Source organism: Procambarus clarkii, chromosome 8, assembly GCF_040958095.1.
Source record: "Procambarus clarkii isolate CNS0578487 chromosome 8, FALCON_Pclarkii_2.0, whole genome shotgun sequence".
Taxonomy (NCBI): domain Eukaryota; kingdom Metazoa; phylum Arthropoda; class Malacostraca; order Decapoda; family Cambaridae; genus Procambarus; species Procambarus clarkii.
In genome coordinates, this window is record NC_091157.1 from 40,905,305 (window position 1) to 41,193,662 (window position 288,358).

General features: G+C 45.5%; 4 protein-coding genes across 4 annotated transcripts; 3 read left to right on the forward strand and 1 right to left on the reverse strand.

Moving 5' to 3' along the window:
• Nucleotides 1–19,109: 19,109 nt before the first annotated feature.
• On the reverse strand, nt 19,110–229,844 carry LOC123759848 (uncharacterized). The gene is made up of 7 exons (XM_045745106.2): nt 229,046–229,844; nt 116,423–116,550; nt 104,246–104,457; nt 70,979–71,114; nt 54,054–54,304; nt 50,129–50,285; nt 19,110–21,867 (listed from the first exon to the last, which is right to left on the reverse strand). The coding sequence occupies exons 2-7, from the start codon at nt 116,502–116,504 to the stop codon at nt 21,803–21,805; spliced, it is 903 nt and encodes a 300-aa protein (XP_045601062.1). The 5' UTR covers nt 116,505–116,550; nt 229,046–229,844; the 3' UTR covers nt 19,110–21,802.
• Nucleotides 154,609–183,185, forward strand: LOC138360563 (uncharacterized). The gene is made up of 4 exons (XM_069320290.1): nt 154,609–154,692; nt 156,312–156,734; nt 181,561–182,247; nt 182,403–183,185. Exons 1-4 carry the CDS (start codon nt 154,609–154,611, stop codon nt 183,183–183,185), a joined length of 1,977 nt encoding a protein of 658 aa, XP_069176391.1.
• Nucleotides 183,334–184,335, forward strand: LOC138360579 (uncharacterized). Its single transcript, XM_069320291.1, has one exon. The coding sequence runs from the start codon at nt 183,334–183,336 to the stop codon at nt 184,333–184,335; it is 1,002 nt and encodes a 333-aa protein (XP_069176392.1).
• A 9,949-nt stretch (nt 229,845–239,793) lies between the features above and the next one.
• Nucleotides 239,794–240,501, forward strand: LOC123759849 (myosin light chain kinase, smooth muscle-like). The gene has a single exon (XM_045745107.1). The coding sequence runs from the start codon at nt 239,794–239,796 to the stop codon at nt 240,499–240,501; it is 708 nt and encodes a 235-aa protein (XP_045601063.1).
• The last annotated feature ends 47,857 nt before the right edge of the window (nt 240,502–288,358 follow it).

Consider the following 288,358-nt stretch of genomic DNA (forward strand, 5'->3'; position numbering starts at 1 on the left):
TATATCAGTTAGTTGTTCACTGCTTGAGAGCACAAGGATATTCTGTCTTCAATGGCTGGATCAAGCCATTGTGGAGGGAGTGGAGTAGGGGGGAGTCTTGGGTACGTTTTGCCTCCTGGTCAAAACGTTTTGTGCTACTGGTAGACGTATCTTGAAGGTAGCATCTATTCTTGTATAAAATACGTAACTTCATGTAGAGAAGAGCAGGCTCAATCTCTTGAAAGAGATTATCGTCCCAACTCTCCCCCGAAGTCTGCACTTACGGGTGAAGTTACATCTTCAGGTGGCAGAGTGGTAGGTGGAGCTGTCTCTACCTCATAAACTCTGGAGAGGGCGTCTGCTATGATGTTGTCAGAACCTTTGATGTAGAAGATCTCCAGGTTGAAATTCTGCAGATATAAAGCCCATCGTAGAAGCCGTTGATTGTTGAATTGGGCTTGCTGTAAGAAGCGTAGGAGATTGTTGTCCGAGTAGATGGTGGTAGACCGAGCACCTTGCAGGTATGATTCAAAGTGCTGCAAGTTCAGGACGATGGAGAGTAGCTCCTTTTCGATCGTGCTGTGATTCTTCTGGTGTGTCTTTAACTTGTAGCTGTAGTAGCTAACAGGTAGAACCTCCTCGCCTCGTTGTTGCATCAGGACACCCCCGATGCCGGTACCACAGGCGTCGACATGGAGGATGAAAGGCTTCGTGATATCTGGCGAGGCGAGAATAGGATTAGAACAGAGCAGGAATTTAAGTTGTTCAAAAGCAATGGTCTGCTGAATGGTCCAATTATACCGTTGCTTGGGGCTGGTTAAAGTGATCAAAGGTGTCGTCACCATACTAAAATTCTTCACAAACCTACGGTAGTAGGAGGCAAGACCAAAGAAGTGCAGGAGCTGCTTCCTGGTGGTAGGCTGTGGGTAATGCTGGATGGCTTGGGTATGTATGTTTAACGGAGCTATGCTGCCACTCAATATATCATGACCAAGATAACGCACTTTACCTTTGGCAAAGGTGGACTTGCCCAGGTTGATGGTGAGCCCGGCTGTCAGGAGCTTGGCAAACAATTGTTGCAGCTGGAGCAGATGTTCGCTCCAGGTGTTGGTTGCCACAACGATGTCATCCAATTAGACGTAGGTGTTATCTAAGCCCTGGATGACGTGGTTGACAGCTCGCTGGAAGGTGGCCGGGGCATTACATAGTCCAAATGGAAGGCGTTCATATCTGTAATGGCCAAAGGGAGTGGTAAAGGCAGATATTTCCTTAGCTCGCTCTGTCAAACATACTTGGTAGTATCCCTTGAGTAAGTCTAACTTTGATAGATACCGAGCATTACCAATGGCGTCAAGGATGTCATCTATTCTAGGTAATGGATAAGCATCCTTGATAGTCACAAGATTCAATTTCTGGTAATCAGTACACAACCTCACTTTGCCTTGAGGTTTCGGCACCAAGATGCAGGGTAAGGCCCAAGGGGACTCACAAGGGGTGGCCAGCCCATGATCCAGGAGGTACTGTACCTCAGCACGCATAACTTCCTTTTTGCTCGGGCTGATTCTGTAGAAAGGTTGACTAATCGACCGGGTGTCAGGGAGTAGCTGGATGTCGTGCTGAACCACATTACACTCCTGTGGATCATCGCTGAACAACTTGTGATATTCCTTGAAGATTCTGATGAGAGGAGCACTATTACTGTCCTGCAAATAGGTATGAAGATCATAAAGGATTTCCGAGTTGGAAGGCACTGACTCAGGGTTAGTGCTTTCGGGAGGAGAAGCAGGGAAGGTCTCACTGTGGAGGTATGGACCTTTAAAGGTGGATAATGATACCAACACAGTAGGGGGAGTACCTTAATACTGCTTCAGGAGGTTGACGTGGCACAACTGGGTCTTCCGCCGCCTATCTGGAGTCTCAAGAACGTAGTTGTGGTTGTTTCTGCACTCCTTGATGCGGTAAGGTCCTGAAAACTTGTTTTGCAATGGAGAACCTGGGATAGGAAAATATGCCAACACGAAGTCTCCTGGTTTAAATTTCCTTAGTTTGCTGCGTTGGTCAAAATGAGTCTTCATCCTCTCCTGAGCTTTCAATAGATTGTCATTAGCAAATTTACGTACTCTCTCTAGAATGTGTTTTAAATTTTGAAGAAACTGGGGCACATTCTGAGGGTCACTGAAGGTGGCATTACGTAGAGAGTCTTTGAAAGCTTTGAGAGGAGTACGGCACTTACGTCCGTAGAGCATCTCATAAGGAGATACTCCTAGAGACTCATTGGGGACACTTCTGAAAATGCACATAATGAGGTCAAGTTGTTTATCCCAGTCCTTCAAGGTTTCCTTGCAAAATTTCTTTAGGAGTGCTTTAATAGTCTGATGACTACATTCAAGAGAACCCTGTGAAGCATGATGATAGGGGCTGGACAGTACCTGTGTGATGGTGAACTCCTCCAGTGTCTTCTTGAAGAGATCACTGGTGAAGTTGGTGCCACAGTCACTTTGAACCTCTCTTGGAAATCCATACTGGGTGAAGATCTTCATTAGTTGTTTCACCACAGTAGCAGCCGTAATGTTCTTTAATGGAACTGCTATGGGGAATCTGGTGGTAGGACACAAGATAGTTAGAATATAGGCGTTGCCAGAACTGGTCCGGGGTAAAGGACCAACACAGTCTATGATGACTCTGTGGAAAGGTTCCGCAGGCACCTGAATAGGAGTCAATGGGGCCTGGGGAATAGAGATGTTAGGTTTACCTACCATCTGACATGTATGACACTGTTGCACGTACTTTTTGACGTCCTTAACCATACCTGGCCAGTAGTAGTCTTGTCTGATTCCGTGGTAGGTTTTGTTAAAACCATAGTGAGAGAGAGCTCCGTGGGCCAGGTGTAGAATATCGGGCCGTAGGCTGGTGGAAACCACTAGTTGTTCGACATTTGCCCAATCGTCGTCCTCCTTCAGCTTACTGGGTCTGTACCTGCGGTAGAGCAACTGATTCTCTAGGAAGAACCCAGGGATACTGTCAGGTTGAGTCTCAGCCTGGAAGAATAATATTGTTAATGATTGATCCTCCCTCTGTAACTTACAGAACTCCAAACTGGTAAGATTCAGTGGTAGATTCTGAGGGTCTTGAGGGACAGCGGTAGCAGTAGAGTCAGCTGGTTGCTGGCGTGCAGCTTGTGCACGGGTGGTCACCAAAACCGGAGGAGAAACTTCATCACTTTCTTGGACCTCTGCTGAAACATACTCAAAGATGGGATTGTCTACTACAGAGTTACACACCTGGGGTTTGTCCATGATGATCAGGTTGTACGGTTGGAAATCTTCTGCCAAGTCGTTGCCCAGGAGAAGTTGCACTCCAGACATGGGAAAAGGCTTCTCCCTGATGGCGACTTGGACTTCACCGGTCACAAAAGGACAATCCAGGTGGACTCTGGCAAGTTTATACGGAGTGGTAGCAGTGAGGTCAATGATAAGGACGGTTTCCCCGGTGTAGGTGATGTTAGGCACAGCTGATTTCAATATTATGGACTGAAGAGCCGCTGTGTCCCTCAAGATCTTCAATTTGAAACGTCCCTCCGAATCTGTACCGTTGGTAGAGACAGTTCCAGGATACAGGTGTTTGCTGAAGAGAGAAAGATCATTAACATGAACACCAACATTCATCACAGGCTTACCGGACTTAGGAGGAGTCGGTTTGGATTTAGTTGTTTCATTGCCTTTGTATTGAGCTTTCCCACATCTATCTATGGTATGTCCATAGAGTTTGCAATATTTACAATACAATTGATAGCTTGCTTGATCTGTACCTACTTTATCATAACTATACCAAGACTTCTTACTGGAAGGTGGTTCTGGTGTAAGCCGATGGATGAGGCTGTAGGTATCAGCTGATTTTGCACATTTGATGTAGTCGATTTCTTCTTTATCTGCTAAATATAAACGGACGGAAGGGGAAACACGTCTCAGGAATTCCTCAACTAGCATGAGGTTGACGAGTTCTGAAAATGTAGAGACATGTGCTGCTTCCAGCCATTTCATGAAATATCTTTTCTTGGTATTGGCAAATTCTAGAAAGGTGGTGGTACTTGCCTTTAGACAGTCACGGACTTTTCGTCTGTAGCTTTCGGTGGAGAGAAGGTAGGCATCCAAAACTGCTTGCTTCAGGGTCTGGTAGTCATTCTCAGACGCTAAGGTACTGAGAGTAACTGCAGCTCTACCTGTGAGATGAACTCTGAGAAGGGTAGACCATTGATCTGCAGGCCAGCTAAGTTTATTAGCTAGGGTCTCAAAAGTGGTGAAAAAGACATCAATCTCTGTCTCAACGAATGGTGGCATTAATTTGCATGGGAGACATTTAAACTTACTGGAAGACTAGCGGTAGCTTGTTGGCGCTGAGTGAGGGGTGTAGTTTCCAACGTGAGTTCTTGTTGACGACATGCTATTGCCCTCTCTGCTTGCGTTTTGTCATGCTCGCGTTGTATCTCCAGGTGACGTTGTTTTGCTTCAAGCTGTATTCGCTCACGCTCTCTGAATAATGCCATCTCACGTTCTTGTTCTTCTTTCCTGATTGCAGCTTCTTCTTTCCTCAGTGTGGCCTCGCGTTCCCTCATTTGGAGAGTTTCTTTCGCCCGGGCCGCCTCACGTTCTTGTTCTTCTTTCCTGATTGCAGCCTCTCTTTCTTGCTCTTCTTTCCTTAGGGTCGCCTCGCGTTCCCTCATGTGGATAGCTTCTTGCTGTTGCTCCCGCTCGAGTTTTGCAAGTTCGAGCTTGAGTTTCATAGTTGCCAGATCATGTTTATCTGCAATAGAATAATGATCGTGAGTTTCAGAGTCAATCGTCCCTTCATCTAAGAGGTGATCCATTATTAAATTATACAATTCATTTTTGTTGGCTCCATGGGGAACATCTAGTTGATACTCGTGTGCAAGAGTTTGTAATTCGGTCCTCTTGGCACGACTTAAGGTTCCTATTTCACCTGCTAGATCGTTACGAAAAGCTTGGAGACGAAACATGGTGAAAAATAGCAAATAAATGTACAAAGAATACTTGTGATATGGTAAGTGTCAGTAACAGGATAACGTGGCAACTGGTAACTATCCTCTGGAATTTAATATTTAACAATGTTAATTTTAGAATGGTAAATGATTAGTCAATCAAAAGCGCAGGGAATCTTGTACCCGGTACTCAATGTAAGAGAATAAGGGCAAGAAAATCCTACTAAATAAATGAAACCGAGATTCTAAAACAAATGAAACATTTAATTGTTCCAAAAGTGAATAAGGTAGTCCAAGAATGTAGGCATACCTTGCCGAGTCTCTATAGGACAGAAGCAAGGGTTTTCCCACTAAATGAAATATGATACTTACAGAATTAGCAAACTTTGTGCTTTGAAAAAAGAAAGCCCATTCCCTACCTAAGTAAATATCATCATCTCTGACCGACGTGTAGGGGTGCGAGTGTCAACTGGTGACGAGAACTGCTGCTGAGGTCCCAACTCAGCAACGTAGTCCGTGCTAGAGGAACTATGGCCCTCTTTATCCTCCTTCGGTCGGATTGCAAAAGATAGGGTGCTTTAACCCGATGACAAACCAAAGTACAAGGGTACCCAAAATGATGATCTGTCTGAGATTGAGAAATATTCTAGGGACAAAAGGTGGAAAACACGAGTAATAACACGGAGGGAGGGATGACCAATTAAAGGAATGACTGCGGCCTACAGTCACCACGCAATCCAAAGTTATCCAACACTCACTATATGCTACTCTCGGAATGCACAATACACCATATAAATATTAAAAGCAATGAAAATGTTGAAAAGCAACTGTATCAAAGCCAAGTACGCTTACCACAAATTGATGTTCTGGTACTAGTACCTGAGTGAAGCTCCGTGGACAGGCCCCCATTAAATGTGATGGGAAAGTGTTGGAGTGTAGATGTTCGGCAGTCCTCCAATGGCAGGTGTCAATGCCTAGTCACACTTACAAAAAAAAAAAGATAGACTGCTTGCCTGTTTGTCTGTGGTAAAGTAAGGGAAGACACGCAAAACACAAAGTATGAACAATGAAACTTTAATTAATATAGAAAACAAATTATAAACAAAGACAATCCCTTACCAATGTACAGTGCAAATGAACAAGTAAAAAAACAATATAACATGAATGAATAATAGGGATGAAGTTACTCTACAATCATATAAAGTTAAAGGTGAAAAATAATCAGGTGCTGAGAATATGGCGCTGGCTGCGAGACATCCACCTGATACAGCATTTATCAATTAGTTGTTCACGGCTTGAGAGCACAAGGATATTCTGACTTCAATGGCTGGATCAAGCCCAGACATCGACTCAGGTAGAGGGCGCTGAGATGCAGTGTGCAGGTGTGCAGTCGGCGAGTCACCAATCAGCAGGCAGGCAGGCTGGGAAGGGTAGTTGGCTGGTTGATGATGAGCCGGCGTGGAGGGAGTGTGGAGTAGGGAGTGAGTCTTGGGTACGTTTTGCCTCCTGGTCAAAACGTTTTGTGCTACTGGTAGACGTATCTTGAAGGTAGCATCTATTCTTGTATAAAATATGTAACTTCATGTAGAGAAGAGCAGGCTCAATCTCTTGAAAGAGATTATTGTCACAATATATATATATATATATATATATATATATATATATATATATATATATATATATATATATATATATTATTATATATATATATATATATATATATATATATATATATATATATATATATATATATATATTATTATATATATATATATATATATATATGTCGTACCTAGTAGCCAGAACGCACTTTTTGGCCTACTATGCAAGGCCCGATTTGCCTAATAAGCCAAGTTTTCCTGAAATAATATATTTTCTCTAATTTTTTTCTTATGAAATGATAAAGCTACCCATTTCATTATGTATGAGGTCAATTTTTTTTATTGGAGTTAAAATTAATGTAGATATATGACCAAACCTAACCAACCCTACCTAACCTAACCTAACCTATCTTTATAGGTTAGGTTGGGTTAGGTAGCCGAAAAAGTTAGGTTAGGTTAGGTTAGGTAGGTTAGGTAGTCGAAAAACAATTAATTCATGAAAACTTGGCTTATTAGGCAAATCGGGCCTTGCATAGTAGGCTGAGAAGTGCGTTCTGGCTGCTAGGTACGACATATATATATATATATATATATATATATATAATATATACATATAATATATACATATAATATATACATATAATATATATATATACATACATATAATATTAGTATATTTTGGTAGCAGTCTTCTTGTAAACATATGTTGTTGAATATGACCGAAAAAGTAAGATTCATAATTCTAACACGATTTTTTTTCAATATTTCTTATGTTTTTCTTCACTGTCGGTGGTAATGAAAATATCAATTCTTCAAAATTCATTTTTTTATTAATGGTCTGACGCTGAGAAGCGTGTCGTAAGGACGTCTTACATTCTCGAAGACTTCTTTACACTTAACACTACACTTATGAACTACATTTATGATACACTTGATGCACTGTGTGTGAAACATTTGACATAAACCTCGCTTATGAGAGTCATGTCAATAACCCTCATAAATGTGAAACACTATCAGTGTTTCCCATTGGCGTGTTTTTCATTTTACTTTTATTGGTTGTGTTGTGTATGTGTGAAGGCCACATTTTGTAAACATGTAATATTGTGCAATAAATTTCCCTATATATATATATATATATATATATATATATATATATATATATATATATATATATATATATATATATATATATATATATATTTTTTAAGGGGGTTATAGGAGAAGACGATATGTGCCAGGGCACGAGAGAGCCCGACAAGGCTCTCCCGGGTGCTGCATATCGTCTTCTTCGAGGCTAATGTATATATATTTAAAACCTAAAAGGGGTACCACCTCTGGTGCATGTGTAGGGACCCATAGCCTCGGAGAAAATACAGAGCACGCAAAGAAGACCTTGTGGATCCTCACTGAATACTTTGATATTTTCTTCTCCTACCACCCCTATTCTTTTTGTATGTGTGTATATCTAACTTTATTTAAAATTTCATTACACAAAAAGGGTTACAACATTGGTTACATGCAGGGTACAAGGATACTTGTCACAAGTTGTAGAGCTCCTCCAGCTCCTCAGATGTCGGGCAGGAACCATGGATGCAGTGAGCATTTCCTCTCTGGATTGCCACACTAAGGCGCTGAAACAGAAAACTGGCGGCTCTAGGGTCTTTAGTTGTTTCAATTAGCTTGGACTCCAACTCCTTCAAAAAAACTAGCAGCACTTTTACCCCAGGCACCAAGTGTCTCTGAGGCAATGTGGACAACAAGGTAGTGGTGCTCACGGTTTCTGTATTTACGTGACTTGGCTGCTTCCCGGTGATTGGCAGCACCTCCGGCCTGTGTAGCACTGAAGTCAACATAGGTGTTGGCAAAAGTTGAAACGTAAGTGTAGTCCCACACTAACTGTCTAGCATTCTTCCAGGGGTTCACCGTGATCCCGTCTGGGCGACTGATAGGCTCATTAGAGTTGCGGGGCATTTGGTAACGGGGCTCTCTCTCTGCTGGACAACCAGCCATGGTAAGGCTTCTCTTGATGATGTCGTTAACCTCGCCGTGTCTTGCATGCCTTCCTCTTGTCCGTTGGCAGAGAAGGCCATACCGTCCGTACCTGTCAGCCACTTCTTCACCGCAAATCACCTGTACTCGGTGTGGATTGGGGCAGCGAGGCGGAGAGCCACAGCAGTTCGGAGGGCCTGTGGTGTGAGACGGGTGCCGGTTACTGACAATGTGCTTGCTAATAGGAAGTAACCTGCATGGGGAGCTGCAACAGCTCTAAGTCGGGCAGTGTCATGTGGTGGTGTCGCAGCTTCTTGGTCGACAATGGGGCGATCTCAGCTGGATTGCTTATGGGTTTCAGAAAGTGGTGGTTGGGGTGCTAGTCCTGCAAGAGATTATATATATATATATATATATATATATATATATATATATATATATATATATATATATATATATAATATATAAAATATATATATATATATATATATATATATATATATATATATATATATATATATAATATATAAAATATATATATATATATATATATATATATATATATATATATATATAATATATAAAATATATATATATATATATATATATAATATATAAAATATATATATATATATATATATATATATATATGCAAACAAGCCTGAATGGTCCCCAGGACTATATGCGAATGAAAACTCACACCCCAGAAGTGACTCGAACCCATACTCCCAGAAGCAACGCAACTGGTAACTACAGGGCGCCTTAATCCGCTTGACCATCACGGCCGTCAAAAGGAAGTGATAGCCGAGGCTATTTGAGCCACTTCCCCGACGGCAACTCGGATGGTAATCTTGGGCATAGCATTTCACCAAATCACCTCATTCTTTGGGGCACACGTGAGGAACACAAATGCAAACAAGCCTGAATGGTCCCCAGGACTATATGCGAATGAAAACTCACACCCCAGAAGTGACTCGAACCCATACTCCCAGAAGCAACGCAACTGGTAACTACAGGGCGCCTTAATCCGCTTGACCATCACGGCCGTCAAAAGGAAGTGATAGCCGAGGCTATTTGAGCCACTTCCCCGACGGCAACTCGGATGGTAATCTTGGGCATAGCATTTCACCAAATCACCTCATTCTTTGGGGCACACGTGAGGAACACAAATGCAAACAAGCCTGAATGGTCCCCAGGACTATATGCGAATGAAAACTCACACCCCAGAAGTGACTCGAACCCATACTCCCAGAAGCAACGCAACTGGTAACTACAGGGCGCCTTAATCCGCTTGACCATCACGGCCGTCAAAAGGAAGTGATAGCCGAGGCTATTTGAGCCACTTCCCCGACGGCAACTCGGATGGTAATCTTGGGCATAGCATTTCACCAAATCACCTCATTCTTTGGGGCACACGTGAGGAACACAAATGCAAACAAGCCTGAATGGTCCCCAGGACTATATGCGAATGAAAACTCACACCCCAGAAGTGACTCGAACCCATACTCCCAGAAGCAACGCAACTGGTAACTACAGGGCGCCTTAATCCGCTTGACCATCACGGCCGTCAAAAGGAAGTGATAGCCGAGGCTATTTGAGCCACTTCCCCGACGGCAACTCGGATGGTAATCTTGGGCATAGCATTTCACCAAATCACCTCATTCTTTGGGGCACACGTGAGGAACACAAATGCAAACAAGCCTGAATGGTCCCCAGGACTATATGCGAATGAAAACTCACACCCCAGAAGTGACTCGAACCCATACTCCCAGAAGCAACGCAACTGGTAACTACAGGGCGCCTTAATCCGCTTGACCATCACGGCCGTCAAAAGGAAGTGATAGCCGAGGCTATTTGAGCCACTTCCCCGACGGCAACTCGGATGGTAATCTTGGGCATAGCATTTCACCAAATCACCTCATTCTTTGGGGCACACGTGAGGAACACAAATGCAAACAAGCCTGAATGGTCCCCAGAACTATATGCGAATGAAAACTCACACCCCAGAAGTGACTCGAACCCATACTCCCAGAAGCAACGCAACTGGTAACTACAGGGCGCCTTAATCCGCTTGACCATCACGGCCGTCAAAAGGAAGTGATAGCCGAGGCTATTTGAGCCACTTCCCCGACGGCAACTCGGATGGTAATCTTGGGCATAGCATTTCACCAAATCACCTCATTCTTTGGGGCACACGTGAGGAACACAAATGCAAACAAGCCTGAATGGTCCCCAGGACTATATGCGAATGAAAACTCACACCCCAGAAGTGACTCGAACCCATACTCCCAGAAGCAACGCAACTGGTAACTACAGGGCGCCTTAATCCGCTTGACCATCACGGCCGTCAAAAGGAAGTGATAGCCGAGGCTATTTGAGCCACTTCCCCGACGGCAACTCGGATGGTAATCTTGGGCATAGCATTTCACCAAATCACCTCATTCTTTGGGGCACACGTGAGGAACACAAATGCAAACAAGCCTGAATGGTCCCCAGGACTATATGCGAATGAAAACTCACACCCCAGAAGTGACTCGAACCCATACTCCCAGAAGCAACGCAACTGGTAACTACAGGGCGCCTTAATCCGCTTGACCATCACGGCCGTCAAAAGGAAGTGATAGCCGAGGCTATTTGAGCCAATTCGGCTATCACTTCCTTTTGACGGCCGTGATGGTCAAGCGGATTAAGGCGCCCTGTAGTTACCAGTTGCGTTGCTTCTGGGAGTATGGGTTCGAGTCACTTCTGGGGTGTGAGTTTTCATTCGCATATAGTCCTGGGGACCATTCAGGCTTGTTTGCATTTGTGTTCCTCACGTGTGCCCCAAAGAATGAGGTGATTTGGTGAAATGCTATGCCCAAGATTACCATCCGAGTTGCCGTCGGGGAAGTGGCTCAAATAGCCTCGGCTATCACTTCCTTTTGACGGCCGTGATGGTCAAGCGGATTAAGGCGCCCTGTAGTTACCAGTTGCGTTGCTTCTGGGAGTATGGGTTCGAGTCACTTCTGGGGTGTGAGTTTTCATTCGCATATAGTCCTGGGGACCATTCAGGCTTGTTTGCATTTGTGTTCCTCACGTGTGCCCCAAAGAATGAGGTGATTTGGTGAAATGCTATGCCCAAGATTACCATCCGAGTTGCCGTCGGGGAAGTGGCTCAAATAGCCTCGGCTATCACTTCCTTTTGACGGCCGTGATGGTCAAGCGGATTAAGGCGCCCTGTAGTTACCAGTTGCGTTGCTTCTGGGAGTATGGGTTCGAGTCACTTCTGGGGTGTGAGTTTTCATTCGCATATAGTCCTGGGGACCATTCAGGCTTGTTTGCATTTGTGTTCCTCACGTGTGCCCCAAAGAATGAGGTGATTTGGTGAAATGCTATGCCCAAGATTACCATCCGAGTTGCCGTCGGGGAAGTGACTCAAATAGCCTCGGCTATCACTTCCTTTTGACGGCCGTGATGGTCAAGCGGATTAAGGCGCCCTGTAGTTACCAGTTGCGTTGCTTCTGGGAGTATGGGTTCGAGTCACTTCTGGGGTGAGTTTTCATTCGCATATAGTCCTGGGGACCATTCAGGCTTGTTTGCATTTGTGTTCCTCACGTGTGCCCCAAAGAATGAGGTGATTTGGTGAAATGCTATGCCCAAGATTACCATCCGAGTTGCCGTCGGGGAAGTGGCTCAAATAGCCTCGGCTATCACTTCCTTTTGACGGCCGTGATGGTCAAGCGGATTAAGGCGCCCTGTAGTTACCAGTTGCGTTGCTTCTGGGAGTATGGGTTCGAGTCACTTCTGGGGTGTGAGTTTTCATTCGCATATAGTCCTGGGGACCATTCAGGCTTGTTTGCATTTGTGTTCCTCACGTGTGCCCCAAAGAATGAGGTGATTTGGTGAAATGCTATGCCCAAGATTACCATCCGAGTTGCCGTCGGGGAAGTGGCTCAAATAGCCTCGGCTATCACTTCCTTTTGACGGCCGTGATGGTCAAGCGGATTAAGGCGCCCTGTAGTTACCAGTTGCGTTGCTTCTGGGAGTATGGGTTCGAGTCACTTCTGGGGTGTGAGTTTTCATTCATATATATATATATATAATATATAAAATATATATATATATATATATTAGTATATTTTGGTAGCAGTCTTTCCTGTAGACATATATTATTAAATATGACCGAAAAAGTAAGATTAATAATTCTAACACGAGTTTTCTCAATCTTTCGTACATTACGCTTCACTGTTGGAGGTAAATCAAAAATCAATTCTCCAAAATTCATTTTTATTTCTAGTCTGACGCGACACGGGCGCGTTTCGTAAAACTTATTACATTTTCAAAGACTTTAGTTCACAAATACACAAATGAATAGAACTTACGTATCTCCGATTTTATATCTACATTTGAGTGAGGTGGAAGGGGTGATGTGGCATTAACACAAGACAGAACAAAATGTGGTATTAATAGGGTATTAATTTCATCAACACAAGACAGAACAAGAGTATTAATAGGGTATTAATTTCATCAACACAAGACAGAACACGAAACAATGGATATTGAATTCTCCAAAAATTCTCTAATTCTCCAAAATTAATTTTGGAGAATTGATTTTTGATTTACCTCCAACAGTGAAGCGTAATGTACGAAAGATTGAGAAAATTCGTGTTAGAATTATTAATCTTACTTTTTCGGTCATATTTAATAATATATATATATATATATATATATATATATATATATATATATATATATATATATATATATATATATATATATATATGTCGTACCTAGTAGCCAGAACTCACTTCTGAGCCTACTATGCAAGGCCCGATTTGCCTAATAAGCCAAGTTTTCATGAATTAGTTGCTTTTCGACTACCTAACCAACCTAACCTAACCTAACTTTTTCGGCTACCTAACCTAACCTAACCTATAAAGATAGGTTAGGTTAGGTTAGGTAGGGTTGGTTAGGTTCGGTCATCTATCTACGTTAATTTTAACTCCAATAAAAAAAAATTGACCTCTTACATAATGAAATGGGTTGCTTTATCATTTCATAAGAAAAAAAATAGAGAAAATATATTAATTCATAAAAACTTGGCTTATTAGGCAAATCGGGCCTTGCATTATAGGCTGAAAAGTGAGTTCTGGCTACTAGGTACGACATATATATATATATAATATGAGAGAGAGAGCGAGATGGCGCATGATATAGGGGACTACCAGGTTCCCCTCAGCCAGGAGGGAGAGAGAAATACTCCAGTACAAGGTGACAGTCACTTCACCTAAGGGGATGGCAGAAGCGGCCGCTGCCAGTCAGCTCACCCCCAACCAAAGGAGAGACACCTGCAGTGTTTGTGGGAGCAACATCAGCATCACCCCGGTCTCCAGAGTCTTACGCCATCATGGTGACTGTGCTGGATTAGGGAGGCCTTCCGTGGGAGGAGGCAGCACTAAGGAGACTGATGCACCAGTGTTGATTGCAACATTACATTGCAACAGACGACCTGCTAGAAGCAATTAAAGCAACGTCAACCAGGACATTCACCCACATCCCAAAGGCACCTCGCCCTTCTGCTGTTGGGAAATACAGGGACCTCATCAAAAAAGTCAGAGTCAAATTCCCTTGATGAACCGAATACCATCAAAGCCTGGCACAATTTGCTACATTTTAGCAACGCATGCTTAGATGTACCAGACAGAAGAGGCAAGACACACTCCTCATCCGTGAATAAAGCAATTAGGGATTTTCCTTATGGCTAACAACCTAATCCGCCTCCCCAAACACACCAAACACCGACGCGGCAGACCAAGTAAGACCGTCAGCGACAACAGGAAATAGGTACGAAAGTCAGCAAGAGAATTGAAGAGGGCAATAAAGTCGGGGCACTCAGGTTGATTACAAGTGAGGACAAAATTTTACCCAGGGATGAAACCACAGTCCAAGCACTGAGAGAAAAACACCCCCCTCAGGGCATAGGGGGACCTCCCCCGCAGGTCAGGGTCCACCCCTAACCAGGAACCTCTCGTCCTCCGAGAATCAGAGGTTCATAACGCTATCGTTTCATTTCCCCCGGGCTCCTCAAGAGGCTACACAGGGGTAAGATCTCAATATGTCAAGGAAATGGTGAACCCTGTTCTTGGCCCAGCTGCAGAAGCGCTCCTGGCAGTAATCACAACGTTTGTCAACAACTGCCTCGCCGGGTTAATACCTGATGAAATCAAACCATACTTCCTTAGTGCATCCCTATGTGCCCTGAAAAAGAAGGGGAGAGGGATCAGATCCATTGGCGTTGGTAATACCCTTCGCCGCCTAGTTGCAAGGGCTGCTGTCAGAAGTATCCGAATGGAAGCAGCCACCATGCTGTAACCCAACCAGCTGGGGTTTGGGGTCCCCCAAGGCTGTGAAGCAGCGGCCCATGCTGCACGAGCCTACATTAGTTTTCTTACTGAAGACCAGGCAGTAGTAAAATTAGATTTTAAAAACGCTTTCAACTCGGTCAAAAGGGAAGTAGTCCTCACTGCAGTCCAGGAACATTGCCCAAGCATTCTCCCGTTTGTGTCAGCAGGCTACAGCATAGACTCAACCCTCCTGTTTGGTGATCATGAAGTCACCTCAGCAGAAGGAATTCAACAGGGAGACCCACTTGCACCCTTCCTCTTTTGCATAGCGGTTCGAGAAATTTCAACCAGACTGTCCAGTGAGCTCAACATCTGGTTCCTGGATGATGGCACTCTGGCAGGCACGCAAGACTCCCTGCTGGAAGACCTGCAGCTGGTGAAGACACGGGGGGAGGCCATGGGTCTCGTCCTTAACCCCTTCAAGTGCGAAATTATTTCATTCAGTGAGATAGTCATTAATGCAGTGAAATCAGTTTTACCAGAAGCCTCACTCATTAAACCCACCAATAGCACACTACTTGAAGCACCTTTGGGCCACAATGCCATTGCTGCAGTCCTTGACGAAAAGTTTAACGACCTAAAGAGGATGGAAGAGAGAATAGGAGACTTGGACGCCCATGATGCCCTCTACCTTCTCACAAAGTGCCTTACCTTACCCAGGATAACGTACTTTTTAAGGTGTGCACCCACTTTTGGCAACCCAGAACTCAGTCGATATGATGAGCTCCTCAAATCAATATTCAGGAAGTCACTCAACCTAGATTTAGATGAGTCAGTGGGACCAAACAACATTACCAGTGAGATTTGGTGGAATTGGCATACGAAAGGCAACTGAGGTAACACTTCCAGCATTCGTATCCTCATGTACAGCAGCCAACGAATTAGTATGGCAGATTCTACTGGAGCGTATGAGAAACACAGCGGGAACTCACAATCAAAAGTTCATCGAAGCAGCCAGTCAATTGGAAACCATTTCACACCCTCTACCCCGACCCATGCCAGTGGTCTATCCCAGGCCCACTAGAATAGTCCCAAAATGGAAAAGACTGCCACAACAATGCTTGAAAACGCAGATGCTGAAAACAAAGCCCGCCTCCTAACAGTAACAGCACCCCATGCTGGGGATTTTTTATTTGCTGTGCCCAATGGAGCCCTGAAAACTCGCCTCAATCATGACGCTCTCCGCATTGGAGTTGCCCTTCGCCTTCTCGCCCCCATCCTCACCGAACATAGGCGCATCTGCAGAATTGCAATGACAGACTAATATGGTCGTCATGGTCTGTGTTGTCGTAAATCATAGAATAAGATTGCAAGACATGAAGTCAACGACATCATCAAGAGGAGCCTCGCCACAGCCCGCTGCCCACCACAAAGAGAACCACACTTATTCAGACACAACGAACCTCTGAAGCACCCAGACGGGGTCACCTTCCTTAGAAGGATGGTAAGCAAGTGGTCTGGGACTACACATGCACTGCCACACTGGCCAGTACCTACCTCTCCCACAGTGCATGCGAAGGGGGCAGCGCTGCTTCTTTCAGGGAATCGCAGAAAACTATTAAATACAGAGGTCTGGCACACTGCTACAGCTTTGTTCCGATCGGTTCGGAGACCCTCGGTTCGTGGGGAAAATGTGCATTGAAGTTCCTGAAGGAATTAGGGGACAAATTGATCGGCGCTACGAAAGACGAGAGAGCGAAAAGTGTTTTGTTCCAGAGCCTCTGTGTTGCGATTCAGAGGGGAAATGTCTGTTGCATCTTGGGCACGAGTTCAACTTCGGAGGAATTTGAAGAAGTGTTTGACTTGCAACAATGATCGAATCTGTCCGTGACATTTATCAGTGTTTACCATTGGCGTGTTTTTCATTTTACTTGTATTGGTTGTGTTGTGTATGTGTTAAGGCCACATTTTGTAATCAGATAATCTTGTACAATAAATTTCCCTATATATATATATAAATATATAAGGGGGGGTGGGTGGGTGGTAGAAGACGATATGTGCCAGTGCACTAGAGAGTCCAACAAACCTCTCCAGGGTGCTGCATATCGTCGTCTTCGTGGCTTATGGGTCCCTACAAACAACCAGAGGTGGTGCCCGTCTGGGATGCTCCCGGACGCAGGTTCGGAACCTCGTCACGTCCCTTGTGGATTTGTTCTGTTCAAATCAGTGGGGAAGATAAAGACACAAAAAAGACTTCAGCCATGGATATGTTATATTTTCAACATTACATCACCTTACATCGTATATTGGAAGGAAGACATCTGGTCATGTGAATAGTTTATGGGACCATTCACTTTGTGTTTGTTTATATCTGTATTTACATTCACATACACTTCCACATGAATGCTTTTCTATGTGCGTTATAAGCACTTTCGTGACTTCAAATATTCAACATTTAATGCGTTGTGGGAACCAACCTGTGAGATTTATATTTATTTAATTTATATGAATTTATATAGAATTTATATTTACGTTAATTTGTATACTTCGATAGCAATTTGCATGATGTTAAGTGGACTGTATTTCTGCAATAATCTCACAAATCGATCCTCTACACATTAGGGGGTTTATATTAAATATATATATATGCAGCCAATCAAACTACAGTATTAACTACACATTAGTACATTGAAGAGGTTCCTTATCTTATTGTACAGCAGGCCTTAGTCCACCAGGTATAACCAGGATGTAGATACCAAATTATCCTCTTTGAGGTAGCTTCCATCACCCAGTAACTGGTACACAAAGCATGCTTCCTCCTCTTGACCTGTCAAAAGGGCGCTAGCTGTAAAGCCAGAATCCTAATATATGACAGCTATATCAGAGAAAGCACTGTACAAGGAACCATAAAGACCTAGGCTTAATTACCTTTAGTATGAGGCGATCTCGTATTCTAACTGGCTCACCCTATCTAATGACATTAATGGCCACAAATGATAGATAAATGGGTTTCGGCAGAACACTTAACTTGTATTTGTTGACAGCGTGTTGATGATGGTACACCTTTGGTTTCCATAACACTTCGTCCAAGTAAAATTAACAGGAGCCGAATTGCTCCCATGCCTCTGGTCTAAGTACAATAACAATGGCTGACCACTCCCTCCTCCCTGACGCTACTGGTCTACATTGTCCAGATGACAGTAAGTGATAGAAGGGTCACATTTACTCTATTTTAATTCTGATAATTAAGTTAATTTATATGAGATGTTTTTATGATGGTAAAGTCCAAAGACTTATGTATTTAAGAATAATTCCCACCATAATAGGTGGTGAATTTATAATAGTATGTGGTAATGATATCCCGTTTTCTATAGACAGAAATTCCACTACAAGTTACATTTTCTATGGGTTAACTTGTTTATACAACACAGCAATATTATCTGTCTGTATGATATTATTAAATGGTGTCGGATTTTCCGACATGCGTTGTGGCGGACTTCTGCGAGGCTACTGACAGTGTAGACATAGCCTAAGATCTACATCTATCATTTTGAGATGTATTTCATTACCTCAATAAACTTACTTGAACTTATTGGTATGATCCAGCATTGCCTTCCAACATGCGCAGGGATCTTAAGGAGCAAGTATCACTAGAGTTCAATTATTTGTTCTTATGATAGATAAGCTATTGTCGAGAGACCTCGATTTGTCACTCTGAAACATTGGTTATCAGAGCGTCTCACTAAATTCGTTATCCCGTCGTCTCGCTGAATTGATCCTCCAGCAACACGGTAAAAAGCTTATTCTAGCGCCTGGATAAATTGATAAGTTCAGAGCATTAGGTGTAAGACATATTTTATTATGTTATGCTCTAAAACTTCCATTCAGAGATAAAAATGTACGTGGCACGGTGCTACTATTGTTTACTTAAGTTATTATATATTATCTAGACTTATTTACTAAATTATATTGGATACTTCTAAACTGAGCCGTCCAGGATCTTAGTTGTGCTGCTGTAACTCAGTGTTCATGGAGCGGTTTGAATGAACTCTGTGTTGATCTCAATAAACAATTCTCAATTATTTATATAAACACATACACACACACACACACACACACACACACACACACACACACACACACACACACACACACACACACACACACACACACATATATTATAAGGAAAGTATATCCATATGGAAAAGATAAACAAGAGAGTGATTGGTTTCGTTTACTTGAACAGTAACGCAGAATACATTATTACAGGAATTCCTTTACAGTGTGGAGTTCGCACACGACGCTCCGTCTTGTTTGTTTTTATCATTTTTCAGAGTAATTATTTTCGCATGAAGGGAAGGGAACTATCAGGAGAAAGCGCCAAGCCATTACGACTATATTGCACCTGGATTTTCGCATGAAAGTATCCCGTGTGTTTTGTGATTTTGTTTACACACATATATATATATACATACACATATATACATAAATACATTTTAAGGAGCGGCAAATTTCGAAAAGGTTTTTGAGTCTAACTGGTATTCGAAAGAAAATATTCTTTGTATTTCTACATTAATATACAGTGTGTCTCACAAGTCTGGAGCCGTAAGTGTTTTCCAGTATGAAAATTTAGTTTTTTCTTTGATTTTAGACCCTGAACTGCATAATCTAGATGGGGCCTAACTAGAGCAAGATATAGCTGAAGAACAACAACATATTTACAAAAACCTACTATCTAAACAGGAGGATGGGTTGTATTATACAAGCCTATTTTATCATGTATTATAGAAGCCTATGTTTTATTTCCACCAACACTCGACCAGCCTTTTAATGTTGTATATGGTAGATTTAGTGTTGTATATGGTAGATTTAGTGTTGTATGTGGTAGATTTAGCGTTGTATGTGGTAGATTTAGTGTTGTATGTGGTAGATTTAGTGTTGTATGTGGTAGATTTAGTGTTGTATATGGTAGATTTAGTGTTGTGTATGGTAAATTTAGTGTTCACTGGCGGTCAGAATAACACCTCGAAGCAGGCATTCTGTCCATGTTAACATGTTGTTAATGTTATGTAATTTATCATAATTAACAATTTATTGCTTTCAAAAAGCAATATGTTTATTATATATTTTTTTATAATGATTTCCCTGTTGAAATAGATTGAATAGCCATAAGCAGTTATTCCGGCCATAAAAAAATATGATACAGAAATTGCAAATAAGAAATTTCGTAGAAAACTGATCCTTTAGGACAGAAGGAATTCTGAACACAGAACATTTGGTTCAGTGCGAGCAGCTACAGTCAGCTTGACCAGATTTCTCCTTACCCTCAGCTACAGACGCCAATTGAGATTGATACCACCTCGTGAACATCGGGTCACGGGCAGACAACCAGTCACAATAACGGGGCTGAAGATATGATGACCAAATCACTCATCAGAAGATGAGGAGACGACGATGTTTCGCTTCGTCCTGAACCATTATGAAGTCGGTTGTGAGAATTGTCCTTGAGACCATTCTCAAGTTGAGAATGGTTCAGGACGGACCGAAACGTCGTCGTCCCTTCACCTTCTAGTGTGTGGTCTGGTCAACATACTTTAACCACGTTAGTGTGACTCATCGCCTGCATACAGTGTGTGTTTTGTGCTTCCGAGGGCTGTATATTAAGACAATAACGGAGTTAATGTACTCCTTAAACATGGGAATGAGAAGCAGCCGAGGAAGGCGACAGGGATGAGGGGGAGCGCAAAGGCTCATTTTGCAAGAACAGTAACGAAACACCGCTGAAAAATAGGTAAAAATTTTCAGTAAGAGCTGAAATACTGCTTTTGCAACAGAGAAGTCAAGATCCTAAGTAATGAACTTGATTTTTTGCATGGTCGATGGGGAGGGAATATGCCACATACTTCACTGTTGCAACATTGCAGTGTCTCGAGTTATATGTGTATGAGTTACATGTGTATGGGTTATGTGTGTATGGGTTACGCGTGTATGGGTTACGCGTGTATAGGGTACCCGTGTATGGGTTACGCGTGTATGGGTTACACGTGTATGGGGTGCATGTGTATGGGTTACACGTGTATGGGTTACACGTGTATGGGGTGCATGTGTATGGGTTACGCGTGTATGGGTTACACGTGTATGGGGTGCATGTGTATGGGTTACGCATGTATGGGTTGCACGTGTATGGGGTGCATGTGTATGGGTTACGCGTGTATGGGTTACACGTGTATGGGGTGCATGTGTATGGGTTACGCGTGTATGGGTTACACGTGTATGGGGTGCATGTGTATGGGTTACGCGTGTATGGGTTACGCGTGTATGGGTTACGCGTGTATGGGTTACACGTGTATGGGGTGCATGTGTATGGGTTTCGCGTGTATGGGTTACACGTGTATGGGGTGCATGTGTATGGGTTACGCGTGTATGGGGTGCATGTGTATGGGTTACACGTGTATGAAGTGAGTGGCAGGACTGTGTGAGAGAGCACAAACTTGCTGGACCTTCTGGTGGCCGCAACACTTCTGTTGGCAGGCTTGTGCGTGAAACACAGTCCCCTTGTTACACTGCCACAGTTCCTTGTTACACTGTTACAGTTCCTTGTTACACTGTTACAGTTCCTTGTTACACTGCCACAGTTCCTTGTTACACTGCCACAGTTCCTTGTTACACTGCCACAGTTCCTTGTTACACTGCCACAGTTCCTTGTTACACTGCACCAACCCCCTATGTCACATCGGCCGCGTCGGTCCGACACAGCGTCAGCATGACACAACAACACTGTCGGTGCGTCACAGCAGATGTACCATCGCGTTAAGACAGCAGTGCCTTACAGCAGCTGTAACAACGCGTCACAAGAGCAGCAGCTTGAGTGCCTGGCAGTAGTCTCCAGCGGTGACAGGAGGTGCGTGTAGGCGTCACAGCAGCAGCGTGACCACAGTCAGCGGAGGCAGCAGCAGCAGCGAGGTCCGTGGGGAGGTGCCTGTGGGGGAGACCGGATATCACACTTGGGGTTTGCTTCACAACTTTCCAATTAGGCGAACCTTCAGGAACGAGGGGAAACTTAATCGGGTTAAATGGAAACATTGCTGGGACTTCCTGGGCAGAGTCCCCAGGAAGAACAGTTATATATATATATATATATATATAATATATATATATATATATGCGAACAAGCCTGAATGGTCCCCAGGACATATGCAACTGAAAACTCACACCCCAGAAGTGACTCGAACCCATACTCCCAGAAGCCACGCAACTGGTATGTACAAGACGCCTTAATCCACTTGACCATCACGACCGGACATAATGAGGTGATAGCCGAGGCTATATGAACCACCCCACCGCCGGCACTCGGATAGTTATCTTGGGCATAGCATTTTACCAAATCACCTCATTCTTTGGGGCACACGTGAGGAACACAAATGCGAACAAGCCTGAATGGTCCCCAGGACATATGCAACTGAAAACTCACACCCCAGAAGTGACTCGAACCCATACTCCCAGAAGCCACGCAACTGGTATGTACAAGACGCCTTAATCCACTTGACCATCACGACCGGACATAATGAGGTGATAGCCGAGGCTATATGAACCACCCCACCGCCGGCACTCGGATAGTTATCTTGGGCATAGCATTTTACCAAATCACCTCATTCTTTGGGGCACACGTGAGGAACACAAATGCGAACAAGCCTGAATGGTCCCCAGGACATATGCAACTGAAAACTCACACCCCAGAAGTGACTCGAACCCATACTCCCAGAAGCCACGCAACTGGTATGTACAAGACGCCTTAATCCACTTGACCATCACGACCGGACATAATGAGGTGATAGCCGAGGCTATATGAACCACCCCACCGCCGGCACTCGGATAGTTATCTTGGGCATAGCATTTTACCAAATCACCTCATTCTTTGGGGCACACGTGAGGAACACAAATGCGAACAAGCCTGAATGGTCCCCAGGACATATGCAACTGAAAACTCACACCCCAGAAGTGACTCGAACCCATACTCCCAGAAGCCACGCAACTGGTATGTACAAGACGCCTTAATCCACTTGACCATCACGACCGGACATAATGAGGTGATAGCCGAGGCTATATGAACCACCCCACCGCCGGCACTCGGATAGTTATCTTGGGCATAGCATTTTACCAAATCACCTCATTCTTTGGGGCACACGTGAGGAACACAAATGCGAACAAGCCTGAATGGTCCCCAGGACATATGCAACTGAAAACTCACACCCCAGAAGTGACTCGAACCCATACTCCCAGAAGCCACGCAACTGGTATGTACAAGACGCCTTAATCCACTTGACCATCACGACCGGACATAATGAGGTGATAGCCGAGGCTATATGAACCACCCCACCGCCGGCACTCGGATAGTTATCTTGGGCATAGCATTTTACCAAATCACCTCATTCTTTGGGGCACCCGTGAGGAACACAAATGCGAACAAGCCTGAATGGTCCCCAGGACATATGCAACTGAAAACTCACACCCCAGAAGTGACTCGAACCCATACTCCCAGAAGCCACGCAACTGGTATGTACAAGACGCCTTAATCCACTTGACCATCACGACCGGACATAATGAGGTGATAGCCGAGGCTATATGAACCACCCCACCGCCGGCACTCGGATAGTTATCTTGGGCATAGCATTTTACCAAATCACCTCATTCTTTGGGGCACACATGAGGAACACAAATGCGAACAAGCCTGAATGGTCCCCAGGACATATGCAACTGAAAACTCACACCCCAGAAGTGACTCGAACCCATACTCCCAGAAGCCACGCAACTGGTATGTACAAGACGCCTTAATCCACTTGACCATCACGACCGGACATAATGAGGTGATAGCCGAGGCTATATGAACCACCCCACCGCCGGCACTCGGATAGTTATCTTGGGCATAGCATTTTACCAAATCACCTCATTCTTTGGGGCACACGTGAGGAACACAAATGCGAACAAGCCTGCATGGTCCCCAGGACATATGCAACTGAAAACTCACACCCCAGAAGTGACTCGAACCCATACTCCCAGAAGCCAGGCAACTGGTATGTACAAGACGCCTTAATCCACTTGACCATCACGACCGGACATAATGAGGTGATAGCCGAGGCTATATGAACCACCCCACCGCCGGCACTCGGATAGTTATCTTGGGCATAGCATTTTACCAAATCACCTCATTCTTTGGGGCACACGTGAGGAACACAAATGCGAACAAGCCTGAATGGTCCCCAGGACATATGCAACTGAAAACTCACACCCCAGAAGTGACTCGAACCCATACTCCCAGAAGCCACGCAACTGGTATGTACAAGACGCCTTAATCCACTTGACCATCACGACCGGACATAATGAGGTGATAGCCGAGGCTATATGAACCACCCCACCGCCGGCACTCGGATAGTTATCTTGGGCATAGCATTTTACCAAATCACCGTCTTTAAGGATTAAGGACGTCGGATTAAGGCGTCTTGTACATACCAGTTGCGTGGCTTCTGGGAGTATGGGTTCGAGTCACTTCTGGGGTGTGAGTTTTCAGTTGCATATGTCCTGGGGACCATTCAGGCTTGTTCGCATTTGTGTTCCTCACGTGTGCCCCAAAGAATGAGGTGATTTGGTAAAATGCTATGCCCAAGATAACTATCCGAGTGCCGGCGGTGGGGTGGTTCATATAGCCTCGGCTATCACCTCATTATGTCCGGTCGTGATGGTCAAGTGGATTAAGGCGTCTTGTACATACCAGTTGCGTGGCTTCTGGGAGTATGGGTTCGAGTCACTTCTGGGGTGTGAGTTTTCAGTTGCATATGTCCTGGGGACCATTCAGGCTTGTTCGCATTTGTGTTCCTCACGTGTGCCCCAAAGAATGAGGTGATTTGGTAAAATGCTATGCCCAAGATAACTATCCGAGTGCCGGCGGTGGGGTGGTTCATATAGCCTCGGCTATCACCTCATTATGTCCGGTCGTGATGGTCAAGTGGATTAAGGCGTCTTGTACATACCAGTTGCGTGGCTTCTGGGAGTATGGGTTCGAGTCACTTCTGGGGTGTGAGTTTTCAGTTGCATATGTCCTGGGGACCATTCAGGCTTGTTCGCATTTGTGTTCCTCACGTGTGCCCCAAAGAATGAGGTGATTTGGTAAAATGCTATGCCCAAGATAACTATCCGAGTGCCGGCGGTGGGGTGGTTCATATAGCCTCGGCTATCACCTCATTATGTCCGGTCGTGATGGTCAAGTGGATTAAGGCGTCTTGTACATACCAGTTGCGTGGCTTCTGGGAGTATGGGTTCGAGTCACTTCTGGGGTGTGAGTTTTCAGTTGCATATGTCCTGGGGACCATTCAGGCTTGTTCGCATTTGTGTTCCTCACGTGTGCCCCAAAGAATGAGGTGATTTGGTAAAATGCTATGCCCAAGATAACTATCCGAGTGCCGGCGGTGGGGTGGTTCATATAGCCTCGGCTATCACCTCATTATGTCCGGTCGTGATGGTCAAGTGGATTAAGGCGTCTTGTACATACCAGTTGCGTGGCTTCTGGGAGTATGGGTTCGAGTCACTTCTGGGGTGTGAGTTTTCAGTTGCATATGTCCTGGGGACCATTCAGGCTTGTTCGCATTTGTGTTCCTCACGTGTGCCCCAAAGAATGAGGTGATTTGGTAAAATGCTATGCCCAAGATAACTATCCGAGTGCCGGCGGTGGGGTGGTTCATATAGCCTCGGCTATCACCTCATTATGTCCGGTCGTGATGGTCAAGTGGATTAAGGCGTCTTGTACATACCAGTTGCGTGGCTTCTGGGAGTATGGGTTCGAGTCACTTCTGGGGTGTGAGTTTTCAGTTGCATATGTCCTGGGGACCATTCAGGCTTGTTCGCATTTGTGTTCCTCACGTGTGCCCCAAAGAATGAGGTGATTTGGTAAAATGCTATGCCCAAGATAACTATCCGAGTGCCGGCGGTGGGGTGGTTCATATAGCCTCGGCTATCACCTCATTATGTCCGGTCGTGATGGTCAAGTGGATTAAGGCGTCTTGTACATACCAGTTGCGTGGCTTCTGGGAGTATGGGTTCGAGTCACTTCTGGGGTGTGAGTTTTCAGTTATATATATATATATATATATATATATATATATATATATATATATATATATATATATAATATATATATATGTCGTACCTAGTAGCCAGAATGCATTTCTCGGCCTACTATGCAAGGCCCGATTTGCCTAATAAGCCAAGTTTTCCTGAATTAATATATTTTCTCTAATTTTTTTCTTATGAAATGATAAAGCTACCCATTTCATTATGTATGAGGTCAATTTTTTTTTATTGGAGTTAAAATTAACGTAGATATATGACCGAACCTAACCAACACTACCGAACCTAACCTAACCTATCTTTATAGGTTAGGTTAGGTTAGGTAGCCGAAAAAGTTAGGTTAGGTTAGGTAGGTTAGGTAGTCGAAAAACAATTAATTCATGAAAACTTGGCTTATTAGGCAAATTGGGCCTTGCATAGTAGGCTGAGAAGTGCGTTCTGGCTACTAGGTACGATATATATATATATATATATATATATATATATATATATATATATATATATATATATATATATATATATATATATATATTAGTATATTTTGGTAGCAGTCTTTCCTGTAGACATATATTATTAAATATGACCGAAAAAGTAAGATTAATAATTCTAACACGAATTTTCTCAATCTTTCGTACATTACGCTTCACTGTTGGAGGTAAATCAAAAATTAATTCTCCAAAATTCATTTTTATTTCTAGTCTGACGCGACACGGGCGCGTTTCGTAAAACTTATTACATTTTCAAAGACTTTAGTTCACAAATACACAACTGAATAGAACTTACGTATCTCCGATTTTATATCTACATTTGAGTGAGGTGGGAGGGGTGATGTGGCATTAACACAAGGCAGAACAAGAGGGGATATTAATAGGGTATTAAAAGTATCAACACAAGACAGAACACAAACAATGGGTATTGAATAGAAGTGTTTGTAGAAAGCCTATTGGTCCATATTTCTTGATGCTTCTATATTGGAGCGGAGTCTTGAGGTGGGTAGAATATAGTTGTGCAATAATTGGCTGTTGATTGCTGGTGTTGACTTCTTGATGTGTAGTGCCTCGCAAACGTCAAGCCGCCTGCTATCGCTGTATCTATCGATGATTTCTGTGTTGTTTACTAGGATTTCTCTGGCGATGGTTTGGTTGTGGGAAGAGATTATATGTTCCTTAATGGAGCCCTGTTGCTTATGCATCGTTAAACGCCTAGAAAGAGATGTTGTTGTCTTGCCTATATACTGGGTTTTTTGGAGCTTACAGTCCCCAAGTGGGCATTTGAAGGCATAGACAACGTTAGTCTCTTTTAAAGCGTTCTGTTTTGTGTCTGGAGAGTTTCTCATGAGTAGGCTGGCCGTTTTTCTGATTTTATAGTAAGTCGTCAGTTGTATCCTCTGATTTTTGTCTGTAGGGATAACGTTTCTATTAACAATATCTTTCAGGACCCTTTCCTCCGTTTTATGAGCTGTGGAAAAGAAGTTCCTGTAAAATAGTCTAATAGGGGGTATAGGTGTTGTGTTAGTTGTCTCTTCAGAGGTTGCATGGCTTTTCACTTTCCTTCTTATGATGTCTTCGACGAAACCATTGGAGAAGCCGTTATTGACTAGGACCTGCCTTACCCTACAGAGTTCTTCGTCGACTTGCTTCCATTCTGAGCTGTGGCTGAGAGCACGGTCGACATATGCGTTAACAACACTCCTCTTGTACCTGTCAGGGCAGTCGCTGTTGGCATTTAGGCACATTCCTATGTTTCCTTAGTGTAGACTGCAGTGTGGAAACCTCCGCCCTTTTCCATGACTGTTACATCTAGAAAGGGCAGCTTCCCATCCTTTTCCATCTCGTAAGTGAAACGCAGCACGGAACTCTGCTCAAATGCCTCCTTCAGCTCCTGCAGATGTCTGACATCAGGTACCTGTGTAAAAATGTCGTCAACATACCTGCAGTATATGGCCGGTTTCAAGTTCATGTCGACTAAGACTTTTTGCTCGATGGTACCCATATAAAAGTTTGCAAACAGGACACCTAGGGGAGAACCCATGGCGACCCCATCTACTTGCTTATACTTGTGCCCATCCGGGCTCAAGAAGGGTGCCTCTTTAGTACAAGCTTGGAGTAGTTTCCTCAGAATATTTTCTGGTATGTCAAGAGGAGTACAGGCTGGATCACGATACACTCTGTCGGCTATCATTCCGATTGTCTCGTCCACAGGTACGTTGGTAAACAGCGATTCTACGTCCAACGAGGCTCTTATCCCTGTGGCCCGTGTGCCCCGCAGTAAGTCAACAAATTCCTTTGGAGACTTCAGGCTGAAGGCGCAAGGAACATAAGGAGTCAGCAGGCCGTTGAGTCGCTTCGCCAGTCTGTACGTGGGTGTGGGTATCTGGCTAATGATTGGCCGAAGTGGGTTTCCAGGCTTGTGCGTCTTGACATTTCCATACGCGTATCCAGGTTTGCATTCCCCAATAATCTTTGGCAGGTGGAGTCGGGATTTGGTATCTGCGAGGCACTACACATTAAGAAGTCAACACCAGCAATCAACAGCCAATTAATGCACAACTATATTTTTCCCACTTCAAGACTCCGCACCAATATAGAAACATCAAGAAATATGGGCCAATAGGCCCTTTGCATTTACTTCCATTCTTCCCCTTTAACTTTACTCAATATTACCCAATATTTCGTGTTCTATCTTGTGTTGAAAGTTTGTTTTCACCTCATCGAAAACTGTTGTAACATATCACCTCACCCAAATGCAGGTATATAAAATGAAAAGCCGTTTGAATTATAGCATAGTAAGAAATCTGTTTAGTGTTTGCAAGTTATAGTTATGTGTGTGTGTAAACTAAAGTCTTTGAAAATGTAATAAGTTATTACAAAACGAGTTCAAATGTCGCGTCAGACTAGAAATAAAAATGACTTTTGGAGAACTGATGTTTCAATTACCATCGACAGTGAAAAGAAACATAAGAAATATTGAGAAAATTCGCGTTAGAATTATTAATCTTACATTTTCGGTCATATTTAATAATATATATATATATATATATATATATATATATATATATATATATATATATATATATATATATATATATATATATATGTATATATATATATATAATGTACCTAGTAGCCAGAATGCACTTATCAGCCTACTATGCAAGGCCCGATTTGCCTAATAAGCCAAGTTTTCATGAATTAATTGTTTTTCGACAACCTAACCTACCTAACCTAACCTAACCTACCTTTTTCGGCTACATAACCTAACCTAACCTATAAAGATAGGTTAGGTTAGGTTAGGTAGGGTTGGTTAGGTTCGGTCATATATCTACGTTAATTTTAACTCCAATAAAAAAAAGTTGACCTCATACATAATGAAATGGGTAGCTTTATCCTTTTATAAGAAAAAAATTAAAGAAAATATATTAATTCAGGAAAACTTGGCTTATTAGGCAAATCAGGCCTTGCATAGTAGACTGATAAGTGCGTTCTGGCTACTAGGTACGACATATATATATATATATAAATAAATATATATATATATATATATATATATATATATATATATATATAAATAAATATAAATATATATATATATATAAATATATATATATATAAATATATATATATATAAATATATATATATATAAATATATATATATATAAATATATATATATATATAAATATATATATATATATAAATATATATATATATATAAATATATATATATATATAAATATATATATATATATAAATATATATATATAAATATATATATATATATATATATATATATATATATATATATATATATATATATATATATATATATATATATATATAATATAATATAATATAATATGCACAACTTACCTAAACTCGCAAGAGAAGTTATACAACCTTAAAACACTTTCCCACCAGGAGATTCGAACCCTAGCCAGTACAGGAGCCTTACAGCAACTGGCATAACTGGTACGCCTTTAACCCACTGCACCACAGCTCAGACCCTTAAAAGAGATGGTAATTTCGGGGTATTTAAACCCCTCCGAATCTCCTGGTGGGAAAGTGTTCTAAGGTTGTATAACTTCTCTTGCGTGTTTAGGCAAGTTGTGCATTAAGTTGTTTAGTACTTTATAATTGTCGTTTATTCGCTTGCATTTTATATACATTTTTTGTAGATTTGTAGTCATTATATGAATATTTGTAATAGTGTTTAGTATCTATGTGTTCGCTATCAAGTTTCACTCCGGTTGATCACTTTGCGTAAGTTTATTAGTATGGTTTGTTTTAGTAGTTATAAAATTCTTCTTGTAATTTAATGGATTTTTGAATTAACTTTTATCTATGTGACAGTTAATAAGTTTTATTTGTATTGATCACTTTAAGTAAGCTTAAGCATTTTGTTTTTTAATCATTTTCCTTTCTTTGATAGGCAATTGTATTCAGTATGAGTTTTTGTTTACCAGTTATTTGATTGTGATTTCTGTTTTTTCTTTTAGATCTGATGATGAATACGAGAAGTATTCGAAACGTTATGCATTTTAAAGTAAAGAATCTGAAACAAGATGTTCAGTATATCCCTGGTTTTCCTATTTATCTTAAAATTAAGATTCCCGAAGGGAACATCGATCATATATATATATATATATATATATATATATATATATATAATATTGTTGAATATGACCGAAAAGGTAAGATTAATAATTCTAATACGATTTTTTTTCAATATTTCTTATGTTTTTCTTCACTGTTGAGGGTAATCGAAATATCAACTATCCAAAATTCATATATATTTTTGATCTGACGCCTAGAAGCGTTTCATAAGGGCTTCTTACATTCTCAAAGACTTGTTTTCACTTAACACTACACTTATGAAACACTTGATACACTGTGTATGATATATTTAACCTACATTTTGTTTTTTATATTCGTGTTGGGTGAGGTGACACAAAGGTTTGGGTGAGGTGGGTACATAAGAATGAAAATAACTGCAGAGGGTCCATGGGAGACATCTCCCGTCACGCAGGGTGCAGTCGCACTTCCACAGATCTCCAGTATCAGCTCTTAATACTGGTAATGGCTTAAAAGGGCCACCACTTACGGGCTATTCATGCCCGTGCCACCTTTTGGGTGGCTTAATCATCAATCAATCAATCTGCAGAGGGTCTATTGAACCATACGCGGTCTTGAAGTGGGTAGAATGTAGTTATACGTTAATTGGCTGTTGATTGCTGGTGTTGACTCTTTGATGTGTAGTGCCTCGCTCATCTACATTTGAAACTGTGTATGGAGAAAGCCTCCACCACATAACTTCCTAATGCATTCCACTTATTTACGACTCTGACACACACAAAAAAGTTTTTTCTAACGCCCCTATGGCTCATTTGGGTACTCGTCTTCCATCTGTGTCCCCTTGTTTGTGTACCACCCGTGTTGAATAATCCATCCTTAATGTTTGTGTGTGTGTGTGCGTGTCTCCGTGTGAAACTAAAATTATTTATTCGGTATGGACTCGTGTCGGCACTGGATTGCTTAGATCTTGTCTAAGGATCTGTATACCTGCCGCAGACTGCCCCTCTGACTGCGACCTGTTAAGGAAAACTTGCAAAGAGGTCAGATGACCTAAACGTTCGGTAACCTGCTACCAGACAACTTAAATTCAACTAATATCACATACAAGGCGAAACTAGAATTCCTTATGGCACTGCTTATCGAGAGCAAAAACTTGTAATTATCTTTAGTCTTTCTCAACCTATATTCGTGGATGAATTTAACACACACACACACACACACACACACACACACACACACACACACACACACACACACACACACACACACACACACACAAGTGTGCACACGCACACAAGTGTGCACACGCTAAAACAGACACACACACACGTGCACACACACACACACACACAATTGTTCAGTCAGGGGAAAAGGCATTAAAACCTGGGATAGGACCTTACTAACCCCCACCCCTCTTGACCCCACCATCTGACCTGACCTGACTTAGTCACCATCTCCGCCCCCCCCCACCCCCAGTCCCCCGCATCGCCCATACACTCTTCCCCTCCCCACTCTCCCTCTCTCCCACTCCCTCTCTCCCACTCCCACTATCTCTCTCCTGCTCTCTCTCTCCTGCTCTCTCTCTCTCTCTCTCTCTCTCTCTCTCTCTCTCTCTCTCTCTCTCTCTCTCTCTCTCTCTCTCTCTCTCTCTCCCTCCCTCCCCCTCTCCCTCCCTCTCTTTCCTTCCCACCCCTCTCCCTCCCTCTCTTTCCTTCCCCCTCCCTCTCTGCCCACACACACCTCCCCCCCCTCTCTCCCTCACCGGCTCTCTCCCCCCCCTCTCTCCCTCACCGGCTCTCTCCCTCACCCGCTCTCTCCCTCACCCGCTCTCTCCCTCACCCGCTCTCTCCCTCACCCGCTCTCTCCCTCACCCACTCTCTCCCTCTCCATCTCTCTCCCTCTCCATCTCTCTCCCTCTCCTCTCTCTCCCTCCCACCTCTCTCTCCATCTCCTCCCCCCCTCCCCTTCTACTTTCTTCTCACTTCAGTGGAAGGGTCGGATCCCCCCCCCCCCACCCACCCATTTATCTCTCCCTTTATCACTCCCTTTCTCTCTCTCTCTTCCTCTCTCTCTCCCTCCCCCATCCCAACAGGGTCAAGCATGGCAGCCAGAGGACCCAGGGGAACAGGAAAGAGCCAAGGTGACGAGATGAAGGAAATGTTCGCCCAGTTTCTGGAGGACATCAAGAGTGAGATGCAAGAAATGATGCAGGAAATGAAGAACGAAATAAGCAACCTGAAAAGAGAGCTGACAGCAGCAAAGGAGGAGATTAGAGCCCTCAAAGAGAATGGTATCGAGGCTGAGAATCAGAAAACCACCCAGGGAAAAGGTGGTAATAGTTTTCTGGATGCGAATGCCACAATAAAAGCAACATTTGCGGAAATACTAAAAAAAAATAACTCTGAAGTAATGACTGCAGTGATGGAGGTGGCCATGAAAGCAGCCACCTCACAGGAGGCGGCACGCTCCACTAGCCAACTGCTGGAAAGAAACAGATCAGTGGTTGCTGTGGGTATTAAGGAGCAGGAAGGATCTAATAGGACAGAGTGGAATGACAAGGACAAAGCAGCAGTGAATGAAGTACTAAAGGCACTAGACATGGAAGGGGCTGAGCATAGCATTGAGAAGGTTTTCAGGCTAGGCTGGTACAACAAAGAACGAGACCGAATGATAAAGATAGTGTTTGCAAACGAGAACACAAAGGAGAAGATCCTATCAAGGAAGAGCTCCCTGAAAAACGTGGGAAAATTAAAAAATGTATTCCTCCAGAGAGACATGACAAGGGAGGAGAGAGCCGTGGCGGCAGAAGCAAGGAAGAGGCGCAGGGCGAGAGGGGAAAACCAGGAAGTCACAGCTCCACACACAACACCCCCAGAGGCGAGGGGGGAACCCACAACCAGCTACCCAGTAACACCAGAAGGGAGGACAACCCTGCCTCCCTCCTCTGCATAGAAAACCCCCCTACCCCAAACCCTCCCTGCCCCCACTCAAATGTTCAGCCAAATCTCCCTCCCCCCACACCCAATCCCCACCCTTCTACCCCTCCCCTCCTCCCGAGTCCTCCCTCCCCCCCTTTCCTTCCCGTCCTCCCTCCCCTTTCACCCCATACTCTCCCTGTCCCTCCCCCTTCACTGGATCCCCCGCCCCTCATCCCAGTATCCTCTGAGACCCTGTTATCCACCTCACAGGTCCTCACACCCATGGAACAGCCTCCCCCACCAGCAGAACACTCACCAAGGAGGCGATTTGAGAAGGGACAGAAGAAAGTGAGCCTCAAAGCGATGTACACTAACATAGATGGAATTACAAATAAAGCAAATGAGCTTGGAGAACTGGTACTAGAGGAAAACCCAGACATAATAGCCTTCACAGAAACAAAGATCACGAAAACGATAACAAATGCAGTGTTCCCACAGGACTATTATGTTATGAGGAAAGAGAGGGAAGGAAGAGGTGGGGGTTGTATAGCTTTGCTGGTAAGAAAAGGCTGGGATTTTGAGGAGATGGATATTCAGGGCTGTGAAGGTTTCAGTGAGTACATAGCAGGTACTGTAACAAATGGAGGGGAAAAAATTATAGTCGCAGTCATATATAATCCACCACCAAATGACAGAAGACCTAGACAGGAATATGATAGAAACAACATGGCCACCATTAACATAATAGAAAGAGCAGCTTCTGTTGCTAGCAGGAATGGATCTGGACTACTAATTATGGGAGACTTCAACCATGGGAAGATAGATTGGAAGAACAGAGACCCGCATGGAGGACCAGAAACATGGAGAGCTAAGCTGCTGGACGTGGCAACAAGAAACTTTCTAAGCCAGCACACCAAAGAACCAACAAGAATGAGAGGAGAAGATGAACCAGCAATGCTTGATTTGATATTTACCCTAAATGAATGGGGATATAAGGGAAGTTAAGATGGAAGCGCCCTTGGGAATGAGTGACCACAGTGTATTGAACTTTGAGTACCTGGTAGAGCTAGGACTTATCTCCCCCCAAAAAGAACTAGGAATCAAAAGGCTGGCATACCGAAAGGGGAATTATGAACAGATGAGAAGTTTCCTAAGTGAAATACCTTGGGACACAGACCTCAAAGACAAGTCTGTACAGGGTATGATGGACTATGTTACCCAAAAGTGTCAGGAGGCAGTAAACAGGTTCATCCCGGCCCAAAGGGAAAAATCCGAGAAGCAACAGAAGAATCCATGGTATAATAGGGCATGTATGGAAGCGAAGAAACTGAACAAAAAGGCGTGGAGGAACTTCCGGAATAACAGAACACCAGAAAGCAGAGAGAGATACCAGAGAACCAGGAATGAGAACGTCAGGGTGAGAAGAGAAGCAGAGAAAAATTTTGAAAATGATATAGCAAACAAAGCCAAGACCGAACCAAAGCTACTCCACAGTCACATCAGAAGGAAAACAGTGAAAGAACAGGTATTGAAACTTAAAACAGGCGAGGACAGGTATACAGAGAATGACAGAGAGGTGTGTGAGGAACTCAACAAGAGGTTCCAGGAGGTCTTCACAATAGAACAGGGTGAGGTCACTGTGCTAGGAGAAAGGGAGGTAAACCAGGCGGCCTTGGAGGAGTTCGAAATTACGAGAGAGGAGGTCAAGAGACACCTGCTGGATCTGGATGTTAGAAAGGCTGTTGGTCCAGATGGGATCTCACCATGGGTACTGAAAGAGTGTGCAGAGGCACTTTGCTTGCCACTCTCCATAGTGTATAGTAAGTCACTAGAGACGGGAGACCTACCAGAAATATGGAAGACGGCGAATGTGGTCCCAATATACAAAAAGGGCGACAGACAAGAGGCACTGAACTACAGGCCAGTGTCCTTGACTTGTATACCATGCAAGGTGATGGAGAAGATCGTGAGAAAAAACCTGGTAACACATCTGGAGAGAAGGGACTTCGTGACAAATCGCCAACATGGATTCAGGGAGGGTAAATCTTGCCTTACAGGCTTGATAGAATTCTACGATCAGGTGACACAGATTAAGCAAGAAAGAGAGGGCTGGGCGGACTGCATTTTCTTGGATTGTCGGAAAGCCTTTGACACAGTACCGCATAAGAGGCTGGTACATAAGCTGGAGAGACAGGCAGGTGTAGCTGGTAAGGTGCTCCAGTGGATAAGGGAGTATCTAAGCAATAGGAAGCAGAGAGTTACGGTGAGGGGTGAGACCTCCGATTGGCGTGAAGTCACCAGTGGAGTCCCACAGGGCTCTGTACTCGGTCCTATCTTGTTTCTGATATATGTAAATGATCTCCCGGAGGGTATCGATTCATTTCTCTCAATGTTTGCGGACGATGCTAAAATTATGAGAAGGATTAAAACAGAAGAGGACTGTTTGAGGCTTCAAGAAGACCTAGACAAGCTGAAGGAATGGTCGAACAAATGGTTGTTAGAGTTTAACCCAACCAAATGTAATGTAATGATGATAGGTGTAGGGAGCAGGAGGCCAGATACAAGGTATCATCTGGGAGAGGAAATTCTTCAGGAGTCAGAGAAGGAAAAAGACTTGGGGGTTGATATCACGCCAGACCTGTCTCCTGCAGCACATATCAAGCGGATAACATCAGCGGCATATGCCAGGCTGGCCAACATACGAACGGCATTCAGAAATTTGTGTAAAGAAGAATTCAGAACTTTGTATACCACATATGTCAGGCCAATCCTGGAGTATGCAGCCCCAGCATGGAGTCCATATCTAGTCAAGGATAAGACTAAACTGGAAAAGGTTCAAAGGTTTGCCACCAGACTAGTACCCGAGCTGAGAGGTATGAGCTACGAGGAGAGACTACGGGAATTAAACCTCACTTCGCTGGAAGACAGAAGAGTTAGGGGGACATGATCACCACATTCAAGATTCTGAAGGGAATTGATAGGGTAGATAAAGACAGTCTATTTAACACAAGGGGAACACGCACAAGGGGACACAGGTGGAAACTGAGTGCCCAAATGAGCCACAGAGATATTAGAAAGAACTTTTTTAGTGTCAGAGTGGTTGAGAAATGGAATGCATTAGGGGGTGATGTGGTGGAGGCTGACTTCATACACAGTTTCAAGTGTAGATATGACAGAGCCCGATAGGCTCAGGAATCTGTACACCTGTTGATTGACGGTTGAGAGGCGGGACCAAAGAGCCTGAGCTCAACCCCCGCAAACACAACTAGGTGAGTACAACTAGGTGAGTACACACACACATACACATTTGTGTGTGTGTGTGGTCCCAATATACAAAAAGGGCGACAGGCAAGAGGCACTGAACTACAGGCCAGTGTCCTTGACTTGTATCCCATGCAAGGTGATGGAGAAGATCGTGAGAAAAAACCTGTTAGCACATCTGGAGAGAAGGGACTTCGTGACAAATCGCCAACATGGGTTCAGGGAGGGCAAATCTTGCCTGACTGGCTTAATAGAATTCCACGACCAGGTAACAAAGATTAAGCAAGAAAGAGAGGACTGGGCGGACTGCATTTTCTTGGATTGTCGGAAAGCCTTTGACACAGTAACACATAAGAGGCTGGTACATAAGCTGGAGAGACAGGCAGGTGTAGCTGGTAAGGTGCTCCAGTGGATAAGGGAGTACCTAAGCAATAGGAAGCAGAGAGTTACGGTGAGGGGTGAGACTTCCGATTGGTGTGAAGTCACCAGTGGAGTTCCACATGGCTCTGTATTCGGTCCTATCTTGTTTCTGATATATGTAAATGATCTCCCGGAGGGTATAGATTCATTTCTCTCAATGTTTGCGGACGATGCCAAAATTATGAGAAGGATTAAGACAGAAGAGGATTGTTTGAGGCTTCAAGAAGACCTAGACAAGCCGAAGGAATGGTCGAACAAATGGTTGTTAGAGTTTAACCCAACCAAATGTAATGTAATGAAAATAGGTGTAGGGAGCAGGAGGCCAGATACAAGGAATCATCTGGGAAAGGAAATTCTTCAGGAGTCAGAGAAAAAAAAAAGACTTGGGGGTTGATATCACGCCAGACCTGTCTCCTGCAGCCCATATCAAGAGGATAACATCAGCGGCATATGCCAGGCTGGCCAACATACGAACGGCAATCAGAAACTTGTGTAAAGAATCATTCAGAACTTTGTATACCATATATGTCAGGCCAATCCTGGAGTATGCGGCTCCAGCATGGAGTCCATATCTAGTCAAGGATAAGACTAAGGGGGCTAATCGGTATAAATTAAAAGTTGTTCAATTTGCTTATAAATTTTTTTATGAAATGGTTATAGAAAGGGCTGCAACTGGTCCAAGTTTCACCATCACACCCTAAACAGAGAAGGAGAAAAAAAATACACAACGTATTATGCAACGAATGTTCAACATTCTCAAATAATCTCAGGAAACACATGTGTCAACTAAAATGTCTACTATGTGCTGTAGAAGCACAAACTCTTGTAATAATTGTAATATGTATGTGCAATATATTTATATGTAAAATTTTTTTATTTTTTTATTTTTTTTGTTTTTTTGCCAAATTTTTTTTCTCGTTTGTTATCAAGGGATTTGCATGAAACTTGCACACCTTGCTCAATGGATGCCTATCTGCAAGGGTGCCAATTATGAACGAAATCTGTCGAAGTCAAGCTCAGCTACAGGTGGCCGAACTTGGATCTTTATTTTACTCTGGAAAGTAATTTACAACTTCAAGGTGTTTCTCAGCTTTCATTTATTAATCAATTTACATGCAAATTACACCTTATATGTAGAGTTTGTGCTTCTACAAACCTATTTAAACATTTTAGTCCAAAGTCCATTTGTTGATTTTATAAAAATTTATAAACATCATATATTGCATATTTTTGGAAGGGTAACTTTGAATAATTATATTATTGCACTAAACACTTTTTTTGATAAAACCGATCAATACAATCCTTTATTATGTGTTAGTTTAATATCTGAGTGTTATAGAAATGATTTTAGTTGACACATGTGTTCCCTGAAATTATTTGAAAATGTTGAAAATTCGTTGCATAATACGTTGTGTATTTTTTTTCTCCTTTTCTGTTTAGGGTGTGATGCTGAAACTTGGACCAGTTGCAGCTCTTTTTATAACCATTTCACAAATAAATTTATAAACAAATTGAACAATTTTTACAAAACCGGTAATAAGCCCCCTAAACTGGATAAGGTTCAAAGGTTTGCCACCAGACTAGTACCCGAGCTGAGAGGTATGAGCTACGAGGAGAGACTACGGGAATTAGACCTCACTTCGCTAGAAGACAGAAGAGTTAGGGGGGACAGGATCACCACATTCAAGGTTCTGAAAGGAATTGATAGGGTAGATAAAGTCAGGCTATTTAACACAAGAGGAACACGCACAAGGGGACACAGGTGAAAACTGAGTGCCCAAATGAGCCACAGAGATATTAGAAAGATTTTTTTTAGTGTCAGGGTGGTTGACAAATGGAATGCATTAGTAAGTGATGTGGTGGAGGCTGACTCCATACACAGTTTCAAGTGTAGATAATGATAGAGCCCAATAGGCTCAGGAACCTGTACACCTGTTGATTGACGGTAGAGAGGCGGGACCAAAGAGCCTGAGCTCAACCCCCACAAGCACAACTAGGTCAGTACAAATAGGTGAGTACACACACACACACTCATCAACTACATACTATGTACATTAGTTATTGATTCCCGGACTCCAGCGTCGAGGGCGATGCCACATGTTCTCCAAAGTTGGATCAGGGCGACGAGGCTGTATTAATGGTTAATTAGATTATATTACTCGGCTACACTGTTGATTCACTCCTTCCACCCGCATAGCTTACTGCGGCCTGGCAGTCTTGACACTTATGTAAAGTAACATCAGTCCTTATTTGTTTTAATGTAAGTGGGTAGTTTTGAATTAATATTAAGGCGTTGGGTTCTCCCTAAAAGGTTCAGCACCTCTAACAATCATATCCTCATGGCATATACTGTATTAAACAACTGGCCCGGTCAGTAGTTGTCCATTAAAGAACAAGACCCGGGACAGCCAGACTGAATGAATCATTGCATCAAATCACAGGCTCCTCCCACACAGGGTCGAGTAATCCCCAAAAGTTGAGTAAGAAAAGTTGTCGGCGGATGTTTTTAGAGGAGCAGTGTTGGTGAGGAGCAGTGTTAGTGAGGAGCAGTGTTAGTGAGGAGCAGTGTTGGTGAGGAGCAGTGTTAGTGAGGAGCAGTGTTGGTGAGGAGCAGTGTTAGTGAGGAGCAGTGTTAGAGAGGAGCAGTGTTAGTGAGGAGCAGTGTTGGTGAGGAGCAGTGTTGGTGAGGAGCAGTGTTGGTGAGGAGCAGTGTTAGTGAGGAGCAGTGTTAGAGAGGAGCAGTGTTAGTGATGAGCAGTGTTGGTGAGGAGCAGTGTTGGTGAGGAGCAGTGTTAGTGAGGAGCAGTGTTAGAGAGGAGCAGTGTTAATGAGGAGCAGTGTTGGTGAGGAGCAGTGTTAGTGAGGAGCAGTGTTAGTGAGAAGCAGTGTTAGTAAGGAGCAGTGTTGGTGAGGAGCAGTGTTAGTGAGGAGCAGTGTTAGTGAGGAGCAGTGTTAGTGAGGAGCAGTGTTAGTGAGGAGCAGTGTTAGTGAGGAGCAGTGTTAGAGAGGAGCAGTGTTAGTAAGGAGCAGTGTTGGTGAGGAGCAGTGTTAGTGAGGAGCAGTGTTAGTGAGGAGCAGTGTTAGTAAGGAGCAGTGTTGGTGAGGAGCAGTGTTAGTGAGGAGCAGTGTTAGTGAGGAGCAGTGTTAGTGAGGAGCAGTGTTAGTGAGGAGCAGTGTTAGTAAGGAGCAGTGTTGGTGAGGAGCAGTGTTAGTGAGGAGCAGTGTTAGTAAGGAGCAGTGTTGGTGAGGAGCAGTGTTAGTGAGGAGCAGTGTTAGTGAGGAGCAGTGTTAGTGAGGAGCAGTGTTAGTGAGGAGCAGTGTTAGTGAGGAGCAGTGTTAGTAAGGAGCAGTGTTGGCGAGGAGCAGTGTTAGTGAGGAGCAGTGTTGGTGAGGAGCAGTGTTAGTGCGGAGCAGTGTTGGTGAGGAGCAGTGTTAGTGAGGAGCAGTGTTGGTGAGGAGCAGTGTTGGTGAGGAGCAGTGTTAGTGAGGAGCAGTGTTGGTGAGGAGCAGTGTTAGTGAGGAGCAGTGTTGGTGAGGAGCAGTGTTGGTGAGGAGCAGTGTTGGTGAGGAGCAGTGTTAGAGAGGAGCAGTGTTGGTGAGGAGCAGTGTTAGAGAGGAGCAGTGTTAGTGAGGAGCAGTGTTAGAGAGGAGCAGTGTTAGTGAGGAGCAGTGTTAGTGAGGAGCAGTGTTAGTGAGGAGCAGTGTTAGTGAGGAGCAGTGTTAGTGAGGAGCAGTGTTAGTGAGGAGCAGTGTTGGTGAGGAGCAGTGTTGGTGAGGAGCAGTGTTAGTGAGGAGCAGTGTTGGTGAGGAGCAGTGTTGGTGAGGAGCAGTGTTGGTGAGGAGCAGTGTTGGTGAGGAGCAGTGTTGGTGAGGAGCAGTGTTGGTGAGGAGCAGTGTTGGTGAGGAGCAGTGTTGGTGAGGAGCAGTGTTGGTGAGGAGCAGTGTTGGTGAGGAGCAGTGTTGGTGAGGAGCAGTGTTGGTGAGGAGCAGTGTTGGTGAGGAGCAGTGTTAGAGAGGAGCAGTGTTAGAGAGGAGCAGTGTTAGAGAGGAGCAGTGTTGGTGAGGAGCAGTGTTGGTGAGGAGCAGTGTTGGTGAGGAGCAGTGTTGGTGAGGAGCAGTGTTAGTGAGGAGCAGTGTTAGAGAGGAGCAGTGTTAGTGATGAGCAGTGTTGGTGAGGAGCAGTGTTGGTGAGGAGCAGTGTTAGTGAGGAGCAGTGTTAGTGAGGAGCAGTGTTAATGAGGAGCAGTGTTGGTGAGGAGCAGTGTTAGTGAGGAGCAGTGTTAGTGAGAAGCAGTGTTAGTAAGGAGCAGTGTTGGTGAGGAGCAGTGTTAGTGAGGAGCAGTGTTAGTGAGGAGCAGTGTTAGTGAGGAGCAGTGTTAGTGAGGAGCAGTGTTAGTGAGGAGCAGTGTTAGAGAGGAGCAGTGTTAGTGAGGAGCAGTGTTGGTGAGGAGCAGTGTTAGTGAGGAGCAGTGTTAGTGAGGAGCAGTGTTAGTAAGGAGCAGTGTTGGTGAGGAGCAGTGTTAGTGAGGAGCAGTGTTAGTGAGGAGCAGTGTTAGTGAGGAGCAGTGTTAGTGAGGAGCAGTGTTAGTAAGGAGCAGTGTTGGTGAGGAGCAGTGTTAGTGAGGAGCAGTGTTAGTAAGGAGCAGTGTTGGTGAGGAGCAGTGTTAGTGAGGAGCAGTGTTAGTGAGGAGCAGTGTTAGTGAGGAGCAGTGTTAGTGAGGAGCAGTGTTAGTGAGGAGCAGTGTTAGTAAGGAGCAGTGTTGGCGAGGAGCAGTGTTAGTGAGGAGCAGTGTTGGTGAGGAGCAGTGTTAGTGCGGAGCAGTGTTGGTGAGGAGCAGTGTTAGTGAGGAGCAGTGTTGGTGAGGAGCAGTGTTGGTGAGGAGCAGTGTTAGTGAGGAGCAGTGTTGGTGAGGAGCAGTGTTAGTGAGGAGCAGTGTTGGTGAGGAGCAGTGTTGGTGAGGAGCAGTGTTGGTGAGGAGCAGTGTTAGAGAGGAGCAGTGTTGGTGAGGAGCAGTGTTAGAGAGGAGCAGTGTTAGTGAGGAGCAGTGTTAGAGAGGAGCAGTGTTAGTGAGGAGCAGTGTTAGTGAGGAGCAGTGTTAGTGAGGAGCAGTGTTAGTGAGGAGCAGTGTTAGTGAGGAGCAGTGTTAGTGAGGAGCAGTGTTGGTGAGGAGCAGTGTTGGTGAGGAGCAGTGTTAGTGAGGAGCAGTGTTGGTGAGGAGCAGTGTTGGTGAGGAGCAGTGTTGGTGAGGAGCAGTGTTGGTGAGGAGCAGTGTTGGTGAGGAGCAGTGTTGGTGAGGAGCAGTGTTGGTGAGGAGCAGTGTTGGTGAGGAGCAGTGTTGGTGAGGAGCAGTGTTGGTGAGGAGCAGTGTTGGTGAGGAGCAGTGTTGGTGAGGAGCAGTGTTAGAGAGGAGCAGTGTTAGAGAGGAGCAGTGTTAGAGAGGAGCAGTGTTGGTGAGGAGCAGTGTTGGTGAGGAGCAGTGTTGGTGAGGAGCAGTGTTGGTGAGGAGCAGTGTTGGTGAGGAGCAGTGTTGGTGAGGAGCAGTGTTGGTGAGGAGCAGTGTTGGTGAGGAGCAGTGTTGGTGAGGAGCAGTGTTAGAGAGGAGCAGTGTTAGTGAGGAGCAGTGTTAGTGAGGAACAGTGTTAGAGAGGAGCAGTGTTAGTGAGGAGCAGTGTTGGTGAGGAGCAGTGTTGGTGAGGAGCAGTGTTGGTGAGGAGCAGTGTTGGTGAGGAGCAGTGTTGGTGAGGAGCAGTGTTGGTGAGGAGCAGTGTTGGTGAGGAGCAGTGTTGGTGAGGAGCAGTGTTGGTGAGGAGCAGTGTTAGAGAGGAGCAGTGTTAGTGAGGAGCAGTGTTAGAGAGGAGCAGTGTTAGTGAGGAGCAGTGTTGGTGAGGAGCAGTGTTGGTGAGGAGCAGTGTTGGTGAGGAGCAGTGTTGGTGAGGAGCAGTGTTGGTGAGGAGCAGTGTTGGTGAGGAGCAGTGTTGGTGAGGAGCAGTGTTAGAGAGGAGCAGTGTTAGAGAGGAGCAGTGTTAGAGAGGAGCAGTGTTAGTGAGGAGCAGTGTTGGTGAGGAGCAGTGTTAGTGAGGAGCAGTGCTGGTGAGGAGCAGTGTTGGTGAGGAGCAGTGTTAGTGAGGAGCAGTGTTAGTGAGGAGCAGTGTTAGTGAGGAGCAGTGTTAGTGAGGAGCAGTGTTGGTGAGGAGCAGTGTTGGTGAGGAGCAGTGTTGGTGAGGAGCAGTATTAGTGAGGAGCAGTGTTAGTGAGGAGCAGTGTTGGTGAGGAGCAGTGTTGGTGAGGAGCAGTGTTGGTGAGGAGCAGTGTTAGTGAGGAGCAGTGTTAGTGAGGAGCAGTGTTAGTTTGCACATAGGGTCAAGAGCGTGGAGTCTTATCCCCCCCATGTAAGTGCACACCGATAAAAAAAAAGTTTCGGCTATCAAATAACAATACAGGTGACTATCAGGTGAATTATACAATATTAGGTTATAATCAGGGGAACTATCTAAGGCTGGGGAACTATCAGATAATAGATGAAATCTGAGTGAACTATCAGAATACAAATAAGAACTGTGTAAATTATTAAACTACAATAATATTAATTATAAAATATAAAGTCACTACCAGGTAAACTATAGAGATAATTGACAACTATCAAAGGAAAGGTGACGATCAGGTGAATCATCAGAGGACAGGTAACAATCAGAAAATACTCGCTAGAAAACAATTCATGCCAGTTATCACCGTGCAACTCGTCAGCCAAATGATCATTAGGTTACCTTGCGGTTATCATACTGTTATCTTGTGGATATCGTGCTGTTATCTTGCTGTTACCGTGCAGTTATCTTGCGTTTACCTTGTATTGGGTTCGAGAATAACTGTTCCTGCGGCCCGGTCTCTGACCAGACCTATTGGTTGCTAATCTGGTTAACAAGGCTTGTATGAATCATAGCCAGATTTATACGTTGATTGTATACCGGTCACTACGACACACACCAACACTGGCGGTCACTACGACACACACCAACACTGGTGGTCACTACGACACACACCAACACTGGCAGTCACTACGACACACACCAACACTGGTGGTCACCACGACACACACCAACACTGGCAGTCACTACGACACACACCAACACTGGTGGTCACCACGACACACACCAACACTGGTGGTCACTACGACACACACCAACACTGGTGGTCACCACGACACACACCAACACTGGCGGTTACCACGACATACACCAACACTGGCAGTCACCACGACACACACCAACACTGGTGGTCACCACGACATACACCAACACTGGTGGTCACTACGACACACACCAACACTGGCAGTCACGACGACACACACCAACACTGGCGGTCACTACGACACACACCAACACTGGTGCTCACCACGACACACACCAACACTGGCGGTCACTACGACACACACCAACACTGGCGGTCACTACGACACACACCAACACTGGTGGTCACCACGACACACACCAACACTGGCGGTCACTACGACACACACGAACACTGGCGGTCACAACGACACACACCAACACTGGCGGTCACAACGACACACACCAACACTGGCGGTCACCACGACACACACCAACACTGGCGGTCACAACGACACACACCAACACTGGCGGTCACAACGACACACACCAACACTGGCGGTCACCACGACACACACCAACACTGGCGGTCACCACGACATACACCAACAGACTGGCGGTCACCACGACACACACCAACACTGGCAGTCACCACGACACACACCAACAGACTAGCGGTCACCACGACACACACCAACACTGGCGGTCACCACGACACACACCAACACTGGCGGTCACCACGACACACACACACCAACACTGGCGGTCACCAAGGCACACACCAACAGACTGGCGGTCACGACGACACACACACCAACACTGGCGGTCACCACGACACACACACCAACACTGGCGGTCACTACGACACACACCAACACTGGCGGTCACCACGACACACACCAACACTGGCGGTCACAACGACACACACCAACACTGGCGGTCACTACGACACACACCAACACTGGCGGTCACCACGACACACACCAACACTGGCGGTCACAACGACACACACCAACACTGGCGGTCACTACGACACTCACCAACACTGGCGGTCACTACGACACACACCAACACTGGCGGTCACCACGACACACACCAACACTGGCTGTCACCACGACACACACCAACACTGGCTGTCACCACGACACACACCAACACTGGCGGTCACAACGACACACACCAACACTGGCGGTCACAACGACACACACCAACACTGGCGGTCACTACGACACACACCAATACTGGCAGTCACCACGACACACACACCAACACTGGCGGTCACCACGACACACACACCAACACTGGCGGTCACTACGACACACACGAACACTGGCGGTCACAACGACACACACCAACACTGGCGGTCACCACGACACACACCATCACTGGCTGTCACCACAACACACACCAACACTGGCGGTCACCACGACACACACCAACACTGGCAGTCACCACAACACACACCAACACTGGCGGTCACCACGACACACACCAACACTGGCAGTCACCACAACACACACCAACACTGGCGGTCACCACGACACTCACCAACACTGGCGGTCACCACGACACACACCAACACTGGCGGTCACCACGACACACACCAACACTGGCGGTCACCACGGCACACACCAACAGACTGGCGGTCACGACGACACACACACCAACACTGGCGGTCACCACGACACACACCAACACTGGCGGTCACTACGACACACACCAACACTGGCGGTCACCATGACACATACGAACACTGGCGGTCACAACGACACACACCAACACTGGCGGTCACTACGACACACACCAACACTGGCGGTCACTACGACACACACCAACACTGGCGGTCACTACGACACACACCAACACGGGCGGTCACTACGACACACACCAACACGGGCGGTCACCACGACACACACCAACACTGGCGGTCACAACGACACACACCAACACTGGCGGTCACTACGACACACACTAACACTGGCGGTCACTACGACACACACCAACACTGGCGGTCACTACGACACACACCAACACTGGCGGTCACCACGACACACACCAACACTGGCGGTCACTACGACACACACCAACACTGGCAGTCACCACGACACACACCAACACTGGCGGTCACTACGACACACACCAACACTGGCGGTCACCACGACACACACCAACACTGGCGGTCACTACGACACACACCAACACTGGCGGTCACTACGACACACACCAACACTGGCGGTCACCACGACACACACCAACACTGGCGGTCACCACGACACACACCAACACTGGCTGTCACCACGACACACTCCAACACTGGCGGTCACAACGACACACACCAACACTGGCGGTCACTACGACACACACCAACACTGGCGGTCACCACGACACACACACCAACACTGGCGGTCACCACGACACACACCAGCACTGGCGGTCACCACGACACACACACCAACACTGGCGGTCACCACGACACACACCAACACTGGCTGTCACCACAACACACACCAACACTGGCGGTCACCACGACACACACCAACACTGGCGGTCACCACAACACACACCAACACTGGCTGTCACCACAACACACACCAACACTGGCAGTCACCACGACACACACCAACACTGGCAGTCACCACAACACTCACCAACACTGGCAGTCACCACGACACACACCAACACTGGCGGTCACCACGACACACACCAACACTGGCGGTCACTACGACACACACCAACACTGGCGGTCACTACGACACACACCAACACTGGCGGTCACCACGACACACACCAACACTGGCGGTCACCACGACACACACCAACACTGGCGGTCACCACGACACACACCAACACTGGCGGTCACAACGACACACACCAACACTGGCGGTCACTACGACACACACCAACACTGGCGGTCACTACGACACACACCAACACTGGCGGTCACCACGACACACACACCAACACTGGCGGTCACCATGACATACACCAGCACTGGCGGTCACCACGACACACACACCAACACTGGCGGTCACCACGACACACACCAACACTGGCTGTCACCACAACACACACCAACACTGGCGGTCACCACGACACACACCAACACTGGCGGTCACCACAACACACACCAACACTTGGTGTCACCACAACACACACCAACACTGGCAGTCACCACGACACACACCAACACTGGCAGTCACCACAACACTCACCAACACTGGCGGTCACCACGACACACACCAACACTGGCAGTCACTACGACACACACCAACACTGGCGGTCACGACGACACACACCAACACACCAACACTGGCGGTCACCACGACACACACCAACAGACTGGCGGTCACTACGACTCACACCAACACTGGCGGTCACTACGACTCACACCAACACTGGTTGTCACCACGACACACACACCAGCACTGGCAGTCACCACGACACACACCAGCACTGGCGGTCACCACGACACACACCAACACTGGCGGTCACTAAGACTCACACCAACACTGGCGGTCACCGCTAACACACACCAACACTGGCGGTCACCGCTAACACACACCAACACTGGCGATCACTTCGACATGCACCAACACTGGCGGTCACCGCTAACACACACCAACACTGGCGGTCACCGCTAACACACACCAACACTGGCGGTCACCGCTAACACACACCAACACTGGCGGTCACTACGACACACACCAACACTGGCGGTCACTGCGACACACACCAACACTGGCGGTCACTGCGACACACACCAACACTGGCGGTCACTGCGACACACACCAACACTGGTGGTCACTGCAACACACACCAACACTGGCGGTCACTGCGACACACACCAACACTGGCGGTCACTACGACACACACCAACACTGGCGGTCATCACGACACACACCAACACTGGCGGTCACTGCGACACACACCAACACTGGCGGTCACTGCGACACACACCAACACTGGCAGTCACTACGACACACACCAACACTGGCGGTCACTACGACACACACCAACACTGGCGGTCACTACGACACACACCAACACTGGCGGTCACTGCGACACACACCAACACTGGCGGTCACCACGACACACACCAACACTGGTAGTCACTACGACACACACCAACACTGGCGGTCACCACGACACACACCAGCACTGGCGGTCACCACGACACACACCAACACTGGCGGTCACTAAGACTCACACCAACACTGGCGGTCACTACGACACACACCAACACTGGCGGTCACTACGACATACACCAACACTGGTAGTCACTACGACACACACCAACACTGGCGGTCACCACGACACACACCAGCACTGGCGGTCACCACGACACACACCAACACTGGCGGTCACTACGACACACACCAACACTGGCGGTCACTACGACACACACCAACACTGGCGGTCACCACGACACACACCAACAGACTGGCGGTCACTACGACTCACACCATCACTGGCGGTCACTACGACTCACACCAACACTGGTGGTCACCACGACACACACACCAGCACTGGCAGTCACCACGACACACACCAGCACTGGCGGTCACCACGACACACACCAACACTGGCGGTCACTAAGACTCACACCAACACTGGCGGTCACCGCTAACACACACCAACACTGGCGGTCACCGCTAACACACACCAACACTGGCGATCACTTCGACATGCACCAACACTGGCGGTCACTAAGACTCACACCAACACTGGCGGTCACCGCTAACACACACCAACACTGGCGGTCACCGCTAACACACACCAACACTGGCGGTCGCTACGACACACACCAACACTGGCGGTCACTGCGACACACACCAACACTGGCGGTCACTACGACACACACCAACACTGGCGGTCACTGCGACACACACCAACACTGGCGGTCACTTCGACACACACCAACACTGGCGGTCACTGCGACACACACCAACACTGGCGGTCACTACGACACACACCAACACTGGCGGTCACTACGACACACACCAACACCACTGGCGGTCACTGCGACACACACCAACACTGGCAGTCACTGCGACACACACCAACACTGGCGGTCATCACGACACACCAACACTGGCGGTCACTGCGACACACACCAACACTGGCGGTCACTGCGACACACACCAACACTGGCAGTCACTACGACACACACCAACACTGGCGGTCACTACGACACACACCAACACTGGCGGTCACTGCGACACACACCAACACTGGCGGTCACTGCGACACACACCAACACTGGCGGTCACCACGACACACACCAACACTGGTAGTCACTACGACACACACCAACACTGGCGGTCACCACGACACACACCAGCACTGGCGGTCATAACGACACACACCAACAATGGCGGTCACTAAGACTCACACCAACACTGGCGGTCACTACGACACACACCAACACTGGCGGTCACTACGACACACACCAACACTGGCGGTCACTACGACACACACCAACACTGGCGGTCACTACGACACACACCAACACTGGCGGTCACTACGATACACACCAACACTGGCGATCACTACGACACACACCAACACCACCGGCGGTCACTACGACACACACCAACACCACCGGCGGTCACCACGACACACACCAACTCCATCGGCGGTCACTACGACACACACCAACTCCATCGGCGGTCACTACGACACACACCAACTCCACCGGTGGTCACCACGACACACACCAACACCACCGGCGGTCACCACGACACACACCAACACTGGCAGTCACTACGACACTCACCAACACCACTGGCAGTCACCACGACACACACCAACAGATAGTCAACAATCAGGTAAGAAGCACTGTGACCCACCTGAGGAGAACCAGCCGAACCCTGCAGGCTGGGGATGGTCGGCGTGGATGAAGGTGATGTTGACGCTCCGGGTGTAGACGGAGGAGACCCGCACCCGGCAGCCTAGTGTGAGAGCCCCGCGCTGCAACCATGACTCTCGCACCTCCACCTCCACCTCCTGCCCGAACATTACTCACTTACATAACATATATATATATATATATATATATATATATATATATATATATATATATATATATATATATATATATATATATATATATATATATATATATATATATGTCGTACCTAGTAGCCAGAACGCACTTTTCAGCCTACTATGCAAGGCCCGATTTGCCTAATAAGCCAAGTTTTCCTGAAAATATATATTTTCTCAAATTTTTTTCTTATGAAATGATAAAGCTACTCATTTCATTATGTATGAGGTAAAAAAAAAATTATTGGAGTTAAAATTAACGTAGATATATGACCAAACCTAACCAACCCTACCTAACCTAACCTATCTTTATAGGTTAGGTTAGGTTAGGTAGCCGAAAAAGTTAGGTTAGGTTAGGTAGGTTAGGTCGTCGAAAAACAATTAGTTCATGAAAACTTGGCTTATTAGGCAAATCGGGCCTTGCATAGTAGGCTGAGAAGTGCGTTCTGGCTACTAGGTACGACATATATATATATATATATATATATATATATATATATATATATATATATATATATATATATATATATATATATATATATATATATTATGCGAACAAGCTTGAATGATCCCAAAGCCAATATGCAACTGAAAACTCCACACTCCAGAAGGATTCGAACCCAGACATCTGTGATGCGTAGTTTTCCTGGCTGTCTGGGTTCGAATCCCTCTGGGGTGTGGAGTTTACAGTTTTATATATATTTTATATAATGGCAATTAATACTCATTATAATATAATGGGTATTAATTGGGTATTAAATTTATCAACAAGGGCAGCTTATGTTTCTGAGGTAGGATCGTTGGATCCTATCTCTGCATTGACTCAGGGTCTTGAAGTGGGTAGAATGTAATTATGTGTTTGCTGGTTGTTGATTGCTGGTCTGGACTTCATGATACGTAGTGCCTTGCTGATGTCCAGTCTTCTGCTGTCGTTATACCTGTCGATTATTTCAGTGTTGCTTCTCAAGATGTCTTTAGCGATGATCTGATTATGTGTAGAGATTATATGTTCCCTGATAGAGTCGTTTTGTTTGTGCATTGTTAATCGCCTAGAGAGACACATTGTTTTCTTGTATATATACTGAGATCTTTGGGGCTTAAAACCCCCAAGTGGACATGTAAACCTGGACAGTTAGGCGAGAGAGGATTGACACCCGCCGTTTACCCGCAAGACCAGCCCAAGGCTCCCTTCAGTGCTCTGGCACAGAGAAAGCCTGGCGTAACGGCCGGCTGCGGCTCGGTGCGGCGTGGAGTGAGGCCTGTTAGGCGGACGAAGGCAGGAAGGAAACGGAAATGTTACGGCATGGGGTGTGTGTGCAAACCTGGACTGTTAGGCGATATACGTTTAATGCTGCATAAACGACGTTAGTCTCTCTTAAGGCATTTTGCTCGGTGCCTGGAGAGTTCTTCATAAATAAGTTGACCGTCTTCTTGTTTTTGTAGTTGTGACGATAATCTCTTTCAAGAGAGATTGAGCCTGCTCTTCCCTATATCATTCACGTCATGTTACAAGTACAAGATACTATATTTAAGATACGTCCACCAGTATCGCTAAACGTTTTGCCCAGGAAGCAAAGCGTACCTTGCACCACCCGACACGCCGGCTCCTCCGCCCGCCTTCAACGAGCAAACTACCCATTCTCCGCCTGCCTGCTCCTGATTGGCTGGTGTATCGCCGACCGCACCTGCACCTGCACTCACGCCCCCCCCCCTACCTGAGTCGACGTCTGGGCCAGCACACGCCGTACTCCTCAGAATATCTCTGTGCTCTTAGGAGTTGACATCTCTCTCTGGTAGACAAAGCCCTGGCTGTCGTGTACTAAGGGAGGTGGCAGCTTAAGCCAGTATTCTCAGCACCTGATTATATTATCATTATTGACTTGCACTTCATTTTGTTTTAGAGTAAATTTTACACCTATTAATTATTCATGTTGTTTTGTTTGTTGACTTGTTTTGAATTTTACGTAAGCCAAGGGATTGTCTTTGTTCATATCTTGTTTTCTAGAGTAATTAAAATTTCATTGTTTATACTTTGTGTTTTGTGTCTTCCCATTACCTTACCACAGACAAACAGGCAAGCAGTCTCTTTTTTTTCTGTAAATGTGACAAGGCATTGCCACCTGCCATTGGAGGACTGTCGAACATCAACACTACAACACTTTACCGTCACATAGTAAATTGTTAAGTGTATCTTCTGGTTGGTGTCTGTAGGGATAACGTTCCTATCAATAATATCTTCTTTGCCAAGGCTTATAAAACGGAGGAAAGAGTCCTGAAAAATATTATTGACAGGAATGTTATCCATACACCAACCAGACGATACAATTAACAATTTAATACAAAAACAAGATGGTTGTTTTTGGAGATGGTTTAAAGTCGGTATGCTGTGTTGAGGGGAATGTTTTGAGCGTTAATAAGGTGTGTAAGGAATTAACAGCAAGGGCGGACATAATGAAATCCCTGAGTGGTGTTACAGGTTATTACTTGAATTGTATGTGTTCAAATATATGTATGTTGTTTTAGTTTGGAGATTTCAACAGGGCATTGTGTCATGATCTTTATGTTTGGGACTGCGAGATAATTATACTAAACAAATGAGATACTTGTCAGTTCAGACTCAGTGTTGTCTTCTTTGTTTAATATGAATGGGAGGTAGGCTGGTTCATTCATTCCTATGTTCAATAAACGATCTTTTGCTAGACACTATAAATATTAGGTATAAATGTTCAATCTGAGGCATTAATATTATTTTCTTACAACTCAGTCTATACTATAAGTATTTGAACAAGCCAATCTATAGTTAGGTGAAGAATGAATGAATGGGTAACAAAATGGGATATTGGTAGGGTCTTCTGCAGTTTTATATATGTGACATGAGGGGTATAAGAAGATATATAAATATTAAAAGGGGGTATTAATTAGGGCATTTATCTTTGTAAATACCAATGTGAACATTGTACTATATCCTTCCTATACATGCATATACCTTCTGCAGTTTATTTAATTTTTTCATAGTGGTCGTTAATGATTGGTTCAACATTGGGTGTAAATAAAGTAGATTCTGTATGGTCCCCGCCCCCCCCCCCCCCAAAATAAAAGGCCATTTGTAAATTATTATTTTCAATATGCAACCTTTTAACTAGAAACAATATTTAAAAATGGAATTTAATATTAAATCACTGAAAATGTGACTTAATATGTAAATATAGAAAACGGACTTATCAAAGATGAAAACTTGCTGGCTGATGACGTCATTGAACATTAGGGATAGCTGTACCTGTGCGCGTCGCCAAGGTCACTAAATTTAGGCATGACAAAAGAGTGCTGTTTTATTTTCCAGGGAAAAATAGTAGGAGCCGGAAGGAAGCATTTTAATCCCAATGGAAAAATTGTCTAAACCAAATCGGGTGCAGGTGCGTTTCACGGAAAAAATTGAATGCCAAATCGGGGCAGGCGTATTTCAAGAAAAATTTACTATGCGAAACCGGTGCGTAGGAAAAATAATATAAAAGGAATTTTTGTTCCATTTCACGGAAAAAAAAGTGAGCCAAATCGGGGCTGTCGGGTTTCACAAAATATTTATCATGAAAAATCGGTGCAGTCGGGAAAAACAAAACTGCACTGATTTGTCATATTATATACTACTGCTGCCCACCCTGAGCTGCCAGTCACCCCGCCGCCCTCCCGGAGCGGCCAGTCACCCCGCCCCCTCCCGGAGCGGCCACTCACCGAGACCTGGCTGGTGCGGCCATGGTGGTCCGTCTGGAGGAAGCGCTGCAGGCGGGCGTTGGAGGGCGGGCTGGCCGCGTTGAGGGTCCAAGTGATGTCCGCAGGCGGGTCGGAGTGGCCCACCATGCAGCGGGCGGCCACCACGTCCCCGGGCCGCACCCGCGCCCCATCCACCACGCCCTCACCCTTGCCTGCACCCTCCACCGTGCCCTGGATGCCGCCCCTTACTTCCGGACCCCACAAGGGAACCTCTGCAGTAAAAAGTTCAGTTGGCTTTTAGAAAATATTGTAATGTTGTACCAAGTGTTGTAACATATACATTAATATATATGTGGCACATATTTATATGGTAAATATTATTTATGTGTGGCATATATAAATAATATATACCATTACACACAGATCACACTAACGTGATGCATCAAATGAACAAATCCACAAGGGCCGTGACGAGGATTCGAACCTGCGTCCGGGAGCATCCCAGACACTGCCTTAATCGACTGAGCTACGACAGGGTTAAAAGGGTTTCTTTAGAACTTCGGTTTCAACCCTTTTAACCCTTTTGTAGCTCAGTCGATTAAGGCAGTGTCTGGGATGCTCCCGGACGCAGGTTCAAATCCTCGTCACGGCCCTTGTGGATTTGTTCAATATATACCATATAAATAATATATGGTTTGGGTTAAGTGGATTTTAAAATCTAGTTTTGAACTAACCTGCAAATGTTTGTCATATTTAGTAATTACCTTAATCAATTAATAAGAACATAAGAATGAAGGTAACTGCAGAAGACTTGTTGGCCTAGGCAAGGACCCCTATTTATAACCATCCAATCTCATTCATATATGTATAATCTACGCTTGAAACAATAGAGGGATCTTACTTCTATTATGTTACACGGTAATTGGTTCCACAAGTCAACAATCCTGTTACCGACCCAGTATTTACCCAGGTCTTTCCTAACTCTAAACTTATCCAATTTATAACCATTGCATCATATTTTATCTTGTATTGATACTTTTAATACCCAATTATTATTCCCTTTGTTATGTCCATTCATCCACTTGTACACCTCAATCATGTCACCCCAAATTCTTCGCTTTTCTAGAGAATGTAATTTAAGCTTTGTCAATCTTTCCTCATATGACAGGTTTCTAATTTGCAGGATTAACTTGGTCATTCTACGCTGGACGCGTTCTAGTGAATTTATATCCATTCTATAGTACGGCGACCAAAACTGAACCACATAATCTAAATGGGGCCTAACTAGAGTAAGATATAGCTGAAGAATAACACCAGGTGTCTTATTACTAACGCTTCGATAAATAAATCCCAGTGTCCTATTTGCCATATTTTTGAACATTTATGCATTGATTTTTTGGTTTCAAATTCTTACTAATCATAACTCCCAGATCCCTTTTGCAACCCGACTTCTCAATCTCAACACCATCTAGCTCGTATATTGTAGCTCTATCATCATTACCTAGCCTCAAAACCTTATATTTGTCAGCATTAAACTGCATCTGCCAATCTTTTGATCAGTTCAAAACCGATTCGCTGCTGGCGCCATTGCTGGCTGGCCACACACGGATTTGTTCCCGGAAAAACTGAGCCCCCATCAGCTCAAATCAACGCGGTTTTGTGAGGAAGAATACATCAATACTCTAAGACCCAGACAATATCTTGTTTAGAAGGAAACAATTCCAATTTTGTCTACAATTGATGGAGAAACAACGTTGTTGATTAACTGCGGTCCAGCTGACTGGTATTCTGCGCAACCTAGTATGCAGGTGATCCAAACTGTCGTTCTGCACTCTCGACGTCCATGACCGAATTTTTTTTTTTTTGAGGACCGTATCACTGACCAGGTCACTTAGTCCTTCCCTGAAGGACGAAGCGATACCTCGCGGGCATCGCCAAAAGGGGGCACCTTAAAAGGTGTACTGAGCCTGACAGGGAAAGGTAGACCAAAAAGCTTATTTAGGTGTTAGATATTCCCGATTCCATTTGGGGAAATCATTCTACGACCTCCATTGGAGGAGAATGAATTTCTCCAGGCCTAGGAGTGTCTCAGGCATTAGGTAGGGCAGTGAATCAGTCCTCACTACGCAGAGAGTCATGGGGAAGTCAAAGACAAAGAGGCAATGGATGGACCTTTCAGACGAGGAGGGACAGTGGACCGAGGTGCAGCAGGCACCGAAGAAAACTGCTATCGAGGCTTCACCACGTGCTTCTACCAGCAATAAAGCAGACATAATGGGTCTAGAGAGGATGCACATATACGTATATAGGATATACAAATCATATACACCAGTCACACACCAGCCAGTGTCAGACAATGTACTTCTTTCCACAGCCCAGCCACAGGACAACAGTATTAGACAGGAGATCACACCACCAGTCTCACACCAGACATCGTCAGACTCTGCACATCTTCCAAAATTCAAGATAATGCAGACAGACCACTTTCCTACAGCATATGGAATAGTAACGACAGTGGTAAAGGAAAAACCAGAGCTCAAACTTTCCATCACAGTCAACCTGAAGGGAGAAATAACAATGACACCACGAGACCAACAGACTGCAAATTACTTAGAAAAGGTAAAAGTCCTGCAAGGGAAACCTGTATGCTTGGAAAAGCTGGACCCTTCAGAAAGATGCACATGAGTTGTGCTATTGGGATACCCAGTCGACTTTCACCTGGATCCAGTACTAGAACACAAGCAAATCCTGAATGCAGAAAGATGCCGCACAAAAGTAAACAAAGCGACACGTCAGGTTCCGGTGACCGTCATGGGACCGGCAGGCATGAACAATCAATACAGCCCAATATGCAGCAAAATCAACAACATGTGCAAGAAACATTCAGTCTTGGAAATTGGGGCATACCAACAGAGTCCATACGTCCCGAAACCCCTGCGCTACTTCAGGTGTCAGAAATACGGCCACCATCAATCACGCTGCACCGGACAGGAGAGATGCGGAGTGTGCAGCCAGAGACATCCAATCAAAGACTGTATAGCCAAGCACAAGGCAAACCAGACCACAACAGCCAAATGTCCAAATTGTGGAGGCAAACATCATGCCTGAAGCACAACCTGCTCTACACGGAAAAAAAGGTGAAGACAGCTCAGGCCAGGATACACACACACACATACACACACCAGTACTACATACACTAACACCAACACCAACGTCTGGAACACTCGTGCACAGCCACAACACACGTCCACTCTCACAGAACAAAATTTCCCGAATCTATCAACTCCAAATCAGAAAATACACAAAAATGCTGCAGAAATACAACAAAAGCAAAAAGGCAAAAAGCAATTACTTTTGGAAACAACACAACAAATTTACAGTTTTACCGAGGTCCAGCTGTAAAACATTGTGAAGATCATGGCAGAGACCATTATCAATTGCCTACATATGACGCAGAACGCCTCACAACAACAGACTCAAATCACTTGTGTGATAATGGACAAGATCGTGCAGCAGACCACAGTTACACAAGAAATAGACAGTCTGAGTCAAGGCGAAGCACAAGAGGACGACAAACAACGCGATATGGACATAATGATTACCAACAACAGTCGGGTAGTCAAGACACCAGAACATCAACATTCACAAAAGCAACTGCAAGAAACAGTGACCATGCAAGATCAACAGAATCTTACAACACAAGAGACAGACAACAGCCAATGCAGTCTGATATGCAACAACACCAACAAAGAAGTATTGAACAGCAGAGATGCTCAGGTTCCAACAACACAAGAGGCAGGCATGAACAATCAATACAGCCCAATATGCAGCAAAATCAACAACGAAACGCTGGATGGCAGAGATGCATAGATTCCGACAACACAATAAACTGTCACGAGCAATCAATGCAGTCCGATGTCCAACAATACCAACAGCAAAGCGATGGACCACAGTTATGCACAGATTCCAACAATGCAATGGATGATCATGAGTAATCAGTGCAGTCCGATTTGCAGCGACACGATTTGCGACGTGGAGAATATACATATGGATTCCGAAGAGGAGTTCTACTAGAACAGGCAACACCAACCGAAACCTTCGTCTGGCCTTTACGAACACTGCAGTGTAACATACAAGGTCTCGGAAATAAAAACCACACACTTCAGGAAGCTGCAATCAGTACGAAAGCAGATGTAATTGTTTTAGAAGAAACTCTTTTTTTTCCAGCCACAAAGTCCTTAAGATTAGCTGGATATCAGCACTATATTATTCCGTATGAACAGGGGAGACAAAGAGGATTAATGACCCCTAGTCAGAAACACTATACCCAGAAAGTAAATAGACTCAGTGTCATGTGGGGATGGAGTAGAGGTATTAGCAGTAATGGTTAATATTGAGCTCCTCACAACGCCTACAAGCCTCCCTAGACATAAACTTGAAGCAGAGGCAGTGCTTGCCTTGGTCATGCATGAAAATGTAATTATTGCTGGGGATTTTAATGTTTATCATCAAGAGTTAGGTGCGACTGGGCCAGCCAATACAGATGGGCACTATTTAGCTGCAACTCTGTGAGAAATACCCGAGATTACACTTATCAACACTGGGGATCACACTCACATTCTAGGAGGTTCCCTTAATCTTACATTGATCTCAACAGCACTCAAACATCAGGCGAAGTGGGAGGTAGACCCAGTGATCACCTGTGACCACTATGCTACTGTCACAACACTAAATATAGAACGACCTCCTACACCACCTGCACAACCTAGGTGGAATTAAAAAAATAAACGAATATATACTAAGAGGAACTTGAAAAATGGTGTACAACATACACGCCACCTGAGGATTTGAACATACACGAGACCAATCTGCAGGAAGCCATTGCAGCTGCTGCAAACAAAGCTATTCCAATCATTATCCCAGGAAACACAAAACGAAAGAACTATTGGTTCTATAGTAATGAAATTAAAGAACAAAACCGCTGTCTCAACATCTTCAGAAAACATCTAAAGAGAAACCTCACACCAGAAGGAAAAACTCTGCTAAGAGCAGTGATATCTGAAGCAAGACGAATTTTTAGAGAGGTAAAGGAGGCAAGATGGTTTGAGTGGTGTCACCCCCTCCCCGCTCAGCTCGTTGTCGCCGTGTGGGGGCTTAGTGGGCGGCTGCCGGAGTGTGATGCTCCTTGGGGCGGTCCTCTGTCCTTTTCTAGCCTTGTGCTCCTGCTGCCGTCCTCTCCAATTCTGCTGGGCATCTTTTCCTTTTCCTTCTGTTTCGTTTTTCTCCCCCCTCTTCTCCTATCTGCTTGCCGTTTCCTACCGACCTTTTGCTCGTTCTGGTTCTTCCCTTGGACTTCTTCTATTTTGACGCCCGGGTGCTTGAGGAGGCATACTCATGCACCCGTAGAACTGCAGTACCCGACGTCGAGAGCGAGGGGAACCTTTTATTGTCAATCCCCACTTCGTCACTGAACCCGATCTCGACGGACTGTCGGTTTCTTAAGGTGGCGTTTGTGGGGCGTATACTCGCGACGCACCCCTAGGAGGCCCCGACAAGATCGGCGATAGCTTCTTGTTGGGTGTCCTGCCTCTAATTGTGGCTCCATGGTGGGTGTGGGGGCACATTCGTGAGTGAATTCTTTCTTTCGTCAAGATGATTACCCCTGCTTCGGCTTCTTCTGGTTTACCTTCTCAGGCTCGTGGGGTGGGCGACCAAGCCCCCGAGTCGGTCCGTATTGGAAGACCGGGCTCTGTAGCCTCCGCTGCATTGGGCCCCGACCTTGCTCCTCCTTTGGCCTCTCTGACTCCTTCCTCTGGCTCCCCTCCCTCCTCTGTGGTTGGGTCGAGCCCCAAGCCCCCAGTGGTGACTACCTCGTCCCCTGGCGTGGCTCCTTCTCTAGTTGTAACTACTGCGCCTTTTAACCCCTCTCTCTCTGGGGGTTCTCACCGCCGTCTTCGTCACGGCCGCCCTCGCTCGATTCCTTCCAGTTCTGCTACCTATCAAGCCTTGTTTGGTCCCGCTTCGTGGGCCAAATATTTTGATCTCCTCCCTCTTGATTCTGCGCCTCCTGACGATTTCTCCCTCCATCGACATCTCATTGATTCCGTGGATGCCTCCATTACTTTCAACCCCACTCGTCTCGGTACACGTGTCGTTGCTGCTCCTTCTCAGGATGCTGCTTCCCGCTTGGCTGCCTTATCCTGCCTTGGCGAGACCCCCGTTCGGGTCTCGAAGAACGTTCAGTTGAATGCCAGTGTTGGCACTATTTTGCTCCCGCCCCATGTTGCGACCGGTGTTCGGGACCTACGCGACTGCCACGACGATATTCGACATATCCTCGCTGCCCAGGGCCATTCTATTCTCCAGGTGGACACGTTTACTCGTCCCCCTCGTGGTAGTCGCCGTCAACCCCTCCGGGTTGTGAAGATTACCTTTGATGGTAGGACCCTTCCACCCTCTGTCATTCTTGCTGGTGCCAGGTGCTCTGTCCAGGAGTACATTCCTTCTCCTCGGCTCTGCAACAAGTGCTGGAGGTTTGGGCATGGTGCCCTCCGCTGCTCCGGGACTGTCTCTCTCTGTCCTTTGTGTGGTGGCGAAGGTCACTCTAAGTCGGAGTGCGCTTCTCCCCAGGCTCGTTGCCTCAACTGCGGTGAGGCCCATCCTACCTTCTCCCGTGCGTGTGTCCATTACAAGCTTGAGGCAGCCGTCCTCAACTTGAAGCACCGGGAGCGTTTATCTTTTCCTGAGGCGAGGCGCCAGGTTCGCCGGCTCCCGCCTTATGCTAATATCTCTTATGCTCGCGTGTTGCGCTCTTCCTCTCCTCGTCCTTCCCGCCTTCCTCAGACTCACAACCGTTTCCAGGCCTTGGACCCTGATGCGCCCACTGCCCCCTCCTCTGTCCCTTTGGGTTCTCTCCCGAAGGATCCTCCTCCTGGTCCTCTGTCTGGGGTTCCCCTTCCTTCTACCCGGTCTGTCGTGTCTTCTGTGTCTCCTTCCTCGTCCCCCTCCGATCCTCCTTCCCATCCTCTTCCTCCATCTATCGGCTCTCCCCGCCGCCTGTCGGTGCGGGCGGATGTCCATCGCTCTCCTAACGGCCGTCGTGTGTGCTCTCGTTCGGCTTCTCCTGTTGAGACACTGGAATCTGTTGCCCGGTACGTAGTTGCTGGGACACCGGTCTCTTTAAGTCAGAAGCGTAAGCCTGGCTCCTCTCCTTCCTCTTCCCCGGCGGGTAAGAAGGCTTCGCTTTCTTCCTCAGCTCCTCCTTCTGGCTCTGTTGCTCCTTCCCCTCCCGTTTCAGTGCTTGCGCCCCCTGTTCCTGCTATGGAGGTTTCTTTGGCCCCTGCTTCCCTTTCGGTTGCTGCTCTTGCTGGGGTGCGCTCCTCTCTTTCTACTCCCCCTCTTCCTGCTGCTGTCCTTGACTGCTCCTCTCCGTTGTCTCCTCCTCCTCCTCCTCCTCCTCCTCCTCCTCCTCCTCCTCCTCCTCCGGACCCTGCCCGCCCACCTCTGATCTGTTCTCCCGTTTCCTTCCCTCCGTCTTTGCTCAGTTTACCCATGCCCCCTAACCCTGACTTTGCTGACCCTGATCCCGACCCTGATATTCTTTAACGTGCTCTGTTGGTCTTTCGCCTTTGTTTCTTCCTTGTTCTCTGTTTTTGTCCTTTCTCTTCTCGTCGTTGTCCATTCTTCAATGGAACGTTCGAGGTTATTACGCCAATTTCCTCGAACTCCAACTTCTGGTTTCGCGGTTTTCGCCCCTTTGTGTCTGTCTCCAGGAGCCGATGCTTGGTGCTCGTCCTGGTCGTTTTCGTGGCTATTCCTTTCTCTCCCCCCCACAGCCATTGCTGGGGCTTCTAATTCTTCTGCTCTCTTGATTCGGGCTGATGTTCCCTTTGTTCCTTTACTTTTTCCTTCGCCTCTCCATTGTTCTGCTGCTCGTATCTTTGTGGGGAAATGGTACACAGTTTGTTCCATTTATCTCCCCCCGAGTGTCCCGCTCTCTCTTCCTGATTTGAAACACCTCCTAGACTCCTTGCCGGAGCCTGTGCTCCTGCTGGGTGACTTCAATTGTCGTCATTCTCTTTGGGGTGACGTTCTGACGAATACCCAGGGTCGCCTCCTTGAGCCGTTTCTCCTCTCTTCTTCCCTGTCTCTTCTGAATTCTGGTGAGCCCACTCATTTGGACTCTCGAACTCGCACCCTTTCTTGTCTTGATCTTTCTCTCTGCTCTTCTTCTCTTTACTTAGATTTCACATGGCAGGTTCTTGATGACCTCCATGGAAGTGATCATTTCCCCATCCTTGTTTCCTTTTTCTCTTTTCGCCCTTCCCTCTCTTTCCCTAGGTGGCAGTTTGCTCAGGCGGACTGGACCCTATTTTCCCTCAGTGCTACTCTCTCTGACCTCTCCCTTCTGCCCCTCTCTCGCGCTCTCCTCCTTTTTCATGACACTGTCTTCGACGCTGCCCTCCGCTCTATTCCTCGCTCTTCCTCTCGGGGTCCACGGAAGTGCGTTCCCTGGTGGAATGCGGACTGTGCTCGGGCTGTCCGCTGTAAGCGTGCAGCCTGGAAGAAGCACCGCCGTAGGCAGACGACCGATTCTTTTCTTTTCTTTCGGAAAGCGAGTGCGGTGGCCCGTAGGGCCATCCGTACGGCTAAACGTGAATGTTGGGCATCTTATGTCTCGACAATTACGTCCGAAACCCCTCTGGCCCAGATCTGGAAGCGTATCCGCAAGATAGCGGGTAAGTTCGTTCCCGATGTTTCACCGGTCCTTCACCTCCATGATACTCTTGTGGCGGACCCGTTGCAGGTCGCTTCCGAACTGGGTTCCCACTTTTCTTCTGTTAGCTCTGGTCTTCATCTTCCCCAATCTTTCCTTCTTCGTAAACCTGTCCTTGAGTCTCGTCCTTTAGATTTCTGCACTCATCTTCAGCTTCCCTATAATGATCCCTTCTCTCTCTCTGAACTTCGTTCTGCCCTGGCCCTCTGCGGTTCTACGGCGGCGGGCTCCGATGGTATTCATTATGAGATGCTTCGCCATCTCCCTCCGAGCACGTCTCAGTATTTACTGAGTCTGTATAATCGGATCTGGGAGTCGTCGTCAGTCCCTGAGGACTGGCTCGATGCCGTTGTCCTCCCTGTTCGCAAACCGGGGTCTCTGGGTACTTCCCCTAAGGACTTTCGCCCTATTGCTCTCACAAGTTGTGTCTGCAAACTCTTTGAACGTATGGTTAACGTTCGTCTGATGTGGTTCCTGGAACACCATCACCTCCTCTCCCCTTCTCAATTTGGTTTCCGCAAGTGCCGCAGCACGACAGATGTCCTGGTGAACTTGGAGGTCTATATACGTACTGCTTTTGCTGCGAAGACCTCCGTTGTTGCCGTCCTTTTTGACCTAGAAAAGGCTTACGACACCACTTGGCGTTATCATATCCTATCTCAACTTCATTCTTTTGGCCTTCGTGGTCATCTCCCTCTCTTTCTCCGCAGCTTCCTCTCTCGTCGTTCCTTTCGGGTGCGCCTTGGTACCGCTCTCTCTCCCTCTTTTCAGCAATACGAAGGTGTGCCCCAGGGTAGTGTTCTGAGCACTACTCTTTTTCTGGTTGCCCTCAATGGTCTTCTTTCCTCTCTTCCTTCTGGTGTCTTCTCCGCTCTCTATGTCGATGATCTTACCCTTTGTTGTCAGGGTGATGATTCGCCTCTCCTTCAACGCCGGCTTCAACTTGCGATTGATGCCGTGTCGTCTTGGGCCACAGGTCATGGCTTCAAGTTCTCTACTTCTAAGACTTGTGCCATGACTTTTACGCGGAAACGGGTTGTTCTTCGTCCCTCTTTGTCACTTTATGGTCATCCCCTTGAATACAAAGATTCCGCGAAGCTTTTGGGGTTATTCCTTGACACTCGTTTGTCTTGGTCTCCCCATATCTCTTACCTCCGTGTTGAGTGCTCTAAGTCCCTTACCCTCCTTCGGGTCTTGTCCCATACTTCTTGGGGGGCAGATAGGCGCGCACTCCTTGCTTTACATTCCTCTCTCGTCCTGTCTAAGGTCGATTATGGTTGCCCTGCTTACTCGTCTGCTTCTCCTTCTACTCTTCGCCGTCTTGATGCTTTGCACCATACTGGGTTGCGCCTCAGTTCTGGTGCCTTTCGTTCGACTCCCGTCCTTAGCTTGTATGTTGACACTGGCTTCCTGTCTCTCCAGGACCGCCGTGATCGCTACTGTCTTCGCTATCTTGCGCGGTCCTTGCAACATCCTTCCTCTCGTCTCTGTCGTGCTTTAACTTTTACCCCTCCTGCGGTTCCTGTTCCTCTTCACCACCTCCCTCTTTCTGTCCGGTTATCTCGCCTGCAGGATTCTCTTTCCGTTCGTATTTCTGATGTTTCTCCTCGTGTTGTTCCTTCTTTGCCCCCGTGGAGGGTCCCTCTTCCGCGGTTTTGTACATCCTTGACTCGTATCACTAAAGCTTTTACCCCTCCTACAGTTCTAAAACGCCTTTTCCTCGAGCACTTTTCTTCTCACTCCCGCTCCGTTTCTGTCTTCACCGATGGGTCTAAGTCAGCGGACGGTGTTGGCTACTCTGTTGTTTTTCCTGATCGCACTTATATGTGTCGCTTGCCTCCGGAGACTAGCATCTTTACAGCGGAACTTTATGCTATTCTCTATGCTCTTCGTCTCCTGCTTTCTCGTTGTCAGTCTTCCTTTGTGGTTGTTGTTGACTCTCGTAGTGCCCTCATGGCTCTCGGGTGCTTTAATCCAGTTCATCCGGTAGTTGTCGAGATCCAACATTGGCTGTTTCTCGTTCACAGTAAATTTAAGTCGGTTGAGTTTTGTTGGGTTCCCAGCCATATTGGCGTGTCTTTAAATGAGCGTGCGGATGCTGCCGCTAAGGAAGCTGTCCGCTCTTGTCCCATCTCTCGTAAAGGCATTCCGTATTCCGACTTTTACCCGGTTATCCATTCCTCAGTCCTTACCCGTTGGCAGGCTTCTTGGTTGTCTGTTACTGGTAACAAGCTACGTACTCTTAAATGTTGTGTTTCCTCGTGGCCGTCCTCCTTCCACCGTAACCGGCGGTGGGAAACAGCTCTAGCTAGGTTGCGTATTGGCCATACTCGCTTAACCCATGGTCACTTGATGGAGCGCCGCCCTGCTCCTTATTGTCCTAGTTGCATTGTCCCTCTTACGGTCGTGCATGTCCTTCTTGAATGTCCTGACTTCCAGGACGAGCGTGTGTCTTGCTTTCCGACCGCCCCTCGCGGTCACCTGTCCCTCGATAGAATTCTTGGTGACTCGGATACTTTTGATATCGTTCGCCTTATGCGTTTTTGTTCTCGTATTGGCATCCTTGGTGATATTTAGCGCCCTCTGATTATTTTGCGTATTTGATGGTGCTACATAGCCTTCCCGGTTTGGTGCCTTCTTTTGATAATTACTTACTTACTTGAGTGGTGTCAAACTCTAAATGAACATAGTAGTCTTGGCAAGATGCGGGATCAGATTAAGGTCGCCACCCCGACCACAGGCATGTATTCAACCATTGCAGGAAGCTGAAAGACTGTCCCTTCACCAAACAAGAACTAATCAGAGCCAAAAAAAGGTGGTAAGGACACTGCACCAGGTGCTGATAACATTACATACTCAATGGTCGCACATGCAGGTCCTGCTGGAGAACAAGGGATATTGGACGTTATCAATGCATCTTGGCAGCAAGGCAAACTACCGATCTCTTGGAAGAAAGCAGACATCATTCCAATTCCTTAGCCGAAATAACCTGGCAATTACAGACCCATTTCATTAACATCATGCATTAGTAAAACTGCAGAACGGATGGTCTTAAATAGGCTGCTGTGGAAGACTGGAGACCTGCATGAACACACATTTGGCTTCACTAGAGGAGTAGGTACTGCCAACTGCATAGCAACATTACCAAGAACTGTTAACTCGGGTCCAGCTATAGTGATCTTCCTTGATCTAGAAAAAGTATTTGAACTTGCAAGCCCGCAAGCAATTTTACACACCTTAGTTAAAAAAGGAGTAAAAGGAAATATGCTAGCATGGATTCAAGATTACCTAAGTCACAGGTATGCCAGAGTAAAGTTGCAAGGACAAGTGTCGGACTACCACCTGCACGAGAATGGGACGCCACAAGGAGGAGTCCTCAGTCCTAGTCTTTTTAACATCCTTATGGAAAACCTCTTTACTATGACATTTACAGATGGGGTTAAATTGCTAAGCTATGCTGATGATATAGCATTAGTCATTACAGGTCCTTCACTTCTAAATAAAGCAAAAGAGGCATTAGATAAAGTAACATCTGAATGCAGCATTTTAGGGCTAAAAAATATCTGCACAGAAGTCTAAGGCAATGAGACCAGGTGGCAACACTCCAAAAAAGCACCTATGCATTCAAGACATTAACCTTCAGTGGGTTACACAATATCAATATCTCGGAGTGTGGATAGATTCTAAAATGACATCCAACAAGCAAATTCAATATCTGAAGGAGAAAGCAAAATCACAACTAAATATAATGAGAGCAATCACAGGGCCCCGTCTAGGAGCGGGACACAGAGTGTTAAGAATGTTTTACATACTCGCCGTTCGTTCCCTAGTTGATTATGCAGCGCCTGTCTTACTCACTCTTTTTCCTGGTCAGTGGGCAAACGTTGAGGTTATTCAAAATGATGCAATGCGAATCATAACAGGGGCTCCCAGATGGACTAAAATACTGAACCTAAGAACAGAAACCAAGCTAACATCGATTGAAATAAGTGTAAAAAGAATTGCTGCGTGCATGCTGACCAAGATATTTACTAGACCTAGAATCAGTTCATGTAAAGATATAATCACTGGAGCACTAACTTGGGACATAAGTGCCTCCAATAGCAACAGGTGGACCCATTGTGCGATAAACACCTATATACATTGTGCGATATATACATTCGATATAACTAACACAGTCACTGAGAAGGGTGTCGACGAAATACATGCAGACCTTGTTATGCAAGCCCCTTGGGAATCTCTGCCAGCAGACTTTAAGTTTGGTTCTTTTTTCCTTCAAGAGCCATAGACTAATCCTGATCTGCTATGTAATACTGCACAGATGCATATAGAAGCAAACTTGGCATCGGACAGCTTCACATACTTCACAGATGGATCAGTAGACCAGCAGGGACAAGAAACTGGAGCTGCAGTTAAAGCAGGAAACTGCAGCTACGACATGATCAAAAGAGTTGAAACCAGAAGTTCTACTGAACATACTTGGATCCTGCAGCCTCTCTGAGAGACAAACCAGAGTTTTACACAACTTCCCCATGCACTCGAGCTATGTCAATAGGTGGTTCTATCTCTTTGCCCTTACTTCATTACACACAAAAATCACAATAGCGTGATGTGTCAAACGAGAAATCTCGTGGTGCATCAAATCACAAACAAGGGTTTGTGTCTCGGAGAGGCTGCAGGATCCAAGTAAGTTCAGTAGAACTTCTGGTTTCAACTCTCTTGACCATGTCGTAGCTTAGTCGATTAAGGCAGCGTCTGGGATGCTCTCGGACGTAGGTTCGAATCCTCGTCACGGCCTTTGTGGATTTCTTCAATGCAAAAAGATGTACATTGACCATAACACAGCAGTTGCAACATCAAGATCTGCGGGTTGGTACAAGAATTCAACTAACTACGGACTACTTAGTTTGATGAAAGGGAGCAGTAGAACAACAGAAGTACACTTACATCGCATCAGGCTTGGATTCCCACGTGCATGGGAAATAGGCTTACAGGTTCCGGAAGATGAAAGGAAATGTCAGCACTCTGGAGAAATGCCCGTCAGATCACTGGAACATATCTAACACAGTGCAGAGTTACAAACCCATTAAGATTTCAACTTCGATTCAACAGAGCAGAAGTTGTTGTTAAACACATGGGACAAAATCTTACTGAAGCGACCATACGAGTCATAAATACTCAACTCTGCCTAAGTAAAATAGAAACAAGCAACACTTAGTGGGCCAGCCAGAGGCTTAGGGCCCATGCAGGAATATTTCTGCAAAAAAAGTTAAAACCCCTTTTTGATCGTCTTGAAGCGATAGTCTTTTTCCGTGTTTATTTCCCTCCCGATTTTTGTATCATCGACAAATTTGCAAATATTGCTGCTCAAATCAGAATCTGAATCATTTATATATATTATGAATAATAGATGTCCCAGGACAGCGCCTTGAGGCACTTCACTTACAACATTTTCCCACTCTGACTTAACCCCATTTATACTAACTCTGTTTCCTTTGGTATAGCCACGCCCTAATCCAACTTAATATAGCACCCCTAATACCATGAGCCTCTAACTTTTTAATCAGTCTTTCATGTGACACTGTATTAAAAACTTTGCTAAAGTCAAGGTACACAACATCACAAACCTTACCACTATCAACTGCCTCAACTATGCTAGAATAAAATTATATCAAATTTGTTAAACATGAACGGCCATTTGTAAAACCATGTTGTGAATCATTTTTTAATTTATGTTTTCCAAGATGAAGACGAATGGTATTTGAAATTATAGATTCAACTAACTTTCCCACAACAGACGTTTAGCTAATTGGCCTATAGTTTGAAGCAAGTGATATATCTCCTTGAAAATTGATACCTCATTAGCAACCTTCCGCGACTCTGGCACTGTTCCTGACTGTAATGATTTATTAAATATGGTAGACAAGGGGGCCGCAAAGCTCCTCTTTACATTCTTTAATCACCGTGGTAAACACTTAAATCAAGATGAAAATAGATAAAAATCTATGAAAATTCAATTTATCAATGCAATCGGAAACATTGAAATGGAATCAGAACATTTTTAGTGTAGCGTGTGTTGCTGTTCCGTGCAACAGATGGTGCTGTTTCTTAAAAAAAAAAAAAATTTTACTAGTCACATGTGTGGCATCTATACTTTTACCTACGAAATGAGTGGTATTGTAAACAACACACCTCAATTCCAATGCAATGTCACACAAAATAATTAAATAAAAATGAAAATAAATCGAAATCTATGAAAATTAAGTTTATCAATGCAATCAGAAACATTGAAATGGAATCGTAACATGTTTAGTATAGTGTGTGTGTTGCTATTATGTGCAACAGATGGTGCTGTTTTTCAAAAAAAGCATGTTTTTACCAGTCACAAGTGTGGCATCTATATAGTAGATATATAAAAACTGGCACGTATTCCAATGGAATGTTGTGTCAAAATTTCAAAGCAATCAGTGAAGAATTTTTGGAGATTACAGCATGTGTTGCCCTTACGTCCAACAGACGGTGCTGTTTAAAAAAAAATAGTTTTTTCCTGTCACAGGTGAGGCATGTATATAGTAGGTATATAAAAACACGCGCCTATTCGAATGCAACATTGTGTCAAAATTTCAAAGAAATCGGTAAAGAGGTTTCGAAGATTTCCCTCACGTGAAAAACACATGAAAAACACATTTTTTCAAAAAGCATGTTTCTTTTTTACTGTCCCAAACGTGACATCTATATAGTATGTATATAAAAACCCGCTCGGATGCGAATGGAACGTTGTTTGAAAATTTCAAAGCAATCGGTGAAGAACTTTCGGAGATTAGCGATTATGAACAAACGAACATTTACATTTTTATTTATATAGATTATTAATTCAATCATGTGGTTGGTGTCAGTTGGGGTCACGTTACTATCTTAAGGTTTTCAGGGCCCTCTCTTCCGTTTGATGGGCCGTAAAGAAGTTGCTGTATAATATTATAATAGTAGTGACCGGTGATGTACTGTTGTGTGGTGTATCTCAAGTCGCATGGCGGCTGCCCTTCCTATTAATGATTTCCTCGACACATCCATTAGATTATCGATTATTGACCAGGACTTGACCAGGACTCTAGCCGGTTACTCGTCAACCTGCTTCCACCTGGAGCCGTGTGTGAGGTAGCGGTTGATATAGGCGTTGACAAATTCGTACAGCACGTTCTAGCAGCCTGCAGATCGTTCCCAACCAGAGTATAGCACTTTACATGCTTATTCTTTGAAACCAAATTATCGTATATTAAATATAATGTGCCACATAACTCGAACTGAATATCCACAAATACTTTAAATTTATACCAAATATATGTGTGAATTTTCGATTAATTTCTTTTAGTTTTACAATCAAAGATTATTCATTGTGAAATAAAGTTGAAAACAGGAGAATGAATCTCGGCCCTGCATAGCGGATCTCAGGAGATCTCCCTTCCCTGGGAGTGGGAATAATGCCACACAGAGTTCTGCCAGACGGAATGCAATGCTTGCAATTCAGTTTAATCGTTTAAATGAAAAGTTTATTTTAAAGAGAACACCAGAATTGCCCTCAAGCTGACATTGACACTCTCACATCCTTCTTTCTCGCTCTCTGATCCCTCATGCTGCCTCTGACACACACCCCACTCTGGCCCACCACCTCATTTTGTCTCACTCATCCTCCATACCTCAGTTTCCCCCCCCCCCTACCTCACAATGCTTCACTCACCTACTTCACAGTGCCTCACTCCCCCAACCTCACAGTGGGGGCCGGTGGCTGAGTGGACAGCGCTCTAGACTCGTGGACCTAGGGACTGGGGTTGGATCCCAGGTGCCCACGGAAAAACAAATGGGCAGAGTTTCTTTCACCCTGATACACCTGTTACCTAGCAGTAAATAGGTACCTGGGAATTAGACAGCTGCTACGGGCTGCTTCCTGTGTGTGTGTGTGTGTGTGTGTGTGTGTGTGTGTGTGTGTGTGTGTGTGTGTGTGTGTGTGTGTTTGTGTGTGTGTGTGTGTGTGTGTGAAAAGAAAATTAGTTTGTTAGTAAGTAGTAACAGTTGACTGATTGACAGTTGAGAGGCGGGACGAAGGAGCTGAGCTCAACCCCCAAAGGCACAGCGAGGGTAATATACACCTGGGTGAATACAGTGCCTCACTCACCGACCACCGTCATGTTGGCAGCATGGTCGTCAGTCTCGAAGTAAGGCTTATCGCCCATCACCTCACAGCGGAAGGTGCCGGAGGTGCCTCTTGTCACTCCCTTCAGCCGGACGGACGCTCCCACGCTGCACTCTTCCTGGAGGAGACCCAACATGGTTATGACACGAGCTGATACATGGTCGTGTGTGTCCTCATGACCACACATGGTCGTGTGTGTCCTCATGACCACACATGGTCACCACTGTGTTGCCTTCACAAGACCACACATGGTTACACTGCATGTTGCCATCTCAAGACCTCATGTGGTTACCACCAAGCAATTCGCAAAGTGCACACGAGTATAAAAGATCACTACCACACATTTCCAATGTCATGTCAAGGTTGTGCTCGCTGGCTGACAAGAAAAATGCCTAAAATCAAGCCGTATAGCAGTTTTTCCCATTCCGTCTCATCTTCCCCCTGGCCTGCATTAGCTTCTCCGAGAACCATGAATATTCAGGGGTTAAAGTGAGAGACTTTGCTTCCATGAGGTACCAGAGGGGAAGCTTCAGTAGCCCATCAGATGCATACAACCTTACAGGAAGATATAACCACAATACAGTAGACATGTTGTAGAATGAATCTCCTTATACGATTATCTATTAACCTATTTTTATATGTAATAAATTAATTGCATATATAAATGAGGCAGCAACTGTGCGCTTAATTCTATAATATGAGGCATAACATAGAGGAATGCCACTTAACGATACTAACGAAGATTAAAATGAAAATCAAAGTATATATATGAGTAAATCTGTTCAGGAAAATATATCTGAATCATTGGGTGGTCTGCTAATTAACTGACTAATTGTAAAATATAGTTCTTCCTAACCCAATCACTTTGACTGGACGGTAGAGCGACGGTCTCGCTTCATGCAGGTCGGCGTTCAATCCCCGAGCGTCCAAGTGGTTGGGCACCATTCCTTCCCTCCGTCCCATCCCAAATATCCTGACCCCTTCCAAGTACTATAAAGTCGTAATGGCTTGGCGCTTTTCTCTGATAATTAAAAACGCACTAATCAGAGATGCTGTGGATAACTGCAATAGATGCTACAGCAGTACGTGGGAGTATAGTGTTCAATACAACGTAACGGTCAGTCTTGCTGAATGGGCTGACGTTGCTTCTAATTACAAGGCAGAGACATTCTTGAAAAGCATTTGTAGCGTATTATAACAATGATACTGTGTCAATTTTTCTGATGCTATTAGAGACTTGAAACAAATATTATGAGAGAATTTAGTTAGGTTGACACGTAGTAGAGAGAATTTATTTAACAAACTTTTGTATGGGTATGAAGTATGGGACCTATAAAATGCAGACCTTGTTAAGCTTAATTACAAATTGAGAAAATGTTGAAGATGTATCTTGGGTGTCCATCCTTGCATTCACTGCAATATCCTACCTGGCCTCATGTCCACACCTACACTTGAAGAAATCATTCACAAACGAATGATGTCCTTGTGTCTGAATGAGATGATCTTTCTAAAAAATTTGACTTTTTTTCCTTCAGGCAGTCACTAATTACAGGCAACTCCATCTTTTCTACAAATGTCAGATGAAATACAACTTGAAAATTGGTGTCATTTAATGGAATAGCAGGTCGTCAGAACAGAATAAATCGATATGTCAGAACAGGTAGAGACCCACAGTTGGATATTTCAATCTATTGTGGAACTACTGTTAAAAAAATTGGTTTATGGACAGATTTTGAGTCATACTAAAGTCAGATCAGTGTTTCAGGAGCTCTAAATGTGGAGTGATTATAATCCGTGATGGCTGCCAAACATGTTATTTAAGAAAGATAGCTGAGCCCTGGAAACACAAACCGAAACTGTCTCTATTTTTCCATTTGTTACAACTTGAAATAACTTTATTACAAGTTGTAGCAGCTTTGTTACATCTTGGCTTAACGTGTTTATGACGTATTAGAACGTTGTTACAACTTGCTATATTGGTTGTTATAACTGGTTAGGTGGTGTTAAAACTTGTTCGAACGTTGTACCAACGTCGTAGTTTCGGTGTGTGATTGGCGGGAGGATGTGAAAGATGTACACAAGTTCATGTCATGGTTTGAGTATATTAGTCCTTGTCTTCTCATTATCCTAGTTTTGTGCTATAAATTGTGCCAATATATTTTATCGCTATAATGGAAAAAGACACTTTGTTTCCCAATTATATATATAATATCACACACACTTGCAAGAACACGCAAGTTATATTTAAACAAATTAACTTGATAATTCCCTTCCTCCCCTCCTATGAAGCATCGAACCCTGGCCCACCAAGTGGCAGTCCAACATGCCAACCAACGAGGAGGCGACAAACCACACGGCACCTCGGATGCATTTCCGACGGTTCCTTTCATATAAAAGGGGTGACGCCGAGGAAAATAAGACTCGCATCCCTACCAAAACAAAATAACACAAGACACACAAGACACACACACACACACACACACACACACACACACACACTCAGGACGGAGTGACACAGGACGGTGGTCAGGGAACGACAAGGGTAGGACGGCGGTCTGCGAATTACTTCGATATTCTCGGGATATTTACGTACCAGTGAGCCCAAAACATAGTTTTTGGTCATATGAAGGATACAGCAATGCAGTGATAACGCAACACAGTGAATTCTTATAACGTTGGATAAGAAAAAAAATTGAAAAATAACGAGATTGTGGCAAGACGGTGGCACCAGAGGCCTGAGAAGGGAAGAGCTTGGACCACCACGTGGGAGGACCTCTGGCGGGGACGTCAACAATTAAGGCGGACATCGCTTCATAAATCACCTAATTGTGCTGTGGGATGCTTACTCGGAGGTGAGTGCCTCTCAAAGTCAGTCATACAAGGTGTACAGTGTTTTTTATATAGTAATTAGCTTTGAACATAAGTTAATTAAAATACGAAAAAGAAGCTCAAGAGCCTCAGCTTGGTACTAGTTTCTCACACCTGTGTGTTACATTACACCTCCACTGACAAGATCTACCCCCCCCCCCCATCCTAACCATAACACGCCAGTGTAAACACACACGCACACGCACGCACAAACCAGCCTACCGCCAACCTCACCTCTCACCCCAGGGACTGACCCTCCATACCTCACCCACCTGATTGCCCTCCTTCCTCTCTTCCTCTCTGCCTACTTCCCTCTCTCCCTCACTCTCCCTCACTCTCCCTCCCTCTCACTCCCCTTCACTCCTCCTCTCCCTTTCACTCCCTCTCTCTCTCCCTCTCCCTCCATCCCTCCACCAGTTAACCCCCCTCCACCGTGCCACCTCCACAATAAACACACACACACACACACACACACACACACACACACACACACACACATACACACACACACACACACACACACACACACACACATGGGGGCCTCGTATCCTGGTGGATAGCGCGCAGGACTCGTAATTCTGTGGCGCGGGTTCGATTCCCGCACGAGGCAGAAACAAATGGGCAAAGTTTCTTTCACCCTAAGTGCCCCTGTTACCTAGCAGTAAATAGGTACCTGGGAGTTAGTCAGCTGTCACGGGCTGCTTCCTGGGGTGTGTGTGTGTGGTGTGGAAAAAAAAAAAAGTAGTTAGTAAATAGTTGATTGACAGTTGAGAGGCGGGCCGAAAGAGCAAAGCTCAACCCCCGCAAAAACACAACTAGTAAACACATACACACACACACACACACACAGAATGAGAGGAGGGGATGAACCAGCCTTGCTTGATCTGATATTTACCCTAAATGAGTCGGATATAAGGGAAGTTAAGTTGGAAGCCCCCTTGGAAATGAGTGATCATAGTGTATTGAGCTTTGAGTACCTGGTTGAGCTGGGAATTATCACCCCCAAAAAAGAACTGGGAACCAAAGGGCTGGAGTACCGAAAGGGAAACTATGAGGAAATGAATAAATTCCTATGGGATATACATTGGGACACTGAACTCGGAACCAAGTCCGTACAAGACATGATGGACTATGTCGCCCAAAAATGTCAGGAGGCTGTAAGCAGGTTTGTCCCAGCCCGACAGGAAAAAACAGAGAAGCAAAGGAAGAATCCGTGGTTTAATAAGGAATGTATAAAAGCAAAGGAGCAGAACAAAAGGGCATGGAGGAACTTCCGTAATAACAGAACACCAGAAAGTAGAGAGAGATACCAGAGAACCAGGAACGAGTATGTCAGTGTGAGAAGAGCAGCTGAGAAAAGGTATGAAAATGATATACCTAATAAAGCCAAGACCGAACCCAAGCTACTACACAGTCACATCAGGAGGAAGACAACAGTGAAGGAACAGGTGATGAAACTTAGGGTGGGCGAGGACAGGTACACAGAGAATGACAAAGAGGTGTGTGAAGAACTCAACAAAAAGTTCCAGGAGGTCTTTACAATAGAACAGGGAGATGTTGCGGCGCTAGAAGAGGTGGCAGCAAACCAGGTGAGCTTGGATAGGTTCGAAATTACAAGAGATGAGGTCAAGAAGCACCTATTGGAGCTGGATGTGAGAAAAGCTGTTGGGCCGGATGGAATCTCGCCATGGGTATTGAAAGAGTGCGCAGGAGCACTTTGCCTACCACTCTCCATAGTGTATAGTAGGTCACTGGAAACGGGGGACCTACCAGAAATATGGAAGACTGCTAATGTAGTACCAATATACAAAAAGGGTGACAGACAAGAGGCACTGAACTACAGGCCAGTGTCCTTAACTTGTATACCATGCAAGGTGATGGAAAAGATTGTGAGAAAAAACCTAGTAACACATCTGGAGAGAAGAGACTTCGTGACAACCCATCAACATGGGTTCAGGGAGTGTAAATCTTGCCTTACAGGATTGATAGAATTCTACGATCAGGTGACAAAGATTAAACAAGAAAGAGAAGGGTGGGCGGAGTGCATTTTTTTGGACTGTCGGAAAGCCTTTGACACAGTACCCCATAAAAGATTGATGCATAAGCTAGAGAAACAGGCAGGAGTAACTGGTAGGGCGCTCCAGTGGATAAGGGAGTACCTAAACAATAGGAAGCAGAGAGTTACAGTGAGGGGTGAGACCTCAGACTGGCGTGAAGTCACCAGTGGAGTCCCACAGGGCTCTGTACTTGGACCTATCCTGTTTCTGATATACGTAAATGATCTCCCAGAGGGTATAGACTCATTCCTCTCAATGTTTGCTGACGACGCCAAAATTATGAGAAGGATTAAGACAGAGGAGGACAGCTTGAGGCTTCAAGAAGACCTGGACAAGCTGCAGGAATGGTCGAACAAATGGCTGTTAGAGTTTAATCCAAGCAAATGTAATGTAATGAAGATAGGGGTAGGCAGCAGGAGACCAGATACAAGGTATCACTTGGGAGATGAAATACTTCAAGAGTCCGAGAGAAAGACCTGGGGGTTGATATCACGCCAGACCTGTCCCCTGATGCTCATATCAAGAGGATAACAGCAGCAGCATATGCCAGGTTGGCTAACATAAGAATGGCCTTTAGAAACTTGTGTAAGGAATCTTTCAGAACATTATATACCACATATGTCAGACCAATCCTGGAGTATGCGGCACCAGCATGGAGTCCATATCTAGTCAAGCATAAGACTAAAATGGAAAAGGTTCAAAGGTTTGCCACCAGACTAGTACCCGAGCTGAGAGGTATGAGCTACGAGGAAAGACTACGGGAATTAAACCTCACTTCGTTGGAAGACAGAAGAGTTAGGGGGTACATGATCACCACATTCAAGATCCTCAAGGGAATTGACAGGGTTGATAAAGACAGGCTGTTTAACACAAGGGGCACACGCACTAAAGGACAATGGTGGAAACTGAGTGCCCAAATGAGCCACAGAGATATTAGAAAGAACTTTTTTAGTGTCAGAGTGGTTGACAAATGGAATGCATTAGGAAGTGATGTGGTGGAGGCTGACTCCATACACAGTTTCAAGTGTAGATATGATAGAGCCCAATAGGCTCAGGAACCTGTACACCTGTTGATTGACAGTTGAGAGGCGGGACCAAAGAGCCAGAGCTCAACCCCCGCAAGCACAACTAGGTGAGTACAACTAGGTGAGTACACACACACACACACACACACACACACACACACACACACACGCACGCACACGCACGCACACGCACGCACGCACACACACACACACACGCACACGCACGCACACAAAGACACACACGGACACACACGCACACACACGCACACACAGACACACACACACACACACACACACACACACACACACACACACACACACACACACACACACACACACACACACAAAAAGCCTTTGATACAGTACCGTACAGGTTTGAAACTCAGATGAGTCACAGAGATGTTAGGAAGTTTTCTTTTAGCGTGAGAGTAGTGGGGAAATGGAATGCACTTCAGGAACAGGTTGTGGAAGCAAATACTATTCATAATTTTAAAACCAGGTATGATAGGGAAATAGGACAGGAGTCATTGCTGTAAACAACCGATGCTCGAAAGGCGGGATCCAAGAGTCAATGCTCGATCCTGCAGACACAACTAGGTGAGTACAACTAGGTGAGTACACACACACACACAGGTCAAGCGGGATGGTAAGACAACAGAATGAAGCTGGAGGAGAGGGACTGGACGAGTCATTCATGGAGATGATTGCTAAGGCATGGAAGGAAGTCAGTGGGGAATTGAAGGACCTGAGGGAAACTATATGTAAGCTGCAGATAGAACTAAGTGCAGCACAAGAGGAGATAAAAAGCCTAAAAACAGGCCCTCATCAGACTCTGGCCCAGGGGACCAACCCCCAGGTGCCAGGAGATGTAGCATTGGCAGGGACCCCTACAATTGGCCCAACCTTTGCTGAAATGCTCAAGAGCCCAGGAGCAATGTCCACAGTCAAGGAAGTTGTAATGAAAGCAGTAACCTCACAGGAGGCAGCTAGATGCACAAGCCAGCTAATGGAAAGGAAAAGAGCTGTTGTAGTGGTAGGTGTGAAGGAACAAGAGGGCTCCACAAGGGAGGAAACGAGGACTAAAGACAAAGCTGCAGTGGCAGGGATATTAAAGGAGATAGGAATGGAAGGGGCTGAACGAGACATAGAACAGTTTTTCCGGATTGGCCAGTACAACAGAGACAAAAAGAGATTGATCAAGGTAGTATTCAAGAGCGAGGACATCAAAGAGGACATCCTAGTAAGGAAGAGCAAACTGAGGCATGCAAGGAACTACAAAGAGGTATATGTTCAGAGGGACATGACCAGAGACGAGATAGTAAGGACAGCAGATGCAAGGAAAAGGCGCAAGGAGAGGGAAGAGAGCCAGGGAACCTCAGCCTCCAACCCAGCAATCCCAGAGGGGAGTGGGGACCCCAATCCAGCAACCCAGGAACCCCAGGGGGGAATGCAACACCCCAGCCCACCACCCAATAGGGCCCTCCCTACCCCCCAGCACAAACCCTTCCTTGCCCCTGCATAATGCCCATCATGAAACCCAAATCCTCCCCCTCCCCTTACCCCAAGTAGCCCCTGCTTTCCCAGCCCCTGGTCTTCTCCCTGCCCGCAGGCCTGAGCAAGACCAAAGCCCTCTATCCCCCACTCCACCTCCCTCCAAACCCCTGTCAACTACACCGCAGGAGGGCATGCCCTCTCCCCAAGCAATCCCTGCTCCCTCACCCTCAGGACTTCTTCCTGCCCCAAGCAGGCCTGAGGAAGACCTAAGCCCTCCACCCCCCACTCCACCTCCCCCTGAACCCCTGGCAACTGCCTCACAGGAGGATGAGCCTACCCAAGTAGCAATGACCATAGAACAACCTCCTACACTTGTAGGGAGTGTGAGTGAAATTGGATGTAAGAAAGTGAGCTTCAAGGTAATGTACTCAAACATTGATGGGATTACCAATAAAGCAAGTGAACTGGCAGAAAGGGTGCAAGAAGAAAACCCAGATGTAATAGGACTCACGGAAACAAAATTGTCAGGAGTCATAACAGATGCTGAGCTTCCAAAGGACTACTATATAGTAAGGAAAGAGAGGGAAGGGAGAGGAGGTGGAGGAGTGGGCCTGCTGATAAGGAAGGACTGGAGTTTTGATGAGATGGAAATTCCGGGCTGTGGCGGATTCAGAGATTACATAACAGGAACTATAACAATGGGTGAACCTAAGATAATAGTGGCAGTCATTTACAACATGGCAACCATTAATATAATAGAGAGAGCAGCTTCAGTTGCCTGCAGGAATGGTACAAGACTCATAATCATGGGTGATTTCAACCATGGAAAGATAGACTGGGAGAATGGGGACCCACATGGTGGTGCAGATACGTGGCGAGCTAATCTCTTGGAAGTGGCAACAAGGAATTTTCTGAGCCAGCATATCAAGGAACCCACAAGAGTGAGAGGCAATGATGAACCAGCTAGACTCGACTTGATATTCACCCTGAATGAGTCAGAAATAAGGGAAGTCAAAGTTGAAACCTCCATAGGAATGTGACCACAGTGTACTGACCTTTGAGTACTTGGTGGAGGTAGGGATAACCTATCCAAGGATGGGAGTGGAGGGGAAAAGACTGAATTACCGAAGAGGAAAATATGACGAGATGAGGAACTTCCTCAGGGGAATACCATGGGAAACAGAACTTAGAGACAAGAATGTGCAGGTCATGATGGATTTTGTCACCCAAAAGTGCCAGGAAGCTGCAGACAGGTTTATCCCCGTCCAAAAGGAGAAAAACGAAAAACAACAGAAAAACCCATGGTTCAACCAGGAATGTAAGGTAGCAAAACAACTGAGTAAAAGAACATGGAGAAACTACAGAAATAACAGAACACCAGAGAGCAGGGAGAGATACCAGAGGGCCAGAAATGAGTACATCAGAGTGAGGAGGGAAGCAGAGAGACAGTTTGAAAATGACATCGCAAGTAAAGCCAACAAAGCTGCTCCACAGCCACATCAGGAGGAAAACAGCAGTGAAGGAACAAGTGATGAAGCTGCGGAAAGGGGAGAACAGATACACAGAGAATGACAAGGAGGTGTGTGAAGAACTCAACAAGAGATTCCACGAGGTCTTCACAATAGAACAAGGAGAAGCCCCTGCACTAAATGAGGAAGTGGCAAACCAAGCAACCTTGGAGGAATTTGACCTCACCAGTGATGAGGTCAAAAGGTGTCTGCTGGAGCTGGATGTGACAAAGGCTGTTGGGCCTGATAGAATCTCACCATGGATACTAAAGGAAGGTGCAGAAGCACTAAGTGTGCCACTCTCTATGGTGTATAACAGGTCACTGGAAGCAGGAGACTTACCAGAAAGTTGGAAGACAGCTAACGTGGTCCCAATATACAAAAAGGGTGTCAGGCAAGAGGCACTGAATTACAGGCCAGTTTCCTTAACTTGTATACCATACAAGGTGCTGGAGAAGATCGTGAGGAAAAGGCTCGCAGAGCATCTGGAGGGAAATAACTTTGTAACGCACCACCAACATGGGTTCAGAGATGGTAAATCGTGCCTCACAGGTTTAATAGAATTTTATGACCAGGCAACGAAAATTAGGCAGGAAAGAGAAGGGTGGGCCGACTGCATTTTCCTGGATTGCCAAAAAGCCTTTGACACAGTACCCCATAAAAGGCTGTTAAAAAAGTTGGAGCAACAGGCAGGAGTAAAAGGGAAGGTGCTCCAGTGGATAAGGGAGTACTTAAGCAACAGGAAACAGCGAGTAACGGTTAGAGGGGAGACATCAGAGTGGCGAGATGTCACCAGCGGAGTCCCACAGGGCTCAGTACTTGGACCCATCCTGTTTCTAATATATGTGAACGATCTTCCAGAGGGTATAGACTCATTCCTCTCGATGTTTGCTGATGATGCAAAAATTATGAGAAGAATCAAGACGGATGAAGATAGACAGAGACTACAGGATGACCTGGATAAACTGGAGGAATGGTCTAGAAAATGGCTGCTAAAGTTCAACTCGGGAAAGTGTAAGGTGATGAAATTAGGCGAAGGGAGCAGGAGGCTGAACACAAGGTATCATCTGGGAGGGGAAATCCTGCAAGAATCAAATAGAGAGAAGGATCTGGGGGTTGATATCACACCGAACCTGTCCCCAGAGGCCCACATCAAAAGAATATCATCAGCGGCATATGCTAGACTGGCCAACATAAGAACTGCCTTCAGAAACTTGTGTAAGAAATCTTTCAGAACCCTGTATACCACTTATGTAAGACCAATCCTGGAGTATGCAGCTCCAGTCTGGAGTCCATACCTAGTTAAACACAAGACAAAGTTAGAGAAGATTCAGCGGTATGCCACCAGACTCGTCCCGGAACTGAGATGATTGAGCTACGAGGAAAGGCTAAAGGAGCTGAACCTCACATCCCTGGAAAACAGAAGAGTAAGGGGAGACATGATAACCACCTAGAAAAAGTTGTCTCTTCAGAGGTTGCATGGCGTTGGGTAAGGCAGGTCCTAGTCAACAACGGCTTCTCCAATGGTTTCATCGAAGACATCATAAGAAGGAAAGTGAAACGCCATGCAACCTCTGAAGAGACAACTAACACAACACCTATACCCCCTATTAGACTATTTTACAGGAACTTCTTTTCCACAGCTCATAAAACGGAGGAAAGGGTCCTGAAAGATATTGTTAATAGAAACGTTATCCCTACAGACAAAAATCAGAGGATACAACTGACGATTTACTATAAAACCAGATAAACGGCCAGCCTACTCATGAGAAACTCTCCAGACACAAAGCAGAACGCTTTAAAAGAGACCAACGTCGTCTATGCCTTCAAATGCCCTCTTGGGGATTGTAAGCTCCAAAAAAACCAGTATATAGGCAAGACAACAACATCTCTTTCTAGGCGTTTAACGATGCATAAGCAACAGGGCTCCATTAAGGAACATATAATCTCTTCCCACAACCAAACCATCGCCAGAGAAATCCTTGTAAACAACACAGAAATCATCGATAGATACAGCGATAGCAGACGGCTTGACGTTTGCGAGGCACTACACATTAAAAAGTCAACACCAGCAATCAACAGCCAACTAATGCACAACTATATTCTACCCACCTCAAGACTCCGCTCCAATATAGAAGCATCAAGAAATATGGACCAATAGGCTTTCTACAATCACTTCCATTCAATACCCATTGTTTCGTGTTCTGTCTTGTGTTGATGAAATTAATACCCTATTAATACCCCATCCACCTCACTCAGACTAGAAATAAAAATGAATTTTGGAGAATTGATTTTTGAATTACCACCAACAGTGAAAAGAAATGTACGAAAGATTGAGAAAATTCGTGTTAGAATTATTAATCTTACTTTTTCGGTCATATTTAATAATATATGTCTACAGGAAAGACTGCTACCAAAATATACTAATATATATGTATATATATATATATATATATATATATATATATATATATATATATATATATATATATATATATATATTATAATAATAATAATATTGTTATGGGTCTTGGCCCACTGTGTATGCCGACAGAGTCGCCAATTACTCTTCGGTGTACTCTGGCTTAAGAGGAGTCGATGTTCCTCTAGCGGGGTCGACGGTGTCCACTCTGAAGTGTTGCAGCACCCTTCTCTAGAGCTCCTCACCAATGGGGCCCTACTCACCTCCCTAACCCCTGCGCTGCTCTTGTGATTATAGCTTGCACCACACCCAGGCGCAAGAAATATAACAAAAAAAATCCTCTTATAAAAGTGTTCATTTGTGTTCCCCGACCACAGGAAAAATAAAAAGTAAAATCGTAGGAGACGTATTTTGGCTGCAATAGGGCGAGGACGTCTGGCAAAATTGAGGCGGTGACAGAGCAAGCATCAGAGGCAGGTGAGCTCTGCCAGAGCTGTCAGGAGGGAGTTGAACAAAAATATTATTACCTAATTATTTCAATGTATCTGATTTTTCCTTAGTTTTTTGCAGTAATATTATTCAGTAATGTAATATATTTATATAATAAAATGTGTGAATCATCGCTAGGCTTAAAATTATGGTGTGCATATTAGTGATTCAATTATTACATTCATAAAACAATAAACAAATAGTCAGGCTGTTATTACACTATATACACATGTTATATATAAGTATCTGCATGTTTTGTTCACCATAGTGAACCACTAAGTTGGTATGGTGTCAAAACAACGAGGAGTGGCCGCCACACACCAGTGCCACCTCCTTCCCTCCTTCAACAACAGCTCACTCGCCAACATTCCTCTTCCAATCAAACTGTTTTCGTTGTTATTCACTAAATACAGACGTTATATATAAGTATCTGCATGTTTTGTTCATAACGAACCACTAAGTTGGTATAGTAAGTTCAGACAGCAACAGAGGTCTCCACACACACACAGCCAACGCTGCCTCCCCTCCTTCACTCATTTAAATTTAAATTAAATTTTGCCCAAGGGGCGAGTTTATTGGGCAGCGCCACTCATCCTGTGAGTAGACACACCGCCATAGTGACAGTATTGGGCAGCGCCACTCATCCTGTGAGTGGACACACCGCCATAGTGACAGTATTGGGCAGCGCCACTCATCCTGTGAGTGGACACACCGCCATAGTGACAGTATTGGGCAGCGTCACTCATCCTGTGAGTGGACACACCGCCATAGTGACAGTATTGGGCAGCGCCACTCATCCTGTGAGTGGACACACCGCCATAGTGACAGTATTGGGCAGCGTCACTCATCCTGTGAGTGGACACACCGCCATAGTGACAGTATTGGGCAGCGCCACTCATCCTGTGAGTGGACACACCGCCATAACAGCCTGTACAACACTCACCAATAGACAGTAAACCCGCTGGGTTGTTCATCCGGTCACTTGTACCCAGACACAGCTGGAACTTGCTTAACTGTCACAAGTGAACAGCTCTTTAAACAAAGAAATAACTTCTGTCAACCCTTAAAATGTTACGTTATCTTGTGGGTGCAAAATGGGGGAATCTTCTAAGAACGGTATCAATAGTTGACAAATAGTGCTTTCCAAACTAAAAAAATGTGAGGTTTATTATTCTACACACATTTCTAATGTCTCTCGGGTGTGCACATTGTCTTAGGTAGTGGTCAAGGCAGTGTCCGTCACTCTTATCACAGATTCTGCAACTCCGCTGCTCAACTGTTGTTTCCATTCTGAATATCCATGGATATTTGTATCTAAGTCGGATTCTCGCTATTACTGATTCTCTCCCACGGCCATGGCGTCTGTTTACAAGAGCCCTGAGGAAGCTAATGTAGACCCTATGTAGCTGTGGGACTTTTAAATCTTGTGTGGTACTCCAACACATCAATAGCTTTGGTGCACAATTTCACGACAGTTACTCACTACAGCTATTGATGTGCAATTACTAGGTACCACTGTTCATCTCTGGGGATCACCTCAGTCGAACTGCAGAGCAGAGATCCCACTGAACTCAACCTTTGCACCCCACAGTGAGGTAACTCTACCACTCCCTAGTTCCTTGCTGGGGTGTCCGTGGACACGGAAAATCGAGGTTTACCCCAGGTCGAGTTGCCTGCCCATAAGGTTAATCAAAAGGGGCCAGATTCACGAAGCAGTTAAGCAAGCACTTACAAACCTGTACATCTTTTCTCAATCTTTGGCGGCTTTGTTTACAATACTTAAACAGTTAATGAGTTCCGAAGCACCAGGAGGCTGTTTATAACAATAACAACAGTTGATTGGAAATTTTTCATGCTTGTAAACTGTTTAATAAATGTAACCAAAGCCGTCAAAGATTGAGGAAAGATGTACACCTCTGTAAGTACTTGCGTAACTGCTTCGTGAATCTGGCGCAAGGTCGTTAACTTGACTCTCCTCCTTCTGCGGTCAAATAATAATTCCAACACCGTGGGATGTCACCTCTCCCAGTCTAGTGCTTGTTTAACAGTATTGTGGTGCACAGTAAACCTCACAACAACACAACAGAAATAAAGAGGAGGAAAGAAACGGTAATAAAATAAGATTTGTTTCCTCACAATACGCTACACTGTACTGGTCTGTAAAATCTCTCTAAATCAGTTCGATGGCAACACTCTTGAAATTAATCACAATATCTAGCAACAGTTCACCGTTTCAGTTCATCTCTTAACCAAAACTTATATCATGTCAATATGAGCATATAACGTTTCTTCAATAGCACATAGTCTTTAAATCACTATTTAATCAACTCATGAAAACATAATCACTAACACCAAAATAATTATTAATGTAATATTGCTTTATGTCCGGTCTCTCATCACGTAGTTTCCAATTATCGCCATATTTTTATATAACACCTTTCCTATCACAAGGGGGGGGGGGGGGGAATGGGAGGGCAATTTAACTACCTTATAGATAGTAGATTTGCCAGGTCGTAGGCGTGCAGTGTAGCTCTTTACTAGTCCACGACGTTGAGATGTCCTCTAGTTTTTTTTTCATTTTTTTTTTTATTTTTTACATGCAAGCATGCAAGGAAAATACAATAAATACAATAAAACAAGCTAAATAAAACAAAACAAAACAAGAAACCGCTGGCCAGAAGGACCGACAGCTCAGCAAACAATTGTTAAAACAAGAGAAGGCAACAAGGTATACATGAGAACAAAGACGCAAAACAAAAAACAAATTAAAAAATGCAAGCAAAACAATAAAACATAGTACATTATAAAACATTATATGAGTAACATCAGTATGAACAACAAAAACAGCACAGCAGAAACACGTAAAGTATAAATGGAACACACAGGACAAAATAATAACACAAAAACAAACACATGAATAAAAACACTCACACCAAACCACCTGCCTCGCCCCTAAACAAAGTGAGAGGCACGGGCACAAACTACAAAAGGGCAAACAAACAGCCAGAATGGCACAGTACAAGAATAAGCACAGAAGTAGGATATCACCGGACAAACTTGCCCGGTAACATGTCCCGAGGGAACCGTACATTGAACGCCTCCCAGAGCAACAACTTCCAAGGGCTTGGACCATCCACCAGGGACGCCATGTCATCCAGAACCTTGGCAACAAACACCCACAAACAGGGAATCCAGATGGTATCACTCCGGAGGTGAGTGATCGGCACACGCTCCGACACCGAGGGAATCATATCATTATGAAAGTCCCGCAGCTCCTCGAATATTGGTAACGCAGCAATCCCCGACCCGTGACCCGACGGCATCAGAGACGCTGGGAACACGTTCCCCAGGTTCCCAACGTGCACCCTTGGAGGAGGGATCCGGATAGAGTGCACCACCACCGGGGCACCAGCGGCCACGGGCACACCACCGGACGACTTCCAGGAACCCGAGCGGCACGCATCCTTCTGTAAGGTCACCACCAGGCAACTTCCAGCACCAGCATCTCCACCATCCCTAGCAGCGGAGGCCACCACTCCCCACCGCGGAGAGTCCTCCGGTGGAGAAGGAGCAGAAGGCCCACCCGAGACATGGACACCATCGTCAGCAGGCACATGGACCTCTGCCACCACTAACCACAAGGCCATCGACGTATCTGGATCAACACCCGAAGATCCACGGTCACTAAATTCCCCAACATCGGCCCAGGCGGACGACGAACACCTGGAACGTTTGAGCTCCGGCTGGAGATCGTCAGAGCCGGACGTGGACCCAGAAACACGGGCACCACTAGCCGGACGAACCACCGTCCGATGCATAACGGCAGCAGCCTCCACCACATGGGGAACCGGACCACACACAGCAGGAGGCTCTGCAGCCATCCCAGCACCCAGCACAGCCAGGACCCGAGGTGAGGATGCAGGGCCAGGCGCAGCAGCCGAAGACGAGGGAGCAGATGGTGATGCCTCACAGGGAGCACCAGGAAGGCCCACGGGAGCAGCAGGGCCAGAGACAGGAGCAAGATTATCATCCGACGGCACCGCAACATCCGGAGGAGGGTCTGCGACAACCGAGGGAACGTTGGGCGACGCTGGGGGAGCCTCAGCAGCGAACGGGATGCTCACCTCCTCACCCCCCGGAGTCCTCCTCCAGATTGAGCGGCAGGAAATCCTCTTCACGGAACAAATTTATGGGAGCAACCGGATCAGCAGTGCACCCGGCAGCCTGATGCCCCAACATGCCACACCGGAAACAAGTTCGGGGTTATCGGGCATAAAACACCCGCACATAGTACCCTAAAAGCCGGACAGAGGACGGAATGTCCGACCTCAGTCGCATCCTGAGGATACGAATGTTGGTCTTCACACCCGAATACTTCCCAGAGACAGGGAGTGCATCCGCACACTGATGACGGAGCCGTACCTCGGGAAGAAACGCCGGAGGAGAGTCTCAGTAAACTCCATGGGGGCGCCATGGACACTCACATATGTCGCAGCACCACTGCGGTCTGAAATAGCCACAGACCCGTTGCCGTCCTGCAGCTGCAAAGTACGCCCCTCGTACCGTCCGAGAAAATCACAGTACACTGCCTCACCCACGAACTTTTTGATCACACGGCGAGCAGTGACCAGCTCGACACCGTAGATGTCCTGGGCTGGGACCCTGAGCATGTCACTCAAGACCAAGTCTACAAGAGGGTAACCTGCTCGGCCAGTAAACTCCAAACCTATGGAGTTCACCCTCACGATAGCTGGAAGATGGCCGCCCATCGCAAAAGTGCCACGTCCACTCCACCAGGAACAGCAGGGAGGGTAGAGACACCCACACCCCCTGCCGGCAAAAACGGCAACCACCCCAAACTACCGGAGTGGTCAGGCGACACATCTACACCGCACGGCAGGTGAGACTCAGATGTCCTCTAGTAGGTGAATAACTCCTCACCTGGCACCGACCCTTACATATACTTCTCCCTTGACGCCGCTCACTCCACGAAATATTCCTCACTAGATGTTAAGTGGAAACTGATGTCGCCTGGTCTATCCACACTAATACACTTCCATGTACTGGCCCACCGCGTCACATGTAGCGTTGTCACACGAATTCTTCTCCCATGTAAGCGGTTGTTGAACTTCCACCGGACCAGGACTGTTACCAAGTATTCTCAACTAATCCCCACCATCGTGTCTGGACCGCGGGTTGAACCACAACCCCCCTGCGCCGCCTCACAAAGTTACCCCCAGGATCGCTGTCGTCACTGTGCCTTAGGTGCCTTCTTCACACCATTCAGTTCTTCCTCGTACTCCCTCGGGAGTCGACAGGCTGCCTCCTTCATTAGCACACGGTAACTGATATAGATGGGCTCACCATAGCCCGTGCTACTTGGAACTTTTTGTTCCAGGTAGCGAATCTTAAACAGCAACAAGGTAGCTGATAAAATTTATACTCTCTGGAGGCATATACCTCTTCAGAATGGGTAATCGCTTGAGCGCACCGCTCAGCAGGACCCTTTCTAGTGAGTGACAGATTTCCCGCCTTACTCTGCAGGGCGCCTGGCGTCATGCTACGAAACGCCTTGGGCACGACACCATTGGTCAACTTGGCCAAGCCCTCGCCGACGACCAATCACACCACACCTGACACTGTGCCCAGCATGCACTGGGGGTCCACCTCCAGCGGGAAAGCTTTCCTCACTTGCAAGCTGCACCGCCATATTTGATGAGCTGAGGCTAGGAGACGACTCCATCAATTAAACTAAATATCGAAATTAATTCTAACTGCAGTATCTTACATCCCTTAAAGTGTTATAAAATCAACAAAACTTCTTCTACATATGTACAGATAGGGAAATATGCCTCTTATATGTGGGAAAAAGATACAGGCTAAACTACAAACACACACACACACACACACACACACACACACACACACACACACACACACACACACACATTTAATATGACCAAAAAAGTAAGATTAGTAATTCTAACACGAATTTTCTCAATATTTCTTATGTTGTTTTTCACTGTCGGTGGTATTGGAAATATCAATTCTCCAAAATTAATTTTGATTTATGGTCTGATGCCTGAACGGGTTTCATCATTGCTTATTTCATTTTCAAAAACTTAATTTACACACAAATTAATCGTACTTATACTCTATTGGGTGAGTTGATATGGTAGAAAAGTTTTGGGTGAGGTGAACAAACATGTGACAACCACAAAACAGAACACGAAACAATGGGTATAACTTGGATATGAGAACATAAGAATGGAAGTAACTGCAAAAGGCCTTTTGGCCCATACTTTCTCTTGCTGCAGAAGATAAGTACCTGCATTTTTATGCAGGTACCTGATGCCAGATGTCTGCAGCAGCTGAAGGAGGCATTTGAGCGGAATTCTGTGTTGAGTTTCACTTACGAGATGGAGAATAATGGGAAGCTGCCCTTTCTAGATGTAACAGTCATGGAAAGGAGCGGAGGTTTCCACACTGCAGTCTACACTAAGGAAACAAACATAGGAATGTGCCTCAATGCCAACAGTGACTGCCCAGACAGGTACAAGAGGAGTGTCGTTAACGCTTATGTCGACCGTGCTCTCAGCCACAGCTCAGGATGGAAGCAAGTCGATGAAGAACTCTGTAGGGTAAGGCAGGTCCTAGTCAACAACGGCTTCTCCAATGGTTTCGTTGAAGACATCATAAGAAGGAAGGTGAAACGCCATGCAACCTCTGAAGAGACAACTAACACAACACCTGTACCCCCTATTAGACTATTTTACAGGAACTTCTTTTCCACAGCTCATAAAACGGAGGAAAGGGTCCTGAAAGATATTGTTAATAGAAACGTTATCCCTACAGACAAAAATCAGAAGATACAATTGACGATTTACTATAAAACCAAGAAAACGGCCAACCTACTCATGAGAAACTCTCCAGACACAAAGCAGAACGCTTTAAAAGAGACCAATGTCGTCTATGCCTTCAAATGCCCACTTGGGGACTGTAAGCCTCAAAGAATTCAGTATATAGGCAAGACAACAACATCTCTTTCCAGGCGATTAACGATGCATAAGCAACAAGGCTCCATTAAGGAACATATAATCTCTTCCCACAACCAGACCATCACCAGAGAAGTCTTAACAAAAAACACGGAAATCATCGATAGATACAGCAATAGCAGGCGGCTTGATATCTGCGAGGCACTACACATTAAGAAGTCGACACCAGCAATCAACAGCCAATTAATGCACAACTATATTCTACCCACTTCAAGACCCCGAACCAATATGGAAGCAGCAAGAGGAAATATGAGCCAATAGGCCTTCTGCAGTTACTTCCATTCATATGTTCATTTATCCAATTTATACCCATTATTTCGTGTTCTGTTGTGTGTTTGTCACCTCACCCAAAACTTTTGTACCATATCACCTCATCCAATAGAGTATAAGTATGAAGAATTTGTGTGTAAATTAAGCCTTTGAAAATGTAATACGAATTACGAAACGCGTTCAGGCATCAGACAATTAAAAAATGAATTTCGGAGAATTGTTATTTTTATTACCACCGACAGTGAAGAAAAACATTAGAAATATTAAGAAGATTCTTGTTAGAATTATTAATCTTACCTTTTCGGTCATATTCAACAACATTTATATATATATATATAATATATATATATATATATATATATATATATATATATATATATATATATATATATATGTCGTACCTAGTAGCCAGAATGCACTTCTCGGCCTACTATGCAAGGCCCGATTTGCCTAATAAGCCAAGTTTTTCTGAATTAATATATTTTCTCAATTTTTTTTCTTATGAAATGATAAAGCTATCCATTTCATTATGCATGAGGTCAATTATTTTTTATTGGAGTTAAAATTAACGTAGATATATGTCCGAACCTAACCAACCCTACCTAACCTAACCTAACCTATCTTTATAGGTTAGGTTAGGTAGCCGAAAAAGTTAGGTTAGGTTAGGTTAGGTAGGTTAGGTAGTCGAAAAAGCATTAATTCATGAAAACTTGGCTTATTAGGCAAATCGGGCCTTGCATAGTAGGCTGAGAAGTGCGTTCTGGCTACTAGGTACGACATATATATATATATATATATATATATATATATATATATATATATATATATATATATATATATATATATATATATATATATATATATATATATATAAAACTGAAAACTCCCCACCCCAGAAGTGACTCGAACCCATACTGCCAGGAGCACTATGCAACTGGTGACCAGAAGGCCTTAACCACTCGACCATCAGTGACTGTACAAAAAGAGGTGATAGCCGAGGCTATTTGAGCCACCTCCCTGACGGCACTTTGACGGTAATCTATAAAGCAACGCAAATTGCTGTACCATCCTTCCTCTCCTCCTCGGCATCTGACGACCTTGTGAAGGAAATTCTACCTGCATACTTACATCAGCTGGCAGGTGTACACGATCCCAATTTTATACGCTGTGCCAATGAGTGGGCCTTTCGTGCAGGCCCATCACCTCAACTACCACCCATCAAAAACCCACAAGCAATCCAGCTGGGAGGGCCCCATTGTAGACCAAGTTGCTGCAGAGTGCCTGGGTGCTGCAACAACACAACACAATATTGCTCGCCTCACAGCAGTAGCAGCACCACATGCAGGAGATTTCCTGTAAGCAACCCCAATGTCGGCAACTGGCACGCGTCTCACACCACACGTCCTACGAATTGCTGTGGCCCTGCGCCTTGCTACCCCAATCCACACCAAATATAGATGTATTTGCAGTGTGGTGGTGGACGACAGGTACGGCCACCATGGCCTACGCTGCCAAAGCACAGGGGGATGGCACTCGAGGCACAGTGAAGTTAACGACATCATCAGTAGGCACCTCACCACAGCTAGATGCCCAGCTGAAAGAGAGCCCCATTACGTAACTCTGATGCTCTTATTGGTCGCCCAGATGGTATCACAGTGAACCCCTGGAAGAATGGCAAGCAGTTGGTGTGGGACTACACATGCGTATCAACCCTGGCTAACACCTACATTGACTTCAGTGTTGCACAACCGGGTGGTGCTGCCACTCACAGGGAATCAGCCAAATTCCATAAGTAGAGAGAACTGGATCACCACTTCAATTTAGTCCATATTGCTTCTGAGACACTCGGCGCCTTGGATAAGAGTGCCACCAGTTTCTTGAAGGAACTGGGTTCTAGGTTAACTGAAACAACACGAGACCCTAGAGTTGCCAGCTTCCTTTTCCAGCGCCTCAGCGACACGATACAGAGGGGAAATGCACTGCATTCAGGGTTCCTGCCCTGAATGCAGGAATCTGAGGAGCTGTAGGAACTCGACAACTTATGATAATCATCTTTGTACCATACATGTAACTCCTTTTTTGTTACCAAGTTTAAATAAAAAAAACGTGTATATATACAAAAGAATGGGGTGGTAGGAGAAGAAAATATTAAAGTGTTCAGTGAGAATCCACAAGGTCCTCTCTGAATACTCTTTATTTTCTTCTCCGAGGCTATGGGTCCCGACACTTGCACACCAGAGGTGGTACCCTGACAACTTATATATATTCAAAAAATATATATTTTTATAGATATATATATAAGATATATATTTTCTCTTATGAGAGAGAAACAAATTCCAGATAATGCCAATTCTAGAATTCAACATTGGGAATTGCTATTGTCACACCTCGAGTATTATTTTGAATTTAAACCAGAGAAGGATTATGTAGTGGCTGATGCATTAAGCAGATTGCTTGTTACTGAAGAGTATAATTCTAATATTTCGGTGGAATATGTTAACCTGGTAGAATCTATTCATGGCAGGATATTTCGTTTCAGACGATTAGGAAGGCTAAATTAGCGATGTAGAAATGCCAGATTAAGTAAGTTATTATGTCAATACATGGGTGGAATTATAATTTACTGTTGTCTGAGTATGCTGCTGTTATGACCCAGGAAATTATGACTCAGTTATAACCAATTATCTGGTTCTCACAGAGTATGTGTATACTATATATTATGCCTCCCATCTTAGTTTGTAGGATGTATATGAGAGAAATTTACATATAGTAGGCATCCTTCAGTCTCGGGAGACTATGGAGTTGCGCCCTGGTTGTCAATCCTGGTGCAGCGTCTGGTGTGACTTATGAGACCAATCCGAGAGTTGCAGTCCATCCCACACTGAGCACAAACGAAGTCCGATTCTGGTCTGTCTTCCTAGATACCGGCTTTCCTTCTCTGTCTCTTTGCCTCCGATTTCTTGGCAAGTGACTCCTCGAACTTGGAGAGACCTCTTTGAACAGACTGCCTCCAGGCTGAACGGTCTGCGGCCAGTGTCTCCCACGTAGCAAGATCGACGTCCATGGCTTTCAGGTCCCTCTTGCATACGTCTTTGTACCGTAGCTGAGGCTTGCCTGTTGGACGCTTTCCTTGTGTCAGCTCTCCGTACAGGAGATCCTTTGGGATCCTGCCATCGCCCATTCGCACAACGTGCCCAAGCCAGCGCATTCGTCTCTGTTTCAGCATTGTGTACATGCTGGCGATTCTAGCTCTCCCCAGTACGTTGTTGTCACCTTGTCCTGCCAGGTGATGTCCAAGATGTATTGAAGGCAGCGCATGTGGTAGGCATTCAGCTGTCTTTCCTGACGGGCGCGAAGTGTCCAAGACTCACTGCCATAAAGGAGAGTGCTCAGGACACAGGCTCTGTAAACCTGAATCTTTGTATACTCAGTCAGCCTATTGTTGGCCCATACTCTCTTTGTCAGTCTGGACAAGGTAGTAGATGCCATACCGATGCGTTTGTTTAGCTTCATATCAAGAGAGAGGGAGTCTGAGATTGTGGAGCCCAGGTACACGAAGTCGTGAACGACTTCCAGTTTGGAATCGTAGATGCCGGTGTCAGGTAAGGAGTCCACTCCTTGTACCATGACCTGTGTTTTCTTCAAGCTGATGGTGAGTCCGAAAGCCTGACAGGCCTCGCTGAAGCAGGTCATGAGCCATTGGAGGTCTTCGGCTGAGTGGGCAGTGACTCCTGCGTCGTCGGCAAAAAAGAAGTCGCACAGACACCTCAGCCAAACCTTCGTCTTGGCTCTGTGCCTGGCTAGGTTAAAGAGCATTCCATATGAGCTGGTCCGGAGGTAAATGTCTTCCGTGGCAGATCCGAAGGCGTGCTGCAGCATAACTGTGAAGAAAATCCCGAATAGTGTTGGAGCCAGGACGCAGCCCTGCTTTACTCCACTTCGGATGTCAAAGGCATCTGATGTTAGGCCATCAAAGACCACGGTGTCCTTCATGTTCTCATGGAAAGATCTGATGATACTGAGGAGCCTAGGTGGGCATCCGATCTTGGGGAGGAAAAAGGCCATCTCTGCTGACGAGGTCGAAGGCCTTCGTCAGATTTATGAAGGCTACGAAGAGTGGCTGCTTCTGTTACCTGCATTTCTCCTGCAGTTGTCTGAGGTAAAAGACCATGTCGATGGTGGACCTGTTAGCTCTGAATCTGCATTGTGATTCTTGATAGACTCACTCTCTGCAAGTATTTGGAGCCTCTTCAATGTGACTCGAGAAAAACAGCTTTCCGACAATACTGCGGAGGGAAATTCCACGGTAATTTTTTGGAGTTGCCTCTGTCACCTTTATTCTTATACAGCGTGACAATGTTGGCATCCCTCATGTCCTGTGGCATCTCTCCTTCTTCCCAGCAGAGGCAGAGAATTTCATGCAGCTCCATGAGCAGGCTACCTCTGCAGCACTTCAAGATCTCAGCAGGAATGCCGTCTTTTCCAGGAGCTTTGCCAAAAGCAAGGGAGTCTAGGGCCTCACTGAGTTCTTCGAGGGTCGGTTCGCTGTCGAGCTCCATTAACACAGACAGGCAGTCACTCAATAGCGCTCAGGACGTCTTCGGTGACCACATTTTTCCTGGCATATAGCTCAGAGTAGTGCTCACCCAGTGCTTCAGCTGCAATGTCTGGTCCTGAATCACCTCGCCTGTGGCAGTTTTCAGAAGAGCGATCTTTTTCTGGATTGGGCCGAGGGCCTGCTTGATGCCGTCATACATTCCCCTTACATTGCCTGTATCTGCTGCAGTCTGTATCTGGGAGCAGAGCTGGAGCCAATAGTTGTTGGCACATCGCCTGGCGCTCTGCTGCACCTTGCAGCGGACGACTCGAAGGATCTGTAAGTTGCGCTGACTTGGGCAGGCTTTGTAGGCTGCCAAGGCGTTTCTCTTCTCTTCGATGACAGGTGTCATCTCTTCCGAGTGAGCCTCGAACCAGTCTGCTGACCTGCTGGTCTTCTTGCCAAAGGTGGAAATGGCAGCGTTGAACACAGCGTCTCTGAAGTGCTCCCATCTTTTACAGGTAATTACCCTGGCTGGGCCAGGGAGAGCTTCCTCGAGCATGCGTGTAAAATCTTCCACCTTGTCCTGGTTGCGGGTCTTGGTGATGTCGATTTGAGGTCTGCCCTCCTTTTTCGAGTGATGAATCATCTTTGTTTGCATCTTGACCCTACTACATACCAAGGAGTGGTCGGTATCACAGACAGCACCCTGGTAGCTACGTGTAATCTTGACACTGGGTAGACTTGCACGCCTGGTAAGAATCAGGCCAAGCTGGTGCTAGTGCTTGGATCTGGGGTGTCTCCAAGAGACTGGGTGTTGAGGCTTTGTGCCGAAGAACGTGTTGGTGACACAGAGACCACGAAGGCAGCAGAGTTCTAGCAGGCATTTGCCCGTTCTCATTCATCCTCCCTATGCCGAATTGACCCAGACAAGTGGGCCAAAAGTTGTGATCGGCACTCTGGCGTTGAAGTCGCTGAGGATGAACACTGGCTCCTTTAGAGGGATTCTCGCTATGACTCTGTTGAGGTCATCATAGAATTTTTCCTTTGCCTCTGCTGGAGAAGTCAGGGTTGGTGCATATTTACTAATTACATTGACTGGTCCTGTTTGGGAGTGCAGTTGCAGAGACAGAATTCGTTCGGTATTCCCCGTCGGTGGCATAATGTGTCCCAACAGTGCATTCCTGACAGCAAATCCCACACCTTTTCTCTGGTCTCATCTGGAGGTTTCCCCTTGCCAGAAGAAAGAGAAGGCCCTCTCTCTCACGGATCCTGATCCTGGGATCCTGGTCTCTTGGAGAGCAACAATATCCATCTGCAGTTTGCTCAGCTCCCTATCGACGATTGCTGTCTTTCGGGCGTCGTTGATTTATTGCAGGTCGTCAGAGAAACCTGGTGTCAGTGTCCTGACGTTCCATGTCCCAGAAATTTACATATTACATATATATATTGATATAACTTCTATATTGTGTTTAGTATAGGGTGTGGCAGTATATGGAGAGTGTACATGATTAGATGCTTGCAGTGACATGGACGTGTCTCGTTCGTGGGGGATGAGGAGGGGCGTGTCCAGTTGGTTGGTTGTGTTGCCAGTTGTTTCATAATTCAGAATTATTGTTGTCGGAAAAACCAACCCCATTTACTAACATTCAATACAATAGGCAGATAATATTGCTGCTGTTTTGTAATAAACAAATTCGCTCATAGAAGACATGGCACAGTGGAATTTTCTTCCAGTAGAAAACGGAGATATCATTGCCTCGTGTTGCTATTAATTTCACCACCTAATAATGGGAATTATTCTTAATACATCAGTCTTTGGACTGTAAACATCATAAAAACATTTCACAAGAATAAACTTAATTATCAGTACTAAAATAGAATAAATGTGGGCCCTCTAACTATTCCTTGCAACCCGTTCTCGCACTTGCTTATAGTCAGTATTGGCTTATTTAATAAGTGCATATGTGACATACTAATTGATTGTGAATATTTCAGTTTACCTTGAAAAGCTTCATAGAAAACACCGACCTCACTTAACCTTCTTAGTATGTTAAGATAAGCATCTTATTGCTTCTTAATTACAATTATTACTTAACCTATACCATTGATAGGTTAAGTAATAATTGTAAATAAGAAGCAATAAGATGCTTATCTTAACATACTAAGAAGGTTAGGTGAGATCGGTGTTTTCAATGAAGCTTTTCAAGGTAAACTAAAATATTCACAATTAATTAGTATGTCACATATGCACTTATTAAATAAGCCAATATTGACAGAAAGCAAGTGCGAGAACGGGTTGATTCCTTGGCGACATCTGGAGAACAAGGGATGCGGTCAGTGGGAGAGGCCCACAGTCAGTCGCCATATAATTTTAACAACAGTCGCTGGGGCAAATCGAGCTCCAAATTTTTTTCCCTTGGACAACAGTGTTATTGGTTGTAAATTGCTCACATTATCAACACCAACTTCGTCTACAATAAGGGAGGTGTCCTTACCGAAACCCATTTATTATCTTTACATTTCTGGCCAGTTATGTTAGGTAGGGTGGACAGGTCTGAACACGAGACAGTGACCAAAACATGGTGAGCATTATTCTCATCCCTTTATTTAAATAATTACAATATTTCCCCTGATATAGTTGTCATATTTAGAATTACTGCTATTTTTTGTGAGTGTCCTTTGACAGGTGTAATTCAAGAGGATGAAGAATTACATCTAGTTACCTCGTACTCCAGTACATGAGTGGAGGCCAGCCTCATCCACAAACTGTATCAACTGGCGTGTTCATCCATGTTCATACTGGTTGTCTAGGATAAAACAACAATACAGATAAGGCCTTCCCATTTCAGTTAATAATACATGTAATCTAATACTGTAGTGAATGTCTACTAACCAATAATTTATATTGATGACTACATAAACCATAAACCCCCAGAATGTGTAAGGAAAGTGATTTGTGGGAATTTTAAATCATACAGTCCACTTTAAACATTATAGTTTGCTATCGAAAAATACAAATTAATGTAAAATATAAATTAATATATGAATTAATACAAACTAAATATATATCTCGCAAGTCAGTTCCCCACAATGATTTCCTTTACGAATGTATATGATTTTAGTTATATTAGAATGTAGATAATATTGTAATAGTAGGATTATATCTGTTTGGGAGTGGTTACTTTCGTATATAGTGTTAGTTACAGAGTTATACCAGTGAGGACGTCGGCTGGCAGAGAGCTCAGTCGCTGGTGGGGTTTGGTGCTGTAAACAACTAATTTTCTTCCTAAGTTTAGTCATTTATTCTTTTGTTCTATACCTATTTAATATATCTGTGTCGACAAGATAATATACAGCCATACAGGAATATTCTTATAGTGCAGAGTTATGTATCTCCCAGTGGAGATAACTTTTATCATATTCTTGACAATACTTTAAGTTTTTACCCTGTGTTTGTGTTCCCCCTTTACCAGAAACTGGTGCCATATTTTGCAATCATAAGCTTTTGGGGGGGATCAGACCTTTTAGACTGAAATTTGATAGGACTAAATATTCACCCAGGCCTATGTAGAAGCCACGAGCACATTCAAGTAGCGGGTTGCTTAACAGCTGCATTAAAAGCCGAACTTTGTATTCACCAGGATGTACTCGTGTAGTGGAATAGAGTGGTGGCTCCTGAACAACTATAACTTTCTGAGGATTTACAATTTGTAAATTTGGATTGCAAGACATGGTGGTATCAAATAATGCTTTTTATTTTGTGTCTGGGGAAATGGAAGAATTCCTTAGGAAGAATGGAATTAAACATGTAATCCTTGCTCTGTATAATTCTTCAAATGGTCTGGTAAACCACCATCACACCACTATCATCACATCACAACTACCACACCACCACACTACCAGACCACCACACTACCAGACCACCACACTACCAGACCACCACACTACCAGACCACCACACTACCAGACCACCACACTACCATCATCACACCACTACCACACTACCAGGCCATCACTACTACACCACCACACTACCAGACCACCACTACCACCACCACACTACCACACCACCCTTACTATACCACCACTACCACACCACCATCACTACCACACTACTACCATACCACTACACCACTATCACACCACCACTACCACACCCCCACCACCAACTACCACCACCACCATCACCAACAACCACAACCACCATCACCAACAACTACCACCACCATCAACAACAACCATAACCACCAACAACCATAACCACCAACAACAACAACAATCACCAACAACCATCATCACTAACAACAACAACAACAATAATCACCACCACAACCAACAACCACCATCACCAACCATCACTAACCATCACCACCACCACCAACAACAACAACAACCAACAACCACCAACCCCCCCCCCCCCTCCATCTGGGAGGTAAAAGCCTGTAAAAGTTAAATAGAGAGAAATATTTAGTTTTTGATATCACACCGAACCTGTCCCCAGAGGCCCACATCAGAGGATATCATTAGCGACATATGCTAGACTGGCCAACATAAGAACTGCCTTTAGAAACCTGAGTAAGAAATCGTTCAGGACCTTGTATACTACTTACGTCAAACCAGTCCTGGAGTATGCAGCTCCGCCCTGGAGTCCATTCCTCGTTAAACACAAGACAAATATAGAGAAAATTCAGCGGTATGTCACGACTATTCCCAGAACTGAGAGGTATCAGTTATGAGGAAATGCTACGGGAGCTAAACCTCACGTCCCTGGAAAACAGAAGAGTAAGGGGAGACATGATCACTTACAAAATTCTCAGAAGAATTGATAGGGTAGACAAAGACCAACTCTTCAGCACGGGTGGAACACAAACAAGGGAACACAGGTGAAAACTGAGTACCCAAATGAGCCACAGAGACATTAAATTATTTTCCAGTGTTAGAGTAGTTAACAGATAGAATATTAGGCAGTGATGTGGTGGAGGCTGACTCCATACTCAGTTTCAAATGTAGATATGATAGAGCCCAGTAAGCTCAGGAATCTGTACACCTGTTGATTGACAGTTGAGAGGCGGGACCAAAGAGCCAAAGGTCATTCCCAGCAAGCACAAGAACAAGCACCACCAACTACCTCGGATTCTGCATTAAATGAAAAGTAAAAAAATTAATCTTTTTTTAACTATCCTTTAATATCCTCTTATTTTTTATATATACTCTTGTTTTTTCTCTTTATTTTCTCTTTATACTATCAATTGCTGAAACGACTTTTGTGACAATTTTGTGTTACATAATTTTCCAAATTATGCTTAGCTACATTTCTTAAGGAAGGTATGACAACCTATTTCGATTCCACACAATAATATTTCTACAACCTCAAAACGAACGTTACCACAGCATTCAGGAACTTTACAGAAGCGTTGTGGCAATTTTAATTGTTTTCTGGGTGTTGATAGTCGGGACCAAAGAGCCCAAGATCAACCCGTGCAAGCACAACTAGGTGAGTAACACACTGTACCTAACTTAACAGGCTCATATAAATAGAACAGCGGTGGGGAATGTCTGGCCTGTGGGCCTTTTAATTGTTCGGCCTGCAGGCAAGCCAGTCCAAAATTATCTGGTCTGGCCTTGCTAAGGCAACCGCAGGTGGGATTCAGAATTCCATAAATCTAGAAGTTTTGTCAAGGTAAGATATATTTCTATTGAATGAATCATAATAATAATATAAATTATAAGGAACAAGCATGGAACATCTAGTACTGGATAGACAGGACACACATGAAATATAATTCTATGGTATAGTGATCAAAATCTAAAATTTGAAATTTCGAACATGTGTTAGTGGGACTACCTTTGATGGCGGGTATTCAATGCACACACATGCTATGTGTGTGTGTACTCACCTAATTGTACTCACCTAATTGTGCTTGCGGGGGTTGAGCTTTGGCTCTTTGGTCCCGCCTCTCAACTGTCAATCAACTGGTGTACAGATTCCTGAGCCTACTGGGCTCTATCATACCTACATTTGAAACTGTGTATGGAGTCAGCCTCCACCACATCACTTCCTAGTGCATTCCATTTATTAACTACTCTGACACTGAAAAAATTCTTTCTAACGTCTCTGTGGCTCATCTGGGTACTAAGTTTCCACCTGTGTCCCCTTGTTCGTGTCCCACCCGTGCTGAAGAGTTTGTCTTTGTCCACCCTGTCAATTCCCCTGAGAATTTTGTAGGTGGTTATCATGTCTCCCCTTACTCTTCTGTTTTCCAGGGATGTGAGGTTCAGCTCCTTTAGCCTTTCCTCGTAGCTCAATCCTCTCAGTTTCGGGACGAGCCTGGTGGCATACCGCTGAATCTTCTCTAACTTTGTCTTGTGTTTAACTAGGTATGGACTCCAGGCTGGAGCTGCATACTCCAGGATTGGTCTTACATAAGTGGTATACAGGGTTCTGAAAGATTCCTTACACAAGTTTCTGAAGGCAGTTCTTATGTTGGCCAGTCTAGCATATGCCGCTGATGATATTCTTTTGATGTGGGCCTCTGGGGACAGGTTCGGTGTGATATCAACCCCCAGATCCTTCTCTCTATTTGATTCTTGCAGGATTTCCCCTCCCAGATGATACCTTGTGTTCAGCCTCCTGCTCCCTTCGCCTAATTTCATCACCTTACACTTTCCAGAGTTGAACTTCAGCAGCCATTTTCTAGACCATTCCTCCAGTTTATCCAGGTCATCCTGTAGTCTCTGTCTATCTTCATCCGTCTTGATTCTTCTCATAATTTTTGCATCATCAGCAAACATCGAGAGGAATGAGTCTATACCCTCTGGAAGATCGTTCACATATATTAGAAACAGGATGGGTCCAAGTACTGAGCCCTGTGGGACTCCGCTGGTGACATCTCGCCACTCTGATGTCTTCCCCTCACCGTTACTCGCTGTTTCCTGTTGCTTAAGTACTCCCTTATCCACTGGAGCACCTTCCCTTTTACTCCTGCCTGTTGCTCCAACTTTTTTAACAGCCTTTTATGGGGTACTGTGTCGAAGGCTTTTTGGCAATCCAGGAAAATGCAGTCGGCCCACCCTTTTCTTTCCTGCCTAATTTTCGTTGCCTGGTCATAAAATTCTATTAAACCTGTGAGGCACGATTTACCATCTCTGAACCCATGTTGGTGGTGCGTTACAAAGTTATTTCCCTCCAGATGCTCTACGAGCCTTTTCCTCACGATCTTCTCTAGCACCTTGCATGGTATACAAGTTAAGGAAACTGGCCTGTAATTCAGTGCCTCTTGCCTGTCACCCTTTTTGTATATTGGGACCACGTTAGCTGTCTTCCAACTTTCTGGTAAGTCTCCTGTTTCCAGTGACCTGTTATACACCATAGAGAGTGGCACACTTAGTGCTTCTGCACCTTCCTTTAGTATCCATGGTGAGATTCTATCAGGTCCAACAGCCTTTGTCACATCTAGCTCCAGCAGGCACCTTTTGACCTCATCACTGGTGAGGTCTTGTGTGTGTGTGCGCGCGCGTGTGTGCATGCATGATTTACAACTTGCATTGAATACCCACCAAAAACACATTTTCGAAATTTCAATTTTTCAATTTTCCTAATTATGCCATAAAAATTATAAGTACATACAAGTACATGACGGAACAGACATGTTGCCTCTCATCGGTTGCCAACGGTCCATTTGCCTGAATTGTGGTGATTCAGAGAACACTGAGAGCCAGGTTGGCCAGGAGTACATGTCTTTCGAAATGTACAAATAATTTTACTTTTTATTTTTTTGGAAGTCGAGGGCAAACCCGTGTGCCTAGTTCGTGTGATGCGTTAACAGTAGTGAAAAAAGCCAACACGTAGCGTCATTACGGTGGAAAACATGCTAAACTCAATGAATTAGGAGACCAAATTCGTCTGGAAAAAATTAATGCTCTTCAGCGGAGTTTGGTATCACAAGCCACTTTCACAAATCCTCGTTGTGAGAGAGAACGTCATTCAGACGAGTTACACACTGAGCTAATTGCAAAAAAGCTGAGGCCTCGTGTTGAGGGAGAGTTTGTGAAAGAGTGCACAGTGGCTGCTGTAAAGTTGTTACCATCAGACAAAGCAACATTGTAACATTGTTTCAGTGTTAGTTTGTCTCGGAGAATCATCTCAGAATGGATTACCGACTTAGCACAAGACATTGAAAAAATCACTGAAGAATTCTGCAGGAGATTTAAACAAAATTCTCTTTGGCTTACGACGAGACAGCGGACATAACAAATGCTGCCCAACTGGCCGTTTCATTCATGGTATAGCTTCAGAGTTTGACACGCGAGAGGAACTGCTGTCACTGGAAGCCATGTATACAGCTACAAGAAGCTACAAGTGGTGAGGACTTGTTTGAGAGATTTGTTCTATCAATGAAAAACTTGAGCTAACATTCGAAAAGTTAAGTGGCCTTATTACAGACAGAGTTCCAGCCATAATTAGCTCACAAATTCCATTTGTCAAGAAAAACTGAATCTTTTCAGTTTTGATCCAGGTGATTTAATTATGCCACTACACCAAGAAATCTTGCCTTTCTCCTGCAATTTCAAGACTCCACTTATCTATTCCAAAGAGATGCTCTGGGTTGCTTCAAGTGTATGACGTCATCTCCTAAACTCTAGACTCATCACGAATGTAAAATTCTCTTCACTCTTGGAGCTAACATAATTTATATCCTTCCTGTTCAAGATCTTGTGGTGCAGTCACGATTTGCTGGGCAGAGAAGCACCGTTAACGTGCCACCCGCACGTCACGTGACATGATTGGTAAATGATACTTGCGAGCAGCCACTCATCTCACTCCTCCACATCTGTGGGCTCCAGCATCGTTGCCTCTTAAAAATTTATGGCGTAAATTCTCGAGGCAAAGGCTGTCGGCGCCTGCCACTTTGGATTAAAACTAAGGTTGCTCTTCCCCTTCCTAAACTTGAAAATGAAACAAAATGATAATTTTAGGCTTCCTGCCTCTTCTCAAACATTCTTAACCAAAACTTGGTGGCATTCTGAATATACGTATAGATGGAAGGGAGCTATCAGGAGAAAATGCTAAACTATTACGACTATATAACACTTGAAAAAGTTCAGGATACGTTTTTCGGATGGGACGGGGGCATGGGGGGGGGAAGGATTGAACACCACTTGGACGGTCGTGGATTGAACACGGACCTGCATGAAGTGAGACCGTCGAACTACCGTCCAGCCCAAGTGGTGGGGTACCAAGTGGTTATGAGTATGACTCTTGATGGGCAGAAGAGGCTTGACAGGAGATGGTAAGTGTAACATCACCCACCAAGACACAAACACACACCCTTAGTGAAAATTTTGAAATATCCGACATTTACTCAAATTTATAGCGAGGCACAGAAAACAATTGGTAGCTGGAATATATTAAAAACCAATCACATAGGTAACAGCTGACGTGCTTATAAACCATTATGTAATGAGAAGTGACTATGACGTGTGCAGAGCCAAACATACCAGTGTGGCGGAAACATACTCACATCGACGTGTATGTGAGGCAGAGGGTATACTCGGACGGGCTGGTCCCTCTTCGGGATGTACTCGTAGAACTGATTGACGTCCTTGTACCACTTGACGGAGTAGAGCGGGTCGGGGCGGTCGGTGGTGTGCTCGTAGTGGCAAGCGAGCTGCACCTCCGACCCCGACTCCACCACCGACGGCACCAACACTCCCGACACCCGCAGGCTCCAACCTGTGGAGGACGACCAGCAACAGTCACACTCCAGGATCACTTCATCAGGAGAATTACACTCATTCCCATACTCATAATTACTGTTACTCAGACCTGATATTAGTCTCCAGACTCAGCGCAGACTGATTAACTCCTCCCTGAGTCAACCTGTCCATCTGAAATGATGGCGCTTATTGTGTTTTCAACCAAATAGTTACTATATGTAGTAATGGTCCACTAGTAAACTACTTTTTGTACTATTAATTTTATAGTCTATAAAAATATAGTTGTAAGCCAAACTTAAATATTCCTAGGCCTAATATAGCACGTGTACTGTATTAAGCCTACGATAGCATTCATTTGGCCTAGGAGTGCTAGGAGAGGAGAGGTTAGTCTTATATTTATGTTGCTGTTAAAAAAAGTTTTCTGTTTATCCAAATTCAGTAAGACAAAAGTCAACTTTCAGTTACCCTTGACTGTCACGCTGACCTTCTGATAGTCACACGTCACACTGATCCTTCAATTTCACATTGACTCTTAACTGTCACTAACTCTTGAGTATCAATGACCCTCGACTGTGACACTAACGATTGACTCATTTGCCATTTACCGTCACTCTGATCCCTGACTGCCACACAGACACACTGTCCCTTAACTCTTACCCTTGACTGTCATACTGACCCCTGACTTCCACTAAACCTTTGACTGTCACACTGACCCCTTGACTGTCACACTGTTCTGAACTGAGGGGGTTGGGGCTTATGGAACTTAATCCTCCAAAGAGAGCTCTGGTAGTTGCACCAGGCCGATACTTGTACAGGCAGCCAAACGTCCCCCAGCCACACTCTGCCGGAACAGACAACCGACTTCGGTAGCCACATTCCCACAACCGTTGGTCGACCAGCAATGGACACTGGCGTGCTTGAAATTTACTCAGAAGATCACACTGTACGCCTCTTATTCTTGGAAAGGGGTTCAGCATCACATATTTAAGGGTGCGGCTCCATCACTGGCCTCATTGTCTTGTGTATACACCCTACTTGAGACGCCTTGACTCCCCCACTCTCTCCTTGTTTGGAATGATCTCTTAAATCCCCTTTTTGTGAATTAGTATTCTCTGCTACCCTGTCCGCAGCCGTGATCCTTTCTGTCTCTCTCTCCTGATTTCTGGGAAGCCTCACCAGGACAAGAGCAAAAGCCAGCTTACAATACACATTTAATACACGAAAAAACAAATACAACACATGATATGAAACAATAAATTAGTATCATACAACACTCTAAGTTCCTTCAACCCGGTAGCAATCCAATATCATACCCTGGCTTCACTAAACATCCATATCAAGTGGCTGCTCTACTCTTGGCTTACTACTTACTACTCCCTCACTAAATGAGGACTGCAATATCGTCACGACAATATTGTACAATCAGTCCTGAAAGTATCTAAAACTCAGACTGTGGTTGAAACACCAGAAACATCTGCATAAATATTCCCCAACACAAGAAGAAATCAATCTCTCTCACATTATACTGCATCTTGCTCGCCAATAAGCATTCAAGCATTCCCCTTATACATTCTTATGTATCGACTGTAAACGTCTGTTCTGCTCCTGGAGGCTCACTACCATGTACATATCGAGGTTCTCCAAAATATTCAAAAAGACACTTCTGCAGTTCTCCCAAAACTGCTGCACAATGAAGTCCTCTTCAAACACCAGTGATGCTTCACCACTGATTCCAGGGAGACGCGTGAAACTCCTCTTCACTGCTCCTTTACACTGCTTGAGGTCAACTCTTCACTGTGGGGTTCTGCTCTCTGACAGATTTCAGCATACACTTCTCCAGCCTCGAAGTTTCTTCCATTAACTTCTTCCCTGGTCTCGAAGTTCTTCCATCAATTCTACTTAATGAATCCTGCAATTTCCATTGCCATGCCAATAAAATTGTTTCCCTACTAAAACATAATTAAATGTATTCACAGAACATAAATCTCTTTAAACTCTAATATGTCGCGACGGTCTTCCCCCATCTTGGGCGAGTCCATTTGGGATGTTGCTGGAAGCCGCCTCTGGTCGCAAGGCTCCCTCAGTCAGTCACTGGCCTCCGGAGAGGGTGGATGTATCACTCCGCCCTCCAGGATGTTCCTCTATTTCTACTCTCTGATTTCAGCTCACTGTCTTAATATAAACATATATACTATGTACATAAACACTTGCCATGATCACTGAGCACATGATCAAACACAGGCAACCAATGCAACAAGTGTTATATTTGCTTACCACAAAATTTATCTGCCGAGGGCACTTGATCAGCTACAGCTCCAAGATGTCGTCCCCTCTGACATCCAACCAGGTCTCTCTTCAACCAGGCCTCACAGCTCTTCTGCTCTTGACTTCAGCACTTTAAGTCGTCCACAGGCTTCACACACAAATGCCTGCTTGGTTACCTCCTCTTGTAGGGGTACACAACTAGGGGCTCCTCCTTTTCTGCCAGGAGCTCAAACACAGTACAACCCTCTCTCATGATCTCTGTTACTCAAGTGAAGGTCAAGATGTCCCCTGCGATCGACATCTCATGTCATGTCACTTATTTACATGTTCATCATCTGCTCATATTCTAAAATTAGTCACCGACATTTATTGCATATATATATATATATATATATATATATGTATATATATATATATATATATATATATATATATATATATATATATATATATATATATATATATATATATATATATAATATCTCTTTTCTCTGACCTCTCAGTTAGGTCTCGTATGTGGAATAACTCTCATAGGTAGACTCGTTCTTCAGGCTATCTAGGGTCATAACACACACTGGCCCCTTGACTGTGCGACGTGCATTACCCCTTCTGGGTGAAACTCTCACACAAGACCACAGTCACAAGCACAGACGGGTCAGACTCACCAGATCCCCCCCCCCCCCCCCCCTGGTGAGGGTGGACACCTTCCCCTCCTCACCTGCCAGCATCAATTTAGCTATGAGCTCAACACTCCTCCCTGCCAGCTTGGTCGTAGTCAACCTTGCACTAAAGTGGTCCTCCACTTGCTTAATCTGCTCCCTCGAGCAACCCTCAAAGATTCTCTCATCTCGAGTTTCAATAAACTCTTTTATTTTGCTATTCTCCATGCCACCACACACCTGATCATAAGAAGAATGTGTGTGTTGTGTGTCGAGACCTTGTAATAACTGGGATTCTCAAAGAGCAGCCCGTCCTCCTAAGGTTTCCCAACGTCAAGAAATGGTTGTACTAGAGTGCACTTATCCTAACCTACCAGAGGACCTAAAACAGAAAACAGGACAATGTCAATTTCATGAGCAACTGCCATTTTCTAGTACGAAGATTTTTGGCCCTACATACAGAATACGTCAAAATGCGATGTTGCATTAGCAGAACGGGTTGCACAGAGGACTTGCAATTGCTCGTGGCACTTGCAACAGTCCCCATTGAGTTCCTAAAAGAGCTAACAACAAGACACCGACACTCCAGTGGCCGAGATAATAACTTAAACGTATAAACTCATCCATTATGCTATCGAAATCTTGTCGTCAGGTATCTTTTTGCTCAACAAACCCCCTCCCTGTCCAGCTCGTTACCGTGGAGGGGCTTGGTGGGCGGCTGCCGGAGTGTGACGCTCCTTAAGGCAGTCTTCTGTCCTTTTGTCACCTTGTGCTCCTGCTGCTGTCCTCTCTAATTTTGCTGGACACCTTTTCCTTTTCCTTATGTATCGTTTTTCTCCCCCCTCTTCTCCTATCTGCTTGTCGTTTCCTGCCAACCTTTTGCTTGTTTTGGTTATTCTTTTGGACTTCTTCTATTTTGACGCCCGGGTGCTTGAGGAGGCATACTCTTGCACCCGTAGAACTGTAGTACCCAACATCGAGAGCGAGGGGAACTTTTTATTGTCAATCCTCCTTTCGTCACTGAACCCGATCTCGACGGACTGACGGTAATTAAGGTGGCGTTTGTGGGGCGTATACTCACGACGCACCCCTAGGGGGCCCCGGCAAGATCGGCAATAGCTTCTTGTTGGGTGTCCTGCCTCTAATTGTGGCTCCATGGTGGGTATGGGGGCACATTCGTGAATGAATGTTTTTCTTGCCGTACCTATGTCACATTCTGTTCCTCTTTTACCTTCTCACGCTCGTGGGGTGGGCGACCAAGCCCCCGAGTCGGTCCGTGTTGGAAGACCGGGCTCTGTATCCCCCGCTTCGTTGGGCCCCGACCATGCTCCTCCTTTGACCTCTCTGACTACTCCCCTCAGCTCCCCTCCCTCCACTGTGGTTGGGTCGAGCCCCAAGCCCCCAGTAGTGACCACCTCGTCCCCTGGCACGGCTCAATCTCTAGTTGTGACTACTGCACCTTTTAACCCCTCTCTCTCTCTGGGAGTTCTCAACGCCATCCTCGACACGGCCGCACTCGCTCGTTTCCTTCCCGGGCTGATGCGTATCGGGCCTTGTTTGGTCCTGCTTTGTGGGCCAAATACTTTTATCTCTTCCCTCTTGATTCTGCGCCTCCTGACGATTTCTCCCTTCATAGGCACAATGTTGATTCCGTAGATGCCTCTGTTACTTTCCACCCCACCCGTCTCGGTGCACGTGTCGTTGCTGCTGCTCCTCAGGATGCAGCCTCCCGCTTGGCCGCCTTGTCCTGCCTTGGTGAGACCCCTGTTCGAGTCTCTAAGAACGCTTGGTTGAATGCCAGTGTTGGCACTATTCTCCTCCCACCCCATGTTGCTACCGGTGTTCGGAATCTCCAGGACTGCCACGAAGATATTCATCATATCCTCGATGCTCAGGGCCATTCTGTCCTCCAGGTAGACTCGTTTACTAATCCCCCTCGTGGTCGTCGCCGTCAACCCCTTCGGGTTGTGAAGATTACCTATGACGGTAGAACCCTTCCGCCCTCTATCATTCTTGCTGGTGCCAGGTGCCCCGTTCAGGAGTACATTCCCTTTCCTCGGCTCTGTAATAAGTGCTGGAGATTTGGGCATGGTGCCCTCCGCTGCTCTGGAACTGTCTCTCTCTGTCCTTTGTGTGGGGGCGAAGGTCACTCTGAGTCGGAGTGCACTTCTCCCCAGGCTCATTGCCTCAATTGCGGTGAGGCCCACCCTACCTTCTTCTGTGCGTGTATACATTACAAGCTTGAGGCAGCCATCCTCACCTTGAAGCACCGGGAGAGTTTATCTTTTCCTGAGGCGAGACGCCAGGTTTGTCGGCTCCCACTCTATGCTAACGTCTCTTATGCTCACATGTTGCGCTCTTCCTCTCCTCGTCCTTCCCACCTTCCTCAGACTCAAAACCATTTCCAGCCCTTGGACCCTGATACACCCACCGCCCCTCTGTTCCTTTGAGTTCTGACCCAAAGGGTCCCCCTCCTGGTCCTCTGTCTGAGGTTCCCCTTCTTTCTGCCCGGTCTGTCATGTCTCCTGTGTCTTCTTCCTCGTCTCCCTCCGATCTTCCTTCCCATCCTGCTCCTCCGTCTATTGGCTCTCCATGCCACCTGTCGGTATGAGCTGATGTCCAACGCTCTCCCACCGGCCGTCATGTATGCTCTCGTTCAGCTTCTCCTGTTGAGACTGGAATCCGTTGCCCAGTACGTAGTTGCTGGGACACCTGTCTCTTTGAGTCAGAAGCGTAAGCCTGGCTCCTCTCCTTCCTCCTCCCTGGCAGGCTTCGCTTTCTTCCTCGCCCCCTACTTCTGACTCTCTCGCTCCGTCCCCTCCCGTTTCAGTGGTTACACCCCCTGTTCCTGCTATGGAGGTCTCTTTGGCCCCTGCTTCCCTCTCGGTTGGTGCCCTTACTGAAGTGCATCCCCTTTTTTCTGTCCCTGCTGCTGTCCTTGACCCTCGGTTATCCCCCCTCTACCTCCTTCGGACCCTCCTCGTCCGCCCCTGGTCGGTCCTCTGGCTACCTTCCCTCCTTCTTTACTCAGTTTACCCATGCCTCCTAACCCTGACTTCGCTGACCCTGACCCTGATCCTGTGCTTCTTTAACGTGCTGTGTTCCCTTTTCGCCTTTATTTCTTCGTTGTTCTCTGTTGCTGTCCTTCCTCTTCTCGTTGATGTCTATTCTTCAATGGAATGTTCGTGGTTATTACGCCAATTTCCTCGAACTCCAGCTTCTGAATTCCCGGTTTTCGCCCCTTTGTGTCTGTCTCCAGGAGCCGATGCTTGATGCTCGCCCTGGTCGTTTCGTGGCTATTCCTTTCTCTCCCTGCCCCCCCCCCCCCCAGCACAGCTGGGGCTCCTAACTCTTCTATTCTCTTGATTCGCTCTGATATTCCCTTTGTCCCCTTACTTTTTCTTTCGCCTCTCCATTGTTCTGCTGCTCGTATATGTGTAAGGAAATGGTACACCGTTTGTTCCATTTATCTCCCCCCGAGTATCCTGCTTTCTCTTCCCGATCTGAAGCACCTACTGGACTCCTTGCCGGAGCCTGTGCTCCTGCTAGGTAATTTCAATTGTCGTCATTCCCTTTGTGGTGATATTCTGATGAACACCCAGGGTTGCCTTCTTCAGCCGTTCATCCTCTCCTCTTCCCTGTCTCTTCTGAATTCTGGTGAGTCCACGCATTTGGACTCTCGGACTCGCACCCTTTCCTGTCTTGATCTTTCTCTTTGCTCGTCTTCTCTTTACTTAGATTTCATGTGGCAGGTTCTTGATGACCTCCATGGCAGTGACCATTTCCCCATCCTTGTTACCTTTTTCTCTTTTCACCCTCCCCTCTCCTTCCCTAGGTGGCAGTTTGCTAAGGCAGACTGGAACCTATTTACCCTCAGTGCTGCTCTTTCTGACCTCTCCCTTCTGCCTCTCCCTCGCTCTCTCCTCCTTTTCCATGACACCGTCTTTGACACTGCCCTCCGCTCTATTCCTCGATCTTCCTCTTGGGGCCCAAGGAAGTGCGTTCCCTAGTGGAATACAGACTGTGCAAAGGCTGCCCACTGTAAACATGCAGCCTGGAAGAGACACCGCCGCCGCAGACGGTTGATTCTTTTTTTTCGGAAGGCAAGTGCGGTGGCCCATAGGGCCATCCGTACGGCTGAACGTGAATGTTGGGCGTCCTATGTCTCCACCATCACGTCCGAAACTCTTCTGCCACAGATCTAGAAGCGTATCCACAAGATTGCGGGTAAGTTCGTTCCCGATGTCTCACCGATCCTTCACCTCGATGGTACTCTTGTGGCGGACCCATTGCAGGTCGCTACCGAAGTGGGTTCCCACTTTTCTTCTGTTAGCTCTGGTTTTCATCTTCCCCAATCTTTCCTTCTTCGTAAACTTGTCCTTGAATCTTGTCCTTTGGATTTCTGTATTCATCTTCGCTTTCCCTATAACGATCTCTTCTCTCTCTCTCTCTCTGAAGTTCAGTCTGCCCTGGCCCTCTGCGGTTCTACGGCGGTGGGCTCCGATGGCATTCATTATGAGATGCTTTGCCATCTCCCTCCTTGCACGTCTCAGTATTTACCGAGTCTGTATAATCGGATCTGGGAGTCGTCGTCAGTCCCTGAGGACTGGCTCGATGCCGTTGTCCTTCCTGTTCTCAAACCAGGGTCTCTGGGAACATTTCGCCCTATTGCCCTTACAAGTTGTGTCTGCAAACTCTTTGAACGTATGTGTTAACGTTCATCTGATGTGGTTGATGAACCCTTTCCCCATTTCAATTTGGTTTCCGCAAGTGCCGCAGCACAACAGATCTCCTGGTGAACTTGGAGGTCTATATTCGTACTACTTTTGCTGCGAAGACCTCCGTTGTTGCCGTCCTTTTTGACCTGGAAATGGCTTATGACACCACTTGGCAATATGATATTCTATCCCAGCTTCATTCTTTCGGTCTTCGTGGTCATCTCCCTCTCTTTCTCCGCAGCTTCCTCTCTCGTCGTTCCTTTCGGGTGAGGCTTAGTACAACTATCTCTTTGCCTATTTTCAGCAATATGAAGGTGTGCCCCAGGGTAGTATTCTAAGCACTACTCTTTTTCTGGTTGCCCTCAATGGTCTTCTTTCCTCTTTTCCTTAAGGCGTCTTCTCCACTCTTTATGTCGAAGATCTTACCCTTTGCTGTCAGGGTGATGATTCACCTCTCCTTCAACGCCAGCTTCAACTTATGATTGATGCCATGTCATCTTGGGCCACTGATCATGGCTTTAGGTTCTCTACATCTAAAACTTGTGCTATGACTTTTACTTGGAAGTGTGTCGTTCTTCATCCTTCTTTGTCGCTTTATGGTCACCCCATTGTGTACAAGGATTCCGCTAAGCTTTTGGGGTTGATTTTTGACACTCGTTTGTCTTGGTCGGCCCATATCTCTTACCTCCGTGTTGAATGCTCTAAGGCCCTTACCCTTCTTCAGGTATTGTCCCTATACTTCTTGGGGAGCGGATAGGCACACACTACTCGCTTTGCATTCCTCTCGCGTCTTGTCTAAGCTCGATTATGGTTGCCCTGCTTACTCATCTGCTTCTCCTCCTACTCTTCACCGTCTTGATGCTTTGCACCATACTGGGTTGCGCCTCAGTTCTGGTGCCTTTCGTTCGACTCCCGTCCTTGGCTTGTATGTTGACACTGGCTTCCTATCTCTCCTGGACCGCCATGATCACTACTGTCTTCGCTATCTTGCGCGGTCCTTGCGACATCCTTCCTTCTTCTCGCCTTTGTCATGCTTTAACTTCTAACCCTCCTGCGATTCCTGTTCCTCTTCACCACCTCCCTCTTTCTGTCCGGTGATCTCGCTTACAGGATTCTTTTTCAGTTCGTATTTCTAATGTTTCTACTCGTGTTGTTCCTTCCTTGCCCCCGTGGAGAGTCCCCCTTCAGCAGTTTTGTACATCCTTAACCCACATCCCTAAAGCTTTTACTCTCCTACAGTTCTAAAACGCCTTTTCCTTGAGCACTTCACCGATGGGTCTAAGTCTGTGGACGGTGTTGGCAACTCTGTTGTTTTTCCTAATTGCACTTATATGTGTCGCTTACCTCCAGAGACTAGCATCTTCACAGTGGTACTTTGTGCTATTCTCTATGCTCTTCGTCTCCTGCTTTCTCGTTGTCAATCTCCCTTTGTCATTGTTGTTGACTCTCGTAGTGCCCTCATGGCTCTTGAGTCTTTTAATCCGGTTCATCCAGTGGTTGTCGTGATCCAGCATTGGCTGTTTCTTGTTCACAGTAAATTTAAGTCAGTTGAGTTTTGTTGGGTTCCCAGCCATATTGGTGTCTCTTTAAATGAGCGTGCAGATGCTGCCGCCAGGGAAGCTGTCCGCTCTTGTCCCATCTCTCATAAAGGTATTCCTTATTCCTACTTTTACCCGGTTATGCATTCCTCCATCCTTACCCGTTGGCAGGCTTATTGGTCGTCTGTTAGTGGTAACAAACTGCATACTCTTAAGAGTTGTGTGTCCTTGTGGCCATCCTCCTACCACCGTAACCGGCAATGGGAAACAGCTCTGGCGAGGTTGCGTATTGGCCATACTCACTTAACTCATGGTTACTTGATGGAGCGCCGCCCTGCTCCTTATTGTCCTAATTGTATTGTCCCTCTTACGATCGTGCATATCCTTGTTGAACGTTCTGACTTCCGGGACGAGCGTGTGTCTTGTTTTCCAACCGTCCTCCACGGTTGCTTATCCCTCGATAGTATTCTTGGTGACTCGGATACTTTTGATATTGTTCGCCTTATGCGTTTCTGTTCTCGTATTGGCGTCCTTGGTGATATTTAGCGCCCTCTGATTATCCTGCACATTTGATGGTGCTACATAGCCTTCCCGGTTTGGTGCCTTTTGATAATTACTTGCTCAAGCAATGATCGCTAGACGGCGTAGAACGCCAGGGGCTCACTGCATCAAATTTAGTTTAGAAACAAGGCTGTGGACTAGCTTTACCCTTGAGAAGTGTCAAGAAGTCATTAAGTGAATAAGGGAGTTGTATAAGTTTTATATGTGAGAGTAATATGGGTAAAAGGGTTTAATTGAAAGCATGTTCAATTTAACAATAATATATTAAAATTAATGAATGTACCCGTGTGTAAGAGGGTTAACAGAAAATTTCCCCTCCAAAACTAAGCGGCCAGAGAACTTGTTTTCCACCATTTACTGCGGCTACAGAAGTGAACTAACTTGTGCACTTGTGATAGCTCTCTTTAGCACTAACAATGTAAAGGTAATCCACTGGTGTACAGCGGTACACTGACAACACTTCGGTCAGTCAAAAGGCAGGAAATTGGCATTAGTGATGATGTCTTGAAACAAAATTGAAACAAATCAAAGTAGACAACAATGATATATCAACGCCTGGATAAGATCGCACAGTAACACATGACAACAATATACACAATGTAATCACTGTGACGGATCCTCGGTTCCTTGACCAAGTACCCAGACGCCGTTCAGTGTGAAACGACCACTTAACACTGTGGTCAGAAGTGACCCTAAATGTCATGATTCTATGACCTGACATGGGTCAACTGACAGGACGTTACCAGGCAGGGCTAACGACAGTCAGGAGTATATATATACGTTACCTCGGTCCGTTATGGACCTGTGACCCCTTAATGAACCGATGGTCGAATCTGGGGAATCACAGGAGCAGGTGATCCCAGATCACCGAGATAGTGTGAGTGCCACACTTACCGTAAACTCCGTTTTTATTCAAGCAGGTTGCAATCTGACTGCAACCTACTGAACTTCGCCCTTAGAAACTTTCCCTGGATGCATTGCACTGTCGTTGTGAAGTTATTACCTAGTTGTCTGCTGCCAAGCCCTCATAACGTTGCAGAATCCCAGAATTCAACCGAACTGACCGCGGTGCGTCTGCCTCCGACGCTGTTACTGGGTGCAATGGGAGGCGACAAGCGTCATTCAGGAGTTCCCGCCACGTCACGTGACCTCCGATCGCTTTCTCATTAGTCACACGCCTACCAGTGTGTGACCAATCGCCTCCCCTCGATCCGAGAACTTCGGCGTTGCCTTCTCTGCGATTCTCGGCGGGAAAACTCTCTCCTCGGGCCAGGGTGATCCGCCATCTTTGTCCATAAGGCTATGTTAGAGGGAGTATATGACTCCTCACAACTGGGAAGTGACGTGTTAAACGGCAGTTACAACTGTCACACTGGTCCATGAATTTAACATTGATGCTTAAGTCACACTGACCCTTGAATATCACACTGACTCATGACTGTTTTGACTCTCACACTCACTCTTGGGTGCCACATTCCGCACGGTTGCCCTCGAATATTTTACTATAGACTGTCACACTCATTATTGACTGCCACCCTTCACATTTAACTGGCACACTCACCCATGAATATTACACCCTTAACTGCCACATACACATTGGACTGTCACACTCACCCTAGACGGTTATACTCACCCCTAGAGTGCCACACTCACCCAAGATTGCCACACTCATCCTAGATTGCCACACTCACCCCTAGATTGCCACACTCACCCTAGAGTGACACGCTCACCCTAGAGTGACACGCTCACCCTAGAGTGACACGCTCACCCTAGAGTGACACGCTCACCCTAGAGTGCCACGCTCACCCTAGAGTGCCATGCTCCCCCTAGAGTGCCATGCTCCCCCTAGAGTGCCACGCTCCCCTAGAATGTCTCACTCGCCCCTTAAGTGCCTCACTCGCCCCTAGAGTGCCACACCCCTAGAGTGCCACACTCACCCCTAGAGTGCCACACTCACCCCTAGACAGTTATACTCACCCGAGACACAGTTATACTCACCCTAGTAGAGTGCCACTCACCCATAGAGTGCCACTCACCCCTAGAGTGCCACTCACCCCTAGAGTGCCACTCACCCCTAGAGTGCCACACTCACCCTAGTAGAGTGCCACACTCACCCCAGTAGAGTGCCACACGCACCCCAGTAGAGTGCCACACTCACCCTAGACAGTTATACTCACCCTAGTAGAGTGCCTCACTCACCCTAGACGGTTATACTCACCCTAGTAGAGTGCCTCACTCACCCTTGGCTGCCAGTGACAGAAGCAGCAGGAGGCGGAGAGTCACGTCAGATGAGGCGGCCGGCGGGGAGGTGTGGCTGCACATCCTGGAGAGAAGTCCCTTGACTTCTGGCTCCACCACCTCGCACCCTCTGCGGAGGTCAGAGCAGTGGTCAGGGCTAGAGGACTGGGGGCAGGTCAGGGGTTATGGCACGGGGTAGGGCAGGGTTAAGGACATTTCTCTGAGTAGGGGACATAGCTAGTGTCAGGGATGGGATAAGGGCAAGGGTGTGGACGGTGTCAAGGCAAATGTCAGGACAGTAATCTGGGAAGGGGAAGGGCAGGGGTCAAGGAAGAGGTAAGGGCAGGGGTCAGGGCAGGAGTTAGGGCTAGGGTCTGGGCAGGAGTTAGGGCAGGGGGGGGTCAGGGCAGGAGTTAGGGGAAGGGGTCAGCGTCGGAGTTAGGGCAGGGGTCAGAATCTGGTTTATAACTGGAGTCAGAACAAAGGTCATATCAGGATCGTATCTTGCACATTGTGGCCCCCAAAATTACCACGTTATTCAGTGGGCTGATAGTGAACAAAAATGCTACATCTAGTAAACATCCCCAGTGCACCATCCTTCGCTGCCACCACAACTATGCCAGAAACTTAAGTTGGAATCATCCGAACTCGTATTTAATTCTGGGGAAGAGGAATCACATCACTAAGATGGCAACTACAGGCTCAGCCTTTTACCTGTTTACCTGTGTGAGTACCTTACCTGAGTACAGGTAAGGTCCAAGTTACCTTACAGGTTATAGTACAGTATACCTTACCTGTACCCACACCCAAACTGAGCTACAAGTGACTCAGTCCTCCCCCACGTTACTCACATGTCCTTGCAATTAGTTGCCTTTGTATACTCTTCATTCTCTTGCAGTCCCCATGGCATAGTGGTAAGACGCTCGCCCGAGGTTTTGTGGGTGCTTTGGCCTGGGTTCGCATCCTGGCCGAATCTGTTTACTTAACAATAATATGGGTACCTGGTTGTTTAACGATTTGGTGGGTCGTTTTCCGGGGAATATTAGGATTAAGGATTTGCCCGAAATGCCATGCGTTTGTACAAAAATATATGAACTCTTGTATATAAATAAATAAATAAATAAATACAATTATTAAGTAGGCAGGACACTATTTATCTCTCATAAATCTCTCACAGTGGACAAGAAGAAACAAATCTTCAAACAAGCATTCGTTTAATACAAAGAAATTACAATAAATGAAAATGACCTCAGGTGAGGATCTCAACTCTCTTCCTAGTTCTAGACTGCAGCCTAACCAACATTACACATATCAAGTAAGTTGGATTGTCCTTGCACATATATGTACCTGGTTGATACCTGGTTGATGGGGTTCTGGAAGTTCTTCTACTCCCCAAGCCCGGCCCGAGGCCAGACTTGACTTGTGAGAGTTTGGTCCACCAGGCTGTTGCTTGGAGCGGCCCTCAGGCCCACATACCCACCACTGCCCAGTTGGTCCGGCCCTCCTTGAAGAAAGCAATCTAGTTTCCTCTTGAAGATGTCCACGGTTGTTCTTGCAATATTTCTGATGCTGGTAGGACGTTGAACAACCGTGGACCTCTGATGTTCATACAGTGGTCTCTGATTGTGCCCATGGCACCTCTGCTCTTCACTGGTTCTATTCTGCATTTTCTTCTATGTTGTTTACTCCAGTACGTTGTTATTTTACTGTGCAGATTTGGGACCTGTCCCTCCAGTATTTTCCATGTGCATATTATTTGGTTTCTCTCTCGTCTTCTTTCTAGTGAGTACATTTGGAGAGCTTTGAGACGATCCCAATAATTTAGGTGTTTTATCTCGTCTATGCGTGCCGTATATGTTCTCTGTATTCCCTCTATTTCAGCAATCAAGTTAGTACATATTTCAAACTAACTTGCTAGGCTATTACTCTAGTAACATAAGTATCTGCTTGCTACAGTCGTCACCTAACAGTAATATATTTATCTCTGTGAGTAAATACAATTATCCAAAAACATGGTACAGTTCAGGATAAGAATTCCTTCACCCCCCCCCCCCCCCCGAAGTCCGATGTCCAAAGGGCTTGGAAAAGTCAGGAGGAAGAGGGGTGAGGAGATGCAATTCTTGAAGAGGATTTGGATGGTGAAGGAGGACGCTTGAAAGTTTCTTGGCCTCTCCATCCTGGGTTGGCATCAAGTGTATATCTTGGAGTGAAGTTGATTGTTGTTTAATTCTTTTGCGGCAGAGGTCTTGTGGAGTGCCTGTTGGCTTTCATGCTGGTGAAGGCGAGGTGCCGAGTCTGGCTTGGAGGACTCGACTTCCCGTTTGAGGCAGTACACGTTTTGTCATTCATGTGCTTGTGTTTAGATGGGCAGCATTTATGCCTGAGGTGACGTTTCATTAATGTGTAATGGTTCCTTCCGGGTCATCATCGTCGTCGTTGAGTTCGCATTGTTCCTCAGGGTGTCTGGCGGCGAAGACTAGGTTGTGGTACTCCTTTCTCAGGATGGAGAGGTCGAAGGAGTGCATGGCGTCGGCGTGGACGAACATTGGTTGCGGGTATTTGGAATAGCTCTTGTTGGCGATGATCTCATTGCATTTGTGTGACAACTGTTGTCTGGTAGTGGGGTTACCCCTGAACCTTCGAGAATAGACAAAGAAGCCATAGCAGGGACTTTTCTCGTCATCTTTGGATTCCTCGTCTTCGGTCTCGGTTTAGGTAACCTCAAGGTTCTTGCCATAGCCTGGTTCAATTGGTGGTATTATTACTTTACCTGGAGATGTGGTCTGGTTGTTATCTCTGTTGACGCTTCTTAGTTTTTGATCGCATGCCGATAGTGGGGGTTCAGGTTGCCACTGGGTAACGCTAGACCAGGTCCGATGAGGTGAGGGTCGCTGAGGTAGCTGGCATTGGACTTGTTGGTGCTGCTAGAACTGTTGTCGATTCCTTCACCAGAGGTTCTCTTGTCGTTGCTATTGCTGCCGTTGCTGCTACGGATGCCGTTTGGTAGTGAGATCTGGACTAGTTGAGCAGGGGTAGTTTGTAGGTGCAGTACTCTGCAAGGTGAATCAAAACAGGGAACAGAGTGGTGGCGGCAGGGGCTGCTGATTACCTGGGTGCTTTGCTGGAGGTCTGGGCCGTCGTCATCTGTGTGTTGGGCCCCTAGTGGAAGAGGGGCGGGGCTGGTGCGGACATCGTCGTAGCAGAAGAGTTTGGTAGCATTGGGAACGTCGTGCCTTGGATGTTGAAACTCGTGGACTGATTGGTGGTTGGCCTGGTGGGTGCCGCCTTCTGACTTACTTTTACTCTTGTTGGGGCAGTCCATGGAATCAGCCTGGTGTGGGGGCCTCCACAGTTGATGCATAGTTGGATAGTCGACTGACAGTCCTTGTAGTGATGTTACTGGGTGCAGATGCTGCATTTTCCGTTGGAGAGTTCACAGTTCCTGGTGTAGTGGTCATACTTGTAACACTTTAAGTACTGACGTAGATGAAGGTAGCGCTCTTTCTTGACGGTGTCCAGGGTGATCGAAATGTCTAGGCATCTGAATCTGTTTTCCACTGCTTGGGTTGCTGCTGCAGCTGTAGAGAAGGTCACCTTCAGGGTAGGTCATAGGTTGTCGTCGTTTTAAATGACTTTAACTCTGACTGCAGTCAGGGCCGGGTTCTTATCGTTGATGCTCTTCACGATGTTGGCAGGTTCCTGGGTGGCGATGAATACACTGGTGCGGCTGATGAAAACTGTTCTATCATCCAGATAGCAACGGGTAGGTAAGATTATCAGGTCATAGTCTCATAGGCTGTCCTCGTGTTCTGGAGCAAACAGTTGTTCGAGAGCTTCCTCGCTTGAGTAGAAGAGAAGACATCTACACCGACGGCGTCGGCGCGGATGTCGTCGGCGTTGGTGATGTCGTCGGCGTTGGTGATGTCGTCGGCGTTGGTGATGTCGAATATTTTCGACAGTATCTGGGGCCGGGTGAACGAGGTTTCATATCGGAACCGAACTTTAATCCGGTGAATCATGATCGAGTGGATGCACAAGTACCATGTGGGGGTGCAGAGGTCTCGATGTCTCATGGAATGGCAGAGCGGACACATCCACTACCACTTGCTGAGGTGAGATTCGATTCTCCCCTATGCCTATGCCGCTGATTCTTTGCCATCTCGGATTCTTCACCCCCCAGATTCTTTGAAAGTGCAAAATGGCAACACCGCGTTTATTATTGTCGTAGTAATGAATTAGATTATGAATGAATAGGCGCTTTGAAACAATGAGTTTCATTGGTCAAAATACCACCCACCAGTTTATATAATTCACACTGCCATTGAAAGGAAAATAGTGAAGTACAGTGAATAAAAACTTATATATATATATAGATTAGCGAAAAAGGGAGAGATGGCTCTACTTTTGTGCTTAGGAGTTTATTAATCTATTACGTAAAGGATATATTGTATGATAATTTTATGTATTGGCATTTGGTTGTTGAGGCAAATGACGTGACATCACACAAAACACTCCCTCCCCCCCTCCTTCGTCCTCACACCTCGGTCAACAACACGTATAACGTATTTTCAAGTTAAAAGTTGTTTGCAAACATTTAATTTGTGATAATAGTTGATATACTTTAAATGAATAATGGTATCAAGACCTAAATGCACCCCAATATTTAGTATGTTACAGCATGTATATTACGAGATACTTTAAATATTTGGCAAATGTCTGATCATATTGTGCGTGTATTTTTTTTTTTTTTAGAAAAAACTCAAAACAAAAAATACAAAATTCAAAAAAATACAAAAATAAAAACAAAAATACAATAAAAACTCAGACAATGGAATACCTGAACAATTACAAAACAAACCAAAACAAAATGAGAACATTCACATCAACATCACAAGAACATATAAAGAATATACAAATTTATTAAAAGAAACAATGTAACAGGAAGGCAGATCAACCATCCATGCAGCAGGAATACGGAATGCGAGCTACTTCCAGTACTCATCAAACACCCCTTCTCTTCCTCGGTGGGCTCCCTCCAAGATGGAAGCCACGATGGACATAGCCACGGAGACCACACAGGAATGGCCTGCAAGAAGTCCTTCAAAACAAGGGTGCTGCTGCATGAAGGGCTGAAGCACTAAAGGCTGCAGCACGGGAGGCTGCTGCACGGAGGGCTGGAGCATAGACGATTATAGCGCAGGAGGCTGCTGCATGGAGGGCTGTAGCACAGGATGCTGCTACACGGGAGGCCACAGCATATGCGGTTGTAACCCAGGGAGTGGCTGCACGGGGGACTGTTGCATGGAGGGGGGGGGGGGGGGGGCACCTGCACGGAATTCTTCTTTAAGACGAGAACCAAGTCCCCCCCCATCCCCAAACCCTCCTCCACAACTGGGGCAACAACCCCCTAACCTGGAGAACCCAGTGGACACTGAGGGGAAATCAGGAGCACGCAATGCGGCCTCCACACCAGGCACCAGCATCACCACCGGGACCGCCCCCCCCCCCTCAGAAACAGCCACCACCGGGACCGCCCCCTCAGGAACAGCCACCACCGGGACCGCCCCCTCAGGAACAGCCATCACCGGGACCGTTCCCTCAGGAACAGCCACCACTGGAACCACCGCCACCCCATCACCAACATCCACCACAGGAGCACCAGGTACACCACCATCAACCGTCTCATCATCCTCTGAGGACAGCGAACTCTCAAATTTTCCACGTCCACCCAAGAAGCACCACCTGGGGAGACGAACTGTGAGCCCGCCTCGAATGCTTGGACTCCGGAAGCAAGTCATCGGAACTATCAACCCTTCCACCAGAACTGTGGGGCATCCACACACGGTCATGCACCTCACGGCCATGCAACATCTCAGCTGCAGCAACTTTCGGTGGCACCGGACAATACACCATCACAGGCTTCACAGCGGGAGGCTCCACAGGCACCACACCCAGCCCCACAGCACCACCCCGCCAAACACACACCGAAACTACGACGTTGGTACAACGTTCGAACAAGTTTTAACACCTCCTAACCAATTATAACAACCAATATAGCAAGTTGTAACAACGTTCTAATACGTCATAAACACGTTAAGCCAAGATGTAACAACTTTATTACAAGTTGTAACAAGCGGAAAATTGAGACAGTTTCGGTTTGTGTTTCCAGGGACGCACCATGGAGGACACATGCCCCTCGGCCATCACCACAGCAGTCAGGGGAGGGGAAGGTGGGGGAGCGACCCCACACACCACCGCCTCAACACCCGCACTGCCAGGCAGAGGGTCCGCAGACACCCACGACACCACCAACCCAGCCGAAAGCCCAGCCACAGCATCCTCATCGTCACACTCAGAGACCCCCCCCTGAACCTCCAGAGGGAAGAATTCCTCCCGGAAGAGGTTCACATGGCCCACATCTTCAGCATGGCAACCCACAGCTTGGTGCCCCAACAAACTGCACCAGGCCGTAAGGTGCACAGGCAATGTCGGGGTTCCATTTGAGACTCCCTTTCTCCTAGCAGAGGAGACGGCGTTCATATGAACATGCAACACACGCCGAAACCGGGTAAAGTATTGCCGCAAGAGGTTTTCCGAGAACTCAAACGGCGCTTCATGAACGGCCACTTACATGGACGCTCCACTTCGATCCGAGATGGTCACGGATCCAACATCCACAGGCAGCCGGAAGGAATGGCTGTCAAAGCGGTCGCCAAAGTCCCGGAAGACAGCCGGTGAACTGAATTTCAGCACCACCCAGCAACTGGAGATAATCTGCACACCAGATACCACTGCCACATCCACCCGCAGGAGATCAATCGACACCACTTCCACCGCCAGGTAAATCGCCTGTCCAGAGAATTCCGTCCAATCAAAGCACGCTGAACAGGGGGTAAAGGCAAAGGGCAGGCACCATCCCACCGGCCGGCACAGCAGTGAGGCCCCACAACAGTTACCACCAGCAACCATCCACACCAGGTGCCGGGTCTAAACTGAGGAGCGGGGTCCACACAACCGCTCTCCCTAACTGTCGAGCAGCGACTCCCTTATGACAAATGTTTAACAAAAAAGTTATTTGCTTCAAAATTTACACATTTACAAGACCAATGGGCAAACAATACATATTTTGTCATCAGTTGTTTCACTAACAACGAAGAAAAGAATGCTTCAGCATTTGGATGAACACTATACCTAATTTACCTGAGGGGCCACTAACACTCTAGTGGCCTCGGCCAGGATCGCAAGCTGGTGGCTTGTCACAGGTTCTCCTATTTGTCCTGATAATTTTGCAAGCTCGATCTTACAATTCCTCAATGTTTTGGCATTTTTGGGTAGGGTGATTGATGCTCCCACTTGGCTAAAAAAAATTATTTATCAAATCTATATAAATAAAAATGTAAATGTTTGTTCAAAATCGCTAATCTCCGAAAGTTCTTCACCGATTGCTTTGAAATTTTGACACACCATTCTATTCGCATACGAGTGTAATTTTATATACATACTATATAGATTTTACGTCTGTGACAGGTAAAAACATGTTTATTTTTTAAACTGTTTTTCATATGGGTTTTCACTTGAGGGAAATCTCAGAAACCTCTGGACCGATTACTTTGAAATTTTGACACAATGTTACATTCGAATACGCGCGTGTTTTTATATACATACTAAATGCATGCCACACCTGTGACAGGTAAAAACATGTTTTTCCTTTAAACAGTGCCATCTGTTGCACGTAAAGGTAACACATGTTATACTAAATGTTACAATTCCGTTTCAGTGTTTCCAATTGCACTGATAAAGTGAATTTTCATAGATTTTGATTTATTATCATTTGGATTTAATTATTTTGTGTGACATTGCGTTGGAATTGTGCTGTGTTGTTTACCATGCCGTTCATTTCATTATGTCTGTGAGAGGTAAAAACATGCTTTTTTTTAAACAGCACCATCTGTTGCGTGTAAAAGCAACACCCACTATAATAAATATGTTACGATTCCATTTCAGTGTTTCTGAAGCCTAATTACTGATGAATTATAACAATTGAATAAGGAGGTGGGCCAGGCGTGAGGTAGCACATGTAACAAACATCTTAGGCTGCTAATACAAGGTAGACACCTGGCCCAAGCACCCGAGACGAGCACAGTGACAGTAACATGCTTGCTGGACACTTTAAGGACAAGATGCCAGCAACTCTATTAGGCTCTATCATATCTAGATTTGAAACTGTGTATGGAGTCAGCCTCCAACACATCACTACCTGTTGTGCGTGTGTGTGTGTACTCACCTAATTGTTTCCACCTATTTGTGCTGGCAGGATCCAGCATTGACTCTTGGTCAGCATTGATTCCCGCCTTTCTAGTCACCGGTTGTTTATAACAACGACTCCTGTCCTATTTTCCTATCATATCTAGTTTTGAAATTATGAATAGAGTTTGCTTCCACAACCTGCTCCTTAAGTTCATTCCATTTTTCCATTACTCTCACGCTAACAGAAAACTTCCTAACATCTCTGTAACTCCTCGGAGTTTCCAGCTTCCACCCATGTCCCCTCGTTCTGTTAGTATTCAGTGTGAACATATCTTCTATTTCCACACTGTCAATCCCCCTGAGTATTTTATATATTCCTATCGTACTTTTCCCCCTCTCCATTCTTTGTTCTAGTGTCGTAAGGTTCAGTTCTTTCAGGCGCTCTTCGTACCCCATCCCTCGTAACTCTGGGACGAGTCTTGTCACAAACTTCTGAACCTTTTCCAGTTTCCTTATGTGTTTCTTCAGGCGGGGACTCCATGATGGCACGGCCTACTCTAAATCCAGTCTCACATAGGCAAAGTTGAGAGGCGTTAGTAACTATCTAATGCCTCCTTACGTTTCTGAATGATGTTTTAACTTTTGCCAGTGTAGAGTACGCTGCTGTCGTTATCCTATTTATATCTGCCTCAGGAGTTAGATTAGATGTTACGTCCACTCCCAGGTATGTGTCTCGAATCATCACAGGTAGGCAGTTCCCCTTCATTGTGTACTGTTCCTTTGGTCTCTTATCACCTTACTCCCATTTCCATAACTTTACATTTTCTCGTGTTGAACTCCAGTAGCCATTTCTCTGATCATCTCTGCAACCTGTTCAAGTCTTCTTGGAGGATCCTGCAATCCTCATCTGTCACAACTCTTCTCATTAATTTTGCATCATCCGCGAACATCGACAAATGTAGGACTCTACTCCTGTAAACATGTCGTTAACGTATATTAAACATAGAATTGGTCCCAGCACCGATTCTTGAGGTACTCCACTCGTTACTGTTAGCCAGCCAGTCCGACTTCTCGCCCCTTACTGTTACTCTCTGGCTCCTTCCTGTTTGGTAGTTCCTTATCCATGCTAGGGCCTTTCGACTTATTTCCGCCTGCCTCTCAGATGTGAAGAGCAATCTTATGTACGGTACTGTATCAAAGGCTTTTTGGGAGTCCAGAAATATGCAGTTCGCCCATCCTTCTCTGTCCCGCCTTATCCTCTATATTTTATCATAGAAATCCAAAAGGTTTGTTAGTCAAGATTTCCCTTTCCAGAACCCATGTTGATCTTTGTATAAAACTCTAGATGTGCAACATTTCTTAGCCTAATTATTCTTTCAAGTATTTTACAGGGGATGCTTGTACTCACATAATTGTACTCGCCTAATTGTGCTTGCGGGGGTTGAGCTTTGGCTCTTTGGTCCCGCCACTCAACTGTCAATCAACTGGTTTACAGATTCCTGAGCCTACTGGGCTCTATCATATCTACATTTGAAACTGTGTATGGAGTCAGCCTCCACCACATCACTTCCTAGTGCATTCCATCCGTTAACTACTGACACTGAAAAAATCTTTCTAACAGTGACCCTGTGTGTGTGTCAGTGATACTGTGTGTGTGTGTACTCACCTATTTGTGCTTGCAGGATCGAGCATTGACTCTTGGATCCCGCCTTTCCAGCTATCGGTTGTTTACAGCAATGACTCCTGTCCCATTTCCCTATCATACCTAGTTTTAAAAGTATGAATAGTATTTGCTTCCACAACCTGTTCCCCAAGTGCATTCCATTTTTCCACTACTCTCACGCTAAAAGAAAACTTCCTAACATCTCTGTGACTCATCTGAGTTTCCAGTTTCCACCCATGTCCCCTCGTTCTGTTATTATTACGTGTGAACATTTCATCTATTTCCACTTTGTCAATTCCCCTGAGTATTTTATATGTCCCTATCATATCTCCTCTCTCCCTTCTTTTCTCTAGTGTCGTAAGGTTCAGTTCCTTCAGCCGCTCTTCATATCCCATCCCTCGTAACTCTGGGACAAGCTTCGTCGCAAACCTCTGAACCTTCTCCAGTTTCTTTATGTGTTTCTTCAGGTGGGGGCACCATGATGGCGCGGCATACTCTAAGACTGGTCTCACGTAGGCAGTGTAAAGCGCCCTAAAAGCCTCCTCATTTAGGTTTCTGAATGAAGTTCTAATTTTCGCCAGTGTAGAGTACGCTGCTGTCGTTATCCTATTTATATGTGCCTCAGGAGTTAGATTAGGTGTCACATCCACTCCCAGGTCTCTTTCTCGAATCGTTACAGGTAGGCTGTTCCCCTTCATTGTGTACTGTCCCTTTGGTCTCCTGTCACCTGATCCCATTTCCATAACTTTACATTTACTGGTGTTAAACTCCAGTAGCCATTTCCCTGACCATCTCTGCAGCCTGTTTAAGTCCTCTTGGAGGATCCTACAATCCTCGTCTGTCACAACTCTTCTCATTAATTTTGCGTAACATTGACATGTATGATTCCACTCCTGTAAACATATCATTTACGTAAATTAGAAAGAGGATTGGTCCCAGCACCGATCCTTGAGGTACTCCACTTGTTACTGTTCGCCAGTCCGACTTCTCGCCCCTTACCATTACCCTCTGGCTCCTTCCTGTTAGGTAGTTCTTCACCCATACTAGGGCCTTTCCGCTTACTCCTGCCTGCCTCTCAAGTTTGTATAGCAGTCTCATGTGCGGTACCGTATCAAAGGCCTTTTGGCAGTCAAGAAATATGCAGTCTGCCCAGCCTTCTCTGTCCTGCCTTATCCTTGTTACTTTATCATAGAATAAATAGAATAAGTGTGTGTGTGTGTGTGTGTGTGTGTGTGTGTGTGTGTGTGTGTGTGTGTGTGTGTGTGTGTGTGTGTGTGTGTGTGTGTGTACTCACCTAGTTGTGCTTGCGGGGGTTGAGCTCTGGCTCTTTGGTCCTGCCTCTCAACCGTCAATCAACAGGTGTACAGGTTCCTGAGCCTATTGGGCTCTATCATATCTACACTTGAAACTGTGTATGGAGTCAGCCTCCACCACATTGCTTCCTAATGCATTCCATTTGTCAACCACTCTGACACTAAAAAAGTTCTTTCTAATATCTCTGTGGCTCATTTGGGCACTCAGTTTCCACCTGTGTCCCCTAGTGTGTGTGCCCCTTGTGTTAAATAGCCTGTCTTTATCAACCCTGTCGATTCCCTTGAGAATCTTGAATGTGGTGATCATGTCCCCCCTAATTCTTCTGTCTTCCAACGAAGTGAGGTTCAATTTCCGTAGTCTCTCCTCGTAGCTCATACCTCTCAGCTCGGGTACTAGTCTGGTGGCAAACCTTTGAACCTTTTCCAGTTTAGTCTTATGCTTGACTAGATATGGACTCCATGCTGGAGCCGCATACTCCAGGATTGGTCTGACATATGTGGTATATAATGTTCTGAAAGATTCCTTACACAAGTTTCTAAAGGCCGTTCTCATGTTAGTCAACCTGGCATATGCTGCTGATATTTTCCTCTTGATATGAGCTTCAGGGGACAGGTCTGGCGTGATATCAACCCCCAGGTCTTTCTCTCTCTCTGACTCTTGAAGTATTTCATCTCCCAAGTGATACCTTGTATCTGGTCTCCTGCTTCCTACCCCTATCTTCATTACATTACATTTGCTTGGGTTAAACTCTAACGTCCATTTGTTCGACCATTCCTGCAGCTTGTCCAGGTCTTCTTGAAGCCACAAGCTGTCCTCCTCTGTCTTAATCCTTCTCATAATTTTGGCGTCGTCAGCAAACATTGAGAGGAATGAGTCTATACCCTCTGGGAGATCATTTACGTATATCAGAAACAGGATAGGTCCAAGCACAGAGCCCTGTGGGACTCCACTGGTGACTTCACGCCATTTTGAGGTCTCACCCCTCACCGTAACTCTCTGCTTCCTATTGCTTAGGTACTCCCTTATCCACTGGAGCGCCCTACCAGTTACCCCTGCCTGTTTCTCCAGCTTATGCATCAACCTTTTATGGGGTACTGTGTCAAAGGCTTTCCGACAGTCCAAAAAAATGCAGTCCGCCCATCCTTCTCTTTCTTGCTTAATCGTTGTCACCTGATCATAGAATTCTATCAAGCCTGTAAGGAAAGATTTACCTTTCCTGAACCCATGTTGATGGGTTGTCACGAAGTCTCTTCTCTCCAGATGTGTTACTAGGTTTTTTCTCACAATCTTCTCCATCACCTTGCATGGTATACAGTTAAGGACACTGACCTGTAGTTCAGTGCCTCTTGTCTGTCACCCTTTTTAAATATTGGTACTACATTAGCAGTCTTCCATACTTCTGGTAGGTCTCCCGTTTCCAGTGACCTACTATACACTATGGAGAGTGGCAAGCAAAGTGCTCCTGCACACTCTTTCAATACCCATGGTCAGATTCCATCCAGCCCAACAGCTTTTCTCACATCCAGCTTCAATAGGTGCTTCTTGACCTCATCTCTTGTAATTTCGAACCTTTTTATGGTCACCTGGTTTGCTGCCACCTCTCCTAGCGCCATGACTTCTCCCTGTTCTATTGTAAAGACCTCCTGGAACCTTTTGTTGAGTTCTTCACACACCTCTTTGTCATTCTCTGTGTACCTGTCCTCGCCCACCCTAAGTTTCATCACCTGTTCCTTCACTGTTGTCTTCCTCCTGATGTGACTGTCTAGTAGCTTTGGTTCGGTCTTGGCTTTATTAGCTATATCATTTTCATACCTTTTCTCAGCTGCTTTTCTCTCACTGACATACTCGTTCCTGGTTCTCTGGTATCTCTCTACTTTCTTGTGTTCTGTTATTACGGAAGTTCCTCCATGCCCTTTTGTTCAGCTCTTTTGCTTTCATACATTCCCTATTAAACCACGGATTCTTCCTTTGCTTCTCTGTTTTTTCCTGTTGGGCTGGGACAAACCTGCTTACAGCCTCCTGACATTTTTGGGTGACATAGTCCATCATGTCTTGTACGGACTTGGTTCCGAGTTCTGTGTCCCAATGTATATCCCATAGGAATTTATTCATCTCCTCATAGTTTTCCTTTCGGTACGCCAGCCCTTTGTTTCCCAGTTCTTTTTTGGGGGTGATAATTCCTAGCTCAACCAGGTACTCAAAGCTCAATACACTATGATCACTCATTCCCAAGGGGGCTTCCAACTTAACTTCCCTTATATCCGACATGTGTGTGTGTGTGTGTGTGTGTGTGTATATGTGTGTGTGTGTGTGTGTGTGTGTGTGTGTGTGTGTGTGTGTGTGTGTGTGTGTGTGTGTGCGCGCGTGCGCGTGTGTGTGCACCTAGTTGTGCTTGTGGCAGTTGAGCTCTGCTCTTCCGGCCCGCCTCTCAACTGTCAGTCAAGCAACTGTTATTAACTACTAATTTTTTCACACACACTTCCCCCCTTCCCCCTAGGAAGCAGCCCGTAACAGCTGTCTAACTCCCAGGTACCTATTTACTGCTAGGTTACGGGCATCAGGATGAAAGAAACTCAGTCCATTTGTCTCTGCCTAATTTGGTAATGCCTAATCTACCAGACCCCCTTGTGTGTGTGTGCGTGTGTGTGTGTGCGTGTGTGTGTGTGCGTGTGTGTGCGTGTGTGTGTGTGTGTGTGTGTGTGTGTGTGTGTGTGTGTGTGTGTGTGTGTGTGTGTGTGTGTGTGTGTGTGTGTGTGTGTGTGTGTGTGTGTGTGTACTCATCTAATTGTGCTTGAGTACAATTAGGTTCGAGTCACTTCTGGGGTGTGAGTTTTCAGTCGCATATAGTCCTGGGAACCATTCAGGCTTGTTCGCATTTGTGTTTCTCACGTGTGCCCCAAAGAATGAGGTGATTTGATAAAATGCTATGCCCAAGATTACCATCTGAGTGCCGGCGGGGAAGTGGTTCAAATAGCTTCGGCTATCACTTTCTTTTGTCCGGTCGTGATGGTCAAGCGGATTAAGGCGTCCTGTAGACACCAGTTGCGTTGCTCCTGGCAGTATGGGTTCGAGTCACTTCTGGGGTGTGAGTTTTCAGTCATATATATATATATATATATATATATATATATATATATATATATATATATATATATATATATATATATATATATATATATTATAATTGAGAATACCTGTTGGTGAATAGCTTCCTCAAGGACAATTTTTGGTTGTCTTCATTGTTTTCTGTCAATATCAAAGACCTGCGAGATAATGACAGGAATCTTAAAGGAAAAAAATCCTCAGCTGTGAGAGTAGGTGTTCATTGTAAGAAAGCCACGGCGTCGCAGGAGGGGTTGAGAGAAGTGCTGGAGGAGCCCAGGACTACTCAGATACACCTCCCTAGACACGGCAGGGAAAAAGACGATGGATTATCGCTGTAAATCCCGGGAGAGAGAACCCATTGTGGCCTCTCACAAAGCATCGCTTGTCTAGCCTAGCACTGAGCTGCAGGCGGCTTCATATCGAGCCATCGCCACCCGCATTGTATTCAGCTTATTGAATTGCCACAACAGATAGAAATTGGTAAAGTAAAAACGCTTGAACCTAACCAATTAGCTCAGGCATAGAAAATGAATGTGAGACACTATGGTTTCTAGCACTTTTCTTATTTGATTTTGACATCAAAATGCGGAAAATTGTTTGGGAGGACAGGATGCTTGCTGTCTTTCGCACCACCATCGTACACATCTTACTTATTTTTGTTCACTCAAGTGGAAATAAATAAAACCGCCATTTCTTCATCCTCTTAGTAAGCTAAAGTTTACCATCCTATAACTAATTTTAAGCCTTGCGCTTCTAGTTTCCCTGAAACACGGTCCGGCCATCAGTTTACAACCAGGTCCCCACTTGCTACTGGGTGATGGGGACGAACAGCAGGAATCTGTGACTAGTCAACCTTCTCTGACATGTGATGAACCTGGCCGAGAAAGCTCACTTGGGTGTGGGAGGAGTATGAGTAGGCTGAGAAGTGCGTTCTGGCTACTAGGTACGACATATATATATATATATATATATATATATATATATATATATATATATATATATATATATATATATATATATATATATATATATATAATATATAATATATAATATATATAATAATAATATAATATATATAATATATATTGTATATATATAATATATATTATATATATAATATATATTATATATATAATATATATGTATAATATATATTATATATATATAATATATATTATATATATATGATGTATATTATATATATATATATTCTTCCTGTCCTCAGAGGCCACTTGCGAGACCTTGGCCTTCAGGTAAATTCAGATGCAACAGAACCTATATATAATATATATATATAATATATATATATATATATATATATATATATATATATATATATATATATATATATAACATATATATATATATAATATATTATATATATATATGTCGTACCTAGTAGCCAGAACTCACTTTTTGGCCTACTATTCAAGGCCCGATTTGCCTAATAAGCCAAGTTTTCCTGAATTAATATATTTTCTCTATTTTTTTTTCTTATGAAATGATAAAGCTACCCATTTCATTATGTATAAGGTTAATTTTTTTTTATTTTAGTTAAAATTAACGTAGATATATGACCGAACCTAACCAACCCTACCTAACCTAACCTAACCTATCTTTATAGGTTAGGTTAGGTTAGGTAGCCGAAAAAGTTAGGTTAGGTTAGGTTAGGTAGGTTAGGTAGTCGAAAAACAATTAATTCATGAAAACTTGGCTTATTAGGCAAATCGGGCCTTGCATAGTAGGCTGAGAAGTGAGTTCTGGCTATTAGGTACGACATATATATATATATATATATATATATATATATATATATATATATATATATATATATATATATATATATATATATATATATATATATACATATATATCATATATATTAGTATATTTTGGTAGCAGTCTTTCCTGTAGACATATATTATTAAATATGACCGAAAAAGTAAGATTAATAATTCTAACGCGAATTTTCTCAATCTTTCGTACATTTCTTTTCACTGTTGGTGGTAATTCAAAAATCAATTCTCCAAAATTCATTTTTATTTCTAGTCTGACGCGACACTTGAGCGCGTTTCGTAAAACTTATTACATTTTTAAAGACTTTAGTTACACATACACAACTGAATAGAACTTACACATCTCCGATTTGTTTATATCTACATTTGAGTGAGGTGGATGGGGTGAGGTGGCATTTAATAGGGTATTAAATTCATCAGCACAAGACAGAACACGAAACAATGGGTATTGAATAGAAGTGATTGTAGAAAGCCTATTGGTCCATATTTCTTGATGCTTCTATATTGGAGCGGAGTCTTGAGGTGGGTAGAATATAGTTGTGCAATAATTGGCTGTTGATTGCTGGTGTTGACTTTTTGATGCGTAGTTCCTCGCAAACGTCAAGCCGCCTGCTATCGCTGTATCTATCGATGATTTCTGTGTTGTTTACTAGGATTTCTCTGGCGATGGTTTGGTTGTGGGAAGAGATTATATGTTCCTTAATGGAGCCCTGTTGCTTATGCATCGTTAAACGCCTAGAAAGAGATGTTGTTGTCTTGCCTATATACTGTTTTTTTTGGAGCTTACAATCCCCAAGAGGACATTTGAAGGCATAGACAACGTTGGTCTCTTTTAAAGCGTTCTGCTTTGTGTCTGGAGAGTTTCTCATGAGTAGGCTGGCCGTTTTTCTGGTTTTATAGTAAATCGTCAGTTGTATCCTCTGATTTTTGTCTGTAGGGATAGCGTTTCTATTAACAATATCTTTCAGGACCCTTTCCTCCGTTTTATGAGCTGTGGAAAAGAAGTTCCTGTAAAATAGTCTAATAAGGGGTATAGTTGTTTTGTTAGTTGTCTCTTCAGAGGTTGCATGGCGTTTCACTTTCCTTCTTATGATGTCTTCGACGAATCCATTGGAGAAGCCGTTGTTGACTAGGACCTGCCTTACCCTACAGAGTTCTTCGTCGACTTGCTTCCATTCTGAGCTGTGGCTGAGAGCACGGTCGACATATGCGTTAACAACACTCCTCTTGTACCTGTCTGGGCAGTCGCTGTTGGCATTTAGGCACATTCCTATGTTCGTTTCCTTAGTGTAGACTGCAGTGTGGAAACCTCCGCTCTTTTCCATGACTGTTACATCTAGAAAGGGCAGCTTCCCATCCTTTTCCATCTCGTAAGTGAAACGCAGCACGGAACTCTGCTCAAACGCCTCCTTCAGCTCCTGCAGATGTCTGACATCAGGTACCTGTGTAAAAATGTCGTCAACATACCTGCAGTATATGGCCGATTTCAAGTTTATGTCGACTAAGACTTTTTGCTCGATGGCAAAAAGCAAAAAGCAAATCCAAATTCCAAAGGGTAATGAAGGACACTACAGCCGAATTGAAAACGAAGGTAAACAGATAGACCGAAACTGTGAACGCCAAGAAATCCGGACTACACCTGCCAAAAGTTGTTTGCGAATACAAACCTGGGTATGTCTATGGAAATGTCAAGACCCACAAGCATGGAAACCCACTTTGGCCAATCATCAGTATTATGATGATGTTGATGTTAATAATGTGGGTCGGTTATCCGTCCTTCCTTTCGGACAACCAACCCAAAATTCCGTAGAGTGCTTATTTTTACCAGGAGATCACCCTGGGTGCTTCTGGCACTTAGAGAGGGGCTCAACGTCACACGTTTAGGGGATGCGGCTCCAATACTTAGCCTTGTTGTCACGTGCACACGCCCACTCTAGCCGTCGTGACTCACCACTCTCTCCTTATTTGGTATGACCTCCTCAATCCCCTTTCTCTTATTATTATTCTGTTCTACCCTGTCCACAGCTGTGGTTCTTTCTCCTTCTCTTTTTTCTACTTTCTGGGAAGCCTCACTAGAACAAGGGCAAACACCGACAAATTTGATACATTTACTGGACAAGGCACATGCACAATACATACACACGTATAATAATATGACTTCAACACACTATACTATTGTAGTCAGGTTGCACTCCAATGCCTTCAGGACTCTGTCATCTGCCTATCAAGTGGTAGCCTACTTGCTTGCTACCTCGCCACTTATACCACCAACCTCACCCACTAGGTCAAGTTTCATCAGACAATATTGCACTATCAGCAAGAGAATATATATATATATATATATATATATATATATATATATATATATATATATATATATTAGTATATTTTGGTAGCAGCCTTTCTTGTAAACATATGTTGTTAAATATGACCGAAAAAGTAAGATTAATAATTCTAACACGAATTTTCTCAATATTTCTTATGTTTCTTTTTACTGCCGATGGTAATTAAAAAATCAATTCTCCAAAATTCATTTTTATTTCTATTCTGAGGCGAAGCTAGAACGCGTTTCGTAATAACTTATTACATTTTCAAAGACTTTAGTTTACACACACAACTGTAACCTAAAAACACTTTAGGTTTTACTTATACTAACAATAAACATCTAATCCGTCTTACTTATACTCGCATTTGGGTGAGGTCTCACCCAAATTTTAGTGGAATAAACTGGGTGAATAAAACAGGGAATAATGAAGCAGAAGATTTTCTAGAATTAATTGACGATTGCTTTCTTACGCAACACATTAAGCAACCAACGCGGGAAATAATATTTTAGATTTAGTGTTAACTAACAGGGAAACACAAATTAAAGGCATCAAAAAAGGGAGTGAGCTAGGGAACAGTGATCATAAAGAAATCAGATTTAGCATAGAATGGAATAGATCTGTAGGAGAAAATTCTGTTAAAGTGCCTGATTTTCGAAAAACTGTTTTCAATAGCCTTAGAAATTTTTGGGGTCAAATAGATTGGAATGTCTTGGGTATGGGGTGTGGGCTAGACGTGAACCCAGCGACAGGTGACGTAAAAGGGGATTTCGATGTGGATTCAAAATATAACCTATTTAAAAATATTCTAAGTCTTGGAATGTAGTATACCATATAAATTGAATAGATCGAATACTAATGATCCAAAGTGGATAACAAAGGATCTGAAGAACCTTATAGGTAAAAAGAGAGCGTGGTACAAATGGATTAAGAATGGGGAAGTCAGTTTAGAACAGGAATTCATACAACTGGTTAGAAATACTAAAAAAGAGATAAGGAAAGCAAAAAGAAACTATGAAGTTCGCATAGCAGAGCAAGCGAAGACAAATCCTAGAGGGTTTTTCCAGTTATACCGGACAAAGATTAGGGAAAGGATGGGTCCATTAAAAACTGAGACAGGTCAAATAACGGATAATGACGAGGAGATGAATAGTATTTTTAACAAATATTTTATATCTATATTTACTAAAGAATAACTTAACAATATGCCTTCAGCCGAACAAGTCTATGTGGGTGGGGACGAGGACCGGTTGACTAGTTTAGCAGTTACCAGGGAGGATGTAATTAAACAATTAGAAAAACTCAAACCAAACAAATCGCCAGGACCGGATGAAGTGTTTGCCAGGGTGCTTAAAGAATGCAAAGAAGAGCTTTCCGAGCCACTGTTTATCATATTTATTAAATCAATAGAGTTAGGCAGAGTGCCAGAGTCATGGAAGGTAGCTAATGTGGTACCAATTTTTAAGAAAGGAGATAGATCACTTGCGTCAAACTATCGGCCAATTAGACTACCGGCAATTGTGAGAAAGTTACTTGAATCGATAATTGCAAATACAATTCGTCTTCATAAGTTGCCGGCTGGAAAGATATTGCAAATTAAATGCAATATCTTTCATAGACAACTTGGAACACTTCTATGGAAGAAATAAAATGTATGCTCGCGACGGTGTGCATCTGTCGAGGGCTGGGGTTGTTGTTGTTGCGAACTCGTTGGAATCAGTGGTTAGAGGCGTTTGTTTGGGTTTAAACTGTTAGTAGATAGTGGTATGGGAATTGATTTGCAGGAAGGAGGTAATAAAAGTATGTGTTTGTGGGAGAAATAAATTGGCAAAATGATCAGGGAAAGAGAAGGGCCTCAAAATAACAATTCACTTAGGGTATATTACACTAACACTAGAAGTCTAAGAAATAAAATAAACGATTTAAATGTTCGTCTGCACAGAAAAAATAGATATTATTGCACTTACCGAAACGTGGATGAATGTAGAAAATAGAGAGCTATTAACTGAATACCGAAACGTGGATGAATGTAGAAAATAGAGAGCTATTAGCTGAATATCAAATAAATGTATTTAAACTATTTCACACAGATAGATAAATGGATACTCCTCCTCCTCATCTAATATATATAGGGACAATTTGAAATGTAGTCTCAAAGAGGGAATTAAAACTGAGCCACATATAGAAACTATTTGGATAGAATTAAACGATAAAGCAAATAATATATAATAGGAGTTATATATATAGGCCACCAAATTTAAACAGAATGGAAGCAAAGCATCTATGGGATGAAATATCTGGAGCATCTAGATCTAACAGTATTTATGTCATGGGTGACTTTAATTTTAGTGGAATAAACTGGTTGAACAAAACAGGGAATAATGAAGCAGAAGATTTTCTAGAATTAATTGACGATTGCTTTCTTATGCAACACATTAAGGAACAAATGCGGGGAAAATAATATTTTAGATTTAGTGTTGACTAAAGCTTTGCTTTCAGTCTGTCAGGTGCAGTCACAGTGAGAGGTTGTGTTAGCTGGAGCTCCGATTGTAGTAACATTATTATAGCAATAATGGAAGGATTAGTGAAGGAATTGATGAATCTAGTTGGAACTCTGAGAGCAGAGATGGATTCCCTACGAGAGGAGGTACGACAGCTGAAACATCGGGAAGAAACGAAGGTGGAGACCAATATTAACAAGACCTCGTCGTGGAAGGTCGTTAAGGACAGGGGGTCTTAAGAAGACCTTGACAAGGCCGCCTACAGATGCCCTAAGGACATCAAATTCATTTGCCATGTTGGAAGACGAATTTTGTGGTGAGCCTGTTCGAAACGGAAATCAACGAAGTACAGCCCCCTCAAAGTACTCAGAAAGTTAAGGAGGTACCTAAATGAATTTTGGTTGTGGGAGATTCCCAGGTGAGGTATTTAGACAGGACGTTTTGTACCAGAGATAGGGGGAACAGGTTAAGGGTCTACTATCCGGGAGCTGGAATTGGAGATATTGTTGACAACATGAAAGATATTATGACAGGAAATGGGAACAAACCCATTATCTGTATTAGTGTAGGGGGTAATGATGTTGGACGAGTTAGGAGTGAGGAACTGATACAGAAATTTAACAAAGCCATAGAATTAGTTAGGAGCAAGGGAGGAATTCCGATCATATGTGGCATTCCTCCAAGAAACAGCGTTGGGAATGAATGGTTGTCGAGGGCACTTGGTGTCACTTGCCGGCTGGAAAGATATTGCAAATCATATGCAATATCTTTCATAGACAACTGGGAACACTTCTATGGGAAAAATGAAATGTATGCTCATGATGGGGTGCATCTATCGAGGGCTGGGGTTGTTGCTGTTGCGAACTCATTGGAACCAGTGGTTAGAGGCATTTGTTTGGGTTTAAACTGTTAGTAGATAGTGGTATGGGAATTGATAGGGAGGAAGGAGGTAATAAAAGTATGTGTTTGTTGGAGAAACAAATTGGCAAAATGATCAGGGAAAGAGAACGGCCTCAAAATAACAATTCACTTAGACTATATTACACTAACAGTAGAAGTCTAAGAAACAAAATAAATGAGTTAATTGCTCTTGTCTGTACAGAAAAAATAGATATTATTGCACTTACCGAAACGTGGATGAATGTTGAAAATAGAGAACTATTAGCTGAATATCAAATAAATGGATTTAAATTATTTCACACAGATATATTAGAGGAGGAGGGGGAGTAGCCATATATGTTAGGGACCATTTGAAATGTTGTCTCAAAGTGGGAATCAAAACTGAGCCACACACAGAAACTATTTGGATAGAATTAAACGAAAAAGCAAATAATATTATAATAGGAGTTATATATAGGCCACCAAATTTAGACAGAATGGAAGCAAAGCATCTATGGGATGAAATATCTAGAGCATCTAGATCTAACAGTATTTATGTCATTGGTGACTTTAATTTTAATGGAATAAACTGGGTGAACAAAACAGGGAATAGTGAAGCAGAAGATTTTCTAGAATTAATTGACGATTGCTTTCTTACGCAACACATTAAGGAACCAACGCGGGAAAATAATATTTTAGATTTAGTGTTAACTAACAGGGAAACACAAATTAAGGACATGGAAATAGGGAGTGAGCTAGGGAACAGTGATCATAAAGAAATCAGATTTAGCATAGAATGGAATAGATCTGTAGGAGAAAATTCTGTTAAAGTGCCTGATTTTTCGAAAAGCTGATTTCAATAGCCTAAGAATTTTTTTTGGTCAAATAGATTGGAAAGTCTTGGGTATGGGCTAGACGTGAATCCAACGATAGGTGACGTAAAAGGGGTTTTCGATGTGGATTCAAAATATAACCTATTTCAAAATATTCTAAGCAAAGCCCAGGAATGTAGTCTACCATATAAATTGAATAGATCGAATACTAATGATCTAAAGAACCTTATAGGTAAAAAGAGAGCGTGGTACAAAAGGATTAAGAATGAGGAAGTCAGTTTAAAACAGGAATTCGTACAACTGGTTAGAAATACTAAAAAAGAGATAAGGAAAGCAAAAAGAAACTATGAAGTTCGCATAGCAGAGCAAGCGAAGACAAATCCTAAAGGGTTTTTCCTGTTATACCGGACAGAGATTAGGGAAAGGATAGGTCCATTAAAAACTGAGACAGGTCAAATAACAGATAGTGATGAAGAGATGAGAAGTATTTTTAATAAATATTTTATATCTATTTACTAAAGAAGGAACAATATGCCTTCTGAACTATATGCAACTGAAAACTAACCAGGAAAATATAGTCCTGGGGATCATTCAGGCTTGTTCGCATTTGTTTTCCTCACGTGTGCCCCAAAGAATGAGGTGATTTGATAAAATGCTATGCCCAAGATTACCATCCGAGTGCCGGCGGGAAAGTGGTTCAAATAGCTTCGGCTATCACTTCCTTATGTCCGGTCGTGATGATCAAGCTGATTAAGGCGTCCTGTACATACCAGTTGCGTTGCTCCTGGAAGTTTGGGTTCGAGTCACTTCTGGGGTGTGAGTTTTCAGTTGCATATAGTCCTGGGGACCATTCAGGCTTGTTCGCATATATATATATATATATATATAATATATATATATATATAATATATATATATATATATATATATATATATATATTAGTATATTTTGGTAGCAGTCTTTCCTGTAGACATATATTATTAAATATGACCGAAAAAGTAAGATTAATAATTCTAACACGAATTTTCTCAATCTTTCGTACATTACGCTTCACTGTTGGAGGTAAATCAAAAATCACTTCTCCAAAATTCATTTTTATTTCTAGTCTGACGCGACACGGGCGCGTTTCGTAAAACTTATTACATTTTCAAAGACTTCACAAATACACAACTGATTAGAACTTACGTCTCTCTGATATTATATCTACATTTGAGTGAGGTGGGAAGGATGATGTGGCATTAACACAAGACAGAACAGGGGATATTAATAGGGTATTAAAAGTATCAACACAAGACAGAACAGAAACAATGGGTATTGAATAGAAGTGTTTGTAGAAAGCCTATTGGTCCATATTTCTTGATGCTTCTATATTGGAGCGGAGTCTTGAGGTGGGTAGAATATAGTTGTGCAATAATTGGCTGTTGATTGCTGGTGTTGACTTCTTGATGTGTAGTGCCTCGCAAACGTCAAGCCGCCTGCTATCGCTGTATCTATCGATGATTTCTGTGTTGTTTACTAGGATTTCTCTGGCGATGGTTTGGTTGTGGGAAGAGATTATATGTTCCTTAATGGAGCCCTGTTGCTTATGCATCGTTAAACGCCTAGAAAGAGATGTTGTTGTCTTGCCTATATACTGGGTTTTTTGGAGCTTACAGTCCCCAAGTGGGCATTTGAAGGCATAGACGACGTTAGTCTCTTTTAAAGCGTTCTGTTTTGTGTCTGGAGAGTTTCTCATGAGTAGGCTGGCCGTTTTTCTGGTTTTATAGTAAATCGTCAGTTGTATCCTCTGATTTTTGTCTGTAGGGATAACGTTTCTATTAACAATATCTTTCAGGACCCTTTCCTCCATTTTATGAGCTGTGGAAAAGAAGTTCCTGTAAAATAGTCTAATAGGGGGTATTTGTGTTAAATTAATATCCCCTGTTCTGTCTTGTGTTAATGCCACATCATCCTTCCCACCTCACTCAAATGTAGATATAATATCAGAGAGACGTAAGTTCTAATCAGTTGTGTATTTGTGAAGTCTTTGAAAATGTAATAAGTTTTACGAAACGCGCCCGTGTCGCGTCAGACTAGAAATAAAAATGAATTTTGGAGAAGTGATTTTTGATTTACCTCCAACAGTGAAGCGTAATGTACGAAAGATTGAGAAAATTCGTGTTAGAATTATTAATCTTACTTTTTCGGTCATATTTAATAATTATATATATATATATATATATATATATATATATATATATATATATATATATATATATATATATATGTCGTACCTAGTAGCCAGAATGCACTTCTCGGCCTACTATGCAAGGCCCGATTTGCCTAATAAGCCAAGTTTTCCTGAATTATTATATTTTCTCAAATTTTACCCATTTCATTATGTATGAGGTCAATTATTTTTTATTGGAGTTAAAATTAACGTAGATATATGACCGAACCTAACCAACCCTACCTAACCTAACCTAACCTATCTTTATAGGTTAGGTTAGGTAGCCAAAAAGTTAGGTTAGGTTAGGTAGGTTAGGTAGTCGAAAAACAATTAATTCATGAAAACTTGGCTTATTAGGCAAATTGGGCCTTGCATAGTAGACTGAGAAGTACGTTCTGGCTACTAGGTACGACATATATATATATATATATATATATATATATATATATATATATATATATATATATATATATATATATATATATATATATATATATATATAATATGAATAAGACTGGGTGGATATAAATAGTAGCTGCCTCGTATGGGCCAATAGGCCTTTTGCAGTTACCTTCATTCTTATGTTCTTATGTTAACGAAATATTCCATATAGAGATTGGCAAGAAAATCGCGGGTGAAAATAAACCTCGTGGCTTACCAGTTAGTGGTCGGGCGACTGTAAAACTCTGGTTGGGCTCCGGTTCGGGGCCTCCGGAACCTCCCAGTGAATTCAATAGAGTTCCGAGTTGCTCGACTTTGGTACTATCATGGCTGAGTCGGTTAAGTCAGGTCTCTGGGAATCACCAGAACGCGGGTTCATGTCACTCCATTGCCTCAAAATTATTATATATATATTAGGACGGTACCCGACGGTGTGTGGCATAGTCTCTCCCCCCATTCCAACCCTCCTCTTCCTTCTCCCAACAGACCCCCCCCCCCCCCCGCCCTCACACCTTCGTCCTCCGCCTGTTCGCTCTCCCCTTCTCCCCCCCCCCATCACCCCCCCCCCCTCTTCCCATTCTCTGAGAAACTATTTTATTAATAAATTTTGCGAGTAAATGGTGGCGTAACTTTATCGTAAATTCACACGCTACGTACATCTCTTTCCCGACTTCTTCATGGATTCTTAACCGACTTCGTGAAAATCGCGCGGGGGTGTTGGGCTACATGTTATATTTCTTAAAGCATTTAACTTGGTTCTACCCCAACCAGCCTATGATGGTCATGAACCGCACACCATGTCGTCCTACAAACTTGGGTGAGGCAGCCCCCTAGTGAGCTGGCCCTCCAACTTTGGACAGAGAGAGAAAGGGATTCTTTGATAATATACTATTGGAGTACACGGCATTACCCGTGTACCCAACTGGATAGGTGATGGATAGATAGATTTAAGGATGGAAGCACAGTTGGATGTGTAACGTGCGATTATGTTACGTTGTTGAGTAGATTAGATACACAGTATTTAGTGGGTTTTCATATTTATTTAGTAGTCCTGGATACAGCAGTGTCGTAGACGTTGAGACGAAGGCTGGAGCAGAGCAGAGAGCTGAGTGTGGCCGGAGTCGCGGAGCTCTATGTGGGAGAGCGTGGTAGCTGGATGAGGTCGTAGTCTGCTGCCTGCTCTGTCGAAGCTGTAGTGTTGTAGGGTCGATTAGAACTGCCTACGCTGAGTGCTACATTCTTGACTGGAGGTTGTACTGTTGTCTATTCTCATATCGCTTCCTTATATTTGGTGACTACCTCTCACCTTTCTCTACTAGGATAGGAAGATGGAAGAACTGTTACCTATAATTTGGGAAGATATTATAGCTTCTGCAATTAGTGCTAATTAGTTACGCCATTAAGATGATGAGATAATGGAGCAAGTATAATGTTTACTCGCTACAGATGGATAGATGAAAGCATAGATAGGTGGATAGACAGATTGATGGATAGATGGACGAGTAGATGGATAGATGGGTGGACAGATGGATAGATGGATGGGCGTATAGATAGATGGATTAATGGATAGTTGGCTTAATGGAAAGATAGGTGAATAGATAGATGAATGGAACGCCAGATAGATGGATTGCTAGATGAGAAGATGGGAGACAGACGCACCATCTCCCGTCATCTTCCTCCTCTGTCCTCCCCTCTCTGTCCATTTAGCATCTTCACTCTGGTTATCATCACCATAACCATCGTCACTCATCAGCATCATCATCTCTAGCACTGTAATTCTCTAATCACTATTCTCACCAACCATCATAGCTAATCACTAATTTTATTAATAACCATCATTGCCAAATACTATTTTCATCGCTGTAACCCAAATTCAGTTCATCTTTTCCAGAAACTAATGAATCGTTGCTGTAAAAGATGCTATAAACGAGGGGTGTAGTGTTTCACGTTACATGTTTTAATGCAATTTCAGTTCCGAATACACTAAACAGCCTATGTAAGTCCCATACCTCAGACCATTCCCCCTATAAATTTAAGTGAGGCTAGTCACAAGTGATGGATGGATGACAAAGTTGGATCTAAGGCAATAGTTCCAACTTTGGACAAAGACATTTTCTTTAATGGTATACTAGTGTATCCGGCATGGCACGTGGTTGTGTCCCCTATCTGTACATCTATCTATATAATTATCTATTCATCCATCCATTTATCCCATCCATCTATGTATCCATCTACACATCTATTCATTCTAATATCCTCTCTCTCTCTCTCTCTCTCTCTCTCTCTCTCTCTCTCTCTCTCTCTCTCTCTCTCTCTCTCTCTCTCTCTCTCTCTCTCTCTCTCTCTCTCTCTCTTACTTATATCAATTATGACTGTCTAATGTGTGGGTGGTCGCTAGATAGAGGAGCTTAGCGGGTTGAAATACTAAAAGAATAGAATAGTGACCCCATTTACGCTGAGAAATGGACGTAGCTTTAGAAACTTTTGAAGCTGTGTGAGCATTGTATGTTATATGCAACTAAGGGCAAATTGTGGATAGAAAATTTCTGTTCGTGTTCCCGAGATCAGCGAATAATGGTGTATATTACTATAAGAATATTTTTGTTTTAAATGTTTGCTTTCATTTTTTTTTTTTTTTAGCTGTGTAGCTGTCGGTCGATTCCAGACACACGTTGTGGGGGTCTGAATGCGACTTTGGAACGCTGTTCTCATTTGAATGCTGGCGATCTTGACCAGTCAATGTTTATCCCGTACCCTGTCAATTTGGGTGAGGCTAGCCTAAAGCATCGGACCTACACATTTGGACAGACAAAGAACAGACATACGCTGTTAGAGGAATGGATAGTGAGTAATGCGGTGTTGCCCAGGTACATCTCTGTCTACCTTTATCTGTTCCTTTCTGTCTTCCTCTGTCATTCTTTGTTTCTCTTTTTGTCTCTGTTGTTTGTTTGTCTGGGTCACTGTGTCTCTCTCTCTATATATTTATCTTTGTCTTTGTCTCTCTGCCTTTACTCTCTCTCATATAAACAATATTATTGTCAACAATTCTTAGAGAGAGGAGAATAGTGGTGAGAAATATTAAACATTTACGTTGAGAATCCGTTGAAGTTGTGGGAGGATTTATGCGACTGAGGCCAAATTGTAATTATCATCTAATTACAATAGGTTATCAATAGCATGGTCATAACACTTCCCTCCAATCACCAGAAATAATTTTAATAATCATGAAATCTACTCAGAAGGTAAAAAAACAAGATAAACTCATAAAGAATTCTTCACTCCTCTCTGTATTATCTAATATTAACCCTTAAACTGCGCAGTACATTTATAGCTGGGGTGAGTAACTGTCGCGGCAGTGCACACCACAGCTATGTATGGTTGAGAGTATCACGTAAGATTTAACGGCGTCTAGGCAGATTCTTCAGCGAGATTTTTCTATTTACTAACTCTTCAGTTAAGCTTCTGAGCCTCAAGCTTGGCTTTTGAGCTTATAAATTCGGTACTAAGACTACAGCAAGGTTTTTCAGACTACGTTTAAGGCACCAATCTTTAACCGTACGCCTCTGTTCACCCAGGAGTGAATAGGTACCTGGTTGTTAAAAGATTTGGTGGGTCGTATTCCAGGGAAAATCATGATAAAAATCTTGCCCGAAACGCTGTGTGCTAGTGGCTGGAAAAGAATGTAAGAACTCTTGTATGTATGAACATGTAGGCTCTTGAGACTACAGTTTCGAGGCTACGTTGCTTGTAAGATTTCGGAGCTCAGTGTCCCCGCGGCTTGCAGCCTAATGTATGAGTCACAGCCTGGTTGATCAGGTATCCATTGGAGGTACTTGTCAAGTTCTCTTGAACACTGCGAGATGTTGGCCAGTTATGCCCCTTATATGTAGTGGAAACGTGTTGAACAGTCTTGGGCCTCTGATGTTGATAGAGTTCTCTCTCAGAGTACCTGTTGCACCTCTGCTCTTCAACGAGGGTATTCTGCACATCCTGCCATGCCTTCTGGTCTCATGTGATGTTACTTCTGTGTGCAGGTTTGGGACCAGCCCCTCTAACATTTTCCATGTATATATTATTATGTATCTCTCCCGCCTGCGCTCAATAGAGTACAGATTTAGGCATTTTAGTCGGTCCCAGTAGTTTAGATGGTTTACTGAGTGGATTCCAGCAATAAAGGATCTCTACACGCTCTCCAGTTCAACAATTTCACCAGCTTTGAAAGGGGGCTATCATTGTGCAGCAGTGTTCCACTCTAGAGAGCACAAGCATCTAGAAAAGTATGATCATCATTAGCATGGCATCTCTTGTTTGAAAGATTCTTAAAAGAACTTTTTTCATCTAACCTCTTCATCGTTCATTCTAGGGAATGAGCAATGCATTCTGGAGGCGCTTTCCCTCCTGTGAAAGCTCACATGGTGACATTGAGTGGTGGAGCCTTGACCTCCTCGTTCCCTCACGGCTCCTACACGGACACTTACCCTCTGTAAAGAGCTCGCAAGTTCGAGGGATTTTCCAGTCTGCTCTCCGCATACTGAGACAAAATTAAGAGACGGAACGGATGTTGTATAACTAGCGCAGCTCTGTGGTCAATGTCCTTGTTGAATTGCCTCATATTGTGGCTTTTGCACCGTCTAAATATTTTGTTTGCTGTTACGATGGAGCCGAGTCTGTACCACAGCCAGGAGTCTCTTCACGTGTGTGAGAGATTACACCTATTTTACTGTGAAGATTTGCACACTTTTTAATGATAATATATATATATATATATATATATATATATATATATATATATATATATATATATATATATATATATTTAAAGTTTGTGAGGGTTGAAAGTTTTACATATATATATATATATATATATATATATATATATATATATATATATATATATATATATATATATATATATATATATATATTGGTAGCAGTCTTTCCTGTAGACATATATTATTAAATATGACCGAAAAAGTAAGATTAATAATTCTAACACGAATTTTCTCAATATTTCTTATGTTTCTTTTCACTGTTGATGGTAATTGAAAAATCAATTCTCCAAAATTCATTTTTATTTCTAGTCTGACGCGACACTTGAACGCGTTTCATAATAACTTATTACATTTTCAAAGACTTTTAGTTTACACACACACAACTATAACCTGCAAACACTAAACAGAGTTCTTCATATGCTATGATTTAAACAGCTTTCATTTTATTTTATACCCACATTTTGGATGAGGTGACATGCTATAACAGTTTTGGATGAGGTGAACAAAACTTTCAACACAGGACAGAACACGAAACAATGGGTATTAATTGAGCAAATTGAAGGGAAGAATGGAAGTAACTGCAGAGGGCCTATTGGCCCATATTTCTTGATGCTTCTATATTGGAGCGGAGTCTTAAAGTGGGTAGAATATAGTTGTGCATTAATTGGCTGTTGATTGCTGGTGTTGACTTCTTGATGTGTAGTGCCTCGCAGATGTCAAGCCGCCTGCTATCGCTGTATCTATCGATGATTTCTGTGTTGTTTGCTAAGATTTCTCTGGTGATGGTCTGGTTGTGGGAAGAGAGCAACAGAGGCTCAATTAAGGAATATATAATCTCTTCCCACAACCAGAGACAATGCCTACTATACAAGGCCCGATTTGCCTAATAAGCCAAGTTTTCATGAATTAATTGTTTTTCAATTACCTAACCTACCTAACCTAACCTAACTTTTTTGGCTACCTAACCTAACCTAACCTATAAAGATAGGTTAGGTTAAGTTAGGTAGGGTTGGTTAGGTTCGGTCATATATCTACGTTAATTTTAACTCCAATAAAAAAAATTGACCTCATACGTAATGAAATGGGTAGCTTTATCATTTTATAAGAAAAAAATAGAGAAAATATATTAATTCAGGAAAACTTGGCTTATTAGGCAAATCGGGCCTTGCATAGTAGGCCGAGAAATGCGTTCTGGCTACTAGGTACGACATATTATATTATATTATATATAATATAATATGTCGTATTATATTATATATAATATAATATATATATATATATATATATATATATATATATATATATATATATATATATATATATATATATATATATATTGTGACGATAATCTCTTTCAAGAGAGAATGAGCCTGCTCTTCTCTACATCAAGTTACGTATATTATACAAGAATAAGATGCTACCTTCAAGATACGTCTACTAGTAGCACAAAACGTTTTGACCAGGAGGCAAACGTACCCAAGACTCACCCCCTACTCTACACTCCCTCCACGCCGGCTCGTCATCAACCAGCCAACTACCCTTCCCAGCCTGACTGCTCCTGATTGGTGACTCGCCGACTGCACACCTGCACTTCTTCACCTCAGCACCCTCTACCTGAGTCGATGTCTGGGCTTCAACCAGCCATTGAAGTCAGAATATCCTTGTGCTCTCAAGCAGTGAACAACTAACTGATATACGCTGTGTATCAGGTGGATGTTTCTCAGCTAGCGCCATATTCTCAGCACCTGATTATTTTTCACTGTGTATTTATATTATTGTAGAGTAACGTCATCCCTAATCTTCATTTATGTTATTTATGTTATATATGTTATATGACTAGGCATTGAAACCAGCCATAGGAGGACTGCCGAACATCTACACTCCTACACTTTCCCGTCACAATATATATATATATATATATATATATATATATATATATATATATATATATATATATATATATATATATATATATATATATATAGTTACATATCTGATTTTATACAAAAAATTAACATTAAGAGGACACAAAAAAAAAGTTCGCTTCCTAGAGGCTGTAGATTTCCTCGAACCCCTCCGACGCCGGGCATGAACCGAGGATGCAGCGAGCATTCCCCCTCTGGATCGCGACACTGAGGAGCTGAAAGAGAAAACTTGCTGCTCTAGGATCTCTTGTGGTGTCAATGAGCTTGGAACCAAGATCCTTAAGAAACCTTCTTGCACTCTCTCCCCATGGGCCTAGGGTCTCAGACCCTATTGGAACGAAGTTGTACCGATGATCTAATTGCCTGTACTTGGCTGACTTGTCTCTTTCTCTGTGTGTCGCCGCGGCTCCTGCTGTGCCGGCAGAGAGGTTGATGTATGTGGTTGCCAGGGTGGATACACAAGTATAGTCCCATGCCAAAGTTCTGCCACGCTTCCACGGTCGCAGTGTGATTCCGTCTGGTTGGCCGGCAAAGCTAACAGAGTCACGGTTCAGTAGGTTGCGGGGCTCTCTCTCCGCTGGACACTGAGCAGAGGCAAGGCTTCTTTTAATGATGTCATTGACTTCGTCGTGTCTAGTGTGCCAACCACCAGATTTTCCACAGTGCAGGCCATGCAGTCCATATTCGTCAGCATCTGCCTCGCCGCAAATACACCTATGAACAGTGTGGATAGGGGCAGCAAGACGGAGAGCGACTGCAATACGGAGCTCCTGCGGATCAAGACGTGTGCCTGTCGCAGACATAGGGACTGCCAAAAGGAAGTCCCCTGCATGGGGAGCCTGCACAGCTGTGAGGCGTGCACGATCACTGGGGGTTGTTGCTGCCTCCAGCAAAGCTGTGGCTTCTTTGTCTACAATGGGGCTGTCCCAACTGGATTGTTTCTTGGCTTTCGGCATGACTGGTCTGAATGCTGGGTCTGCCATGGCACCCCATTTCGTATCGCATTCCGTGTAGTGGGGGTCCTGTATCCCCGCTACATCACTAAAGGTGTCAGGTAGAATTTCCTTAACCAGGTCATCTGATGCTGAGGAGGAAGAAGGAAGGCTGGAACAGCAATTTGGGTGGCGGTGCGGACACCCAAGCCACCGAGCCTAACAGGAAGAGTGGCTTGTTTCCACTGGCATTCGTTGAGGGAGAGGTTAACAACTTTTTCCAGCATGGTCTTCAGTAAGAGGTCATACTCTTCAAGCTTTCGACTGTCGTAAGATGGGGCGCACCTCAGAAAGTAGGTTAGCCTCGGAAGGGATAGGCATTTCGTGAGGAGATAAAAAGCATCGTGGGCATCGATGTCACCTATTCTGTCTTCCATCCTCCTAAGGTCTGCGATTTTCTTGTCAAGGATCTCCTCAATGGCGTTAGACCCGAGGGGGGCTCCAAGGAGGGTGCTGTTCTCGGCCCTAATGACATGGGCTCCAGGTAAGGCAGACCTTATTCTAGCTACGATGTCTGATATCTATATCAGACATCTCTTCTCTATATATATGTCATATAGATCTCTATATGTCTCTTCTATATATATATATATATATACACAATGTTGTTAAATATGACCGAAAGAGTAAGATTAATGATTCTAACACGAATCTTCTCAATATTTCTTATGTTTTTCTTCACTGTCGAGGGAAGTTGAAAAATAACTCTCCAAAGTTCATTTTCATACTCTATGGTCTGACGCCTAGGGAAGCGTTTCGCAAGGCACTCCTTACATTTTCAAAGAAAAATTTTCCGTAATCTGCCAAGGTTTATATTCGCTTTGGGGTGGGGTGATACAGGACATGATTGAGATGAACAAGTGGATCAATGGCATATTGGGGTATTAATAGCCCATTGCGTGTTCTTACGTCTCTGTGTTGGTTCGGGTTCTTGAAGTGGGTAGAATGTAATTGTGTTAATTGGCTGTTGATTGCTGGTGTTGACTTCTTGATGTGTAGTGCCTCGCAGATGTCAAGCCGCCTGCTATCGCTGTATCTATCGATGATTTCTGTGTTGTTTGCTAAGATTTCTCTGGTGATGGTCTGGTTGTGTGAGGAGATTATGATAAGAATTAAAATCTAATTATTTCCTGATAGACGTTAACTAATTTCTTACCGACTTTATTTGGGTCTTCCCTTTTGTCCCTCTTCTTTTGTCTTGTCCTGTCTCTAGCCTTCTCTGTCTCTCTCCTTCTCTCTCTCCTTCTGTCTCTCTCCTTCTCTGTCTCTCTCCTTCTCTGTCTCTCTCCTTCTGTGTGTCTCCTCTGTCTCTATCCTTCGCTGTCTTGTCCTCTGTCTTCTTCTCTGTCTCGTTCTGTCCCTCTCCTTCTGTGTCTCGTCCTCTGTCCCTCTCCTTCTGTGTTTCGTCCTCTCTCACTCCCCTGTCTCATCATGTCTCTCTCTCCTTCCCTGACTGGTTCTTTCTTTCTCTGTCTCGTCCTCTCCTGTCTCCTCTCTCTCTCCTTCTCTGTCTCCTTGTCTTTCTCTGTTTCACTTTATTCTACTGACTCTCTCTTCTCCTGTTTCTTTCCTCTCTCCTATGTCTCTCTTCTTTGCCTTCTCTGTGCTGTCTCTTTACTTCTCTCACCCCTCTAACTCTCTCATTTCTCTGTCCCTATCTCCTGTCTCTTTCTGCCTCGGTCCTTCTCTGTTTCTCCGTCTCGGTCCATGTCTCTCTACTCTCTCTGAATCTGTTTCTCTCATTTTCTCCCTCTCTCTCTCTCACATTCTCACTATCTCTGTCTCTATATGTCTGTCTCTCCTTCTCTGTCCCTCTCCTTCTCGCTGTTCCTCTTCTCTATCTCATCGTCTCTCCTGTCTCTTCTCTTCTATTGGCTCTCCTGTCTCCTCTTTCTGTCCTACTGTCCTACTGTTTTTGTTCTTCACTGTCTCCTCTCTGTTCCCCTTCTTCTCTCTCATTCTGTCTCTTCTGTCTATCATTCTGTCTCCCTGTCTCTATCTCTCTCCATCTGTCTCATTCTCTCTTCTCTCTCCTCCTGTATCTCTATTGTTACGAAAATCTCCTTCAAGAGAGATTTGGCCTACTCTTTCCTATCGTCATGTTACTTCAGTACATCTACAACATCTAGATACTACAAGCAAGTGTAGTACATATTTGGTCAAATACGTTTTGCCAGGCGCAAATGTATCACACTCGCTTTCCACCTCCCCCCTCCCTCGTCGCCGATCACCAAACTAGCATTTCCAGCCTGTCCGCTTCTGATTGGTGAGTCGACGTCTGCACCACTGCACTTCTGCACCTTAGCGCCATCTACCTAGCCGATGTCTGGGCCTGCACCAGCCATTGGAGTTAGAATATTCTGTGCTCTCAAGCTGAAACAACCATCTGATATACGCTCTGTCTATTAGTGGATGTTCTCAGCCAGCACTTTATTCTCAGCACCTGTTAATTTAATTTTGTCTTTATCCATTTTAGAGTAACGTCACCATTATATTGTTTTATGTTATTTTTTAATCTTGTGAGTTTTCACTGTACATAGCCAAGGAATTGTCTTATTCTTAATTTGTTTTAAATTTAATTAAAGTTTCATTGTTCATAATATTTGTTTTGCTTGTTTTGCCTTACTTTGCCACAGGACACAACAGCTATGCAGTCATCTTTTTTTTTTTTAAATGTGATAGGCATTGACACCAGCCATTGGGAAGACTGCCGAACACCTACACTTCTTTTTTCCATCACATTTAATGGGGGCCTGTCCGGGATGCCTCACTCAGGTACTAGTACTGAAACATCAATTTGTGGTAAGTGTACTTGGCTTTGATACAGTTGCTTTTCAATATTTTCATTACTTTTAATATTTATATGGTGCTGTGTATTTTTTGCTTTCCGAGGGTAGCATATTGTGAGTGTTGGATAACTGTGGATTATGTGGTGACTGGAGGCCTCAGTCATTCTCTTAATTGGTCATCCCTCCCTCAGTGCTATTACTCGTGTATTCCACCCTTTTGTCCCTAGGATATTTCTCAAATTACGGCAGATCATCATTTTTGGTACTGTGGTACTTTGATTTGTCTTTGGGCCAAAGCACCCAATCTTCTGCAATCCGACCACAGGACACAGAGGGCCATAGTTCCTCTAGCACGGACTACGCTGTTGAGTTGGGACCTCAGCAGCAGTTCTCGTCACCAGTTGACACTCGCACCCCTATACGTCGGTCTGAGATGATGATATTTACTCAGGGAATTAGCTTTTTTTTCAGAGCACAAAGAACGCTAATTCTGTAAGTATCATATAATTAAAGTAGGAAAACCCTTGCTTCTGTCCTATAGAGACTCGGCAAGGTATCCCTACATTCTTGAACTACCTTTCACTTTTGAAAGAATTAAAAGTTTCATTTGTTTTAGAAACTATCGGTTTCATTTATTTAGAAGGATTTTCTTGCCTTTATTCTCTTATATTGAGTACCGGGTACAAGATTTCCTGCAATTTTGATTGCTAATCATTTACCATACTAATATTAACGTTAATTGTTAACAATTAAATTTCCACAGGAAAGTTACCAGTTGCCACGTCATCCTATTACTGACACTTACAATATCACAAGTATATTCGTTGTACACTTATTTGCTATTTCAAAAATGTTTCGTCTCTCAGCATTTCGTAACGATCCAGCAAGTGAAGTAGGGAACTTAAGTCGTGCCAAGAGGACCGAATTGCAAACTCTTGCACACGAGTATCAACTAAGTGCTACCCCTGGAGCCAACAAAAATGACTTGCACAATCTTATCTTGGATTACCTCTTAGATGAAGGAATCATAGACTCTGATGCTCACGAAAACTATTCTATTGCAGATAAAAAAGCTCTGGCAGCTATGAAGTTAAAGCTCGAACTAGCGAAAATAGAACGTGTCCAACTGCAAGAATAAGCTGCATATGAGAAAGAAGCTCTACAACGAAGAGAACGTGAGGCTGCCCTAAGGAAGGAAGAACATGAACGTGAAGCTGCCCTACACCGTGAGCGGGATGGGGAACAGCTTGAAGCAAGAAAACTTCACCTGGAGATGCAACGTGAGCACGATAAACAGCAAGCTGAGAGTGTTCTAGCATATCGTCGACAAGAACTCACCTTGGAAACTACACACCACACTCAGCGCCAACAAGCTACCGCTAGTCTTCCCGTAAGCTTCAATGTCTCCCATGCAAGTAAATTAATGCCACCATTCGTTGAGACAGAGATAGACGTATTTTTCACCACTTTTGAGACCCTAGCTTAAAAACTTAGCTAGCCTGAAGATCAATGGTCTACCCTTCTCAGAGTGCATCTCACAGGTAGAGCTGCAGTTACTCTCAGTACCTTAGCGTCTGAGAATGACTACCAGACCCTGAAGCAAGCAGTTTTAGACCCCTACCTTCTCTCCACCGAAAGCTACAGACGAAAATTCCATGATTATTTAAAGACAAGTACCACCACCTTTTTAGAATTTGCCAATACAAAGAAAAGGTATTTCATGAAATGGCTGGAAGCAGCACATGTCTCTACATTTTCAGAACTCGTCAACCTCATTCTAGTTGAGGAATTCTTTAGACGTGCTACCCCTTCCATCCGTTTATATTTAGTAGACAAAGAAGAAACCGATTACATCAGATGTGCGAAGTCGGCTGACACCTACAACCTCATACACCGGCTAACACCAGACCCACCTTCCAGTACGAAGTCTTGGTATAGTTATGACAAAGTAAGTACCAATCAAGCGAGCTCCCAATTGTATTGTAAGTATTGCAAGATCTATGGACATACCATAGATAAATGTGGGAAAGCTCAATACAAAGTCTATAGTGAAACTCCTAAACCCAAACCGACTCCTCCAAAGTCCGGTAAGCCTGTGATGAATGTTGGTGTTCCTGTTAATGATCTTTCTCTCTTCAGCAAACACCTGTATCCTGGAACTGTCTCTGCCAACAGTACAGATTCGGAGGGACGTTTCAAATTGAAGATCTTGAGGGACACAGCAGCTCTTCAGTCAATAATATTGAAATCGGCTGTGCCTAACATCACCTACACCGGGGAAACCGTCCTTATCACTGACCTCACTGCTACCACTCCGTATCCACTCGCCAGAGTCCACCTGGATTGTCCTTTCGTGACCCGTGAAGTCCAAGTCGCCATCAGGGAAAAGCCTTTTCCCATGTCTGGAGTGCAACTTCTCCTGAGCAATGATTTGGCTGAAGATCTGCAACCTTCCAACCTGATCATCATGGACAAACCCCAGGTATGTGACTCTGTAGTGGACAACCCCATCTTAAGGTATGTTCCAGCAGAGGTTCAAGAAAGTGATGAAGTTTCTCCTCCGGTTTTGGTGACCACCCGTGCACAAGCTGCACGCCCGCAACCAGCTGACTCTACTGCAACCGCTGTCCCTCAAGACCATCCGAACCTACCACAGAATCTAACTATGTTGGAGTTCCGTAAGTTACAGAGGGAGGATCCTTCATTAACACCATTATTCTTCCAGGCTGAGACTCAACCTGACAGTATCCCTGGGTTCTTCCTAGAGAATCAGTTGCTCTACCGCAGGTACAGACCCAGTAAGCTGACGGAGGATGACGATTGGGCAAATGTCGAACAACTAGTGGTTCCCACCAGCCTACGGCCCGATATTCTACACCTGGCCTACGGAGCACTTTCTCACTATGGTTTTAACAAAACCTATCACGGAATCAGACAAGACTACTACTGCCAGGTATGGTTAAAGACGTCAAAAGTTACGTGCAACAGTGTCATATATGTCAGATGGCAGGGAAACCTAACATCCCGATTCCCAAAGCTCCTTTAATTCCCATCCTGGTGCCTGCAGAACCTTTCCACAGACTCATCATAGACTGTGTTGGTCCTTTACCCCGGACCAGTTCTGGCAACGCTTATATACTAACCACAACTGTGTCCAACCCATAGCAGTTCCTGTAAAGAACATTACGGCTGCTACGGTGGTAAAACAACTATTGAAGATCTTTACCCAGTATGGATTTCCAAGGGAGGTTCAAAGTGACTGTGGCACCAACTTCACCAGTGATCTCTTCAAGAAGACGCTGGAAGAGTTCAACATCACTCAGGTATTGTCCAGCCCCTATCATCCTGCTTCACAGGGTTTTCTTGAACGTAGTCATCAAACGACTAAATCACTCCTAGAGAAATTTTGCAATGAAACCATGAAAGACTGGGATAAACAACTTGACATCATCATGTGTATTTTCAGAAGTCTCCCAAATGAGTCTCTAGGAGTATCTCCTTATGAGATGCTCTACGGACGTAAGTGCCGTACTCCTCTCAAAGCTTTTAAAGACTCTCTACATAATGCCACCTTCAGTGACCCTCAGAATGTGCCCCAGTTTCTTCAAAACTTAAAACACATTCTAGGGAGAGTACGTAAATTTGATAATGACAATCTATTGAAAGCTCAAGAGAGGATGAAGACTCATTTTGACCAACGCAGCAAAATCAGGAAATTTAAACCAGGAGACTTCGTGTTGGCATATTTTCCTATCACAGGTTCTCTATTGCAAAATAAGTTTTCAGGACCATACCGCATCAAGGAGTGCAGAAACAACCACAACTACGTTCTTGAGACTCCAGATAGGCGGCGGAGGACCCAGTTGTGCCACGTCAATCTACTCAAGGAGTATAAAGGTATTCCCCCGACTGTGCTAATATCACTCTCCACTTTCAAAGATCCATACCTCCACAGTGAGACCTTCCCTGCTTCTCCTACGGAAAGCTCTGACTCTGAGTCAGTGCCTTCCAACTCGGAAATCCGTAATGATCTTCCTAAAAATTTACAGGACTATAATAGTGCTCCTTTGCTATGTTCTGATCCCATTCTCGCCTCTCCAGATATCACGAAGCCCTTCTTCATCAAGGTCGACGCCAGTAGTACCGGCATCGGGGGGGTCCTACATCTACAACAACGAGGCGAGGAGGTTCTTCCTGTCAGCTGATAGCTACATGATAGCTATTGATAGCTATTGTAGCTACAATAGCTACAAGTTGAAGCCTCACGAGAAGAACTATAGCACTATCGAGAAGGGACTCCTTTCCATCGTCCTGAATCTGCAACATTTCGAACCTTACCTACAGGGGAATCGGTCTATTACCATCTACTCGGACCACAATCCCCTGCGGTTCCTACAACAGGCCCAATTCAGCAATCAACGTCTTCTATGCTGGGCACTGTACTTGCAAAATTTTAATCTGGAGATCTTCTACATCAAAGGTTCGGACAACATCATAGCCGACGCCCTCTCCAGAGTCTACGAGGTAGAGACAGCTACTCCTACCTCTACACCAGCTACTGAAGGAACTTAACCCATAAGAGCAGGCTTCGGGGGAGAGCTGTTACGATAATCTCCTTCAAGAGAGATTTGGCCTGCTCTTTCCTATCGTCATGTTACTTCAGTACATCTACAACATCTAGATACTACAAGCAAGTGTAGTACATATTTGGTCAAATACGTTTTGCCAGGCGCAAATGTATCACACTCGCTCTCCACCTCCCCTCTCCCTCGTCGCCGATCACCTAACGAGCATTTTCAGCCTGCCCGCTTCTGATTGGTGAATCGACGTCTGCACCACTGCACTTCTGCACCTCAGCGCCATCTACCTAGCCCATGTCTGGGCCTGCACCAGCCATTGGAGTTAGAATATTCTGTGCTCTCAAGCTGAAACAACCATCTGATATATGCTCTGTCTATTAGTGGATGTTCTCAGCCAGCGCTTTATTCTCAGCACCTGTTAATTTCATTTTGTCTTTATCCATTTTAGAGTAACGTCACCATTATATTGTTTTGTTATTTTTTGAATCTTGTGATCTTGTGAATTTGCACTGTACATAACCAAGGAATTGTCTTATTCATAATTTGTTTTAAATGTAATTAAAGTTGCATTGTTCATACTATTTGTTTTGCTTGTTTTGCCTTACTTTGCCACAGGACACAACAGCTACGCAGTCATCTTTTTTTTTTTTTTTTTAAATGTGATAGGCATTGACACCAGCCATTGGGAGGACTGCCGAACACCTACACTTCTTTTTTCCATCACACTATCTTTGTATATTTCCATCTTTGTCTCCTGTCTCTCTACACTCCACCTTATCTCTCGGTCTCTCTTTAGTTTGTCTCCTTTCTCTGCTTCTCTTTGCTCTCTTGATTCCTCTCTCTTCTCTGTGTCCTCCTCCTCCTCTCTGTTTCGGTCTCTCTTATCTCCGTTTCTGTCCTTTCTCTCTTTCTCTGTCTCTGATTCTATTCTTCTGAATCTGTCTCCTTTGTCTCTATTCATTTGTTTCTCTGTCTCTTTCACTGTCCTCTCCGTCTCCTATCTCCTCCTCTCTCTCTCTCTCTCTTTCTCTCTCTCTCTCTCTCTCTCTCTCTCTCTCTCTCTCTCTCTCTCTCTCTCTCTCTCTCTCTCTCTCTCTCTCTCTCTCTCTCTCTCTCATAATTCAGTAAATATTTATTACATAATTATTTCAATAAATATTTAATTAGGAATCGCGTTTTAAAAACCATTGAGCGAAAACGTTAAATTATACCATTAAAAACTTTTTATTAAAACGTTATGGCCTCACATTTTGTTTGTTTTTATAAATAATCAAAAACGTTTGTAAAACATAATTTTATACATGTTGATAAAAAAAAGTGTTTTTAAGTTTTAAAATGAAAAAAAAAAAGAAATAGTTTGCTGGGTATGTCACAAATATTTCTTCCGATTGTTGATAGTAATCAATTTGTCATTTATTTTGTTTTTTATTGTGTTCATCTATTTGATTTGCTTCCTCGAGGGCTTGTAGCCCCCTATTAACTTTTTTGTAAGAGCTTGTAGCCCCTATTAACTTCCTCGAGGGCTAGTAGCCCCTATTAACATCCTTAGGAGCTAGTAGCCCCCTAGCCCCTATTAACGTAAGTGTTTACAACTATTGAAGGCCCTCCAAACTTTGAGGCAGGTGACATTACTACTAATTGGAAAACATGCAGCATCCTCCGGAGATGTTACCATGGTTGCATCTCCCGTCATGACTCACCACCAGGAGCGGGCATCCTCACTACACCCACGGGCCACACTACAGTCACGGGCCACACTGCACCCACGGGCCACACTGCACCCACGGGCCACACTGCACCCACGGGCCACACTGCACCCACGGGCCACACTGCACCCACGGGCCACACTGCACCCACGGGCCACACTGCACCCAGGGGCCTCACTACACCCGCGGGCCACACTACACCCAGGGGCCACATTACACCCGCGGGCCACACTACACCCAGGGACCACACTACACCCGCGGGCCACACTACACCCAGGGACCACACTACACCCGCGGGCCACACTACACCCACGGGCCACACTACACCCACGGGCCACACTACACCCGCGGGCCACACTACACCCACGGGCCACACTACACCCACGGGCCACACTACACCCACGGGCCACACTACACCCACGGGCCTCACTACACCCGCGGGCCTCACTACACCCGCGGGCCACACTACACCCAGGGGCCACACTACACCCGCGGGCCACACTACACCCAGGGACCACACTACACCCGCGGGCCACACTACACCCACGGGCCACACTACACCCACGGGCCACACTACACCCGCGGGCCACACTACACCCACGGGCCACACTACACCCACGGGCCACACTACAGTCACGGGCCACACTACACCCACGGGCCACACTACACCCACGGGCCACACTACAGTCACGGGCCACACTACACCCACGGGCCACACTACAGTCACGGGCCACACTACAGTCACGGGCCACACTACAGTCACGGGCCACACTACAGTTACGGGCCACACTACACCCACGGGCCACACTACAGTCACGGGCCACACTACAGTCACGGGCCACACTACACCCACGGGCCACACTACAGTCAAGGGCCACACTACAGTCACGGGCCACACTACAGTCACGGGCCACACTACAGTCACGGGCCACACTACAGTCACGGGCCACACTACAGTCACGGGCCACACTACAGTCACGGGCCACACTACACCCACGGGCCACACTACAGTCACGGGCCACACTACAGTCACGGGCCACACTGCACCCGCGGGCCACACTACACCCGCGGGCCACACTACAGTCACGGGCCACACTACAGTCACGGGCCACACTACAGTCACGGGCCACACTACAGTCACGGGCCACACTTCAGTCACGGGCCACACTACAGTCACGGGCCACACTGCACCCGCGGGCCACACTACACCCGCGGGCCACACTACACCCGCGGGCCACACTACAGTCACGGGCCACACTACAGTCACGGGCCACACTACAGTCACGGGCCACACTACAGTCACGGGCCACACTACACCCACGGGCCACACTACAGTCACGGGCCACACTACACCCACGGGCCCCACTGCACCCGCGGGCCACACTACACCCGCGGGCCACACTACAGTCACGGGCCACACTACAGTCACGGGCCACACTACAGTCACGGGCCACACTACAGTCACGGGCCACACTGCACCCACGGGCCACACTACACCCGCGGGCCACACTACAGTCACGGGCCACACTACAGTCACGGGCCACACTATAGTCACGGGCCACACTACACCCGCGGGCCCCACTGCACCCGCGGGCCCCACTACACCCGCGGGCCACACTACACCCGCGGGATACACTACACCCGCGGGCCCCACTGCACCCGCGGGCCACACTACACCCGCGGGCCACACTACACCCACGGGCCACACTACACCCACGGGCCACACTACACCCGCGGGCCACACTGCACCCGCGGGCCACACCACACCCGCGGGCCACACTACACCCGCGGGCCACACTACACCCGCGGGCCCCACTGCACCCGCGGGCCCCACTGCACCCGCGGGCCCCACTGCACCCGCGGGCCACACTACACCCGCGGGCCACACTACACCCGCGGGCCACACTGCACCCGCGGGCCACACCACACCCGCGGGCCACACTACACCCGCGGGCCACACTGCACCCGCGGGCCACACCACACCCGCGGGCCACACCACACCCGCGGGCCACACTGCACCCGCGGGCCACACCACACCCGCGAGCCACACCACACCCGCGGGCCACACCGCACCCGCGGGCCACACCACACCCGCGGGCCACACTGCACCCGCGGGCCACACTGCACCCGCGGGCCACACCACACCCGCGGGCCACACCACACCCGCGGGCCACACCACACCCGCGGGCCACACCACACCCGCGGGCCACACCACACCCGCGGGCCACACCACACCCGCGGGCCACACTACACCCGTGGGCCACACCACACCCGCGGGCCACACCACACCCGCGGGCCACACCACACCCGCGGGCCACACCACACCCGCGGGCCACACCACACCCGCGGGCCACACCACACCCGCGGGCCACACCACACCCGCGGGCCACACCTGAGAGAGGGTTGTTTCTTCTATAAAAATACACAATAAGTTATTTTCCCCTTGCCTTCCCACTCCCATTATGTGATACACACTATAAGTACCATCCCATAGCAATTTTTCTATCCTATTTTCATTCTCAAGAGAATCTCTACATATATTGCCACCCCTCACAGAAATAGGTGTCTCCCTTCCCTTTGCCATCTCACATTACTATCCCCATAAACACAAATTCTTCCCAAACATAACTACCTCCAATAAGTGTTTCAAGCCGCCGATTACCATCCCACAGCAAGTGACAATCCCATTCCATTGCCATTCCTCAGTGAGTGATTCTCCCTTTCCATTTCCATTCGCAGTCAGTTATCCTTTCGTCTCATTTTCTTACACAATGGTGTGAGTTACTCATGTCTCCCATTACTAATCCACAGAATGTGATTCTATTTGACTATCATCACCCTTCAGGAAGTGATTTTCCTCCTTACTACTATCAGAAATGATTCTTCCCTCTCAATGTCACACCCTGTTAAGTAATTATCCCCCTCGTGACTACCACCAAGTAGGAAATTCTCTCTTACCATTCCCCAGTCAGTGATTCTCTCCTGTAAGTGACTTTTTTCCATCAGTTACCCCCAATCAGTATGTGATTCTCTCCCCACTCTTGCCACTCATTAGTTGATTCTCACCTTTCACACCACTAACCCGGTAATTGGTTATCCCCCCTCACATTTCCACCCAATGAAAGTGATATTCCTCTTCATATACCACCAACTAACAAGTGATTCTGAGGCCCCATTACGCCCCTCAGTAAGTAATTCCTTCATTCCATTAAATAATTCTTTCCCCAATTACCATCTTCCTGATGAAGTTTATCTCCAATGTTTATCAACCACTAGTAAGTGGTTCTCCTCTGTTATTGCTTTACCTCAGTGATTCTTGCTCCCCCATTAACCCCTAACTAGTATTTCTTCTTCTACATATCTACCTTCTCAATAAGTGATTCTTCCATCCCATTAATATTTCCCAAATAAATGGTTCTCACTTCCCATTGGCTCCCAAAGTGATTCTCTCGCCGCATTATCATACACTAATATGTTGGTGTCATCTCCAGTTACACGTGAATAAGTAGTTATAGCCTCTCATACCAATAGACCATTATATTACCATTAGCGGTAAGTTATTCTTCTTTCCCATTTCCAACTCCCATTAAGTGATTTATTTCTCTCACTAACAACCCCCAAGTAAATTATTCCTCCTTCTAATTACCACCCAACAGTGTGTAACTCTCCCTTCCCATTAACATTGCCCCAGGAACATATTCTCCCATCCCACATTCAGTGATCGTCCCCACCCATTACCACTCTCCACTTAGGGATTCGTTTCTCCATTTGCAAATCCCCATTATGTGGCTGTATATTCCATTATCACCCACAGCAAGAGTGGGTGTCACTTTATCAACATGTCATATTTATTATGCTCTTCCATTATCCCCATACATTAGCGGTTCATCTCCCACATTACCAGTTTCACCTTCAATTAACACACTCAAAAAGTGATTCATCTCTTACTACGCTAATAAAATGCTGCAGAGGGCCCGTAGGTCCATCCATGGCAACTCTTATTTACAACCTCAAACTCACTCTCATAAAAGTATATCCTAAGCATGCAAGATTCCCGTGATCCAACTTCTTTTGTTACCCGATAATTTGTTCTATAAATAAAAGTACTATTTGCAAATTCAGTATTTATACACGACTACTGAATCTTAGCTTATCCAGTTTATATCATATATTCCGTGTTCCATCTTGTGTTTATAAACTCAAAACCTTATTTGTTTGCACGTTGTTATACCCTTTTAACTATTTATAGTCTACAGTCATGTCCTCCTATATTCTTCGTATTTCTACTGAGTGAAAATTAAGGTTTTCCAATCACTCATTATTTGGAAGGTTTCAAATTTCTGGGATTAACCATTGTCATTCTTAGGCACAAGCATTGTGAGTTTATGTCCATTATATTGAATGGTGACCAAAATTTAACTGAATAATCGAAGTAGCAAGATTATGATCAATACTTATATATGATATCTTACTGCTAAAGCTTATATTTTAATTCCAGCATCCTATGTGTTTTATTCAGTACATATATGCATTATTTTTTTCTAAAGCTCCCTACTTATCATGACTCAGTTATTTGTTGCTTTCAGATTTTAAAATGTTCACATCGTTCAATTCATGACGATAACTATTTTTATCACCTAAGCTCAGAACGCCATTTTTTGTTTGTTTGTTTAGCATTAAACTGCGTCTGCCAATCTTTCATAAATTTTCAACAATATAGCTTATCAAGATCGTCTTCTAGCTAATATGAGGCCTGTAATTTTTCTTGCTGTTCAATTATGTGCCCAAATAACATATATATATATATGTATATATGTTAAACAACAGAGGTCCCTAGACTCAGCCTTGGGACACTGCACTTAAAACAGTTTCTGACTTGAACATAATTCCATTTATATTTTCTCTACTTTCTATGAGATAACCAATCCCAATCCATCCTCGGATAATCCCTCTAATACCATGTGTCTCAAAGTTTCGAATTAATGTTTCATGAGGCACAGCATTAAATGTTTTCCTAAAGTCAAGATATAGAATACAGCTATCATATCCGCTATCACTTACTTGAAATATACTGAAAATGAATTAGTTAATTTGAAAAACATGAGTAGGAGTTAGCCATTTTGTGAACCTATAAAAACTTAAACAAAAGCTATAAATTTATATTTTTAAATTGTAAAGGGACAGCTTTTGCTATTATCGATTCAAGCAGTTGTCCTACAATAGATGTTGAGCTAATTGAATGAGTGTTTGACGACGACAATATGTCTCGGCTCTCGAACATCGGAGGTACAGCTGCAACCCTCTAAGATTCTGGCACTCTACTGTATTCTAATAGTTTAGAAAATATGCAAGAGAAGGGCTTAATATGTTATATTTTTTAGGATCCCTGGCAAATACTTTGTCTGGCCCTTGGGACTTGCTGAGCTTAAATTCATTTATTAATTTCCTTCTGGTAAACAGTTCTCTAGTAAACTTGTCCTCTCCATCACCTACAAAGATATGTTCAGCTGCAGGCATGATATCAGTGAACAATACATTCATTTAATGGACATAATATGTCATGTAAATCGATTTGGTCAAATAAAATTTCCGAAAATGGATGATCTTGAGACTAAACCATATTTAAAAGATGAATGCTCTAAATAAGTGCAAAGAAACTGAGGACGAATATCTAGAACTACAACTTACTATGAAGAACGGTTAAAAAAAGAGATAGGGAAAGCAAAGGGAAATTATGGAGTGCGTGCAACAGGAAGGACAATATGAACAATAAGAACAATATGAACAATATGAACAATATGAACAATAAGGACATTATCGAAGGACAATAACAAACTTATATGTGTTTTTTTCCCAGACGTGCCAAACAAAGACTAAAGAGAAGACTGCTGCTTTGAAAAACTGAGTTGTGTCCTGTAGCTGATAAGGACAAATAAATGAGTAGCGTTCTAAATAAGTAATTTGCCTCTGAATTACTAGTGAAAATTTAGTATTTTACCTGCTGAGCAGTTCGATGTAGATTGTGAACAAGTAATTTTAACTGTTTAGTCATTACTAGGGAGAAAATTATTAAATAGAGAGCAAAATTTATGATAAACACATCCCAAAGGACCAAATTTAACGAAGTCTTTGACAGGATCCTAAAAGAAATTAAGGAAGAGCTAATTCAGCATTTAACTTTCGTAATAAATCGGTGATTACAGTCGAGCAAACTTCATAAAGGTTGGCACAACATAAGGTGGTTGTGACAACATTACTACATAAGGTGGTTGTGACAACATTTATGAAGAGGGCAAAATCATTTGCAAAGAACTATTGGCAAATTAGCTAGCGTTTAGTGTGGGAAACTGCTGGAATCTATAATCACATACGCCATTCTTCTACATCTTGAAAAGCAGATGATTCACATCATTTTCCAAAGGGCCGCTCATGTTTGACCAATTTGCTTTCATGCTGTGCCTACATTGTTGAGGCAGTTGAACATAAAGGACTGCAATATTGAGTATCTTGACTTTATCAAAGAATCTAATCCTGCACGTCACGGAAGATTTAGAAGAAAGGTAGACGCTCGTGGCATTATGGAGTCTATTCACCAAAATCTATTCAGATTCAGAATTAAACAACAAAATTTGCAAATTTCCTGACGATACAAAAATAAATGTACAAGAAAATCCCGAATCCTTCCAACTGTCATCAACACGTTGTCGATTCATAAACGCTGATTACAACGAATCGGAAAGTTTTTCTCTCCATTAAGGGATTCATGCCTAATATTAACATCCACTAGTAACTGATTCTCCACAAATATTACCACCCATGTGTACATATATCTCCCCTCCTTTTTCCGTACTCCAGTATGTGAGTCTCCCCTTCTATTCCCCCCCCCCCCCCACCAAAGTATTATTCATCTCTTATTATCCACCAAGAAGGTATTTGAAATATATCCAAAATTCTCCGAAAAAGTGGTTCTTCCAACCCATTGGAAGTTGGAAGAAAAATAATTGTCCTACCTTATTATCATTCGCCAAAAAGGAATTCTCACCATTACTGCCACAGTTAGTGATTTTGCCTCCCATTTTCATCCATAAAAAAACTGGAGGGCAAAAAAAAAAATCATTCTCTTCCCAATATCAACACTCAGTTGGTCTTTTCACTCATTACTGTCCAAATGATTTTCCAATCACAGCACTACCCACGCCAGTGATTCCCACTCTCATCATCACCTTTCGGTTAGTGATTATTCCCTCTCATTATCACCCTTCAGTAAGTGATTATTCCCTCCCATTATTACCCTGCGGTAAGTGATTATTCCCCCCCCCCCCCTATTATCACCCCTTGGTAAGTAATTATTCCCTCCTATTATCACCCCTCGGTAAGTAATTATTCCCTCTCATTATCACCCCTTGGTGATTATTGTAGGAAAAAATGGCCACATCACCCAAAAATTGTTAATACAACAGGTAGAAATAAATTGCCACTGGTTGTGTTAATTCCATTATAAATAAACACTATAGTTAGTCATAAAAGAGAAAGCATTCATGACATATTTGCTCCAGAAAACGAGAATATTTTGCCGCGACTCTTGCATCTCGTCACAAAATCTATTTAGCTAATGCTACACTAAAATCATCAGTCTCGGGACTGAAACAAAAATAAAGTGAATCTATTGATAATATAATTAATTTAGTAAAGATTTGACATCAAACCCATTCCTCCTTACGAATCTCGATGAAAACGAATTGAGTATGACGCCGAGGGAGGAGGAGGAGAGCCGTCATTGTGGGTGTTGGTGAATCTCTACCCACGACAGAGCGGGCCTCTTACAAAACAGAAAATTACTCCAGTAAGTCCCAGAAACCAGCGTGACTTACATTAGTCACTATTTGTTTTCAAGACTTGACAGAACTAAGGAAAGTGCTAAGTTCAAGTTTTTCTAATAGTACATAATTTTTGGCCATTAATATGTATCTAGGATTAAATCGTAAGATGCGGGAAAACATCACCCGAAAGGGTAAGATTTATTCATTAATAATGACCTAAATTACATGTGTAACACCTGTGCTTTACATGTTATTGTCAGTTTTTACAGTGTAACTTGTTGGCAGGGAATTTGCGACCGCATGAAACAACAGTTGAGCTGGTACACCCCAGGACCACGTGGACGCCATAAATACCTGTCCAGTACAGGAGAAGACGTGTCCGAGGGTATCTGGTGGTGAATGACCAGCCAACACTACCGAATTAGCTGAGACTGTTTTGAATTATAACACATTCGTTAACTAACTATTTAATTACAGTTCAATATGTAAATTTATATCAAGTTTCATTACGATGTGATAAACTGAATTATGAATCCACTCATCCCCCAAAAAAATGTGTGAAGGGAAGTTTACTGGTGATTTATTAATATACATTCCACTCACAAGTAATAAATACAATAAAGTACACTCTCTTGAATTAATAAACAAATAAAAAAACGGTAGATTTCCTCACAATTATTCCATCCCATTATCACCACTTGGTAAGTGATTATTCCATCCCATTATCACCACTTGGTAAGTGATTATTCCATCCCATTATCACCACTTGGTAAGTGATTATTCCATCCCATTATCACCACTTGGTAAGTGATTATTCCATCCCATTATCACCACTTGGTAAGTGATTATTCCATCCCATCATTACCCTTCAGTGATTGACTCTTGCCTCTTATTTCCACAACCCAGTATGTCATTCATCTTATCTAGTATTTCTCCAGGTAAGTAATTCTCCTCTCCCATTAACACTCCCCAGTATTTCTCTTCTCCCATTAATACCCTTCATTGAGTAAGTAATTCTTTTTACACTTCACTTCTTCAAGTGATAACTCTCTCGCATTTCACAGTAAATAATTTTCCCTCCCATTGTCACTCTCCATTAGGGGATTCTCATTTATCATTACCATTATTACTAAGTGACTCCCCATCCATTACTTGTTGATGGGGTGGGAGAACTCGTAGCACTTGAAGCACCGCTGGATCTCATGGTATCGTTCCTTTTTTACTTGGTGGGGTTGTATTTGTAAGCCGAAGTAGTAGAAGTCTTGTGTGGCAGCCTGGGTGGCCGCAGCTATGGTGGTGAAAGTAATCTTCATTGATGATTTGTCGGTGCTGCAGAACTCTAGGTTGAATACACCCAGGTTCGGATTTTCGTCCTCGATATTGTCCATAATATTATGTTGCGGTCGGTCAGCGATCCACTGGCTGGTCGTGCTGGTAAAAACAGTTCTTCCGGCCAGGAACTGACATGGGAAGTGAGGATGTAGGTGGTGCTCCGTGCGAAGTATGGCATCGTTGGTCAAGAGTGTTTCTAGTTCTTCCTCATGAAAAGAAGAGCACGATATCACCACCTTCCTAGCTAATGTCAGTGGGTGCGACGCCAGTAACGTCCTTCAGGACCTTCAGAATATTGCTTCTCCTGAAAGCACGACCGTCAAGGGTAGGGGGGAGGGGGGTAACTCTAACCTTTAGACGTTTGGGTCGCATTGTGTCCACACCCTCAACGGGCGGCAGTGTGAATGTAGAGGGGGAGCGAGGGAGGAACGGGCATTAAGTAAGGCAAGAGTGAGGTGAGGAGGAGGAATTTCATAAGACCAAGGCAGTAGGTACGGATGAGATGGGTGTAATAATGGGGTGTAAGAAGGGGTAATAATGGGTATAAGAATTAGGACATAAAACAAAAAGGAGAAAGAAAAAGAGAGAAAAATAGGGGTTTAGGCTTATGTTAGGTCACGTTTGTTAGAAAGATTTGAGCATCTGAGTGTGTACTGTGGAAGGGAAGAGTCAACAGCAACAAAGCCAGGACTATGGATCATGTTGGGTAGGTTGTGCATCAGAGCTGAGTCGACAAGACGGCGTCTGTGAAGAGTAGAGGCAGGAAAGATTATTTTAGAAGAAGACCAATCAATTGGATGATTATAATCCCTAACATGACAGAAGAGAGCATTGTTTGTGTCTGCAGACTTAACACTTTTATTGTGTTCCTTAAGTCTGTCATTAAGTGTACGGCCAGTTTCACCAAAGTATTGGAGAGGAGAACACGAACAAGAAATAGAGTAGACAATGGAGAGAATAGAGAAGAGAGAATGGGCAGTAGAAAAACAATGGGCAGAGTTTCTTTCACCCTATGCCCCTGTTACCTAGCAGTAAAATAGGTACCTGGGTGTTAGTCAGCTGTCACAGCCTGCTTCCTGGGGGTGGAGACCTGGTCGAGGACCGGGCCGCGGGGACACTAAAAAGCCCCGAAATCATCTCAAGATAACCTCAAGATCTCAAGAAGACACCAGCAGCATTAGAAGCAGGAGAAGGAGAAGTGTAAACCAAATTGCTACGAATAGTGTTAGGCGAGCGACTTGTCGAAAGGCGAGCTGTATGTCAAGAGGACGAAAGGTATTGGGGAGATTTTTGAGTTCAGATATGAACTTCAGATATGACGTCAGATGTGACGTCTCCTCATCTTCTGGTGTTAAGTTTAGTCTTCATAATTGCTTCCTACTTATCATTACCACCATCAAAGTAAATCGTGTCACACATTGCAGTCCTGCAATAACTGACATCCCCATCGTTTCTGTCCTCCAGTAAGCCATTCTCACCGCTGACTACCACATTTTACTTTGTGATTCTTCACTCCTATTATCATCCCCAAGTGGGGGGTTTCTCCCTTCTCTTCCAACTGCCTGCAAGTGATCAATAACTCATACTACTTTTCTCTAACAAGTGATTCTTCCCCTAAATTAAAATCCTTATCCTGATCCCTTCCCAGTGCTATATAGTCGTGATGAAATGGTGCTTTCTCCTCATAATTCCGTTCCCTCACATCATAACTCATAAATAAGAATATTTCTTACCCTTATTACCCCCCGCCCCCCCAGTATCTGATTCTCTCCCCTGAAAGTGTAACTGACACTTTCTTCCCGTTATGCTTCCACAGACAGGGAATCTTCCCACTTATTGCCACCTCCCACTGATTCTTCATTTTACATCCTCATTAAGTAATTATTTAAATCCATTACCACCTCCCCAGTAAGTGAGAACAAGTTTGGAACTTTTATGAATTTTGAAAATTTTGACTGTAACATAAGACATGAGATCTTATGTCTTATGGATCGTTTCAAGCATAAGCTGGATATATATATATATATATATATATGTCGTACCTAGTAGCCAGAACTCACTTCTCAGCCTACTATTCAAGGCCCGATTTGCCTAATAAGCCAAGTTTTCCTGAATTAATATATTTACTATAAATTTTTTCTTATGAAATGATAAAGCAACCCTTTTCTCTATGTATGAGGTCAATTTTTTTTTATTGGAGTTAAAATTAACGTAGATATATGACCGAACCTAACCAACCCTACCTAACCTAACCTAATCTATATTTATAGGTAAGGTTAGGTTAGGTAGCCAAAAAAAGCTAGGTTAGGTTAGGTTAGGTAGGTTAGGTAGACGAAAAAACATTAATTCATGAAAACTTGGCTTATTAGGCAAATCGGGCCTTGAATAGTAGGCTGAGAAGTGCGTTCTGGCTATTAGGTACGACATATATATATATATATATATATATATATATATATATATATATATATATATATATATATATATATATATTAGTATATTTTGGTAGCAGTCTTTCCTGTAGACATATATTATTAAATATGACCGAAAAAGTAAGATTAATAATTCTAACACGAATTTTCTCAATCTTTCGTACATTACGCTTCACTGTTGGAGGTAAATCAAAAATCACTTCTCCAAAATTCATTTTTATTTCTAGTCTGACGCGACACGGGCGCGTTTCGTAAAACTTATTACATTTTCAAAGACTTCACAAATACACAACTGATTAGAACTTACGTCTCTCTGATATTATATCTACATTTGAGTGAGGTGGGAAGGATGATGTGGCATTAACACAAGACAGAACAGGGGATATTAATAGGGTATTAAAAGTATCAACACAAGACAGAACAGAAACAATGGGTATTGAATAAAAGTGTTTGTAGAAAGCCTATTGGTCCATATTTCTTGATGCTTCTATATTGGAGCGGAGTCTTGAGGTGGGTAGAATATAGTTGTGCAATAATTGGCTGTTGATTGCTGGTGTTGACTTCTTGATGTGTAGTGCCTCGCAAACGTCAAGCCGCCTGCTATCGCTGTATCTATCGATGATTTCTGTGTTGTTTACTAGGATTTCTCTGGCGATGGTTTGGTTATGGGAAGAGATTATATGTTCCTTAATGGAGCCCTGTTGCTTATGCATCGTTAAACGCCTAGAAAGAGATGTTGTTGTCTTGCCTATATACTGGGTTTTTTGGAGCTTACAGTCCCCAAGTGGGCATTTGAAGGCATAGACGACGTTAGTCTCTTTTAAAGCGTTCTGTTTTGTGTCTGGAGAGTTTCTCATGAGTAGGCTGGCCGTTTTTCTGGTTTTATAGTAAATCGTCAGTTGTATCCTCTGATTTTTGTCTGTAGGGATAACGTTTCTATTAACAATATCTTTCAGGACCCTTTCCTCCGTTTTATGAGCTGTGGAAAAGAAGTTCCTGTAAAATAGTCTAATAGGGGTATAGGTGTTGTGTTAGTTGTCTCTTCAGAGGTTGCATGGCTTTTCACTTTCCTTCTTATGATGTCTTTGATGAAACCATTGGAGAAGCCGTTATTGACTAGAACCTGCCTTACCCTACAGAGTTCTTCGTCTACTTGCTTCCATTCTGAGCTGTGGCTGAGAGCACGGTCGACGTATGCGTTAACAACACTCCTCTTGTACCTGTCGGGGCAGTCGCTGTTGGCATTTAGGCACATTCCTATGTTTGTTTCCTTAGTGTAGACTACAGTGTGGAAACCTCCGCCCTTTTCCATGACTGTTACATCTAGAAAAGGCAGCTTCCCATCCTTTTCCGTCTCGTAAGTGAAACGCAGCACGGAACTCTGCTCAAATGCCTCCTTCAGCTCCTGCAGATGTCTGACATCAGGTACCTGTGTAAAAATGTCGTCAACATACCTGCAGTATATGGCCGGTTTCAAGTTCATGTCGACTAAGACTTTTTGCTCGATGGTACCCATGTAGAAGTTTGCAAACAGGACACCTAGGGGAGAACCCATGGCGACCCCATCTACTTGCTTATACATGTGCCCATCCGGGCTCAAGAAGGGTGCCTCTTTAGTACAAGCTTGGAGTAGTTTCCTCAGAATACTTTCTGGCATGTCAAGAGGAGTACAGGCTGGATCACGATACACTCTGTCGGCTATCATTCCGATTGTCTCGTCCACAGGTACGTTGGTAAACAGCGATTCTACGTCCAACGCGGGCCACAGGGATAAGAGCCTCGTTGGACGTAGAATCGCTGTTTACCAACGTACCTGTGGACGAGACAATCGGAATGATAGCCGACAGAGTGTATCGTGATCCAGCCTGTACTCCTCTTGACATGCCAGAAGCATGTCTGAATTAATTTCCTGAATTAATATATTTACTATAATTTTTTTCTCATGAAATGATAAAGCAACCCTTTTCTCTATGTATGAGGTCAATTTTTTTTAATTGGAGTTAAAATTAACGTAGATATATGACCGAACCTAACCAACCCTACCTAACCTAACCTAACCTATATTTATGTGTAAGGTTAGGTTAGGTAGCCAAAAAAAGCTAGGTTAGGTTAGGTTAGGTAGGTTAGGTAGACGAAAAAACATTAATTCATGAAAACTTGGCTTATTAGGCAAATCGGGCCTTGAATAGTAGGCTGAGAAGTGCGTTCTGGCTATTAGGTACGACATATATATATATATATATTTATATATATATATATTTATATATATATATATATTTATATATATATATATATATATTTATATATATATATATATATATATATATATATATATATATATATATATATATATTTATATATATATATTTATATATATATATATATTTATATATATATATATATATATATATATATATATATATATATATATATATATATATATATATATATATATATATTTATATATATATATATATATTTATATATATATATATATATATATATTTATATATATATATATATTTATATATATATATATTTATATATATATTTATATATATATATATATATATATATATATTTATATATATATATATATATATATATATATATATATATATATTTATATATATATATTTATATATATATATATTTATATATATATATATATATATATATATATTTATATATATATATATATATACATATATATATATATATATATATATATATATATATATATATATTTATATATATATATTTATATATATATATATTTATATATATATATATATATATATATATATATATATATATATATTTATATATATATATATATATACATATATATATATATATATATATATATATATATATATATATATATATATATATATATATATATATATTTATATATATATATATATATATATGTCGTACCTAATAGCCAGAACGCACTTCTCAGCCTACTATTCAAGGCCCAATTTGCCTAATAAGCCAAGTTTTCATGAATTAATGTTTTTTCGTCTACCTAACCTACCTAATCTAACCTAACCTAGCTTTTTTGGCTACCTAACCTAACCTTACCTATAAATATAGGTTAGGTTTGGTTAGGTAGGGTTGGTTAGGTTCGGTCATATATCTACGTTAATTTTAACTCCAATAAAAAAAATTGACCTCATACAGAGAGAAAAGGGTTGCTTTATCATTTCATAAGAAAAAAATTATAGTAAATATATTAATTCAGGAAAACTTGGCTTATTAGGCAAATCGGGCCTTGAATAGTAGGCTGAGAAGTGAGTTCTGGCTACTAGGTACGACATATATATATATATATATATATATATATATATATATATATATATATATATATGTCGTACCTAATAGCCAGAACGCACTTCTCAGCCTACTATGCAAGGCCCGATTTGCCTAATAAGCCAAGTTTTCATGAATTAATTGTTTTTCGTCTACCTAACCTACTGTGGGAACCGACCTGTGAGATTTATATTTATTTAATTTATATGAATTTATATAGAATTTATATTTACGTTAATTTATATACTTCGATAGCAATTTGTATGATAATGAGTGGACTGTATTTCTGCAATAATCTCTAATCTCACAAATCGATCCTCTACACATTAGGGGGGTTATTAAATTAATATATATGCAGCCAATCAAACTGCAGAATTAACTACATACATTGAAGAGGTTCCTTATCTTATAGTACAGCAGGTTAGTCCACCAGGTATAACTAAGGTGTAGACACCAAATTATCCTCTTTGAGGTAGCTTCCATATCACCCAGTAACTGGTGCACAAATCTTGCTTCCTCGTCTTGACCTGTCAAAAGTGCGCTAGCTGTGAAGCCAGAATCCTATATATGACAAGTATATCAGAGAAAATACTGTACATGGAACATTGAAGACCTGGCTTAATTACCTTTAGTTTGAGGCGATTTCGTGATCTAACCGGATCACCCTATATCCTGACATTAATGGCCATAAATGAATGATAAACGGGTTTCGGATAGACACTAAACTTGAATTTGTAGACAGCGTGTTGACAATGGTACACCTTTGGTTTCCATAACACTACGTCCAAGTAAAATTAACAGGAGCCGAATTTGCTCCCTGTGAGCCTCATCAACAATGGCTGCCCCCCTTCCTCCCTCTGACGCCTGGCTTACATTGTCCACATGTCAGAAAGTGATAGAAGGGTCACATTTACTCTACTTTAATATTGATAATTAAGTTAATTTATATAAGATGTTTTTATGACGGTAAAGTCCAAAGACTAATGTATTTAAGAATAATTCCCACCATAATAGGTGGTGAATTATAATAGTGTGTGGTGATGATATCCCGTTTTCTTTAGACGGTAATTCCACTACAAGTTACGTTTTCTATGGTTAACTTGTTTATACAACACAGCTATTATCTGTATGATATTAAATGGTGTCGGATTTTCCGACATAATTCCCCAGGGGGCTGCTCACGGGTCGAAGTCCTATTTAGAACAGACGAACACCGATACTCCTCCTTCGAATTATTAGATTAATTTGATGTTAGTAGTTAGTAATCACACATTTGTGCGTCTGTTCGTACAGGACGGATGTCCCGTACTAGAGTTGCAGGGGTTAGAAGTCTAATGCGATTTCATTTCCCTGTCAACTCTTGAAAGGCTAATATTCAAGCCTTATTACATATTATTTAACCCAGAAGACTGAATGTGATCAAGTACTACAGTCAAGTATGATTCAGGGACTGCAGTGAGATCAGTGACATTAGATATAACTTGAAGTTTGTTCAGGTAACTGGTCACTGATATATAAACACTGAGGCCCATGGAATACATCTTGATTAAATAATAAATGTATCAAATCAGTCATCAGATTTATTGGGGTTTAATTTAGTTAATTGATTCAGAAGATTGAATAGCTCATCATTAAAGCAAAGTATGGTTCTGAGACTGCAGTGGGTTCAGTGACATTGGTCGCAGTGACTTGTAGCTGTTTTAGGCTACTGTTCACTGATTTGCCACTGAAGCCTCATGAACTCATCTCCAGCTTTAAATGATGATACTAACATCAACCTCTGTTGGTATAGTCAGCTGTAATCTCCTTAGTATAATGCTACTGGAGAAATATAATCAGCTGACAAATTTAGATTTCTAATGGTATTGTTTATCTGCAGGCATAGGTCTCCTCAGGCTTGATACTGGGCCTGAGAGTAATTTACCTCCTGCAGAGTTTAACATGGTTATGCCCTGATATTTAGTAGGGCTACCGATGAATTGATGGTAGTTGTCTGTCCCCACAAGGACAGCCATTTGGCATTTGATTTGCTCAAATTTACCTGCAGCTGCTTGATAATAGCTTTCCAGGTCAGCATAATCAACTTGAGATTGTTGTGACAAATCTTCACATTTCTTGATCTGTCTTGTTAAGTGGCCTTTAAGACCTGCAAGGGTTCTTTTCATTCTCCCTGCATTATCCATACTGGCTAGTTGGTGAAGCCTTGTGGGGCTTGTACTTGGGCTGCTCATAATACTGAACAAGCACTGATGGTAGCCTAGGGTCAAATTCTGAACTCACTAGGCAATAATCCTACCTCTACTAGAGGTTAGCACTTAAAATTAATACACATTATATATATATACAATCATACACACTAATGATTTGAGTGATAAACCAGTGTCACTGGTAGTACCTTTAGGTTAGCTCTTCTATATCACCCTAGGATGGTAGAGACACTAATTAATCACTCAAAGGTGTAATGATCATAAGTAAATTATTATATATACAACTCAACTCGAGTTGATAAAAATTACACCCAAAATAGGGTCTGGACCATTCATTAATGGTGTTAGGTTGTTCAATATAGTACAACTGACTATGGTAATAATGGGACTAGGATGAACGATAATAGTTCAACTAGTCATATCCTACCCTGTTGTGGGTTGGCAATTAGTAAATATTATACTGTGATCACTAGTGCAATATATATTAAATAATTCTCTATTTTGGAGAAATAATATACACAACTATTGATAATAGCCTCTTAATTAGCCGCTATGAAACTTCTAATATTATCTAGAAGTATTAAATATTATTAGTGACCTCGCGAAATAAAGTCCACAAAATTCGTAGATAATCTCTCGCGAAATGTAACACCACGAAATCCGTGAACAATCTTGCGAGGACACAGCCACTAATTTGGCTGGCTTCTATATTAGCGCTGTCATTTCACAGAATAACACGCCACCAAATCTCTGTGGGTGTGCATGAAACCGCTGATGAGGCTGAACTCAGTTGAGGGGGGGCTCCTGAGCTCCCACGAGGCTTCGCCGCTGTCTTTGACTGGCTGGCCTTTGTTTAAATCACACTGCACTAGTATATTTAATGAATCCACTGGTTAACTGGTTCATCCGGTACTAAGATGACCAAATGTGGGTTCAAAGGACCGAATAATCCGGTTCGAAGGACCAAATAATGTGGGAACCGACCTGTGAGATTTATATTTATTTAATTTATATGAATTTATATAGAATTTATATTTACGTTAATTTATATACTTCGATAGCAATTTGTATGATAATGAGTGGACTGTATTTCTGCAATAATCTCTAATCTCACAAATCGATCCTCTACACATTAGGGGGGTTATTAAATTAATATATATGCAGCCAATCAAACTGCAGAATTAACTACATACATTGAAGAGGTTCCTTATCTTATAGTACAGCAGGTTAGTCCACCAGGTATAACTAGGGTGTAGACACCAAATTATCCTCTTTGAGGTAGCTTCCATATCACCCAGTAACTGGTGCACAAATCTTGCTTCCTCGTCTTGACCTGTCAAAAGTGCGCTAGCTGTGAAGCCAGAATCCTATATATGACAAGTATATCAGAGAAAATACTGTACATGGAACATTGAAGACCTGGCTTAATTACCTTTAGTTTGAGGCGATTTCGTGATCTAACCGGCTCACCCTATATCCTGACATTAATGGCCATAAATGAATGATAAACGGGTTTCGGATAGACACTAAACTTGAATTTGTAGACAGCGTGTTGACAATGGTACACCTTTGGTTTCCATAACACTACGTCCAAGTAAAATTAACAGGAGCCGAATTTGCTCCCTGTGAGCCTCATCAACAATGGCTGCCCCCCTTCCTCCCTCTGACGCCTGGCTTACATTGTCCACATGTCAGAAAGTGATAGAAGGGTCACATTTACTCTACTTTAATATTGATAATTAAGTTAATTTATATAAGATGTTTTTATGATGGTAAAGTCCAAAGACTAATGTATTTAAGAATAATTCCCACCATAATAGGTGGTGAATTATAATAGTGTGTGGTGATGATATCCCGTTTTCTTTAGACGGTAATTCCACTACAAGTTACGTTTTCTATGGTTAACTTGTTTATACAACACAGCTATTATCTGTATGATATTAAATGGTGTCGGATTTTCCGACACCTACCTAACCTAACCTAACCTAACTTTTTCGGCTACCTAACCTAACCTTACCTATAAAGATAGGTTAGGTTAGGTTAGGTAGGGTTGGTTAGGTTCGGTCATATATCTACGTTAATTTTAACTCCAATAAAAAAAAATGACCTCATACATAATGAAATGGGTAGCATTAACATTTCATAAGAAAAAAATTAGAGAAAATATATTAATTCAGGAAAACTTGGCTTATTAGGCAAATCGGGCCATGCATAGTAGGCCAAAAAGTGCGTTCTGGCTACTAGGTACGACATATATATATATATATATATATATATATATATATATATATATATATATATATATATATATATATATATATATATATATATATATATATATATACACATATATATATATATATTTATATATTTATATATATATATATATTTATATATATATATTTATATATTTATATATATATATATATTTATATATATATATTTATATATTTATATATAGATATGAATAAGGTTTGATGGATAAAAATAGAAACAATCGTTTGGACCAATAGTCCTTCCACAGTTTCCGTTATTCTTATATTTTTCTTGTTTTTAAAAAGGGTACTTAACAAGACCAAGATAAAACTCTATACTGTCTTGGAGACTTACTGCGTATTAACTAAACAGTTTGAATAATTTGAAGCTCTTCAAGTTCATCTGAACCTTTATGTCTGGGTTATAATGATATTAGTGGTGAGGTCCTCAACTGTTCAACGTGTGAGAGTTGAATGTGATTTTGGATGATTTTTTTTTCGCTCAGAGTTGAATCTTTACCAGTGAAAATATATTTGTCGTGTTGAATACGGCGTCTCCACCTAATCCCAGAAATTGGGAACCTCTCTTTGGGATTGGACACGCTTAAGTTCCATTCTCTGGAAAGAATATGTTTTGGTAGATATAAGTAAAAGTTGCATTGAATTGGACCAATAGACCGAGTGCAATGATTATTATTCCAATGTTCTTAATTCTCCCGTCCCATCACCCGAGCCCGAGTCTCATCTTCAGTTACCATATCTCATTTAATAATTATCCCTCTCATTACCACCCTCTAGAGTGTGACTCCTCACTCCTCTCACTAATCCCTAGTATGTGATTTGCAAATCCGACTACTAACCACAAAAAGTGATTGTTCAATCCCATTATCGAATTACCCAGTTATTCTCATCTCCTACTCTCATCTCCTACCACTACTCATTACCCTCTAGCACTAAGTGGTAGAGGGATTTTCGAATCCCTTAGTATCAGTGGTCAAGCATTTAATAAGTCATTAGTATCTACCACTAAGTAGTAGAGAGTAACAGGTTATAACATCTTTCCCAACTTAACTGTTTTTCCACATGTAATTATTACACCCAGTTCTTCTATCTTTACCTGCCTCTAGTAAGTGAATTTGCACATCAAATTGCCGCCCAGCAGTGATCAACCCGACTCTTACCAACGTTGCAGGCGATGAGTCACAATAACGTGGCTGAAGTACACAATCGACTTGAGAATGGTCCAGGACGGACCGAAACGTCGTCGTCCCTTCAACTTCTAGTGTGTGGTCTGGTCAACATCTTACCAACGTTAGTATGTTATTCCTTCCATTTATTTTTATCTTTCAATGGGTGAATCTTTTATTTTATTACTTTCTTCCAGTAAATAATTCTCTCCGTTAATTACTGTTTCTAATTGATTCTTTCTTCCCATTTTGCCCAACCACCTTGGGCTGGACGGTAGAGCGACGGTCTCGCTTCATGCAGGTCGGCGTTCAATCCCCGACCGTCCAAGTGGTTGGGCACCATTCCTTCCCCCCCCCCCCCTCCCCGTGCCTCCCATCCCTATTCCTTATCCTGACCCCTTCCAAGTGCTATATAGTCGTAATGGCTTCGCGCTTTTCCCTTTCCCTTCCCTTACCATTTCCTCTCTTCCACCACATCTAGAAAGCGATTCTTTAATCGTATTCTCCCTTCCCAGTAAGTTATTCCTCCTCCTAATTCCGTCACCAAGTAGGAGCTTCTCCCATCCCATTACCATCCGCTAGTAAAATATTTTCCCATCTCATAACCATCCCATTGAGAAATTCTCCTTTTCGTATTCTCCCATTCCATTATCACCCACACTGGATGATTCCTTCCCTCTATTCCACATCTCCCATTAATTGATTCTTCATATTTCTACCCGAAATTAAGTGATTGTCTTATAGAGTCGGGAGTAAATGTTTCTGCCCCTCCCTCTACCATCCCGTTCGTAACTGGTTGACCACTGCCATTACCACAGCAGTGAGTTCATCTTCCCTACTATTACCACAACCATAAAGTGACTGTCACATTTAATTCCTACTCCTCAATAAGTAATTATTCCCCTTCCATTACTATTCACTGTAGGTAATTGTCCTCTTCCATTCCCTTCCCCGCAAGTTGGTAATACAGTCGTCTGAGAAACTCCCTCAACCAAGTGATTATATCCTCCCATTAACACCTCTGGTAATTATATCCTCCCATTAACACCTCTGGTAATTATTGCCTCTCATTTTCATTCTTAGTCAATCATTCTTATCGCTTATTGCCTTCTAAACAAGTTATTTTAATCTACCATAATTACGCTCAGAAAGTGATCCTTCCAATTCTACCTATTCCCCCTGTGTTTTGACCCCCCCCCCCCATTATCCTCCACTATTTAGTAACTCTCCCCTTCTATTGCCAAATCCCCCAATAAGTGATTTCTTCTTTCCAATTACTGCCATCCCGCAGCAGTTGCTTCTTCTTTTCTCCAATTACCCTTCTCTTATATATGATTCTCCCCTTCCATTATCACTTCCAAGTACACCTATTCTTCCTTCACATAACCATTATGTGTGCTATTTTCCCATTAACACTCAATGGTAAGTAGATTATTTTCACTCATTACCACCCTTCGAATGGCAAAGGCCATTCGTTGTTCTCCATTACAACCAGTCAGTAAGTCATTGTTCCCTTCCATTACTGTCCCATACAATATGATTCTCCTCTTCCATTACAATCCCGCATAGAGGGATTCATCATTCCAATTTTGATCCTTTGATGAATGACTCTCTCCTTGGACCGTGGACCGCCTTAGAGGCTGTCTTAAGGTAACGGAAGAACGAGATGAGAAGCAGCATCCGCAGCTTCCGGGGGAGATGAATATCAAACTACAAAGTCATCTTCCGGGAGAAGACATGAGACACAAGCAGTATACCGTCGTTAGAATGAAAATAGTCAAGGTTAACACACAAGTGCTGAAATTTGGGATCATTTGAATGTGCTACTCGAAGCTGGTGCTTGACGTGTGAAATTATCGAGTAGCAGAGAGAGACAAATGACAGAGACAAAATATTAAAAAACATGTAAATTGTTGAACTAAAATTATTCTACTAAAATTAGCCACTAATAAAAAATGCGAAATTTCAGAAAATTATTTCTCAATATGGGAGAAATTGAATTTCTCACCGAGAGAGAAATTCATGAGAAATAAGATCTTGGCCAAGATCAAGATGCTCAAGATGCTTAAGATGCTCAAAAACCGGTTGGAAGATGTAGCCGATAGAATGGACAGCATCTTGAATAATTAAAGAAAACCAAGAAATAAGAAATACTTTTTCGAATTAAGGGGTGATTGCCATAGGTTACATTTGGTCCACGGGAGAGTTAATTCCCAGTCATTGGTAATGTTTTACGGAGGTGTTGAATGCAGTGAATAGGTATCAAACGCAGTTACCTTTTAACTGTCGGCTGAAGTTATATTACAAGTTATATTTCACTTGCAACAGGGATAACTTCTATTGCAGATGCATCATACACGCAAAGGATAGAACGGCGACCTCAGGAAAATTAAAAAAAATCTCATAGTATAATGTGATACATGATTGTAGTCGAGATTTTAATCATGATAACTGAGCTGGGAAAATGGAAGTAAACTGGTCAGAAATAAGAAAATTTTAATGGTTTCCAATACGAGTTCTCAAGACGATATGTGGAACAACGAGGGGAACAAGCATCATCACAGCAACAAGCACCAACACAGCAACAAGCACCAACACAGCAACAAGCACCAACACAGCAACAAGCACCAACACAGCAACAAGCACCAACACAGCAACAAGCACCAACACAGCAACAAGCACTAACACAGCAACAAGCACCAACACAGCAACAAGCATCAACACAGCAACAAGCATCAACACAGCAACAAGCACCAACACAGCAACAAACATCAACACAGCAACAAGCACCAACACAGCAAAAAGCACCAACACAGCAACAAGCACCAACACAGCAACAAGCACCAACACAGCAACAAGCACCAACACAACAACAAGCAACAACACAGCAACAAGCAACAACACAGCAACAAGCACCAACACAGCAACAAGCACCAACACAGCAACAAGCACCAACACAGCAACAAGCACCAACACAGCAACAAGCAACAACACAGCAACAAGCATCATCACAGCATCAAGCACCAACACAGCAACAAGCACCAACACAGCAACAAGCACCAACACAGCAACAAGCAACAACACAGCAACAAGCATCATCACAGCATCAAGCACCAACACAGCAACAAGCACCAACACAGCAACAAGCAACAACACAGCAACAAGCACCATCAAGCATCAACACAGCAACAAGCATCAACACAGTAACAAGCATCAACACAACAACAAGCATCAACACAGCAACAAGCATCAACACAGCCACAAGCACCATCAAACATCAACACAGCAACAAGCATCAACACAGTAACAAGCATCAACACAGCAACAAGCATCAACACAGTAACAAGCATCAACACAGCAACAAGCACCATCACAACAACAAGCATCAACACAGCAACAAGCACCATCAAACATCAACACAGCAACAAGCATCAACACAGTAACAAGCATCAACACAGCAACAAGCATCAACACAGCAACAAGTATCAACACAGCAACAAGCATCATCACAGCATCAAGCATCAACACAGCATCAAGCATCATCACAGCATCAAGCACCAACACAGCAACAAGCACCAACTTAGCACCAACACAGCAACAAGCACCAACACAGCAACAAGCACCATCACAGCAACAAGCACCAACACAGCAACAAGCACCAACACAGCAACAAGCACCATCACAGCAACAAGCACCAACACAGCAACAAGCACCAACACAGCAACAAGCACCATCACAGCAACAAGCACCAACACAGCAACAAGCACCAACACAGCAACAAGCACCATCACAGCAACAAGCACCAACACAGCAACAAGCACCAACACAGCAACAAGCACCAACACAGCAACAAGCACCAACACAGCAACAAGCACCAACACAGCAAAAAGCACCAACACAGCAAAAAGCACCAACACAGCAAAAAGCACCAACACAGCAACAAGCACCAACACAGCAACAAGCACCAACACAGAAACAAGCACCATCAAGCATCAACACAGCAACAAGCATCAACACAGCAACAAGCATCAACACAGCAACAAGCACCAACACAGCAACAAGCATCAACACAGCAACAAGCATCAACAAGCACCATCAAGCATCAACACAGCAACAAGCATCAACACAGCAACAAGCATAAACAAGCACCATCAAGCACCAACACAGAAGCATCAACACAGCAACAAGCACCATCAAGCATCAACACAGCAACAAGCACCAACACAGCAACAAGCACCAACACAGCAACAAGCATCAACACAGAAACAAGCATCAACACAGCAACAAGCATGAACACAGCAACAAGCATGAACACAGCAACAAGCATGAACACAGCAACAAGCATCAACACAGCAACAAGCATGAACACAGCAACAAGCATCAACACAGCAACAAGCACCAACACAGCAACAAGCACCAACACAGCAACAAGCACTAACACAGCAACAAGCACTAACACAGCAACAAGCACCAACACAGCAACAAGCACCAACACAGCAACAAGCACCAACACAGCAACAAGTACCAACACAGCAAAAAGCACCAACACAGCAACAAGCACCAATACAGCAACAAGCACCAACACAGCAACAAGCACCAACACAGCAACAAGCACCAACACAGCAACAAGCATCAACACAGCAACAAGCATCAACAAACCCATCAAGCACCAACACAGAAGCATCAACACAGCAAAAAGCACCAACACAGCAAAAAGCACCAACACAGCAAAAAGCACCAACATAGCAACAAGCACCAACACAGGAACAAGCACCAACACAGCAACAAGCACCAACACAGCAACACGCATCAAGCATCAACACAGCAACAAGCACCAACACAGCAACAAGCACCAACACAGCAACAAGCACCAACACAGCAAAAAGCATCAACATAGCAACAAGCACCAACACAGCAACAAGCACCAACAGAGCAACAAGCACCAACACAGCAACAAGCACCAACACAGCACCAACACAGCAAAAAGCACCAACACAGCAACAAGCACCAACACAGCAACAAGCACCAACACAGCAACAAGCATCAACACAGCAACAAGCATCAACAAGCACCATCAAGCATCAACACAGCAACAAGCATCAACACAGCAACAAGCATCAACAAGCACCATGAAGCATCAACACAGCAACAAGCATCAACACAGCAACAAGCATCAACACAGAAACAAGCATCAACACAGCAACAAGCATCAACAAGCATCAACACAGCAACAAGCATCAACACAGCGACACAGCATGTTGGAAATTTCCAACAATTATGCTCATCCCTAATATAATAGGATGTATTTCCTGTATTAGGCTTCATTATTATTTAATACTCATTTACTAATCCTTAGTACAGTGGGATGTGTTTCCTGTACTAATTGTTATAATTAACTAACATTATTAATTCGTAGTTTAGTACCACAGAATTCATTGCATTAGGATGTGGAACATCATGTAATTTATTTCTCCTAGAATTGTGCAGTGTTGCGTCAGCTACCCACGGAGAACAAATTTCTGCATATTTGTAGATCTAATAGAAGTCCAACCCTTTACTTTCCTTTATCATGGATAATTATTTAGTAAAAGGTTTACTTTTAGTATACAACAGTTTACTGGAATTCCTGTATCCAGCTTGATCGCTGTTCTAGTAAATAATATCATAATCTAAAATAATTTCCACCTCCAAAGGATTCTTGTTTTATTTGTGCAGTCAACATTAACTGACCCGCACTGTGAGAATCAAACATCACCACATAAAGTATTTGATTAAACTATAAACAATATTTACAAACGCTTCCTTCCCTATTTAGCTTTAATGAATAAATATAATTTATGCTCGGGCCTCTACTGGGAGCTATGCGCATGCGCGACTTTCGGGAAAGGAAGGATACTCGCCATTTTCGATTAGCAAGCAGTACGGTGTTCCGAAGCGGTCCCTACAAATCTTACAATCTAGAAGGCATCCGTACATCCTCGGATGTCAGATTGAGGACGCAGTTTACCAGAATCACGGACACCAGTTCGGCAGGCATTTTTACCTCATATGTTCTATTTAACGAGCTCTTAAATGTGTTCATGTAGGTGCCATGTCGTAATACTGCACGCGATAAAATAAACCCTATGTAAGTGCAGTTTCTTCCCCTCCAAATATTTAGATATTACATTCATGTGTGTGAATACTAGTTTGGAGTGGAAATTATGGAATTTAATTATTGCAGCCTGGTGCAACACCACTGAGGAAGCGTGTGACCGCCACATACTCACGTGTTCCAAGTATCACTATCTCAAGTTGTTTCCAGACTGTTGTAGAGATTGGACTCCACCTACGCCCCTCTGTCACAGCTGAGCATCAACACAGCAACAAGCATCAACACACAACAAGCATCAACACAGCAACAAGCATCAACACAGCAACAAGCATCAACACAGCAACAAGCATCAACACAGCAACAAGTATCAACACAGCAACAATCATCAACACAGCAACAATCATCAACACAGCAACAATCATCAACACAGCAACAATCATCAACACAGCAACAATCATCAACACAGCAACAAGCATCAACACAGCAACAAGCATCAACACAGCAACAAGTATCAACACAGCAACAATCATCAACACAGCAACAAGCATCAACACAGCAAAACACCAATGTTGTATATTACATAATCACTAGTAATAATATAAATTAAATACATAAATTAAATGCACTCCTCTACTTAGAGACAATAGATTACAGATGCGGAGATGAATGGAGAATACAGGGAGATATTAGAATAGAAAATTAAAGATTACAAATTGCTTCACACTGAGAGATAGATTTGACACAGAAGCAATATTTGTCAGAGAAAATATAAAATGAAGTTTGAAACAGGTAATTACAAACTAAGGCACACTGAAACTTTTTTGGCTAAAATTAAACGAAAATAGTTGTAATCCAGTAATTGGAGTTGCATATAGGCCACATAATCTCAACAGAATGGAGGAAATGAATATCCGGGAAGAAATATCTTAGTCATCTAGGTCTGAAAATGTTTGTGTTTATTTATTTTTAATTTTGCCCCGAGGGACGTGTTTACTGGGCAGCGCTAGTCATCCTGTGAGTGGACACACCGCCATAGTGACAGTATTGGGCAGCGCCACTCATCCTGTGGGTGGACACACCGCCATAGTGACAGTATTGGGCAGTGCCACTCATCCTGTAGGTGGACACACCGTCATAGTGACAGTATTGGGCAGTGCCACTCATCCTGTGGGTGGACACACCGCCATAGTGACAGTATTGGGCAGCGCCACTCATCCTGTGGGTGGACACACCACCATAGTGATAGTATTGGGCAGCGCCACTCATCCTGTGGGTGGACACACCGCCATAGTGACAGTATTGGGCAGCGCCACTCATCCTGTGGGTGGACACACCGCCATAGTGACAGTATTGGGCAGTGCCACTCATCCTGTAGGTGGACACACCGTCATAGTGACAGTATTGGGCAGTGCCACTCATCCTGTGGGTGGACACACCGCCATAGTGACAGTATTGGGCAGCGTCACTCATCCTGTGGGTGGACACACCACCATAGTGATAGTATTGGGCAGTGCCACTCATCCTGTGGGTGGACACACCGCCAGTGATAGTATTGGGCAGTGCCACTCACCCTGTGGGTGGACACACCACCATAGTGATAGTATTGGGCAGTGCCACTCATCCTGTGGGTGGACACACCACCATAGTGATAGTATTGGGCAGCGCCACTCATCCTGTGGGTGGACACACCGCCATAGTGACAGTATTGGGCAGCGCCACTCATCCTGTGGGTGGACACACCGCCATAGTGACAGTATTGGGCAGTGCCACTCATCCTGTAGGTGGACACACCGTCATAGTGACAGTATTGGGCAGTGCCACTCATCCTGTGGGTGGACACACCGCCATAGTGACAGTATTGGGCAGCGTCACTCATCCTGTGGGTGGACACACCACCATAGTGATAGTATTGGGCAGTGCCACTCATCCTGTGGGTGGACACACCGCCAGTGATAGTATTGGGCAGTGCCACTCACCCTGTGGGTGGACACACCACCATAGTGATAGTATTGGGCAGTGCCACTCATCCTGTGGGTGGACACACCACCATAGTGATAGTATTGGGCAGCGCCACTCATCCTGTGGGTGGACACACCGCCATAGTGACAGTATTGGGCAGCGCCACTCATCCTGTGGGTGGACACACCGCCATAGTGACAGTATTGGGCAGCGCCACTCATCCTGTGGGTGGACACACCGCCATAGTGACAGTATTGGGCAGCGCCACTCATCCTGTGAGTGGACACACCGCCATAGTGACAGTATTGGGCAGCGCCACTCATCCTGTGAGTGGACACACCGCCATAGTGACAGTATTGGGCAGCGCCACTCATCCTGTGAGTGGACACACCGCCATAGTGACAGTATTGGGCAGCGCCACTCATCCTGTGGGTGGACACACCGCCATAGTGACAGTATTGGGCAGCGCCACTCATCCTGTGAGTGGGCACACCGCCATAGTGACAGTATTGGGCAGCGCCACTCATCCTGTGGGTGGACACACCGCCATAGTGACAGTATTGGGCAGCGCCACTCATCCTGTGGGTGGACACACCGCCATAGTGACAGTATTGGGCAGCGCCACTCATCCTGTGGGTGGACACACCGCCATAGTGACAGTATTGGGCAGCGCCACTCATCCTGTGGGTGGACACACCGCCATAGTGACAGTATTGGGCAGTGCCACTCATCCTGTGGGTGGACACACCGCCATAGTGACAGTATTGGGCAGTGCCACTCATCCTGTGAGTGGACACACCGCCATAGTGACAGTATTAGGCAGCGTCACTCATCCTGTGGGTGGACACACCGCCATAGTGACAGTATTGGGCAGCGTCACTCATCCTGTGGGTGGACACATCGCCATAGTGACAGTATTAGGCAGCGTCACTCATCCTGTGAGTGGACACACCGCCATAGTGACAGTATTAGGCAGCGTCACTCATCCTGTGGGTGGACACACCGCCATAGTGACAGTATTGGGCAGCGTCACTCATCCTGTGAGTGGACACACCGCCATAGTGACAGTATTAGGCAGCGTCACTCATCCTGTGGGTGGACACACCGCCATAGTGACAGTATTAGGCAGCGTCACTCATCCTGTGAGTGGACACACCGCCATAGTGACAGTATTAGGCAGCGTCACTCATCCTGTGGGTGGACACACCGCCATAGTGACAGTATTAGGCAGCGTCACTCATCCTGTGGGTGGACACACCGCCATAGTGACAGTATTAGGCAGCGTCACTCATCCTGTGGGTGGACACACCGCCATAGTGACAGTATTGGGCAGCGTCACTCATCCTGTGGGTGGACACACCGCCATAGTGACAGTATTGGGCAGCGTCACTCATCCTGTGGGTGGACACACCGCCATAGTGACAGTATTAGGCAGCGTCACTCATCCTGTGGGTGGACACACCGCCATAGTGACAGTATTAGGCAGCGTCACTCATCCTGTGGGTGGACACACCGCCATAGTGACAGTATTAGGCAGCGTCACTCATCCTGTGGGTGGAGACATCGCCATAGTGACAGTATTGGGCAGCGTCACTCATCCTGTGGGTGGACACATCGCCATAGTGACAGTTTGGGGCAGCGTCACTCATCCTGTGAGTGGACACATCGCCGTAGTGACAGTACTGGGCAGCACCACTCATCCTGTGAGTGGACACACCGCCATGAGATCTTGAGATGATTTCGGGGCTTTAGTGTCCCCGCGGCCCGGTCCTCGACCAGGCCTCCACCCCCCAGGAAGCAGCCGGTGACAGCTGACTAACACCCAGGTACCTATTTTACTGCTAGGTAACAGGGGCATAGGGTGAAAGAAATTCTGCCCATTGTTTCTCGCCGGAGCCTGGGATCGAACACAGGATCACAAGTCCAATGTGTTGTCCGCTCGGCCGACCGGCTCCCTAGTGACAGTATTGGGCAGCGCCACTCATCCTGTGAGTGGACACACCGCCATAGTGACAGTATTGGGCAGCGCCACTCATCCTGTGAGTGGACACACCGCCATAGTGACAGTATTGGGCAGCGCCACTCATCCTGTGAGTGGACACACCGCCATAGTGACAGTATTGGGCAGCGCCACTCATCCTGTGAGTGGACACACCGCCATAGCAGCATGTACAACACTCCCCAATAGGAAGAAACCCCGCTGGGTTGTTCATCCTGTCACTTGTACCCAGACACAGCTGGAACTTGCTTAACTGTCTCAAGTGAACACACACCTCAAACAAGAAGATAAACATCTGTCAACCCTTAAAATCTTTTTAATTACCTAAATTTTAGTAGAATAAACTGCACGAATAAATCAGGGAATGCTGAGACAAGACTTTTTTGTCGTTAGTTAATTTCTTTCTTAAAGAACATATTATGGGACCAAAAAGTAAATAATATTAAGACTAAATGTTGGCCAACAGAGCACCACTAACATGGAAACAGATTCAGTTGTTGAACAGCAATCACAGGAAAACCATTTTTAACAAAGCATAAAAAATGGGGTTTTGGATCCATATTAATACAATGTTGATTTTGAAACCTTCTAGAATGTATGATTGAGCATGGACAATGGCAGTGCTTGGGATGACACGACTCCTAGCGCGGGTCTTGATGTATATAATAATGAATTTGCAAAATTATTTTTTAGTGCCTAGGAATGTAGTATACCATATTCCAAGGCTTAAAGTCTAGGAATGTAGTATACCATATTCCAAGGCTTAAAGTCTAGGAATGTAGTATACCATATTCCAAGGCTTAAAGTCTAGGAATGTAGTATACCATATCAATAAATTAGGTAAAAAAAAAATGTGGTTAAGCATGGAAGTAAAGAAAATTATGAGGGGGGGGGGAGCTATATAGAAATGAGTTTCATTCCAGAACTATTAAAAAGGAAAAAGAATCCTGAAGAATTCGTTCAGATGTATCAAAGAAAAGCGAGAAGACTGGGCCGTTGGGAAATTAGACAAGACAGTTAAGTGGAAGCTACAAAGAAATGATGGTATTCTGAATCAGTATTTTGTCCCTGTATTTACCAGTGAAGAACTTGATATTATATCTGCAGCTGAACAAATCTTTGTAGGTAGTGAACAAGACAAAATGGTTAGATAAGCTGTTACTAACTAGGAAGTTAATAACCAAGTAGAAAAATGTTACTAACCAAGTAGAGAAAAGTTTCTAACCAAGTAAAGAAATGTAAGCTCCCAAGCTCTTTTTAAAAAATGTAGGGAAGTGTTTAGTGAGTTCTTGTCATGTTAATTAAATAAGTCACTGAAGTCGAGCAAAGTTCCGAGATCTTGGAGAGTTGCAAATATTAAGCCGATTTTTAGAATAAATATATATATGGTTGAAGTGTTTTATAACTACAACAACTATTGTCGGAAGAATCCTTGACACGATAATCGCCAAAACCATTCCAAAGCATATTGAAAAACATGGAAATAACTGGATTTACCTGAAGACCCCTTAATATTTAGCAAATATACTTTCATTCTTGATGGATATAATTCAAGACGTTAATATCAGAGATGATTGTGACATTCTAAACTTAAACTTTAGCAACAGTCAGAACCTGAGCCTCAAGCAATACGCATCACAACGTTACAGACCAACTGTAATGGTGATATTTTTTGTATTATCAGGGGAAAGCGCCAAACCATTACGACTTTATAACACTTGGAAGGTATCGAGATAAGGATTTGGGATTGGACTGAGGAAAGGAATGGTGCCCAACCACTTGGACGGTCGGGGAATGAACGTTGACCTACATGAAGCGAGACCGTCGCCCTACCGTCCAGCCCAAGTGGTGGGACAGAGAATGATTTGATTGTTGCCGCCGAAGGCGGCTAGTTTATTGTGCACCCCATACTCATCCTGTGAGCGGTAGCGCAAAAGCATTACAGAGGGCACAAAAGGTCTTTATCAGACCTCATCTTAGATTATTACATAAACAATTTCATCTATCCTTCACACCTTATAGTTACAATGTCAGCTAGTTACAGAGAAAGTGCTATTTCAAGAGCTATATATTTACAGTAAGTCATCATACATTAATGGTAGGTCTTATCGCTAATACATAACAGTTTGACTAATGAGGATATTACAGTCATAGGGGAGCTTCTGTTTATTATTAGTCCTCACAATACACTACTTGTTTCTGAATCTCATATGTCGTTCATCTACTGGAAGCGAAATGTGGGTACAGTGTAAGGATTTCAGGTAATGTATCCATGGTAATAAGATAGGTTGCCATATCATACAGAGTGAGCTTAGATTTATCTCTAAATGGCTCAATTTTACTACAATCCAAGATATAGTGTTCGAGTGTGTGTCCCTGTCTTTGTCCACACACTTTACACTTTACTTCATCTAGATCCCTATACAAACCGAACTGCCAGAGATACTTGTAGCCAATCCTTATACGAGCAGTGACAACATCTGTTAGTCTACTGACTTTATAACTTGTCCCATACACATGTTTTACTTCACACATTTCATTGTGATGAACAGTGGACCTGCTAGTTCAAGTTTGCATAGTTCTACTTTCTTCAAATTCATCCAGGAGTTCTCGTCTAATGACAATTTTAAGGGGAATGAGAGACTGGTAATCCTAAGTTGTATGAGGTCTTGATTATTTCAAAGAAAACAGAGTTTCGATGAAGTTAAGTAAGAGGGGGAACTGCTGTAAATAGAGTGCACCGTGGCTGTCACGGGACTCCTGGAAGTCCCATATATATATATATATATATATTTATATATATATATATATATATATATATATATATATATATATATATATATATATATATATATATATATATGTCGTACCTAGTAGCCAGAATGCACTTCTCAGCCTATTATGCAAGGCCAGATTTGCCTAATAAGCCAAGTTTTCCTGAATTAATATATTTTCTTTAATTTTTTTCTTATGAAATGATAAAGCTACCCATTTCATTATGTATGAGGTCAATTTTTTTTTATTGGAGTTAAAATTAACGTAGATATATGACCGAACCTAACCAACCCTACCTAACCTAACCTAACCTATCTTTATAGGTTAGGTTAGGTTAGGTAGCCGAAAAAGTTAGGTTAGGTTAGGTTAGGTAGGTTAGGTCGTTGAAAAACAATTAGTTCATGAAAACTTGGATTATTAGGCAAATCGGGCTTTGCATAGTAGGCTGAGAAGTGCGTTCTGGCTACTAGGTACGACATATATATATATATATATATATATATATATATATATATATATATATATATATATATATATATATATATATATATATATATATATGTCGTACCTAGTAGCCATTGTGACGATAATCTCCTTCAAGAGATTGAGCCTGCTCTTCCCTCCAAAAGACGTCGATATAAACATCTATATAAAACTACTATGGAAGAAAAATCCAACAACGACAACACCAGCAAGGTTTGCCAGAGCGCAAAACGTATGCAGCCAGGAACACCTGCTCCACCTCAAACCGCCAAACTACCTGTCTTGTCGCCGGCTCATCGCTGATTGGCTACGGGTCTAGCTGCAACTGCACTCCACCCACCATACTCCTTGATGTCTGGGGCCGCCACGACCTCAGTCTTCAGAATATCCCGTGCTTTCGACAGGTTAACACGTCTCGTTGGTAGACTAAAGCCCCAGGCTTACGTGTACTAAGAGAAGTGATAGCTTGAAGCCAATATTCCGGCACCTACTTACTTTGTTTGCCATATACTCTTGTTATTTGTTCATTTGTCTTAACGTAGCTTTTCATTTTATCATTTGATTATTCTTATTACTTTGATTGATTTTATTATACGAATTTGTATGTCCATTTTATTCATGCTTTGCTTTCTTTAACGTAATTAAAATTTCATTGTTAAAATTTACTTGTGTTTTGTGTGTCTTCTCCTTACCTTACCACAGACGAAGTTCCAGATTTTCTATTTTTTTTTCTATATGTGACGAGGCCATACCCCTAGCTTTTGAACAGCCGAACACCAACGCGTTACCGTCACAATATATATATATATATATATATATATATATATATATATATATATATATATATATATATATATATATATATTGTGCTCCAAGCTTGTACTAAAGAGGCACCCTTCTTGAGCCCGGATGGGCACATGTATAAGCAAGTAGATGGGGTCGCCATGGGTTCTCCCCTAGGTGTCCTGTTTGCAAACTTCTACATGGGTACCATCGAGCAAAAAGTCTTAGTCGACATGAACTTGAAACCGGCCATATACTGCAGGTATGTTGACGACATTTTTACACAGGTACCTGATGTCAGACATCTGCAGAAGCTGAAGGAGGCATTTGAGCAGAGTTCCGTGCTGCATTTCACTTACGAGACGGAAAAGGATGGGAAGCTGCCTTTTCTAGATGTAACAGTCATGGAAAAGGGCGGAGGTTTCCACACTGCAGTCTACACTAAGGAAACAAACATAGGAATGTGCCTAAATGCCAACAGCGACTGCCCTGACAGGTACAAGAGGAGTGTTGGTAACGCATACGTCGACCGTGCTCTCAGCCACAGCTCAGAATGGAAGCAAGTCGACGAAGAACTCTGTAGGGTAAGGCAGGTCCTAGTCAATAACGGCTTCTCCAATGGTTTCATCGAAGACATCATAAGAAGGAAAGTGAAAAGCCATGCAACCTCTGAAGAGACAACTAACACAACACCTATACCCCCTATTAGACTATTTTACAGGAACTTCTTTTCCACAGCTCATAAAACGGAGGAAAGGGTCCTGAAAGATATTGTTAATAGAAACGTTATCCCTACAGACAAAAATCAGAGGATACAACTGACGATTTACTATAAAACCAGAAAAACGGCCAGCCTACTCATGAGAAACTCTCCAGACACAAAACAGAACGCTTTAAAAGAGACTAATGTCGTCTATGCCTTCAAATGCCCACTTGGGGACTGTAAGCTCCAAAAAACCCAGTATATAGGCAAGACAACAACATCTCTTTCTAGGCGTTTAACGATGCATAAGCAACAGGGCTCCATAAAGGAACATATAATCTCTTCCCATAACCAAACCATCGCCAGAGAAATCCTAGTAAACAACACAGAAATCATCGATAGATACAGCGATAGCAGGCGGCTTGACGTTTGCGAGGCACTACACATCAAGAAGTCAACACCAGCAATCAACAGCCAATTATTGCACAACTATATTCTACCCACCTCAAGACTCCGCTCCAATATAGAAGCATCAAGAAATATGGACCAATAGGCTTTCTACAAACACTTCTATTCAATACCCATTGTTTCTGTTCTGTCTTGTGTTGATACTTTTAATACCCTATTAATATCCCCTCCTGTTCTGTCTTGTGTTAATGCCACATCACCCTTCCCACCTCACTCAAATGTAGATATAAAATCAGAGATACGTTCTAATCAGTTGTGTATTTGTGAAGTCTTTGAAAATGTAATAAGTTTTACGAAACGCGCCCGTGTCGCGTCAGACTAGAAATAAAAATGAATTTTGGAGAAGTGATTTTTGATTTACCTCCAACAGTGAAGCGTAATGTACGAAAGATTGAGAAAATTCGTGTTAGAATTATTAATCTTACTTTTTCGGTCATATTTAATAATATATGTCTACAGGAAAGACTGCTACCAAAATATACTAATATATATATATATATGTATATATATATATATGTATACATATATATATATATATATATATATATATATATATATATATATATATATATATATATATATATATATATATATGTCGTACCTGATAGCCAGAACGCACTTCTCAGCCTACTATGCAAGGCCCGATTTGCCTATTAAGCCAAGTTTTCATGAATTATTGGTTTTTCGACTACCTAACCTACCTAACCTAACCTAACCTAACTTTTTCGGTTGCCTAACCGAACCTAACCTATGAAGATAGGTTAGGTTAGGTTAGGTAGGGTTGGTTAGGTTCGGCCATATATCTACGTTAATTTTAATTCCAATAAAAAAAATTGACCTCATACATAATGAAATGGGTAGCTTTATCATTTTATAAGAAAAAATTTAGAGAAAATATATTAATTCAGGAAAACTTGGCTTATTAGGCAAATCGGGCCTTGCATAGTAGGCTGAGAAGTGCGTTCTGGCTACTAGGTACGACATATATATATATATATATATATATATATATATATATATATATATATATATATATATATATATATATATATATATATATGTCGTACCTAGTAGCCAGAACTCACTTTTTGGCCTATTATTCAAGGCCCGATTTGCCTAATAAGCCAAGTTTTCCTGAATTAATATATTTTCTCTAATTTTTGTCCTATGAAATGATAAAGCTACCCATTTCTTTATATATGAGGTCAATTTTTTTTTATTGAAGTTAAAATTAACGTAGATATATGACCGAACCTAACCAACCCTACCTAACCTAACCTAACCTATCTTTATAGGTTAGGTTAGGTTAGGTAGCCAAAAAAGTTAGGTTAGGTTAGGTTAGGTAGGTTAGGTAGTCAAAAAACAATTAATTCATGAAAACTTGGCTTATTAGGCAAATTCGGCCTTGCATAGTAGGCTGAGAAGTGAGTTCTGGCTACTAGGTACGACATATATATATATATATATATATATATATATATATATATATATATATATATACACAGTGTGTGTGTGTGTGTGTGTACTCACCTAATTGTGCTTGCGGGGGTTGAGCTTTGGCTCTTTGGTCCCGCCTCTCAACTGTCAATCAACTGGTGTACAGATTCCTGAGCCTACTGGGCTCTATCATATCTACATTTGAAACTGTGTATGGAGTCAGCCTCCACCACATCACTTCCTAATGCATTCCATTTATTAACTACTCTGACACTGAAAAAATTCTTTCTAACGTCTCTGTGGCTCATCTGGGTACTAAGTTTCCACCTGTGTCCCCTTGTTCTTGTCCCACCCGTGCTGAAGAGTTTGTCTTTGTCCACCCTGTCAATTCCCCTGAGAATTTTGTAGGTGGTTATCATGTCCTCCCTTACTCTTCTGTTTTCCAGGGATGTGAGGTTCAGCTCCTTTAGCCTTTCCTCGTAGCTCAATCCTCTCAGTTCCGGGACGAGCCTGGTGGCATACCGCTGAATCTTCTCTAACTTTGTCTTGTGTTTAACTAGGTATGGACTCCAGGCTGGAGCTGCATACTCCAGGATTGGTCTTACATAAGTGGTATACAGGGTTCTGAAAGATTCCTTACACAAGTTTCTGAAGGCAGTTCTTATGTTGGCCAGTCTAGCATATGCCGCTGATGATATTCTTTTGATGTGGGCCTCTGGGGACAGGTTCGGTGTGATATCAACCCCCAGATCCTTCTCTCTATTTGATTCTTGCAGGATTTCCCCTCCCAGATGATACCTTGTGTTCAGCCTCCTGCTCCCTTCGCCTAATTTCATCACCTTACACTTTCCAGAGTTGAACTTCAGCAGCCATTTTCTAGACCATTCCTCCAGTTTATCCAGGTCATCCTGTAGTCTCTGTCTATCTTCATCCGTCTTGATTCTTCTCATAATTTTTGCATCATCAGCAAACATCGAGAGGAATGAGTCTATACCCTCTGGAAGATCGTTCACATATATTAGAAACAGGATGGGTCCAAGTACTGAGCCCTGTGGGACTCCGCTGATGACATCTCGCCACTCTGATGTCTTCCCCCTCACCGTTACTCGCTGTTTCCTGTTGCTTAAGTACTCCCTTATCCACTGGAGCACCTTCCCTTTTACTCCTGCCTGTTGCTCCAACTTTTTTAACAGTCTTTTATGGGGTACTGTGTCAAATGCTTTTTGGCAATCCAGGAAAATGCAGTCGGCCCACCCTTCTCTTTCCTGCCTAATTTTCGTTTCGTTAATTTTGTGTGTGTGTGTGTGTGTTGATTTAAACACAAGAAGTCTCCAACTTGCTACAAGATATAATGGCATTTTAAAATGAATGAATTAGTGAGGGATGCATTTTTATACGCAGAAAACAATTGCGTTCTGAGTTTAAATAAGAGTAAGGTGACAGCAGCCGTATTTAGAGGGTGCTCCTGTTGGAGAGTGTGCCTTACCCCAGCTGGTGGAGAGTGTGCCTTACCCCAGCTGGTGGAGAGTGTGCCTTACCCCAGCTGGTGGAGAGTGTGCCTTACCCCAGCTGGTGGAGAAGATCTGCCCCTCTTTAAGGGCACCTCACTATACTGCTACACTAAAATAATAGGTAACTTTTCTTAGCCAGCGTTTGGCACCACAATTGGACACCATGAACTTAATCCCGAAGTAATCCTTCGTTACTATCACTGTGGACCAGTTAGTGATCCTCCGCTTCTTGTACCATCCCAAAGTAATTGAGTCTCCCTTTCCATGATCTCCCTTCTGTAAGTATGTCTTCCCTCTCTTCACCAGCCCTGAGAAAGGAACACTCCCTCTCTTCTCTTCCATGCGCCTCTATTCAAACACACTAAGAAGTGAAATCGAAGTAATGAATTTATATTGAAAAATCTTTTTAACTTTTGTAAAGAACGGTGGCAATATTTTATCGCAAATAGGGTTGCAGTTGTGTGAAAGCTGCCACTTAGATGGGAATCAAAAACATCTTGGATAAATATTTCAGGTTGAATTGGAAGAAATAAATTTACTCTGCCTTACATGCTATAAAAGGACTTTTTTTTAGTTTGTTTATTCTAATACCATTAATATGTAAACTTCCCCCCCCCCCATGCACGCCACCAGAAGACCCACTCCCGTGGTCCCTCCCACTCTCCCATGCACATCTCCAAAACACCCACTCCAGCGGTCATTGCCCCTCCCACTCTCCCCTAACAGGAACCCCGCCCCCCTCGCCCCACGCAGCTGGGTTGATGGACACGACAGGAGTGTGGGAAGGGGAACTTGTGTAAAATTGGATGAAGATTAAACGATGGAGGAGGAGGACAATCATTCCTTACTGATTCCTGGCGGGCGTGTTCAGTGTCGCTCGGGGCTCCTCCTGGACCCGCCTGGCCCACAATAAGTCCTCCTCAACCTGTCCTCTTACAAAGAACGTCGCTTTTCGCTCGTATGCGAACTAAGGCCAAAACTTTTCGTACTGGAAAATAGAATTGGCTCGCGAAAGTGACGTACTCTCCCGTTTTCTGTTTTGGGTCGTCTGGCTTAGTCTGTTAGGTCAGGAGAGAACACTTTAAATTAACCGTTTTCTTGACGTTTTGAAACCTTAAGTGGACGGGCTGCCGCCTCACGAAAAGGAAAAAAGATCGTGGAAGGAACTCAGGACTTGTCTCTTCTGGGGCGTAAAAAAGGAAGCGTCCAGCGAGGAAATTTATTCCAATCTTGGCTGATGTGAAAATATGGAAATGAACATAATACGAATTCTTACGAAAACCTCCGTCCAGAAAAGCAAGTTGACCGGATGACTTGTTCGGTCAAATGTTCAGTTTTAGACTGTGTCTGACTGGCATGGCATGACCTGCAATACTAATGTCGTGACAGTCAGTGACTGACTGACTGTATATTACGCTTTCTACAATAATGTTATATTTCTTTAATATTATGAACAAATTGCAATTTTTACTTTATATTTAACAATTACCAGAGTTCAATAAATGTCTGTATTTGTGTCACAAGCTTACAGGAAGTCACCTGTGACGTCCTGTCAGGTGACATCACTCTGGGTCACAAACTTCGAACTGCATCTTTCTTATATAATATTTATTATCATCATCATTAGTAAAGCAAGAAGTGCATCATATCAATAAAACCAACCTACCTTGTGTCGCAACTCTTGGTACAATTTATCGCAGTCGGAAACTTTGTTCTTAAGGTAAACAAAGCATTACAATAATGGCTGAACTAGAGGTGTTTAGCAGCCTAAATCAAACACATTTTTGCCATGAAATTTATAATTTAAAAGATGATCAATATTGGAAAATAAAGTATAGTTTTCCATTAGAGCGACGAGAATGATATCACAAAAATTTATATCATGATGCGAGGTTGATGAGAAGACATTATGAAAGGGAATGTATATAGACTTTGAATGTATATGTATATTTGAGTGGGAATTCATTCCATGAGTTTATACAAATTTGCTCACCTTTAACATTGCATATTAACATTCTGTGGCAATCCCAGATCAAAATCACTCAAAACACAGCTCATAATATATACAAGATTCTCAGAGATTGATAAGTGAGATAAAGAAAGATTGACATAAGGAGCACACGCACTAGGGGACACAGGTGGAAACCGAGTACCCAAATGAGCCACAGAGACGTTAGCAAGAACTTTTTCAGTGTCAGATTAGTTAACAAATCGAATGCATTAGGTAATGATGTGGTGGAAGCAGATTCCATACTCAGTTTCAAATGTAGATATGAAAGAGCCCAGTAGACTTAAGAATCTGTTCACCAGTTGATTGACGGATGAGAGGCGGGACCAAAGAGCCGAAGCTCAACCCCCGTAAGCACAAATTGGGGAGTAAATAGTTTTAATTAACTATAATAGGACTCAAAATGACTTCCAGTGAACCTTCTTTTGGTGACAGTATTTCCTTCATAGTTCAAAATATCTCGCTCGGGATCTCAGCCCGTCCTCCTAAGGTTTCCCAACGTCAAGAAAACGGTAAATTTAAAGTGTCCTCCTCTAACCAACCAGAGGACCCAAAACAGAAAACGAGACAGTACGTCACTTTTGCCAGCCGCTTCCATTTTCTAGTACGACAATTTTTGGCCTTAGGTAACTCAAACGAGCGAAAAGCGACGTTCTTTGTAAGAGGACAGGTTGCGGGATCTCCCTGCTTTCTCTGCTGACTATTTGTATCAGTCTACCCAGACGACCTCCAGCGCCATTTTCAACATAACTCAGTTTTAAAGTGTGTTTCCTAACAATAAAGTTATCTGGAGAAGTGAAGTGTGCAATAATTAGTGAGTACCTGAAAAATGGAATAATTTAGTTTACTGGATATTTGCTGGACGGCTGATTCATTTCAGGAAAAAAAAAGGGATGTCATTCGTTTGTGAATTATTTCTCCAAGTGTATTTGTTGACATGAGACCAGGTGATGAGTGAGAGGGTGGACTCAAGATGCGTATTCATCATCTCCTTCATACACAGTTAGGCTTACCATGGTCTGCATTTGTAGGCCCAAAATAGTAAGGTAATTATGAGGTAAAAGCCATAAGCCAATTTTACTGAACAGAAAAGCGTATGTCCCAATAGTTCACATCCATGCAAGCTTAGGCACTGAAGGAGAGCGTCCTGCTCTGAAGCCAAGCTGTCTCATGTTATGTAGTCTCTGTGGCTTAATGTGTTATGTGATCCTGGTTCTTAACACTATTTCAAAGTTGTTGTGATTCTTTTTTTTTCTACCACAAATGTGGCCAGACATTTACAATGCTAACCAGCATATATACATTTTCTTCTGTCCTCTATGGACAGGATGAGAGATTTGTTAAACATACAATTCACTGATTTATTGAACAATCAACCACAGAAAGTGATTGTATTGCTTTTAAAATGCTAATCTAACCTACAAACACAAACACACAGATTTACGTCTGTCCTACATAAAGTGTTCGAGATGTTTTTTTACATTGCGTCATTAATGTGCGTTTACAAAGGTTGTCGGTCTATATTTTTTTTTTTTTTAGTCTGCCTTACTCTGTCCTTTGTTGAGTGGCGCGATCTTCACTTTTCTAAGTACATGAGGGATAACACCGGTCTCCAGGCGATGCTTAGAGCTTGTGACAGAGGATTTTTGTAATTCCTGATGAATATCGATTTCAGAAATTTGGGCCTGGGGCCAGATTCAGGAAGGTACTTACAAAGGTTTTTCTTCTTAGCTACGAATGTTTTCCTTCTTAGCGCCTTCGTGGCGGCTACGTCGGTATTCAGGTAGCTACACTAAGTGGAAAAACCTTCGTAAGTGTGGTCCGGGATCTAAGTGTGGTTTCGACCACTCGTAGCTTTACATAAACTGGATATAACTCAATTTTTCTCTACTACATAACACTGGGATCGATTTTAAGATTTTGGAACATAAACAAAAGATTATAAAAATTGAATCTAGTGAAGAGGAGTCCTTCGTGTTAGTTATATATGCATTCTCTGCTTGAAACTTAAAGTAAATATGTCTTTTATGATAGTAGAATTAGTTTTATAATAGCAAGATATTATACCCGTAGTTATTAAGTAAATAAACACTGGTGAACATGAAATATGAGAGGTGATGAGCCCTGCCTGATGGGATTATTTACTATCACCAAATGCCCCTGTTCACCTAGTAGTAAGGGTGTACCTTAGTTATACATATTTCTAATTTATTTAGTTTGGTTTTATTTTGAAATTAAATCTGGGTGAGACAAAATAAAAATATGCTGCACAAATGATGTTAGGTAAGGAGAAGGGTAAAAATGTCAAACTTTATTCATTGAATACTTAAAGTTATAATTATGACTATATAGACTATTAAATAAGAGAGAGGGAAGTAGGGGTCCAAGACCTCTTCCTGTTATACAATTTGGGTGTGGAACAAGTAATTATCAAAAGAAGGCACCATGCTGGGAAGGCTATGTAGCAGTAAGGCAGTGAGGTGAGGCAGCTACTTATTTGAGAAATGCTTATTTTATTTATCTTATAAGCTGAGGCAACTTATTTTATTTGAGGAATACTCAGCTGATTCCTCTATATTTAGCATGGAACAAATTTGTGTCCAAGACCTCTTCCTGTTACACAATTTGGCTGTGTGTAACCAAACTAGAAATGCTCTACAAATCAAGGGACCCAGAATGTGGAATGACCTCCCGAATCATGTCAAAGGCTGTACCTCTCTCAACCAGTTTAAGAGTTAAACCAAATACTGCCTAATTAACTCCATGTAACCTAACTTACCTCTTAAATGTCAACCCATGTCTTGCTATTTCTTAAACAACACTGTTCACCAACATGTGCAATTGCTGATTTATGCTATGTTAACCCCCCTTTTTGTATTTTTTATTCCTTCTTTTAACACAATTTATACCTAATCCCGATTACTATTCAGTTTTAGTCTAAGTGTTTTATCCCCCCACACCTTGCCCGAAATGCTATGAGTATTAGTGGCTTTAGGTATTGTATGTACTAGCTCTGTCTATAAATCCAACATTATGTTTGTAAATCAACTGTATGTACTTTTCCTGAATAAAATGTATTTATTATTTATTTTTTAATCAGTAAGTATTAAAAGAAGGCACCAAGCTGGAAAGGCTATGAAGCACCATTGTGTGTAACAGTAAACCAATTTTTTTTTTTTAACAAATAATGCACCTGTATGGTAACACAAATCCTGTCAGCTGTAAAAATATTGATGCAGTTATTTAAATAAAAAATATAATAGAAATATTACTCATTTATTTTTATCCTATCTTTTTGTACTGTACAGTATATCCAAGGAAGTGAAAAATTGAGACATAATGCACAATTTAATGAATGATTAGCATGGATTAGCAGTTCAAAAGAAATATGACTATTACATATCAACATGAGATCTTAATGATCCATGGTCAACATGATTTAATAAGGATAATACAGTACTGTATTTGTAATAATACAAACTATAATTTAAAATCTTTATTACTGATTTTTTTTATTAAGAAGATTAGGTATACACAGCAATGTGCTGCTACCCTATTCTATATGGAATATTACACAGTGTAGATAAAAAACTAGCTATAAGTTTATCTAATACTCCCATCTCACAGGATGGTTAGACATACATGGAATCAATTTAGAAAATACCAGCCTCAATACAAAAAAACTAATCAACTCTGACTAAACAACTCTTCGCGATTTTCACAAGAGGTAAGCACAGAATCATGGAAACATTATATTATAATTACTCTTACCAGTTTCTATAAGACTCCTCTCAAACAATGTATTTTTTAACATGTTTAGGTATACACAGCAATGTGCTGCTTCCCTATTCTGTATAAAGGACCACACAGTGTAGATCAAAAACCAGCTACAAGCTCATCCAACATCCTCACCTCACAGGATGGCCAGTCATACATGGAATTAGGAGAGAACAAAATACTTAATACTGATCTATTAGCCTCCGCTGGCAAAATCTGGGTGCAGCACAAGACTATCTTCCATATTCCTGAGTGTATGAAGTAATTACAGAGGTCAAAATACCTCATACCATTTGGTATGAGGTATTATCAGGTATTCACTGATAACAGGACAATCACAGATATAGTGTTGGAGAGTATGTTCTCTCAAGTAGGACTGAAAACAAATGTTTTTTTCCACCAAGAGGGCTGTAAACCCATGGAACCGCCTTCCCGCTGAAGCCGTAAATGCCAAATTCCAGCTAAAAAATATCATTAAGACAATTGGCGGGCCCTTTAACAAGCCGCCGGCTTTCTGTCCTCGTCGAGGCCACTAGATAGTTAGTGGCCCTTGGGTAAATTCAGTAAATATATACAATAATTGTCAGCGCATCTTCCGAGCAACAAGGACAGCTACACAGTATCTCTTAGAATTACGTAGGTAAACAACAAATGTAACATATTTGTTTACTACAATGTCCGTGCTGCCTGTAGAAGTTGAAAAAAACAGTTTTACTTCGAAATATACTAATTTTATAAGAAAATTCGACGTAAATAGGAGGCAGTAGAGCTCCGATAAGCCAGCGCTAAATCTTCAATATGAAGAATGTTGCTGCTCTCTGATTGGCCAAACGAAACACAGTAGTGACCTCTATCGGCACGCAGGTGAACCAACAAATATCTTCCTAAGTGGACGTACTTGAATTGCACCTAAGTATCTTCTTAGGGCACACTTAGGAACCTTCGTAGCAAACCCACTTACGAAGAAATACATGGAGCTTCCTGTATCTAGGTCCTGGTGGGTAGTAAATTGGCTCACTGTCTATGACTATTTCGAAGTCCATTTAGAGCGACATTTGATATATGATTCGATGTTGATATCACATTCATAAAGAATTCGTTTGGATTATCGATCTTCAGTGTGATCGGACGATCGTTGGAAAATGACAAATAATTTATATACGAACACTATGCAAGCTGCTAATGCCTTACCCAGATATATTAACTCTGACAGCATGACACAAGTAAAGTTGTGGATATCGTCAACCAGGGGCAACAGTGGACATTAATGCAACTAATAGTAGTTACAACCACTTGTAAATGTCGGACTGTATCGACGTTCATTGTTCGGGACCAAAATAGACGACCGTACACTTATATATTGAAGATAACGTTAAAAAAGGACTTTTATTAACCTTTTTGGAATGGTTTCCATCTACCATATTCCAGAAACCTAGAAACTACTGCTGATATATAAAGGAAATGCATATTATCTTACCCTAATACCACTTGGGGTGGACGGTAGAGCGATGGTCTCGCTTCATGCAGGTCGGCGTTCAATGACCGTCCAAGTGGTTGGGCACCATTCTTTCCCCCGTCCCATCCCAAATAATTATCCTGATCCCTTTAAAGTGCTATATAGTCTTAATGGCTTGGCGCTTTCCCCTTGATAATTCCCTTCCCTTATCCTAAGACCGAAGCGTTTCCATTACTGTCATTGATAAGTTAATTGGAATTGATAATTAACATTGTTATATTTAACATTGTACATAGTGCAGTGTTCATCCCATTTTTCCTCACTAAAAGATAAAATCAGAGAAAATGTTCAGTTACGATCGACACGTCAGTGACAACGTCACTTGGTGCTCTCTTGTGAAGTGAGATACCAGCCGGAGAACACTTGAGTTTACGACTGCGGTAACCGTTGTGCATATTTGTGACATCCTGTGAACTGCAGTGAACTCCAGGATGTCACCAGCAGATCTTTCAAACGTAGTTAACTGCTGACATTGAACCAACTGCTCAAACGTAGTTAACTGCTGACATTGAACCAACTGCTAAAATACAGCTGACTTGACAATGAGCAGTTTGAACAAACTGAGTGTTTCATGTTGCGAGTGTTACAAGCAGCGAGCGTTTCAAACTGACTGAGCTCCAGGTTCCAAAAGTTTCAAATTCAGAAGCTTACAGGACGTCCAAGGGTTCCGGGCTGAGAGTTTCCAGACTGTTAGTGGTTACAGTGGTTACAACACTTTCAGCACTGAAATGGACAGGATTTCAGTCAGCTCTGACTGAAATTGAAATCTGAATTTGAATTTTCTGGATTTGAAAAAGGACTGGAAGCTTGTGTGAGATCCATAGAATCCTGCGCTCAAGGCTACGAGCGTTGCAGACTCAGAATCTTTAAGACAGACAGCATTAGAGGCTGAGAGTGCAATGATTGACAGCGTTACTGGTTGCAAGAGCTTCTGATTGAGAGGTTCCAAACTGCAAGTGTTGCCTGGAAAGGAAGGTTCAAGAGTGTAAGTGCTCGCAGTAAGTGTTCCATGTTGCCCGTGTTTCAAGCAGCAACTGTTCAGGGCTCCGTGTCTTCCAGACTCCGAGTTTTCCCATGCTATGAATGGACCAAAATATGAGTGTTTTGGGCAGTGAGTAACCATGACTTTGGGTGCTCCAGGAAGAGAACTTTCCAGGCTGTGGGTGTCCCAGGCTGTGGGTGTCCCAGGCTGTGGGTGTCCCAGGCTGTGGGTGGTCCAGGCTGTGGGTGGTCCCAGGCTGTGGGTGGTCCCAGGCTGTGGGTGTCCCAGGCTGTGGGTGGTCCCAGGCTGTGGGTGGTCCAGGCTGTGGGTGGTCCCAGGCTGTGGGTGTCCCAGGCTGTGGGTGTTCCAGGCTGTGGGTGGTCCAGGCTGTGGGTGGTCCCAGGCTGTGGGTGTCCCAGGCTGTGGGTGTCCCATGCTGTGGGTGTCCCAGGCTGTGGGTGTCCTAGGCTGTGGGTGGTCCAGGCTGTGGGTGGTCCCAGGCTGTGGGTGTCCCAGGCTGTGGGTGTCCCATGCTGTGGGTGTCCCAGGCTGTGGGTGTCCCAGGCTGTGGGTGTCCCAGGCTGTGGGTGGTCCAGGCTGTGGGTGGTCCCAGGCTGTGGGTGGTCCCAGGCTGTGGGTGGTCCCAGGCTGTGGGTGGTCCAGGCTGTGGGTGGTCCCAGGCTGTGGGTGTCCCAGGCTGTGGGTGTTCCAGGCTGTGGGTGGTCCAGGCTGTGGGTGGTCCCAGGCTGTGGGTGTCCCAGGCTGTGGGTGTCCCATGCTGTGGGTGTCCCAGGCTGTGGGTGTCCTAGGCTGTGGGTGGTCCAGGCTGTGGGTGTCCCATGCTGTGGGTGTCCCAGGCTGTGGGTGTCCTAGGCTGTGGGTGGTCCAGGCTGTGGGTGGTCCCAGGCTGTGGGTGTCCCAGGCTGTGGGTGTCCCAGGCTGTGGGTGGTCCCAGGCTGTGGGTGTCCCAGGCTGTGGGTGGTCCCAGGCTGTGGGTGGTCCCAGGCTGTGGGTGGTCCCAGGCTGTGGGTGTCCCAGGCTGTGGGTGGTCCCAGGCTGTGGGTGTCCCAGGCTGTGGGTGTCCCAGACTGTACTCACCTAGTTGTGGTTGCGGGGGTTGAGCTCTGGCTCTTTGGTCCCGCCACTCAACTGTCAATCAACTGATGTACAGATTCCTGAGCCTACTGGGCTCTATCATATCTACATTTGAAACTGTGTATGGAGTCAGCCTCCACCACATCACTGCCTAATGCATTCGATTTGTTAACTACTTTGACACTAAAAACAAATTCTAATATGTCTAGGGCTCATTTGGGCACTCAATTTCCACCTGTGTCCCCTTGTGCGTGTGCCCCTTGTGTTAAATAAACTGTCTTTATCTACCCCTATCAATTCCTCTGAGAATCTTGTATGTGGTGATCACGTCTACGCTATCTCTTCTGTTTTCCTGTAACGTGCGGATTAGTTCCAGTAGTCTTTTCTCATTGCTCATACCCCTCAGCTCGTGTACTAGTCTGGTGGAATACCTCTGAACCTTCTTCAATTTAAATTTGTGCTAGACGAGATATGGACTCCATGCTGGAGCTGCATACTCCATGATTGCTCTGACATATGTGGCATACAATGATTTCTTACCGAATTTCTAAACGCCGTTCATATGTTGGCCAACCTGGCAAATGCCGCTGATGTTATCCTCTTGATATGGGCTTCAGGGGATAGGTCTGGCGTGATATCAACCCCCAGATCTTTCTCACACTCCATTCCTGAAGAATTTCATCTCCTAAATGATGCCTTGTATCTGGCCTCCTGCTCCCTACACCTATCATAATTGAATTACATTTGCTCGGGTTAAACTCTAACACCCATTTGTTGGACCATTCCTTCAGTTTTTCCAGGTCTTCTTGAAGCCTCAAGCTGTCCTCCTCTGTCTAAATCCTTTTCATAATTTTAGCATCTTCTTCAAACGTTGAGAGGAATGAATCTATACTCCCTGGAAGATCATTTACGTATATCAGAAACAAGATAGGTCCGAGTACAGAGCCCTGTGGGACTCCACTGATGACTTTCCGCCAATCCGAGGTCTCACCCGTCATTGTAACTCTCCGCTTCCCACTGCTTAGGTACTCCCTAATCCACTGGAGCACCTTACCAGTTACTGTGAGTTCTCGAGATTGTCAGTGCTCCAATCTGAGAATGTTCCAGGCTGTGATTGTTCCAGGCTGTGGTTGTTCCAGGCTGAGATTGTTCCAGGCTGTGATTGTTACAGGCTGTGGTTGTTCCAGGCTGAGATTGTTCTGGGCTGTGATTGTTCCTTGCTGTGGTTGTTCCGGGCTGTGATTGTTACGGGCTGTGGTTGTTCCGGGCTGTGGTTGTTACGGGCTGTGGTTGTTACAGCTGTGGTTGTTACAGCTGTGGTTGTTACAGGCTGTGATTGTTACAGGCTGTGGTTGTTCCAGGCTGAGATTGTTCTGGGCTGTGATTGTTCCTTGCTGTGGTTGTTCCGGGCTGTGATTGTTCCGGGCTGTGGTTGTTACGGGCTGTGGTTGTTACAGCTGTGGTTGTTACAGGCTGTGATTGTTACGGGCTGTGGTTGTTCCGGGCTGTGGTTGTTCCGGGCTGTGATTGTTACAGGCTGTGGTTGTTCCGGGCTGTGGTTGTTCCAGGCTGTGGTTGTTACAGGCTGTGATTGTTACGGGCTGTGGTTGTTCTGGGCTGTGGTTGTTACAGGCTGTGGTTGTTACGGGCTGTAGTTGTTCCGGGCTGTGGTTGTTCCGGGCTGTGATTGTTACAGGCTGTGGTTGTTCCGGGCTGTGGTTGTTACAGGCTGTGATTGTTACGGGCTGTGGTTGTTCTGGGCTGTGGTTGTTACAGGCTGTGATTGTTACGGGCTGTGGTTGTTCTGGGCTGTGGTTGTTACAGGCTGTGGTTGTTACAGGCTGTGATTGTTACGGGCTGTGGTTGTTCCGGGCTGTGGTTGTTCCAGGCTGAGATTGTTCCGGGCTGTGGTTGTTCCGGGCTGTGGTTGTTCCGGGCTGGGGTTGTTACGGGCTGTGGTTGTTCCGGGCTGGGGTTGTTACGGGCTGTGGTTGTTACGGGCTGTGATTGTTACGGGCTGTGGTTGTTACGGGCTGTGATTGTTTTGGGCTGTGGTTGTTGGGGGCTGTGATTGTTCTGGGCTGTGGTTGTTACGGGCTGTGATTGTTACGGGCTGTGGTTGTTACGGGCTGTGATTGTTACGGGCTGTGGTTGTTACGGGCTGTGATTGTTTTGGGCTGTGGTTGTTACGGGCTGTGATTGTTACGGGCTGTGGTTGTTACGGGTTGTGGTTGTTCCGGGCTGTGGTTAAGGCCTGTGGTTCCGGGCTGTGATTGTTCCGGGCTGTGATTGTTACGGGCTGTGATTGTTCCGGGCTGTGGTTGTTCCGGGCTGTGGTTAAGGCCTGTGGTTCCGGGCTGTGATTGTTCTGGGCTGTGATTGTTACGGGCTGTGATTGTTACGAGCTGTGATTGTTCTGGGCTGTGGTTGTTCCGGGCTGTGGTTGTTCCGGGCTGTGATTGTTCCGGGCTGTGGTTGTTCTGGGCTGTGATTGTTACGGGCTGTGATTGTTCCGGGCTGTGATTGTTCCGGGCTGTGATTGTTACGGGCTGTGATTGTTACGGGCTGTGATTGTTACGGGCTGTGATTGTTACGGGCTGTGATTGTTACGGGCTGTGATTGTTACGGGCTGTGATTGTTACGGGCTGTGATTGTTCCGGGCTGTGATTGTTCCGGGCTGTGATTGTTACGGGCTGTGATTGTTACGGGCTGTGATTGTTACGGGCTGTGATTGTTACGGGCTGTGATTGTTCCGGGCTGTGATTGTTCCGGGCTGTGATTGTTCCGGGCTGTGGTTGTTCCGGGCTGTGGTTCCGGGCTGTGATTGTTACGGGCTGTGATTGTTCCGGGCTGTGGTTCCGGGCTGTGATTGTTCCGGGCTGTGATTGTTACGGGCTGTGATTGTTCCGGGCTGTGATTATTCCGGGCTGTGGTTCCGGGCTGAGATTGTTCAGGGCTGTGGTTGTTCCGGGCTGTGATTGTTCAGGGCTGTGGTTGTTACGGGCTGTGGTTGTTCTGGGCTGTGGTTGTTCCGGGCTGTGGTTCAGGGCTGTGGTTCCGGGTTGTGGTTCCGGGCTGTGGTTCCGGGCTGTGATTGTTACGGGCTGTGAATGTTCCGGGCTGTGATTGTAACAGGGTGTGTTTGTTACGGGCTGTGGTTGTTCCAAGCTGTGATATCTACGGGCTGTGGTTGTTACGGGCTGTGATTGTTCCGGGCTGTGATTGTTACGGACTGTGATTGTTACGGGCTGTGATTGTTCCAGGCTGTGGTTCCGGGCTGTGGTTGTTCCGGGCTGTGATTGTTACGGGCTGTGATTGTTCCGGGCTGTGATTGTTACGAGCTGTAGTTCCGGGCTTTGATTTTTATGGGCTGTGGTTGTTACGGGCTGTGATTGTTACAGGCTGTGATGGTTCCGGGCTGTGATTGTTACGGGCTGTGATTATTCCGGGCTGTGATTGTTTCGGGCTGTGGTTGTTCCGGGCTGTGGTTCCGGGCTGTGGTTGTTCCAGGCTGTGATTGTTCCGGGCTGTGATTGTTACGGGCTGTGATTGTTACGGGCTGTGGTTGTTCCGGGCTGTGGTTCCGGGCTGTGGTTGTTCCGGGCTGTGATTGTTACGGGCTGTGATTGTTCCGGGCTGTGATTGTTACTGGCTGTGATTGTTCCGGGCAGTGATTGTTACGGGCTGTGGTTCCGGGCTGTGATTGTTACGGGCTGTGGTTGTTACGGGCTGTGATTGTTATGGGCTGCTATTGTTCCGGGCTGTGATTGATACGGGCTGTGATTGTTACGGGCTGTGATTGTTACGGGCTGTGATTGTTACGGGCTGTGATTGTTCCGGGCTGTGATTGTTCCGGGCTGTGATTGTTCCGGGCTGTGATTGTTACGGGCTGTGATTGTTCTGGGCTGTGATTGTTCCGGGCTGTGATTGTTACGGGCTGTGATTGTTACGGGCTGTGATTGTTCCGGGCTGTGATTGTTCCGGGCTGTGGTTGTTCCGGGCTGTGGTTCCCGGCTGTAGTTCCGGGCTGTGATTGTTCCGGGCTGTGGTTGTTCCGGGCTGTGATTGTTCCGGGCTGTGATTGTTCCGGGCTGTGGTTGTTCCGGGCTGTGGTTCCCGGCTGTAGTTCCGGGCTGTGATTGTTCCGGGCTGGGGTTGTTACGGGCTGTGGTTGTTACGGGCTGTGATTGTTACGGGCTGTGGTTGTTACGGGCTGTGATTGTTTTGGGCTGTGGTTGTTGGGGGCTGTGATTGTTCTGGGCTGTGGTTGTTACGGGCTGTGATTGTTACGGGCTGTGATTGTTACGGGCTGTGATTGTTACGGGCTGTGGTTGTTACGGGCTGTGATTGTTTTGGGCTGTGGTTGTTACGGGCTGTGATTGTTACGGGCTGTGGTTGTTACGGGTTGTGGTTGTTCCGGGCTGTGGTTAAGGCCTGTGGTTCCGGGCTGTGATTGTTCCGGGCTGTGATTGTTACGGGCTGTGATTGTTCCGGGCTGTGGTTGTTCCGGGCTGTGGTTAAGGCCTGTGGTTCCGGGCTGTGATTGTTCTGGGCTGTGATTGTTACGGGCTGTGATTGTTACGGGCTGTGATTGTTCTGGGCTGTGGTTGTTCCGGGCTGTGGTTGTTCCGGGCTGTGATTGTTCCGGGCTGTGGTTGTTCTGGGCTGTGATTGTTACGGGCTGTGATTGTTCCGGGCTGTGATTGTTCCGGGCTGTGATTGTTACGGGCTGTGATTGTTACGGGCTGTGATTGTTACGGGCTGTGATTGTTACGGGCTGTGATTGTTACGGGCTGTGATTGTTACGGGCTGTGATTGTTACGGGCTGTGATTGTTCCGGGCTGTGATTGTTCCGGGCTGTGATTGTTACGGGCTGTGATTGTTACGGGCTGTGATTGTTACGGGCTGTGATTGTTACGGGCTGTGATTGTTCCGGGCTGTGATTGTTCCGGGCTGTGATTGTTCCGGGCTGTGGTTGTTCCGGGCTGTGGTTCCGGGCTGTGATTGTTACGGGCTGTGATTGTTCCGGGCTGTGGTTCCGGGCTGTGATTGTTCCGGGCTGTGATTGTTACGGGCTGTGATTGTTCCGGGCTGTGATTATTCCGGGCTGTGGTTCCGGGCTGAGATTGTTCAGGGCTGTGGTTGTTCCGGGCTGTGATTGTTCAGGGCTGTGGTTGTTACGGGCTGTGGTTGTTCTGGGCTGTGGTTGTTCCGGGCTGTGGTTCAGAGCTGTGGTTCCGGGTTGTGGTTCCGGGCTGTGGTTCCGGGCTGTGATTGTTACGGGCTGTGAATGTTCCGGGCTGTGATTGTAACAGGGTGTGTTTGTTACGGGCTGTGGTTGTTCCAAGCTGTGATATCTACGGGCTGTGGTTGTTACGGGCTGTGATTGTTCCGGGCTGTGATTGTTACGGACTGTGATTGTTACGGGCTGTGATTGTTCCGGGCTGTGGTTCCGGGCTGTGGTTGTTCCGGGCTGTGATTGTTACGGGCTGTGATTGTTCCGGGCTGTGATTGTTACGAGCTGTAGTTCCGGGCTTTGATTGTTATGGGCTGTGGTTGTTACGGGCTGTGATTGTTACAGGCTGTGATGGTTCCGGGCTGTGATTGTTACGGGCTGTGATTATTCCGGGCTGTGATTGTTCCGGGCTGTGGTTGTTCCGGGCTGTGGTTCCGGGCTGTGGTTGTTCCAGGCTGTGATTGTTCCGGGCTGTGATTGTTACGGGCTGTGATTGTTACGGGCTGTGGTTGTTCCGGGCTGTGGTTCCGGGCTGTGGTTGTTCCGGGCTGTGATTGTTACGGGCTGTGATTGTTCCGGGCTGTGATTGTTACTGGCTGTGATTGTTCCGGGCAGTGATTGTTACGGGCTGTGGTTCCGGGCTGTGATTGTTACGGGCTGTGGTTGTTACGGGCTGTGATTGTTATGGGCTGCTATTGTTCCGGGCTGTGATTGATACGGGCTGTGATTGTTACGGGCTGTGATTGTTACGGGCTGTGATTGTTACGGGCTGTGATTGTTCCGGGCTGTGATTGTTCCGGGCTGTGATTGTTCCGGGCTGTGATTGTTACGGGCTGTGATTGTTCTGGGCTGTGATTGTTCCGGGCTGTGATTGTTACGGGCTGTGATTGTTCCGGGCTGTGATTGTTACGGGCTGTGATTGTTCCGGGCTGTGGTTGTTCCGGGCTGTGGTTCCCGGCTGTAGTTCCGGGCTGTGATTGTTCCGGGCTGTGGTTGTTCCGGGCTGTGATTGTTACGGGCTGTGATTGTTCCGGGCTGTGATTATTCCGGGCTGTGGTTCCGGGCTGTGATTGTTCAGGGCTGTGGTTGTTCCGGGCTGTGATTGTTACGGGCTGTGATTGTTCCAATCTGTGATTATTCCTGGCTGTGGTTGTTCCGGGCTGTGGTTCCTGGCTGTGGTTCCGGGTTGTGGTTCCGGGCTGTGGTTCCGGGCTGTGATTGTTACGGGCTGTGATTGTTACGGGGTGTGTTTGTTACGGGCTGTGGTTGTTCCAAGCTGTGATATCTGCGGGCTGTGGTTGTTACGGGCTGTGATTGTTACCGGCTGTATTTCCGGGCTGTGGTTGTTCCGGGCTGTGATTGTTCCGGGCTGTGATTGTTACGGACTGTGATTGTTCCGGGCTGTGGTTCTGGGCTGTGGTTGTTCCGGGCTGTGATTGTTACGGGCTGTGATTGTTCCGGGCTGTGATTGTTACGGGCTGTAGTTCCGGGCTTTGATTGTTACGGGCTGTGGTTGTTACGGGCTGTGATTGTTACGGGCTGTGATTGTTCCGGGCTGTGATTGTTCCGGGCTGTGATTGTTACGGGCTGTGATTGTTCCGGGCTGTGGTTGTTCCGGGCTGTGGTTCCGGGCTGTGGTTCCGGGCTGTGATTGTTCCGGGCTGTGGTTTTTCCGGGCTGTGATTGTTACGGGCTGTGATTGTTCCGGGTTGTGATTGTTGCGGGCTGTGATTGTTCCGGGCTGTGGTTGTTCCGGGCTGTGGTTCCGGGCTGTGGTTCCGGGCTGTGGTTCCGGGCTGTGATTGTTACGGGCTGTGATTGTTCCGGGCTGTGATTATTACGGGCTGTGTTTGTTATGGGCTGTGGTTGCTCCAAGCTGTGATATTTACGGGCTGTGGTTGTTACAGGCTGTGATGGTTCCGGGCTGTGATTGTTACGGGCTGTGATTATTCCGGGCTGTGATTGTTCCGGGCTGTGATTGTTATGGGCTGTGGTTCCGGGCTGTGGTTGTTCCGGGCTGTGATTATTCCGGGCTGTGATTGTTACGGGCTGTGATTGTTACGGGCTGTGGTTGTTCCGGGCTGTGGTTCCGGGCTGTGGTTGTTCCGGGCTGTGATTGTTACGGGCTGTGATTGTTCCGGGCTGTGATTGTTACGGGCTGTGATTGTTCCGGGCAGTGATTGTTACGGGCTGTGGTTCCGGGCTGAGATTGTTACGGGCTGTGGTTGTTACGAGCTGTGATTGTTATGGGCTGTTATTGTTCCGGGCTGTGATTGTTACGGGCTGTGATTGTTACAGGCTGTGATTGTTACGGGCTGTGATTGTTACGGGCTGTGATTGTTACGGGCTGTGATTGTTCCGGGCTGTGATTGTTCCGGGCTGTGATTGTTCCAGACTGTGGCTGTTCCGGGCTGTGATTGTTACGGGCTGTGATTGTTACGGGCTGTGATTGTTCCGGGCTGTGATTGTTACGGGCTGTGATTGTTACGGGCTGTGATTGTTCCGGGCTGTGATTGTTCCGGGCTGTGATTGTTACGGGCTGTAATTGTTCCGGGCTGTGATTGTTACGAGCTGTGATTGTTCCGGGCTGTGATTGTTACGGGCTGTGATTGTTTCGGGCTGTGATTGTTATGGGCTGTGATTGTTACGGGCTGTGATTGTTCCGGGCTGTGATTGTTCCGGGCTGTGATTGTTCCGGGCTGTGATTGTTCCGGGCTGTGATTGTTACGGGCTGTGATTGTTCTGGGCTGTGATTGTTCCGGGCTGTGATTGTTACGGGCTGTGATTGTTACGGGCTGTGATTGTTCCGGGCTGTGATTGTTCCGGGCTGTGGTTGTTCCGGGCTGTGGTTCCCGGCTGTAGTTCCGGGCTGTGATTGTTCCGGGCTGTGGTTGTTCCGGGCTGTGATTGTTCCGGGCTGTGATTGTTCCGGGCTGTGGTTGTTCCGGGCTGTGGTTCCCGGCTGTAGTTCCGGGCTGTGATTGTTCCGGGCTGGGGTTGTTACGGGCTGTGGTTGTTATGGGCTGTGATTGTTACGGGCTGTGGTTGTTACGGGCTGTGATTGTTTTGGGCTGTGGTTGTTGGGGGCTGTGATTGTTCTGGGCTGTGGTTGTTACGGGCTGTGATTGTTACGGGCTGTGATTGTTACGGGCTGTGATTGTTACGGGCTGTGGTTGTTACGGGCTGTGATTGTTTTGGGCTGTGGTTGTTACGGGCTGTGATTGTTACGGGCTGTGGTTGTTACGGGTTGTGGTTGTTCCGGGCTGTGGTTAAGGCCTGTGGTTCCGGGCTGTGATTGTTCCGGGCTGTGATTGTTACGGGCTGTGATTGTTCCGGGCTGTGGTTGTTCCGGGCTGTGGTTAAGGCCTGTGGTTCCGGGCTGTGATTGTTCTGGGCTGTGATTGTTACGGGCTGTGATTGTTACGGGCTGTGATTGTTCTGGGCTGTGGTTGTTCCGGGCTGTGGTTGTTCCGGGCTGTGATTGTTCCGGGCTGTGGTTGTTCTGGGCTGTGATTGTTACGGGCTGTGATTGTTCCGGGCTGTGATTGTTACGGGCTGTGATTGTTACGGGCTGTGATTGTTACGGGCTGTGATTGTTACGGGCTGTGATTGTTACGGGCTGTGATTGTTACGGGCTGTGATTGTTACGGGCTGTGATTGTTCCGGGCTGTGATTGTTCCGGGCTGTGATTGTTACGGGCTGTGATTGTTACGGGCTGTGATTGTTACGGGCTGTGATTGTTACGGGCTGTGATTGTTACGGGCTGTGATTGTTCCGGGCTGTGATTGTTCCGGGCTGTGATTGTTCCGGGCTGTGGTTGTTCCGGGCTGTGGTTCCGGGCTGTGATTGTTACGGGCTGTGATTGTTCCGGGCTGTGGTTCCGGGCTGTGATTGTTCCGGGCTGTGATTGTTACGGGCTGTGATTGTTCCGGGCTGTGATTATTCCGGGCTGTGGTTCCGGGCTGAGATTGTTCAGGGCTGTGGTTGTTCCGGGCTGTGATTGTTCAGGGCTGTGGTTGTTACGGGCTGTGGTTGTTCTGGGCTGTGGTTGTTCCGGGCTGTGGTTCAGAGCTGTGGTTCCGGGTTGTGGTTCCGGGCTGTGGTTCCGGGCTGTGATTGTTACGGGCTGTGAATGTTCCGGGCTGTGATTGTAACAGGGTGTGTTTGTTACGGGCTGTGGTTGTTCCAAGCTGTGATATCTACGGGCTGTGGTTGTTACGGGCTGTGATTGTTCCGGGCTGTGATTGTTACGGACTGTGATTGTTACGGGCTGTGATTGTTCCGGGCTGTGGTTCCGGGCTGTGGTTGTTCCGGGCTGTGATTGTTACGGGCTGTGATTGTTCCGGGCTGTGATTGTTACGAGCTGTAGTTCCGGGCTTTGATTGTTATGGGCTGTGGTTGTTACGGGCTGTGATTGTTACAGGCTGTGATGGTTCCGGGCTGTGATTGTTACGGGCTGTGATTATTCCGGGCTGTGATTGTTCCGGGCTGTGGTTGTTCCGGGCTGTGGTTCCGGGCTGTGGTTGTTCCAGGCTGTGATTGTTCCGGGCTGTGATTGTTACGGGCTGTGATTGTTACGGGCTGTGGTTGTTCCGGGCTGTGGTTCCGGGCTGTGGTTGTTCCGGGCTGTGATTGTTACGGGCTGTGATTGTTCCGGGCTGTGATTGTTACTGGCTGTGATTGTTCCGGGCAGTGATTGTTACGGGCTGTGGTTCCGGGCTGTGATTGTTACGGGCTGTGGTTGTTACGGGCTGTGATTGTTATGGGCTGCTATTGTTCCGGGCTGTGATTGATACGGGCTGTGATTGTTACGGGCTGTGATTGTTACGGGCTGTGATTGTTACGGGCTGTGATTGTTCCGGGCTGTGATTGTTCCGGGCTGTGATTGTTCCGGGCTGTGATTGTTACGGGCTGTGATTGTTCTGGGCTGTGATTGTTCCGGGCTGTGATTGTTACGGGCTGTGATTGTTCCGGGCTGTGATTGTTACGGGCTGTGATTGTTCCGGGCTGTGGTTGTTCCGGGCTGTGGTTCCCGGCTGTAGTTCCGGGCTGTGATTGTTCCGGGCTGTGGTTGTTCCGGGCTGTGATTGTTACGGGCTGTGATTGTTCCGGGCTGTGATTATTCCGGGCTGTGGTTCCGGGCTGTGATTGTTCAGGGCTGTGGTTGTTCCGGGCTGTGATTGTTACGGGCTGTGATTGTTCCAATCTGTGATTATTCCTGGCTGTGGTTGTTCCGGGCTGTGGTTCCTGGCTGTGGTTCCGGGTTGTGGTTCCGGGCTGTGGTTCCGGGCTGTGATTGTTACGGGCTGTGATTGTTACGGGGTGTGTTTGTTACGGGCTGTGGTTGTTCCAAGCTGTGATATCTGCGGGCTGTGGTTGTTACGGGCTGTGATTGTTACCGGCTGTATTTCCGGGCTGTGGTTGTTCCGGGCTGTGATTGTTCCGGGCTGTGATTGTTACGGACTGTGATTGTTCCGGGCTGTGGTTCTGGGCTGTGGTTGTTCCGGGCTGTGATTGTTACGGGCTGTGATTGTTCCGGGCTGTGATTGTTACGGGCTGTAGTTCCGGGCTTTGATTGTTACGGGCTGTGGTTGTTACGGGCTGTGATTGTTACGGGCTGTGATTGTTCCGGGCTGTGATTGTTCCGGGCTGTGATTGTTACGGGCTGTGATTGTTCCGGGCTGTGGTTGTTCCGGGCTGTGGTTCCGGGCTGTGGTTCCGGGCTGTGATTGTTCCGGGCTGTGGTTGTTCCGGGCTGTGATTGTTACGGGCTGTGATTGTTCCGGGTTGTGATTGTTGCGGGCTGTGATTGTTCCGGGCTGTGGTTGTTCCGGGCTGTGGTTCCGGGCTGTGGTTCCGGGCTGTGGTTCCGGGCTGTGATTGTTACGGGCTGTGATTGTTCCGGGCTGTGATTATTACGGGCTGTGTTTGTTATGGGCTGTGGTTGCTCCAAGCTGTGATATTTACGGGCTGTGGTTGTTACAGGCTGTGATGGTTCCGGGCTGTGATTGTTACGGGCTGTGATTATTCCGGGCTGTGATTGTTCCGGGCTGTGATTGTTATGGGCTGTGGTTCCGGGCTGTGGTTGTTCCGGGCTGTGATTATTCCGGGCTGTGATTGTTACGGGCTGTGATTGTTACGGGCTGTGGTTGTTCCGGGCTGTGGTTCCGGGCTGTGGTTGTTCCGGGCTGTGATTGTTACGGGCTGTGATTGTTCCGGGCTGTGATTGTTACGGGCTGTGATTGTTCCGGGCAGTGATTGTTACGGGCTGTGGTTCCGGGCTGAGATTGTTACGGGCTGTGGTTGTTACGGGCTGTGATTGTTATGGGCTGTTATTGTTCCGGGCTGTGATTGTTACGGGCTGTGATTGTTACAGGCTGTGATTGTTACGGGCTGTGATTGTTACGGGCTGTGATTGTTACGGGCTGTGATTGTTCCGGGCTGTGATTGTTCCGGGCTGTGATTGTTCCAGACTGTGGCTGTTCCGGGCTGTGATTGTTACGGGCTGTGATTGTTACGGGCTGTGATTGTTCCGGGCTGTGATTGTTACGGGCTGTGATTGTTACGGGCTGTGATTGTTCCGGGCTGTGATTGTTCCGGGCTGTGATTGTTACGGGCTGTAATTGTTCCGGGCTGTGATTGTTACGAGCTGTGATTGTTCCGGGCTGTGATTGTTACGGGCTGTGATTGTTTCGGGCTGTGATTGTTATGGGCTGTGATTGTTACGGGCTGTGATTGTTCCGGGCTGTGATTGTTATGGGCTGTGGTTCCGGGCTGTGGTTGTTCCGGGCTGTGATTGTTACGGGCTGTGATTGTTACGGGCTGTGATTGTTACGGGCTGTGGTTGTTCCGGGCTGTGGTTCCGGGCTGTGGTTGTTCCGGGCTGTGATTGTTACGGGCTGTGATTGTTCCGGGCTGTGATTGTTACTGGCTGTGATTGTTCTTGCAGTGATTGTTACGGGCTGTGGTTCCGGGCTGTGATTGTTACGGGCTGTGGTTGTTACGGGCTGTGGTTGTTACGGGCTGTCATTGTTATGCGCTGTTATTGTTCTGGGCTGTGATTGTTACGGGCTGTGATTGTTACGGGCTGTGATTGTTCCGGGCTGTGATTGTTCTGGGCTGTGGTTGTTCTGGGCTGTGATTGTTCCGGGCTGTGGTTGTTACGGGCTGTGATTGTTCCGGGCTGTGATTGTTACTGGCTGTGATTGTTCTTGCAGTGATTGTTACGGGCTGTGGTTCCGGGCTGTGATTGTTCCGGACTGTGGTTGTTCCGGGCTGTGATTGTTACGGGCTGTGATTGTTACGGGCTGTGATTGTTCTGGGCTGTGATTGTTACGGGCTGTGATTGTTACGGGCTGTGATTGTTCCGGGCTGTGATTGTTCTGGGCTGTGGTTGTTCTGGGCTGTGATTGTTCCGGGCTGTGGTTGTTACGGGCTGTGATTGTTCCGGGCTGTGATTGTTACGAGCTGTGATTGTTCCGGGCTGTGATTGGTCCGGGCTGTGGTTGTTCCGGGCTGTGTTTATTCCAGGCTGTGAGAATACCAGATTGTGAGTGTTGTAGGACGTAGATGTTAGCAGAAGAGGGTGGTAGAGGCTACGCGAGTTTTAAGATAATGTGTATTCCATTCTTCCTTCCTTCCTGGATGTGTGTTCAAGGCTACGAATGGTCCGTTTGTGTTCCAGGCTTCACTTGCTCCGGGCGTCAGTGTTCCAGGTTGCTTCTGTTCCATGATGGAAGTCTTTTAAGTTGCAAGTGTTCCATGCCACACGTGTTCCAGGCTGCAGGTTTATACATGCTCCATGTGCTACAGACTGCAATGTTCCAAGCTACTTTCCTTTCGTTAAATACCGCCCACACGAAACAGGTTCCTTCCTAAATTTCAGAACAGGAAAAATGTTTTTGACTGTGTTCATTTTTTAGTGTTTCTGAATTGTGTACTTTTTAAGTGTGTTCTGATCTGGAAGGGAAGGGAACTATCAGGAGAGCGCGCCAAGCCATAATCACTATATAGCACTGGGAAGGGGTCAGGATTAGGATTTGGGATGGGACGGGATGGAAGGAATGGTGCCCAACCACTTGGACGGTCGGGGTGTGTGTGTGTGTTTTAAGTGTGCTCTGATCTGGAGTGTGTACTATTGTGGAGTTTATGCGCATCTAGAAAATATAACTGTATAGACCCTGTACATTTTTTTGAGTTCGAGTTTATATGATGGGTCGCAAACTGCAGCAATAAGCAAGATAAAATGGTGGCTAAATTCACTTCAAGTTTGCAGGTAGAAGAAACGTCTAAATGCTTTATGAACATTATCGGCATCGCTGAAAACCTTTCAGCGCCAGGATTCAACAAAGCATTTATGGAAGCCCTTGTGAACATGTATAGCTGTTCTTAATCATTGCCGTTGTACACGTATTAAGCAGTTTACGGAAGATCGAAACTTCCCAATCACAAACAGACGATAAGTTACAATAACGTGGCTAAAGATATGATGAATAGAAGATGAGGAGATGATGACGCCGTTTCGCTCCGTCCTGGACCATTATCGAGTCGTTTAATAGAGAGCTGTTGTTGTAGATTCAACTTCTCGGAACAAAAGTTCCAAGTAACATTAGTGAGTTCGAAGGGTATTAGTGAGAGTTTTGAGTTCAGATATGAAGGGAAGGCAGAGCACAGCGCTAGTTGTGTTGGAAACAGGTTCGGGATGAAAGAAATTTATTTTACCTTGAGAAAAGGCACAGCTGATAAAATGTCAAGGGTAACCAAGGCGAGAGAAAGATTTGTAAATGAAGAAAATTTCAAAATCAAGAAACTGAGGATCGCTGATACGTAGAGCGCGGAGAAAGAGAGAGAGACGAGGACACTTTTCTTAACAGAAGGAGGATGGTAGGAAAAGAAGTGAATGTACATGCCACTATGCAGGGGTTTGCGGTAGACAGAGAAAGAGAACCCGGACACAAAGCTGTGAACGTGAACGTCAAGAAAAGGAAGGAGGGAATTAGATTGCCATTCAACTTTGAAATGGATAGAAGGAGCCAGATTGTTAAGAGAGGAGAGGAAAGGCTGGAAACGACTACGTCATGAATCCATAGAGCAGAAATGGCATCAACATAGTGAAGCCAGAGAGAGGAACGAGTATCAATAGAAGGAAGGACAGTTTCAAAGTATTCCATACAGAGAGTGGAAAGAACAGGGGAAAGAGGGGAACCCATAGCGACACCATAACGAAAGTTTGAGAGAAGTATTTACCGTTTAAAAAAGGAAGGAGTCATAGTCAACACAGAGTCTGATGAGTTCGAGGAAAATGTCGGTGGAAAGTGGGAGATGAAGGCCATCAGTCGCCTACTGGCTAAGGAAAGAGAGAACATTAGAGGAACAAGAGGAACATTAGTAAAAAGATCATCCATATCAGGACTGAGCATCTTAGACTGGCTGCAGGCGCAGTTTTTCAATGATGTGCTGAGAGTGAGGAAGGCGGGCAGGAGAAAAAGTCCCAAGTTAAAGAGTGAGAGTTTTGACAAGCCAGGAGGCAAGTAGCTTGCCAAAACCACTTAAGCCTTCTTAAGCCACACACATACGTTGTTTAATAGTTGTAAACAAAGCCGCCAAAGACTGAAAAAAGGTGTACAGGTTCGTAAGATCTTGTGTGTTCATAAGTACTTGATGAATACAGGTCCTGGAATTTTATGTGACTTAAGACTCCTGAGACCGTTCAGAAAATTACTGCTTTAAGGCATTTGAAAAATCAGAGTCTGCTGTTGAGAGTTTAAAGAATCATTACGATTCGTCATTTGTAATGTTTAAATTTTGTAATGATGTTTTTGCTAATTATTCTGTTATTCAGAACGTTAAGAAAAAATTACCAAAATTTGAAGTGCGGTAATTTGTGATTTCCTGTCATTTCACAACACAATTTTTTACATAAATTTTTCAGAACCATCAATTTGATAGAGGGAGAATGAGAGAGAGAGAGAGAGGGAGAGTAAAAGAATGAGAGGGAGGAGAGAGCGAGAACACACACACGGGGGGGAGGGGGGGGTGCTGACGGGGCTGAGTGGACAGCGCTTGGGATTCGTTGTCCTAAGGGTTCAGGGTTCGATTCCCGGCGGAAGCGGAAACAAATGGGCAGAGTTTCTTTCACCCTGATGCACCTATTCACATAGCAATAAATAGGTACCTGGTAGTTAGACAGCTGTTACGGGCTGCTTCCTGGGATGTGTGTGTGTGTGTGTGTGTGTGAATATTTTTTTTATTATGATTATGATAATAAAATATGATTTTATTATAATTTATTATTCATTTTTATTATTATAATGTAGTGACACGTGATTGAGGAGGAGGGACCAAAGAGCTAGAGCTCAACCCCCCGCAAGCACATCTAGGTGAGTACACACATAGAGCAGACAGAAAGCAATTTAGATGACTGGAAAATAACTATTAATCTGTGATGAACTGAACATCATGTGGGAAGATGAAGGGTTGAGTCTCCAGAAGCCTTGGTGGTCTCACTGACCAGCATGGGAAGGGGCCACTAGACACACAACAACATGGAGCTCATCATACGTTATAGACCCCAGGGAGCTGCATCCCCTGGCGTCAAGCTGATCTTCGCCCCCATCCTGAGCATGTGCCGCGCTCTTCGATGTCTGGGCTCTTCGATGTCCGGGGTCTTCGATGTCCGGGGTCTTCGATGTCCGGGGTCTTCGATGTCCGGGGTCTTCGATGTCCGGGGTCTTCGATGTCCGGGGTCTTCGATGTCCGGGGTCTTCGATGTCCGGGGTCTTCGATGTCCGGGGTCTTCGATGTCCGGGGTCTTCGATGTCCGGGGTCTTCGATGTCCGGGGTCTTCGATGTCCGGGCTCTTCGATGTCCGGGCTCTTCGATGTCCGGGGTTTTCGATGTCCGGGGTCTTCGATGTCCGGGGTCTTCGATGTCCGGGGTCTTCGATGTCCGGGGTCTTCGATGTCCGGGGTCTTCGATGTCCGGGGTCTTCGATGTCCGGGGTTTTCGATGTCCGGGGTCTTCGATGTCCGGGGTCTTCGATGTCCGGGGTCTTCGATGTCCGGGGTTTTCGATGTCCGGGGTCTTCGATGTCCGGGGTCTTCGATGACCGGGGTCTTCGATGTCCGGGCTCGAGAGCTTCTCGATGTTCGGGCTTTGTTGCTCGGCCTCCCTTCAGGAATCCCAGTTCTGAACACGCTGGAAAGCGTTGGGAGAAGATTTGTGGGTAGGCTCTAATGTAGTGACCAGTGTGGTTGATGTGGTGACCAGTGTGGTTGATGTGGTGACCAGTGTGGTTGATGTGGTGACCAGTGTGGTTAATGTAGTGACCAGTGTGGTTGATGTGGTGACCAGTGTGGTTGATGTGGTGACCAGTGTGGTTGATGTGGTGACCAGTGTGGTTGATGTGGTGACCAGTGTGGTTGATGTGGTGACCAGTGTGGTTGATGTGGTGACCAGTGTGGTTGATGTGGTGACCAGTGTGGTTGATGTGGTGACCAGTGTGGTTGATGAGGTGACCAGTGTGGTTGATGAGGTGACCAGTGTGGTTGATGTGGTGACCAGTGTGGTTGATGTGGTGACCAGTGTGGTTGATGTTGTGACCAGTGTGGTTGATGTGGTGACCAGTGTGGTTGATGTGGTGACCAGTGTGGTTGATGTGGTGACCAGTGTGGTTGATGTGGTGACCAGTGTGGTTGATGAGGTGACCAGTGTGGTTGATGAGGTGACCAGTGTGGTTGATGTGGTGACCAGTGTGGTTGATGTGGTGACCAGTGTGGTTGATGAGGTGACCAGTGTGGTTGATGTGGTGACCAGTGTGGTTGATGTGGTGACCAGTGTCGTTCATATGGTGACCAGTGTGGTTGATGAGGTGACCAGTGTGGTTGATATGGTGACCAGTGTGGTTGATGAGGTGACCAGTGTGGTTGATATGGTGACCAGTGTGGTTGATGAGGTGACCAGTGTGGTTGAACTGGTCACTACATCAGAGTCACCAACACGTGGGAGATGTTTAGCGGTCTTATACTGCTTGAGTACGAGGTTGTAGTTCTCGTGAATTCTCACCTGGGCCAGCTTGGTGTACACTCCGAAGTTGGGAGCTGCAACACCAGACATTCTCCCGCCAACAGCCTCATGCTGGCTGAGCAAACTCTCTTGAACCTCACTTCATCTACGATTAATCATTAATCAAACAGATCAACTCCAGTCAGCCGACCACATGAAGGCTCTGGTGGAAAGTCAACTCCAACTTCTTTCTGCTAATAACATGTTTGTAACTTAGTAATTTAGCACTAAATAACGATTCTCCAGATGCAAACAAAAATAAGCGCTTAAAATAAGTGAGTACTCGAGTCCTACGGTACTACGTATTACGGATACTATTACTGAGTACTACGGATGAACTTTTGTAGTACAACTAGTAATAGTAGTAGTCGGGATCCATTATGTTCATTAGGAACCTACAACTGTAGAAGACTCCATCAGTCTCAGGAGACTATGGAGTCTCCTGAGACTGGAGACTGGAGTCTGGTTGAGACTGGAGTCTGGTTGTCGGTCTGGAATGGCCTCTCCAGGGCGCAAAGCCAGGGTAGGATGTTACCGGGGGGGGGGAGGGGAGAAGCTGTTACCCATGCAGCAGATTGATGTAGGTGAGAGCGACAATGTAAGTAGGGTTTATTTAGGAACTGTAGGTTGTAAGACCCCCTAGTCTTAGACGTGTAGGAGGGAGACGGGCGGGAGGTGTGGGACGCTGAGCGTCACTTATTCATCATTTCGGTTTTTACAACAAGATTTTGAGATTGAAAAGTTGCTAATATTTTTTGTAGTTGAGAGGCCATAATACACGACGACGACGACCACGTCACAATACACACGACGACGACGACGACCACGTCACAATACACACGACGACGACGACCACGTCACAATACACACGACGACGACACGATACACACGACGACGACAACGACGTCACAATACACACGACGACGACGACACAATACACACGACGACGACAACCACGTCACAATACACACGACGACGACGACCACGTCACAATACACACGACGACGACGACCACGTCACAATACACACGACGACGATGACGACCACGTCACAATACACACGACGACGACGACCACGTCACAATACACACGACGACCACGTCACAATACACACGACGACGACGACAACCACGTCACAATACACACGACGACGACGACGACCACGTCACAATACACACGACGACGACGACCACGTCACAATACACACGACGACGACGACGACCACGTCACAATACACACGACGACGACGACCACGTCACAATACACACGACGACGACAACGTCACAATACACACGACGACGACAATGTCACAATACACACGACGACGATGACGACAACGTCACAATACACACGACGACGACGACGACAACGTCACAATACACACGACGACGACGACAACCACGTCACAATACACACGACGACGACGACGACGACGACAACGTCACAATACACACGACGACGACGACGACAACGTCGCAATACACACGACGACGACGACAACGTCACAATACACACGACGACGACGACGACCACGTCACAATACACACGACGACGACGACGACAACGTCACAATACACACGACGACGACGACGACCACGTCACAATACACACGACGACGACAACGTCACAATACACACGACGACGACGACAACCACGTCACAATACACACGACGACGACGACGACCACGTCACAATACACACGACGACGACGACAACGTCACAATACACACGACGACGACGACGACGACGACGACGACGACGACAACGTCACAATACACACGACGACGACGACAACGTCACAATACATACGACGACGACGACCACGTCACAATACACACGACGACGACGACGACAACGTCACAATACACACGACGACGACCACGTCACAATACACACGACGACGACGGCGGCAACGTCACAATACACACGACGACGACGACAACCACGTCACAATACACACGACGACGACGATGACCACGTCACAATACACACGACGACGACAACGTCACAATACACACGACGACGACGACCACCACGTCACAATACACACGACGACGACGACCACGTCACAATACACACGACGACGACGACCACGTCACAATACACACGACGACGACGACAACCACGTCACAATACACACGACGACGACGACGACCACGTCACAATACACACGACGACGACGACCACGTCACAATACACACGACGACGACGACGACCACGTCACAATACACACGACGACGACGACCACGTCACAATACACACGACGACGACAACGTCACAATACACACGACGACGACAATGTCACAATACACACGACGACGATGACGACAACGTCACAATACACACGACGACGACGACGACGACAACGTCACAATACACACGACGACGACGACAACCACGTCACAATACACACGACGACGACGACGACGACGACAACGTCACAATACACACGACGACGACGACGACAACGTCGCAATACACACGACGACGACGACAACGTCACAATACACACGACGACGACGACGACCACGTCACAATACACACGACGACGACGACAACGTCACAATACACACGACGACGACGACGACCACGTCACAATACACACGACGACGACAACGTCACAATACACACGACGACGACGACAACCACGTCACAATACACACGACGACGACGACGACCACGTCACAATACACACGACGACGACGACAACGTCACAATACACACGACGACGACGACGACGACGACGACGACAACGTCACAATACACACGACGACGACGACAACGTCACAATACATACGACGACGACGACCACGTCACAATACACACGACGACGACGACGACAACGTCACAATACACACGACGACGACCACGTCACAATACACACGACGACGACGACGGCAACGTCACAATACACACGACGACGACGACAACCACGTCACAATACACACGACGACGACGATGACCACGTCACAATACACACGACGACGACAACGTCACAATACACACGACGACGACGACCACCACGTCACAATACACACGATGACGACGACCACGTCACAATACACACGACGACGACCACGTCACAATATACACGACAACGACAACCACGTCACAATACACACGACGACGACGACAACCACGTCACAATACACACGACGACGACGACAACCACGTCACAATACACACGACGACGACGACGACCACGTCACAATACACACGACGACGACGACGACGACGACGACGACCACGTCACAATACACACGACGACGACAACCACGTCACAATACACACGACGACGACGACCACCACGTCACAATACACACGACGACGACGACAACCACGTCACAATACACACGACGACGACGACGACCACGTCACAATACACACGACGACGACAACCACGTCACAACACACACGACAACAACCACGTCACAACACACACACGACGACGACAACCACGTCACAACACACACGACAACAACCACGTCACAACACACACGACGACGACGACGACCACGTCACAACACACACGACAACAACCACGTCACAACACACAAGAGGCACTGAACTACAGGCCAGTGTCCTTGACTTGTATACCATGCAAGGTGATGGAGAAGATCGTGAGAAAAAACCTGGTAACACATCTGGAGAGAAGGGACTTCGTGACAAATCGCCAACATGGATTCAGGGAGGGTAAATCTTGCCTTACAGGCTTGATAGAATTCTACGATCAGGTGACACAGATTAAGCAAGAAAGAGAGGGCTGGGCGGACTGCATTTTCTTGGATTGTCGGAAAGCCTTTGACACAGTACCGCATAAGAGGCTGGTACATAAGCTGGAGAGACAGGCAGGTGTAGCTGGTAAGGTGCTCCAGTGGATAAGGGAGTATCTAAGCAATAGGAAGCAGAGAGTTACGGTGAGGGGTGAGACCTCCGATTGGCGTGAAGTCACCAGTGGAGTCCCACAGGGCTCTGTACTCGGTCCTATCTTGTTTCTGATATATGTAAATGATCTCCCGGAGGGTATCGATTCATTTCTCTCAATGTTTGCGGACGATGCTAAAATTATGAGAAGGATTAAAACAGAAGAGGACTGTTTGAGGCTTCAAGAAGACCTAGACAAGCTGAAGGAATGGTCGAACAAATGGTTGTTAGAGTTTAACCCAACCAAATGTAATGTAATGAAGATAGGTGTAGGGAGCAGGAGGCCAGATACAAGGTATCATCTGGGAGAGGAAATTCTTCAGGAGTCAGAGAAGGAAAAAGACTTGGGGGTTGATATCACGCCAGACCTGTCTCCTGCAGCACATATCAAGCGGATAACATCAGCGGCATATGCCAGGCTGGCCAACATACGAACGGCATTCAGAAACTTGTGTAAAGAATCATTCAGAACTTTGTATACCACATATGTCAGGCCAATCCTGGAGTATGCAGCCCCAGCATGGAGTCCATATCTAGTCAAGGATAAGACTAAACTGGAAAAGGTTCAAAGGTTTGCCACCAGACTAGTACCCGAGCTGAGAGGTATGAGCTACGAGGAGAGACTACGGGAATTAAACCTCACTTCGCTGGAAGACAGAAGAGTTAGGGGGGACATGATCACCACATTCAAGATTCTGAAGGGGATTGATAGGGTAGATAAAGACAGTCTATTTAACACAAGGGGAACACGCACAAGGGGACACAGGTGGAAACTGAGTGCCCAAATGAGCCACAGAGATATTAGAAAGAACTTTTTTAGTGTCAGAGTGGTTGACAAATGGAATGCATTAGGAAGTGATGTGGTGGAGGCTGACTCCATACACAGTTTCAAGTGTAGATATGACAGAGCCCGATAGGCTCATGACTCTGTACACCTGTTGATTGACGGTTGAGAGGCGGGACCAAAGAGCCAGAGCTCAACCCCCGCAAACACAACTAGGTGAGTACAACTAGGTGAGTACACACGACAACAACCACCACGCCATAATGTCATCTTAGACACATTCCAGCATGAACACAACATCGCTGAATAACGTTTGTAAATAAGATTGGAAATATTATTTCGTTTATTTACAAAACTGTGAAACACACGAGAAGTTGACTAAGGTCAATAACTGTAGAATCTTACCTAGCTTCACATGCTCTCTAGACCAGGGCTGGCGGATCGGGCTTCCTGTCGGGCGGGTGCTGAAGTCTCCTCATTATCCAGCCCCAAGAGAAGCCTCTCCCACGCCTTGAAGTCCAGGACGGGCCACGTCTTTTCACGTCCAACAGCTTAGGACGTGTGACGTCTGGCAGGTTAGCACATGTGGCAGGTTAGCACGTATGACGTCTGGCAGGTTAGCACGTGTGACGTCTGGCAGGTTAGCACATGTGACGTCTAGCAGGTTAGGATGTATGACGTCTAATAGGTTAGCACGTGCGACGTCCAACAGGTGAGGACGTGTGACGTCTAGTTGGCTAAGGCGTGTGACGTGGTATCTTGTCGAAGCATTTTCAACCATTCATATCGTGTTGCCATCCCGAAAGAGCAGTTTATAGGACGCGAAACTTTGTTGAGATACAAGGTCACTCTACGCTGGATCATTCATGCAAACGCGGCTCCTTGTCTACTCTCAGAGCGGCTGGTGTTGCGTGTTCCATAAAGCCCTGAAGTGAGCCAAGATGTTATTCTCTCCCGCTGAGATCATAGACACAATTCTCAGTAAGTCTGTTGGATGAATGAAGCTGATCTCCTTTATCATATGCAGAATATTGAGATGAAAATGCAGCGTGGTCGGCGGTCACATGGTCCGAGGGCGGGAGCGGCGCCACTCGCCAGCCAGCAACATGCAGCTCGAGCAGCAGCAGCCTGTCTCTCCACACCGTCACCTCCGGCGTCCCATCCACCACTGACTACCATCCTCTTCCCTCAGCGTCCACCCGAGCCCCACCACCACCACCACCACACCGTCTCCTCCGCCACCGCCACACGCCTCTACTGAAGGCCCTCATACTAACAGTGACCCCATCACCGCAACTGAGAATATCCTCTGCCTCAATGACTTCACGATCCTCCGTATCGTCTGTACTCACCTATTTGTGCTCACCTATTTGTGCTTGCGGGGGTTGAGCTTTGGCTCTTTGGTCCCGCCTCTCAACTGTCAATCAACTGGTGTACAGATTCCTGAGCCTACTGGGCTCTATCATGTCTACATTTGAAACTGTGTATGGAGTCAGCCTCCACCACATCACTGCCTAATGCATTCCATCTGTTAACTACTCTGACACTGAAAAAGTTCCTTCTAACGTCTCTGTGACTCATGTGGATACCCAGTTTCCACCTGTGTCCCCTTGTTCGCGTCCCACCAGTGTTGAATAGTTTATCCTTGTTTACCCGGTCGATTCCTCTGAGGATTTTGTAGGTTGTGATCATGTCTCCCCTTACTCTTCTGTCTTCCAGTGTCGTAAGGTGCATTTCCCGCAAGAAATGTGTGTGTGTGTGTGTACTCACTTATTTGTGCTTGCGGGGGTTGAGCTCTGGCTCTTTGGTCCCGCCTCTCAACTGTCGATCAACTGATGTACAGATTCCTGAGCCTACTGGGCTCTATCATATCTACATTTAAAACTGTGTATGGAGTCAGCCTCCACCACATTATGCATTCCACCTGTTAACTACTCTGACACTGAAAAAGGTTCTTTCTAATGTCACTGTGGCTCATTTGGGCATCCAGTTTCCACCTGTGTCAACTTGTTCGCGTACCACCAGTGTTGAATAGTTTATTCTTATCTACCCTGTCAATTCCTCTGAGAATTTTGTAGGTAATGATCATGTCTCCCCATACTCTTCTGTCTTCCAGTGTCGTGAGGTGCATTTTACGCAGCCTTTCCTCGTAACTCATGCCTCTTAGTTCTGGAACTAGTCTAGTAGCATATCTCTGAACTTTTTCCAGCTTCACCTTGTGCTAGACAAGGTACGGGCTCCATGCTGGGACCGCATACTCCAGGATTGGTCTTTCTTATGTGGTATACAAGGTTCTGAATGATTCCTTATACAGGTTCCGAATGATTCCTTACACAGGTTCAGAATGATTCCTTACACAGGTTTCTGAAGGCCGCTCTGATGTAAGCCAGCCTCGCGTATGCCGCAGATTTAATTCTTTTTATGTGGGCTTCAGGAGACAGGGTTGGTGTGATTTCAACTCCTAGATCTCTCTCTCTCTGTCCGTTTCATGAAGTACTTCATCTCCAATTCTGTATCCTGTGTCTGGCCTTTTGTTTCCACTGCCTAGTTTCATTACCTTACATTTACTCGGGTTGAACTTTAGTGCCCATTTGTTGGACCATTCATTCAGTCTGTCTAGGTCATCTTATAGCTTCATGCTATCTTCCTCTGTTTTAATCCTCTCATAATTTTTGCATCATCGGCAAACAATGAGAGGAACGATTCTATACCCTCTGGGAGATCATTTACATATATCAGAAACAGTATAGGTTCCAGGACTGACCCCTGCGGGACTCCACTGGTGACGCCTCGCCAATCTGAGACCTCACCATCAGCTTGCATGGTATGCAAGTTAGGGACACTGGCCTGTAGTTCACTGCCTCCTGTCTATCCCCCTTCTTGTTTATCAAGACTATATTATCCGTCTTCCAAATTTTTGGCAGTTCCTCTGTTACCAGTGATTTGTTATACACTATGGAGAGTGGCAGGCACAGTGCTTCTGCTCCCTCTTTTAGTATCCAAGGGGAGATTCCATCTGGGCCTATAGCCTTTGTTACATCCAACTCTAACAAAAGCTTCCTTACATCCCCACTGGTAATCTCAAACTCTTCTAGTGGTTCCTGGTTAACTATTCCCTCTCTTATCTCTGGAACTTCTTGCTGTAATGTGAAGACCTCCTGGAATATCTTATTCATTTCCTCACACACTTCCTTGTCGTTTGTAGTGAATCGGTCTGCCCCTATCCTCAATTTCATCACCTGTGCCTTTACTGTTGTTCTTCTCCTGATGTGGCTGTGCAGCAATTTAGGCTGAGTCTTTGCCTTGCTTGCGATGTCATTTTCGTATTGCCCTTCTGCCTCTCTTCTCATCCTGACATATTCATTCCTGGCACTCTGGTATCTTTCTCTGCTCTCAAGTGTCCTGTTATTCCTATAGTTTCTCCATGCCCTTTTACTTTGATGCTTAGCTTGCCAACATCTCTGATTAAACTATGAGTTTCTCATCTGCATTTCGTTGTTTTCCTTTTGGACCGGGACAAACTTTACTGCGGCCTCCTTACACCTCTGCGTGATGTGGTCCATCATGTCTTGGGCCGTCTTTCCCCTGAGCTCTATTTCCCATGTCATATCTGTTAGGAAGTTTATCTCCTCATAGGTTTTCTTCGAAATACCAGCCTTTTGTTTTCAGTTCCCCTCTTCGAGTTCATTAACCCTTCTTCGACCAGATACTCAAATGTCAGTACATTGTGGTCGCTCATTTCTTCTGGTGCCTCATACCCGATTTCCCTTATGTCAGAGTCATTCAGAATGAAGACTAGGTCGAGTCTTGCTGGTTCATCATTACCTCTAATTTTTGTGAGTTCCCTGACATGCTGACTTAAAAAGTTTTTGTTGCCACCTCCAATAGTTTAGCTCTCCATGTATCCTCACCTCCATGTGGTTCCATGTTTTCCCAGTCCTTCCATGATTGAAGTCTTCCATGATGGGATTTATTTCTACAGGCAGCAGAGACTGCCCTCTCAATTATAGTGTTAACTGCCATGTTGTTGTTTTCATACTCTTGACTGGGTCTTTTGTCATTTGGTAGAGGGTTAAATATCATTGCTAGTACTACTCTTGGTCTTCCCATCGTCATGGTGCCTGTTATGTAGTCTGTGAATCTCTCGCAGCCCGGGATGACCATCTCCTTGAAACTCCATTCCTTTCTCATGAGTAGGGCCACTCTGCCTCCTCCACTTCCTTCCCTCTCTTTCCTTATTACAGTGTAGTCCTGGGCAAACACCGCATTCGTTGTAATTCTTGAGAGTTTTGGTTCTGTGAGTCCAATTACATCTGGGTTCACTTCTTGTGCTCTTTCCCTTAATTCACTTGCCTTGCTTGTGATCCCATCTATGTTCTAGTACATTACCCTGAAACTGACTCTCTTCTGTCCTTAATCAGTTTGTTGGTTCCCCTGAAGCAGGGAAACAGGGAGGGCCCGGGATGAGAGGGCCTAGGAAGGGGGACCTGGGAGTCTGGGGTTTGAGGGGGGGGGGGGACTGGTAGGATCTGGTATGGGGGAGGGTGCTGAAGGGAGGGAAGGCTTGGGTGGGTGGGGAGAAGAGAGGGTTTGGAAGGGTGGGGGAGAGGGGGACAGCTTGAGGAAGTGGGGGAGAAGGAGAGAATTGGGGGTATAGGAGCAGGGAGGGCTTGGGGGGGTGGTTGAGAATGGAGGACTTAGGGGAGGGTGGGGGAGATTGGAGGACTTAGAGGGGGTGGGGGAGAAGGGAGAGCATGGGGAAGTAGGGAGGGCTTGGGGTGCGGGTTAAGGGAGGGCTTGGGGTGCGGGTTAAGGGAGGGCTTGGGGGGGGGGTGAAAAAAGGGACGTCCTGGGGAGAGGGTGAGTGGGGGGAAGGTTCCCAAGGTGGGCACTAAGTGGGGGATGGCGTATGTCTGTATATCATGGTTGGGTTGACCGCACACCCACGTGCTCCCACTCCACGCTGCACTACTCGCTGGTGGCACTGTTGTGAACACTTGTGTGTGTGTGCGTGCGTGCGTGCATGCATGCCTATTTGTCTGTTGGTTCGTGTACTCACTACACAGGGGGCCTGGTGGCTGATGGGACGGGGGAAAGAATGGTGCCCAACCACTTGGACTGGACGGTAGAGCGACGGTCAACCACCGTTCAAGTGGTTGGGCACCATTCCTCTCCCCCCCCCCCGTCCCATCCCAAATCCTGATCCCTTCCAAGTGCTGTATAGTCGTAATGGCTTGGCGCTTTCCCCTGACAATTCCCTTCACCAAGTTGTGCTTGCGGAGGTTGAGCTCCGGCTCTTTGGTCCCGCCTCTCAACTGTCAATCAACTGGTGTACAGGTTTCTGAGCCTACTGGGCTCTATCATATCTACATTTGAAACTGTGTATAGAGTCAGTCTCCACCACATCACTGCCTAATGCATTCCATTTATTAAATACTTTTAACACTGAAAAAATTCTTTCTGATGCGTCTGTAGCCTACTTGAGTACTCAATTTTCACCTGTGTCCCCTTGTGCGTGTACTATCCACGTTTAATCCGTCCATATCTGCCTTGCCAATTCTCCTGAGAATTTTGTATGTGGTGATCATATCTCCCCCAAGATCTTCCATCTTCTAGCGACGTGAGGTGCAATTCATGAAGCCTTTCTTCGTAACTTATGCCTCTTTGTTCTAGGACTAGTCTAATGGCATACCTCTTGACTTTCTCCAGCTTCGTCTTGTGCTTGACAAGGTACGAGCTCCATTCTGGGGCTGCATACTCCAGGGTTGGTCTTACATATGTGATACACAAGGTTCTGAAGGATTCCTTACACAGGTTTCTGAAGGCAGTTCTGATGTTAGCCAGCCTTGCATACACCGCTGATGATATTCTTTTCATGTGGGCTTCAGGAAACAGGTTCGGCGAATATCAACTCCTAGATCTTTCTGTCCGTTTGATGAAGGACTTCGTCTCCCATTTGGTATTTTGTATCTGGCCTCCTGTTTCATTCGCCTAGTTTCAGTACCTTACATTTACTTGGATTGAACTTTAGTAGCCATTTGTTGTATCATCCCTTCAGTTTGTCTAGGTCATGTTGTATCCTCTATACTATCTTCGTCTGTCTTAATTCTCCTCATGATTTTTACACCATCTGCAAACATTGAGAGGAACGAGACTATTCCCTCTGGGAGATCATTTACACATATCAGAAACAGAATAGGTCCAAGGACTAAACCCTGCGGGACTCCACCGGTGACGCCTCGCCACTCTAAGACCTCACCCCTTACAGTGACTCGCTGTCTTCCGTTGCTTAGGTACTCTTTTTTATCCAGTGGAGTACCTTCCTTTTCACTCCTGCCTGCATACCCATCTTCTATGGGATACTGTGTCAAGGGTTTCTGCCAATCCAAAAATATGCAGTCTACCCACTCTTTTCTTTCTTACCTGATTTTTGTCGTCTGGTCATAGAAATCAATTAATAGTGGGAAATAAGATTTCCCATCCCTGAACCCATGCTGATACTGTATTACAAAGTTCTTTTGCTCCAGGTATTCCACTGACATTTGAGTATCTGGTGGAAGTAGGAGTAACCCATCCAATGAATGGACCGAAAATTAAATGGCTGGAATACGGAAGGGGAAACTATGATGTGAGTAGAAAATTTCTAAGAGGAATACCATGGGAGACAGCTCAGAGAGAAGTCTGTTCAAGGCATGATGGACTACATCACTAGAAGTGTCAGGAGACCGAAAACAGATTTATCTCGGCCCAGAAAGATAAAAAAAAAGGGGGGGGGGATCCTTGGTTCAATGAGGCATGTAATTTACTTATTTATTTATTTATTAATATACAAGAAGTTACATTGGGGGTTAACAGAGAATATAGAAAATAAGTTGAATTAACTTTCTTGTAAAGCCACTACCACGCATAGCGTTTCGGGTAAGTCCTTAAACTAACAGAAGCAAGGCAGTAAGCTAAGCAAAAGCAGTAAGCAAAACTAAGTAATGAAGCAAGACAGCTATGCACAAGGGCATGGAGAAACTACAGAAATAACAGAACACCAGAGAGCAGAGAGAGAGATACCAGCTGGCCAGAAATGGGAACCTCAGTGTGAGGAGAGAAGCAGAAAGGCAGTTTGAAAATGACATAGCAAATGAAGTCAAGGACCCAACCAAAACTGCTATACAGCCACATCAGGAGGAAAACAACAGCTAAAGAACAGGTGATGAAACTTAAAAAGGAGAGAATGGGTACACAGAATGACAAAGAGGTGCGTGAAGAACTCAACAAGGGAATCCAGGAAGTCTTCGCAATAGAGCAAAGAGACGTCCCTGAAATAAGACGGGTGGCGATAAACCAAGCAGACTTGGAAAATATTGAAATTACCAGAGATGAGGTTAGGAGGTATCTGCTCGATTTAGACGTGACTAAGACTGTTGGACCTGATGGAATCTCACCATGGATGCTAAAAGAGGGGGCAGAAGCACTATGCATACCACTATCTATGGTGTATAACAAATCACTGGAAATAGGAGACCTGCCAGAAAGTTGGAAAACAGTTAATGTAGTCCCAATTTAAAAAAAAAATGGATAGGCAGGAGGCAGCCTAAACCTTCATATGAGCAGAAGGCTGGTGTCCTTAACTTGTATATTATGCAAAGTGATGGAGAAGATCGTTTGGAAAATTCCGGTAGAACATCTGGAGAAAAGTAACTTTGTAACACGTCACCAACATGGGTTCAGGGATGGCAAGTCAAGCCTCACAGGTTTAATACAATTCTATGACCAAGCAACAAACATTAAGCAAAACAAGAGAAGGATGGGCAAACTGCATTTTCTTGGACTGTCAGAAAGCTTTTGACACAGTACCCCCATAAGAGACTTGAAAAATTTAAAGAAACAAGCTGGAGTAAGTGTTAGGGTGCTAATATGAATAAAGGAGTACCTAAACAACAAGGAACAGAGAGTTACTGTGTGGGGTGAGACCTCAGAATGGCGTGATGTCACCAGCTGAGTCCCACAGGGTTCTGTACTCAGACCTATCTTGTTTCTGATATACGTGAATGATCTTCCAGAAGGTATTGAATCATATCTCTCAATATTTGCTGATGATGCTAAAATTAGGAGAAGGATTAAGACAGAGGAGGACAGAAATAGGCTATAGGATGACCTGGACAGACTGAAGGAATTGTCCAACAAATGGGAGTTAGACTTTAACTCAAGCAAGTGCAAAGTGATGAAGATAGGTGTAGGGAGCAGAAGGCCAAACACAAGGTACCAGCTGGGAGAGGGAATCCTTCAGGAGTCAGGAAGAGAGAAAGATCTGAGGGTTGATATCACAACAGACCTAGCCCCTGAAGCCCACATCGAAAGGATAACATCAACGGCGTACACAAGGCTGGCGAACATAAGAACTGCCTTCAGAAACTTGTGTAAGGAATCATTCAGACCCCTGGTATACCTCGTATGTCAGACCAATACTGGAATATGCGGCTCCAGCCTGGAGCGCACATCTAGTCAAACACAAAACGAATTAAGAAAAGGTTCAGATTTATGCCATCAGATTAGTCCCTGAGCTGAGAGGAATAAGCTACAAGGAAAGACTACTGGAACTGAACCTCACGACACTGGAAGAAAATCTGTACTGGTGTACAGATTCCTAAGCCTACTGATCTCTATCATTTCTACATTTGAAACTGTGTTTACCGTCTGCTTCTACTACATCACTTCCTAATGCATTCCATTTGTTAAATACTGACATTGAAAAAAGTTATTTTTAATATCTCTATGGCTCATCTTGGTACTCAGTTTCCACCTGTGTTCCCTTGATCATGAACCTTGTGTGTTAAAGAAACTGTCTTTTTCTACCCTATCAATTCCTCTGAGAATCTTTTCTGTGGTGATCAAGTCTCTTCTAACTCTTCTGCCTTCCAGTGACGTGAGGTAAAGTTCTCATAGTCTCTCCTCGTAGCTCATACCCTTGAGCTCAGATACTAGTCTGATGGCATACCTTTGAACATCCTCTAATTTAGTATTGTGCTTGACGAGATACGGACTCCATGCTGGAGCTGCATACTCTAAGATTGGTCTGACATATGTGGTATACAAGATTCGAAATGATTCCTAAAGGCCGTTCTTATGGCGGCCAACCTGGCATATGCCGCTGATGATATCCTGGCCACGGGCCATGCTACCCAATACGGCCCGAGGCCAGACTTGACTGGCGAGAGCTTGGTCCAACAGGCTGTTGCTTGGAGTGGCCCGCAGGCCCACATACCCACCACAGCCCGGTTGGTCAGGCACCTTTTGCAGAAAAGTGTCCAGCTTTTTCTTGAAGACGTCCACTTTTATCACACTCTTCTTCTCCCCCGTCCCATCCCAAATCCTTATCTTGACTCCTTCCCAGTGCTATATAGTGGTAATGGCTCGGCGTTTCTCCTAATAGTTCCCTTCCCTTTCAGCAATATATATAATACTTCCTGGGAGGCTACTGAACAACCTTTGGTCTCTGATACTGACAGTGTTCTCTGAGTGTGCTTCTGGCACCTCCACTCTATACTGGTTCAATTCTGCACTTCCATATCGTTAACTCCAGTATGTTGGGATTTTACTGAATAAATTTGGGACCTGGCCTTCCAGTATCTTCCATGTATATATAATTTGATACTTCTCACGTCTCCTTTGCGGAGAGTACATTTTAAGAGCTTCGAGAAAGTCCCAATAGGTGCTTTATTATCGAGTCTATGCGTGGTGTATCTGTTCCCTGTATTCCCTCTATTTCAGCTTTTGTCCAGCTCTGTAGGGGTGAGTGTACTCCTCTGGTGACTAAGTGGAGGCACGAACACGTTCTGTTGTAGGAGTGAGCTTAAAATGTACAAGTATCTAGTAGAAAAGTATCTAGTAGAAATATATCACTGTACGTCAGATATTTCTTCCTGCCAGTCTTACTTTACCTAGAAAAATCTTAAAGAAAAACGTATCGTTTGCTGCGACAACGTCTCAGGAATTCCAACCTGATCAATGTTCAGAAATTAGCTGGAGACGGGCGTCGTCGCGCACGGGGGCGCCCTCTCCTGGTAAAATTAACTGGTCGACTTGCAATTTGAATCAACAGGTGAGAGCTTAATGTCGGGAGAGGAAAGACGGCGGGGTAAGATAAGAGAACAGGAAGGGTGGAAGAGGAGAGAAACAAGGGACGGATGGAATTCGTGGTAGCGATGGGACGGGGATGGAACTATGCTAAATCATCCCTATGGCGCCGTTACAGTGAAGCCGCTTACGTTGCAAGGCAGAGACACAGCAGTATGAGAGTGAGTGCGAGTGTAGAGCTTCCTTCTGTAGGGGAGAATACCCACCCAATGTCTCACCTCACTCACTACTGAGGTGAGAATACTCACCGAGTCGATGTTAATGGGGCTCCAGGCGCCGCACGCAGCTACTCACCGGGACTTGGGAACACTGACTCACCCCACGACAACAACATTGTCAACTACGACGACCTTATCTTCCACGGGGGGCCACGGCCCTCAAGACAGCCACGACCCTCAAGACAGCCACGACCCTCAGGACAGCCACGACCCTCAAGACAGCCACGAACGTCAGGACAGCCACGACCCTCAGGACAGCCACGACCCTCAAGACAGCCACGAACGTCAGGACAGCCACGACCCTCAAGACAGCCACGGCCCTCAAGACAGCCACGACCCTCAAGACAGCCACGGCCCTCAAGACAGCCACGACCCTCAAGACAGTCACGGCCCTCAAGACAGCCACGACCCTCAAGTCAGCCACGACCCTCGAGACAGCCACGACCCTCGAGACAGCCACGACCCCTCAAGACAGCCACGACCCCTCAAGACAGCCACGACCCTCGAGACAGCCACGACCCTCAAGACAGCCACTACCCTCGAGACAGCCACGACCCCTCAAGACAGCCACGACCCTCGAGACAGCCACGACCCTCGAGACAGCCACGACCCCTCAAGACAGCCACGACCCCTCAAGACAGCCACGACCCTCGAGACAGCCACGACCCTCAAGACAGCCATGACCCTCAAGACAGCCACGACCCCTCAAGACAGCCACGACCCCTCAAGACAGCCACGACCCTCGAGACAGCCACGACCCTCGAGACAGCCACGACCCTCGAGACAGCCACGACCCTCAAGACAGCCATGACCCTCAAGACAGCCACGACCCTCAAGACAGCCACGACCCTCAAGACAGCCACGACCCTCAAGTCACCCACGACCCTCAAGACAGCCACGACCCTCAAGACAGCCACGACCCTCAAGACAGCCACGACCCTCAAGACAGCCACGACCCTCGAGACAGCCATGACCCCTCAAGACAGCCACGACCCTCAAGTCAGCCACGACCCTCGAGACAGCCACGACCCTCGAGACAGCCACGACCCTCAAGACAGCCACGACCCCTCAAGACAGCCACGACCCCTCAAGACAGCCACGACCCCTCAAGACAGCCACGACCCTCAAGACAGCCACGACCCTCGAGACAGCCACGACCCTCGAGACAGCCATGACCCCTCAAGACAGCCACGACCCTCAAGACAGCCACGACCCTCAAGACAGCCACGACCCTCAAGACAGCCACGACCCCTCAAGACAGCCACGACCCCTCAAGACAGCCACGACCCTCAAGACAGCCACGACCCTCGAGACAGCCACGACCCCTCAAGACAGCCACGACCCTCGAGACAGCCACGACCCCTCAAGACAGCCACGACCCTCGAGACAGCCACGACCCTCAAGACAGCCACGACCCCTCAAGACAGCCACGACCGTCAGGACATCCACGACCCTCAAGACAGCCACGACCCCTCAAGACAGCCACGACCCCTCAAGACAGCCACGACCCCTTAAGACGGCCACGACCCCTTAAGACGGCCACGACCCCTCAAGACAGCCACGACCCTCAAGACAGCCACGACCCCTTAAGACGGCCACGACCCCTTAAGACAGCCACGACCCCTCAAGACAGCCACGACCCTCGAGACAGCCACGACCCCTCAAGACAGCCACGACCCTCAAGACAGCCACGACCCCTCAAGACAGCCACGACCCCTCAAGACAGCCACGACCCCTCAAGACGGCCACGACCCCTTAAGACGGCCACGACCCCCCAAGACGGCCACGACCCTCAGAAGAAATTTTGTCTCCTAACTCCTCATTTAGTTCAATCTATTTCTCTAATACTTGTAGGCTAAAAGTTGTATTTCTTAATTAATATCTCTCTGGATTATCTATTTCTCTTTCCTCCATCCATATATGTTCATTGTATATTTGTTATTGTTTCTATCATGCAAATTCCCTACGTGTTTTGTGTGTCAATCTCTGATTTATTCCAGCCGCGTTATATTAACTTTTGTTGTCTCTTCTCGTGTCGTATCACGTGGAGTTCTAGGACGAACCTCCTTGTAAACTTCTGCACATTTTCAAGTTTTCTTAGGTCAGTGACTTAACTGTGGGGCATGTGGTTCTAAATGAATGGGGAGTGTGATATAAGTGGGATTGGGTGGTTATAAATAGGGGCTGCCTCGTATGGACCAATTGGCCCTCTGCAGTTACATATATTCTTATGTGCTTATGTTCTTAAATGTCAATGATGGACAACGACGCAAAATTAATGAACATAGACACGGTAGACGACGACTGGGGTAAACTGCAGGAAGATGAACTGGCTGTAGTCAATCCCAGACACATTTACTGGAGTTAAAATCAACAGTGGTAAAGTGTGTATAATACTGAACACGAGGTCACCACTCGCAGAAACACCTCACAAAACTAAGAAAAAGGTCAGTAACACGTCCCACACTAAACAATTAGGACACCCTCCTCCAGTAACCCAAACAATGAGGCGCTAAACAGCTTGACCCATGTGAATCCGGTCTTAGAATATACACTTTAAAATGGGCTAGATCTAACTACTCGAGAAAAGAGAACACACATGGAACCAATGCAAGGAACCAAAGTCGCTGAGCAATTGGTATGGAGCAAGACTCGTCGTTATCCTCAGACAGCAGGACAAACAAAATGACCTAGACGAGCAGTTAGACGCAAACATCGTGGTCATCTTCACCCCTGGACACGCTATTATTATTATTAACATCTTTATTGACAAAACTAATTCCAATTTTGCCTAATCTGAGGATTTCGATTAAGCCTTATTAAAGTGAAGATAATGCTGATATTCACTGTCACGCAGGACAGAGGGTCATACATAAGACAATAGGTCTAAACTGTAGGCGGAAGTACATATATATCATGGTTACAATCAATGTTTTAATGTATGGATATGTGAAAACAACTTTTTATTGTGCATTGCCACACAAGGGCAGGGATGGGTTCATAAGTGATGCAGCTTAGAAGTAGTATAAATAAAAATTGTTCTTCATTCTTTAAAATGGACAAGCAAATTTTGGATAAATTGTTAGGATGTCGTCCAGAACACCTGAGTCAATGAAATAGTTACACAGTTGGTGGTACAAGAGGCCAGGAGGTCTAAAGTCCTTTACGGCTTCACATTCAACAATATAATGTTCTAGTGATTCATTAAAGGTTTATCACAGAGTTTACAATCTGAGTATTCTGGTAGTGGCTCAGCCTCACCAACCTGCCAGATGTGTCTATAGCCAAGGCGAATTCGCTCAATGACTATATCACATTGCCTGGTCCGGTTACTGTGCTGACCATACAAATACCTATTATTACAAAACTTGTCATAACTTTTTAATACTGCAGCTTTCAGGTCTCTGGGCATTTCTTAGTTCTTCTAAATCTGAAGCAAAGAGTCATCTGGCCGGAGTGAAACCATTGCATTAAATGACCAACGGGTTGTAAGGCAGTGACACAGAGATGGTCTGTGATCCTGCAGTACAAACATCACAGTACACACACACACACACGCTTGTGTGTACTGTCACAAGTGTGTGATTCAGGAATCTGTACACCAGTTGATATACATTTGAGAGGCGGGACCAAGAGCCAGAACTCAACCCCCGCTAGCATAACTAGGTGAGTACACTCACACTTGAGCCGCTAATTTGTCTCCCCCTCCCCCTCCTTGGAGGGGGGGGGCCATTCCCTCCGTCCCCCCCCCTCCTCGGTGTTTGGGGGAGGGAGGCATTGTCCACCTCACCCCCTGGTCTCTCTCTCCCTTGTTACTTTATGGAGAATTATATCTTCATAAGCCTCTCGCCTTGAAGCCTTAATGCAATTAGCACCATAATACTTTTAAACACTTCACAAGAGTGTGTATTAAGTGCGCCCGAATTTTTTTAAGCAAACTTCACGAGAAACGAAAAAAAATCCTGGATTTTACTCAAAAACCTTAATGACGTCAGCCTTTAGGTCGTCAAGGTGACTTCAAATCTTTGTATCTCTACCGACACGTTTTGTAGTGTCTGGGGAAGGGGGGGGGGAAAGCTGGGAAGACCATGGAAATACTGGAAGGAAGAGGAGGGAGGATGGGAGAGGAGGGAGGGTGGGAGAGAAGAGAGGGAGAGGAGGGAGGAAGGGAAGAAGGAACAGGGAAAGAGGGAAGTCATAGTTATCAAGATATACCTTTCATAAGCTGAGGAAACAAAGGGCAGTCAGGACCGTAACATTGTTATACATCAGAAGGAAGCAACTGCTTCACCGGTGTTGGTGTAGGTGGGTGAAGGTCATGTGGGTGTAGGTGGGTGACGGTCATGTGGGTGTAGGTGGGTGACGGTCATGTGGGTGTAGGTGGGTGACGGTCATGTGGGTGTAGGTGGGTGACGGTCGTGTTGGTGTTGGTGGGTGACGGTCGTGTTGGTGGGTGACGGTCGTGTTGGTGGGTGACGGTCGTGTTGGTGTAGGTGCGTGACGGTCATGTTGGTGTAGGTGGATGACGGTCGTGTTGGTGTAGGTGGATGACGGTCGTGTTGGTGTAGGTGCGTGACGGTCATGTTGGTGTAGGTGGATGACGGTCGTGTTGGTGTAGGTGGATGACGGTCGTGTTGGTGTAGGTGGGTGACGGTCATGTTGGTGTAGGTGGGTGACGGTCGTGTTGGTGTTGGTGGGTGACGGTCGTGTTGGTGTTGGTGGGTGACGGTCATGTTGGTGTAGGTGGGTGACGGTCGTGTTGGTGTAGGTGGGTGACGGCCATGTTGTGGTGTAAGTGGGTGACAGCCATGATGATTCTGAAAGAGAGAGTGACAACATGCCCATGCCCTCGGCCCCGGATCCAGACTTCTGGAATTCTATATTTACTAATAAATGTAAAGTACCAGTAGCGCTCAGTGTAGTGTGAAGAATGAGCTTGGACACTGAGTGGGACGTAACAAAACCACTTAAATCAGCAGATATAACTCCACTCTACAAGGCTATAAAAATTATAGACCAGTCACACTAATATCACACGTAATAAAAGTTTTTGAAAGAGTGATTAAGAGTCAGATACCCAGTTTTAAAGACAAAAATAACCTTCACATATCAACACAAACTTAGAGCAGGGAGATCATGCCCTTTGGCAGTTACTCATTTACTATGTTAAAACCAAGGAAGCATCGGAAGAAAAACTAAATTCAGATGTGGTATACACGGACTTTTGCAATGGCATCAATGTGATCATGGAGTGAAAGTCCATAAAATGAGAAAAAGTGGAATGTCAGGTAAAGTAGGACGATACACAATAAATTTCCTGTCATATAGAACGCAAACTAACAAAACAAAACAGACCATAAACAATGAAAAGATTTGAATGCCAAAGAACAGTTTTGCCACCACTTTTTTTTCTCCTTCTCGTATCAGTTATATACACAATACAAGTCACAGCTTGGTTACATTTCTCCCTTGTGGCTACCTTATGGTAGTTCCTAGGATCATTGTCCCCGCAGCCCGGTCTCTGACAGACCTGGTTGGTCATCTGGTCAGTCAGGCTGTTGGACGCGGCTGCTGGCAGCCTGTCGTATGAATCTCAACCTTCGTGTCATCGTTGGCAGATGACACAAAATCTTCATGAAAATTACTTCTGTAGAAGACTTTGAAAAACTGCAGACTGATATTAATAAAGTCTCAGATCGTGTAATGGAAGTTAACATGATGTTTAACAGTGATAAATTCTATGCACTTATATACAGAAAAATATTAAGAACATAAACAAAATACAAGACACAATAAAATCTCCTCATAGTAGGAAAACAACATGAAAAGAATCTGGACAAAACGATGTCTGATGACCTAACGTTTAGTGAACATGAGCAAGATATTACGGCGTCAGCCAGGAAAATGATGGGATGGAATATGAGAACCTTCAAATCCAGGGACCTCATTACTGTACTCACATTATTCAGATCACTCTTGCTGACCCGCCTTGAGTACTGCTCCATTCTGCTTCCCCCTTTCAAAGTAAAAGAGAGAGAGTTGGAATAGAGAGAACATATGGCACGCATAGATACCATAGAGAACCTAAACCATCCGGACCATCTCAATATGTACTGTCTGGAAAGGAGATGAGAGAGATATCTCATAATATATACAACTATGGAAAATACTGGAGGGCCAGGTCTCAAATTTGCACAGTAAAATAACAACATACTAGAGTGAACGATATGGCAGGAAATGCAGAATAGAGCCAGTGCAGAGTTGGTGTCATAGGCACACTCGCAGAACATTGCATGAACATCACAGGTTCACGGATGTTCATCCCAGCAAGCTTAAAAAATATTTTACCGGAACAAAAGTGGACCACCTCAAGGAAAAAATAGTTTCCTGTTAAGAAGTTGCGGACCATCAGGGTTGTAGTGGATATGTGGGCCAGCGGGCCGGGCCAAGCACAGTCTGTTGCACCAAGTTATCAGAAGTCAAGCCTGGGATCAGGCCAGGCTTAGGGAGTAGAACCAGAACCCACTCCACGTATATTCCAGGAATAGTGTCGGTGTGTGACGCCCACATTGGTGTGTGTGTGTGTGTGTGTGTGTGTGTGGTGCCCACATTGATGTGTGTGTGTGTGGTGCCCACATTGATGTGTGTGTGTGTGTGGTGCCCACATTGATGTGTGTGTGTGTGTGTGGGTGGTGTCCACATTGATGTGTGTGTGTGGTGCCCACATTGATGTGTGTGTGTGTGTGGTGCCCACATTGATGTGTGTGTGTGTGGGTGGTGTCCACATTGATGTGTGTGTGTGTGTGTGGTGCCCACATTGATGTGTGTGTGTGTGGGTGGTGCCCACATTGGTGTGTGTGTGTGTGTGTGGTGCCCACATTGATGTGTGTGTGTGTGTGGTGCCCACATTGGTGTGTGTGTGTGTGTGTGGGTGGTGTCCACATTGATGTGTGTGTGTGGTGCCCACATTGATGTGTGTGTGTGTGTGGTGCCCACATTGATGTGTGTGTGTGTGGGTGGTGCCCACATTGGTGTGTGTGTGTGTGTGTGGGTGGTGTCCACATTGATGTGTGTGTGTGTGTGTGGTGTCCACATTGGTGTGTGTGTGTGTGTGTGGTGCCCACATTGATGTGTGTGTGTGGGTGGTGTCCACATTGATGTGTGTGTGTGTGTGGTGCCCACATTGATGTGTGTGTGTGTGTGGTGCCCACATTGATGTGTGTGTGTGTGTGGTGCCCACATTGATGTGTGTGTGTGTGGGTGGTGTCCACATTGATGTGTGTGTGTGTGTGTGGTGCCCACATTGATGTGTGTGTGTGTGTGGTGCCCACATTGATGTGTGTGTGTGTGTGTGGTGCCCACATTGATGTGTGTGTGTGTGTGTGGTGCCCACATTGATGTGTGTGTGTGTGGGTGGTGTCCACATTGATGTGTGTGTGTGTGTGGTGCCCACATTGATGTGTGTGTGTGTGTGGTGCCCACATTGATGTGTGTGTGTGTGTGTGGTGCCCACATTGATGTGTGTGTGTGTGGGTGGTGCCCACATTGGTGTGTGGGGGGTGCCGTTTCTTCTATTCTTCTACATGGAAGAATGTAGACAAGAGCAACTATTAGCTGTATAGTATTAAAAGAATCTTGTTATTTCACACTGAGACAGGTTAGAGTAGTCATATACGCCAGAGAAAATTTAACACGTAGTGTCTAAGAGGAGTTAATAACTGAGCCACCCACTGAAACTTTGGAGAAAGCTAGAAGAACATTTCTATAGACCTATAAGAGGAGATATATATAGGCAGTCTATCCTCCTGTTTTGCTAGTAATTATAGGAAGGATGAGGACCACAGTACATTAACCGAATTACAACACAATTAGAAAGTAGAAATCGGTACTATTGAATTTGGACAAACCGGTAAACTATTTTCTACTTATGTTGCAAAGACAAACTAAACTAACCTAACCTTCCTAGGCCTAATATACGCTGAGGCCTAATCTAGTACTTATGTGTGCTATACTAAGAATATTTAAGTTTGTTATTTAGCTTAATTTTTTCGGACTTTATGACGTGAAGAGTACGAAGTTCTGCTATCTAATTGCTTAGTACGTCAATCTTTGTACTATGGAGCACATAGTTAAAAATGCAGTAATATTTAGTATCTAAGCAGGAGGATGGGTTGGTATAGGCCACCAGTCCTCGACAGAATGATGGAAAATCATATGCTAAGCTGTGTTGTGAATCCTTTATAAATCTTGCAGAGAAGGGAGGGACCAGTTGGTGCCTGGGCCTCTGTCCTCCCTCCTCCCATCCCGTACTTCCTTCCTCCAAAATAGTCTCTCCGCTATCGACTTTGCTGCTTCACGTCGATAACAGTCGACAATTCAGTCTGAAAAACTTTACAAACAATCATTCCCACACTTCAGACTTACTAAGACTCGTCGCAGTAGGAGCCAATCCTACTTTAAGACGATCTTTGGGATCGACCCCCAACCACACTGTGACACTTGCCAAACAATTACAATACACATTGGAAAGTCAAGTGAGACTAACGGCAACCCTTTGAACCGTACAGACAGACAGACACAGACATGCTCTTGTATATATAGATGTTTTTCTAGATGCTCATGACTGGCTTTTGCAAACATCGATTCCAACATTTTTCAAACAACGTTGGTGTAAATGGCCGATAGTTCGCCACCCATGATGTATTGCCAGTCTTAATGATTGGCACAACATTTGCAACTCTGGGCATTTCTGGTACTTTTGTAATAAATCATTTCAATGTATTAAAGTCAAGAGCTGAGCTTGCCTTTAAATTTTTGAGAACTCTGGAAACAATTTCATCTGATCCTGGGGACTTGCTGGGCTTTAATTTTTACATCTATTTATTGCCTTCTGTCTGGTAACGATTAAAGAATTTAACTTGCTACTATAACGACGCCCACAAATGTAACAAATCAAAGGACCGGTTTTCATGTTGCATTACAATACAAAATCAACCTGGCTGAGTACGCCTTTCCTCGAGCACTCGCCCTAAATTGCTGTGGGAAGACGGCCAACAGGTCCTCCTGGTAGAGCTTCGCATTTTGACGTATACTCTACCTAAGGCCAAACATCGTCGTACTAGAAAATGGTAGGAACTCACGAAAGTGACATACTGTCCCGTTTTCTGTTTTGGGTCCTCTGGTAGGTTAGGATAAGGGCACTTTAGTACGACAGTTTCTTGACGTTAGGAAACCTTAGGAGGACGGGAGAGGAGAGACTGCAAGCGCAGGCTAATATTCCGGTAGTGCCCTCTCTCAGGGTGTGGGTGAATTGCTACCGGCTACCTGTTGTCAGGATCGCACATTGTTGCCGCCGCTCCCTGTTGCAACTAGTCTCTCCCACCAAAATTTCCTCTTACTCACACAGTTATATGTGCCAGGTTAATACCAGAATCTTGTTCTGGCAAGCTATAATATCAGAGCCTATGTCAGACTAGCCTCTTCCCCAAGGACACCAGAAAGGAGTAATGATAGCTCAAGTAAGTTTAATGGCATTTACTAAAATAATCATATACAACATTCTTCAAAATCACAAATATAAATTTTATCATATTTGACTGAATTATGTGGTCTATTTGTCCCCTAACTCCCCTTGCCACTTGGGTGGGGGGGTATAGGGTGTTTATGTAGCTTCAGGGCACCAATCCCCCCGGCCACAGGGCACCAATCCCCCCAGCCACAGGGCACCAATCCCCCAGCCACAGGCCACCAATCCCCCCAGCCACAGGGCACCAATCCCCCCAGCCACAGGGCACGGCGAGAAGGCACCCCTAAGCATACCTAATTCCCTATCAAACACAAACTAAAATACACATAAATGGCAGATCTCATCACAACCCACAAGAGTTAAGATGATGATAATAACACACAATAATACCATACATAAAATGGATTTTTTTTATTTCGTTTTTCTTATATAGAACACAGCACACAAAGGGAGAGGTGCACGGTATATCATTAAAAAAGAACTAAAGCTGAAGGTTAAACAACAAGCTACCTAAGCGGCAGGATTGGTGACTTGACAGCAGCATACATGGAAAAAACTTTTCATAGTGGAAGCTCCTAACAAGGCCCCGGAGCGGGAGCGGGAGGGTTGTCATGTATGCACATGGGGGTCCCTCCGGCCGCCGCCGTACACACTCGTTGGCTCCGGCCAGGTCATCCACCCTCTTGTGAGAAACCATTTGGAGAAGTGGTACTCCAGTTGACGACTCTGCTTAGATAGTTGGCTACCAGTTATCCTGACTACGGTTCACCTAAACAAGACTATATTGACCCTTATGCACCCTGTGCACGGTGATCCTGGGACTAAGGCAGTCTGCCCCGAGATGTGGTCTTGGACCATATTCTGTAGATGGAATATGTCCAGGTCAGGGCTTTCACAGAGCAAATCTCAAGGTCGCTCTTGGTGAGTCCCATATCCTGAAGACCATGCGCACTCTCCTTGCACCATCGTCCTCTCCAATTAAGGGTTATTGAAGAGGCGGATGCTGTGTGCTTCCCGGTATATTCCCTCACCTTTTGAAGGATCTCTGGGGTGCCGTAGTTGTCGCACTTGCTCTGATGTGGACGGGAGAGTGGGAAGTTATCAGCAGAGACCTGGGTGTCTAATATAAAGGCCTTATCACCTCAGCAAGCTATGATGTCAGGCTTACAGAAGGTCCCTCCATCCGGTATACGGACTTCACGCTCCACCTCGAAACCTCTTTGTCGCAGGCGGCCGGCTAGGAACCGAGTGATTTCGTCATAACGTTTCACTCGAGCCCCATGTGTCTTGTAGCATGCCTGGGATATGTGGCCCAGGATCCCTGGTTTCTGGCAAGCATCACAGAGACCAGAAGCCTCGGGTCTACCCATAGCTGCTCTAGACGGTGTGGCTACAGTGTTTGCCCTGATCTGGATGGCGTGAGCAAAATCTCCTCCGCTTAGCAGACGGGTACCAGATGCGACCCACTTGTGGCAGGAGGGAATCTTACAAGTGGACGCAAGGCCGGCACTTTCAACTATGCTGTACAGTTTTGCTTCTCACCTTTTAGAGCGCTCAGTCGTTCTGTTAGTCTACCCATCGACGCATTCACGCTTGGAACATGGGTAGGAGAGCCGCTGCCACTACTACTGTATCCTCTGACTCTACCAACGCCCCAAGCCGCTTGTTTTTCTGTAGGCGGATTGATGTAGCAAAGTCTGGAATTCCTAGTCCATCGTTCTTTACATCGGCATGAAAGAAGGCATTAGGGGTGTCATGAGGCAGTCGCAGCCAGCCACGAATGGTGTGCTGCAACCGCCAGTCAAGCCTCGCTATCTCCGTCTTGAACACTCGTCCAAGAACTAGCCGGTGGTTCATCTTGTGGATTAGGTGGTGTTTAAGTAACAAACTCTGTTGGAGTTTGAGGGGAGGCCTGGGTGATGTTAGGCCATCCTCAAACGGGGAACCATAGGATAGGCTTCTGCCCCTGGCTCCGATAAGTATTCCTAAATCCTTATACTTGTCTGCCACACTCATAGTACGAATTTCATCGTCCCCGACGTAGTATGCCCTCCTGGTGGGGACATGCCACGTTTTATGATGTGTATTGATCGCTATGCTTAGCATACGGCATTTCACAGCATTTACTTTAAGATCAGAGCCACTCAGTGTGTGGCAAATACTTGGTTTAATTTTCTGTAGTCCAGCAGCCGTCTCTGCTGCCGCAACCAGATCGTCAGTGAATGCCAGTGCTGATACCTTTTCGCCCCCCAGTCCAACCCCTAGCCCCAAGTCCTTAGCCCTAGTAATTGCCTCATCATTTATTAGGTTAAAGAGAAATGAAGACAAGGGGTCACCCTGTTTCACCCCCTAGTGATCAGGATGTCCTTCGACTTCTTCCCTTGCTTGGTAATTACAGTTGAAGACCGTTCATAGCCCGACATGATGTATGTTTTTAAAGGCTTCGGAATGCCTTTACGTTTCATGGCCCGATGGATGGCCGGATGGGAGACGCTATCGAAAGCCTTCTCCATATCCAGAAACGCTAGGTGCGTGTTGTGCACAAGCCTCAGCTAGGAGGGAATCCAGGATCACGAGATTTTTAGGGCACCCATCCACAGGGACAAAGGCCTTCTGCCGCCTGTCGATCCTGACTGCCTCGGAGAGTCTGCTGCTCAGAATCTTATGGAACAGCCTTACTATCTTAGATGACATGGTTATGGGGCGATAATGGGAAGGAGAGTCTGTGTTAGGTTTCTTAGCTAACAGCACTGTCTTATTCTTGCGAAAAGGTTGTGGCAGGGATTCGTTTACCAATCACAGATTAAACAGCTTTGTAAACACCCTGATTGGTATAGCTTTAAGTAAACGTATGGTGATACTGTCTGGGCCGGGAGCGACATTGCTACTTGCCTTGAGAGCAACAAGGATTTCCTCTGATGTTATAGGGTCCCCTAGTTGCTGATTAACTGGATCACGGTCACGAATTGGGCGGCGGTCCAGTGATGTGGGTTTAGAGAAGAGTGTCTCCTAGAATGGAAACAGACGAGCTGGCCTCAGACGTGAGCTGGTAAGACGAACCTCAGTGGGGGTTACTTTTCAGTCTCCGGAGAGGACGCGCACAGCGGCCCTGGAACGATTCTTCTCATACAGGCTCTGTCACAGTATATACCGTGCTCTTTGCACCCTCTTTCGTCCGGTCGGAGGTTGGCTTGGGTCGGCACAATTAATCGGTGGAGATCTCTGTCTATGCGCAGGATGAGGGCGCAGTGCGTGGTCACCATTTCTTTTGGCAGAAGTAACCACTCGAGCATGGCGCTCAAGGATCCTATCCACGTTATGGCCGTTACCACTGACCAAGTCAGTGATTACCTCATCAAGGAGTTCTCCCAACATCCAGTTTCCTGGCCCATGGTTGCAATAGCTGCAAGGAATTCCACCATGGTTTCCTTCCAAGAAGCTTCCTGGGGGGGTCCCATCGGGGGAGGGGCATGTCTGATTCGGCGCCATCGGGGGAGCCCACCGCCGCCCTGATATTGCCTCTCCGTCTATGATTCTTTAATGGGCTAGGCTGCTCGTTCTCCCTGTCTGAGTTAGACAGTGAAGACTCCGAGCCCTAGCCTTCTGCACGATTTCTGTATTCCACCACTAACTCTTTGTAGTCATTCCTTTTCCTTTAACTCTTAATGGACTCCAAAATTCGCGAAGGAAAACACTGTTGCAGCCTCTGGTTCATACCTTGCCAGCCTACCTGGGGTCTGCCTTCCAGCCTCACCTCTTTCATTGGCAGGAGGCGTATCTCCTCATCGGTCCACCTCGCTTTGGACCTACCCACTCTACTCGCGGCCTCTTCGAGTTCCTGGTGGTATTGGACTCGGTACATGTGGCTCAGATGGACACTCATTGCTCTATAGTCTTGAAAGGTTCTGCCACAATTTGGACATTCTGGCTACCGGTCATTTATAGCCGGATCGTCATGTAGGTCATCCATCGTGCTGACGGGTCAGTACGTCTCCGTAAAGGTTTTCACAAAAGTTTATGGGTGACAAGGCACGAAAACCCTTGACAGAGGCAAACGAACTTTGAGATTGCTCAAACCAAGTGTCGCTGACAAATGATCCCTACAGCAGGTGAATGGAAGGTCCCCTTAGAGCAGCAGCAGGGGTGGGGGGGGAAGCCCTAGTTGTTTGCGTAATCAGGAGTGCCATGGGTAAGGCCAGCTAGGGACTTTGCACAATTGCCGCGAGCGATAACTGTGCACTATGTACTCTCCTAAGCATATACAATCGGAAGCGAGGAGTGTTTAAATGCAGATACCTCGGGAGAGAATAATGATAAGAATTTTTCCACAGCCTCTGCCACCATGACTTTTATAGTCTCATCTTTAAAGTTTATTCACACATTCTCTCTGCAAGTCCTTTCCTCAGTAGATCATTCAAAAGGCTCTTCTCGCCCAATACATCACTTCACTACACACAAATGCAAATATAATGAGTCAAAGAATAATAATATAATCAGGATCATATAAATCAATGCAAAAATAAAATACACAGCCTAGTCTCAAAATTCGTCATTCACTTGCTGGATAAATGTATATGTATTTGCGGAGGAGGAGTCACAATAACGTGGCTGAAATATGTTGACCAAACCACAGACTAGAAAGTGAAGGGACGACGACGTTTCGGTCCGTCCTGGACCATTCTCACTATCGACTTGAGAATGGTCCAAGACTGACCAAAACGTCATCGTCCCTTCACTTTCTAGTGTGTGGTTTGGTCAGTATATGTATTTATATATGAATCTCCATCCTTCACATCTAAATCTACACTTGCTGCATCGTTCATGTCTTGTCACTCCTTAATCTAACCCTCAAATATTGTTCTATAAAAATATACCTTTGTTACGGCCCTACTGGGACGCAACCGGGTTCTTTTCTGGTGTTATTAGAATTTGGGAATCCGGCCCCAAGTTAGTAGAGGCTTTCAAGGGATGTGTTCCATAACGCAAGTTAAATTAAAGGGGGAGGGATACAAATGCTCTGATTTATGTATATATATATATATTAACCACCATTATAAATAAATATATAAACAGTCACACGGGGTTATAAACACACTTTAATGTACAGAGTTGTCTTCCTCTGAAGACACAGGATGCTCCACGGTGCGCACTTTGAGTAGCCCTGGTTCTCTTCTTCGGCCCACGATGAATCCTCTTGGATTCTTTCGGCGAATCTACCCTGGCCACAGACCAGCCAAATCACAGTCCCACTGGGTGCTCCGTTGTGGAGGCCTTCAACCACAATCCAGCCTGTAGCTGGCAGGTTCCGATCAGCTCCGCTGTGTAGGCCACTCCACGACCGATACTAGGGTAGCGAGCCCTAGGCAGGAGCCTCGTGTGATCCCGCTGATCACCCTCCTCTCTAAGCATCACAGTGGCTAGTCTCTTCCACCAGCTAGCCCCGGATAAGGCGATTCCTGATACTGCCACGTCACAGGCAGGCTAACACTCTCAGCAGTGTTCGTCCGGGGGGTGACTCACAGCTTCTTCAGCAAACTCGTGGAGAGACCTTGGCTGCCTTGGGTAGACTGATCCATCGTCCAATACAGCAGTCCCAGGTCGACTCTGTAATCAGACACGTCATTAGTACTAGGGACGCTCTAGGGCACCTCACTTACAGGCTTAGACACAAACGTCCACCTATCCACTCCATAGATGGCGTTGCTGTCTAAGCGCCACCTCACCAGAGATCAGCAGCGGCTGTGTTATGAGCTGATTAAGACGGGAATCCAGCACCTGTGGCCGGTATTTCCCGTCCTCACTAGATGGCGTTGTCCATTTGGAGGGGGTTTCGGGAGCGGACTCACAGATGGCGTTGTCGTCACTGCTCCGTGCTACGATGCTGGACTCGGGTCCGTAACAACCTTCCACAGTTAAAATGACTTAGGCAAAAATCCACCTTTTGACATACCCTGGTAGCCTAGACTATTTGCTACTCTGCTATTTGAATAAATTGGCTATAATTGGCTCGTTGGGTGTCGTCAGGATCATCTCGTCAAGCTGCACACTATTAAATTCCGTTAATCACTCGAAACGTAAGATGACAATACCACAGCAACAAAATCACATGTATGCTCATGTAAATTTCTTAGCTCACGTGTCTAGTTGGTTTCTCCTGGTAACTCTTCTCTTCATTGGCCCATGGACCTCAGGCTACGCCAACCTGAGTCGTGATCTCAAGTACCCTCTGGAGTACTGTAGGCCTGCAAATCTCTCCCCAGGTCACTGTCTGCCGACAAATTACATTTAGTCCTGGAATGCATGTACATACACTTCGCGGCCTGGACTTCAGTGCAATGGCCCAACGTCCCACTGTTTCGGAATAAACAGTCATCATCAAATCACTGTTACTCAGTATAGACTAGCCCTCACTTGGCTGTCTGGAGCTTCAAACACTGGCTTTATTAGGTCCTCGTGCGATCGCCTGGGGCTCTGACTCTTGGCCCCCAACATTTGCTAAAGTAAATACAGGCTGGTTTTCTACTACTGCTTCACTGTTGCATACGTATCACTACTCCAAAGGGCTGGTTCCCATATAAATGTCCGGAGCCTTAAACTCTGTCCCCTGACTGCTGCTGCATAAATAACACTATCATTATTGGGCCAACCTCTTGTTGCCTGGGCTAACTGCAGTGGTCCCTCAACTTACTCTTATGTTTACTTAAAGACGCCAATGGACCTGACCTTACCTTTAGGGCACCTATAAACCAACCCATTCATGTACGCAGTTCCTGGGTCTGCCTGCTAGATGTTGATGTACACACTTAGAGCCTGACGAGTTGTTCGAGTTTTACACACTCCGAACCCTCGTCCTGACTTCACTGACAACCCGAGTTCTCTTCAGTTTGGGACAAGTCACGACTGGATTCATTGACTCTACAGGGAAAGAGTGCCTCCATCTTTGTGCACTAGCTCGGCGTCCATGCCTAGTATGCCAATACTCATGAATCGAAATCGTCCTTCTTTATGGCAAAGACCTCTCACATGAGGTCTTCCTCATGTGTCTTGCAGCTTGCCATTCCTCAACCCCTTCTGTTGCACAGCTCTGCCGAAACTGCTTGCAATAAGGTCAGGTACTGGGCCCACACTCATTGCTGGATACCGCCATTATTTTCTCTTATATCGGTCCTACTGACAAGCTTCAGGCTGACGAAGTTGCATAACGTTGTTTATTAATGTGTTGGTGTCCTATTATAGTGATATGTTATTGTGCACTCTTTCAGGTATTATTGACATATCATTGTTGTCTATTTTTATGATAATCCACTTAGAGATATTATTAATACTACAGTGCATGTGTTTCACCTGACAGAAGTGTTTCAAGTAGCTGTTTGCTTAGCTTTTTTGGCCATAAGAGACTCTGTTAGCATAAAGAATCCCTGTGTAATAGTGTTAATTTACCTTGATAAATTTGTGTTAAGTTGCATGCTTTCAATCAAACCTTCCCCCCCCCCCCCCCTATAATACTCTCACATATAACTTGTTATTCGACTCCCTTATTTACTTTATGATTCTTGACACAGTCTTAAGGGTAGCGCTGCTTCACAGTCTTGCATCCTATAAGTATAATGTCCGAACACCTAACATTTTATGGCCTCTAGCAAATTCCTATTTTATCAGGACGACGACCAAGCTCAGAATTATGATATTATAGTAGAAGAGATTGTAGTTTTGGGTTATTTTCTCGGCCACTGGCGTGTCGGTGTCTTGTTGTTATCTCTTTGGGTATCAAAATGTGGATTATTGTAAGTGCAAAGAGCAATTTCAGGTCCTGTATGAGAACCAAATCATTATAAGTGACAGTGACCACCAGATCAAGTAGTAATCATCCGGCACACCCCGTGAGACCTTTGAAGCAGCACAACATTTAAAAAGTGTCAGCACAAGAATGTAAGGAAGTGCAAGAACGTGATCTGACACCGGCCAAATTAAAGGAACGTTCTGTAGAGAAAAAGAGTCTTTCAACAGAACGTACGCATGTGTCAGCATCTGAAGCAGAATGCTTGTTCACAGGGTTGAAACACCTCACAACACCTGGGACCAGCTGGTCTTACCTGAGAGCACCGACTGGCCGTATTCCTCACAGAACATGAAGGGGTGATGGGAGGCCACGTCGGGTATGCCAAGACCAATGAGCGAATCCAGTCAGTGTTCTGCTGGCCAGAAATAGCAGGGGTTGTTTAACGCTACACTTGCTCATATGGCACCTGCCTGCGCACCATGGATAGGGGACAAGTGAAACCTGGGAAGCTTCAGCACTAACCAATAATGAATCAACTATTCAATTTTATCAGTGTAGATCTGATCAGCCCGAGTGAGTCCAGGGAATAGAATATAAGTACATCTTAACGATAGGAGATCACACAACCCTTTACCTAGAAGCGGCTCCAGTGAAGAACATAGAGACGTCAATGGTAGGAGAGGCTCTGGTGGGATTTATAGCTGCCTTGGGATGCCGGAGAGGATTCACAGTGACCATGGGACACAGTTCATCAGCGAGATGATGGCCGAGGCTGGACGACTCCTCGTGTTGGAATCTTCGTTTACAACACTCTACCATGCCATGGGGAATGGATTGGCAGAACGTTTTAATGACTCCCTCAAGTGAATGCTGTACAAAATGTGAAATGAACAGTCAAAAGAGTGGCCTAGTATCAGGGCCTGCAACTTATCAAGGAGCCACTGAAAAAAAAATCTTCTACCGACGCCACCAAAGCACTTACAGAGCACGCTTCTTGTGCTGCAAATTCCGACTTCGCATTTAGTCGGAACTCTGACTGGAGATTCATCTGTTAACGATCCATATCATGGAGAAGAGGCTTAACATCACTATGATGGAGACTTGGCTCTGAAATTACCCATCGTCACGTGTGCACCCCAAACTTAGCCATGGTGATTTACCCTCTCTCTCCATAACTCGGGAGTCCTCCTTTTTGTTCCCCTTATTTTCTGTGTACTGTCATCCAGTCTGCGTTTATCTCTCTCCTTCCAGAATCCTCACAGAAACAAGTGCAAACAAAGCAGTCTGACAGACAAACATTTAATATAAACACAGGAAAACAACATATTATAACAAGATGGGGATTCTATAAATAGCAATATACTTCCATATGGCCTAAAATAATAATGTTCTTCGCTAGGCGGCTGCTTGCTATTCCTTATCAATTCGCTGTGTGGTAGTCACGTCACCGTCTGAGCTAGGCTTCCACATATAAATTAATAATCATAATAAATATATACTCTCACCTGTCACTGCATCACATGCACCAACATATATCTATTCCTCTCACAAACACATACCATGAACGAACTGGGTCCACCATACATGAACCTGCAAGTTTACCATAACAGAATGATCTTCATCCATAAACAACTATCAAATTAATAAAATAAAAATTCTCCGAGATTCCAAAGTCACCAGCCGGTTCACACAGCGGGGGTATCCCCCTTCCCCGGGGTGAGTCCACACTGAGACTCTCCACCTGCTGGCGAACCCTCTCAGTCAAACACCAATCACCGTTCCACGAGCATGTGTCGCTCTCACCTTCATCACGCTATGTCCTCTTACCCTCCCTATATAATATCATTACTATTGCAAGCATGACTAATTTGCACATTTAAACCTCAAATAAGCTCACTGGTCAATTGATTTATCTGCAATAGGCAATTTTTGGCAACCCAAAGGCTCTTACTGCAAAATTTCTGTAAGGACGACGCCTGCTGCCTGGCGTCAAAATCGCACTTCTCCAGGTCGTCCATAAAATTTTCCTTCGGCTGGCACTGTAGACTTCTTGAGCCTTGACTTGAGTGTGGGGTGGTTAAGGCACAGGTACCAACTCGGTTTACCTCCCAAACGATTCTTTTCAATCATACACAGGCCTCTTCTTGGGCCTACTACAGTGGACCATCAAGGAACGACCCCCTAACATTCTTCAGGTCGCCATTCTCGTCGCCACTATTCGAGATACACGCCACTACTCGCCCTCCCACCGTTTACAACACTTGTTTCTCTCGAAGATTCTTGTAGATTCTTCTCCAACACGTCACAATATTTTATTTTCCCTGGAGCGATGACGTACCTCCTATTCCTATGACCTCCACACTTGCAAGTGACATTTCAAGATCTCTGCACACATTACTGTCGACATCTTACCCTGAGTCCAGAGGGTTGCCCATATTCGCGGCTTACTTCCTCTTCAGTAATATCCAACGACAGTTGCTTGTATTAAAGCATTCCGCTGGATCCTCCGTATGGCTAAGTGAGGAATAACTCTCACGTTAGGGCAAGGCCTACACCAAGAGGCATGTGGGTTCATAACACCCTGGTACATTAACCTACTGTTGTTTGCTTACAGGGAGGTGTGATAGGCTACCACCAGATTTTCGCCTTTCGAGCTGCAGGTGCAGCTGCACAGTAAGATGATTGCTACAGGTGTAGAAGAACCTGTGGAAGGATTGCTACAAGTGTTGAAGAACCTGTGGGAGGATCGCCAAAGAGGAGCTTGCAAGTTGGCCAAGGAGGAGCTTGCAAATTAGCCAAGGAGGAGCTTGTAAAATTCATCGAATATTAGAACACGAATGACAGGAAGGCCAGTGAATGCAAGTTCACAGTAAGGTTCTCATGTTACTTCCCACGAGCTGGAACAAGCTCCTGCTGCAGTGGAAAGTCCCAGTCCAATGCTCACACTCACTAACCAACATGCCGAATGTGAAAGGAGTGAAGAAGAGGTACAGCGTGAATATGCTATGCTATGAAGATCTGCCGTATTCATATTGAATACTTCATACCAAAGACTCTTCTACAAATTAGAAGTATTGTCAGGCAACATCACCGTGACAAGGTAACTGAGGAAAGGAGGATAGAAGCACAAATCAGCGAATCTGTACGATGTACAACATGGTTGTTGCTGGCAATCCCAGTCATTATGGACGAAGAGGAGGCGGTCGCGGGAGAGAATCGGTAATATCGGAAATCCGTCTTGGATACAAATATCCATGGAGATTTGGAATGGAAACAACAGTTGAGCAGCGGAGTTGCAGAATCTGTGATGAGAGTGACGGACACCGCCTGGACCACTACTTGAGAGAATGTTAACACCTGAGACACATTAGAAATATGTGTAGAATAATAAACCACACATTGTTTGAGTTAGGAAAACACTATTTTTCAAATATTGATACTGTTCTTAAAGGATTTCCCCATTTTGCACCTGCAAGATAGCGTAAGATTTTAAGGGTTGACAGATGTTAATCTTCTTGTTTGCGGAGCTGTTCACTTGAGACAGCTAAGCAAGTCCCAGCTGTGTCTGGGTACAAGTGACAGGAAGAACAACCCAGCGGGTTTTCTTCCTGTTGGGGAGTGTTGTACATGCTGCGATGGCGGTGTGTCCACTCGCAGGATGAGTGGCGCTGCCCAATAAACTCGCCCCTCAGGGCAAAATTTAATTAGTTGTGGGAGGTGGAGCGATAGGGAGGCTTTTCAGGCGTCGACCATCCCGAAAAAGAAGCTGTGCGCAACGACGATGCTCGCTCGAAATCAAAGAGCACCTCCACATGTGATCCTGCGGAAATGAAATCAGAACTCCTCAGTTAGAATGAAAAGATCTGGAGGAGGATACGCTTCGCCAAGCCGCATAAAAACGAGCATACAACCGCAGCAACTCCTAAGGTTTCCAAACTTCAAGAAAATGGTGACAGCCTCTTCTCGACTTCTCTCAGCTCCCCCCCACACACAATCGGACCCTTGGCCTCTCCCCACACACGCGCCCAACACAGTCCCACCCAACATATGTGTATGAGGGGCTAGCACATATACAGCCAAGTATTATTCCCTCGTAAACTTCTGCATTGGATTTCAGTGGGTTTTTACCCGGCCCGCCGACACATAATTTGCAGCATAAAGGTCAGACCCCTAACTGATGGGCCCGATTACGATGGTGTGTAAAAATGGTTGGGTTAGGGTGAGGGGAGTGGGTGAGGGGGTGGATGAGGGGAGTGGGTGAGGGGGTGGATGAGGGGGTGGATGAGGGGAGTGGGTGAGGGGGTGGATGAGGGGAGTGGGTGAGGGGAGTGGGTGAGGGGGTGGGAGTGGGTGAGGTCTGGAGGCGGTGCAGGAATCCATTCATTGTATCTCCTCTGCTCTCTTACTTCCATTCTGTAAATGAGTTTTACTTGTACCGTGTTGTGCTGCCCTGCTCACACCATTCATTCATACCTCTTCCCTTCCTTCCTATATACCTCCTCTCTTCCTACATACTTCCTCTCATCCTCCCTCCCTCCCGCTCTCTCTTCCTTCTTCCCTCCCCCCCTCCCTCCCATCCTTCCCTCCCTCCCTCCCTCCCTCGGTCACTCGAAAAAGTTTGTGATCCCTAAATATTTCCCAACATGTCACGTGTGGACGCTTCCTTTCATATTATCTCTGCTGAAGCCTTGTAAACTTGACCAAATCTTTCTATATATCCGGAAGACCTTCACACATGACTGGTGCTTCACCTGCACAAGTCACATATGAAGCACACGAACGGGACATTCTGAAGTCAGGCGTGTGAAGGAGACAACACGCCCACTGAAGAGGGTGCGTGTTGGCTCGAACACTATTTTGAAAAACATCTTGGTTTGAGAGAGTGGGCACAACTGCTTTGGCAGGAGCCTCACCTGCTGGTGAGTGTGGGTCAGAAGGGTACTTTACCAGGTGTGGAATCAACAGGATTCATCAGCAGCTATCTTAATTCTGTCTTCCATTCTTCCACTTATTTAATTTACTCGGTATTCTCCTCTACACCATTCCCTCCTTTTCGTTCTGTACAGCTGAATCAACCCATTTTTTACAGCGTTATTTAGGTCGTGCTGACGAGGAGTCACAATAACGTGGCTGAAATATGTTGACCAGACCAGACACTAGGAAGAGAAGGGACAACGACGTTTCGGTCCGTCCTGAACCATTCTCAGGTCGATTGTGAATGGTCGACTTGAGAATGATCCAGGACGGACCGAAACGTCGTCGTCCCTTTCTAGTGTGTGGTTTGGTCAACTTATTTAGGTAGTTTTTGGTCTTTTGTAGCATTACATCGCTCAGGTAACTTTCTCCAACTGGTTCTCGTATCTCTGGCTCAAATATACGATACTTAAGGCTGATGTATTTACATCATGGTAATATGTAAATGTTATTTATTTATATATACAAGAGTTCTTACATTCTTGTACAGCCACTAGCACGCATAGCGTTTCGGGCAAGTCCTTAATCCTAATATTCCCCGGAATACGACCCGCCAAATCGTTTAACAACCAGGTACCCATTTTACTGTTGGGTAAACAGAGGCTACAGTTAAGGATTGACGCCCAGTGAATCCTCCCCGGCCAGCGGGCAGATTCACTAATCAGTTACGCAAGTACTTACGAACGTGTACATCTTTCCTCAATCTTTGACGGCTTTGGTTATATTTATTAAACAGTTTACAAGCATGAAAGCTTCCCAATCAACTGTTGTTATTGTTTTAAACAGCCTCCTGGTGCTTCGGAGCTCATTAACTGTTTAATAATTGTAAACAAAGCCGCCAAAGATTGAGAAAAGATGTACAGGTTCGTAAGTGCTTGCGCAACTGCTTCGTGAATCACGCCCCTGGATACGAACCCAGGACAATACCATAGCGAAACGCCAGGCAAGTGTCTTACCACTACACCACGGGGACTGCTGTGGTAAGGATTATGTGAGGATTTTCCTAACAGATTTGTCCCTGCTTCTAAAACGGAGTGAAGTGAAGGTGTACAATGATCCATGTTAGGACCCAATACCAAGGATGGCGCAGTCCTCTCCCCCATCCCCCTCTAACTCTATCCTCTGGTGTCTGCCTCTTTCCTATCCATGTATACTTATCCCTATCCCTCTCCTTTTTCAACATTCCACGACCTCAACATCTTCACTTCATCTGCTCCTCATGATCACTCACACCTCTAACTCCCCCTCCCTCTAACACCCTCTCCCTCTAACTCCCCCTCCCTCTAACTCCCCCTCCCTTTAACACCCTCTCCCTCTAACTCCCCCTCCATCTAACTCCCCCTCCCTCTAACACCCCCTCCCTCTAACTCCCCCTCCCTCTAACTCCCCCTCCCTCTAACTCCCCCTCCCTCTAACTCCCCCTCCCTCTAACTCCCCCTCCCTCTAACTCCCCCTCCCTCTAACTCCCCCCTCCCTCTAACTCCCCCTCCCTCTAACTCCCCCTCCCTCTAACACCCCTCCCTCTAACACCCCCTCCCTCTAACTCCCCCTCCCTCTAACACCCCTCCCTCTAACACCCCTCCCTCCCTCTAACACCCCTCCCTCTAACACCCCTCCCTCTAACACCCCTCCCTCCCTCTAACACCCCTCCCTCTAACTCCCCTCCCTCTAACACCCCTCCCTCCCTCTAACACCCCTCCCTCTAACACCCCCTCCCTCTAACTCCCCCTCCCTCTAACACCCTCTCCCTCTAACTCCCCCTCCATCTAACTCCCCCTCCCTCTAACTCCCCCTCCCTCTAACACCCCCTCCCTCTAACTCCCCCTCCCTCTAACTCCCCCTCCCTCTAACTCCCCCTCCCTCTAACACCCCCTCCCTCTTACTCCCCCTCCCTCTAACACCCCTCCCTCTAACACCCCTCCCTCTAACACCCCTCCCTCTAACACCCCTCATGCCATCCTATACATATTTTCAAAACGGGTATATTAAATTTTTATACCCAGCCCGTGTTTTTAACAAGCTCTGGCCCATGGTAATTTTGCAATAAATGGAAGTTAAGAATTTTACGGCACGGCATACTGTGGGGGTGCTTGGCACTTTTATGGAAATATGCACAAGTTAAGCGCTATCATCCATGCGAATCGGATGCCACTCCCAAATTCTATTCTCTGAGAGAAAGTCCTTTCTCTCTTATTTTTCCTTTCCTGCTGGTCTCTGTCCCTTGTAGTGATCACAGAGTTCATGGGGAGATAATTAGGTGGTGAGCAGAAACAATATACCGAGAAACAGGTTTGCGTAATTTCCTTCCGTATTTTCATGATGCCTCAGATACCTGGTTGATGGGGTTCTGGGAGTTCTTCTACTCCCCATGCCCGGCCCGGGGCCAGGCTTGACTTGTGAGAGTTTGGTCCACCAGGCTGTTGCTTGCAGCGGACGCAGTTCATTTGAGGGTTTTGTTGCTGTGAAGGGAAGCAGCACATGGAGACCCGGTTCCTCTGGGAGGTGGAGGCGGCAGAGGAGTCAGCCAAGAGGGAGAGTTTGTGCTTGGTTCAACAAGTACAATGACCCATAATCAACACACGGGATGAAACAGGAGGAAGCAATAGACAAGGAGAAAAGAGTATTCGCCAAGATATAAAAAATGAGATAGAGATAGAAAGAGAGAAGAGAAGGATGAGATCGAAGAGAGAGAGAGAGAGGCAAGAGAAACAGAGAATGGGTAGCCTGGAGGGTGCTGTGGTTGAAGCATGGTAGAGTCACGTGCAGTAATGTGCTCAGTAGATGATCAATATGGAAGTAGTATCTATGGAGACCATCACTCGTCTCCTTCCTCAGCCACAGTCAACAACAGTCAGTGTCAGCCAATGTATAATTAGACGGCGTCCTCAACCACAACACCAACGTAGTTTATAAGTAAACTGTCGCGATGAACAAACATTATAAGCAAATTGTTTTATATATTCTATCAGGTGGTCAATCGCGTTGGATGAGAGATAATCCTTTGATCGGTTAGCCGGCCAATTAGCCAGCTGTCACCCATTAGTTAACAGTCAATTCGTCGCCAAAGTGGATTGTCAGGCAAGTTAGTAAATCAACCAAAAGGATATTTTAGTTCTTTCATTCATCCAAATGGCCAGTCACTTTAACTAGTATTACAGTCTAATCTTCGTTCAGTAAACCTTAATTGAGTTATTAGTCCTACTCACCGTAACGTCACAATTTCATAGTGTCTTCTCTTCGTTTTAACCAAAAGAGTCAAATGTCAAAGGAATAGCGTAGTCAAACAGTCTGAATGACGCGGGTTCATCGCTGCCTATTGGCCAGCCAAAGTGACGTACCAGAAAGGGCGTCGTAATACGTCTATTTTGATATCATTGTCTAGATATAAACTCAAGCTGAGGTTAAGGTAGAGGGGTGGGTGGGTGTGGGTGGGGGGGGGGGGGGGGTGGGTGGGGGCGGTGTGTGGGTGTGTGTGTGGGGGGGGGGGTGTGGGGGTGTGTGTGTACTCACCTAATTGTACTCACCTAATTGTGCTTGCGGGGGTTGAGCTCTGGCTCTTTGGTCCCGCCTCTCAACCGTCAATCAACTGGTGTACAGATTCCTGAGCCTATTGGGCTCTATCATATCTACATTTGAAACTGTGAATGGAGTCAGCCTCCACCACATCACTTCCTAATGCATTCCATTTGCTAACTACTCTGACACTGAAAAAGTTCTTTCTAACGTCTCTGTGGCTCATTTGGGTACTCAGCTTCCACCTGTGTCCCCTTGTTCGCGTCCCACCAGTGTTGAAAAGTTCATCCTTGTTTACCCGGTCGATTCCCCTGAGGATTTTGTAGGTTGTGATCATGTCCCCCCTTACTCTTCTGTCTTCCAGTGTCGTGAGGTGCATTTCCCGTAGCCTTTCCTCATAACTCATGCCTCTTAGTTTGTGTGTGTGTGTGTGTGTGTGTGTGTGTGTGTGTGTGTGTGTGTGTGTGTGTGTGTGTGTGTGTGTGTGTGTGTGTTTTGGGGATAGCAGTAAGATAGCGCCAGGGAGGTGTAGGCAATAATCACCAGTTCTAATCTTAACAACAAGAGAAGATTTACTGGATATCACATACAAATTAAGCTTCCATTTCAGTCTTGCCGATCATAAAGCTTCAGCTTCTTCACTTGTACAGCTTCACTGCGCCTCACTGACAGGAAGTGAGGCGCAGCCTTGCAAGAAACGCATTAACGCGGTTGATGTTATGCCGTCCAGGAGGAGGCGGTGTTGATGAAGGTGAATGAAATACCAAATTTATGTATAAGTTTATTTACCAAATTTTGGGATGTAATTTCTGTCGTTTCTCAAGGTGCAGTATATAATGTTCTGACAGGTGTTGATTAGCTATTTCAGCTGATCAGTAACGTGACCAGCCAAGACAGGTGATCAGTGACGTGACCAGCCAAGACAGGTGATCGGTAGAGTGACCAGCCAAGACAGGTGATCAGTGACGTGACCAGCCAAGACAGGTGATCAGTGACGTGACCAGCCAAGACAGGTGATCAGTGACGTGACCAGCCAAGACAGGTGATCAGTAACGTGACCAGCCAAGACAGGTGATCAGTGACGTGACCAGCCAAGACAGGTGATCAGTGACGTGACCAGCCAAGACAGGTGATCAGTAACGTGACCATCCAAGACAGGTGATCAGTGGGAGTTTCCCAGCAGGTGTTCAGTTATATTAAGATTAATTATTATTAAGAGGACTGTAAAAAAGTGGACTGTATAATTGATTTATATACCTGCTCGGTGTTTCCACTTACACACTTTGGTAGGTTAATTTAAAAGTGCTAAATCCACCTTATAATATTATGTAATCATGAGGTTAGTAAATCATGGTAAAAAATATTTTCTATAAAGTTAGTAGACTAACTACAATTTTTAACGAATAAGTTAGAAGGGCTTAGCTGCCGAGTGGGTTTGTGTATGGCGCCTGACAGCTGGGTGGACGGCGCTTCGGATTCGTAGTCCTGAGGTTCCGGGTTCCATCGTCGGTGGAGGCGGAGACAAATGAGCAAAATGTTTCTTTCACCCTGATGCCCCCCTGTTACCTAGCAGTAAATAGGTACCTGGGAGTTAGACAGCTGCTACGGGCTGCTTCCTGGGGATGTGTAGCAAAAAGGAAACCTGGGCGAGGACCGGGCCGCGGGGACGCTAAGCCCCGAAATCATCTCATCCCTGCTCTCCCCCGGCCCTCTCCCTGCCCTCTCCCTGCCCTCTACCTGCCCTCTCCCTGCTCTCCCCCGGCCCTCTCCCTGCCCTCTACCTGCTCTCCCCTGCCCTCTACCTGCCCTCTCCCTGCCCTCCCCCTGCCCTCTTCCTGCCCTCTCCCTGCCCTCCCCCTGCCCTCTCCCTGCCCTCTCCCGGCTCTCTCCCTGCCCTCTCCCTGTCCTCTCCCTGCCCTCTCCCTGCTCTACCCCGGCCTCTCCCTGCCCTCTACCTGCCCTCTCCCTGCCCTCTACCTGCCCTCTCCCTGCTCTCCCCCGGCCCTCTACCTGCTCTCCCCCTGCCCTCTACCTGCCCTCTCCCCTGCCCTACCTACCCTCTGCCCTGCCTTCCCTGCCCTCTTCCTGCCCTCTCCCTGCCCTCCCCCTGCCCTCTCCCTGCCCTCTCCCGGCTCTCTCCCTACCCTCTCCCTGTCCTCTCCCTGCCCTCTCCCTGCTCTCCCCCGGCCCTCTCCCTGCCCTCTACCTGCCCTCTCCCTGCCCTCTACCTGCCTTCTCCCTGCCCTCTACCTGCCCTCTCCCTGCTCTCCCCCGGCCCTCTCCCTGCCCTCTACCTGCCCACCTCTGCCCTCTCCCTGCCCTCTACCTGCCCTCCCCCTGCCCTCTTCCTGCCCTCTCCCGGCCCTCCCCCTGCCCTCTCCCTGCCCTCTCCCTGCCCTCTCCCTGCCCTCTCCCTGCTCTCCCCCGGCCCTCTACCTGCCCTCTACCTGCTCTCCCCCGGCCCTCTCCCGGCCCTCTCCCGGCCCTCCCCCTGCCCTCCCCCGGCCCTCTCCCGGCCCTCCCCCTGCCCTCTACCTGCTCTCTCCCTGCCCTCGGCCGGCCCTCCCCCTGCCCTCTCCCGGCCCTCCCCCTGCCCTCTCCCTGCCCTCTCCCGGCCCTCCCCCGGCCCTCTCCCGGCCCTCTCCCTGCCCTCTCCCGGCCCTCCCCCTGCCCTCTCCCTGCCCTCTCCCGGCCCTCTCCCTGCCCTCTCCCTGGCCTCTCCCGGCCCTCCCTCTGCCCTCTACCTGCTCTCTCCCGGACCCTCCCCCGGCCCTCTCCCGGCCCTCCCCCGGCCCTCTCCCTGCTCTCTCCCGGCCCTCTCCCTGCCCTCTTCCGGCCCTCTCCCTGCCCTCTCCCGGCCCTCTCCCTGCCCTCTCCCTGCAATCTCCCGGCCCTCTCCCTGGCCTCTCCCTGCCCTCCCCCGGCCCTCTCCCTGCCCTCTCCCTGCCCCCCTGCCCTCCCCCGGCCCTCTCCCTGCCCTCCCCTGGCCCTCTCCCTGCCCACTCCCGGCCCTCTCCCTGCCCTCTCCCGGCCTTCCCCCGGCCCTCTCCCGGCCCTCCCCCGGCCCTCTACCTGCCCTCCCCCGGTCCTCTCCCTGCTCTCTCCCGGCCCTCTCCCGGCCCTCCCCCGGCCCTCTCCCGGCCCTTTACCTGCCCTCTCCGGCCCTCTCCCTGCCCTCTCCCGGTCCTCTCCCTGCACTCTACCTGCCCCCTCTCCCTGCCCTCTCCCTGCTTTCTCCCTGCCCTCTCCCGGCCCTCTCCCTGCCCTCTCCCTGCCCTCTCCCTGGCCTCTCCCCCGGCCCTCTCCCTGCCCTCTCCCTGCCCTCTCCCTGCAATCTCCCGGCCCTCTCCCTGGCCTCTCCCTGCTCTCCCCCGGCCCTCTCCCTGCCCCCCCCCTGCCCTCCCCCGGCCCTCTCCCTGCCCTCCCCTGGCCCTCTCCCTGCCCTCTCCCTGCCCTCTCCCGGCCCTCTCCCTGCCCTCTCCCTGCCCTCTCCCTGCCCTCTCCCGGCCCTCTCCCTGCCCTCTCCCGGCCTTCCCCCGGCCCTTTCCCGGCCCTCCCCTTGCCCTCTACCTGCCCTCTCCCGGCCCTCTCCCTGCCCTCCCCCGGCCCTCTCCCTGCTCTCTCCCGGCCCTCTCCCTGCCCTCTCTCTGCCCTCTTCCGGCCCTCTCCCTGCCCTCTCCCGGCCCTCTCCCTGCCCTCTCCCTGGCCTCTCCCTGCCCTCTCCCTGCCCTCTCCCTGCCCTCTCCCGGCCCTCTCCCTGCCCTCTCGGTGCCCTCTCCCGGCCCTCTCCCTGCCCTCTCCCGGCCCTCTCCCTGCCCTCTCGCTGCCCTCTCCCGGCCCTGTCCCTGCCCTCTCCCTGGCCTCTCCCTGCCCTCTCCCTGCCCTCTCCCGGCCCTCTCCCTGCCCGCTCCCGGCCCTCTCCCTGACCTATCCCTGCCCTCCCCCGGCCCTCTCCCTGCTCTCTCCCGGCCGTCCCTCTTCCCTCTACCTGCCCTCTCCCGGCCCTCTCCCTGCCCTCCCCCGGCCCTCTCCCTGCTCTCTCCCGGCCCTCTCCCTGCCCTCTCCCGGCCCTCTCCCTGCCCTCTCCCGGCCCTCTCCCTGCCCCTTCCCGGCCTTCCCCCGGCCCTCTCCCAGCCCTCCCCTTGCCCTCTCAAGGCCCTCTCCCTGCCCTCCCCGGCCCTCTCCCTGCTCTCTCCCGGCCCTCTCCCTGCTCTCTCCCGGCCCTCTCCCTGCCCTCTCCCGGCCCTCTCCCTGCCCCTTCCCGGCCTTCCCCCGGCCCTCTCCCAGCCCTCCCCTTGCCCTCTCAAGGCCCTCTCCCTGCCCTCCCCCGGCCCTCTCCCTGCTCTCTCCCGGCCCTCTCCCTGCTCTCTCCCGGCCCTCTCCCTGCCCTCTCCCTGCCCTCTTCCGGCCCTCTCCCTGCCCTCTCCCGGCCCTCTCCCTGCCCTCTCCCTGGCCTCTCCCTGCCCTCTCCCTGCCCTCTCCCTGCCCTCTCCCGGCCCTCTCCCTGCCCTCTCCCTGCCCTCTCGCTGCCCTCTCCCGGCCCTGTCCCTGCCCTCTCCCTGGCCTCTCCCTGCCCTCTCTCTGCCCTCTCCCGGCCCTCTCCCTGCCCTCTCCCGGCCCTCTCCCTGACCTCTCCCTGCCCTCCCCCGGCCCTCTCCCTGCTCTCTCCCGGCCGTCCCCCTGCCCTCTACCTGCCCTCTCCCGGCCCTCTCCCGGCCCTCTCCCTGCCCTCCCCCGGCCCTCTCCCTGCTCTCTCCCGGCCCTCTCCGTGCCCTCTTCCGGCCCTCTCCCTGCCCTCTTCCGGCCCTCTCCCTGCCTTCTCCCTGCCCTCTCCCGGCCCTCTCCCTGCCCTCTCCCTGGCGTCTCCCTGCCCTCTCCCGGCCTTCCCCCGGCCCTCTCCCTGCCCTCCACCGGCCCTCTCCCTGCTCTCTCCCGGTCCTCCCCCTGCCCTCTACCTGCCCTCTCCCGGCCCTCTCCCTGCCCTCCCCCGGCCCTCTCCCTGCCCTCTCCCGGCCCTCTCCCTGACCTCTCCCTGCCCTCCCCCGGCCCTCTCCCTGCTCTCTCCCGGCCCTCCCCCTGCCCTCTACCTGCCCTCTCCCGGCCCTCTCCCTGCCCTCCCCCGGCCCTCTCCCTGCCCTCTACCTGCCCTCTCTCCCTGCCCTCCCCCGGCCCTCTCCCGGCCCTCTCCCTGCCCTCTACCTGCCCTCTCCCTGCCCTCTCCCGGCCCCCCCCCCCGGGGCTATCCCGGCCCTCTACCTGCCCTCCCCCGGCCCTCTCCCGGTCCTCTCCCGGCCCTCTCCCCGCCCTCCCCCGGCCCTCTCCCGGCCCTCTCCCTGCCCTCTCCCGGCCCTCCCCCGGCCCTCTCCCGGCCCTCTACCTGCCCTCCCCCGGCCCTCTCCCGGTCCTCTTCCGGCCCTCTCCCGGCCCTCTCCCGGCCCTCTCCCTGCCCTCTCCCGGCCCTCCCCCGGCCCTCTCCCGGCCCTCCCCCGGGGCTCTCCCGGCCCTCCCCCGGGGCTCTCCCGGCTCTCTCCCTGCCCTCTCCCTGCCCTCCCCCGGCCCTCTCCCTGCCCTCTCCCTGCCCTCCTCCGGCTCTCTCCCTGCCCTCCTCCGGCTCTCTCCCTGCCCTCCTCCGGCTCTCTCCCTGTTCTCCTCCGGCTCTCTCCCTGCCCTCTCCCTGCCCTCCCCCGGCCCTCTCCCTGCCCACCCCCTGCCCTCCCCTGGCCCTCCTCTGGCTCTCTCCCTGCCCTCCCCCGGCCCTCTCCCTGCCCACCCCCTGCCCTCCTCTGGCTCTCTCCCAGCCCTCTCCCGGCCCTCTTCCAGCTTCCTGAAGTACACACACTATACTTCACGGACTTAGGGAAAACTGTGGACAATGTGTAGCGGATCACCCACCACAAGATCCTTATATCCCAGCCCGCCCCCCCCCCCCCCGCCCACCTCTCCGAGTGGGCGGCCCGAGTGGTGGGTACGGTGAGTGGGCGGCCCGAGTGGTGGGTACGGTGAGTGGGCGGCCCGAGTGGTGGGGACGGTGTGCGGGCGGCCCGAGTGGTGGGGACGGTTAGTGGGCGGCCACTCACCGTCCTACAAGCTGTTTTTCATTCATAAACAGGGGGTTTGGCGGATACATGGAATCACTTTTGGGTCTTTGAAGGAAGGGCTGGTAAATCCTGGGAGCCTAGCACTACCTAGGGTAGGCCTTGGCAGGATCAGCAACAGTTTGTGACAGCAGGGTAAGCGTCATGTCATGCTACCTAGGGTAGGCCTGGGCAGGAACAGCAACAGTTTGTGACAGCAGGGTAAGCGTCATGTCATGCTACCTAGGGTAGGCCTGGGCAGGAACAGCAACAGTTTGTGACAGCAGGGTAAGCGTCATGTCATGCTACCTAGGGTAGGCCTGGGCAGGAACAGCAACAGTTTGTGACAGCAGGGTAAGCGTCATGTCATGCTACCTAGGGTAGGCCTGGGCAGGAACAGCAACAGTTTGTGACAGCAGGGTAAGCGTCATGTCATGCTACCTAGGGTAGGCCTGGGCAGGAACAGCAACAGTTTGTGACAGCAGGGTAAGCGTCATGTCATGCTACCTAGGGTAGGCCTGGGCAGGAACAGCAACAGTTTGTGACAGCAGGGTAAGCGTCATGTCATGCTACCTAGGGTAGGCCTGGGCAGGAACAGCAACAGTTTGTGACAGCAGGGTAAGCGTCATGTCATGCTACCTAAGCTCCCACACACACACAGAGCCGGTACTAAAGCATATCTATATGTACTTTCCACACACTGCACACGCACGCAGACACACACACCCCTACCCCAACCCAAACACTCCTCCTACCCCCCAGCAGCACACACATACAAGGGCATGGTGGAACTTCAGAAATAATAGTGCACCAGAGAGCCAGAAATGACTACCTGAGAGTAAAGAGAAAAGCAAAAAGAAGTATGAAAATGACAAAGCAAATAAAACCCAGTCCGAACCAAAACTGCTCCACAGCCTCATACCTCCAGTCCGAACCAAAACTGCTCCACAGCCTCATACCTCCAGTCCGAACCAAAACTGCTCCACAGCCTCATACCTCCAGTCCGAACCAAAACTGCTCCACAGCCTCATACCTCCAGTCCGAACCAAAACTGCTCCACAGCCTCATACCTCCAGTCCGAACCAAAACTGCTCCACAGCCTCATACCTCCAGTCCGAACCAAAACTGCTCCACAGCCTCATACCTCCAGTCCGAACCAAAACTGCTCCACAGCCTCATACCTCCAGTCCGAACCAAAACTGCTCAACAGCCTCATACCTCCAGTCCGAACCAAAACTGCTCCACAGCCTCATACCTCCAGTCCGAACCAAAACTGCTCCACAGCCTCATACCTCCAGTCCGAACCAAAACTGCTCCACAGCCTCATACCTCCAGTCCGAACCAAAACTACATACACAGCGAAGACAAGAGTGAAAGGCACATACCATATTTGGTGTTAAATTTCAATAAAATAAAAAAATACTACTAAGACCTACTGACAGAAGTTTCAGCCCCGTACGACAATATGTAGCAAAAAAAAAATTGAAATGTCAATTTTAAACGAAAAATGCAAATTTTCAAAAAACACAAACAAACTTGTGATTTTTGAGTGGTCCACTGGTGTGAGTGAGTGGTCCACTGGTGTGTGAGTGGTCCACTGGTGTGCGAGTGGTCCACAGGTGTGTGTGAGTGGTCCACTGGTGTGTGAGTGGTCCACTGGTGTGTGAGTGGTCCACTGGTGTGTGAGTGGTCCACTGGTGTGTGTGAGTGGTCCACTGGTGTGTGAGTGGTCCACTGGTGTGTGAGTGGTCCACTGGTGTGTGTGAGTGGTCCACTGGTGTGTGAGTGGTCCACTGGTGTGTGTGAGTGGTCCACTGGTGTGTGAGTGGTCCACTGGTGTGTGTGAGTGGTCCACTGGTGTGTGTGAGTGGTCCACTGGTGTGTGAGTGGTCCACTGGTGTGCGAGTGGTCCACTGGTGTGTGTGAGTGGTCCACTGGTGTGTGAGTGGTCCACTGGTGTGTGTGAGTGGTCCAGTGGTGTGCGAGTGGTCCACTGGTGTGTGTGAGTGATCCACTGGTGTGTGAGTGGTCCACTGGTGTGTGAGTGGTCCACTGGTGTGTGAGTGGTCCACTGGTGTGAGTGAGTGGTCCAGTGGTGTGTGAGTGGTCCACTGGTGTGTGTGAGTGGTCCAGTGGTGTGTGAGTGGTCCACTGGTGTGTGTGAGTGGTCCAGTGGTGTGTGAGTGGTCCACTGGTGTGTGTGAGTGGTCCAGTGGTGTGTTGTGTCTTTCTGTATCATGTCGATCTGCTTTGACATGATGCAGAAAGCTTGAAACAAAAATGATCACCCACTAGGTTTATTGATTAACCTGCGTGACGCTTTTGATACCGTTACCACACTTCTTCTTTTATTTCTTCTCAAACTACAACATTATTAATCTAGCTTCAGTGGCAGGCACCAGTTTCTTAACTCTGGCGTTCCTCCCGGTAGTGTCCTTCGTCCACTCCTCCTTATCATTCCCATCAATGACGTGCCAAATGCCACGCAACACTTGAAAGCAAATTATATTATCTGATGACACAGCTTTCATTTTATCAAATGACAAGTAAATATTGTTCTGAAAAAAGTAGATAAACAAACTCATCTTTACTATTGAAGAAAGTATTACATATTGTTTGCAAACAAATCCACCGATCAAATTAAACTAAAAATAAATTAGAGGCATATTGACAGTAGAATAAATGGAATATTCTTGGTATTCACATCGGCTACAGGTTGAATATCAGGGGTTAAATACAAAACATAACCACAAAATATTCTAAAACAATAAGTATTTCAGTGGTGCGTCGCCCTTAGGAGCTGCCGAGCTGCACTCACTGCCAGGTATATGACTATTAATCTCACACTAGAATAATAAGCAACTAATAAATGCATCATAGCAAAAAGTCGTTATGTTATTTTCATTAAATATATAACTAAATTTTGAAAGTTTCAGTAAAATGAGACAAAAATAGAGGTTTCATGCTGTACGATGTGTTGCAGTCCCTCCAATCTAATGTCAGGAGCAGCCGTTGGGCCGCATTCTTATTATAAGCCATTATTGCATACCTCACTCTTCCTTGGATACACAATATTATTCAATTTAATCATATCTCCTACGGTATCATGGAGATATGATTATCTGGGGATTTACAACACAAATTTACCTTTGACCATTAATTACTCAACTTAAATAAAGTACTTTTTAGAACGATACAATCTGCTGAAAATGTCAGACAATTGCTGAAATCATAGAATGTTAATTTTTTTCTATATACAAGAGTTCTTACATTCTTGTACATGTGTTGGATATTTCCAACACCGAATACAACACTGTTGTATTCTCATTACTTATTACTAACTATACTAATTATTGTAGTAAGTAAAAATTAACAACACGTAGAATTCTCATGTACTAATAATTTCATCTGTGCAGTAGGCTAGGATTCTTACGTCACCTGACGCCAGTATTGCGTCAGATTTCCTTACAGTAAACACATTATATCCAATGTATGTGAGAATTAAATTCGATTCTCTATAACTAAGGCATTCTGTATGATAACTAATTGCAGATGAAATTGACCTCCAACTAAAAGCCAAATAGAGCGTTGGAGTCATAGCGTTTATCTCGTAATAAAGCTAACGTCACCAGTGAATGCCATGGGGAGACATTAATTCCTCTCCCTTATATATTTACTACTCTTAAAGTGGTAAATAATAATAATTTCCTCCTCTAAATAATAAACCCGTCCAGTCTTCAACGTTTCAAGCGTAAATGCGAGAAATATTAATGTTCGTGACATAATTTGTTTTATGAACGCGGGACGCGGCGTGGGTTGAGGAGGACCATACTCAGTACACGTGGAGAGCCGCTCAGAGGCAGACCTGCGCATACCGTACTCACAAGGAGACGCCATTGCCCAGCCACTAGGGCAGACGTTATCCATCCTCAGATGAAAGTTGCCACTGTGAGGCGTGAATAACCTTGCAGATAATATCTTCTACTGGTGCTGGTGTCATATAAGGAACCTACTTAACTTGGTTCTGGACTACACGTGACCGGCCAGTGAAGCGCGCCACGATCCAGGATAGGCCTAACAGGAACCTGGAGACGCGAAGCACGGCAATCTTAAAACTTATACAGTGCCCCACAGCTAAGTATATTCCTTTATGTGATGCATCGGGTAAAGAGTTTAGTAGTAGCAGGGTGATTGACCGTTATGACGCACGATAACATCTAATAACAGGTGATTAAATTTTGTCACCTGTAACTCTCAATTTCTTGAATATATAGATTCAGTAGTTAAATTAGTTGCTACTGTAAATATTTGTCTTGCAGCACGAGAGAAGAATTCTCCATGCCGCCTTCTCCCATGTTAATCCGCTTCATTCGTCAGCCGACCGAGTCCAGAGAATAAGAGGAACTTCCCTGGCTTGTCGAAAGGAATCGTCATTAAGCTAAGACTTTATTTTCTTTCATGATTCTATTGCAATTTCTTATGTGCAGAATTCCTCAGGATTAATATGTGGTTTACTGTAACTCTCATTACTATGCTCATAATCTATGTTCCCATTTATGGTAATGATATCAGTTTCAATATCATTTTTATAGGATTAGATTATTATTAATTGAATTAGTGAACGAACCACGCTAATTCCTGGACGTACTTACCTCCAGTAATAACCCCCCAATGTAGGTGTTTGAAGGTTTTGATTCATTTAATTATACAGCCCATTAATTATTTCTATGATCATATTCTCTAGTATTTTATCCATAGTTACTGGTTCATCTAGGAATTGTCTAATGATCAGAAATTCTCAGTTTCCCTCTTTACTATAAAAGCGGGTGGTCCTTCGTTAATTAATTTACTACATTAATATTTAAATAATCACAATCAAGCCCCAAATATCCCACAACATGTGCCCTTGTACGCATAGCGATTAGGGCAGGTCCTTAATCCTAATATTCCCCGGAATACGACCCGCCAAATTGTTTAACAACCAGGTACCTATTTTACTGTTGGGTAAACAGAGGCTACAGTTAAGGTTTGTCGCCCAGTAAATCCAACCCGTCCGCGACTCAAGTCCATTACATCCAGCGGTCGACCCCACAGACGCATTCATAAATTTTAACATGCTGTTCATTCAAAAGAGGAATTTTCTCAAATATAAATTAATATTTTAATATATTAGCATATTGTGCATATATAGGCATAGGTTGGGTATTTGGGTTTTGTTGGCGATTATTTGTATTCGTAGTACGTGGGTGAAGCATTTACAGCGTTGTGGTTTGAAGAAAATTCGTCAGTGAAGCACTTGTTCCGGATATGTTCGAACGTCAGCAGTTGTGAGTCGTGTGTAAACCGCTTTTCATTCATAAACAGGGGGTTTGGCGGGTGCATGGAATCACTTTTGGATCTTTGTTTGGAGGACGGGCTGCATTTACAGCGTTGTGGTTCGAACAAAATTCGTCAGTGAAGCACTTGTTCCGGATATGTTCGAACGTCATCAGTTGTGAGTCGTGTGTAAACCGTTTTTCATTCATAAACAGCGGATTTGGCGGGTGCATGGAAACACTTTTGGGTCTTTGGAGGACGGGCTGGTAAATCCTCCCCGGCCAGGATAGGAACCCAGGCCAAAGCAAATATCAAGTAGATGCGCGCACACACACACACACACACACACACACACACACACACACACACACACACACACACACACACACACACACACACACACACACACACACACACACACACACACATCACCTGTTGATTGACGGTTGAGAGGCGGGACCAAAGAGCCAGAGCTCAACCCCCGCAAACACAACTAGGTGAGTACAACTAGGTGAGTACACACACACACACACACACACACACACACACACACACACACACACATGATAAAATAACGAGGATAAGACAGGGCAGAGATGGTTGGGCAGACTGCATATTTCTGGACTGCCAAAAAGCCTTTGATACAGTACCGCACATGAGACTGCTGTTCAAGCTCGAGAGGCAGGCAGGGGTGGGGGGAAAGGTCCTAGCATGGATAAGGAACTACCTAACAGGAAGGAGCCAAAGAGTTACGATAAGGGGCGAGAAGTCGGACTGACGAACAGTAACAAGTGGAGTACCACAAGGATCGGTGCTGGGACCAATTCTATTTCTTGTATATGTTAACGACATGTTTACAGGCGTAGAGTCCTACATGTCGATGTTTGCGGATGACGCAAAGTTGATAAGAAGAGTTGTGACAGATGAGGATTGCAGGATCCTCCAAGAGGACCTGAACAGGTTGCAGAGATGGTCAGAGAAATGGCTACTGGAATTCAACACGAGCAAATGTAAAGTTATGGAAATGGGACTAGGAGATAGGAGACCAAAGGGACAGTACACAATGAAGGGGAACAGCCTACCTGTGACGACGTGCGAAAGAGACCTGGGTGTCGAGTTAACACCTAATCTATCTCCTGAGGCACATATAAATAGGATAACGACAGCAGCGTACTCTACACTGGCAAAAGTTAGAACATCATTCAGAAACCTAAGTAAGGAGGCATTTAGGGCGCTTTACACTGCCTACGTGAGGCCAGTCTTAGAGTATGCCGCCTCATCATGGAGTCCCCATCTGAAGAAGCATATAATGAAACTGGAAAAGGTTCAGAGGTTTGCAACGAAACTCGTCCCAGAGCTACGAGGGATGGGGTATGAGGAGCGCCTGAGGGAACTGTGCCTTACGACGCTAGAAAGAAGAAGGGAGAGGGGGGGACATGATAGGAACGTATAAGATACTCAGAGGGATTGACAGAGTGGACATAGACGAAATGTCCACACGGAATAGTAACAGAACGAGGGGACATGGATGGAAGCTTGAAACTCAGATGAGTCACAGAGATGTTAGGAAGTTTTATTTTAGCGTGAGAGTAGTGGGAAAATGGAATGCACTTCAGGAACAGGTTGTGGAAGCAAATACTATTCATAATTTTAAAACCAGGTATGATAGGGAAATGGGACAGGAGTCATTGCTGTAAACAACCGATACTCGAAAGGCGGGATCCAAGAGTCAATGCTCGATCCTGCAGACACAACTAGGTGAGTACACACACACACACACACACACACACACACACACACACACACACACACACACACACACACACACACTCACACTCACACTCACACACTCACACTCACACTCACACTCACACTCACTCACACTCACACACTCACACTCACACTCACACACACACACACTCAAGTGTACTCTACATCTATACATTTCTAAACTGGAATAGTAACCCTGATCTTCAGTGCTATCTGTAACAAAACCCTTGGGTATCTTACAAGAACAAATATTTATTTAATATTTCAAGAGTGTAATTTAACCAAAGCAGAAATGCCTTGCGAATTAAGAGTCCTGAACTCTGGAATGACCTCCCAAATGAGATTTAAATCTGTACTTCTGTGAACCAGTTTAAGAGAAACTAAGAAATTCCTAATTAACATTATGCTATTTAACGTATATTCCGTCATCCAACATGTCAACCTGTGTTTTGTTTTGTCAACATTAAACACTATTGTTAAACTGTTACTAAAGTCTAGTTTCTGGATAGTACTTAAATTTTGATAATTCCTCAAATTTCTCTAATTCTTCAAATGTGATACTTCTCTTTCAGTATTGTTACCCCATCAAATGTATACATAAACTACCTAGTTATGTTTATAGTTTACCCAAAACACTAAATATTAGTGGCTTTTAATAATGTACATTGTTAATATATATGTTATGTTGTACCTAATAACCAGAATGCACTGCTTGGCCTAGTATGCAAGACCCGATTTGCCTAACAGGCAGAGTCATTTATTTTATTATTATTTTATTATCGTTACTTTACAAAAAATATTTCAAGTTGATTCATTTGAATTAATATTCTTATATTTAGAACATGAATTACTTAGTTAAGTTAGGATAGGTTAGGTTAGGATAGGTTAGGTTAGGTAGGTTAGGTTAGGAAGGTTAGATTAGGTAGGTTAGGTTAGGAAGGTTAGGTTAGGTAGGTTAGGTTAGGAAGGTTAGATTAGGTAGGTTAGGTTAGGAAGGTTAGGTTAGGTAGGTTAGGTTAGGAAGGTTAGATTAGGTAGGTTAGGTTAGGAAGGTTAGATTAGGTAGATTAGGTTAGGAAGGTTAGATTAGGTAGGTTAGGTTAGGAAGGTTAGGTTAGGTAGGTTAGGTTAGGAAGGTTAGGTTGGGTAGGTTAGGTTAGGAAGGTTAGATTAGGTAGGTTAGGTTAGGAAGGTTAGGTTGGGTAGGTTAGGTTAGGAAGGTTAGGTTGGGTAGGTTAGGTTAGGAAGGTTAGGTTAGGTAGGTTAGGTTAGGAAGGTTAGATTAGGTAGGTTAGGTTAGGAAGGTTAGGTTAGGTAGGTTAGGTTAGGGTATAGTTCCATGTTAGTTTTAACTCAAACAACTATAAAAGCCCAAACTTCCCGTCTCTCATATCTCTCTCCCTATTCCCCTTTCTCTTTCTATTTTCCCCTCTCCTCTTCTCTCCTGTACCCCCCCCCCTTCCTCTTCCCCCTATCCACCATTCTACCCTCAAATCTCTCCTGTTATCTTCCCATTCTCTCGCCCATTCCTCTAGCCCCTATCCTCTCTTCTCTACCCGTTATTGTTGTTTTAGATTTAGCTACTCAGAACGAAATATCTATGTAGCACGGGCTATGGTGATCCCGTAACCATAGCCAAAGTGTAAGTTCTCTACCCTCCGTCCCAGCCTTTCATTCTCTCATCTCTCCTCCCCACTTCCTCCTCTCCCCCTTTGCACCTGTTTCCTTCTCTCCTCTCTCTCTCTTGGAACATCTCAATTCTTCCTTCTCTTTAGTGCTCTCTCCCCCTCTCGCCTCCTTCCTTCTCTCTGTCTTAAACTTTCTGATTCTGTCCGTCTCTGTCTTTTCTGTCTACCTTTGAGTTTTTGTCTGTCTCCCTGTCTTTTTTTTATCCTGTTCGATCAGGTCTGTTTGTCTGTCTGTATGTCTAATGTCTCTACATCTGTCTTATTCTGCCTGTCTGCTTCTTCCTGTCTATTCTGAATGTCTGACTCTGTCTCTTTACTGACTTTCCCTCTGTTTCTGTCACTCTCCCTTTTATAAAAATAATATAAAAGTTACCATTGGTGTGTGAGTGGTCCACTGGTGTGTGAGTGGTCCACTGGTGTGTGAGTGGTCCACTGGTGTGTGAGTGGTCCACTGGTGTGTGTGAGTGGTCCACTGGTGTGTGAGTGGTCCACTGGTGTGTGTGAGTGGTCCAATGGTGTGTGTGAGTGGTCCACTGGTGTGTGAGTGGTCCACTGGTGTGTGAGTGGTCCACTGGTGTGTGTGAGTGGTCCACTGGTGTGTGAGTGGTCCATTGGTGTGTGTGAGTGGTCCACTGGTGTGTGAGTGGTCCACTGGTGTGTGAGTGGTCCACTGGTGTGTGAGTGGTCCACTGGTGTGTGTGAGTGGTCCACTGGTGTGTGAGTGGTCCACTGGTGTGTGTGAGTGGTCCACTGGTGTGTGTGAGTGGTCCACTGGTGTGCGAGTGGTCCACAGGTGTGTGAGTGGTCCACTGGTGGGAGAAATATTACAAAATTATAATAGTTTCCCTTTGGCTTTGAGAACGGGGCGGGGCTTGAGAGAACCATTGAACCTGTGGGAGGTTGTACCTTGTGGTTCTTGGAGTTCTAGTCCCCAAGCCCGGCCCGGCGCCAGGCTTGACTTGTGAGTAGTGTTATTCTAACTCCACAAATTATAATTATACATTTTCTGTTCATTTTCCCGAGATCAGTGCATAATTTTTAATTTTACTTGATTTTTATTCATATTTAAATTTTTCAAATATTTATCTGGTGAACCACATCAAAATCAGTCATCTGGGTCATTATGAGACCATTACACACTGTTCCCTTTTGAATTCTGGTGACACTGACCAGCCTATGTCTATCCCATTCACTAGACCATCTCTCTTGCAAATTTGAGTGAGACTAGCCCCAAGCATCTGGCATACAATTTTGGACAATCAGGCAGACATTTTTATAGATACAGATTTATTGCCCATTTAGACGTAAGGCTTGCATGGAGCATTTAATGGAAGGCAAAGAATTATATCGCTGATGCAGAGCCGTGACATGACTACCTAAGTTACTGTGTCCTAAAAAGAGCTTATAAGACCATAATGGAGGTATATGCAACTTTCTTGGGATTTAACATTAAACATTAGTGACTGTTTGACTATAAAGTATATAGAGAACAGGTCGTTGTTAATTGTTGTTAATCGTTGTTGACTATAAAGTATATAGAGAACAGGTCGTTGTTAATTATCTGTTGTGGTTCCTCTCGCGACTCAATCAACATGAAATCTGACAAACACAAGCTGCGAGGTCTGGTCTGCTGGTCCACTATGACGGGTCAGTCCTGATCCTCGATGGCTGCCTTTATGAGCAAAGTCCGGGACAGTTTGATCAAGCTGAGGGGTCATAGACGTTAGTGAGGATTAAGAAAACTTGCCCAACTCTGACGACTCTACTCTTTCTTGGCTCTCATCTTCATCTTGGGGCGGGGGATGGTTGGTGGGTGGGGTGTGGTGTGGGGGAGGGGGATGATTGGTGGGAGGGTGGTATTACGTTGTGGGTCGTAATAATATTATGTGTTGTGGGTCGATAGACTGTCCCTTCCGGACAACCCACCAAACCAAAACCTCTGTAGAGTGCTTATTTTTACCAGAAGATCACCCTGGGCGCTTCTGGCACTTTGAGAGGGGCTCAACGTCACACACTTAGGGGAATGCGGCTCCAATACTGACCTCGTTGTCACGTGCACACATCCACTCGAGCCGCCATGACTCCCCACTCTCTCCTTATTTGGTATGATCTCTTCAATCCCCTTTTCTGAAATATTACTCCATACTACCCTGTCCACAGTTTAAACTTTCTGCAGTTTACGACTTCCTTTTTCATGAAGGTATATTACTCAGAGGTTTTTCTTCACCAGGGGTTCAAACGGAGCACGACCTCCCCTCACGACTTCTTCAGCTCAAGTGAGCTCAAGCTCTTCTGAAGCAGCCTCACTCCTCCAGCAAACTCTCCACATCTCATGACCAGTCATTAATCTATATCCTTGTTCACTGCCCATATTCTTAAACTGTCTGTCAAATTTAACCAATTGTTTTACGTATGTATCTTCATGTCTATATTTCTTTGACCTCTTAGTTATGTCAGGCCTGTCAGAGAATAACTCTCAAGGGGAGACTCGTTTCTCCTGCATCCTGAGATCATAACAGTGGAGTGTGGAGGCGGGGGATGGTTGGTGGGTGGGTGTGGGGGGCAGAGGATGGTATATGGGTGAGTGTGGGGGCGGAGGATGGTTAATGGGTGGGGTGTGGGGGCAAGCGTTGGTTGGTGAATTACTTAATAATTCTCTGAGCTATGCAACATTTTCTGGAAAAGTAGATAACCAGAGGTTCTATATTATCAGTCACCTTGTGCAACAAGATCTCACCGGCTCCCAAATCTGATGAATTGATGTGGAGCTAAAAAAGGCTTACTGTACTGAGTACTCGCCAGTATAGATAACAAAATTAATTTTACTGATGAGTTGTGCCCTAGCTGCTGTGGGGTATAGACGTGTTGTCTGAGCCGTCAGGTAGTTGGTGGTTGTTCGCCGAGCGGCTGGGGGGTGTGGGCGTCCCCACCCTCCCTGCAGTTGCCGCTTGGCTGGTGTTGACGTCGCACGCTTGCGATGGGAGGCCTTCTTCTCCCTGTTGTGAGAGTGAATTCCATGGGCCTGGAGTTTACAGGCCGTGTTGGTTATCCTGTAGTTGAGCTTGTCATGTGTGACATGCTCCGTGTCCCGGTAGATGACGTCTTTGGAGTTGAGTTGGTAACTGCTCACCGGGTTATTGTCAAATTTGTGGGGGAGGAGGTGTACCGTGAGTTCCTCCGCCGTTACGAGGGGCGTTCCTTGTCGCTGCCAGATGGTGCCGGCTCTGTGACCATTACGGACTGTAGTGGTGCCCTGACATACGTGAGTGTACATGGGGTGTCCTTGGAGTTTCCCGAGGCCCTACTCCGGCGTTACTTCCAGCAGTTTGGCGCTGTCGTCAGTGTGCGGGTGAACACGCTGTCCTCGGGAAGGTATAAGGGCATGCGTACGAACATTCGTACCTTTGGGATGCGCCTGAGGTCTGACATTCCTTCTTCAGTCCGGCTTCTGGGGTACTACGTACGGGTATACTATGCCCGGCAACCTCATACCTGCTTTTGGTGTGGCCTGTTGGGGCATCAGGCTGCCGGGTACTCTGGGGCTGCAGTCGCTCCTGTGAACCTGTTCCGGGAGGAGGGTTTCCCGCCGTTCCCTGTTGGGGTGGATGCCATGGGCGAGGATGTGGACGTCCCATTGGCTGCTGCGGCTCCCCCTGCGTCGCCTGGCGGTCTTCCGAATGATGCGGCCACTCCTCTGGGTGTTACGGTGCCGTCAACTGATCTTTTTGCTCCTGTCGCTGTCCCAACTGCTCCCGTGGGTCCTCCGGATGGTCTCTGCGAGTCGTCGACGTCTTCATCTTCCTCGTCTCCTGTTGCTGCGACTGACCCTGCGCCCTCACCAGGTGTCCCGGCTGTACTGGGTGCTGGAGGGGCTGTGGAGTGTCCTGATGTGTGCGGCCCTGTTCCCCCTGTGGTTGAGGCTGCTGCCGTTCTGCGACGGGCGTCGGTTTGCACGGCTTGTGAAGCCCATGGTTCTGGGTCCACCTCCGGCTCTGGGGATGTGCGGCCGGAGCCCAAGCATTCCCGGCGTTCTTCTACTGCTTGGGCTAATGTGGAGGATTTCGACGCCAGTGGATCTTCGGGCGATGATGTGGTGGTTCCGGATGCTTCGCGCTCTACGTCGATGGTGGTTGCTGACGTCCATGTGCCTGCTGATGACAATGTTTGTGCTTATGATTTTCCTCCTGTTCTTTCTTCTGCAGAAGGTTCTCCGCAGTGGGGGGTGGTCGCTCCTATGGACGTGGGTGGTGAGGGTGCTGGTTCGGGCTGAAGCCTCGTGCTGATACTGAAGAAGGATGCCCGGCGTGGGGGGCCCCTGCAGGTGAAACATCCGGTGGTTGACGCGGGGCCCTGTGTGGTAGCCGAGGAGGCTCCCAGTGCGCTGCCCATTGCCAGGCCCTGTGGGATGAAGCCCCTCACTCTTCTTCTTCTTCTTGAGAATAGGTGCAGTTTGCATGAAGGGGTAACCCTCCCAATGACTGCACCAGGACAGATGTAAGGAGACGCGTTGATGGTAAAGAGGAGAAGAAAGTCAAAAGCGGTAGACGTGATGGGCCGTAGAGAGAGGAGTGGCGACGAAAACAGAGGCGAACGTCAGAGGGAGACTCCCCGCACCGGGGGGCGGGGCGTCATGGTCACGGTGGCAGCTGATCCAGGCACGGCGTAGCGGTGCGCGCAAGACGGGAACTAATATTTCTCCGGAAACTTACGGTACGGAAAGCGCAAGCGGTACGCTTCCCAAACCACCCACAGGTCGGCGGGCAGCCGGCCATCAGGCTGTACCTTCGGCTGAGACATCCTATCCAGCACGCTATAAACAAACTCCTTCTTTGACGACACCCAGATGGTTGACGAGCACCACGGGATCGGAAGCACCCGGGCATCCCGATAAGGGCCCAACTCCGGACCCTCACAGGGCACGACCCCAGCAGACGGGACTAGGCAACCCCTAGACCGGGGCAAGGAAGGAGGGGGAACTGCAGGCACGGCAGCGACCCCACCACAGGGCACAGGAGCCGAGGCTCCCTGGCGCACATCTTTCCGCAACTTCACGACGAGGTCCCGACCATCAGGGACAACCCCCCACTGCGGGGACCCAACAGCAGGAGACGCAGGAGGCGGGGCACAGGGAGCAACGTCGGAGCCCCTCACAGCACCATCATCCTCGGCGGGGGACGCCAGCTGAGCACCATACTCCCCCACCTCCTCCCAAGGCACACCACGAAGGGGGGAGACAGTCCGAGCCCGCCGCGAACGCTTCGAGACAGGCCGCACCACACCACGCCCAGCAGGCCCCACCGCAGGCACAGCCTCCACCATCATATCCCCACAGGCCACACCCGCACCGTCCGAAGAGTCCACAGAGGCCACATCACCCACACTGTCTACATCATCCACGGAAACAGCCTCAGAACACCGACGTGCACGCTTCTGCAAAGGAATGGGAAGAGCAGAACTACAGGAGGCAACACACTCAGGCACGGCAGGCACCTCACCACGAAGCACCCCCTCCAAAACGGCAGAACCCGCGTCCCCGGGAGCCGGTAACACATCCACAGGCGGGGGCGGAACATGAACCTCCACCGGGACACCTTTCACTACACACAGCTCAGGCGACAGCCCGACACCCTCACACACCGGCGGAACAACCCCAGGGGCCACAGCTGGCACTAGACGTGTCGCACAGGCCGGAGAGCTCTCCTCAACAGGCGGAGCAGCAGACAGGCGCCTCAGGCACAGTACCTACACCGCCCGAACGCAACAGGGGCGGAAAATCCTCCGCACGAAGAACATGCATATGACCAGTCGCTCCCACGTCGCACGCAGCAGCCAGATGACCCTCGTGACCACACCGATAACAGGTGCGCGGTTGACCCCGGTACTGGCAGCGAAGCGTGTATCCCAACATGGACATCGACGACGGTACACTACCCTTCAGCGACATCGTCAGGGTACGGGAGCCGTCAAGCATACCAACACAGTGCCCGGCAACGACCTTGTTCCAACGAACACTCAACACTGTCCCAAACCGTTCGAAACAGGAGGTTAAAAAGTCGTCCTGAAATTCGAAGGGGGCACCATGCACCGTCACAGACGTGAAGGTGACACTTAGATTCACTACCTTAACTGAGCCAGCTGAATCAGGGAGAGGGTAAACACGCCCCTCACACCGCTCGAGAAACTCCTGAAAGGCAGCCTGGAGGCGGAACTTGACCACAGCACGGTGGCCCTGAAGCAGCTGGATGCCCACCAGGTCAGACAGCTGCACATGCAGCACGTCTACTAGGGCGACACCAACCAATGGATGGTCCACCGGCACCGTAAACGCCAGACCAGCTGACAGCATCCTCTGCAATGGAGGGCGAAACGTCCCCATGGCGAAGCAAACGTCACCCCGTCAGTGGCAAACCACCACCAGCAGGGCAAACAAGCGATCACCCAACGTAAACACTAGCCAGTGCGGAGAGACCTCAGGAACGTCCGACCCGGCCAGCGGTCACCACGCAACTCTCCCCCTCACTCTTGTCTTGGCCTCCGGCGTGGCGTATGATGATAAGAACCCCTTGCTGTTTGACATTGTTGACCACGTGCATCCTGTTCCATGGAGCCCTTCTTCCGTCTGGGTTCCGCGGGCTCGGTGTTTTGTTATGGGTGTGCCGGAGTTGATGTCTGATCCTCGTATGGTTCATAGTAAACCTGTTCCGGATAACCTCATGTTGCTTTGGGAGGCATATTGTGTTCGATTCCCAGCGGTGGAGTGGCTGGATAAGTATGAGCATTTTGAGTAGTCTGTGTGATTGCTGTGTGTTTGGTGTGTGAATGGGACCTGTGGTTTGTTATGCTAATGTGTTGTAATTATTGTGCGCCCTTCAGGCCGGTGTTATGTTTCGTTCTCATGACCTTGTTTTATTGTATTTATTGTATTTCTTAGCATGCTTTGCATGTAAATATAATAAAAAAAAAACTTTTTGCAAAGCTTCTTCACACTCTCGCATCATCCTGAACATTAATGTTTTCTTTTTAGCAAATTAGTTAATGGTGAGCTATCTGAGAAAACGTTGGACAGTACCTTCGAAAGTTTGCAAACATCCCAATTAACTGCACTGTACTTGTTTACTGTTTATCACAGGGAGGTCTATTATGACTCAAATCTTGTCCTGAATGGGCACTATTTACCCTTGACCCACTTCTTGGCCCAAATAGATGTTAGTGCCTTGGGCAAAATGAAATTTTTTTGAGATTGTTGGTTAAATTATTACGTCTCAAGGCGCAACACAACTATAATGAACCAGCAAGATGTTCTGCCAGCCATCACTGTATCAGTCACATATGCCGGAGAGTTTGGGGCAGTTTCTTAAACTTTGCTGGTGCATTTGTCAACCTGAAATGAAATGATTTGGCTTTTCTTTGGCTTTTCTTGGCTGAAAAACTCTTTGGCTTTTAAGTCAAAAGTATATGAGAGTAACCCCTTGAAAGATCGAACTTAGATTCAAACTTAGATCATTGATCTAAGTTTGATCATTGATCTAAGTTTGATCATTGATCTTCCAATCTGATCATTGAATATCTCCCAGTAAAGGCCCAGTAAATGTGTTCCTGCGTATTACTTTGTTGAGGCGGTGGTGGTTAGAGCAAGCGCTAGATGCCATCTCTCGGGGATAGTAACAAGCACATTGAACGCTTGGTCTCCAATACACACAGATTGGAGAACTACCATTGAAATATTTCTACATGAACACTTACGTGTCAACATCCATCTGACCGCAAATGTTAATTTACAATAATTCACACACTCCATCACGATCCTCGAATACTTATCAACTGGATGTCACGTCAAATAGAAATGCCTGGGAACGACATTTCAGCTGAAGCTGCAGTGTCAGGAGAGATGTAGAAATGTGCATCCAACAGGGGTTAGAATAGATTAAACAAATAATTAGAAATAGAGCAATGCAGAAGATGTACAGTGACCACAACACAGCAGTTGCAACGTCAGGATCTGCGGGTTGGTACAAGAATTCAACCAACTACGAACTACTTATTTTGATGAAAGGGAGCAGTAGAACAACAGAAGTGCACTTACATCGCATCAGGCTTGGATACCCATGTGCATGGGAAATAGGCTTACAGGTTCCGGAAGATGAGAGGAAATGTCAGCACTGTGGAGAAATGCCCGACAGACCACTGGAACATTATCTAACACAACGCACAGTTACAATAACAACAGACCACTGGAACATTATATAACAGTGCAAAGTTACAACAACAGACCACTGGAACATTACCTAACACAGTGTACAGTTACATCAACAACAGACCACTGGAACATTACCTAACAAAGTGCACAGTTACAACAACAGACAACTGGAACATTACCTAACACAGTGCAGTTACAAACCCAATAAGATTTCACCTAATATTTTACAGTGCAGAAGATGGTGTTAAGCACATTTAGTAATACACAAGTCATGAATACTCGCCTTCGCCCAAACAAGACACAAACGAGTAACAAATTAGTGGGTCCGCCAGAGGCATAGGGGTGCACGCAGAATATTAGTGAAAAATCGAGAAGTTTTGCTGGGTTCCTTCTCCTTATTGTCCAAACTGCATTGTCCCACTTAAAGTCGTGCATATCCTTCTTGAATGTCCTGACTTCCAGGAAGTGTGTGTGTTTTGCTTCCCGACCTTCCCTCTTGAGATGTATCTTATTGTCTATATAAACGTACTTGAT

Bases quoted from the DNA above. Each gene is read 5' to 3' on its own strand.
- LOC123759848 (XM_045745106.2), bottom strand. From the start codon at position 116,504: ATGTGCAGCCACACCTCCCCGCCGGCCGCCTCATCTGACGTGACTCTC. The intron at 104,458-116,422 runs GTGAGTGAGGCA...CGTCCTCCACAG, and splicing joins TCTGTCACTGGCAGCCAAGG to GTTGGAGCCTGCGGGTGTCG. The intron at 54,305-70,978 runs GTGAGTGAGGCA...TTTTTACTGCAG, and splicing joins TGCCAACATGACGGTGGTCG to AGGTTCCCTTGTGGGGTCCG.
- LOC138360563 (XM_069320290.1), top strand. From the start codon at position 154,609: ATGTCTGGAGTGCAACTTCTCCTGAGCAATGATTTGGCTGAAGATCTG. The intron at 156,735-181,560 runs GTAGAGACAGCT...TTCCAATACGAG, and splicing joins CCCTCTCCAGAGTCTACGAG to TTCTCAAGACGATATGTGGA. The intron at 182,248-182,402 runs GTAACAAGCATC...GCATCAACACAG, and splicing joins CAGCAACAAGCATCAACACA to CAACAAGCACCATCACAACA.
- LOC138360579 (XM_069320291.1), top strand. From the start codon at position 183,334: ATGAACACAGCAACAAGCATGAACACAGCAACAAGCATGAACACAGCA.
- LOC123759849 (XM_045745107.1), top strand. From the start codon at position 239,794: ATGACCCTCAAGACAGCCACGACCCTCAAGACAGCCACGACCCTCAAG.